The sequence below is a fragment of the Myripristis murdjan genome, chromosome 3 (assembly GCF_902150065.1).
Source record: "Myripristis murdjan chromosome 3, fMyrMur1.1, whole genome shotgun sequence".
NCBI classification, from domain to species: domain Eukaryota; kingdom Metazoa; phylum Chordata; class Actinopteri; order Holocentriformes; family Holocentridae; genus Myripristis; species Myripristis murdjan.
Window position 1 is genome coordinate 5,658,940 of NC_043982.1, and position 263,624 is coordinate 5,922,563.

Below are 263,624 nucleotides of genomic sequence, written 5' to 3' on the forward strand. Positions count from 1 at the left end.
TTCCTGAGTTCAATAAAACATATTCAGAGTTTAGTACATGTGATGTGTCCGTTAAGATATTATTTGCAAGTTTAAGAGGTGATTGTTGAAACAGGTCTTGAAGAGTTGCGGGTGCTGCCATGCCAATGATTTTTTCTGCCGTTTTTGTCTAATTTAAAATCTGAGCTTTTGATTTAACAGCTAGGTTGCCGGACCAACTGATAATCCCATACCGTAACACAGACTCAATAGTTGCTTTGTAGAAAATCAACATATTATTGCTACAGACGCTTGTCACATGCGTGTGCCAGCTTAGATCGCTGTCAGTATGGACCCCCAGGTATTTATAAGAGTGTACCTGCTCAATGTTACGTCCATGTATGGACACTGAGCTATGGTCTCCCACTGACCTTGGATCCACCAGCATCTCCACTGTTTTCTCTGTGTTAATCTGGAGTTGGTGAGCATCACACCAGCTCACAAACCTGTCCACTCCAGATCTTTGGCTGTTTAAGTTGGTATTTGTTTTTAGCAGACTGAGTATAACAGTGTCATCGGAGAATTTTACCACATACTGATCCGGCTGGGAGCTAACACAGTCATTGGTGTACAGTGTGAATAAGAACGGCGAAAGTGAATAAGAATGGTGAGATGAGGAGGTGCTTTCCACACCTCTGATTGGGGCAGTATGTGGCCCAAATATGCTTCTTCCTGCTTTCCCAACAACATCTCTCACTGAGCAGAGGTGCAGCCAGGTCCTCCACATGCTGTTCAAGTGCCAAAATCACTGGGACTTGGCGGCCTAAGGTGCACTGCAGCTGAAAAGGTTGAGAACCACTGCCATAGATGAACAGAAAAATAAATAGGAAGGAAGAAAGAGAGGGAAAAAAACAAGTTGGATAAAAATGATCTGTGGTGCTAAAAATTGCAGTCAGGGTGGGGCGTCAGTTCAGGAGTTACACAAATTACACAACAATGCATTTTCAGGGGAACACTCAAAATTCCTGTACGTGGCCCTGCTTACAGTGGACGGCCAGGGATGTCACAGCAAGCGATCAATTTTCCTCCACGCATGCTATGAAATGGCAATCTGTGGGGTGACGCAATATTGCGAGTGTCTCCTCCCCCTCTGAAGTGCCTCAGTATAAATGTGTGCAGGCTGTATTTAGATACACCAAAAGAGCTTTCTCATGGGGCGCCATGTGCTCTCTCTCGTAGTAACGACCAAACATCTGCTCCTAAAAGAGGAAGCAAACACAAGCACTTCTCCTAGCACTGAGAGGTCAGTCTTGAGGCCTCTGAAATATCTGATATCTGAAAAATCAAATAATGCAAGTTGTCAAGTTGTTGGTTCCTATTAAATCAGTATCCACATAATTTATCTAGTCCAGCTGCCGAATTTGATCCTTGCAGGTGGCTTGAAAACATGGCTGTAGGGTAATTATGAGTCAGGCAGGTTTACTCTGGCTTGACTTGGAAATTTCTGTCAAATAACCAGGTAAGGTGTCGGACTTTTGGGGACATTCCAAGTGATTCCGGTACCAAAGGTATCCATGCTGTTTGATTTACTCAGTCAGTGGCTTGCTGAATAAGGTTCAAGGTTTCTTTGGGTGTGAATAATCACACCCATCAACAGGACAGGGGTTACTCCTCATATCCGTTCATCATTTTACTCTTTGCAAAGTTCATTTTAGTTCATTGGCTGTATAAACACAGCTGAAAGCAGTGTCTTTAAGTTTTATAATGGCATATTGGATTACATATTTATAAATCATCACACAGGAAAATCAGGCCCTCACTCTGAGCAAACACCAGCTGACTCAGGTCACTGTGTGACCTGAGTCAGCTGGTGACTAATAGTTACATATTTTTCAGCTGAAAGTGATGCTAAACTATGACCTCACACTCTCTGTGACTAGTAATATTTTAAGAAACAGAATTCTCTTGTGTCTTTAGAAGACTGAATATAACGTACACCAGTCTGACACAACTTAAAGAAATCTATGAATTTATGAAAATATATATACATTTTTTGTCTGCCTAAATGGATAAACTGAGCTCCTCTGACTTTAACCTCCATTACATTCCTTTGAAAAGAAAACATGAAAAAGGGAATTTTAGAAAAATGTTTTTACTTATTTATTTTATTTTATTTTATTTTATTTTATTTTATTTTATTTTGTTTAAATATGAACCAAAAACATCAGGGTGAGTTGAGTCCCAACATGGAAGTGAAGGGGTTTCCGATCACCTCCTACAAGTCATTTATTTGCAGTGAGACACAGTACAACTTTTGGGAGAAGCTTTGATTTCTTCCACCTCTATGTACAAAACAGCTGCTGGATAAATTGAATGATAACCTCAGTTGGACTTGGAAGAAAATAAAAACATGAAAAGTCAAACATCATAACCACTGGTAATGTGGTGGCTGGCAGGCAAAAGGTTTTACTTAGAAATGAAGCAATACCAAGAGTCATAGAGAAACCTAACGAAAGCCTCGGAAGGCGGTGTGATTCAGATCTGAATGATGAGGAGGAGAGGCATCAGCTGGTATGGAGGATATGGAGATCAAGGCAAACTAAACCTGTGGTGTTTGTGATTTGGACTGCTTTCTTGGCTAATGTGTCCCTTATCAGTACAAGAGTATGAAAATGACGCATGATTTTACTATGATAAGAAAAAATATTACCTATCCAATTGACTGCAAAATACCTTAATCTATCTGCCCTTATCTGCCCTTATCTAACGATAAGGGCAGTTGCCATGCCATAGTACAACTGTGGTTACTGCATAAAAACCACATAGAAACATACAGAAGTTTCAAAAGGTACACAGACGATGATCAGCTCATACAGCAGGGAGTGACTTATAGTCCAGAGGCTTAGCGCACGTTTTTCAGCGGATTGTGCACTTGTGGATAAAAGCGCCAAATTTTGTATGAGGCTTCCTTAGGACATAATAAAGGATTTTAGCCTAGGAGCCCAACACAGATATTGGAAATATCCATAGAGAACACAAAAGTTGTTTTTTATATAAAAAAAAAAAAAATCTTGAGTCATAAGAATAACATGGGTGATACATTTTTTTTGTACACTTAAGAATCTGATTTGAATTTGTCCTCTGATTATTAAACCTCCAAAATGATGTGTAAAATAGATTATCAAGACACCTGGTAGCTGTACACCCTCCATAAAGTACTGCACAATATAGGCGGATTTAAAAAAAAATAAGTGTTATGTTTATCCAAAGAGCTCACTCTTCTTCATTAAATAAGCCTAACTCTAAAAATGAGAGGTGTTCACAGGAAAGTGTCACAAGAAAGTGTCTGGACAGACAAAGCTACCAGGAAATTGGATGGATTTTCTTCGTGATCCAATCAATACGAAGGAGCTGTTTGACTTTTTGACATCCAGGATTGAAGAGTTCAGCTGGCCACCAACCAAAGCTTTGCATGTCACATCAGGGCAAGCTGTATCATCTGGACTCTTGCAATCATGAGAAAGCAGACACAAGGATTGTGGTCCATGTACAACATGCACTGGAGGATGGAACAAAAACTGTCCTTGTGGACACTGATGTCAATGTCATCCTTGCTGGCTTGTGTGTGCAAAAGCCTGGGGGAACCCAAATCTTGAGCCCTGCCTATGTTTCATGCATATTCTGGTTGTGACACAACGTCTGCCTGTAATAGAACGGGTAAGAAGTCAGCTTTTCAGGCCTGGCAAGTAGTGTTGCAAAATTCCCAGAATTGGTAATTGGTAAATTTTCGGAAATTGACAGGAATAAATGGGAATAAATAGGAATTTTCGGGAATTTATATTCACTGCATTCACATGTATCACTGATTCCTGGGAATTTGGATAAAACAGGTTTTAATTTTGAAAAAAAAAAAGTGTGTTAAATTACAAAATCTGAAGGTATATCATTATAGGCCAAGGTCTTGGCTGTTCAGCAATGTACCGGTGCAACCTCCTCATTTTGCATTTTTTTCATAAAATAGGTTTTTCCAGTTATTAGGCTACTTTGTTTTTGTCAACACCGTCACCATAATGTTTTTTTTTTTTAATTTGAAAAACATATTTTTGCATTAAAGAGACTATTACTTTAATAACTCAACAGCACCAAAGAAACATATTGTAAGCATATTCATTTAAAACCAATATAACTGCCTCTGACGGTGGGGACACTAATCTGACGGTGGTGACAGTGGCCTCATTAAAACATACATTTCCAAAATTTATACCACTCAAGTCAATGGCTTCTTGCTTAACAACTTTATTTAACTATTTGGTACAAAAAATAACAATCCTGAGCACTGTTATAAGCATTTTTCAGACTTCAGTCATCACCGTCACACAGAAAACCTGACGGTGGTGACGTCTGACGGTGGTAACAAAAACCTGCTCTTTCACATGATAAGCATGAGTTGTTCACATTAGCCAGCTTGTTTTCGCCCTGTTGCTACCTGCATCAGACCTCTTCTTAAAAGTATACATTTATTCCATAATCTAATTTAATATTTTTTATACAGAAGTGACAGTGTTGACAATTTATGGTTGTGACAGTAGCAGCGTCCCACAATATGAAAATAGAAAACTTCCAGGAGCCTGAGTGGTCTTGAAGCATGCAGTAGAGCTGAAGGTTTGAAAAGGGGCCCTCAGGAATGTAATTAGGGCCCGAGCACTGTCCCAGTGCGAAGCCCTAGTGTTTTTGCTTCGTTTCTTTTTTCTTCTCCTTCTCCCTTATTATTACGTCTCTTTGACGCTTAATTTGACCCCCTAAACATGCTCAAAAACTCACCAAATTCAGCACGCACATCAGGTCTGGCGAAAAATTCGACAAAATCAAAAATCGGAACCCCCCGGTGCAAAAATGGGCTCGGTACCGCCACCTAGGGACGCAAAGGCAGCCGCTGCGGCCCACAGGAATGTGATAGAAAGACCAAACCAGCACCGAAACAGAAAGACCAAACCAGCGCCGAAACGTAGATCTCATCAAGCCCGACATTTTTCGTGCCGTGCCCTCCACCTAAAACCAACAGGTTTTATGATGTACTCTTTCATGTGGTAAAGAAATTATTCAATGAAATTATTACTTTTTGTTGTTTTAATCAAGTTGAAATGATTATCTCCTATCCGAGGACAACTGGTTTTGTAGGCCAAGGGCCAACATATAATCATTAAATTAGTACAAATTAAAAATAAACCTATAAAAGAACCTTACAAATGTGCAAAGGACCCCCTGATTATGCCCTTGATTCTTTTTATTCATTAAAATGTTGTAAATTTCCAGCAGAAATAGCATTTTTCTTAGTGGGACGTGATTTATCCAAATTCTCAAGAATCAGTGTTATACATAACAAACATTTTGGTTTGTTATAAGCAAATACACATGCAAGTATGTTACTTTATAATGAATTTACAGGGAATTTTCGGTAGTTTTCATAACTGGTAATGAGTCTTTTACATCACTGTGGAGGAACTTTGGCCCACTCTTCTTTACAGAAATGTTTTAATTCAGCCAAATTGGAGGGTTTTCAAGCATGAAAGGCCTGTTTAAGGTCATGCCACAGTATCCCAATTGGATTAAAGTCTGGACTTTGACTAGGCCACTCCAAAACCTTCATTTTTTTTTTTTTTTTTTTTTTTTTAAGCCATTCAGAGGTGGACTTGCTGGTGTGTTTTGGATCATTGTCCTGCTGCATAACCCAAATGCGCTTGAGTTTGAGGTCATGAACTGTTGGTCGGACATTGTCATTCAGGATTTTATGGTAGAGAGCAGAATTCATGGTTCCATCATTTATGGCAAGTCGTTCAAGGTCCTGAAGCAGCAAAGCAGCCCCAGACCATCACACTACCACCACCATGTTTGACTGTTGGTATGATGTTCTTTACATGAAATGCTGTTAGTTTTACGCCAGATGTAACGGGATGCACACCTTCCAAAAAGTTCAACCTTTGTCTCTTCAGTCCACAGAGTATTTTCCCAAAAGTCTTGGGGATCATCAAGATGTTTTTTGGCAAATGTGAGACGAGCCTTTGTGTTCTTCTTGGTCAGCAGTGGTTTTCACCTTGGAACTCTCCCATGGATGCCATTTTTGCCCAGTCTTGTTCTTATTGTTGAATCATGGACACTGACCTTCACTGAGGCAAGAGAGGCCTGCACTTCTTTAGATGTTGTTCTGGCTTCTTTTGTGACCTCCTGGATGAGTCGTCGATGCACTCTTGGAGTATTTTTGGTAGGCCGGCCACTCTTGGGAAGGGTCACCACTGTTCCCAGTTTTCTCCATTTGTGGATAATGGCTCTCACTGTGGTTCACTGGAGTCAAAAAGCCTTAGAAGTGTCTTTGTAACCCATTCCAGACTGATAGATGTCAATTACTTTGTTTCTCATCTGTTCTTGAATTTCTTTAGATCGCAGCATGATGTGTTGCTTTTTGAGATGTTTTATCCTACTTCACTTTGTCAGACAGACAAAGTGATTTCTTGATTCAACAGGTTTGGCAGTAATCAGGCCTGGGTGTGGCTGTGAAATTGAACTCAGCTTTCCAAAAAATGTGGTCAATCACAGTTAAGTCATGATTTACATTTTCATATAGGGCCAGGTAGTTTTTGACAGCCATTTTCCCTTCATAAATTAAATCATCATTTAAAACTGTATTTTATATTTACTCGGGTTATCTTTGTTGAATATCAAAATTTGTTTGATGATCTGAAACATTTAAGTGTGACAAATATGCAAAAAAATAAGAAATCAGGAAGGGGGCAAATACTTTTTCACAGCACTGTATGTCCCCCTCAGCAACTAAAAAAGTGGTGATATTGATGCTGACATTTATTTTATTGATTATGGTTTATTTTTGCCCTATTAACCTTAAGTTAACAACAACAAAAACGAAGATTTCCAAAATTCCCAAGCTTAAATTTCCATGGAAACTTAAAAAAAAAAAAAAACTCATTCAAATTGATGACAAGAAAAAAAAAAAAAAAATCCTAAAATTCCTGAGCCAAATTTTCTCAGGAATTTTTGGAAAAATTGGCAAAAAGTGACAGCAAAAATGTCCTGAAAATTTCCAATATTCCAGAGCGAAAATTCCTACGGGCATTTTTGAAAACTTTCCAGGAAATTTACCGGCAACTTTCCACCCCTTTGCAACACTACTGGCAAGCCTATGATGCTGCGACAGCAATATTTGTCAATCCCTTCCAGCAACTACACTATATTACCAAAAGTATTCGCTCACCCATTCAAATGATCAGAATCAGGTGTCCTAATCACTTGGCCTGGCCACAGGTGTATAAAATCAAGCACTCAGGCATGCAGACTGTGAAACAAGACATTTGTGAAAGAATGGGCCGCTCTCAGGAGCTCAGTGAATTCCAGCGTGGAACTGTCATAGGATGCCACCTGTGCAACAAATCCAGTCGTGAAATTTCCTCGCTCCTAAATATTCCACAGTCAACTGTCAGCTCTATTATAACAAAATGGAAGCGTTTGGGAACAACAGCAACTCAGCCACGAAGTGGTAGGCCACGTAAAGTGACGGAGAGGGGTCAGCGGATGCTGAAGCGCGTAGTGCAAAGAGGTCGCTGACTTTCTGCACAGTCAATTGCTACAGAGCTACAAACTTCATGTGACCTTCAGATTAGCCCAAGTACAGTACGCAGAGAGCTTCATGGAATGGGTTTCCATGGCCGAGCAGCTGCAGCCAAGCCACACATCACCAAGTGCAATGCAAAGCGTCGGATGCAATGGTGTAAAGCACGACGCCACTGGCCTCTAGAGCAGTGGAGACGCGTTCTCTGGAGTGATGAATCACGCTTTTCCATCTGGCAATCTGATGGACGAGTCTGGGTTTGGAGGTTGCCAGGAGAACGGTACATTTCAGACTGCATTGTGCCGACTGTGAAATTTGGTGGAGGAGGAATTATGGTGTGGGGTTGTTTTTCAGGAGCTGGGCTTGGCCCCTTAGTTCCAGTGAAAGGAACTTTGAATGCTTCAGGATACCAAAACATTTTGGACAATTCCATGCTCCCAACCTTGTGGGAACAGTTTGGAGCGGGCCCCTTCCTCTTCCAACATGACTGTGCACCAGTGCACAAAGCAAGGTCCATAAAGACATGGATGACAGAGTCTGGTGTGGATGAACTTGACTGGCCTGCACAGAGTCCTGACCTGAACCCGATAGAACACCTTTGGGATGAATTAGAGCGGAGACTGAGAGCCAGGCCTTCTCGACCAACATCAGTGTGTGACCTCACCAATGCGCTTTTGGAAGAATGGTCAAAAATTCCTATAAACACTCTCCTCAACCTTGTGGACAGTCTTCCCAGAAGAGTTGAAGCTGTAATAGCTGCAAAAGGTGGACCGACATCATATTGAACTCTATGGGTTAGGAATGGGATGGCACTTCAGTTCATAGTATGAGTAAAGGCAGGTGAGCGAATACTTTTGGTAATATAGTGTAGATGTTGACTGCCAGCACTTCCGGGAGCTTGAAAGACTGACAGTCATCCTGTATGACAAATCCAGTCCTTAACACTCCATCAACAAAAAAAGAAAAGAACTCTTCTGTGAAGAAAATCGAACGATGGAGAAACTACCTCCCACCCAGGATGCACTCCTCCGGCATGTGAAACAGGCAGTCTAGATGTGCCTGTAAAGGTGACTGTAGTACGTGCAATTGTGACAGCTAGAAAGAAGGCACAGCTCAATAACATGTTTCAAACTATGATGCATATTCATTTGTATTGTTCATTGCAATAAAGGTGTTATTGATGATACAACACATGTTCTGTGACTTTAATAATGTCAAAATAAATCAACTTTATCACATTTGGAAGTAATCTGATCATTTTATGGTGCATATAGTCTGAAAAATACTAGGCGGATTTTCACATATTTCATTGATTTCATTGATTTTGATAGTCTTGCAATATGATATTTAAAATAGATATTTGACCAGGGCTCCTAGGCTAAAATTCAATAACTGACCCTAAAGAACCATCATGCAAAAAATGGCGCTTTTATCCGCAATTGCACAACTGCGCATGCTCGATTCGCAAGGAATTCTGGGGCGTCTTTGTTGCTATGGTTACTGCAAGCGGGGAAAACCATAGACATAATATACGTATATTACATCTATGGGGAAAACGACATGGTGCACATTACAGCATGACGAGTCTGCAGTCTGCCTTCAGCTGATCAAAGACTTAAATATCATGGAGTATATCGATGGGAGAAAACACAGAAGTAGTGACAGAAGAAGAAGAAGAAGACTTCTTCCGTATTTCCGGCAGACCAGACACCTATACGTGTACTGCTGCCCCCCGCGGCTGAGTATCACATTATGTAAGAATATGGTGTGCATGTAAACGCATGTAAACGTAGTCATTGACTACATTTACATGCACACCATATTCCGGTTCGGGTCAATATTCCGGTTTAGGTAATTGCGCTGCGGCAACTGGAATATTCCGTTTACATGTTACTTGGCGTGCCCCCATGTTTCGGCGTATTCCACTCTCTTACATAATGCAACACTCAGCCGTGGGGGGGCAGCAGTACGTACAGAAGAAGAAGAAGAAGAAGAAGAAGCTGTCGCTATTTCTGTGTTTTCTCCCATCGATATACTCCATGATATTAAAATCTTTCATTAGCTGAAGGCAGACTGCAGTCTCCTCCTCACTCCAAAAATGCTGACTCGCTGCTTTTCGCCATGCTGTTTGCCAGGTCGTTTTCACCACTTGCAGTAACCATAGCGACAAAGAAGTCCCAGGATTCACTGTGAGTCGAGCATGCGCAGTCGTGATTGAATATTCCGGTTCGGGGCATTTTCCAACTAAGGTGGTGACATGCCTCAATACTCCGGTTGGAACAGGCATATGCCAGGGGTCTTATTCGGAATTCTCTCCAACTGGAATATGACCTTAATCGGGTTCGGTGCATGTTTACATGACATGTGCGCAACTGGAATATTGCGAATATTCCGGTAGACATACATTTGAGCACGGCTAGCCGCGCTCAAATGAAAAAAAACCTCTTCACTGAAAATATTACTCCGCCCGGCAATGTTATTGCCCGAGTCTGTGTGGTTTCCATGGCAACAAGAAACGTTTCACTGAAAACCCGCATCAAAAGCTGCTGTCAACTTTGTTAGTCTACATATTGGACCGTTTTTTGTCAATTTTGATTTATTTGGCGACCTAAGTTTGGATAAACGGCTGAACGGGGAAGACGAGACAGAAGAGAAAAAGGAGAGATACGCCAGAGTGACCAGTGAAGAGCTGGATCAGCTGGAGAGGTCAGGAAATGAATACGGCCCGGTCAGTGTCTTGGACCGTCAAATGTCTACAAGACTACCTGACAAACACCGGGCAAACAGCTGATTTCTCACCTGTAAGGAAAGAAGAGCTAAACAAAATCCTCCATGAATTTTATGGAGCTTTAATTTCTACAATAGAGAATGAAATGCGGAGTCAGCACCACGGACAGTACCTGTAAGATTTTCCACGGAGATGTGCGGCTATAGCTTTTTTCTTGTTATTAATGTGTTAATGTTATAAGTTATTAATTAGCCTATTAATCGTTATTAATTTGTTTAGTCTTTATGAGTTGCCTAGGCCATTGATTGAATTAATTTGTCAATTTGTTTGCATCTGTACACTGAAGTGAACATTTAGCCTAATAAAGCAACACATCTGTGAAAACTGTCGTCTTTATTTCAGATGTAAATTGATGACAGCCTGAAAAGGTGATTAGCAAAAGCCCCTGAAAGGTGGGGTTGAAATTATATAACTCTGTTCAGCCTTAATGTGACTGCTTAGGCCTACTGTTACTTTTGCTGCTTAGCCACATTAATCGGAGCTGACGTTAAACTGGAGTGACACACCGCCAGCTGAAATAAAACATCTGCCGGTGACTTTATGAAAAGATTGTTTGTTGTGGTGCCGACACTGGAAAGCAGTAGCCTATATTTAAATATAGCCTAACTGTTCATATCAGATGGTTGTAGATAGACTAAAGATCAGCTATGCTGCTGAGTCGCTGTCATGGCACCTGTTAGATTAAAAATGACTGAGAAGTCGGCAGAAGTATACTGGTGTACTTCAGTGATGCTAACGGAACTCGGCGCAAGCGCCTCGTTCCTGGCCGCCTCACTGTCGTGACAATAATAACGGTCAAGCACACCCTCTCGTGTAATAATGCTTAATAACACATGTTTAATCAGCTGCTCGTTGGGTTTTTTCTTTTTCAGGTATCCATTTTTGCAGAGCTAGCCGGCTAAATAGCAGGAGCACTTGGGGTGTGACATTATACTGGGCTACTGCGACAGTTTTTTATTTTTATAAAGATACCCATTTTATAATAGGCCTACCCATAATAATTTTATAACAACACCCATAATAATTTGGAATTTTTTTAGTTTTTTCTTTCCTTTTTGAAAGTCCCTTGGCGTCATTTGTGTGCGACAAATACACAGCGCAACATTGGAGGACATGGAGGTGATGGCATACCTGTTGCTCTCTCTATGACTTTTTATCAGATTCAGAGTAAAAAAAGAGAGCCAGAGAAGGCTGCAGGCAGCGAGGTGAAGCATGCAGGAAAAATACAGGAGAGTTTTGGAAGCCATACAGAAGTATGACGCCGAAGACCGAAGGATACGAGCTAGGGGGGTCGGGCTGTACGGCCCGGTCTGGAATGTCTTGCTGACCGGTACTTGGCTGCACTTCCAGAGCTCGGCCGTCATGGCTCTGCAGGAGGCCAGCGAGGCTTACCTGGTTGGCCGCTGACGCATTGCCACAGGGGCGCCATAGTTTTGTTGGTGCGGCATGCGTCCGGTGATGCGTCTCAGCGTGATTGCCCCTCTGCACGCATTTTACATGTTTTCCGTTTTCCTTGCATTAGGTGCAGTAGATTAATACACGTTTTACTTTCTCCCCCTGTCCACACCCTACGTGACAGCCACAATCAAGTCATTTTCACTCCTCCTCAGCAGGGGGAGCTGCAGCACCCTCAGCACCACCCTTCCCGCGCCCTTGCAACTAATAGACTTACTATAGGTGCAACTTATGATCTGTTATTTTGTCATCCAATATCTTAGTTAATGGTCCGCTGTGTTCAGTTTAGTCATATGCTGCCAGGTTGACACTAGAGGTAAACCGATGACCTGGCGCTGATGGGACGTTTTACAAACTATTGTTGTCGGTAGAACTTGGCTCTGATAGTGGCCAATGGCTGAGAGGTACACTCTAAAAACTGCTGGGTTGTTTCAGGGCCCACTCACATTGGCAAGTTTGAGCCCGTATCGTGCTAAAGCCAAAATTCCCCCGTCCCCAGTCCCCGGCTGGCCTGCACTCACATTACCTAAAGCCCAAACGCGCCCAAGCACGATTGCCCCCGGTGTGCACGTCATCATGTTGAAATATGACAACAGGCATGGCCCGATGTCATTATAAATCAGTATAGTTCAAATACATTCATCATGTCTTCCTTTTAATTAAAAAACGTTTTTGGTCATTTTAATCAGACATGGGATGTTTATTTACCTTGACAGTTTCGGAGGTAACTTCCTCCTTCTTCAGAAAGGTCCAACTGACAGCCGGAGCGGCACCTGTCAGATCCAGCAGACGGGTGACCGGGTGGCCGCACACCGCGCGGTGCCGCGGCCAGTGCCGGCTGGTGCCGACGCGGTGCCGGCCAGCACCAGGTCTGCCGGATCTCCGCACACAGACTGCTGTACTTTCATTATAAACCGACTTTTGTTTATACGCGGTTGCAGCAGCACAACAGACAATGACACAGACAACATGGTTGATTATTGATTGCGCAACGTGGCCATTCGCCGGTAATCAAGCTGCGCACATTAAACAATTTTGCAGAGGCAGGAGGAAAGTTGCATGATTTAGGTCTGCGCACTGCGTGCGTGACCGTGCATGTGCTCGTGTAAGCGCCCGTACCGCGCTGAAGCACACCCCCTCCAACCGTGCCAGAGCGGGGGAAGTGTGCTGTATTCAAGCACGATACGGAGCGATCACACTGGTCAAAGAATCCGGATTTTAGGGGCAATCGTGCTTGGGCGCGGATCAAACTTGCCAGTGTGAGTGGCCTCTCAGTAACCCAAATGCTGGGTTCAGGCAGCTGGAGCATGGGTTGGGTGACTTTGACTCAACTTTGGGTTAAAAATGGTGACCCAACACGATGGGTTGGAGATGCTTGCAGCCAGCCAGCCTTTTTTGAGCAGAGGATGACACGACTTGACCAAGCAGCACGCAGCAGCATTGCTCCGGGTCCGGGATGTAACTGAAAACGGTAAGATAGTGAAACTACAACTAATTTATTTTACTGTCAAAGTGAGCTAAAAAAAAAAAAAAAAAAAAATCTACCAAACAAACAAACATTTTGTCTGTCTATGCTGTGGATGCACAGCCCCCTAGGCTAGACTACTAGGTTTGATGGTTAAAGTGTTTATTATGTGAGCTAAACAGGCTCCGAAGATTTCAGCTACCTCTGGCTCAATGGTTCAAGTTTTCATGATTTTAAAGTGGAAAAAATAATTAGTCCATGAACATTACTGAAACTTTTTTTTTTTTTTTTTTTTTAAATTTGCAATGTACAATTGTTTGCCAAAAGAAAGTTTGGTATGAGGATCATTAATGTGAAATGATGGTGGCACGGTGGTGCAGTGGATAGCACTGTTGCCTCACAGTGAAAAGGTCCTGGGTTCAATTCCCACTCAAAGTCCTTTCTGTGTGGAGTTTGCATGTTCTCCCCATGTCTGCGTGGGTTTCTGCCGGACACTCTGGTTTCCTCCCACCATCCAAAGACCTGCAGGTTATGTGAATTGGAGAAGCTAAATTGCCCCTAGGTGTGAATGTCAGTGTTTGTCTGTCTGCCCTGTGATGGACGAGCGACCTGTCCAGGGTGTTGCCTTGCCTTCGCCCTATGAGTGCTGGGATAGGCTCCAGTACTTTTCAACCCACTTTTTGGTAAGTTTAACCCATCAATATAGTCATTTCTACCCATTTTTGGGGTAGAAAACATAACCCAACATGCTGGGTCAGACCAATAACCCAAATGTGCTGTGTTCTAACAACCCAGTGCTGGGTCGGTCCCTTTTTGACCCAGCACTGGGTTACCAAAATAACCCAAATTGAGTTGTTTTTAACCCAGCAGTCTTTAGAGTGAATAATGAAACAATCTGATACAATAATCAACTTAATTCTGCTAAAGCCCAAAATAATGAAGTCAATTTTTTCTTCTTGTAAAGCTCAACATTTCAGAGGAACTCTTTATTCCATTAAAATAAGATCTTATTCTGTTGTACTCAGATCTTATTCTGTTGTACTTAGATCTTATTCTTTATTTTTTTTATCTTTTTTTTTTTATTGATTTATTTAATCTGTAATCTGTGGATACTGATGAAAAACTACGAATTTCCTGCGGGATGAATAAAGTATCTATCTATCTATCTATCTATCTATCTATCTATCTATCTATCTATCTATCTATCTATCTATCTAAAATAGTATGCCTCTCAAGCTGCACTGTTGATGACTTGAAATAAGTTGGAGTAATACGGTCTCTCCACCTGAAAACAGTCCCCAGGGAAACATTTGTTTTACTCAGCTTATTTCAGTTCTGTGATTTATCAATAGTGATGATTTTGGTAGCAGCAGAAGCAGAATATTCTAAGGCGGGTGTTGCAACCAAAAATTCAAATTTAAAAATCAAGGCATTTTGATTGCATGTTGTGAAATCTTCAGTACCACTGCATGATTCGCAAAATGGTTTGTCATAACATAAAATGTGGGGAAATTGTAGTAAATGGGCCAAACATTCAAACTATAGTTTGAATGTTTGGCCCATTTTCCCAGTGTGACGTATACGTCACACTGGGAATTCTTTTCAAATTGGGATTCTGTCTATAATGTAATTCCCAGCAGGAAATTCAGGCAAGATCTATGCAGCTCAAATTTACCGCATGCCATCACATCAGCATGGCGGCACAAAACTCTCTTTGCATTCATTTTTATTTTTTGGGAAAACAAGCATTCCAGTACACTCTAAAAACTGCTGGGTTAAAAACAACTCAATTTGGGTTATTTTGGTAACCCAGTGCTGGGTCAAAAAGGGACCGACCAAGCACTGGGTTGTTATAACACAGCACAGTTGGGTTATTGGTCTGACCCAGCATGTTGGGTTATGTTTTCTACCCCAAAAATGGGTAGAAATGACTATATTGATGGTTATTGATTGATTAAACTTACCAAAAAGTGGGTTGAAAAATACAACCCAAATTCTGGGTTATCGGTATTATTTAGGTTAAAATGACTTTTTTCTATTAACTTCTGCATTAAGCGCTCCCAGCGCAAAACACCTGGACAGGTCGCCAATCGATCGCAGGGCAGACAGACTAACACTGACATCCTCATACCAAACTTTCTTTTGGCAAACAATTGTACATTGCAAATTTAAAAAAAAAAAAAAAAAAAAAAAAAAAAAAGTTTCAGTAATGTTCATGGACTAATTATTTTTTCCACTTTAAAATCATGAAAACTTGAACCATTGAGCCAGAGGTAGCTGAAATCTTCGGAGCCTGTTTAGCTCATATAATAAACACTTTAACCATCAAACCTAGTAGTCTAGCCTAGGGGGCTGTGCATCCACAGCATAGACAGACAAAATGTTTGTTTGTTTGGTAGATTTTTTTTTTTTTTTTTTTTTTTTTTTTAGCTCACTTTGACAGTAAAATAAATTAGTTGTAGTTTCACTATCTTACCGTTTTCAGTTACATCCCGGACCCGGAGCAATGCTGCTGCGTGCTGCTTGGTCAAGTCGTGTCATCCTCTGCTCAAAAAAGGCTGGCTGGCTGCAAGCATCTCCAACCCATCGTGTTGGGTCACCATTTTTAACCCAAAGTTGAGTCAAAGTCACCCAACCCATGCTCCAGCTGCCTGAACCTAGCATTTGGGTTACTGAAACAACCCAGCAGTTTTTAGAGTGTATGTAAATAGGCAGACAACAAAAGGTGAGGAAAGGTATTGTAAGGCAGAGATCAAGGTATTGTAAGGCAGTGATCAGGTAGGGAGCGGTTACGAAGGCATGATATGTGTTCGTGTTCACACCCACAGGTTTAAAGGCCAGGGTCAGACGACAGGATGGGCCCGGGCCAGACGACTGGAGATTCAGTCAATTAGCAAGTCTAAATCAATCAGGAAGTCTGAGCTGCCTAAAATGTGTATTTTCCTTTCACAATACCAAAAGTAAATATAACATCTTTGTTTGTTCAGTCAGCTGGGGAATAGTCTTCTGTTCTTCCCACAGTGCTAGTCTGTTTTTCAGAGGTGAGCCTGTCCGCTGCTCAGAACCGCCTGAGGAGAAATGCCCTGTGTCTATCAGAGCCCGACATAAAGCCCCGTCCCAGCCCGCAGCTCTCCACAGTTTTCTCTGCTGTATAACTCTTGTGTTCTACAAATTAGTTTGAGAATTAGGCCATCTGATTAAGATAAATTTTATGTTGTTGGTTGTCAAAATCTGGATGGATATTTTATTTCATTCTTTATTATTTTATGTTTTTGATTCATTTATATATATTTTTTTCAGTTATATTTTTCAAGACTTGGTGAATTGATTTTTTTTTTTTTAATAACTAGGCCTACCCTTTTTAGTTTTGTTAATATTGGCAATAGTGAGAAGTGTTATTGTTGGGTTTGAATATATTTGATAATGTAGGCCATCCCAATTAAGTGTCATGTTGTTATAATCTGGATGAGGAATATTTTATTTTATTTTTTATTATTTAATTTTTCAGTTTTCCCCCTGAGGGATTGCCAAATTATTGTGGTCAAGGGGTTTGCGTGCCTCAGTGACCCTAGGAGCTACACCAGCAGGAGCTAGGCCTTCAGGTGGGACACCCAAGTTGGACAGGTCTTAGGGTAGAGGCCTGACAAAGTACAATCCAATTCCATGACAAAATCCAATTCCATGACGAAAACAGTTATCCACTTTCCTGCCGTCGCCATGTGCCCCCTTCACATTTCTGTCTGCCCCCTCATATATGCCTGTCTAGAACCGGCCCTGCGGCCATGTCTCTTCAGAGTGTAGATGCTGCTGGTAATATTGTGATTCTGGGCTGAAACCAGGATTTTCTTCTTAATAAATAAGTTACTATAAGTAAAACTATGTCTCCGAGTTTTTTTTCTCATAATTTACAACTTTACAATTCTCTTTCTCATACATTTGTGAGTTTTTTTTTTCACAAATATGTAACTTTAATCTCAGAATTTCTGATTTTTTTTTTTTTGCAAATTTGTGACTTTGTAATCTCAGAATTTTCTTTTTTTCCCCGAGTTTTGTTTCTCCTCATATTTTTTTTTTTAATCTTGGAAAATCTGACTTATTTTTCCTCTGAGTGTTTCCCCCTCCCTATACAAAGGCCCTAATATGCCTCCGCAACATGTGGCTGTTGGAAGAAAGAAACTCTGAGCTAAGGCACAGCTGTAACGTTTTCAATGAGACACACAGTTTGAAAAGCTTTTTCCTGTAAATGATCTCAGTAAACTGGTAGCTCGAAACCACGAAACCATCTGTTAAAAGAGAGGAAATGCAAAAATTTCACCTGAGCAACAGCTGCAAGTAGCAATGAGCAGCATTGTGGGTATTGGAGTCCTTGTTTATTGTCCCAGCAGTTCAGCCTTCGCTTTACTTTGGTGATAATAATGTAGTTATTATTTGATAGACATGATGGAAAGCATATGTTTCCCTGCTGCCTGCTGCATGTGGGCCTTTGGTCAGCTGTCGGGTTGGAGTGCAGTCTCGAGCAGGCGCGTGTCCGTTTCAATCAGAGCGTCAGTCTGTGGCGGTGCAGGAAGCCTGTGTGGCTGCTGGGCTCGACACTGTGTTGGTTTTTCACTCTGAGATGCACAAGCCAGCGGCTGGGCATTTATTTTGAAATGTTTTATCTAACCCTCTGGACACCGTTTCCTTTATTGCTTTCAAAAATATAAAATAAATCGCCACTTTGGCAAGTGGAGATGCAGTTTTTTGTTGGTAAATGCTGAAGCATAGAATTCTGTCTTAAGATGTAGATATAAAATTCAGAAAAAATCCCACCCTCTCCCAAAAAGAAAAAAAAAATACAAATAAAAAGAAAAGGAAAAGGAACGAAAGAAAAAACAAAAGGACAAAACTTTTTTTCTTACAGGACAAAAGTAGGAAAAAGTCTGGATATAAGTGTTCTTTTAACTGAGTCAGTTGTTGTTTCTGTCCATCATATTTCATGGAAATCCCTCAATTCACTGAGATGCTGATAGAGAAAACTAACATAATCCACTTGGTGAACATATAATGGCGTATTAGTGCCAATGTAGGGGAAAAAATTATGGAGCAGGGGAAGGGGGGTAATATTCTGAGGAAAAAAACACAGAATTTCCAAGATTAAATTTGCAGATTTATGAGAAAAAAACCTTGCATATTCTGAGATTATAAAATCACAAATTTACAAAAGAAAAACTGTGAAACACACACACACACACACACACACACACACACACACACACACATATATATATATATATATATATATATATATATATATATATTCTTTTTGGTCAAGGAACCACATCACTTCACTTTGCAAGGTTGGATCAACCACAAATGATTTTCACTATTCAATAAATGCAAAAGTCCTTGAAACAAAGAGACAAACAAACAAATAAAAGACTATTTAGGCCAATGATGATTAGTAAGTGTTGCACAGGATCTTTTTCCATATGCCCCTGTCCTCGATGTCACTCAAGATAGCAAAATGCCAGCAGCTGATTAGGATTAGGTTTTCTTATGGAGTGAGGACGCCCTCTAGTGGAATTCAGAGCATGTGTGCAGATCTGCTGTTTAAAGGAAAGTAGTACATTGAAAAGAAAAAGAAAGTTTTACAGCTGCCCACAAAGGAGAAGCATGGTTAATGGATGTGGTATGTAATTCAATTCACTTCATTTCAATTCAGTTCAATTCAATGTTATTTATTTATATAACCCAGAATCACAAATTACAAATTTGTCTCAAGGGGCTTTACAGGAATGCAACATCCTCTGTCCTTAGACCCTCACATCGGAAGAGGAACAACTCCCTAAAAAAAACCCTTTAACAGGGAGAAAAATAGGAAGAAACCTCAGGGGAGCAACAGAGGAGGGATCCCTCCCCAGGACGGACAGACGTGCAATGGATGTTGTACGCACAGAAACAGAATACAGATTACATAATGCCATTGTTAGTGCAAAGGTGGATTGCTGGTGCTTGCTGGAGATTAAATTTAAATGTATTTAAAGTTAAATATTTCAGCTATGTGACACTGATTTTTAGATGAGATAGGATGAAGAAAATGAAGTTCTGCTCTTCTCTGGGACTATAAAGCACCACTTTTCAGTGCTTTTCTATCTATCTATCTATCTATCTATTGTGTGACTGCGTTCAGTGGCTGTGAGTGGCGCCCAACTGTTTGAGTCATCCATGAAGACCTACCTGAACTCTGTGACTTACCTGATCAGCGAGCATTCGAACTGAGAAACGATGCTACTCCATATTATCCTCATGCACAAAGGCAACAGCGGGAGAGGGGCTATTGCCAAATACAAGATAGATAGATAGATAGATAGATAGATGGAACTGACCCCAGGTCCCGTCTCCGTATCAAGGAGCAGGCGCAGGCGGTATGGTTGTAACGGCAACGACCCGTGGTCCAAGACGGTATTTATCCCCTGTTGAGAAGCCACGGAGCAGTCATTGGCACATCATGGCGGCGCAGTTCGCACAACAGCACGGTCCTTGCGACCAGATGTTCAGCAGGCCAATGCCACGTCTCCATGACATCCGTGACGCAGGCGCCGTCTCCTCGTAGCAGCAGAGAGCGCCTGCATCACTCAGGATCACCAGTCTGTAGCCTCTAGTCTCTGCGCAGGCTGCACCGACCACCGGAGACCGGCCTGAGGACACACCTGCTGACCAGCACCACTTTTCAGTGCTTTTGGAGCTAAAGCAGCCAAATCAGAATCTAACATGGTTGTGTTGTAGACTACTATAATATGAAAACATGATATTGTTTACAGGCAGACTATACATCAGGGGAGGGTTATGTTATGCTATGTTATGTTATGTTATGTTAAGGTATGACATGATAATTCTCAATTCTCAAACAAATGATTTAAAAATGCCTCAGGAGTTAAGGATAACTCTTTTACCCATCATGATCCAAAACATGAGAGCATTTCTCTCCATGATTTATGTTTTTGTGCAAATGTGAAATCATAACATTAGGCTCAAGATGTGTTACATTACGACTGTGGGTTAGTCTTGGATTGAACCTGAAGGGTTTTATGGTTCCTCAGTCTGGTCCTGTGGTGCCCCCTCCCATTTTAGATGTATAGTCTGCCTTCCAAAACTGCCGCCAGCCCAAAACTAGGCCATTTGCTGTAGATTCATAATATTGACAGTAGGCTACACCTGGATACAGCTATATCTATCTATCTATCTATCTATCTATCTATCTATTGTGTGACTGCGTTCAGTGGCTGTGAGTGGCGCCCAACTGTTTGAGTCATCCATGAAGACCTACCTGAACTCTGTGACTTACCTGATCAGCGAGCATTCGAACTGAGAAACGATGCTACTCCATATTATCCTCATGCACAAAGGCAACAGCGGGAGAGGGGCTATTGCCAAATACAAGATAGATAGATAGATAGATAGATAGATAGATAGATAGATAGATAGATAGATAGATAGATGGAACTGACCCCAGGTCCCGTCTCCGTATCAAGGAGCAGGCGCAGGCGGTATGGCTGTAACGGCAACGACCCGTGGTCCAAGACGGTATTCTTCCCCTGTTGAGAAGCCACGGAGCAGTCATTGGCACATCTTGGCGGCGCAGTTCGGACAACAGCACGGTCCTTGCGACCAGATGTTCAGCAGGCCAATGCCACGTCTCCATGACATCCGTGACGCAGGCGCCGTCTCCTCGTAGCAGCAGAGAGCGCCTGCATCACTCAGGATCACCAGTCTGTGGCCTCTAGTCTCTGCGCAGGCTGCACCGACCACCGGAGACCGGCCTGAGGACACACCTGCTGACCAGCACCACTTTTCAGTGCTTTTGGAGCTAAAGCAGCCAAATCAGAATCTAACATGGTTGTGTTGTAGACTACTATAATATGAAAACATGATATTGTTTACAGGCAGACTATACATCAGGGGAGGGTTATGTTATGTTATGTTATGTTATGTTATGTTATGTTAAGGTATGACGTGATAATTCTCAATTCTCAAACAAATGATTTAAAAATGCCTCAGGAGTTAAGGATAACTCTTTTACCCATCATGATCCAAAACATGAGAGCATTTCTCTCCATGATTTATGTTTTTGTGCCAATGTGAAATCATAACATTAGGCTCAAGATGTGTTACATTACGACTGTGGGTTAGTCTTGGATTGAACCTGAAGGGTTTTATGGTTCCTCAGTCTGGTCCTGTGGTGCCCCCTCCCATTTTAGATGTATAGTCTGCCTTCCAAAACTGCCGCCAGCCCAAAACTAGGCCATTTGCTGTAGATTCATAATATTGACAGTAGGCTACACCTGGATACAGCTATATCTATCTATCTATCTATCTATCTATCTGTCTATCTATCTATCTATCTATCTATCTATCTATCTATTGTGTGACTGCGTTCAGTGGCTGTGAGTGGCGCCCAACTGTTTGAGTCATCCATGAAGACCTACCTGAACTCTGTGACTTACCTGATCAGCGAGCATTCGAACTGAGAAACGATGCTACTCCATATTATCCTCATGCACAAAGGCAACAGCGGGAGAGGGGCTATTGCCAAATACAAGATAGATAGATAGATAGATAGATAGATAGATAGATAGATAGATAGATAGATAGATAGATAGATAGATAGATAGATGGAACTGACCCCAGGTCCCGTCTCCGTATCAAGGAGCAGGCGCAGGCGGTATGGCTGTAACGGCAACGACCCGTGGTCCAAGACGGTATTCTTCCCCTGTTGAGAAGCCACGGAGCAGTCATTGGCGCATCATGGCGGCGCAGTTCGGACAACAGCACGGTCCTTGCGACCAGATGTTCAGCAGGCCAATGCCACGTCTCCATGACATCCGTGAAGCGGGCGCCGTCTCCTCGTAGCAGCAGAGAGCGCCTGCATCACTCAGGATCACCAGTCTGTGGCCTCTAGTCTCTGCGCAGGCTGCACCGACCACCGGAGACCGGCCTGAGGACACACCTGCTGTGCAGCTGGTAGAGCCAGCTGGAGAGCCCGCCTGGGAAAGACGAGACTCGCTTGGTCTTTGCTCAGTCTAAGACCGGACTGAAGAGAGTGAACCACTCAACAGCTGAACTTGGAGAGCTTACACATACTACGTTGGGCCACACTTAGTCAAGGCAAGCCAAACCGGTTGATAGACCAGTCAAAGACCAACACCAGCATGTGTGCTGGACACACCTGCTGACCAGCAACAGGTATGTGACACAGACCTGCTGCCGACCTGGCCTTTGAAAGACTCCGACTGACGTCATAATCAACCAAATGATGACGTTGCACGCGCAGCACAGACAACACCTAGAACACTGCTCAATATTTTACAATCACCTGCACTGGTTTGTGACGGACGGCATGACATCACAATGGCTACAGCTCCACATTGTTGAATTTGTGTGTGTGTGTGTGTGTGTGTGTGTGTGTGTGTGTGTGTGTGTGTGTGTGTATGTATATATATATATATATATATATATATGTGTGTGTGTGTGTGTGTGTCTGTGTGTTTGTGTGTGTGTGTGTACACATACACACACATACAGTACAGGCCAAAAGTTTGGACACACCTTCTCATTCAATGCGTTTTCTTTATTTTTATGACTATTTACGTTGTAGATTCTCACTGAAGGAATCAAAACTATGAATGAACACATGTGGAGTTATGTACTTAACAAAAAAAGGTGAAATAACTGAAAACATGTTTTATATTCTAGTTTCTTCAAAATAGCCACCCTTTGCTCTGATTACTGCTTTGCACACTCTTGGCATTCTCTCGATGAGCTTCAAGAGGTAGTCACCTGAAATGGTTTTCCAACAGTCTTGAAGGAGTTCCCAGACGTGTTTAGCACTTGTTGGCCCTTTGCCTTCACTCTGCGGTCCAGCTCACCCCAAACCATCTCGATTGGGTTCAGGTCCGGTGACTGTGGAGGTCAGGTCATCTGCTGCAGCACTCCATCACTCTCCTTCTTGGTCAAATAGCCCTTACACAGCCTGGAGGTGTGTTTGGGCTCATTGTCAGGTTGAAAAATAAATGATGGTCCAACTAAACGCAAACCGGATGGGATGGCATGTCGCTGCAGGATGCTGTGGTAGCCATGCTGGTTCAGTGTGCCTTCAATTTTGAATAAATCCCCAACAGTGTCACCAGCAAAACACCCCCACACCATCACACCTCCTCCTCCATGCTTCACAGTGGGAACCAGGCATGTGGAATCCATCCGTTCACCTTTTCTGCGTCTCACAAAGACACGGCGGTTGGAACCAAAGATCTCAAATTTGGACTCATCAGACCAAAGCACAGATTTCCACTGGTCTAATGTCCATTCCTTGTGTTTCTTGGCCCAAACAAATCTCTTCTGCTTGTTGCCTCTCCTTAGCAGTGGTTTCCTAGCAGCTATTTGACCATGAAGGCCTGATTGGCGCAGTCTCCTCTTAACAGTTGTTCTAGAGATGAGTCTGCTGCTAGAACTCTGTGTGGCATTTATCTGGTCTCTGATCTGAGCTGCTGTTAACTTGCGATTTCTGAGGCTGGTGACTCGGGTGAACTTGTCCTCAGAAGCAGAGGTGCCTCTTGGTCTTCCTTTCCTGGGTCGGTCCTCATGTGTGCCAGTTTTGTTGTAGCGCTTGATGGTTTTTGCGACTCCACTCCACCCTCAACCCCCTCCACACATATAAAGTTTTTGCAATTTTCCGGACTGACTGACCTTCATTTCTTAAAGTAATGATGGCCACTCGTTTTTCTTTAGTTAGCTGATTGGTTCTTGCCATAATATGAATTTTAACAGTTGTCCAATAGGGCTGTCGGCTGTGAAAATCTGTAGTAATCAGAGCAAAGGCTGGCTATTTTGAAGAAACTAGAAAATAAAACATGTTTTCAGTTATTTCACCTTTTTTTGTTAAGTACATAACTCCACATGTGTTCATTCATAGTTTTGATTCCTTCAGTGAGAATCTACAATGTAAATAGTCATGAAAATAAAGAAAACACTTTGAATGAGACGGTGTGTCCAAACTTTTGGCCTGTACTGTATATACGGCTGTGAAAAAGTATTTGCCCCTTTCCCGATTTCTTAGTTTTTTGGAGATTTGTCACACTTAAATGTTTCAGATCATCATACAAATTATAATATTAGGTAAAGATAACCCATGTAAATACAAAATGCAGTTTTTAAATGATGATTTCATTCATGAAGGGAAAAAAACCTACTTGGCCCTATGTGAAAAAGTAATTGCCCCCTAAACCTAATAACGGATTGTGCCAATCAAGCGTTTGCGATAATTGGCAATGAGTGTTTTACATCGCTGTGGAGAAATTCTGGTCCACTCTTCTTTACAGAAATGTTTTAATTCAGCCAAATTGGAGGGTTTTGGAGCACGAACGGCCTGGTCATGCCACAGTATCTTAATTGGATTTAAGTCTGGACTTTGACAAGGCCACTCCAAAACCTTCATTTTTTTTTTTTTTTTTTTTTTTTTTTTTTAAGCCATTCAGAGGTGGACTTGCAGGTGTATTTTGGATCATTGTCCTGCTGCATGACCCAAATGTGCCTGAGCTTGAGGCCTCAACCTGATGGCCGGAGATTCTCCCTCAGGATTTTCGGGTAAAGAGCTGAATTCATGGTTCCATCAATTATGGCAAGTCGTCCAGGTCCTGAAGCAGCAAAGCAGCCCCAGACCATCACACTACCACCACCATGTTTGACTGTTGGTATGATGTTCTTTTTGTGAAACGCTGTGTTGATTTTACGCCAGATGTAACAGGACGCACACCTTCCAAAGAGTTCAACTTTTGTCTCGTCGGTCCACAGAATATTTTCCCCAAAGTCTTGGGATCATCAAGATGTTTTCTGTCAAATGCGAGACGAGCCTTTGTGTTCTTTTTCTCTCTCCCATGGATGCCATTTTTGCCCAGTCTGGTTCTTATTGTTGAATCATGGACACTGACCTTCACTGAGGCAAGTGAGGCCTGCACTTCTTTAGATGTTGTTCTGGCTTCTTTTGTGACCTCTTGGATGAGTCGTCTATGCACTCTTGGAGTATTTTTGGTAGGCCAGCCACTAATGGGAAGGTTCACCACTGTTCCCAGTTTTCTCCATTTGTGGATAATGGCTCTCACTGTGGTTCGCTGGAGTCCCAAAGCCTTAGAAATGGCTTTGTAACCCTTTCCACACTGATAGATGCCAATGACTTTGTCTCTTATCTGTTGAATTTCTTTAGATCGCGGCATGATGTTTTGCTTTTTGAGATGTTTTATCCTACTTCACTTTGTCAGACAGGTTCTGTTTAAGTGATTTCTTGATTCAACAGGTTTGGCAGTAATCAGGCCTGGGTGTGGCTGTCAAATTAAACTCAGCTTTCCAAACAAATGAGGTCAATCACAGTTAATTCATGATTTAACAACGGACTGACTGACCTTCATTTCTTAAGCAAACTGCTCAATTTCTTGAGCAAAGGGTGGCTATTTTGAAGAAACTAGAATATAAAACATGTTTTCAGTTATTTCACCTTTTTTTGTTAAGTACATAACTCCACATGTGTTCATTCATAGTTTTGATTCCTTCAGTGAGAATCTACAATGTAAATAGTCATGAAAATAAAGAAAACGCATTGAATGAGAAGGTGTGTCCAAACTTTTGGCCTGTACTGTATATTTTTAAAATTTTATAAGTTTAACATTTAAAAATAATAATAAAATATATATATATATAAACATGAGTCTCTTAATTATTTTAATAATTCAGTATTGTTTGCAATGTTACAGATATGTTTATTTATGGCAGTGGCACTAACATCACTTATTTTTGTTTCCACTTTACCTTTTGCTGTCACTTTACCTTGCACATTTACAATAAAAACTTGAATAAATAAACCTTTGTATTATTTGAATAGTTTAGTATTGAATGCACAATAACTAGGTACATTTCTACATGTCACTAGGCCCAGTTTAATATAAAACACAATTTTAAACAATATATATTGAAGGGAGTCCCTGCTCCATCACTCGATCAGTTTGGGGATTCTTGGCTTGAAAAACGTTGAAGACCCCTGCTTTAAAATAACAATTGATAAATTGGAAGTATTTAGAAGTCTGTATGTCTGTTCCTGGTAGTACAGCCCTGCATTTCTCTGTTTCTCTTAAACAGCGGAATTGGCCTTTCACTGATATTCAGGATCTTTTGGTGGGTGTTCCCTTCATAGTGTGTATTGCGCGGTGTGGGGGGTTGTGGCAATCAAGCACTGGGATGGCAAAACTGCATCAGCAATGGGGGAAAGCGGTAATGAAACAACAGTGAAGAAAAAAGAGGAAGTTCAGATGGGCTGAGCTCCCCTTCTGTCTCCTCAGCACCTATGAGCACAGCCTCAGGTTATAGATACCGTTTCAAGGTTGACTGATCAGGATGAGTGACAGTACAGAGAGGGAAGAGGATGCAAAATAAAAATACACTTCCTGCCCCATAGCAAAAAATTGCATATTGTACAGGAGCTGCAGCATGATAACAGACACCAAGATGCTAAATTAAAACATATCACGTCATATTTATTGCATTCTAGGACTTTATTTATTTATTTATTTATTTATTTTTATGATGAGCTAGAGATTTCTTACATTTGCCAGGGCTATTTTCAGCTTCCCTCAGTAATCAGGCATGAACTGTGGGCATTCAGCTGAGAGAGCAGATGCTGCTGGTAATTTGAATTTGTGTCATTAACACAGACAGAAAATCCATTCATTTATTTCGCCACGCTAGAACTATCAGTGCAGCATTGTGTTTGCTCTAACATCAACGTGCAGCAACATAATGTTATGATAACAACATAATGATAACAGCTGTTATTGTAGCAATTATGCTGCCTTCAGGTGCTGTTGAAAATATCAGAACTACGAGTTCAGCGTGCATGAAAAGGTATAAACAGGAAAAAGGGTTTTCTCTTGTTCCCAAATTACTGGTTTGCCATTTATAGACAGAGAGTATTTAAACCTTTAACATCTTATGATAAAAAATAATGTGTTTTTTAATTCAGTTTTGAATTTAAATGCACCCTTATGTAAAATAGCAACTACACTGTAAAGATTGTACAAAAAATGGCTGTATCTCTAAAAATATTTCTACATGGATCCAGAGGGTACAGCATCTGTAAGTGGTGGTGGACCTGTATGGGTCGAACTTCCTTTTTTTTTTTTTTTTTTTTTTTTTTTTTTAATTCCCAGTTTACCACTAGGAGGTGCTGTGGGCATGTCACATGGCATTAAGAGACTTCCACAGTATGTGGTGAAGTTTGATAAAGTTTTAATTTCCAGCCACTGGAAAGGATTCAGACTCCTTTGATCCATGACTTTGCGATGTGTTTTCTGGCATAAAGGACACATCCATGTCTACTTTTGGTGCTCTCCACGTCATCGCTGTCATGCCTGCACCTCCAAACAGCATTAAATTATACTCAAGCACACTGTCACTTGGGACATTACATTGCCATTAGATGATACTGCCAAAACATGCAAAAAGCCAGGTGAGCTGGCCAAGGGGTTTCCTAATCTTTTCTTGAAAATATATTTGCAGCAGGACTGACATCAGAGAAAATATTCAGAGATTTAGCTCTCGATCTGGGTAGTAATATGTAACCTGCTGTAGATTTCCATCTTATTGAGGAGATATTCAAGGTGCCCATCTAAGCCTTTGTGAACACTAGGGAGGCTCACTCTGGGAATGAACCCAAGTATTCCAATCTCAACAGCGAGTTTCTCCAGCTGATTTCCCCGGTGCCATACCTGCGTTTCCTGCAGAGAGGAGGAAAGTTAGGGTTGGATCCAATTTCTCATTGAATATTCCTGTGGCCAATCGAGCTCTGTCGCACTGAGTGACTGCTGTTCCCTGCGGTATCAATAATACAAGAGGAAGTTATTGTCCCTCTGCAGGCCACAGTATCACACAGCTAAGGAAGGGGAGGTGGGTCCTTTCAATCATCCCTCTAGGGTTTCAGGGCCTGCAGACAGTGGTCTGACAGTGGGGAGGCTGCTGCTGTGCCCTTGTACAGAGCTTGATTGTATGGCTGGCGTGAGCGAGGGATAAATGTGTCTAAACACTGACAACCTGCAGAGACCTGCTGGCCTGGCCTGGTCGGTAAGACTACACCCCCACTGAACCAGAGTCACAAGATGAGTCCCAGCTGAGAGACAGCTCAATAGAGAATTAGTCAGCGGGAGACATTGCACAGTTAGAGAATGGGATAGATATCCTGGGTGTGATTAACATGATCCAGATTTTCACCTTGTTTCTGCAACTAGCTGAAAGCTGTGACCTCCCTGTGGCCTTTTGATGCTCCAAAATACAGCAATGAAAATAAGAGATTCATTCTAAATATGATTCTAGGCATGCTGTTGTTTTATGGTACAAAAAAAGAAAGAAAAACAAGAAGTGACCTAAAGTACATGACTAGTTTAAAGAATTGTGTGAATATATATTTTTACACTCTGTTCCTGTGTGTGTGTGTGTGTGTGTGTGTGTGTGTGTGTGTGTGTTTTTTTTTTTTTTTCAATGTATTCTCAGAAATGAAGTCTGATGGACAGGTGACTGGTGAAATATGAAGCCAACATCAACCTGGACCCCAAAGACAAGAGAGCAAGTTCACGAAACAGAGAAAAGCGGAGAGAGGGACAGAGGACGCAGGGGGAGGGGTGGAGAAGGAGAGAGTGAAATGTAGAGAAAGTAGGAGACATGGTGAAACAGAGAGTGCCAGTCACAAAGAGGTCAGCTCAGAGTGCGCCGCTGCCTACAAGACGGAGATGCTGTCCGAGCCCTGAAAGGATATTTAAAATAATGAGTGGGACCTAACTGTTGGTGAGTTCAACAAACCTTTATTCTCCTATTTTTTCCATTTTTGTAAATGATCACCACAGAAAGTGCTCTCAACCTAAATTAGTTGTATTCTTTGCAGGTCTTGAGCAGTGATCTTGCTAACAACCAGTCATGTGTGTTTTTGGATTAAAAATATCTAGCCTTATATTCCTAAATGACATAGGGTTGCTTTGGGCTATCTTGGGCTACAACTCTGTTTAGTATTACAAATTGACTTACCATTATAGTAGTTTATACTTTGGTTTTTAGTTTTTACTTTCTATAAGTAAAGTGGTTTACTGGTCCCTGTTCCATTAACCATGCTGTGAAAGTGGTAAGGTGATGGTAGCCAGTCATTAAGGTTTAATATCCCCTCTCTGGTGAGATACTTTACTCCCTGTGTCCATCCCATCTGTGAAAATGAAAAAAACAACAACATCCACTTCAACGCAAGGTTTTGCAACATCACTAGGAAAAGCAGACTGAAGAGAAAGATGTGACATCATTGTGCCACAGTGCACACTGGCAGGAGATGAAGATGGCAGAGAAAGAGCCAGGGATGGCCACTCTTGGATTTACCAGCATCATAGTGTGTGTTATTTTACTGGGACAAGCATCCTCTGAGAAAATAGGTGAGTACAGCGTCTAAACATGTCTGTCACATACACTGTTTGAATGTTGTAGCACATGAGCTTAAAACATGATGCTGCTTGGACTCCTACAGGGGGAAGTAAAGACCAAACAGATGCCATCCTGAGGGAGCTGCTTTCAAAATGGACTCAAGGAAGTGATTGGAATCCACAAAGAAATTCTCCAGAAACAAACAAGGACCGCCATGTCCACCCGTTAGTAAGGAGTATCGTGGGAGGTCTGAAGACACTTGGTCTCCTGCCCAGCAGGAACTTAGGCCTGCCCTCCCTAAACAACCCAGCAGACAGGCACCGTCTGTCTAGCTTCCTCTACAACATCTCCCTGTACCTCCAAGAGATGGGTGCAGAGCTGGAGGAGAGCGAGCCAGCATCTGATGAGGAGCAGCTATGGGAAAAAGTGCTGCAGTCCTTCATCCAGTCTGAGGGGAGCGCTACACTGAACCAGTGGAATGGCCGAGTGCCACCGAGACCTAGCGTCAGACTCCAGGACTGGTTTTTGTCCCTAAGGGGCAGCCCTCACTGGGACTGGCTTTTGGGGCTGCTGCAGAGTCTAATCGCTCTGTATGAGCGTCAGCCTCACAAGTCCCTCCTGGCAATCTTATCTCAGAACTGGAGGACAGTGAGTGCCGTGCTGGAGACTGTGCTCCAGGCAATGGTCAGTGGAACCTACGGTCAGGCCAGCGCCGGCCTGCAGGGCTTCATCTGTGCACTGAAGGGCCGTGGTGACTGTGCCTTCAATGTCAGCTGGCTTCAGCAGCTGCTGCTTTTCCTGGAGACCCGCAACTGGAAGCCGGTGGTCACTTTGCACCCAGCAGACGATGGTGCTGAACACAGTAAGGCTACATCTGGACGTTTAAAGCCTTTCAGTTTGCCTCCTGAGGCCATGAGGCAGGATGGGTTGTCTGGAAATGACTCTCTGGGCACAGGAGATGATTTGGAATCCTTGCAAAGCTTACTCTTGCAGGCTCTATCACGCTCAGGTGGAGGAGAGAGAGCGGGCCACTTAGCATCAAAAAATCCAGCTCTTGTGCAAAGCTTGGACGGGTTGAGGAGGGGTCTTCTGCATCGGGTGGGTAGTTCTGTCTACAGTAACCTGAGGAAGAAAGTGTCACGAGTTACCATGGCACTGCTTGATGATGTGGACGTGCCACGGCCTAACCCACAGGGGCGCTGCTCAGTAGGTGAGTATGCTGAGCACTTGTACTCAGAGGCCATTAACACCAGCACAAAACATCCAGGCCCAGATTTACTAAAACCATAAGTGGATCTTAATGTTTTCAGTCTTCCTGACCAGTCACAGGTTAGGGTTAGGGTGTCATTGGTTTGCACATGCCAAGTTTTTGCACATAATAAATGCTTTAGTGAGTTGGGGCCATAGACTGTATAGATATGATAAGCACAGATGCTCTATTAGGAAAAGAGCTGTTGATTTAAGAGATGACAAAATCATAGTCATTTTCGTAACGCATGCCTCTCCTGCAGAAAACATTATTCAGTCCTCCAGGCTCATACCCAAAACAAGTGGAAGCAATCTGTGTTTTCAGTTGCAGCTAAGTTATGTGCATTCATCAGTATAATCTTCAGTTCACTGGGTGATTAAGAAAGAGAGCACTCCAGTTATACAGGAACAAGGTCAGAAATATATCACATTACACATATACATATACATAAAAAAAAATTACAATACATACAATGATATAGTAATAATAATATATATTCTATGTACATATATGCATATATATGTACACATTATTTGTTCATTTATTTATTTTGAATGGGGGTGTTGAGTTATTTTCTGGTAATTATCACACAACCTTTTACAAGTTTCTTACTTCTCTAACCCTAACCCTAACCCTAACCCTAACTTTTTTTACCAGTTTCTTGCTAATTTTTTGGTCATTTCTTGTCACCATTTTCCCCTCAGGATTTTGAAAGATTTCAAATCAATTTGCTCAGGTTTCAGAGGGTTAACTGTGTATTTGGTCCAATCAAGTATACCTTAGGTAAAATGTAAGTCGTACTGTATGTCCTTGCTTTAGCATAATGTCCTTTAGCGTAATTCACCACATTTCGACATGGCTTCACTTGTTTAGCCCCGTAAAAATACAAGGGAGGAAGCTTCTGTGACTGACACTGCTTTAAAATCATTATGATCTTCATGCTCATTGAGAGGATCTGTTGTATCTTCGGTCCCTTGGCCCGGTTAATCCCTTTATCCTTTCACTGATGTCAGTAACCTTATATCCTGGGTATTGTTATCTGAGCTACACTGTTATCAAGCACAATTGCATGCTCCTCTGGCTTTTTCCACCATTCATCCCCTGACTGACTCCACTGTGATTTTTGTCTAATATTTGTCTTCCATTTGTCTTTCTAAAGGTGACCTGAGGCAGCTTATCTTATGGTAAGGTAATTCATTCACAGTTTTCACCATATCATTACAACCAATCACTACAATTATTTGGCCGTGGAACCATGTCATAGCATTATTTAACATTACATTTTTCAGTTTTATTCTCTAGTCTGTAAATCATCAGCACTGTCCATATAGCTTCATATTTCAACCTTTGTTTCCTTAATCTACCCATTTATATTCAGGGGGATAAAAAATAATGTGACATGGAACACCCAGGCTTTAGGCTTCAGCTCCCAGGGTCTCCCAAGCACCCCTCCGTTCCTCTCCTGCCCCTCCACCGAAGGAGATAAACTGAGGTCCAGCCGAACACCATCCCACCCAGCTGATAAAACACCCCCGTCATCACGGACAGCTTCCAAACGAAAACACCTGCATGACCTCCACACTGCATCTCGCCGCTCCCGGCTCAACCAACCAAGAGCAGAAAGAGGCGGAGCAGGCGAAGACCAACAGAGAGAGGAGTACCCCACGTCCACAGAAATTCTGGAGGCAGTGTGTAATGCGTCCATCCCGGGCTTGACAGGAGTCTCCAACTTCACTGTGTTCCTCTATTGTAACCTGTTTGAAGGGGAGAACGGGTCAGTCAATCCTGCAGTGGGTCATATGGGACTTGACCTGCGTGCCACCTGCTCTGACGCAGCCTGGTACCTGTCTGCAGCTGAGGAGGACTTCTTCTGGGTCCATGTCTGCAGTGAGTTCTTTGCCCATGAGTTCAACAACACTGTGTGTGCCAACTCCTCTTTCTGGCTTCAAAAGGCACACCAGGTGAGGAAGACCTTGAAATGAATGACATTCCAGCAAATGAAAACTATCAAACTGAGCACAATGCAGTTCAGTATCTTAAATAAGGTTTTCAAGGGGTTTAAAGATTCATTTATTACAGCGATGCAGTGATTATAAATTGAATTGATCTGCTAAAAGAAATAAATAGAATGAGTCACTTTGACTTTGGCTTGAGTTCATATGACACGGTTCTTAAAGGAGCACACCTTTGATTTTGCATGTTTAGCGTAACAGTTACAAACTGTATAAACTTCATGTTTCTGCTAATCTTTCCCCAAAGCAAGCAGTCGTATTTTAGAACTACAATATTAGTCCAGTAATTTTAGGCCAAAACTGGGGTCAACCTAGGACAAATTGCAAGAGAAGCAAACTCCACTGATTTTGTATCCTCAGTTTGTCCTGAGTGAGGGAAAAAAAAAGTCCCAAGAAATCCCATCGGTGGAAAGTTTTGAAAATCACCTATTTATGACCACATATTACCAAAAAACAGTTTTTGGTAATCCCGATGGGTTTTCTTGGGACTTTTTTTCCCTCACTCAGGACAAACTGAGGATACAAAATCAGTTGAGTTTGCTTGTCTTGCAATTTGTCCTAGGTTTTTTCATAAAATGACTGGACTATATCAGTTTTCCTACTTTTTATCCAGCCTTTGGTTTCCATTCATTCCACTGTGATATGAAAATGAACTTTCAGAGACTTCAAACTTTCTTCACACCAGTATTCCATCACTGTTATAAAGTCAAAAATGGTTGACAGACTAAATGCTGTTTCTCACTACTCCTTTGGCCCCTTTTTAATAGTGGTACAAATTCTCTGGTATTTGCAGGTGGCTGTGACCAAGGACTATCATTACTTCAACCTGTCCAGTATAGATGACCTGTGTGTGCAGCAGCCAGGGGAGCCAATAGGAGCCCAGGCACTTGATGAGAACTGTCTGGCTCAGTTGGGCAGCAGGTCCCTCACTGCCCAGGATTTCAGACACTGCTTCCTGCCCAACAATTCTGCCCTGATCTCAGCCCTGTGCGGGTCCCCCAGCCCACACCACACCTTCCCAGAGGGCAGTTGGGCTGCAGCGTACTGCTCCAAAATCCACAACTTCTCCCACGCTGACATCACAGAGGAGACTTGTCACTACAGGAGGTGGGCTGTGCACGATTTCACCAACTCCTCTCTCCTGGAGCTCTGCGGGCACACGAATGGCTTCAGAGAATACATCTGTCGAAACGTGTCACTCTATCACAGGCACTTAAAGTCCATGCCTCAGTTCTCTGAAGTGTGTGCCGACCTGGAGGCAGAACTGGAGGGCAGGAAGTGCTTACTGCAGAGGCTTTTCGACATGCTCCCAGCACCATACGAGTTTGACACGTCGCAGCTGTGTGTGAACCCGGCCCCGCTGCTGGCAGAAGCCCTCCACAAGCTGAGTGTGTGTGAGGTTGAAGGTGGGGAGCGTGGAGGGTTTTTATTGGCACTGGGGTACGTGTTGCGAGTCCTGGACTTCATGGTGGGGCTGTCTTCAGGCCTGGAGGAGGGGGAGAGAGAGGCGAGGCAGGGCTTGGGCCAGGCCATCCTCCTGTCCAGTCTGCTGGACAACACCTCGTTCTGGGCCACGCTGCAGCCTGAGGCCTCAGTGAGCGTCCTGCACACTGTGGGACTCTTCCTGCGCAGAGAGCAGAACCCCTCGCTCAAAGAGGACCTGCTAAGTTGCTTCAGTGTAAGAGAAATAATGCACACACACGCTCTCTCTTACACAAATTAACCATGGTTTTACTGTGCTAAGCACTCTATGGCAACTATTTTTTGTTGATTTTAAGTAAGACCATGGGTTCGGATTGATGGTTATATTAATTAACCACTGTTGTTCTTCAGTATTCCTACCAATTAATCATAGAATGAATATTCCCTAAGGATAAAATACCTTAAGAAAAAAAAAAAAAAAAAAAACTATTATTCAGAGAACTACCATAAATTTTCATAGTAATATTTTGTCAAGGTTATAAAATGTCAGCCTAATTTAAATTTTTGATATTTAAGGCAACTTTAATTAACCTTTGCAATTTTTGCTTTATTTTGGTAATCAGTATAAGACAAGGGAAAAATCAGTGCAAATTAATTCATTTTCTTCTTCTTTTCTTGTTTAAATGTGCATCTACTTTTTAATATGTAATGCAATTTTAATTAAAATATAATTATATATATAATATATAATTAATAGAAAATAATATATATAAGATAAAATAAAATAAAATATTATTAACAACATTAATAATAACATAACCTAGCAAGCAGTTCTAATGTTATTTAGGTTTATATAGGTTTTATCTTATTAAACTTTTCAGTCAGTACCATAGTAAAACCATGTCAGTACCATGGTTAGAAGTATAGTAATAATAGTTATTATGAATTAGTGAGTTAGGCTGTGGTATATTACATTAAAAAAAAAAAAAAAAAAAAAAACAGAGTGAATTTTCCTAAGAGCATGCATGCAGGAATGATAATGAGTGAATAACATGTTCCCACTGTCCTATCAGCCTGTCTTGTGGGACCTCATTCAGCGAGAAGACAACTCCTCTGCTCTCAAGGTTCTGCTGCAGGTACTTGGCTGTGCAGCTGCATTAACATTTGCACACTTGTATGACTGATTCAGTGAATTTCATACCATGGGGAATCACCCATCTCAACAGGAGTATCTCCGAATGCCGAGAGAGAGTATCCGCACCCTAGTGATGTCTGCTGAAAAAGATGCTGTCAAGAGATTTCTTTCTCATATGCATCAGAGTTGGGATCAGCTCCAAGTTGAAACCACCCAGGTTTGTTCTGAAACTCCTCAATGAAGTGCACTGATGAGGTGAATCCAGGTAAAAGACGTTATCCTTTATTCATTTCCCAAAATCTAAACCAGAAGATTTTTAATCTTTGAGATACATGGCTGTGGTCGAATAGTCTGTTTTTTCTTGGGAAGGTTCCTAACTGAGTGAAATGGCCACAATCAGAGCTGATTCTATTCTCTAAATGTTAAGGAAAGGTTCTTCACTGCCTCCTTTCCTATCTTCTTTAGCATACAATAGACAATCTTCTATGAAGCAAAGGAAATAGTACTGTCCATTTGGCCATTCACATTTGAAGGTGTTTACTGAGCTTTGTGGTGGTTCTTAAGGCTAATAACTATCATAATCAGAATATGAAACCATAACACAGAAGTCTGTCTCTCTAGAAAACAGATAGAATATGTTTTTGACCAAATGAAATTTTTAAACATGTTTAAAACTTGAGAATGATGATATGACCTATCTTGCAGGAACCTTACAATTATTTTCACGATTATGTGACAACCATTTGGTTTCACTTGTGTGACTGTTAGCCTATCCTAATTTTTAATTTCAATTCCAACCTTGCTAATGAAGTCATATTTTTCTTTCGAAAGCAGAGAGAAAAGTATCTAAGATGTGCTTTTTGTATTCTATTTTTGGAACATTGTAGTTTCACCAAAGCAGACCCACATCAATAACATCCACAGTCACATAATTACGTAGCATAATTACGTACGTGGAGTGTAAATGCAGTGCGGTTCTCAAGGCACTGCGGTTGTCCTTTCCTAAGTCCTTATTGATTTTCTCATGACATTTTCCCTCAAGGTCAAGGAAAAGTGGTTAGGAAAAGACATAGGATGTCATTTTTTGACTATTCAACTGCAGCTGCAGTTCAGATGTGCACTACAAAGTAGAGTTCTGGTGACAGGTTGAGCTGAGTGTAGTGTGGTGTGGTATCCATGCTGTGTGCATGTGTATCTTGGCTCCTGGATCATTAACGAGGTTCTACTTGAATGCTCTGTCATCCTCTCTGTCAGGCCTCTCAGAAAGAGTTGCAAGCCATGGAAACAATGACCGCTGCCTTCATTCATAAGTTTCCACGAGTGACCCCTGAACTTTTTGTGGACCTGTCTCAGTTCATTCCCTTCATGTCCGTCTCTGACATCATGAGCTTCCCTGCTTCCTTGATGGTCAATGACAGCGTGTGAGTTGCCCAACTGGAAATTTTGATTTTTAATCCAAAGGTTTTGAGTGTCCTCATGTTGACAGCTTCTACGTTGCTCTGAAGGTTGATGGCCATTCGTGACCACAGCTCAGAGATCAAATCACTGCAGAAAAAGGCCTTTGTAAAGAGACTTCTCCAGTCAAGTGTGGTGGGTGATGTCCCTACATGGCCACCATACTTCCTCAGATCCATCTTCCCACTACTGCCATATCTCCCAGTCAGCTATTTTCAGCAGCTGACATCACATCAGGTAAATGTATAATGTAAATGTGCATCTCACACTACTTTTAACTGAGAAGCCAGCCTCCTTAGACGTGCGCGCATGAAATGTCAGGGTTTCACAGTCAGAATCAGAATCAGAAATACTTTTTTGAACCCTGAAGGGAAATTGGGTAATTGGGTGTCCAAACATACCAAACATGTCCTGCTGAATTATAGAGAAATGTGTACAAAATAATGCAGAGGACATCTCTATATGATATAATGGTGTAGCTATAAAACAATGACATCTCAGGTTTGAATAATTCACTCAATTTAAGTGTGATGTAGCTTCAATGCAGCGCTGCGACCAGCAGATACAGAATATGTGTCACACTGTCCTACATGTAAAATGTTCAAGGAGTTAATGTAGCTTTTGTCTTCAATAGCTGATAATAATAAATACTTGGTACTGTTTTATATTTTGAAGGTGATAATTGTATTCAGTCTGTTGCCTGCTTTAGCTTGGTCCTCTGCTGGAGTTGCTGGGCAACAGCAGTTTGGATGGCACCAGGGGACGCCATGTCCTGCGGACCCTGTTCAATAAGAGGCAGAACCTCACCAGTGATAACATACTGAGGTAGGATTTAGACGCTGTCATGCACTGTCTGTGTCGCTGTGGTCTGTTTGAAGGATAATGTTTGCCTGCAGGTTAGGAGTTCTTGCATGTTACCTGGATCCACTGGACCTGCGTCCATTCCTTCAGGCGTCGTCACAGTCCTCTGCCCTCAGGCAACAGTTGGCTCAGTGCATGTCGCAGGGACTCATCAGTGCCAGTGGCAGGGTGAGGGCCACAACGCTGCCACACACTCTAATTTACTGTCAGTGCATCAGTGCCATCAGTACAGTGATCATCAAATCACAGCCATTCTCAAGCATAGATTTCTGTGTTATTCAGTACACCCATGTGTTATAAGTGGGTATCTAACTCTGTTTCAATGTATTTCATGGCTAGCTATCCTCTTGGCTGATACCAGTGGTTCAGACCCTGAATGTCAGCAGCATGCCTCCTCCAGAGCTGTCCACCCTAACTGGTCTGCTGCCCCAGCTAGGAGCTTCCTTTCTTCAGTCACTTCCCTCAGAGCGGCTCCTGGAGCTCCTCACACAATCAGGCCTGCAGAGATTCTCTCCATCACAGGTAAGCAACCAATTTCATTAAAATCCAGAACATGAAGCAGTGTAACAATGTGTTTTTGCAAACAGAGGTCTTTTGTCATCCTAACCTCAGTCAAAGTCATTAAATCATTGCATTTTTATCTTCCATTTTCGATATTTGTCATTTTCAAGTGTGGCAGACAAATTACTTTGATACCCACAAAGATGCCCAGCTTGAAAATATCATCGCTAATTTATGCGGTGTCACTTCTCCACTGGCACTAATAATGCCACAGGGATTTTTGTCATCTTTTGAGGTGTTAAAGGTATATTTTTTCATATGCACTGTTAGCCTGTGGAAGCAATTAATTGCAATGACTCCATTAAATGCAGTCATCTGGCTAAATAGCTCAGTGATAGATGGAGATAATCAATCACTGCAGGGTTAGCATTTTAGGGACCTTTTAGTAATTTCAATCAACACAGGAATGGCCTGGGACGTTTGCCCTAAACATTGGTATTTTCTTATAAAATATGAGCTATTTCACTCTGTTTCTCTCCTCATACTGTATACTGTATATAAAAATTATGCTGTTTGTCATTTCTTCAGGCTTTTCAGATATTATCCAAGATCTCAAAGGACACTAACGTAAGTTGACTAGTTCAGCTATTTTTGTTGACTTTCAGCCAACTCAATTCTAATTGGTGTGTGTTTCTCCCTGCTAGCTTTCCATGGAAACACTGTGCCGACTGAAGCCATTACACCCTGGGCTCTCCCCTGCTGTGCTGAGAGACCTCCACTGGCCTGAGATCAGTGGAGCTGCCCACTGCCACTGCTGGAGAACCTTACTAACAGAGCTAAAGCCTGGCCAAAGAGCTATGCTATACAATGCAGCGCAGGAGGTGATGGTGCTCTTGTCTTTCCTCAGTAGATCACATTCTTGTCTCTCTGTCCCTTACTCATGTGCACTCTCACTTTATTACATCTTGGATAGAGCACACTGCAGAGGTGCAGTTATATATGAACAATAACATAACACATCACTTGCAATCCCTCATATATTGACACACACACACACACACACATACACACAGACATATATGTGTATCCAAAAATTATCTTTCATGGCTTTATTAAACCATTCTCCGCCCAGCACTGTAAGCCAAAAAGTGCAAAAAGCTATTTTCTTTTATCCCATGTCGTGTGCAGAGTCCTTGCCTTTTACTATTTGAATGAATGCATGAATAATTTATTGTGATCATACATTATAAGGAAGAAAAACCTAACAATTTTTATGAATATGCACCTGACAAAACATGATCATATACTTTAATACCAATCCATTTTACACAATCAGTGACCAAAAAAGGAAAAGGCTGAGGGGAAAGCTTATTTTTGCCTATGCTATACAATTCAGAAGATAACTCTGAATATGAGCAATACATACAAACAAATACAGTTTTTGTTATAAAAAAAAAAAAAAGGAAATGTAATGTAAATTTAAAATTTTCATCATTTTACATTACCATTTGTAATTCTTTTCATTTTAAGACTTTTTTGAAACTCAGCAGCACAGTTTCAACTCATCACTAAGAGCACTTAATAGTTTGATTAATAGTTTGATTCCCAAAACGCCTCTGTATTTCACATGGGTTCTCACTTTACATGTTTCAAAGATACACAACTCTCTTAATTATTATTTCCTTCTCTCCAATTTCCAAAAACAAAGAAAAATTTTAAAAAATACATTATATCTAAAAGTGTGACAGTGCAGGATCGTATGACTAAAGGATTAGTAGATTCATGGTAAGTTTATGTTTTATTCTAATAGCTGTTATGTGGAGTTTGATTACAGGGTCTGTATTTGTTGTGTATACATTTAGCCAGACCTCAACGCCATATAGTCCAGTCATTTTATGAAAAAACCTAGGACAAATTGCAAGAGAAGCAAACTCAACTGATTTTGTATCCTCAGTATGTCCTGAGTGAGGGAAAAAAAAGTCCCAAGAAATCCCATTGGTGGAAAGTTTTGAAAATCACCTATATATGACCACATATTACCAAAAAACACTGTTTTTAACACACAGGGGAAAGAGGTTCAAAATTTTACTTTCAGATATCACTATAAAAATTCACAAGGTGATTACACACACAAAGACAAGAAAAAAGTCAATTACAAGTTCTTTGAATTATTCTGTTTGCACATGCATATCACATATTATCTGATGTGATATGCGCTAATAAGGAATATAAGGAATAAATGCCAGAAGAGACATTTAAACAGTGAATTAAAAGGTTACTATATAACAGTGAATTAAAAGGTACAAAATCAGTTGAGTTTGCTTCTCTTGCAATTTGTCCTAGGTTGACCCCAATTTTGGCCTAAAATTACTGGACTAATACGACACATACGTCATTCTAGGTGAACCATACAATAAATACAGACACTTCTTACTCAGCAGAGCTCTTGTGTTGTACAGACTTTAAGCAACTTATCTAGTGCGGGGCTTGATTCATTTCCAGAAAGTATCCGTCCATCTGAGCCATGCTTAGGCCACCTGTGTCATGTTTCTTAAAGGGACTTAAATGACCTTTTAGGCTTCACTCCTCTGTGCATTGTGTTGTGCATCAGCAGGTTCTGCACAGAGGGCTGCAGAATGTCACTCCACAGGTTCGCTGTCTTTTGCCCTTTGTCCCCCTACGCAAGCTGACAGAAGCTGTTAGTGGAGAGACCGTCTTGAAGGACATCAGCCTGTTCAGAGATGTGCACTGGTCTCCACAGCAGGTGAGGACACAGCTTCCTGTGAGATTTGAAACACTACTTTGATACCGCCACAAAAGGTCTCCAGTGCTCTCACCATGGAAGAAAAGACATGTTGCTAGCTCTGGTCTTATGCTCCCATTAATCTACAACTCATTGGACATGCTTCAAATGACCCATTCAGGATATTAATACTCCATACGCATCAGCTGCCATCAAGCTAATTAGTTTGGATGTAGTACAATGGTCTGGAGGAGTAGCATAAATTAGTAATGGGCACCTTAAAGGGATTTTGTCACAGCCAGGAGTGTATTAGACTCCTTTCACCACCTGTTCTCAGCCTAACCAGACCTCAGCCAAATTTGTTCTTCTATGATCGCTAAATATCACCCGTTTCACTTTGTTGCCTCACTAGAGCCTGTGACACACACACACACACAGAGAGAGAGAGAGAGAGAGAGAGAGAGTTCAAATCCTAGTTTACGTTTAGCAATGGTGTAGGAAAAGAAGGAAAGTGACTACAACTTGAAACTTCGGCCCGTGTACACAGATAAAGCTAATGCATTACAGTCCTGTTTCTTTGTATTCTTATTTAATTTAACTTCTTTGTTCAAGAAATAATTAGTAGTCTGGCGAACTACATTTTCCGAGCTGTTTCCTTAGTGCTGTGTCTGATGGTATTTTTTCTCCGTCCGGATAGGCTCAGCTGCTGTTCAAGAAGATCCAAGAATCTGAAAACATTACCAGCCTAACAGTCAAGCAAGTTGAATTTATTTCTTGTTCCATTTATATCTATAGTAACATTCACATAAATTACTTTAAAGGGATCGTTCACTCATTTTACAAAAATGTAGTATAATATTATTTTATTCCCCCATACTTAATTGACGCCTCTGCGGCTACGGTTAAGAAATGTAAAAGCGAATACCAATTCCAATTTTGGAAAATGGGTGAACTATTCTCCAAAAGAATACATGATTTTTCAAACAATCTGACATGAATATTCCTAACAGATTGCAACTGTCACAGTTTTGAGGGCACAATATTTCAATAACAGTTTAATTATTGATTTATGATTCATTTGCAGGGATTTGGGTCATATTGCCAGTGGAATGAGTTGTGACTGGATGAGGCTGTGGAGCAATGAAACAGATTTCTCTGAGTTGCTTCAGTTTGTCAGTGGGCTCCCCGGGGGCCTGAGGGCTGCTCTGGTGAGGAACAGACTGTGCTGTGACCCTCCACTCCTCTGTTACATTCATACCGCCTCTGATACACAGCTATTATTCATTCAGTTGTTCTGCTGGTACAGTGTCAGTGTTACACGCACAGAAAGTGAATTCATTCATAACAAATTAAGAGTTGTGTTTAAATATTTCATGCTAAGAAGTTCAGATGTGTTTTGGCTGTGTTACCAGCGAAAGTGTATCGTAGAGGAACTGAGGAAGCAAGAGGAAATCGACCTCAATGCTCTGAGCTCTTGGTTTGCTGCAACATTACCGTAAGAATCTGCTTTCTCAATGTGTGCGTTGCTGTTTCCATAAGCATTTCTCTGTGTGTGTTTATTAAAACGTTCATATCGTTGATCTGTTGCAGAGTGAAAATGACAGAGAACCTCTCTAACGCCTCCTTCAGAGCCGTCCTGGATCACATTCAGGCGCACTTTCCCGACTTCCTGAAACTGCCACGTTATAAACAGATGAATTTAGCCGAGAAGGCCATTACTGTGCTGGTAATATAAAGATAAACTGTATAAATATGCGATAAATATCCTAACATAATGCAGGTGATACATGGCTTTAAGTCTAATGGAAGGATAAGTGTGACTTGAGACCGTAACTGTTGATCATTTATTAATATAATTAGAAAAAGCTGATGTTGAATATTAACCCGGGGGTAATTAAACTGAAAAATTAGTGCCATGAGCTGTCAGAGCACATTGGAACTCAAAGATACTATTTCTTGTTTGTTATTAAAACAGCTTGTGCCAGTAGACACATTCACTTAGTGCATGTTTACACGTTAAGAGGCCAGAAGGAAGAAATTACATTTGTTGATTTAATCTTGTCAAACACACAGAAATATACAACAGAGAGAGAAAGAGAGAGAAAGAGAGAGAGAAAGGGACATTCACATATATCAAAACAGATCCTGGCTCCAGCACTCAATGCTTGTGTGTTGAAGTATGTTGTTACATATACACAGCAGAGTCCCATCAGTCTGTCAAACAGTAATTACTCCATCTTCACTAGCGGTATGTCATACACATGAAAAGACAGTGGAAAAAATTGGTTCCCGAGGGGTTGGAGTACATGAAAGAGAATAGGTTGGAAACTGTGTAATATACTTTTTTACCCCTGCTATCATTAGTGCTGTATGCAACACATCAGCACTTCAAAGCAAGAAATGGACACAAAAAATAGGCTTGGCAAGGCAGCTACCAAGTTCCAGCATGTTTCAGGCTTGGCGCTCTTCCTCAGCCAGCATCCAAGCACGCTGCATGTAAACACGCTGCCTCACCGAGCCTATTTTTGTGCTCATATTTTGCTTTGAAGCGCTTGTTATTCATAGCATTAGAGATAGCGAATAAATGTTGTGTTTTTGTGCCTTATATAGTTTCCCACCTATTCTGGTGGGAAACTACATAAGGTGATATAAGAGGTGCTTTTGTATTTTATGTACGTCGCACACTGCAGGGCTCCTCTCAGGCCCAGGCTGAGGGGGAGATTGAAGGTGCCACTCTGGACCTGCTGGGGCCTTTACTCCCTTTCTTGGACCAGGACAGTTTGGCGCTGGTGGACAGAGATGCCCTGGCTCTGCGGCTGGATGACATGAGGGGCTACTGCCTTCCCAAAGAGGCTCTGAGAGATATTGGTGCCTTGCTTACCAAGAAAGATTTTCTGGGGTAAATGAACAGAGACTTTCATCTGTTGCGGGGTGCAGCACATGTTATAGGCCAAGGTCATTTCATTTCAGCATGAGAGATCTATTTATTACTTGTTACTTATTCAGTCTACTGTTCACTCAATATTATGTATCACTTGAAAAAGTCATACATAGGCTACTCAAATACATTCAAAAAATTGTAGCCATGAATGGAAAAATAATTGTCAGATATAATGAAGTTGGGTTAGGGCCTGTCAAATTCATAACATCTTTAGCATGTTATTACTTATATTTTTGTCACTTGTAAATGTTATTGTGTGGGCATTCTATGCTCATGCAATAACTAATATTTGTTATTACAATAATTGTTTTGTTTTATGTAAGAAATGTGTCATTATTAATTAATACTTCATTAACATAATTTGCCATGTAGACACCAACGTAAAGGTCTACATTTATGTTCAATTTGCCCACTGATTAATATTATTGACATGAAATGAAATAGACCTTTATTGTCATTGACATACGTATGCCATATATACACGACATGCATTTAAAATAGCACAGCTGCATCCTATGTATCTTGTAGGGATTGATCAATTAACTGTCCCTGCAAATTATCAGGGCTGATATTCAGAATTTATTAAAACTCAGTATCATAATTTTGTTTTAAATTATTTTGAGAGCTATTTGTTAATTATGTGCTTTATATCTATTATTATATAACTTTATTATATATTATATAAGTTATTTTGCAGTTTATTTTTCAATTTATATTAATTAATCGTTTTCTAATTCAAAGCAAGGTTGTGCTGGCATTTGTAAATTCGACACTTCAGTAATTCAAATTTACTGCAAATGAATAAATACCAGTTATGTGTGTCACTGATTACTAATAATTGGTATCAGACCTGAAAAATCAATTATCAGTATCATGTACAATCGTGTGCATTAGTGCTTTGTATGCAGTATGTACTACAAATGTCAAAAATCTAATGGCTAATTATGTCTGCATGTTGCTAGGGAACCATCAAAATGGGATGTCGAGGATGTGGAACATTTGGGCAGACTGGTATTTTCTCTCTCATCAAAGCAGATCAACTCCATTCCACTGGTGAGCACCCCGAAAAACATTTACCTTACCCTCAGCCTGCTGGCTGCCCACCCAGAGCCGAGTTCTGCTTGAGGTTCTTGTGTTAAAAGGTTTTGTTCCTCACCACTGTCACCAAGCGCTCGCTCATCAGGGATATTTTGGTTCATGAGATGAGCCAAAGTCTGTTGGGTATGACGGTGTATTAGTGCCTTTGCAGGGGGAAAAAATTATGGAGGGTAATATCCCCACAGAAAAAAAACTCTGATTTTCTGAGATTAAAGTGGTAAATTTATGAGAAACTCACAAATTTATGAGAAAAAAAACTATAAAATTCAGAGATTATGAAGTCACAAATTTGCAACAATTTCATGCTAACTTTTTTTTGGTCTAAGAAGCACATGGTTTCACTTTGTGAAGTTGGATCAGCCTCACACTGCAGACGCTGCTGCTCACTGTGTATCAGGCCTACAGCTGATGACCTCATCACATTCTTTATAATCTCAGAATTTTTTTTTTTTTTTTCCGTAAATTTACCACTTTTACCACCTCAGGATGGTAAAAGTTTTTTCTCGGAATATTATCCCTGGCTTTGATTTTTTTCCCCCTACAATGGCCCTAATATGCCGTCACAGTGGGGCTCTGTAAAGCTCCTTGAGATACTTCATACTGAACTTAGTGTAAAATACTGAGTATTTTTTCATTTGTTCTAACTGGTCTTTTAGGACATATGAAACCTTGGCATGGACTCTATAATGTGACTGTGAAGGAATCTGTGTTTCTCCTGTGTAGAAGGTGCTGAATAAAGACACAGTGGAGCAGGTCCTGGTGGATCAGAGGCGCTGGGAGGACAGTGCAGTGGGAGGAGTGTGTGTGAGCCAGTGCATGGACCAGCCCCACCAGAGAGAGCAGACACAGAACCTGATTCGAGGGATCGTCAAAGCACGGAGCAGAAGAGCCAAAGGTTTAACTTTCAGTGCTTCTCTCTCTATTACATTGCATCCATCCCTGCAGAGAAAAAAAAAAAGGCTCAGTAAGTGTGTTTTAGATCTGACAGAGACAATCCACTTGCAGAGCTGAAGTGTCATGGTGTCATGTTTCTCAGTGAAAGCTTCCGTTTGTGTCTGTGCGCTGGATTCACTGGTGTCTCATATTCTCTGAGTAGTGCCAGTTCCAAGCTGTGCTGACATCAGAGGGATATTCCCTTCAGCTTGGACGTCCACTCAGATTAGCCGTATGTCGCAGGCGGATCTGAAGCAGTGCGTTGAAGTTTTTGGTGAGGATGCTTCCCTGAGCTCTGAGCAGCGTCGATCACTGTGGGTAAAACTCAGGAAGGTCAGTGACGTTCTAGCGTCCCAAGCTGCCTGCAAACAGACTCAGTGTGATTGTGTGCATGATGGTTTCCTTTTCGACTGGTGCATATGATGTTGTTCTTTTCATTTGATTGACATTGTGAGCGCTGGTTAGGCACTGGTTGGATTGTTGTTTTGGCCAATCACTATGCACAAGATGCATCATCCCTCCTATTTCCCTTAAAATCTGACCAATGGTAGCAGTCACAGCTTTCAGAGGTTTAAATTCAGGCCTTAAATTAAAATTCCCTCATCACACTAATGTAATGTTTTACATTTATGCATTTAAGTGCAGTATACCTCCAAGTTGATGTCTGAGATGTCATATTTTAGTTAAAGCTGTGGAGATAAACAGAACAGCCAGTGTCCCTTGGTCAGTTTATGATTTCATCACGTCGGGCGCAAGAGCAGCCGATCATTTGCGTGAATTAAGCAGCTCTGTGACTTGCGGTAACGTTTTACTGTCAGTGTCTGTTTTGGGTGGTGGCTCACTGCAGGCCTACAGTCCGGTGAGAGAGCTGAGAGCAGACCAGGTGCTGGCTCTTGGCTCTGTGGTGACTGAGATGGGAGACAGAGAGCTGCAGGACATCAATATCACTGACTTGGGAGTGCTGGCACATCTTGGGACACTGACAGAGTGGAGCCATAAAAAGGTGAGGTTTGAATGTCTCGCCTTGTCTTGAAACTTTGAGGGACAGTTCACCCAAAATGCACACCAAAGTACACACTGCCAAGAAGGAGCCGAAGGATGCCTCTACACCCCTGTCCTTCTGGGCAGACAGGTACAGATGGTGTTCTTTGGCAGGAAATAGTTCCCAACAAAACTCTTCCTCCCTGAGAGCTGTGGATTATGCTGGATATCCATGTCATTGATTTTGGAAGAAGCTGTTGCTATTGAGTTTTTCACATGTGAACTCTGGGTGCTGAGAGACAAGGAAAGGGTGTGACAATCTACAAACCTCAAATCACACAACCTCTCCGGATGGGTAGGTTGCAGTGGGGGTTGGTGCGATGGTATACATGTTCTTGTATTTTAGGTGAGCTGTTCCCTTAAAGTTAATGAAAGTGTCTCAGCTTGTTAACTTGTGACATGTATAATGTGTTTTTTGGCACGTGTTTGATCTACCTGTGATTTTTCAGATGAGAGCAGTGGTTCTAGGTGTGATGCGGAGGCGCAAGCTCAAAGTGGAGCAGCTGTCAGCTGTAGATCTGGCAGCACTCGGCCATCTGATCTGTGGTCTGAATCCTTCAGAGATCAACAGACTGAACCCCTACAACTTGAGGTCAGTGACGGACTTACTGTGCAGAATATGAATAACCTGCTTAATCAACTAAAGCAGCCCTTTAACCCTTTGAAACCAGAACAAATTAGTTAAAAAAAAAAACAAGTAGCAAAAAAGTACCTGAACACTAGTAAAAAAAATAATAAAAAAAAAAAACAGCAAAGAAATTCAAGAAAATGACCAAAAACTTAGCGATAAATAGGCCTACTTGTTATAAATATGAGAATTACATGAAAACTGTATTTATAATTATTAAAATGACATATCTAAGCATCAGAGTACTGATGCTTGATTGACAGCAAACTTATTGTATTTAAATGCTTATGAAAGGCGTCTAAACGCATTTAACCCTTGAACTTTGAAATTTACTTAATTTCTTTCAGAAACATCAGGAAAAAGGTGATGGGCAGTTCAGTGATTAGCAAAAAAAAAAAAAAAAAAAAAAAAAAAAGACATGAAAATGACTGAAAACAAAACAAAGCAAAACAAAAAAAGAGTAAAATAAAATATATCTATATCTATATATGTCTATATCTATTTGTGAAGAAGGTGGAGTAAAATCTCTCAAAATAAAAGTCCATAGGCTGCTGGGTTTCAAAAGGATTAAAAGCCTTGAAAGTGCATCAGTATTTCCATGCTGATGATGAGCTGATGACATGTAGTGTCTCTTTTGTGACTGAAATCAAGCCAACTACCTGCTGTGTTTGAAGATATTTTGCTACTGTTGCAGTGTGTTTTGCAAAGTTGCAGGTAAAAGTGGAGGAGAGAGCAGGTGACTTACACGCAGCACTCCACTAAGACATAGTGCCAATGATCCATGTCACATTGCAGGCATCCATTTCTAATGAGGCCCATGTTGTACAGAGATGAGACATCAGATATGTTTAAAGGCCTGTCACATTAAAGGTGCACTGCACAACGTTCCTGCAGGTCGACTGAAGTGAGGACCCTTTAGACTCAACTGATAAAAACGTGGAATGCTCAAGCTGTGAGTCGGTCTGATGATGAGAACCATGTGGACTCATGATCATAGACCTTAGAATTTGTGCTTTCAAGCACCAGTGGCCTTTCAGTTTTTTTAGCATTCCTATGCAATTTTCTATATATTTTCTATGTATTTTCCTAAATATTTTTCTGTGTTTTTTGATATTTTTCCATGTATTTTCAGTTTATTTTTCTATATTTTGCTATTTCTTTTTCTGTTCATTTTCTATATGTTTCGATGTATTTTTTTAAAATACATTTTTCTACTTTTTCAGTGGATTCATGGTATTTAGATATTACTATGAATTGTGAGCAACTCTATTTATGCAAGCCAGTTAACCTTTTTCATATAAAGTAATTTAGTAACTCTAGGAATCTGGATGTTATTTATTTGAAGAAAATAAACTTATCCCATCACTATCTAGGTGAATATAGTAATAATAACACAATTGTATTTACTTTGGCTTTGGCCCAAACATTGGTTTATTGTATGGGCATTATGCAAAGTGACCTAGGAAAAATTGCAACAGAAACTCTTTCAACTTTTTTAGTCTCATAAGTATGTTGGTTGTAACATATCAAAAGTCCTAAGAAATCCCAGTGGTGGAAAGTATTGAAAAATGCTGAAATAGGTGATGTCCCATCGACACCCATGTTAAAACAATGATTTATGTAAACTAGGCAAAAAGTTCTGCACCGCTTTTTCAGTCTATAATTTCTTCCCTTTATTTATACCCAATAGTGGGGGGAGGGGACATGTTTAGCCATGTTGGTCATACCAATCGATTGACAATCCTTACAACTTATTTCTCATTGAAAAGGGGACTAATCAGGCTTTCTAACGGTATAAAAGACAACACCAATTGGTATTGTTAAATGGGAGAAATGATTAACTGAAAAAAATATTGCAGGGGATTTTGTCAAAAAAAATTGGTCGCTTCCCACACAATTACCGGTGTCACTCATTCCAGAAATGCAGGATCCTTACAAGTTGTATCTCATTGGAAAGAGGACAATCAGGCTTTACAACGGTATAAGATACAACACTATTGGGTATAAATAAAGGGGAGAAATTATAGACTGAAAAAGCGGTGCAGAACTTTTTGCCTAGTTTACATAAATCATTGTTTTAACATGTGTGTCGATGGGACATCACCTATTTCAGCATTTTTCAATACTTTCCACCACTGGGATTTCTTAGGACTTTTGATATGTTACAACCAACATACTTATGAGACTAAAAAAGTTGAAAGAGTTTCTGTTGCAATTTTTCCTAGGTTCACCCCCTTTTTGTCACAAAATGCCTATACAATTACTGCAGTGGTGGAAAAAAGTTTTTGGACACCCTTAAAATTTTAACTCACAATCTCAAATATTATCATGAAATATTTGTGGAAAAATCTGTTTTGTGTTTCAAAAGGTGTGGCTGCATTAGACAGATACAAACAAATACAAATTATATATATTTTTTTTGTTTATTGTTTACAAGAAAAACTAACAAAACTAAATTCTTGACAGTTGAATCTTTATCTTCAGGCGTGTTTCTTGCGTTAGGTTCCTTATTGCATTTTTGTGTCTGAAGAACTTTCAAATGTGCTGGCTTTATATAGACACCAAGCTTGGCAACAAAAATTGTGTCTTTTAATAAAAAGAACGACCTTCATCACTGGTACCAAAATGACCCAATACTCAAAAATTCTTATGTATTTTCATGGAACCAATCAATTTGAAGTTCTTAATGGCTTTTTTAGGATGTGTTTAGTATTTTGTCTGTGACTGTACTAAAAGAAATTGCACTTGAAGACCTAAGAGTGATTTGTTAATGCAATATTTCACAAATGCATGGGGTGTCCAAAAACTTTTTTCCACCACTGTATATGTAAAGTAAACCTGTGTAAAAGAGTTGGACTATGTGGCTCTCCTTTGTGCCCAGTGATTCAGACTTGGCCATCAGGATCCGCACTTCACTCAACCCTCTGCAGTTTTACATAGTGTACCTTTAAGCAGTAATCAAACCCTGTCATATATATCAGCATATTCCAACACATTTACATGCCAACTCAATGGGACACACAAACACTACTCTCCAGTCCTGTTCTGTCTCTGTAGTATGCAGACGTTTGAATTGCATGGGACTTGGAGAGTAGATCACATGTACCTGCACTGGCACTGCTAACAGAGAGGTGGAGGCAATTTCTCAGGTTCATATCCTGAACCCCTTCCTTAAATGACAGTGTGGCCGTCCTGTTCCTGCGGGAGATGTCCCTGCCATGCACAGAGCAGCAGATGGAGGCACTGACCAGCCGGTTGTCCAGCCCTGAGGCCTTTGGTCCAGTCAGTGCCTGGGGAGCGGAAGTTTTCACTGAAATTGGGACACTGGCAGGTACAGCAGAACATATGAACACTTTTGCTATTTTTTCCCTACGATTTGATGCGGGAATCATTTAGTTACTTAACTACAATGTCAATGGACTAAACTTTCTCACACTCTGTCCAGCGGGTCTGGAGGACATGGTTCTGTCAGCGCTGGTGCAAGAGCAAGTGGAGGGAATCACCCCTGAAACTATTGCCCTGATCTCACCCAAAAAGATAGCGGTGAGTTTCACTACAGATTTTGTTTTGTTAATAGCACAAATCAATAGCACAATGTTTAGCTGAAGCAAACGATGATGATGATGATAATAATGTGTCATGCAACACAGTGGGACCATCTCACTTGGCATTACAAGACACCACAAGTACAGTCCCCCTTTGCAGCCAGAAAAGATCTCACTCCCAAGCAAAAATCCTTTGGGCAAAGATGAGTTAGGGGGTTCAAATTAAAATCTATAAATAACCTCATAATAAAATGCCTGCAGACATACCTTCAGACATAATAATGACGGACTAATATAACCCATGATGACAACACTATCCCTGTGTCCCAGTTAGCAAAAATGTTGCCTTCTGAGGCGGGAAGGCATCAAGTCCATCATCATGTCCCAATCAAAGTTTTGACTAAACTGCTGCCTGCTGAGGTGCCTGCATTTGGCCGGCTTATGAAAGCAGGGCAGATGTGTCCCACATTAGGGAGGATATCCCACAGTCTTTTGTGTTTGGTGGCAAAGGGTTAGAGAAATTTGCAGAAATTTGCAGTAAAGTCACCCAATATTTACTTGTTTTAATGTCCTATGTTTATTTCAGATTCACTCTGTCAAGTTCATTGGGGTTGTGACAGTTTGAGGAAAGTTATCCAGTTGCTGTTTCAGTATTAGTGTTGTGTAATCACTCATGATTACATCTGCAGCTGTGTGATATCTTCTGCTAAAGAAAGGTCCTCTTCTGAGTTGCACCATGAGCCGATTCTTATCTCAAAAAAAAAAAAAAAAGAAAAAAAAAAAGAAAGAAAGAAAGAAAAAGAAAAGAAAAGAAAATGCTGCTTTGCTGCTTTGGTTGCCAGAAAACCAGAGTCTGTCTTGAGGAACCACAGCCTGCTGAGGATCCTGGCTCACTTTTTGGGAGGCAGACTATATTGCCCCATCCTCAGTTTTCCCAAATATTCAGCAGGAGAGACATTTCCCTGCCATCTAATGATCTAGCCATATCCAAAACAGAATCAACCTGAACAAATCTGTCTGTACCTTCTGAACAAAATGTATCTCAGCTTCCACAAGATGCAGGTTGTGCATCGGTCCCGACCAAATGTCCACTTTCAGTATGGAGTGGTAATATTCCAAATATAGTTTGTGCATATAGTGACCCTTTTTTCTTGTGCAAATCAGACAACAGATTTTTCTCAGTAGGCTATACAGTATTCATTCTTAATCAAACAAAAGGTTACATTACATTAGTATAATAACAACAACAACAAAAAAATGCTGCAAAAATTGCCATAATGTTATCAAAAAATTGTAGATTGTAAGATTAAAAATAAAAAAATAAAAATAACATAAAACATAAAAAAATATTTATATTAAAATTAAAACAAACAACATCAACAAAAATAATAAACTGAAAAATAAAAATGAAAATGAAAAAAAAAAAAAAAAAGAGCAAACAATTCCCTAATAAATGAATTAAAAAAGTATAAAGTAAAAAGTACAAAGTAAATTTTGGTCCTAGGATTGAAGAAAACCTCCTGAATTTCAGATCAACCTTGTCAAAACCAATATTCATGAACATATTATGCATATCTTTAGCTCATGGTCCATTAGTTTCTTAATCCCACAAGAATATTCCTTCAGCCAGCTTAATTCCATGCATCTGTATCAGCTCATTACATAAGCACATCCAGCAAACACTGCAGCCCAGCTCCCAGGGCCTCCACCCATTATCACCAAACTCATGTACGTTACTGCACAAATCAATCTGGATGCATCTGTTTGGTGAATAATCAAGTGTGCATTATGTGTTATTTGGTGTTTGTGCTGGCGGGCCATGTGGCAGGTGGTGTTCGGTGCCGCTCAGCTGTCTTGGCTGAGTGTGGAGCAGGCCTGGGCTGTCACTGACGAGCAGTGGGCAGAGCTGGACGGCGAACAGAGACACGCCCTTCGCCTGGCCCAGTACGAAGGAGACGTCCTCCTTGAGCTGAGAGGTGAGACTCGAAAACATGAGATTTTAATTTGCCCTTCCTGAGGAATCACTCACAGCTATTTTTTAAAATTTGCCTGGGGAAGAGTTGCTGTGCACAAACGCTCTCTCCAGCAGAGCCTTGTGTCTGTGTGTTCTGAGCAGTCGATACGATTTTTGAAAGCAGTATTCATGAGGTGATGATAAATGCTCTCTTCATCTGTCTCCACAGGAAGAAACTTGGCTCCAGCCTCCCTGCTCACTGACAGCCTCACTATATGTTTATTGGCTCTATGCCTTACATTATGGCAATTATGTTAAAATGCTGGAGCACATTTGTATTTATTTGTCCCTTGTCATCCCATGGTAACGTCACATTTGTACTTAAAATAAAGATGTTGAACTGTGTCCCAATTAGCCTTAAGTTTCAATTTAATCATTTTTTTTACCTTGTACTTTGCTCTCTATTGTGCTATACTGCACATGTATCACTTTTATATGTTAGCTCGGTATTAACTTGGTAATATATCAGTTTCTTGTGCTATACATATTAGTTGGTTGAGCAAGAATTGCATGGCTTTCAGCATAAAATATAGAGGGCGAAAATAAAATTTGCCACACCTACTATTTACTATTCTGTAACAGAATCTGAGATATATAAAAAACCTTGACATCAGAATTAGACCCCATGCACCATGCATATGCAGGCTTTGAAGTATATGATGTGATAATGATGAAACAACATAAGGATATTGCATATTTTCATTCCAATTAGAAATGAATCACGAAGGGATGTAAATGAACACGAAAATGATTCATGAAATGTCTGGTCTCTCGCAATTTAAATTCTGATCTGCACTTTCTTTAAGTATCTGAGGTGCAGTTGAACTCAGTAAGTGATTCTGGTGCTCCTGCATGCAGCTGATGTGTGCCATTTTTCAAGTGGGATGCCTCACTCCTCCATTAACAACACAAGAAGATCCAGCACTTACCATTAAGATACTTTACCACAAAAAAAAGATGCCCCAACATTTATGACAATAAGTGACATAAGTGTCACTGTGAGTCATTGTCTTTTTGTCATAGTGCCTTCATGCTGCCAGGACACAGCGGAAAACCTGACTGAAAAAGTGTATCAAGAGATCATGCAGACTTTTACACTGCCATTGAACTGCATATTACTGAGCTTCATTTGGTTAATTCTGCCATTGCTTTGTACCATTAGACTGATATTCATAACTTTTTCAAGAACGACACATTTATTGATGGATTAAGTATTTTTAGCTGCAGTTTGAACATTGTCGCTATTTTGTGCATAGTGGGACATTTGAAGACCTCTTTTACCTATGACTGATATTCCAAGAAATCCTGGGAAGGGACATGTCATCAAAAATCTTCCCATGCAGTGACTTCCACAAATCCATATCACAGAAACTTCACGTTGAATCTTGATAAAATTTTCTTACACTTTTGTAGTTGGTTGACTGATTGATTGTAAGCTCTTTGCATTTCAGTACATCTATGAAAACTTTATTTCAGGTGATACTTTATTTTTTTCCTAGAAGGTGTAAAATACATTGTAGGCTCAGTTACTCAGGGAATGAGAGGTGAAACGTACCTCAAATGCTCATAGGTCATCTGTTTTTTTTTCTAACCTGTAGTGAAGACAGAAAGAGAAACATTGAAGAGCTCTTAAACAGCTGATATTTTGCAGTATATAGCTGGTTCCTACCAAGCCTCTCATACATGTATACAATATCAGCCAACATTTTTTTTTTTTAAACTAGTAAAAATAAAGGTCTAACAAAATGCAGGGGTGAAAGAACCTAATTACATTTACACAAGTTACTGTAATTTAGTGGCTGTGTTCTTTTGAGAATTTTTTAAAGTAAGTAATTTTACTTTTGCTTACATGTTTTTACTGATGTATTGCTCTGGTTCATATTTTAAATCCCATCCATTAGAGAGTACAAAGTTCAGTTGTCTCTCCATCAATACAGAAACTTGATCATCATAAACTGACAAATTGTGGTGGCCCCTACAGTGATCAGTTAGTTGGCAGACTTGAGAATCAGGCTTGACATTGGTGGTGGATTTATTCTCTGTAATTTCCAAATTCTAAAGTTTGTGCAGGACTTTTATAGGAAAACATCTCATCTAACAAAGTCTCTAAAAAGTAACTCTGTTTATTTTACACTCTGAGCACATTTTGAGTGAGCTTATTTTTTACTTTTACTGAAGTAAGTTTTTATCAGCAAAACCTCAGATTCTACTTAAATGAAAACATCAGCAAAGTCACTGCACTTCAAGTAGCAATTTTCTAGTAGTCTTTTTAGTTGCTTACTTACCTTCTACCTCTTCCCGTTTTGGGAATAACAAGACGAGGCAGTTGCCAGCCAGAACTAAGGCCAGGCTTGGGTGGCAACTCAGCCCGCTGTTGTTCAGCCTCTGGCCGCTAGATGGGGCTATTACAGTGCTGAAGCAGCGTCAGTGAGTAGGTGTGCTCAAACGTTTGCACTTTGTCCATCGCAGTGACGTATTTCCTGGGGGTTGTACAGACCACTAAGCGTTGTACCAGAGGGGTATCATGACTATTTATAACCAGCAATTTTCTGTTATCATTTTTTCTCTTGTTTGTCCGTGTCGTTGCGGGGTATAGCGCCGTCGTGTGAAACAACAAGAAGTCGGGACGAGCACCATGTAAAAGGAAGCTGGTAAGTCGTCTGTGCAAAGTTTCGCTCCTTGTATTTTTAGTTGTTTGGGGTGCGTGGCGAGTTTGCTAGTTAGCTAAGCCCTCTGCTCTTGGCCCTGGTGCCGGTGGGACCCCCGACTCAAAGGCATATGTTTTCTTATTTATCCGTATTGCTGTCAGTGGATGTGTTTGAGGCAGGGCTCGGCGGGTATCACACACATACAGAGAGAGAGACGCACACACACATACACCGAGGTGACGTCGACGGCGCCGCGTCCGGTTCTCTGTGGCTTTTCCACGGCAGAGTGGGCTGCTGTGGTGAAATCCGCGATAGTAGTCCACACGGCTCTTCGGATTAGTAAATGTACCAAAGTGAATTACATGTGTGGGTTGGGAATGTGCAGCAGGGCTGTACGAGGCTGAGGAAGAGGAGGAGGCACGTGTGAAATAGCGCAGGTCAGCCTACATTGTGTCAAGCTGCCGATAATAACGCGATACAGTTTCAGACATATTGTCAGCGAAGGAGTCATCAGATCGGGAGGAGAGCCGAGGTCCAGCCGCGGGTCCCTGCCGGATGACTAATACATGTTTTTGTGACGGACTTAACGTGTGTGGTGAGTCATATGATTTGAAACATAACGCAGCGTTATTCCCGTCAGCTGATGGATTAAAGCGTACTGAAGTAACTTTAGCCCACAAACACTAAGTGATTAGCGTCTGGGCCCGAGCGTGAGAAGTTTCTCCTCTCTGAACTGGGCTGCGGTAATGTCAGCTGCAAGGAGCGTTTAAGTGTTTTTTTTTTTTTTTTTTTTTTTTTTTTTTTTTTTTTAATTGTAACAGCAGCAGTAGCAGCACAGCTGTTGTCGGATGTGGCTGTTTACACACACGTCTGTTCAGATGCAAACGACAACAAAGTTTTGTTTCAGCCTCTTGTTTTTACCCGAGTATCCCGGGGTGAATTCCTCGGGAGTCAGTCGGAGTGAACTTGGGCATCTTCGTTAATCAGTCCATTTCCGCCTAATACTGCTGACAACCTGTTGCCATGGTTATGATGCACATATTAAATAAGTCAGCTATGTAGTGAATACTTGGTATGTATTAACCTTCCTTCTTCCACGGCATGCACTGGATTGAGGTCTAACTTAGTTTATTGTGCATTGTAATGAAGCAAAAACTGTTGATGTTTTAAAGAACATTTTCAGATGCCTTGAAACAACCACCGCTTGAGCGCATAGTGTCACTGAATGCTGGCTAGGTAGTTGGAGGTTTTCATAACACATTTGTGAGCTTCATCATGGGAGCTGACAAAGTCTGCTTCCAACACTCATACCTCTGTGGTTTACCTCTGTGGTAATGCAATATTGAGCTCTTGATGGATCAACCCTTAAACCAAGGTTATTAAACCCATTGCATGCAGTTACATGCACCAAATGAAAACAACATATCTCAATATGGTGGAACTCACAATAGTTGTGCTGTCAAGTTGAGTTAGCATTGTTGTAGCATACAAGTACTCGAAGAAAATGTATCATCTCAGGACAAACCAAGTTTCAAAAGTGTTACTAATGAGGTACACTCAAGAAAGAAAAGCAAACATTGTTTCAGCTGTGTGATGGAAAATATTATGGGAGTGTGTGTGTGTCGAGCACAGAAGACAAAGCTTGGACAGAACAAAACATAACAGAAATGTGAGGAAGAACAGAGGTGTGTTGCTTGGCAAGCACGCTAATTTATCAACCCATTAAACCTCAAATGGAGTTCACAGTATAAAATGCCCTTAAACTGACAGCTAGTTAATACCTCACGAACAACTGCAGTTGTGTTATACCAAATCACAACAGTGAAGAGACAAGGGATGCACTGATGGTGAAATTCTGGGCCAATACTGATGTTTAAAATAATAATTTGGTCGGTAGAGAATACTTATATTCCCTGTGTGTGTGTGTGTATTTGTATGAGATGTTTTTTTCCGTTCAAGATTGCATTTTGACACATCATGATGACATAATAAGGTATCTGCCTCCAATACTAGTTATTACTGAAGAGAGCTCGAATACGTGGTAATGTAACTGAATCCAACCTGACGATACGAGGAGCCGATGGTGTCCATAAGGTTGCTGCTCAGTGAAACCTGGGTCTCATCAAATCATAACCCTGTCCCAACTCGAAGCCGGTTAGGATCCTTGTCTCTGCTCTGTCCTGACTTGTAGACCGACTCGGGGAAGATGCACTACTCTTGTGTTGGTGGTTGGTTTGTGTGTCATCTGCAACAGTGCCTCTGTTTCTTCTCATTTAATGGTTCACTTCATTGGGGAAATGGTTGGTACTTCAAAATTTCAGAATCATGATATTTTTCATGGGTGTCGTGCCTGGGTCAACAAAGGGGACAGGCAGTGATTAAAGACAGTAACAGCAGGAGAAGAGGTGCTCAGTTGTAGTGAAAACACTGGTTGTCACTGCTTCAGGTCCCAAAGTTTACACACTTCTTGCCGTGTTCTAGACCAGCCTTCCTTTTCACGCTCTTTGTTTGTGTTTCCTCTCCCATCCTCCATCTCAGTCCATCTCTTGTTTTCAGCTGGCACTGTCACATCACTGCTTTGTGTCACAGTAATTATCGTCTGGGTGCTCGCTGTGGAGTTGTATACAGTGGAGTTCTAACTTTCCAGCTCGGCTACCGCGAGATGGAAGACAGAACCGCGACTGGAGACCGTGGACATTTGTGTTGCGGTTTTGCTCTCGGTTTCAGAACCGTTACAGCCCTGCTACCCAGAGGGCAGATTCCAGAGCTATGGCCACACACACGTTTGCTCTAATGGTACAGGCTCCCGTTTCTCTTCCAGTTAATTCCCTCTATACTTCAAACACACAGATTGTGTGCAAATGTCGGACTGCATGTTTAAGATTGAAGCTTTTTTTTTTTTTTTTTTAACTCCAAACTCATACCTTTTAGAGTAAGTGGCCTTGCCAGAACATAGAAGATGATGCTGCTTTTAATAAGTTTAACAACTCAGCACACAGCAGTTAATGAGACACATAATACTCTCTGTATTCAAAAGTCAGAGTTGAAAAGCATGGTCATCATAATGATCTGAGCTTCTGCTGCTGTTAATTATCTGGTCTGTTTATTTAGGCTTCAGATGTTGCAGTTGCACTACTCATATCACATCACTTTTTTTAAACATCTCATAAAAACAGTAAAGGAAGAGTTACATTTTTTTTTTTTCGTAATGTTAAGTTTTAGAGTATTAATACTAAATACCCAGTAAACCCAGTGTTTATTGATGTTCTGCCATGCAAATACTTTTTCCCCCAGTGTCACTGTTTTGGTAAACTATTATGCAACTCAAGGAAGTCTCTGCTGGTATTTCATTGGTTCTTCTTAGCCTCGCACTTTCCACAAGATGGACCAGATGTTTTCACAAAGCCCATTGTGATTTTTGATTGTGGCTTACAGCAAATGCTTGAATTAATTTCACTTCATCAGCTGCTATTATTGTCATGTAATCAATTTGCCACCTAGGCTGCCTGTCATGTCACATAACCTGTCCGTGGGCTGAGCTGTATTTGAGTGTGCCTTCCCTACAATAGTAACATCATGTGTGGCACCACAGCTTGCGAGAGCTGGTAATAATTACTGGAGATTTAATTGTGAGCAAATGGTCATTTGGGCTAAACACATTTTAGTTTATTTTATCTCAGCTAACTGTGAATCAACTGTAATGAAATGTAAACCGTTTTCCTTTTCAAACTTTTTTTTATGAGTTCTTACAGACATACTTTGGATTTAATGGTACTTGGCTAATTTTAATTTAATGCAGTTTTTCTGCCATAACCTCTATTATCACAGTCTGACATATGGTATCATTTAATGCGGTAACACTAAAAACCAGTCACGGTAAGATAGTTGAGTTCTCCTTTGTCTTTTGCAAGCAGTAAAGTAGTTGGGCTTTTGCTATTCCGCGGTGTGTGGTTTTCACATTGACGTTAAAGCGAGCTGAATGGTTGAGCGCTCAGATGAGGTCACAGGCGTGTGTACTTTGAGCCATGCTTGTGTGGAAGTTAAATAGAGGCTTGGAAAGGTGCACAGTCTATTTACATGCTGCATCTGCTTCATTTTCTATCAGACTGAAAATCCCTGAGGACAAAGGTGAGTGAGGTATCTTACCACAGACTTTTTGTCTCCCATGTCTTTTTTTTGTCAAAACCATAGGCATTTAGATAGATGATAGATGTTGGTTTGAATAGTTAGAGTTAAGCCCTCACTTTTTGAGCCCCTCAAAAGAAAGGATATTTCACACAGGCTCTAATTGTTGTTTGTTTTCATTGTCATAAATTGAGCTGATGACACAAAGATGAACATATAATTTGCAGTGTTTCTTTGCCTTCTGTTTTTCATTTTTTGCTTGTGTGTTTTATGAATACGGGTTAGTTGAAGAGGATGGTATAAAACGTTTTCGAAGGGTTTTGAAAATAGGTGTATTTTTGAGAGATAACTCTGGCTTTTCATTTCTCCCGTTTTGTTGTTTAACATGCTGCTATGTTTAGTTATGTTAAGTGTCCCTGACAGGAAGCCAAATGAGATAACACTCTCCAGACATGTAAGAAATGAAGGTACAAACCAGGTAAAGAGAAGGAAGAAGAAAGATTTTGCCACCACATTAAACTGTTGTAGAAGAGATGTAATGCAGCGTCACTGCTGGGTCGTTAGACTGCATTTCACAATAGATGGTGTTTCGAGGGCAGTGCTGTTGAGTGATTGCTGTTACCACAAATTGGCTAAAGGCTTTTGTATGTCCAGAATGTCTCCTAATCATTCCCAAGTGCGTTCTCAGCCCTCTCTGTGAAACAGGCTTTGTCCTCACAGTGCTGACTGTAACAAAAGTCTTGTTTCTTGTATTGCTCTCTTCATTTATTCAGTTACTTCCTCTTACAGCTCAAGTGCTCATGGTTGCTATGCTTGCATGCCATAAAGGCTTAGGTCTTTATTAAAGAGGCCCAGTGCAGTGGACCGTTTCCAAAATAACATTGTTACCGTCACATTCCGACGGTGTCTGTACACTCATGAAGGCAGATGTGAGTGAAAGGTGCAAATGCCGGTGGTGTTCAGTGTAACAAAAACAAAAACAAACAAACAAACAAACAAAAAAAATGAATTACTGTGTTTTAATCATAAAAAATTGTTTTGTGCTTCAGTTGTGATTTTACACAGGGATTAGCAACTGTAAAATATTCTTGGCCTGGATTAGCTAGCAGCTTGCCTCGCCAGCTTGCAACCGGCTATCCTGGAAACCCACCACTGATTTTATGGTGATGTGACCTTAGGGTTAACAAAGTCCATATTAATCATGTAGAGACTGTATGCATCACTTTGCATGGAATATTTATTGGGATGTAGATTAGAAAATGACTTTATCACACTTTGTTTAATCCAGACATGCAGTATACAGTACAGTATATTTCGGGCTAATAAAAAGTGAGGATTTAGATAACATAGCAGCTATTTTGTTGGTTGCATTATGAATTATAAATTCAGTTTTATATGATTGAAAAAAGTAGGCATGTGTTGATCTTCATCTGCAGTTGTGATGTATTGCATACTTGAGTCATAATTTTTTTTTTTCTCATGGACATATAGTGGCCATCCTTCATGGGTTTACAAAATACCATTGCAATGATGAAACGCTTTAATTTGCAAAATTACAGATTTTTGTACAGCTTGGTCTTAAACAGAATATTGTGCCATCTATCCCAAGCTTGGCAAATATAATCTGCTACATTAAGATTCTCTTCCTGAAGCACAAGTCAAGTCTTTCGTAATCATCCAGGCAAAACTTGATATAAATGAGGGAGATTTTACTAAAAAGTACATTCCCTATGTCCTCATAAACAGGACAATAAAACACATGAAAAAAAATGAACCTCATTTTCAATTTCCCCTGGCTCGCAAAGCAGCATTAAACCTGCCTGTCTCTATGGCTGATGGTAATGATCCTGTCGTTCCAGTCGATGTGTCTGTTTGCTGTTTCTTTAGCCACAGCTACTCACTGTCTCCCACGGCTGCCTCAGACCTTTAAGCTCCACCCACAAATGACTAATTCGTCCCTTTGGGTTTACGTGGACTTCTGCAGAACCTCGGCATCCGCCGTCCGTGGGGTGCAGTCTTAGCTTTCCAGCTCTGCTTCGCTGCCTCTGCTACTGCTAACTCAGTATACCTAAGCATTTTCTTTTTATATACTTCAGCTAACGTGTCCTCCCATGGCACTGTACTGTTAAGTCCAAAAAAAAAAAAAAAAAAAAAAAAAAAAATCAGACTGCTCTGTCTCCGACCACAACACCAAGTCTGACCTTGAGGTAGTGCTCACTATTTCCTGTGGAATAATCAGACGTCTCCCCAAGTTTACTGCCACTTGCCAGTCTCTGCCTGTTCCCAGCTGGTCTACAATGTGCTCACTCTAAAATGTTGCACTCCTTGTCTTTTATTCCTCATGAACCAAACCAGTCGTGGTGCATATCTTAACTGTTGGCTCTCTCGGTTGGATTATATTGAATCGCCTCTGAGATACACTTTGACATACATCTTGACAGAGAACGATTAGTGTAGCCATAAGGGGCAGGAGAGACCCTCATCCACTGACTGAATCAGATTTTGGGGAGATCGTATTCCATAATAGATAATTTAATGTCTCTTTAACAAGGAACTTCGTCGCCACTGATCTGTACAGTGCCTCACATAGACACTCCACCACCACATGACAGCATGAAAGACATCCATACAGAAAACATCCACATTTAAACAGCTTATATATTGCACCTTTTAATGAATCTAATTTGGTTTGCCTCCCCAGCCAAGTGGCTACTTAGTTCACTGCTGAAAGGAGAAATCACAACCGCAAATCCTCAGAGATGTGCTAAGTGCTGTACATTGTTGCACCTGACGTGAATGGTTTCCCCTTGAATGTTGGCATGTTAGTGATAGAAATCTCTCCTGTGATGCAGTTTTTATAGTCCTGATGGGTCACAGCTACGAGGTAGAAGTTCTGACTTTCTCCGATGCTTTGCTGAACTTTGCTGCAGATTTATGATCTCATTTTCATCTCTTTCTGCCCCTGCTCTCCTCCTTGTCTCCTCTGTCGTTCCCTCCAGGTCTCTGGTGTGCTGTGACTGTCCCCTTCCTTGTCTCTCTGTGCCTCTGCATGTACCGTGGGCAGCCCCGGCCTGTCAGAGAGACACTGTGCTCAGAGACTGCCCCGCACCAGGAGAATCCATGGCTTTTGGCCCTCCATCTCCCTCTGTAGGCCCCAGGCTCAGGCTTTTGGAGTTGCTGCTTGGGCCTCTGTTGCTGTTGCTGGTATCTGAGCTTGGAACAGCTCTGGGTCAGAAGGTCTACACCAACACATGGGCTGTCCACATACCTGGAGGTCAGGAGGAAGCTGACCGAATCGCCAGTAAACACGGCTTCATTAACCATGGACATGTAAGTATCTTGCCACTGCTTTGTCTCTTCATTTGGTGATTTCTTGTCGTTTGTAGTGTTGCAATGTTTGGAAACACAGACAGAGTCCGAGTGCTGAAGGACTTCTGACTGTTGCGAAGATCTGTTGTTTATGAAAACTATTGATGTCGTCGTGGAAATCTGACACTCCCCAGCTTCCTGAAAAGTTACATAAAACTGAGCTTGCTGTTGTTATACACTCTGTCCATTGCTAAACACTGGTCCCTCGTTAATCGTGGGAGTTACGTTCTAAAAATAACCCGCAATAGGCGAAATCTGCGAAGTAGTCAGCTTTATTTTTTACAATTATTATAGCTGTTTTAAGGCTGTAAAACCCCTCACTACACACTTTATACACTTTTCTCAGACAGGCATTAACATTTTCTCACTTTTCTCTCTTGTTTAAACACTCTCAAAGTTCAAACCTTTGTAGAAAAATAAGTCCAGTATTATAGCGATCGAAGATTTATGTAAATTTGGCAAGCTGAACGCATTCTGTACTGTACAGGAGACACGGCACGGAGGAGATTGATTGACAGTGGTCTACAGTCCCTTAGCCAATCAGGACGCAGAACACAATGCACGGGCTCTCCCTTAGCCAATCAGGACGCAGAACACAATGCGCTGTTAAAAAAAAAAAAAAAAAAGCATGCAAAATTGCACTAAAAAATGTGCGAAGCTGCGAGGCCGCGAAAGGTGAACCGCATTATAGCGAGGCACAACTGTATATCTAATCTTAAATTACTTTTGAAGTTATATGTATTTAGATTGTTGTGTAAATATTAAATGTGTAATATGTTGAATTATTAACAGTTCATAATTAATTCAAGATGAAACATATGCTTTCATATATATGTGTATATATAGATATAGACATAGATATAGATAGATAGATAGATTTGGTTGCTTTTCTCACTGTGATAAAGCCATTGTTTAATCAAGGCATTCTGTAGGACAGTAGTGTTTCTATCTTCCTCTCATTGTTACTAAGTGCTGGATACTGACTGGATGCTCCAGATGCTGTTAGCCTCCTGCCACTGAGGTGGTGGTAATTGGGGTATTGGTCACAGCAAAAGTTTATGTTATTATCTTACAACCATGTCTAATGAGTTTCAGTACGTTTGCGATCCCTGCATTGAGCTCTGCATGCAGAGCAACACAGCAGCACAAATTCATCACGGATTGTGCGGTCTCCATTGTGCATTTGTGTGTTTGTATCCCACAGCAGCATCCTGTCCAAAACAGCCTGTGTGTGGTGTCCCTGGGGGAGTTTAGGAGGTTTTAGTATAGCACTGATGACAGAATGTAAAAATTCACCTGCAGAAATGGAGCTGATCTGATGAACAACAAAGGCGTAGATATTCGATCAACTGCATCTTTCACATGGAGAAGACTATAAATTATTAAAATCTTCTTATTATGCCGACAGTTTGATACAGGGCACAGTAGGTGTGGGTGATGTGTTAAATCCAATAAACATTTCCTGTGCGTCCTCATGACGTATTTTTCTTTTTATAGCTTCCTGTTTGACTCAAATGAAAACTACTTAACCAAGTCCTTTGACCTCATCACTTCTTCTCATAAAAGAAAACTCTTTTTCACAGAAAATTTATCATCATTCAACAAGTGGAAATTTCATGTGGTCAAGGTCTAGATAATTTTTTTCTGTGTATTTTACTACAGTGGTTTCCAATCTTCTTGGGTAGTATTTAAACTGTAAGAAGATGTAAGTGTTTACCAATTATTCATGAGTGCACATATGGATTCTTAAAGAGTGGGATTTACTCATGGAAAAAGGAATACAATCGAGTAAACAAAGGCTTATTTTACCAACACATTCTTGGCTATGAACCTCTTTTCCCAGTTTGGGTGTTGGAGGCAATTTTTTTCACGTCAGAAGAAACAAACCACACTATAACAGCTTTGCTCTTTTTGCAAGCTCAAATCTGATCAATAAACATGTAGAAGAAACACCCTAAAAAAGCTCAACAAATCTCACCTTCCTGTACATACGGGACAGGAAGCTAACTAGCAGAGACTGATCTTGTACTTCTCTTACCTGTCTGAGACTGTTTTTGAACATTTGTGTTTAGGAGCTGCAGCTTGGTAGTTGCACATTTGGACTATGTGGTCTGGCTGGCTCATGACCCTGTTACTTATGCTGTGAATCACATTGTCCAGACCAATGAGTAATTCTTTACACCGAAATCCTTTTAACTATGTGTTTGCCATGGGGATCCAGACAAGACAGCTGAGGCATGTTCTAACAAACTGTATCTAAGACAACAGGAGCCGTGTTGTTTTGACCTATTTTGTAAAGTGCTTTAAAACTGCACATTTTGTGATGTTTTTAGGGAGAAAGTATACATGACTAGGTCAATTCTCAGTGGCTAGATGAGTAACTTCTCCTGACTGATTTTTATTGCGACCTTTGTTTTGGCAAAGCTTCAGTGCCTTTTCCGAACAACAGCAAATTCCACTTTATGGGTAAAAATCCAAACTGTCATTTTAGCCAGTTTAGCTCTTCTTCAAATTTTAAATTTAGCTAGGCCCTTCCTCCTCTGTTGCATCACCAGATCAGTTCCTACATACATTAAATTATTATTATAATTTTTTTTTTTGGGGGGGGGGGGGCACATTGCACGTTTAAGATTCCAAGATCTAAGATTTCCATTCCTGATGCTTGTTTGCAGAAGAGCAGCACATTCTTCAACCCCACTTTCTCCCTACAGAGGATTTTCCCTAATACAGTGGAAATGATTGAAAATCACGGCTTGCTGGGATGGAGCACTGCCTGCTCTTATGTACTGAGTGATTATCATGAATCTTTGAGTTTGGTTTGCTTCACTTGGCCCTATGTGCGTGTCTAGAACTGCTGGTATTTGGAGAGAGTCCCCTTTTAGAAATTTCAACACAAAACCAAGATGCCTTCATGACATTGTGGGCTGCAGTGTTTCAACCACTAATGCATCTCCACCACCTCTGCAGTAGTTTCAACATCACACCTCATTCTTTCTATTTCGACAGTGTGTGATGCACTACATGACATCGGCCGTATGAAACCTTTGCTTTAAAACCAAGCACTGGGAAATACCTTTTGGCAAAATTATGTTAATTATGAAACCCCTGAGGTATTATTCTAATGTTTGATATTAATTCAAAGTGTCCATGTGATGTTTAGCAGCTGTAATTGCATTTGATTTTTAGTAAGACCGCAAAGTCCCTCAGGTTAAAAAATGGAAACATGAGAATAAGCCTAACCTAAGCCAATCCCCATTTCTCAAAGCCACACACAGTTATCTTATAAAAACTACTCATGAAGGAAAGGGGGTAACTCTTCCTTTTACAGTCACCTTAGGTACTACATATTTACTAGATAAAGGTGATACTCTACGTGGTAAGAATAAAGAGTTGATAAGTAATTACAACTGTAGGTAAATACTTAAATTGCATAAATTTGGCCTCACATTTTTAGAAACAACTCGGCTAGCTGTCTTGTAGGCATTGAAGGTATATTAGTTTCATTAGTTTAATTGTGTATATTCTAACAATTAAAGCAATACTTTTCAGCAAGTTTTCTTACCGGTTAATGGATCTAGAAGGATTTATTAAACTTACCTGGACTGTAGAAGCACATGTTGTTTGTTGTCAGGTTTCTGTCAGGTCCTTTTTATAATTGCTCTTCATTTATTCATTCATTCTCTTACAACAAATAAATACCATGTGTTCTGTGATAGGGTTGGATAAATCTTTCAATTTACTTGGTTAGAAAGCTGAAACTGGAAGTAAAAGAAAACAGTGCTTAATTGCATGATCTGGCTGTGTCCGTACTCTATCCTCTCCAAATGCAAAAATGAGAAATGTGCCAGACATGTTCTGCAACAAATTTTACAGCATATGCGTTGAAACAACTACAGGAAATTATGAAATAATCAGTGTGAACAAACTGGCTGTCACGTGGAAAACCTGACTGTTCATTCATCTTAAGTAAATGAGAACTGAGGTAAAGTAAAATTCTGTGATATTACAAACAACAAGAGCCTGGCAAGGACTGAAATTAAATGTGAAGAAGTTTTAAATTTCACAAAACACATCTAATAGATGGTTAACTGTCTGAATTCAACATGACCATTTATTTTGAAATGATAGCTGTGTTTAATAGACAAAATTGGAGAAAAAAAATCACATATATAATGTTTATTGCCATTTTAAGGTTTAACACTCCTACTCAGCTACTATAATTTCATTGCAACTGGGAACAAAATTTACACAAATGTCTAACTTAGTCACAGTGAATCCACAATTTGCGAACACCTCACCATGCTAGTTTTAAACGCTTTGTAACAGTAAAGGGGCACAATTTTCTGAATTGATTAGACTGTTGTAGCTCTGTTATTTGTCTTTTCCTTCCTTAGTGCCCATCGGAGAACTGACAATCCAACATTGCCCACACGAAACCTTGAAGGAAATGACATGGAACGATCATGTTTTTTCATTACACAGCACATTATTTATGCATACCCTCAGGTCATCTATTCATTAACTTCAAAAGGTGAGCCATGACCACATGGGTTGACTAAAATAATGATGCGTTAATATTCCACACTTCCTGACTAAAGCTCCAGCAGTGCATCACCGCTCGCTGATGGAAATGAAGCAATTTGCCTCAGAGCTGGTAACGGACAGTGCTGTTAGGCCCCTTTGCCCCAGCGAGCGCTCCATCTTCATGAACAATGTGTCTCAGCTGTCGGGCTGTGCATGTATAAGTGAGTCTATGCTGGTGGTGCAGGTGTTCGATTCAGGTGGAAAAGAGCTTCAGGGGAGGATCAAAGCCTGTTGCTGGGTAGGTTTTACATCCCTGATGATTGTTTTTGCTTTGCCCTCCACTCCTCTACTTACACTGTGGCAGGAATACACCATTCCTCTCTGTCAAACTCTGGAGTGCTTTCCATGTCGCGAAACCCGCACAGCAAAATGTACGGTATATCTCCATCAGAAAATAGTCCTTGATGAAAAGATTGTTTCACGAAATAAATTCAAATGTCCTACACCTAGGCGTGAATGTTTTCCATGGCAAAAGTGAACGGGGTTTTATCAAATGAACATTTGAATTTCAAAAAATAAGGCTATTGACTAAATATTGAAAAATCTAAAAAGCATGGTATGCTTTTATGTTGGGAAATGTCAAGTGTGTGTGCAGCGTAGTCCTCTTTCACAGCAGCCACGTGAAAATGGGTAAAAACAGGTGTTACCAATGACATTAATTAAGAGTCCATTCCATTTAAGTGCACCAAAGCTTTTCCAGTGAACCAGCATGCACAACACCAGGACCCTGGCTCTGTTAGACCTTAATGGAAGAGATCCTTAATTAATATTAGTAGTAACACACGTGTGTACCTGCTATTCATGGCTGGTGTGAAAAAGGACTATAATCTAAAACATACTAATACACTTACTAATTAATACATTAATTAATTGAATTATTGACCTCATCAGCACAGCTTGTTATGTTTAATATAGCATGGTAATTACATTGGGATATTGGACTCTGGAGGCAAAGTTTTGCATGTGACAAATGCAACCCAGGCAACTAAGTCTGTAGAGGTTCAGTCATCTTTTGTCAACACTCAACAATCATTGTCAAGTGGCTAATATGAGTATAAGTGCTTGGCAGCTGCTCCATGAGGAAATCTCTGGGCAACATTACCTGACAGCAGGAAATTGCGCGCTAACCTTGATTCACTTAGTGTAGAAAATTGCTTAACTAACTCGACTTAGACCCTCTCCTCACAATCTATGTCACAGTGTAAGGTGGTCTAAGGCTTAAAAATCCTTTACTCCCCCTTTTATCTCCTCTTTTTTGTTAGAAGGCATTTGACCGATGATACCAATAAGGAATATTAATATTAATTGACTTTCAGTAAATTCATTTTAACAACAAAAAAAAGGTTACCATGACTAAGTGGTGGACAAATTGGCTTCAGGTCTAGACCGTGAGGCCATTTTCGAACAGGAGGAATAATTAAAACAAAGTCGAAGTAATGAAATTAAGAAACAGCTGACTCGTTGTGGTGAATGGGTATTAACTGCCAAGTTGCGTTTGCATTCCCACCGGCTAATTATTTTACATTTTAAAGACCATTTCTAGCTCACATCATCAGACTTGCACAGCAGTTTTTGCATTTTTGTGCTGCTGCTGGTTCCATTGTACTTCAATTACACTTGCATTTAAATAAAGACTAAAGTGGGATTAGAGGGCTTACTAACAGAAATAAGAACTGGTTAGAATGGGCCGCAAATTTAATATCAAGGAGACTGACACGCTTGCATAAATTTAAGGAATTATTAATGCAGTAGGATAAAATGACCTCAAAATCAAAGACTTGATCTAAAAATTGATTTTCCTCGCTGCTACAACAAAGCGAAACTTCTTTATTTTCATGTGTTAAGCTTGGCCGCTGGTTAAACAGGACAAATATATGCCTTGATATTGGATTGGATATTTTCTCTCAGATCATCTAATGCTTTGCTGCTAAAAACTTGAGTTGTGTGGTCTGAGGCTTTCACCATCTTGTATGCAGCTTGTGAGAGCTCCCTTCCTCTCGGTGAGACTCAGTATTTAACTTGGCTCTTGGCTATGTTGCAGGGCTATTTTGGTCTGTACCTTCTGTTGAGTTGTCAACTGTCTTCAGTGGAATGGTCTTATCACTCTGGTTTAAAAGCAGCTTGTTACATTACTAGTATTGCAGAGTGGTAGAGTTGTAGCTTCATAATTAGAAAATAGCTTGGCTCTTTTATTATAGGAAAGTCACCAGGCTAAAAATATATCTACCTGTTCTGGACTCCTGTCATTCAGAACTGCATTCTTTGGAAAGAGCTATTAACAATGCACAACGTCTGAGAACATGTCTTTCTTTTTTCCTGCTTCCTCCACCTGTGCTGGAAATTGACTAGAATGTGAACCAGCTAAGGCGTGGTCATTCATCAGAAGCAGTGTAATGCACAGTACTCTGTTTTTAGGCTGCAAAATGAATCCGTCTTATTTTCCCAAAAGACAGTCTTAGGTTATTTATAGCCAGAGGGAGAAGAAGAATGGTAATTAATAAATAAATACCCTGCCCTCTCCTGTGCACTCACTTCAAAGTGGAATAGAGCGTTTGTCAGAACCATACCACTTCCTTTTTTTCTGAAAACTAGTTTCTATCACTGGTGGCTGATAAGAACTGCTGTGTTCAAAAGCTTTGAGTGCAAGTGGGTTAGTCTTTTTAGAGGCCAGCTGCTTTCATAGCTCGTGCTGCTGCTCCACCCTGGGGCATTGCATGTAAGGGAGGATTGTGTTCGGCGTACTGTGCCCTTACAGTACTGGTTGGCACCGTAACACACTAGACCAAGCGTCTAGCTCTGCTTACTGATGTGCTATTGTTTTTTTTCTCCTTTTCTGAACTGTCCTAGGCCATGTCCTTTCATGCATGGATTAATATGTTCCTCCACACAAGATTAAAGGAGGAGCAGAGGAGATAAATCATTTCTGTAGTTGTAAAGTGCATGGGATGATGCTATCTTCCCAGTGACTCTTGACATAGCCACGCACTCTGTGTAAAATGTTCACTTTAATGCCCTCCGCCATAGCTAGAACCCCTCCCACCCATTATAACCATTTAAGCTCAGCCAGCTCCCCCAACAAGGGGAGTGTAGTGTAAAATATGGAAATGGCCTTTGATAGAACAAGGTCAGCAACAGGAATTCATTTTGGAATTGTTGGTGAAAGATGGTGGAATCTCAGACAAATGAAAGTAAATTAAAATTATGCTAAGCTGGCCAGTTTCTCTGGGGCTAGGAGACACAGTTCATGTTATCAAGTGTTTGCTATCTGGACTTTTGCTATCAGGGAAGCTAGTCCAGCTTTACTAACTACATCTAATCCCTCATTTCCATTACCCAGTGCATTTGGCACTGTTTGGAAGGGGGGTTGAGGTTTTATTTTTCATTGATCATTTGCATGAAGGCTCAGTGTTACATGTATACATACTATACCTTCAAGAGTGTTACTGGCCAGTTTGAAGGCATTTATAATTTGGGTGAGTCCTCAGACCCTCCCCCCCTCATTCTGTTTGAGCTGACAGAAAGGATTTACTGGGAAGATCATAATCAAACAACGTGTGTTACAGCTACAGAAATTGTTCTGTCTCGATTGCCCATACTAATAATGCCCTCCCTTTTTTATCTCACCTGCACAAATGGGGAATTGTTGATAGTCCCGTCTCTCTCTCTCTCTTTTGCTCTCTTTCTCACTCGCTTTCTCTCTCTCTCTTTCTCTGAAATTAGTCAGAAAGTATCCTATATAGATAAAAATGTGCGTTCTAGGGAGTTCTATGTAAATATTTCACGCATTTAAATTAAAGTCTCCGTTAGCTGTTGGGTCTGGGGTGCTTAATCATCTTTAACCCCTTCATTTGATTCAAATGATTTTTCTTATCCACTCTCCAAAGTGTGGCTTCATTGCATAGCACAGGTAGCATGAAATAGAAAACATCAGGCCGCAAAGACGGGCGGCTGAAGGTATGAAGCCCATAATTGGACCCTTGAGAAAAGGAGCAATTAACTCTGAGGCAAACGGGTGTTGAAGATATTAGCTAGAAAATGATAAGAGAGAGGATGTGATTGGCCCAAAGATGACAGCAGAGGAAGCTGCCTGCTGAGCTCTGAACGGATTTGTTCTGCCCCACCCAGGTGCTTCCTCTCTGGTGTCACCACCTCAACAAAGCTAAACCTGAATCATCAGCCAAACATATGTAGTGTCTGTCAGATCCATCAACGCTTCGATTTAAAAAAAAAAAAAAAAAAAGATGAAATCCTGGTCTGTTTGTTTCTCTGTCTAACTCTGGTTCCCTGACATGGTGCCATTGTGCCACTAGGTGTGTTTTCATCCAATTTTCCAGCTAATTTAAAGTGACGTTGTAAAATGTCACAAAAATGAAATGTGACTTAGATGTGCTTCCATCAGCTTTGTTGAGGTGAATAATTAAGCTCCCTGAACTAGAATGTAGCCCTGTCAGAAGCCACATCCACATGAAAAATGGAGAGAGCCTTTCAAGAATTGATTAGTATTGAGCATGTGGTTATTGCTCATTCATGGCAGCTAATATTTACAATATTCTTTGCTGCCTTAAGATAAAATAAGATGCACTTTACAGTATTCTAATGCACAAACTCCATGGCCATATAAGCACAACAGGAGCCATAAACTTAAAAAGGACAGCACATATGACATTTCTGAGAGATTGCGGTAGGCAGATATTTTACATACAGCTCTTGGCTGCAGACGATGCCAAGTCATTACTTACACAAGAAATACAATTTCATCCATCACTGTTTATCAGAGACTCTCTTACCTGCCAAACAAACAGGAAATGTTAGCTAAATTCTCTCTCCATTCACAGTTTTTATTCATCCATGGTAAGTTAGAAGACCCCTGGGACTTTTTCATGTCCCTTGACTTTTACATGTAGCTCAAACATACCAGCTATAGATTGCCTCTTGTAAATATTGCATTAGACTTATCCATGTTTTGTAAGCTGGTTTACTTGTGCAATATCGGCATGAATTTTTTAACAGGCCACTGTGTGTGTATTGTGACTCTGGCCTACTTTAGCCAACGAGAGCTGATGAGTCTAACGGACCGTGCAGCCCTATACAGCCGGCACAGGATGCCCCTTAGAGATGGTGCTACTTTGAAGTGCCTTGATGACAACATTGCAGACATAGTTCACAGTCTGAACTATTGGTTTGGGCCCTTGTTTGGCGTGGTTGGTCCCATTAAGAGGCTAGACTTTTCATCCAGAGAGCCATGGATCCTGTCTGATCTCAGGGCGGTTGATCAGCAGCAGACTGGTGCAACTCTGCAGTGTCTTTGGTCCCGCTGTCTTTGGTTCTTGTGTTGCTGTCAATAAGAGCCTCCCTTTATTCTGTGCTCCGGCCTCTCTCACACTAAGCAGAGCCAGATCTCAGTCCATCTCAGTGCAGCTGCTGTTCTTTGAAAGTTAATGAACTGCAGAGATTGACTTATCCTGTTTGCTCTAGTGGAGACTTTTGTGTTGAGAGAGGGAACGTTCTGCCAGTAGGAGCACAAGTATCTAAATTTAAATCTGCGACCGATACGGCTTCAAAACATCACAACTGAGAGAACGTAATTAAATAATTTTACTGATCAGATGAAGTGTAACAATTTTTAAAATCATTTTAATTATTAAAGTATATTACATTGAAAATAGAACACAGGTAAGTTTTATCTTTCCATTATGGTTGGAAGTTTTCAGGTGAACACACTTGCCAGCAAAAGGGGGAATAACAGCAAGGAAAGGATGTAGAATCAAGTGATTAATCACGATGTTAAATATGTCAGCAAGCCAATATGTTGTTTTCTGATACCTTGCAGCGCAGTAGCTAAATATATAGAGGAAAGCTTTGACTATAAATAAATGAATCTGTGTAAAGAAGAGCTGACGTTGCAAGTCAGCACTCATAACTATCAAAGGCTTAGTTGAATTACCCATATCGCAATGGTGTACCATTTTACAGATGCTCATCCAATGATTTGAGCTTTGCACGTAGTCATTTTGAAGTGCAGCAGCATTAGTTAGTTAGTTGTGTCATCTTTAACGCACAATTTGCTCTGAATGACTTGCCATTCAAAATAAGCACAAACTTCCGGCTGACTATCTCAAGCAGGCAATCGGCAGTGGTTACATTGAGTTGGATATGGAAAGAAGTAGTTCATGCCTTCTCACATTTCTTGGTAACAAAGCAAGATGGGCAAGCAGAAAATTAATGTCTGGCTTTTGTTGATATTATCCATTATTATTGATGTATAATACTTCACTTTTCACTCATTCTGGCCATCGTTCAGGGAGGCACTAAAGCAGTTTATAAAATCAGAAAGTGTGCTGGACATTGCTGTTGCAGTATGGATTACTGTTCACATGGGCACAGCATTTTATAGTACTTATAATTTTTCATCTCACATAAGGTTTGGAGGGAAAATGGATGAAATGCTGTGGGTTTGACTCACGCCTTTCACCCTTCCTTTGAAAGACTTTATTTCTCCTAAAAATGTATTCTTTCAGTTCTACCAATCAATATCAAGAGTATACCTCCTCCACTGAAAAACGTTCAGTTTCCTCTTTGGACAACTGTCAATGAAAAGGTCATTGGTTTAAGTCAAACCAAAAGTTGCAATCTTACCATTGATGAGACCCATGAGAACAGTGGATGCGGATAACATCCTGAGAAGCAAAAGCCGCTCATGTAAGACAGCCTAAGATGACCAGGTCAGAGTCAACACTGGTTGTGCTGCTTTTTCTCGAACAAAAACATATCTCTGTTTTTCCCCTCTCTGAAATTTGCAACTCCCGTGTAACCCCTATTACTTCTTGGTATTACAACCAAGCAGTAGGAATTGCTAGTGCATTGACGAGGACTCGCCTCCTCACGGGCTTCCCAACCACTAACAAGGCAAAAATATTATTCTGCAAAAACCCAGACGGTTTGCTGACGCCCATCTCTACAGCAGAGGAGAGGACACCCATATTGCCTGAGACCCTGGGAACTGCATCAGCAAAGCTCCAACACTACTGAGTCATTACCTTGCTCTCTCACAGATGAAGGATGGGGGCTGGGATGGAGCAGAACCACCCACAGGTCACAGGGGGCTGTAACAAGAGCCAGATGTGCCGAGGGGACACAAACATTCATGGACAGGCAGCTCTCTTAAAGTAATAAAAACGCAGATAAGGCTGGATACTGGTACCTCAAGTTAGATGCCAATACTAGAACATTCCTATGTTGAATAAAAGCTTTTTAATTTAGTAATAGTAATAGTTTAAATAATAGCAATGGCCTACATTTTTGGACTAACACATAATGTTTGCTCTTTGTTTCCCCATCTAAAATTTGTGTGAAATGTGGCCCTCAGGATGCCATTGCAATTAACTTGCATGTACTTGCAGCTGGAGTTGTGTTTGCTTAAAATATTGTTTCATAAGAAGTTGATCTGACCAAAGTAAAGGGATTCTCACATTATTCTTTTCTTTTATCAATCTGAAAAATGAAGATAATCGGGACGCAGAGACACTGTCTTACTGGAAGAAAGACAGTGTAAGATTAACCATTAAAGATTTGAACTGCACTGAATGTTTCAGCAAATTTTGGATTGAATCAGTGGTAAACAAACAAACAAACAAAAACAGTCATCAGTATGCAGTACCACACAGAGGTGACAGGGACAGGAGTTCAGTTCACATTTGATTCATGTATTGTTTTACCAAACTGAAATCTGCATTGAGTCTTTAAAGGTATGAGGTTCATGGTTCCTGCTTTTGGGGAATTAGCTGCTTGAAATGAATCCTAACTTGATTAAGACATAAGACTGTTAACATGAAGTATATAGTGACTTGAAAAATTGTTTAATTGCTGGCAGCTAAGGTCAGACACATTGTTCGGCTTGTATCTCGCTCCATGCAGTACATAATGAAAACATAATGCTCCTATCTGACATGAGCTGTGCGTAACCAGGCCTGCATGAACCAGTCTCCACACACACACACACACACACACACACACACACGAACACAGACACAGACAAGTTGATGTGTGTGGTGGAGAAGTCATTTGTGGTGCATTCTGAAAAGGCTTAAGGCTTGGATCTGATAAGCCCTTCACAACAAAAACAATGAGGTGAACCTTTTAAAAGCCTGTAACTAGCCTAATGGAGGCGGCACTGTGGGAGGAATGCAGCATTTGGGTGGAGTTTTTATGACGGCTGCTTGTGATTTTGTTCCCTTGTAATAGGAGTCTGCAGACTTGTAACAGATCTGCAGTTTTGAGCTGTCACCTTGGTGCTGCAGTGTAGCAAAAGAACTGGATTCAAATATCAGATCAGGTGTCGTTATCACACGCAGATGTAGCTGAGCCACGCAGGGCTGCCTGGGGTGGAAATACAGGTTTCTCTCTGCTCGGTATTGTTTGATGCCAGGGATGGAGTTAGGTATAAGATGGGACCATACATCCCAGAGACCAAATTTTAATTCTTGTCCCAGGACAAAAAGGTCAAGCCCCAAATTTCAGCACTGCACACTGTGCCAAGATATTACAAGATGGAAGTCAGTTAGAGCCAAATCCAGCTGTTAAATAGTGGATGCTTCAGTCCGGAGTGAGAAAATTTTTACTTGTTCTAAATTATACATCATTGTACATCCTGTCATCATTTGAAGTGCAAAATTAAAATTTAATATATTCACATGGTTCCTGTGACATGAGAAATTCTGTAATTTGTGTCACAAGGCCAAATGTTTGATCAGTCATGCCATCACAGCAGTCAGGTCCCTCTCAGCACAGTCAAGTCTAATTAAAGCTCAGTAGTCTAATTATTCACTTGGTGGAGGCTTGAGTTGCTAATGCTGTTATGCTTGTTTTACTGTAATGATCTGCTAGCTCATAGATTAATATACAGTTCACAAATACACACACACTTATGTTTTTGCAGTGCTGTTAAATTTAGATCTACAGACAACTGCTACCGTCCATACTGTTTCCCTCATTGTTGTTATACTTAGCCTTTCCAGTTTTAGTCCAAATGACCTCAGAATGTTGGTGCAATTCATTTACATTTACTCGCAACTAAAGTGTAAACCTGATCAAACTCCTTTCAAAAACATGGGGTGGAAGGTGATGGGCAAATCAGCAAACAAATATATATAAAATAAAAAAAAAAAAAAAAAAAAAAAAGATTAGAAAAAGATTCATAGATTAGCAGAAACAATATTCAAGATTTTTTTTTTTTTAATTGGAGACTAACATGATACAAACACCATATACAAAGTATAAAGCTGTGTTTCACTATTGTTTCCCCCCTTTTTTATGGTGTGTTAGTCGAGAGAAATACAAATAAAACATCCCCCACCAACCCCACAAAAAACAAATACAGAGCACTAAATAAAATAAACAGAACAGACACAAAAATAAACAGAATGAAATAAACCATCAGAAAAATAGCAAAAACAGCACCAAAAACAAGAAAATTACCAGAAAAAGACCTCAAAAATTTTAAAGGAAGTAGTAAAAAGTTACCAAAAAAAAAAAACGAAAAAAAAAATCAGCAAAACAATTTCCCCACAAATTAGAAATAACAATAAATAAAGTTTTGTCAAAAGGTTGAAATAAAGCTTTTAAAGATAAAAGTTCACCGACTGGTGCCTGGGTTGATTAAAATCTTTTCGTCTATATACAAAAAAGATATCTAAAAAGAGGATAGTCACAATTTTTCCAAAAATCTCACACCGTATTGGAAACAGAAATGGGCCACTACATGTTGCAGTCCACCGTTTGCCTTATTGGGTAAGTAGGCTACCAATGCCGTCAGACTCACAGTGCAAATGAATGACAGAGACTTCTTGAGGCTGTTTGGGCTCTTCCTACCAATGCCTCCTCCAACAATCTGTCACTCTCTTCCCTTGTCCACTTTCAGCTATCACGCTACTCTCAATGTTTTCTACCTCTATCTCCATAACACCTCATTGAATGTCTCTGTCTGTCACTCGCTCCCTCTGTCACATCATTTCTCTCTTTTTCATTCTTACACATTTCTTTTCAGTGCACACACATTCCTCACAACACAACGCGCTTACTAGGTCCTCAGTTGTTTGTAAGTGTTTACAGAAATGTCTTGTTAAACTGCCAACTTGGCAGAAATGGTTCCTGCGGTGGACAAGGTTCATGAGCGAGTTACGGGTAGTGCTTTTTTTTTTTTTTTTTCTGATTTCCTTCTGTGAATGTGGGTTGTTCTTCCAGGATGTGTCATCTGTTTTATTGACGTGTCAGCCCAGTCAGGTTTCTCTGCATTCTTATGTTTCTCTGGAAGTCTTTAAAGTTGGCTAGTTTGTGCTTGACAGTGGAGTGACACAAGGAGTGAAACGGAAGATTTCTTTCTAGGTCATCTATCCATGTTGCAAAGGAAGTGGAATATATCACGTCGGTGCACAGTATCAGTCGTTGGGATGCGTTTGACTGCTCATGAATATTTTATCACAGACATAAGCTCTGCTTCAATGGGTTGCAGTTTACCCCCACCCCCTGGATGCCTGCTATTGAAGATGGATCTCATCTTCTTTTATTGTATGTGATGATTTTGCTGACTGAAGCCATGCTGGCTGAATTGGATGCCTTATGCTGCCAGTTCTTAACTGCAGGGTATGCTGCCATTTGGTTGTTGGAATTGGAATGATATACAAGATGATGATATACTTGTTTGGTTGCTGCGAGGCTTTTGCATCATGCAGTTATTGTATCATTTTTATGCTGAGAAACGAAAACCCTTCTTAAAGGGATAGTTGACCATTTTTGCCAAAAGGTTGTATGAGCCACTGGCCAATAATTGCACCGACGAGTTCTGGCCTGCAGATCTCCCCAAGACAGCAGCAGCAAACTGGGTTAGTCGGCAAAACACATTTTAAACTACAACAAACATGCCAGTATTTTCATTGCTTTACTCTGCTCTCAAACCATGCAGTACATTGGAACTAGTTTACTGAAGAATGCCTATATTTCACTACTCGTTGGAGCCTGTTCTCATGTCATGCCACCATGTAGGCCATGCACAGACTCCAATCTGCAGTAGTTCAGGCATGCTTCAACAAATAAAGTAGTTCCAACATAAGGACTGATTTGATAGCATGGCAAGTAGTGGAAAGACACAAAATGTGATCTGATTTTTTTTTTTTTTTTTTTCATTCTTTCTTTTATTATTTATGTATTTTTTACTATTGGTTAGTAACAATTGTATGAAAAAAAAAAGAACTGCCCCTTTAAGGCATTCTCCTGTGGCATGCACACATAACTACATGCTTTCTGCTGAACAAGTGGCACACCAAGCCACCATTAAACCAAAATGTGTGTGACTTGTGTGAACCCTGCACTGAGCTGTGGAAAGTGTTCCTATTAAGCATTCATGTTGGTTTGAGAGCACCTTCCCTTTGCATTAATTTATCTCATTTACATTCACTGCTGCCATTGTTAGGAAAATGTGTTCTTATTGCTCAGCATTACGGCTGCAGTACAGTCCATACATCATGATATACAAATAAGAGCCCTCCCACACTGCAGCTGATGCCGAAATGGGCTCAGGAGTGAACGAGGGTCTCACAATCAAAATCTCCCCTGCTCCCCACTCACATTTACAAAAACACTGCAGGAAACACTGAAGAGATTGTCTTGTGTCTTTCTGTTTGTCTAGCTGGAGGCCGGACTAGCTAAGGGAACTTGACCAATGTTTTGGACAGGATGCTGTGGTGGTCATAGTTGGTGAGCCTCAGTGACTTGCTCTCATTCCCACGGCAGCTTTCCAGACGGACATCGGTCCTCGTTGGCTCAGTGTGCTCAGCTGTGCGCTGCTGTGGCGAAGCGGAGATACTCCAGCTCTCATGTTTCCCTCAAAGTCCAGCTCTGCCATTCCTTGACTTTCTGATACACAAAGTAAACCAGAAGGCCTGCAATTATGGTGCATTTGAAATAGCTGAGCCCTGCGCTGTGTTTAGCTCTGAGGGAGCTTTCCCAACAAGTGGGTTCAGTGTTTAGTCCACAGAGAGCAGTCAGCCTCCCACCAGACCTATAATACTAGCTGTCTGTGAAGGAATTTCTCTCTCTCTTTCTCTCTCACCCTCCCTCCCCACCCATATACACAGCCCGAAACCTTTTATTATCCTTGTTTTGGCATGGAGTTGGCTTGTTCATCTATTTTCGGAGCGTTCGCCATTTTGCTTGTTGTTATGTCCCAGCTTACAGTAACCTCAGAGACTGATGCAACATTTGTCTCTTCAGGTTACAGGAAACTGGTGTTTGTTTTTTGCATAGTCACCATTGCAGAGTGAAAGAAAGCAGCTAATGTTGGCATAGGTTTTTAGTCATATATTTCTTTTTGGGGTGGTGGGGGAGGGGGGTTGCTTATTTGTAGCTCAGGGTGCCTTTTATTTAAGAGAGAAAATGTAACAAGACTGTCCTCTCACTGAAGTACAAATTTGGAAACTTCACCCATGATGTGGAAAGTGTCTAGGGAAGAAAATTAACCAGCGTGGGTTCAAAGTACAAAGTGTCCATTTAACCGCACAAATTACATTCTGAATAAAGAATTTATCAAACACTTTATGACCAATTGAGTATGATGTTCACAGTGCTGTCAGGCTCTGGGAATGACTGTGGTCGACCTTCCTGTCATATCCCAGCCACCACGGAGCAGTGCGGCTTGGGCAGCAGAAAGCTGCAGCCCAGCAGTTGTGGCTGTTGGCTGGCCTGAGCCTGCTTCCTCCGAGCCCTGACCGGACCGGACTCTTAAAGAGAATGGAATGTTCCCCACCGTGGGGTAGTGTGACCTGAAATGGCACCACAATACACACACACACACACACACACACACACACACAAGAAAGAAAAGACACAGAGTAAAGGGACAAAGAACAGGACAAAATATTGTGTCGACATCAAGTAGGTTACAGTGACTTGTATCATGTAGCTATGAGTAAAAAAAAAAAGTCAACTAACTAGTGTTGTCACAATTTCACAGTTTTGGTAGATTAGGTTAATAACAGTGAAATTCCATGACCATATGAGGGAAAAAAGAGGAAATTCCATTTAACTTCTCTATTTAAATGCTTTGTGTAAACATCAACAAGTATGACTCAACTGTTTCGAGTCTTTAAACACGTAGGCTACAACACTGAGTAGGCCTGTAGAATTCAAATAGAAAATAAAGCAGCTCAACTAAATACTAACTTCAGACTAGAGGAACTGAATAAAATTCCCTGTTTTCTGAATGTAAACAACATTAGTAGTTCACTGCATATAGATCAATGAAACTAAAGTGAATTATTCTCAAAGCGAGTGTGTGCTTTCAAATACAAACCAGGATCAGAGAAACTCTAAAAAAACATAAATAAAAATAAATGAATAAATAATGTTCTCTACATGCTTTGTTATCCAGAACTAAAATACTCTGGCAACACCACAGCTTCACCACAGAGATGCTCAACCTGTTAATATTTTACTGCAGCTCTGTAAGAGCACAAATAGACATTTTAACTACATTTAAAAACTCATTCACATTTTATACACCCACTGTTATATTAGAGCCCCCAAATGTTAGACTGCATCATGTATAATTTCTACATAAGTTTCAGTCAGACTGTGTAGTGAAATGTACAGCACCGCAGTGTATCAACAGCTCATGACATGATCCAATACGTGATTGCACAGATGGGGAAAACATATTTCTTTATGTTTTTAGATAATATTTTTTTATGAACGTCATTATTCAGTTTTGTGTGTTTTGTCTGAAGGTTGTTTTTCTGCTGTGACAATTAAAATTGCCTTTGGGATAAATACAGTATCTATGGCAAACACATTCTCATTGTATTTTTACATGTTCTCACCTGACGTTGCATCTAACAGCAGAGGGTAGACATTAGGGGTGTACAGCCATTGCACTATTTGTATTCGAGTTCGGATTTGTTATTTGGATTCTGGAAGAAACCGGAAGTGGGTGCACTAGAGACTTCCACCGAGCTAGCCAGCTAACTTCCAGTTTAACTCTCAGCTAACTAGAATGGGAATAAAATAATTTAATCGTGTGGCTCTTCTAGGCTTTCCAATCGTAATCGGACTGAATGGATCAGATTCTGCTAGTGAAACGAGTCGTTTCACGTTTTGTTTTAGTCTCTTGTAATTGGCCCAAAATCATGCTCAAAACACGCATCCAAACGTTTTTTTTTTCTTTCGAAAAAAGCTCCCGAATAATGAGGAGAAACTTCAGACAGAAACGTTTTCGAGATCAAAGCATTATTTGTGTACTTCCAAATATCATATTCGGGTACATACCTAGTAGACATAGCATCAACCATATTGGATGTGACTTTGGTGAGAACAAATACAAACCCCCAAGATTCATTTTAAGAATTTTGTATTATGCCCAGTCTGTGCTATAGCCTTCAGCACAGAGTAGGCTTGGGTGGTATCTATTTTTTCATACCTTCATACCTTCCTGACATTTCACCAGGGTATACGGCATATGACGGTACTTGTGTAAAAAAAAAAAAAAAAGCCCAAACAAGACAAAAAAAACGTAAAAGCTGAGCTGCTGGAGTTGGGGACACTTATTGCCACCACATCACTGGGCTGAAAAGAGATGATGTGCAGGTGGTGGTGGCAGGCTGGCAGTTGAATGAAATCATGTGGCTAATAAACCACGCTGGCTGGCTCACTTTTATCATTTAGACTAAATCCAAAATACTCCTTTTTCTTCTTTACTAGACCTTGTCTTTATCCGATTTGTACTGGAATCCCAGTCGGTACTGTGCATGTGCACCTCAGTGAGCCACAGCTGAAAAGGTCAAAATAATGCCATTTAATCCCCAAAGGCCTTGCTTTATGGTTGTTTCAGTAAAACAGTGAAAAACCTAACCTTGCCAGTTAAAGCTAGACTTGTTTTTCTTTAGCTTATTTAACTAATACACTTATCAAACAAAAGGCAACAACCTTTCTGAAAGCAATGCTATCCTTAGCTAACATCAACATGTTTTTGCCTTTTTTGAGGCCTTTATCTTTATTTAAGCTCAAATGTCTTGCAGTTGAGTTGTCCATGTGCAGCACCAATCAGCAGGCAGGAAGTATGGATTAGATAGTAAGGACATCTCTTAGAAAAAGGAGCGTCTGTATTTTGACGATGTTGAAACTCATACCTTTGGAATTTCTAAATACTGATATACTGGAATACCTTGAATCTGTCCAAGCATAGTACCTGAAAACCTGCTTGTCTTACCTGATAGTACAAGGTCAAGCACACAGTCCATCTCAAAGTGTAAAATAAGGTCTCTGTACTCGCGTCCTTGAAAAACGTGTTTCTTTCATTGGAAATGGTGGGCGATGGATACAGTGCTCATAAATGCTTCTGTGAGCTGATCTTATACACATCATTGTCTCTCCAGTCACACTGAATTGTTTTAGCTTCAGTGGTGGACTTGCCTATAATGTTTTCTCAGTCAAGATCACATATATGCATGGTAATATACTGCTTCATGTCAATATATGGAAGCATAGTGACTGGTTGTTATTATTTCTTGTAATGCTGGACCTGGTGCAGAATCGTTTGACAGGGAGGTGAAATAAAGGTAGTCGTATCATCTGTGCTGAATGTTCCTTAACAAAGCGCTGAGTCCTTCTCATGCTCACCATGTAGATAAAGCAGGAGTTGTTTTGCACTGTGCTGCTGCCTGTTATGAATAATTCTGTGTTATTACTGTATCCAGCATATCTGCCCTGATTGCTGAATTATTTGGTTGGGAGAAATCATTTGTTCATTTTGCCTAGGGAATGGAAATTATGAATAATTTTATTGATCGACATTCAGCCTCATAAATGAACACATTATTAATTTCAAATTGGGAAACAAAGAGTTATGTGTGGCGGCAGCAGCTGGGCCCAGTTCACATGTGTGTTCTGTGTTAGTTTGCAGAACAGTATGGTATCACGTTTAGCAATGATGACTCATTCAAAGATGGAGCCGTCCAATTTCTCTTAACAGAATCACTGCTTTCAACTTCTGCCAGTTGTATTTAATTGCTTTTGAAAATGTTTGTGCTCAGCTTCATCATCATTCTGTCTGAAAGGCCGTCATACCAATCCACCTTATTGCCTATTAGTCCCAGGGCATTAGCTGCGTAGCAAACAGCCTCAGTCCAAGCGACAGAGGTAGACCATCCTAAACCTCGACGCCATGCAATTTATATGTCATTTCAGAACTACTGATACTTGAGTTTTTGGTACTGACTGAATGCTGGGGAAACTTGCACTAGTCAAAAACAGACTCAGGGAAGTCAAATGACCTGTTCCCATCAGCACGACTGAGAAGTTATCTCATTCTATAGAACTGAGATAGTTATGCTAACTTTGAATGTCGGGCACCCCAGAAAGAGATTCCACATGTTCCTTATCAGATCCAGCCAGCCATTTTGCCCAAAGACGCACATTCCATGAAATGCATAAAGATAACCGCAATATTCAGGGAAATGATACTTAATTTGCAGGAAATCCTTTGGTTTCCTTGTACGGAGAAAGATCAAAAGTGATTTCAGAAATGGTCCATAGCTGCTCTGTTCTCTGGTACTATTCCAGTGATGTGATGATTCAGTTTTATGAAATACTGATAATAGCAAAGAGAAAAATGTATGTACAATGGAGAGTAGTCACTGCATGGCAGCTAGAAAATGGATTTGCTTGTAATCTATTCATATACACTTTATTCTGGAGACTGAATTTAATAACGGAGGCAATTATCAGGAGATAGCAACTTAGAAAAACATGTTCAGAACACAGTGTATTAGTATCGTCTCTCAGTATTTTTGTGTGAGCTGCCACAGGTGATATTTCTCATCAATCAATTTCTCTGTTATTGCTGCATGTTTAGAGCATATTTAAGAGTGTGTGTGTGTCTGTAGCCTCTGAGCCACCCGGTACCCATCATTGTACTGTTCACTCATTTAGATCAAATTCAACCTTGAATTTGAAAAGGAATGACAAGAGGATTTTGTCCAGACCAAATAAACAGCCCCATGATAACATTTGTCATGTACAACTCCACTCCGTTATATGCTGCTCTATTATCTGCTCATTGTTTTGGTTTTTCTCAGCTCGGGCTGACATCAGCCGCCCATCAACCACCCTGCCGGCACATTTTCTTTAATGTTAAAAGCAACAAACTTCCTGAGGAGTCTCTCCTCAAACAAGGGCATCACAGTATGGATAAGTAACACCTCACACAAACAACTCAGTCATTCAGACAGAATAAGTTGTTCAGTCATTTTTCCATCGGTATTTTGACGTACTCAGTGTCTATGCTTCAAGGAGTTGGCACTAGTTATATCTGGGTGATTTTATGCTTGAAAATGCTTATGGCATAAGAAAGTAATACCATGCATGAATAAGTTAGTTTGGTATTGCCACGGATGAATCTCTTGTCACTATCACTATTGTGACAAGCTTAGAGGCTTTGAAAAAAAATTGTTCAATTACATGCATGATATATGGAGTGTTTCTATGACTAAACCTACTGCTGTATCACTATCTGTACCCCTGCTAGACCTCATACAAGATACCACAAATTGAATCCTTAAGTGATTTTTATCATCACAGCCTGATCTCCATGGTAACTACAGTAACAAACAGTCTTGGACGGCCCCCTCCTCCATCTGTTGTATAACAGCCAGTGTGGTGGAGCTTGTTTTGTGATCTTTCTTTCTTTCACCCCACTTCACCTACAGTGCAGAGAGGAGGAGTACAATGAGTGAGAGGCTTTTTGTAGAGTGAGGGGGATCACACACTGTAATGTGTGTAGCCTCGGGCATTGGCAGCAGTGGAACGAGGTTGCGGCTCCATTTCATGTTGGCTGTCTGGAGCAGGCCACTTCAGGTTGGAATAACCAAACCAGCAATGAGAACAATGTGTTGGAAACGTGCAGAAAGTGTCAACTTTGAAATGTGCAGAAACTATAACTTGACAGTCCCATGTCATGATTATTATTATTATTTTCATTTTTTATGTTTTGGTGGCTGAATTATTCAGCTAAGAGTGCACACCCAATATAAGGTGCTAACCATTGTTTCAAAGTTATGACATTAAGTATAGGAAGGCTGCACACTTCTCTCCATATAAAGTTAATTATTCATTTAGATCACCTATATATTTTTGCAGTTTGCCTACATCAAGGTGTCATAACAAAGAAAATTCTTCAGGTTATTCAAACTTGTTTCATCTAATGTCCTCAAATTTATAACAAATCATTTGGCCAAATGGCCAATAGTGTAGTTGCTCTTAAAAACTTGGGGTCTTTTCAATTTCTACATTTTAATGATTTATATTTTCTCAGAGTCAGTGATACATATCACAAGAATGTCAAAGCAGCTGACGTGTGTGTGTGTGTGTGTGTGTGTGTGTGTGTGTGTGTTTGTGTTTGTGTTTGTGTGTGTGTGTGTGTGTGTGTGTGTGTGTGTGTGTGTGTTTCTGCAAAGTTTGGCCATGTTACATGAATCAGTAAAGAAGTTATTAGCCTTTTTGTTACAGGCCACGCCCATTGCCACACACCCTTTTAGCATATTGGCATGAAGACAAACACACATCTTCACACACACACACTTGGCCTCCATGCAAAATTTCATCCTCCTCTTGGCGGCTGAAAACTTGCTGCCAAATAGTGAAGAAATTGGGGTCGTTTCAACTTATACTCAGTTCCTAGTACTCAGCTTATAGTAAGTGTATATATAACACCAACAACATTTATCATTTTCTAACAGTATATACACTACAGAGATCGGCAGCTTAAAAAAACAAATACAAGATAAAAAAAAATTATCTCGAATTTCTAATAGCTACCCAACAAAACCAGCTTCAACAATAACAGTGGCCCAATGGCCTGTTGCAAGGAACAAGACATGTCAGGATAGTGAATTCAGCAGCCAGCGCTTAAAAGAATCCCCTATTGTTTCAGAAACTCTCCCTCTGTGCTTGTCTGCACTCTCATCACACACACTGGAGACGCTGAACACATGCTGACGATCAGAGTTGTTGCTAGCTTGACGAGTTGGTGCCATTGAATGCCACACGTGCTACACCTCCCATTGCGTCGGACACCTATGCATTGGCTAAATACATGTCTCTAATTACGTGCATATGTCAGCAAAAAAGCTTTCAGAGGTACTTTACTTACCAGCATGGTATGTGTGTGTGTGTGTGTGTGGGCCTGGTCTCTTCTCCTGCTGTGCATTTCTGAAGATGTAAACACAATAAGGTAGGGAGGTGTGACTCTGTACTAGATAAGATCTTTCCACAGTATAAACACATCTTGTGTATGGAGGCTGAACTTTCATATACAAGGCCTCGCAGCTTGTTGCCTTTTATAAAGCAGATGTTCTTGAGGAGGTATTCCAGATGAATGATTAGAGCTTTAATCACTGACCAGCTTTCCTTACGAGAATGGCCACAGACTTGTTTGACTTAGACTTTCCTTGTTCTGTCAAGGAGCAATAAAAGCAGTTTTTGGTTGCTGTGAGAATCGGGTGAGAATGTTTTTGCTTTGCCACCCACTGGATATGGGAAAGGGTTTGCTCAACACAAGTCTTTGTTTTTATTTTATTGCAGCTGTTGCATTTTTCTGTGTGTCTTTGTGTGTGTGTGTGTGTGTGTGTGTGTGTGTGTGTGTGTGTGTCTTTGTGTGTGTGTCTTTGTGTGTGTGTCTTTGTGTGTGTGTCTTTGTGTGTGTGTGTGTGGGCGGGTGGGTGGTGGGTGGGGTGGGCAGTAAAAATAGTCTTCGGGTAAAAAGGATAAAAATGTCAACATTGAATCTTGAAAAACATGTCAGAAGAAATAGATGTAACTGGAAAGGAATTCAAAGAGGCTTCCTCAGTGATGCAAATAAGATAAATCTGGGCATCCAGCTCCGTTGGCAGAGGTAATTATTTTGACAGGTAATTTGATGTGATTCACAACTTATATAGAAAAGCTCATTTTTGAATTTGAATTATTTCCATTTTCACTGAAAAAAAAAAAAAAAAAAAAAAAAAGCTATGATGTGATTTTTGCTGTGGTCTTTACCAAACAAGAACGTTTTCTTACATCTGGAGAATACCATTTGTTGGCCAGGGCATCTCTGTAGCACCACCACACTTTTACAATGGCATTTTGTCACACAATATACCTTTATCAAAAAAATAACATCTCCTGCAGTTTGGTAACGCCCGTTGTACTTGGTAATATCAGCATTTTGATAATATTTTGAGTCATTGTTTCCTTATTAGTACACTAATAATAATAACTCGTAATAACATAGTAATGTCAACAAATATGTATTGTAAGTAAGTAAGTGTATTGTGATTTAAAAGTACATTCGTGTCAAAATGAAAGTGGAAACATCTCCTTATCAACATAGTGCACTCAATAGTTAATAGCTCTCCGCGTACTGTGTTGATATGGAGGGATTTAGACCTCTTGTGGCTTTCCTTTTGCATTGTTCTCAGATTTCTCCTCAAAATGTTGCTGCTGTGCCCCTTAGCACGACCCTCATTACAGTCTATTAAACTGAAGTGAAGAGTTGACTACCTGTAGTGTCCGCAGCGACACAAGTGCCCCGCCCTCTGGAGGGAGAGCGCACTAATGGAGTTAAGTGTTAAGATTGAGAGCTATTAGGGAATTAGAGTGTGTAGCCTCCTCAAAGGGTCCCAGTGGTCCTCTGCTGGGCTCAGATGAACGTGATAGGTATTTCTGTCCAGCATTAGCGCTCTGTGCAGAAATGTCCAAGACTAGAGAGGGGAGGTAAAAATAGACATAAGAGTTGATCTCATTAGCTTCTGTCCTGTTGGCCTGTCACCACCACCATCATTATCTCTGTGTGTGAGAAAAAGAGAGAGGGGTCACTAATTAGAGTAGTAAACTGTCCTGATGGATACTATATGTCTTTCCATTTGCAGACATTGTTATCGAAACACGTAGCCTTGCACTCTTTGCATTTATTGTTCCTTTATTGCTCCTCAGTATGCTGCGACTCACTCCTGTACTATCATTGCTTATGCTTATTTATCAGTGCACATTAATTCAGCGCAACTCACAGTTTTATGTAGTATACTTTTATGTCTACTTCCATAATGGCATGTATTTCCAGAAGGTTGCTCTCAGGGCTTAAAAACAAGCCACCTACTTGTAAAACGGTGAGTTCAGGTTGAGCTCATGGCTTCTGTCACGTCACTCTTCTCTGCGTACTGACTGAAGCAGAAAAATCTTGAGGGGATGGTAACCTCAGTTATAAAACTGGGGTTTTCTTATTAAGTATTTGTGATTTCTACTGCCATCATATAATCCTGATATGATATAATGATACATGATATATAATGAATGGTGTAGTACAGTTATATATAGTGTTCCAGTGTTGAAGCTAGTGCAGGATATCAGGTACAGTGGAAGAGTCAGTCAAACAGGAAGAATAAAAACTGAGGGCTTGTTCTGATTGGATTGCTTCACTCTTACACGTGAAAGTAACTTTTTAATCCCCACCAAAAATGAGCGTTTTACTTGGGAGAAATCAACTGATAGGAAGAACTTAGGATTCTCATGATCATTTCTACACCCAGTTATGACAATAAAAAACATTGTAATGAAAAAATACGTGTTGTAGTTTCCCTTTGAAGGGAAACGTCACCATCATACACTCTTACACTGCCTCAATCTGTGATGTTCGGCACAACCCAAGAGTTATTTTGTGATTACATGTTGTAGTTTACATTTTTTGCACCCATATTCTCTCAGTATAACGCATCGTCTTTTATTTCAGTTGGTGATTTCCCAGATTTTCCGGAAGGAATTACAGCAACCACAGAATGTTCCTGAAAATTATGCATTCAGCTGTGGGTATTATGTGTAGGTGGAAAGAGCGATATCAATAGCATAGTAACAGCAAGAGAGGGAATTTTTCCAGTTCAGAAAAAGTGATGCAACATGACAAAGTGCAACATGTCTTGTGGCTGCATAATGAGGCTGTTGGCTTTGGAAAAAATGGTTTCTATGTCTGTTGTGCAAAGTGGTGCAAAATGTTGAGCTCAGAAAGAAGCGTGCCTTTTTTTTGAATGTCAGCGGCTGACATCAAAACCCGATGTTCAGTGGGCCCATAAATGAAAAGCACATCCATAGTACCTATAATAAATATGTTGTAGGGCGGATTTTTCTTTTTTTAAAAGTAATTGTCACTGGTGCTGTGCAACATGGCTATTTCACATTAATGTAGATTCAAGGCTCAAATTAGATTTAGCATTCCCTCATGGTGTCAAAAGCAATCATACAGTTTTGCACTCCCTGTGATAGGACTGCATCCCTGGTGGTAAAACCTGGTTCCTTCCTGCCTCTCTCTAATTCTCAATCTCAGTTTAGCTGTCTCCTTTCAACCTTCCCCTTCTCTCTCTCCCACTCTGTGTTGCTCTCACTTTCTTTCCCTCCCCCGCTCCCTCCCCCTAACTGGCTAACCAGAGGTGGATGCAGAATTTCAGAAAGAATTTCACGGCTAATGAGCATGAGCTTGTCCAGGCATCTACATAAGAGTAGACGCAGTTTGAGAAGATTATTTCTCAAATTTTGGTGAGACTGCAGTGAAGCCGACCTTTGATTTCCAGCAGATTGAACATGTGAAGTGGCTTGTTTCAGCGTACAAATGATTTAACAGCTGGGAGTGACTGAATTTTTTGTCATATTGGAAGTTCTGTCATACAGCAGACTCTTGGATCAATTCCCTCTGATTTTATGTGCTGTGCTTGTTAAGTTGGATTGTCTTTGAAAGTCCATACTTGAGGCGTTCTTTTTCTCTTTCTTGAATTTAATGAACATCTGAAAATCCCAAACAGAATTGCACAGCACAAAAAAAACTGGGTTCCACTCTGTAAAGCCACTGGGTTATCCTGTAAAGTAGGCCAAGGCGAATGCAGTCATTGTATGAGAGAGGTTGCAGGTCTTTTTAGGGTAAGTAGTATTGTTCGTGCTCATATAGTGTGTGATAAAGAGGCTAAATGGACTAGGGGGGCTGTATTGAAGTACTATGTAAAAACCACAGGGTCCGGCAAAAATAGGCCTGGCACATGAAATGTTAATGTGTAGACAGTGATGTGGTCTTGGCTCTTGCTGTACTGCCTGGCTCTGTCGTTCAACACGAGTTCTAGTCAGTTAATTTATTTTTGTGCCATTCAAAATAGTGCCATGTGGACTGCAGACGGGCGTTGTTTGCTGTGATATCTGTAATGGTCACTTTGGCACCGTCAGATGTGCTACATTACTACGAAAATGTTGAACCACTTTATGAGAAACACTTTTCGTGCTATTTTGCTACCAAGCAGTCATTTCAATCAATGAAAAGGGAACCACTCAAATCCCAAACAAATGCATTCCATCATTTATCAAGTGCCTGAAATGTGAATTGCAGTTAGCGCTACATGAAGTGTTCCAGTGTGGTCCTCACTTTCTGATTGGCTGTTTCTCCTCAGATTCATATGCTTGAATTAACCTTAGTCTTTTGCTTTCATTCAGCTTTCATTTGCATTCACAGATTGCAGTCCAGTCGGGGAGATTTAAGATTTATTAGTGGCACGCAATTTGTTTATTCATGATTAAGCTGTATGACACAAGTTCACTTACACGAATTTGTATTTTAAATTAATCATTTAACCAATTTCAGCATGAATGTCTCACCATTCTGAGTGACTTCAAACCACTCAGATTAGACTTCTTGCCGTTCTCTTAATGGCTTATGCTTGAAGACTTGTCAACTGAATAGAGGTAGGTAGGTTGAAGTAAAAAATGAGACTGAATGAAGTATTTAATGAAAACAAAATGTTGCAGTGGGAGCAGTCAACAAAACAAACTCACTTGCAGTCAGAATTCAAAAAATAATGCACCAAATAATTGAAAGAGGCAAGCCAATGCAAGAACATCAATACATTTTTGACGGGTTAAAGAGGAAAGTGCCCTCTGTAGTGCCAGGTGCTGCAGAGTCAGCTGTAGTCACTAAACATCCAAAGACACAAAACTACAATGAATCATATGAACTTGACTTGACTTTCCCCATTGTTTCTGTCTTTGGAGGGCAGGAAAGACCCGCATGCGCTGTGTGTCTCAAAACTACCAGCTGACAGGATGAAACTAAACAAACTGAGAAGCACCCAGGAAAAACTGCATTCAGGGGTGCAGATATGTATTTTTTTTTTTTTTTCTAGGAGACACTCAACTCAATGATCATCACTGCCAGCAGACTTGTTTTGTAAAAGCCTCTGCAATGATAGCTGAAGCCCAGCTACCCTCTTACAAAGTCACCTTTCTTACTGTCCAATTCAACAGATCACATGTGCTAGTTGAGAAATTGATCCCTCCTGCTGCACTGGATGTGGTGTCATATATGCTGGATGAAGCAGGTGACTCTAAATTAAATGCAATCTCGCTGTGTAACACCACTATCTAAAGAAGCACAGCTGACATTTTAAACTACTCAGAGCTGCATCTTATACAAAATGTTCAAGATAAGTGCTTTGCCCTTCAAATGGATGAGGCTATTGACAGCAATGGAGGATGTTTGCTAATTAATTCTATCTAATGACTTCTTAAGATGTTGGACTACCTTGGAGAAGCTGGACTTAAATGGTGCTCAATCTCTGGTTACTAAGCACGGTAGCTTGCCCCTATGACAGATCAAAGTAATTAACTAAACTTATTAAATTAAAGTCTTTCTTTTTCTGTGAAGGAGAGCTGTGCTGTTATTTGCTAGGAAGCAATGTCCTCAAAGTTCATGCCACCTCCTTGTGGGTCAAAAAAACAACAACATGGACCTGATGTCAAAACTTAATGTAGCCTTTTGGAATCATTTTGGATTGAAGTTAGATGACCAAGGACAGACAGAGAATTTAGATGAAGTCATCTGCCATCACTGTTTTTTAAAGTGAGTGCAAATTATACACTTCAAATCTTCCAAACCACTATTTGGTTTCTAAAAAGCCATATTGCAGGTTAGCAAAAAAGTGGCCTGCTTTTACACCACCTGTAACAGCAAGCTGCGTTTCTGTTTAATTTGCACATGAGACATCAATGTATTGACCTGTAGCAGCAGTTAAATTTCTTCCACCACCATTTCACATTGCTGGGATGAAAAAATGCCTTTATCATCATTGTCCATGTTTTAGCACCTTTATCATCATATAAGCCCTGTTTCCTCTGACGATTGCCAGGCTGCTACTCCTGTTTGCTTTGCTGCTACACCACATTTTACTGGTCAACATTAGCTTTCACTGGTAACAGCTGTCACTGTAGGTATGGCCAGTGAATTCATTCTGGCAACACCCCTTGTTTAAATGTTAACCGTGGTTATTTGCCACATGGTTAAGAGAGCATGTCAGTTCTGTAACCACCACAGCCTTTGAAGACTGTATGGGTGTTTGCAACGATGGATCTCATTTAGAGAGTCACACCAAAGTTGAAATTGACCCACTGCATTATTCACAGCAATACACTCTTATCAAAGCAGTTTAATTTCAGAACTAAATAAGGTTTTCTCCAATGTCATTTCCATTGTGCATTGTATGAAAACAAGACCCTTTTTAAAGCTCCACTCTGTGAGGAGATGAGTGTTTAAAGTACTACTCGTTGTTCACAGTGAGGCTGGGTGTAAGATAGTGACTATGGTGCTGAAAATATGGGAGGAGATTTGTATATTGATGGAAGAGGAGGGCATGGATAAGCTCACCAGTAAATTCACAATTAAAAAATTCTCGGTGAACTGACCTGCTTTAGTGATTTGTTTTTACAAAGCTGAATGAACTGAATCTGAGATGCTGTGACAAGTATCGTATCCTGCTGATAACATCGGCTCATTCACCAGAAAACTGGAGCAAGCAGGAAAGTAACTGAACCAACGTAACATGAGTTCTTTTGTGAATTTTAAAGAAATCACTTTAAAGCAGTGACCGCAGTGACTCCTTGTCCAAACTAGCACAGTACTGCGCTGGCGGGGTATTTTCAAAAATACCTCTCAGGTTTCTCATGACTGGATCAGAGATCCATTCGCTGTGGAAGCACTTGCTGATTTTAGTTCTTCTGAGAAGCACCAGCTCTTTGAGGTGACGTCTGATTCCACCCTGAGGCTGAAGTTCACATCTCTCACACTGAGTCAGTTCTGGCTTGCTGTGGCTATGGCCATTCTCCTTTTCACACCTGTGTGAGTTTTTTTTTTGTTTTTTTTTGTGTAGTTAAAAATATTCTGGTGTCAGCAGACAAAGCTTTGAGAACCACTGGGTTAGTGATTCAAAACTTAGTAAATTGCCATGGGCGACATATCTTTAATAGGAACTTATCAGGCCATTGGCCATGTTGTCTTTTCCACAACAGTGAGAAAGAATAGAGCACTTGCTGCTGCTCAGCCTTATTGATCTCTCTCTAATTGATCATGATTGCATCTAGATAGAAACACAGAAAAACTATGGCTCTGCTGTTTTCAGGGCTGTGTAATTGTGTCTGTATGTTGTCCTTTGCTTATCTAGCTGTACTCTCACAGCACTGTCAGCTTAAACATTTTGTTATGAAGTTAGATGTCTGAGCTGGGCTCTCATCGACCCATGAGCTAACAGCCCTGCAGCAGCTCTGCCATGACACTGTAAAGGTTTTACACACTGATCCACCTCATAAAGTCTAGGTGCAGTCAAAGAGTTGTCCTGTCCCACACAGACTAAACTGAGGGAGTCCCAAGGAGGCTAGGACCAAACAAGAACATTGATTGTTTGTGCAAATGTTATAATGATTGCTCCTCTCTTTGAATTTGCTACTTTGTTTTAGAAATTGCAAATTTTACCTTCTCATAAAAGAGGGATAAAGGGATGAGTATTTTATGCAAACATATTATTTAACTGGTTTCATCTGACCTTGTTACAACCTCTTTATTTTTTTGACCTACAGGTTAATGGACAGTAATATATTTAGGGATTTCAAGGTAGAGTCAGCAAGTAAACATGTGCCCCCCACAAATTTTACAAGCATCCTTTGACAAATCAGTAGCAAGATGCATCATTCATCTAAGGTTAGCCATAATGGGACTGATGGTGTAGCAGTAATTCCCAACTCTCAACCATTTCCACATTTTTAGGATGGTAATGAGTACAAGTTTCAAAACAACAGCTATAACAATGGAGGTAAAGTTCTTTTTTTCTTTCAAAGACAGGAGCAAGGTCAGCTGCATGTGGAAGTGGAATGTGTTGGAGAAAGGAGGGGGGGCGAGGGGTGGGGGGTGTTCTTGAAGAGGTGGTTGTGATGGAAGATTGTGAGTGACCCTACTGTGTTGACTGGGATGGGAAGGTCATTCCATCATTGTGGAGCCACGAGGAAGGAAATAAGAAAGTGGCTAGGCTATAGCTGGTTTTCAGAGAAGAGAACTCTAAGTACCTAATAATATCAGAATGCAGGGAATGCAGCCTGTTATTAGTAAGAATATGAAAATTAAACAAAGCTCCACAGCTCCACAGCCCTATCGCTTGAACCGAGCGTACTTTGCCAAGTCTTCATGCCTCTGTGTCACCTCTGATTTTAATCTATTTAAGTGTTTACATCTCATCATCACAGTTAAACTGCTTTTGCCCTCAGAGGAAATCGTTATGACAGTGCTATAAAAACATTTGAACATGCTTACGTGAATTTATGCGGAGGTGACAAACATGAATTGACAGAACAGTTGCATTAGCTATGAAATTTTTCCTTTTGTGCAAATCACAGCTAGATGGAAGAAGTCGTCAGGGTAAAGGAGCTAATTTTGTCAACTGAAAGAGTCAAGCAATTATATTATTATTAGTGTTTTTAGTCACACATTTACATTTAGATAAAACAAGTGTAATATAGCATATTAAATACAATATCTTCCAGAGTGCATCCAGTCCGTCTTTCTTCGTCTTTCCAACCCTGACCCCCAAGGTTAGGGTCGCGGTCAGGTACAGACTAGAGCTCCTGAAGCTTAGAGGGATTTAGCTTATAGATGAAAGGCACTTAAGCAGTATGGAGGTGTGCTGCCATGGGGTCTCGAACCCTGGCCCAGTTGAAATTGCCACCCCACTCATCGTGTGACCCCGCTCTCCCCTTGGAGATGAAGTAAGTTGGGAGTGAAGTTACTGGGGCTTTTCCCATCTGGCCACACAATAGCTTATCTGACTTGTGTTATGCACTGCTCACCCTAATGTCCTATATTGCACCATCCTGTTTGAACCAGTTGTTTTTTCTGGCGCCGTTAAATCCACCAGCCCTGCCTGTTCTAGAATGAGTGAGGTGTTCAGCTCTCTGTGCCAAGAGGTCATCCTCATTTACAAACACCGCAGAGGAATATGGCCAGTAGCTCGTTGAGAATGGGTTGATGTGTGGATAAATAAGCTAGCTTGAGTTTTCCTTGAAAGGCTTCATAAACATATAGTTTATCTGGCCGCAAACTGCAGCAGTTTGGTGTTTGGCTTTGCTCAAGGTGCGTTGGTGGACTGGATATGTTGTCTGCATGTTAGCCACCCATTCACCTTAGTGCATCTCTGTGACCCAGATATGTGAACAAAAGTAGGGCTCTGCTTGTTTCAGACAAAGTGGATGGTTACGTATATTTTAGGCTGCCGTTATTGGAATGATTTGGCTCAGGCACAACAAATTCATATTTTTATCAAATGAGTAACTGATATAGATAAAAGCAGAAGAGAGAGGACAAGGAGAGGTACACAAGACTGAATAACTGCTGCAGGACAAAAGATTAAGGTGGGTAAACAATGCGGATAGAGCCAGTGATGAGGTTTAAGTGCAGTCTGGCAGGCAGGACGACCAGCTGTGCAAACCTATTTTCTGTTGTGTGGGGGCAACTTGGCCTGCTCTGATCTGTGTTGAAAGAAACTGCTGGTTATGTCCGGCTGCCAGTGTGCTGCTCTTTGCCCCTCTGCCACTGCTGCCGCACCTCCGCTTGCAATCAGACTCCAGCCTCTTTGTGAAAACAAATTGCTGGATTATTTTGGAAAGATGTGTTCCTCGTGTGCACAAGTCTTCAAATCAAATCAAACACATCGGACCTGAATAATAAAAATCTCATGTTTGGTGCACCTTTTGGGTAGCTGTCCATAATGGGCAGCCTTTGGGTTGCATTCACAAAATCTATAGGGTTCCTACTTGATGTCACTGCTCCATATGGAATATAATCATACATCATTGTATTTCAGCCCCAGATCTCCCTCTGATTTGTCTCCAGACATTGTTGGGTTCTTGGTAGAGCATAGTTGTGTCAACAGACACCAGACCTTTTGATAAGTGCTTTCCCACAAGGTAAACTTGGCAGGCTGGGGGAAGCAAACAGGCAAACAACCCAGCAGACAGTAATTTTCCCCTGCCCGTTACTGTGCATTTCAATAAGGTTGATGGATTAATGCTTCACTCCAGTAATGGTCCACTCCAAGGAGGACCTGTTAAGGCTGTTCTGCTTTATCAGCGCCAGGCTTATCGCATCAGTAATGGTCACTCACAAGTCCTGATTATTGTGTTTCCACATTTCCACTATTTAAATGTCGTTGCTGTAGATGGCCTTTTTCCCATAGAAAAGCAGTTAAACCCTATGGATGCAGTGTGGTCTTTTGATTTGACAAAAAAAAAAAAAAAAAAGTACATTTCAAGTGTCCCTTTATTGCAGAACAATGGTTAAGCTGCAAGGCAGACATTTGGCCATAAGAAAATGGGTTTATTATTTGCTGTGTCTATAGTATCTAATCTCTGTAGAGCCTGCAGTGGTTATTTGTCTCATACCTGTCGGGTGCTGTGGTCATTTTTCAGAGCTATTTTACATTCTGTTTGAATTCTTGCCACTAAGTGTCAATGCACAGCTTCATATCTGTCCTGACATCCGTGAGGTCAGGTGCCAAGGACAGTCAGCTTTTGAAAGAAATGTGGAAATGAGCTCTGAAAATTAAGTGACCTCTCTTTTTTTTTTCTTAAAGGATAAAATCCCCACTCAGATACTATTGCTTTGTAAGTTAAAATCGGCCTGTGATGTTCAGTGCACTGTACGAGTTATTTAATGACTGAGTGATGTCATTTTGATTTTAGAGTGTCCATGTTCCCTCAACCTTTGTCTTCTGCTTTTACCACAGTGAGTTTTTAGTGACGTTTTACACATTTTCCAGAATCAGTTTCAGCAATCCAGAGAGAATGTGCATGAACATGTTGCATTCAGCTGCAGTTTATATTTGTAAATGCTGAAAACAACTGCAATGGCAAGAGCAGAGCAAGAGTTTATTGAATCAATACAATGCAAGAGCTGTACAACACAAATGCCTTGTGGCTATATTTCGTACTGGCTCATTTGGGTTACTCCTGTTGGAAAAAAAATGGTATTGTTGCATCTTCTACTATGAAGTTGTCCCTGTTTGGTTTTTCAATGTCAGTGTGTGAAAGGGTGAGTTTAGAGAGAAGCCTTTGTTCTTATCTTCTGAGGCACTGACACCCAAACCTGATGTTTACTCTTGATGTCTTAGGCAGCTGAAAAACTTCTATCAAACTCCTTTGTTGCTCTACTGGAAATATAATGAAACATCGTGTCATGTTTGGCCAGTTATCCACAGGGGGAAAAAAGAAAAAAAAAAACAACAACAACAGATAACAAAACAGGCCCAGAAACGCATATCACTAATAGACATTTTTCTTTGTGTTTTAGGGTGGCTCTTCTCTTTGAACAAATGCTCTAGCTGAATTAGCCCTTGTGGCTTTATTTTTTAAGAGTCTTATTCATTTTAATGTTACTTAGAGTTGCTTAATAGACTCTGCCACTCTCCACCCACGTCTTTGATCAGTGCCCAACCTCCCAAGCTCTTATCCGGACTAACACAATGGTCCCAAACTCTGCTCTCATTCGTCTTTCCTCTCAGAAGAGACACAATTGGCGCAGCTAATGCTTTTAGATGTCAGCGTTTTATTCCATGTACATACCACACTTGCTTCTAGCTTTGATCACGCTCCATTACAGTAACAACCATGCACACACACATACATGCAGATGTGCACACAAACTTGTGGTTGCGGTGGTGCTCCCACCACTAAACTGCATTTCATTATAAAGCGTGTGTTCTCCTTTCGTTATTGCCTCCTATTGCTTGGCGTGCAGGGGCTATTTGTGTCAGCTTGGCTGGAATCGGCCTGTTTGCTGTGATTAAATGGGAGCAGAAGTGGCTAGAGGGCTGAACCCTGCCTCTTCTGGAGTGAAGTTACATTGCACCACCCGCTGCTGGACCTTGGCTGTACTGTGACTTCTGCTGGGACAATAAGTATCCCAGCGATTCTATTATCTGAATTTTATCTATCTATCTATCTATCTGATAGATAGATAGATTCAGACAATAAGGTGGCTCTTCTCTTTGAACAAGAGAAGAGCCACCCTGTCTGAATTTTTATCTGGATGGATGGATGGATGGATGGATGGATGGCTAGATAGATAGATGGATAGATAGATGGATAGATAGATGGATGGGTAGGTAGATAGATAGATAGATAGATAGATAGATAGATAGATAGATAGATAGATAAAAATTCAGACAGTAGAATCGCTGGGATACTTATTGTCCCCAAGTAAGTCTCCCAGCAATTCTATTGTCTGAATTTATTGTCTGAATATCTATCTAGATAGATGGATAGAATTCTTTCCCTGGTGAAGAAAACCCCATTCACAATATCTGGGGAGGTCAAAAACAGGGTGTATCATTGTCCAAATCTACAGTCAAGAGACATTTGCGAGAAAATAAATACAGAGAGTAAACATCAAGGTGCAAAGCACTGGTGTCACTCAAGAACTGGAAGGCCAGATTAGACTTTTCAGAAAAACATCTAAAAAAAGTCTGCCCAATGCTGGAACAAGGTTCTTTGGACAGATGAACTTAAGATTAACTTGTACCAGAATGATGGGTAGAGAAAAGTGTGGAGAATGAAAGCTCACAACCCAAAGCAGAGCACATCACCTTTCCAGCATGGTGGAGGCAGTGTTATAACAGGGTTACCCAACTGAGCTGCTTTTCCCTTGCTGACGACCAAACTGATGGCTGAAAGAAACACAAATGAGCAGCAACTGAATGTTGCTGTTGTTGCATATGTATGTACCTATGTATATAAATGAAGCTTTATTCTGTGTAGTGAAATCAGTAATTGAAAGTTCAGAACTCATGAGACAGCAGTCATCACCAGTCACCTTCCTTTTTAGAGGCAGGATCAGTATTCACTGTGAAGATAAAAATGTCCTTCTGGATTTCTGATCATTGTATTGCCCTGTCTGACAGCCCTGCACACAGCATGCCTCCTCAGTGTAAATGTGTTATAATCATGAAGACCATTGAGAAAAATATGTTCCATTCATGCCACCAAGTTATTTTCCTTCTAAAACTGCTTTACTGTGACATGCTGAGAGCTTATTGTAGATTCATACCACCTGTGTGTTAATATCTGGATGTACTTATTTTCTGTGCAGGGCCAGTATATTCTGTCCAGGGCAAGAATGTCACTGTTCGATATTAATGCCCTCAATTACACAGTTGTAATGACTGGAGTGAGTGCAGAGGATTATGGGTCATGTACAGGGTGTCCCACAGGGGATGTTTGTCAAGGTGGTAGTGATGGGGAGGGAGGGGGGATAGGCTAAGCTCTTTAAATAAATGAAATGGGGACAAGCTTACCTATTTGTGTGTGCACACCTCGTCCCCACTTGCTAATGTAGCCAATCATCAACATTTCAGACACAGTGTAGCATCATTACAGCATTACTTAAATGCAGGGAAACATTTATAGCTCGCAATAACATGAAGGTGGGCGGGAGATTTGTTTTGACACACTGAACTCAGATCAGCTTGGCTTATGAAAGCTGTGAGTACTCAAATATTGTGATGCTCCCAAATATGCTTGGGTGCCACATTTGGCTAGAAGATGCGGTAGTTGGACACTGTTAAACACTGCTTTGGTTTCAATGAAAATAAACTCATAAATAATGCATTTTATATTTTTTTCACTCAGGGCAATAGCGTGCTTTTGTTAAGACAGCCCACCTTCATTAGTGTTTTGTGAAACTCTGATATATTACGTGCCTCTGTGTGACCCGTCTGCCTTCTTTTTAGTTATGCAGCATCTATTTTCCCTCAGTAAAGTGGGGTCACAGCCGGGGCATTTGCTGTTTCCCTGTCCAGTGACCTTCCATAAAAGCAGTGTCCAGTCTTATTTGGGCAGTCAGTTGGCTCCCAGTCAAGTCACTCTCTGTAAGCCAGAATCTGATGGGCTGTGTTGTATTACAGCAGGTCACATTTTGTCTCACATCTGGCTCCATGAATGACTGCAGCAGGAGATGGATCTCCTTACCAAATAGTGCTGTTTAACAGGAGAGTAATTTAGATGTTTTTTTAGGAATACACCTTTTGTAGCTGAACGTTATCCACAGGCTGTGCATGACTACGCTTTACTTTTTAGATAATACGTAGTGGTGTTCTCGCACTAATAAGAAAAATAAAACCTGCTTGGCCAGAATAATTGTCCTTCAAGTAAGCCATATTCACACAATTGTGATCATACTGCTGTTCCATTATCAGACAGGAGATAAAGAGGTTTTAATAAGCCGTCCTCACGGTGAATGATCATATGTCTTTCTCTTTGTAGGTTTTTGGTGATTATTATCACTTCCGGCATCGCACCGTGGTGAAGAGATCGCTGTCAGATCACAGGGGGACTCATGTCCGTCTACAAAGAGAACCCAAGGTAAGGTATTTCGGGGAAGGGGGGGGACAATTGTTAGCCTGTGTGTTCATGGATATGGATGAGATTTATTAATGTCTGAGTACGCTGCAGGGAAAGAGTGTGTGAGTATGTTTGTACTCACACATTCACACACTTAGACATAATGGACTGCTGCTGTATTTTGAAGAGGGAGATGGAGTGTAGTGCATGGGTGGTGGTTGTGGTCTCACTATCGGAGTAGCCAAAGATAACATGGTCAGGGCCATGGTCAGCAAATAAATATTGATAACTATGCCTATTAAATGCCTACTGTAAGCGTAGACATGTTAAGAAAAGAAATGATATTGTTATTGACATTTTGGAATATAAAAGGCCTACAATATTTAAAATCAGAATCCTGTAAGAAGAAATCAGCTGCAGACGTTTTGACTGCCCAGCAGTTCAGCAGACCAAGGAGTTCTTGTACATACATGTGTATGTTGCCCATGTGCTTTTTGAAAGGTTTTTGGGCACATACCACCTTTCATGTTGTCAGAAAAGACAACAGTGTAGGGGTACTCCAATCAGATGTCCTTATTGTGAGTCTGTGCATTGCCCACAAATGTTAAATAAGTATCTAAAAAGGTTTCATTTTGTGTGATCTCCTAGTTCAATATTCTGTCAGTACAGGAATCCATCATTGTTTGGAACTGCATTTTTCATATGATTTAAATATTCATCATCATGTAATGCTTTCACTAACTCTGAAGTAGCATCCATTGGTTAGCATTGGTTATAGAAAGCACAACAGCAAGGTAAAGGGAGCGGGTTTATCACCAGGTAAGTAATTATTAATTAAGGCCAGAAAGTTGCCGGGCCCATGACGGACCAGTCAGTTGGCTCAAATCAGTTTCATACTGGCCTTGCGCCACTGGGTGATTATTATTGTTGAAATCTGACATTACTGTGTGCAGTACAGCTTTAGAAGCAGGGTAGCGAAAAGGACTACGGTCAGCTAACAACTACTGGGCAAAGAGCCAAACCCTTGGCACTCATTTATCACCCTTTTTAATAGATGCTGCAGACAGCCCACAACATCTGGTGTGTCTGTTTGTCTTTTACCTGCAGAAAGGTGAGCTGGTGGGTGCTATGCATGGGTAGGGCCCACCATCTACTTCTCTGTGTTTCACTCTGAAACCAGTTCCTTCTCCTTGTCTGATTTGAGATTGCTTTTATTTCACATTTCTGTATTTCTGTTTTTTGAGTTTTGAGATAAGTCGCACCACCAGCATATGGCCACACCAAAATGCGTTTTATCTGTACCTTGGACATGGCTTTCAGGGAAAGAGTGTGACATGAATGTTTGTAGCTATGAGAACATGGGAAAGAATACATCTGAAAGTGATGTAAGGGTTGATGATGGATATATTGTTGATCTATCAGAAAAGCCTACAGCCATTTAGAACAACAAAATAAACTGTTTGTATGATACGTTTCTGAGAACAGATCTTCCAGAGCACTTCACAAGAAACTGAATAAACATCAGATAAAAGTAACAAGGACACACAGTGCCACTGATGTGAAGCAGCGCTCTCTATTTGGACCTATGCTCTGCTAGGGTTTATGTTTAAAACGTAGCCTCATAATGTTTTTTTCTTTTGTGTTATAGGGCAAGCCTAATAGCCAAGGTTGAAAAATGTTTGTGGAACAGTCAGTAGACAAATTGAACATAATTGTTGACCTTTAAATTAGTGAAATTTTCTGGTAGATTGGTATCAAAAATGCAATAAATTAGGCTACACGTAGGTACACATTTTACATTTTAATTAGAACAAGTGAACGCTCCAGACACCATCTACCTGTGATACTGGCATCACGAAATGGGAGACGAACTGTCACAAAATTCTCCTGGAACCCCCAAAAATGCAGCTTCTCTGTTCACCTATGTAAATTTATACTCAAATAATTGATCAATTAGCATTTTTGGATAAAACAAAGTTGGAAAGCAAAATAAAATGTAGCCTTTCTGTTGATACCGTCAGGTCAAGGCACACCTCCACTGGGAGCGCCAGCTAGTGATACAGGCGTCTGCAGGGAGGCAGATTGACAGGAATGACTCTGTGCTGCAACTTCTGGAGCGATACAGTTCACAATTCAAATGTTGTCAGCAAAATGTCCATAGGCATAAATAAGATAACAGTATAACTGAGCATGCGGTCAACTTCACAAAACAGTTTTAGCTGTTTATAAGGTGCATGTTGGATTAAGCTTGCTTCCCAAACAGTGGATGTGCTCCAGTACCTGACCGGCACATGCCAGTATATCAGAACAGCAGTTATGATAAACTAGACTGAACTGAGACCAAAGCTCCAGTTTAATAAAACTTTGCTGCTATAATGTCAAGCAAATAAAATGCTTTTTCACAGAAGATACAGTATTGTGTTTCAACATGTCTGTCAAGACAGGAAAGAATGTTGTATAGTAGGACTGTCTTTTTTTAACTAAGCATTTTAAATGTATTCAAATCCCCAAATGAGGATTTATTATGAAAAATTAGATTTGGTATTACTCCGTCACCCTAACTGACACAGCCAGGACCCAAATGTATACTGAGATTGCTGGTGTGTCTTATGCTCAATGACAGCATTGAAAGTAGGTAATGACCAAATGGTCGTCATTATTCAACATGGCTATGCAATTTGGCTCAGTGTTCCCCTGTGCATTCAGTTGGAATGATTAAAAGTGCACTTCTCAGTGGAACACATAACAGCTTGCTCCAGATCATTCAACATTATTTGTCAAATTGCCACATGGATTTGTAGTTTAACACTGATACTCACAAAACTGTAGACCAATTATGGTTTGATAATTGACCTGCCTGCTATTGCAGCATGTCATTACGCATGCACCCCACATCCCACGCCAGCAGTGGTGCATTAAGGCATGTCACGTTTAATAGTTTCTAGTCAACTTTTAGTGGATAGACTGTGGGGGGGTTCAGAATATATTCAAGCAGTTTTTTTCAATAATGGATACACTCAACATAATTTAGAGAAAACACATATTCCTGTTGCTCATTACTCTGTTATTGTTGCATCCTTACAAACTACTGTATCCCATAAATATTAAACACAATTATGGTAACATTACATCACTGTAAGCCTCACAAATTATTTTTGCACATCTTCACAATGAACAACAATAAGTACTTGCCGTAGTGGGCTGCTTGTACTGCCAAAGGAATACAGGTTAGGAAGTCTTCGCATTTTGGGACTGTTCGTCGGAAAGATTTGTGTTAGCTACCTTGCTTGTGAGCCAGTGGTTATCCGTTCAACCTATTTATGCTGCCTTCAGACGCAATCTAAGACACAGTAAACAGCAGTTGGCAATACGACATGAGAAAATCAACAAATTGCCTGAGGGAACTGGCAGGACGGCATAACGTTTATATGCTCGCTTGAAGTGGCTTTTTTTTTTTTTTTTTTTTTTTTCGATAAAAAAAATGCATCATTTGTGCCAGAAATATTTTTGCCCAATTAAAAACAGGAATTAATTACATGACATGATCATAGACAGAGTTGGATGTCATGACAAACAGCGCTAACATCGGTAGGTACAGATGGAGCGCAGCACGTTTCTTTGTCTCGTTATGATATAATGATATTATAATAATGGTGATATGTCATCATTTGGCATCCACAGGAGGCTGTATATATTTATTTATTATTTATTTATTGCAAAGTCCCGGCTGCTGTCATGTTAAGTCTTTATGTTCACTCTGTCACACAGATCATATTTGTAAGTACGGTAGTGACTGTTGTCCTGGTGGTACAGTCTCCCGGTAATGAGTGGACGTTCTTTCCAGGTTGCTCAGTTCTCACCAGGTTTATTATTTATTCCATGAAGAGTCCTATCATTCTGTTTCCTAATGATGGAGTCTACTGTCAACTTGAAGAATTGTTTTCTACCCTAGACCCTAGATTGTGCTTCTGTGCAGATGGGTTGGTGTAGCCGACAAACAGTTCCTTGCACTTTATGGTATAGGCACAGAGCCTGGAGAGGATACTTTGATCATCAAGAACAAGTGACTTTGTTGTCTTTGTTTACTTCACTGTCATAAAATTTATCACCATTGGATACCCAAGTTCTCAATTCAACCCTTATTCTTAAGTTTTGCCATCCCCTGTGTGGGGTGTAATCAGATGTCAAAACACAAACTTGCTTGTTGTGACACCTTGCTGCTAACTCTTGTGTGAGGCTCTTCCTAAACCCAGTTTGCAGTTGTGCAAACAAACAATCCCTCCCCCTAGAAAGGTCTTCATGGCTGTCATTAGTTCTTTTAAAACTCTACCATCTCGGAGGTCTTCCAAGATTAATACCATGACTGCATCCAAACACACTGGCACACTGTCAGGAGCAGCTATTCTCTCCACTTTTTTCAGGGTGGGTGAGTTGTAAAGTTCTACACGTGAGGTGTGGGCAAACACAAGGGTTTAAATCATTTTTGAAGTATATATTGTTGTATATTGTATATTATTGGGATGTATTTTTGGAGTGTAACACTATTGGCTTACTTCAAATTTTTATTAATTTGTCAAAAAAAGTATATAGGTAAAAATAATAATAATCCACTTTGACATTTTGGGCCAGACAATACTAATTGGGTCCAGGGGCGGGCAATATAACCTTAAAGTAATATCACAATGTTTCAGCGGAATTTGTGGTAATGATATTAAAGTAGTTATGAAAAAAAAAACAATGACTACATTGTTTCCCTCAGAATGACACTGTACATTAGCCTATATCTACCCTTATTTTAGTGTTTTTACTCAGTTTTACCCAGCTCAACTTGCGTTTTCCTCAATGACATGTCCTTTGTTCGATACTCTGTAGCAGTGAGGTATTTATGGTACCATAAAGGTAATTGTTACTGAGGTAACATCTAAGAGCTAGCTCAGTCAGGTTTTGTCACTGTAGTTGTCGTTTCTTCTCTGAACTGTACTGTGTTCCAGCTGTTATTTGTTGGTGTAGTTCAACAGTCAGTATTGTCATCAGTCTGGAATAACAAATAAATAATAAATTATGCTCTGGCATCTTGACTACAACAGGGCATAAACTATTGTGAAGCGAGCATGAAATGTCTGTGTATGTTGTGTATCGTGCCAAATCAAACTATCGATACTCATTCAGACATAGATATATCATTAAACATTACAAGGTCCAGTTTTAACAGTGACCTAGAATTACAGACAAATAAGAGTATTGCTTTCCAGAGAAACAAACTTCACCGATGTATTCCTGACCGGGTTACAGTGACTATAGCGCCGCCCTCTGGTTAAACGAGGGTGCCAGAAAATGGCGTCCACACGACGGACATTTCCTTCCCCAAATGGACACCCTGTTATTGCAGTTACTCACACCAGCATCACCTGTGCACCTTCAGCTTAAACACAGGCAGCTCACAATAGCTAACTTAATATTTTCTCCAGTCAGATCACACCCACATGCTGCACATATAAATGCCTGATTAAATTATGAAATATAAACATTACATAACACAGGCAACAGGTACTTACTTTCTGTCGTTGACTCTGTACATGGAATATAACAAACTTGGACTCACAGGAACGTATAAGGATACCAGAGGATATTAATCACTGCAGGCAAGGAAATCTAAACTATAATCTATTGTGGTTCATGTTGAACTTGAGTAGCCACTTTTTTTTTTTTTTCACACAATGGCAAAGGCTTTGCGAGATACATACATCATTTCTTATAAGCCCTATACTAAGGGGGTTGTTAATATACCTGGGCGGTGTGGAGAACACTGAATTCCTATATTGTAGGCTGCGTGGTAGGGTGTGCAAATGTGTCAACACGTCATCACACTGCCATATCACTGATATCGTGATAACACTTTTTTTGCAGACAAATTTACACCAGTATTATCATGAACAATATGATATGGCACAGCCCTACTTGGGTCTTTTTTTTCTCTTGGCTGTGTTTCTTAAAACTGCAAATTAAAATTATAATCTACTCACTTTAAACCCCCAGTAGGTCTGAAGCCTCCAGTGTTGCCCCAGTTCAGTGTTCAAACACAGTTCATATAATCTTCAGGCCTGCCCCACTTTGATAGAAAAAAGCTTTGCCTCGCACAGGTGAGATTAGGTTTCACTGCACTCGTCTGCTGCCTTTAAAAAGTTAGTGAAGCCCAGCTCCAGATGTCATTGGCCTCGTTGTCATGCTGTGTGGCCACAAAGAACAGGTGCACACTGGGAAAAGAATGGTATTTGCCGTCTTCTTTGTTCCTGTCCACTCTTGGAGCTGGCCCACCTCCCTCACCCCCTCGTTGGGATTTCCTTTCCCCACTGCAGCTTTATTTCCTGTTGTTGAATTCCTTTTTTCCCACTGCACCTCAGAGAAAGCGGAGCCTCGCAGTGCCAGGTCCTCCTGCCTGCTCTTGAAAGTTCAGGTCAGCTTGTCAGCCCCTCCAGGAATTTGCAAGATTTGTATTTATTTATTTATTTTGAATTCAAGAGAGCCGAGCAAATGCTGCAATAGCTTGCAATTTTGACCACACCTTTTACACAGAAATGCTCTCCCATCCAAAGTTTAGCAAATATTGGCAACCTCGCTGCAGTAAATTATCTGATCAAAGACTTCATCAGCCAAAAGCTCCTTGCAAATTTGACTCATATTTTCGTCAGTCTTCGAATCTTTCTGTAGAAAACATTGAAAATCACCTTGATGTTTCACTGTAACAATATTTTTGTCTATCAGAGAAACTATAATATCCTAGAGAGACTGGCCTCCAGCTTTTTAACTGATAGACTTGAATCCCCAGTTCAGTATACTCTCTTTGAAGAGTCTCTAATTACTGACTAAAGCACCTGGATCTCTGCCAGATCTTACAGACTGGCTCAATGAGCCCTGTTGATACTCTGTAGAAGATTTTGAGTTTGGGACTAACCTCTCCCTGAACTGCTTTCTGTGTATGTGCCTTTCTGGCTGAGACATTTGTGTCTATATGTAAAAGTAGCAGTGATGGGATAAGATCCTGGGCCAGTAAAGGCATGTGACACGTGTGAAACGGGAACTTAACCACTCAGCCACCTGTGAGCTTAACTGCTCTCTTTGACTTTTGTTGAGCCTTCTGATACAGTGTCACTGCTGTAGCAGGAAGAGAGGCAGTTGTGACATGATGAAGCTACACTATAAGCTCATATAAATCCACTGAACTGCTTTCAGTGTGATATGACCATGCGTTCCTTTGTAGTAATGCTGCCGTAGTTGGGACTTGTGTTTGGCCGTAGAGGGACAGCGTTATATTGGTGTAATGAAGGAGGACAGAGCCATGTGTGGGCGAGTGCCGTGGGAGAGAGAGGCCTAGGCTGACTGTTAGATGGAAACATTAACTGACCAGCCTGTATGTGAACATTAACCAAGCTCTGCGTGTGAATGGTCTTGATGGAGGGGAAATACGTGCTATTTTCCATTTTCCGGAGCCATTTATAAAGGAAATGCTATCTGTCAGCTGCTGGGCTCCTGATTCTGTCACCAACTATTAAAGAATTCCCCAAGACTCTGTTTGCAAAATGCAAACTGGAAATGTCTGTTTTTGCAGCCCTGCCTAGAGACTGGAGATTTAGACAGTCTAATCAGTATGAAATGTGAGTTTAAAGGTGAAAGTTATTACACAGCATTTCTAGTTTTCAGGTACTCTGAAATGGAGAGTGAACATTTTGTAGGAAATGAGAACTGTGATCTCATCTGCATTTTATTATACTTTAAAGTATCATGGTGCATTTCACAGACTGACTGACATGCTCTGTTGAAGATGATTGCTAATTCATCGATAACCTTGGGGCTCTGTTGAGGAAATATATTCATGTCCCTCATTTGCTTTTATTTTAATTGCTCGGTTGAAGAAAGGTGGCAGCTGTTAGGTCAAAATACCAGCTCTCTTCTTTGTGGAAGTGCGTATCACTTTAAACAGATAGAAAACAGATCATTATGATAAAATTTACACTAAAATAATGGGTGATCGGTGTGCTTAAGATAGTAATTTCAGAGTACTTGTGAAAAAGACTCAACAATAATTAGATCTGTAGCAATCAATAATATGTTATTCTCCACAGAGAGTATAATAAAACAAATTGCTTACAAAGATAATTGCTAATGTCCTGCTTTCATAAAGGTACTGTTATGTCATGGTTAACTTATTTAACCTCTTACTGGTCTGAATGGTTTGTTCACAAAGAAACCTTATCCTCTATATTGACTTCAGTTCAGTTCAGTTCAGTTGTGTTTGTATAGCGTCAGATCATAGCAGAAGTTATCTCAAGGCACTTTACAGAGACCCAACAGATTTAGGCTATATTACATAAAGACTTAGGTGGTGTGCTCTGATAGATTGTTTAGAGGGAAGTTGCTTCTTTGTTGTGTTTTTTGTTTCTGAGCACTGTCAGTGGCATTAATATGTGGGGGTTTACATATCTGCGGTGGACTACACAGTGTCAAAGAGGGTTTCGGCTAATGCAAGGAGCAGGCGGGTGGCTGGTCCTCATGACTTGCTGGAAGTATTTAAACTGTGATTAAGTGGTGTTGTTGTCAGCCATGTTTATGCCTTGTCTGCAGTCTTGTCTGGAGTGTTTACGGAGGTCATTCAGCCATCTATCTGCACAGGATATACAGTTAGCATTCTATGTCTGGTTGGGACGACAGGGTGGTGTAGTTGTTAGTGAGACTGTCTTCTGTCCAACAGTGAAAATACAGATTTTCCCTGTAAGCAACTAACACATTATTAGTATTTAAGAAATGTTAAGCCGGAGATAGATTGGCAGGAACAGCTTCGTTGCCTGAAGCACCTATGAAGGTACAATTTATTTCAAAGAAAAACAGAAGTGTTTTTCAGGACCATTTTGCAGCCAACTACAATCTAATCAGTGTAAAGAAGATGAGAAAATGAAAAGGGGGGAAATTGTGGAGACTGCCCATGAACAGTATGGTGTAAGAGACAAACGGAGTGTGTTTCTGTCTGACTGGTAACTACATGCACTGGTGCATAATGAAGCTGAATTTGGATGCTGCATACAACTAAATCTTTGTCTCACTCACCCAAGAAAACCTCTTGTTTTAACACTGCTGTTTTCTCCACAGATGGACTAGTACATCAACAGAACTCCCTTTACGTTTCTCAATTCTGCTGTCAATAATGCTTGAACATGCCCCATAATATTTATTTGTAATGGAGGGAACTTACTTTGGAGGCGAGGGATGTGAATGTAAAACCAATATTTAGCCGTTCAGTACAGGAAAGATATGTTTGAGCAAGTCAACAGCTTGATATGATGGCATTTTAATACAGTTTGACTCAGTGCCATGCAGAGCAATGCGGAGTTCATTTGTTATCTTGTCCTCATTTCAACTCAACTTGAGGTGCTTGAGGTAATCCACATTATACAGCTAAGACACAGAAATTTCAGTGTTTCTACTCTTAATCTGTTACTTTAAGGATATGGACAAGGCAGCTTTGTGTTTCTACTGAAATTTCTTAGCACTGGCACATTTACCACATAAACAAACTTCTCAGTGTCTCTGGTATCTGACATTCTTTCACCAAAGGGAAGATGTCACCTATTGCTAGAATATGAATGTGAGTATTCTTTATAAGATATTTAGCATCTAGAAACACTATGGAATTGTTGAATATCAGAGAATAAAATGAAATACAATTTCAGGGTATATCTGCTTTTTTTTTTTTGGTTTGTGGATTATAGTGCGATGATTAGTATGCTGTAAAATGCAACTCAGATGCATCACTCACCAAGTAAGTAAGTCACTCAGTGCGTATGTCAAAGGATGAAAAAGCTGAGCAAACTTATCAAGAGCACCCGAAGTCTAGGCAGAATTTCAGTTGTGTTTGACAGCTGCAGATGACTTTGAGTGCATTATCACTTCATAGCCTCTCCAGATATTCCTGTGTCACATCAATTCAGTCTGAGATACAAAACTGCCATTTAAATTAGAAAATGTGGTCTCCATAAGCGGTTCAAGGGATTAAAGAAACTCAGGTAACATCGCTACACTTTTGGGGGAAAAACTGGATCAGTGGGCCTACTTTTTTAATAATCCGATTCCTTTGCTTTAACCTGGTTACTCAAACTACTCTGAGGAAGACACATACACAAGAAAGAATCACCGAGGTGACAGCAATTCGATAATTCTAACTGTCAAATTGAGAATTCCCCGGTCAAAAGACAATGGATAAGATTTAATGACCGCTCCCCTCCCCCCACGCCCAGGTTTCACCCTGTGTCCTGTGTGATTAAATCGATGCAGCAGCTGTACCTCACACAGCTGACCTCTCCTCACATCCCCAGTGGAGACATCTGCTCCACTTTGTCTGTGCTGCAAACCAGTGAAGGGAGCAAACTCACAAACACACAAACCTCTGTGTTATTAAAATGGTGTCCATGCATTTCATTTTCACACATGCCAAATGTCGACAGTGTTGGATTGACAAGGCAAGAGTGTCGCTACTAAAGTGACCGTGTTGTCTCTCTTAGCGTTTTGTTTTTGCTCCTGTGTGTCTGTGTGTGTTCTGCAGAGGCGGAGACAGAGCTGCAGTGTGCTTTGATTGTCCTTCATGTCAGCCGCTTTGTCCTTGCAGCAGTTCTCCGTCTTTTCCTTTTCTGACATATTTTTCTGTTCTCATCTACCCGGGCGTTTTGCCATACAGCAAGTGCAAGTCTACTGAGGCAGTAAGATGCAGCCTTATTTCCACTGTATGCGATCTGCCTCTGTCAACACTTTTCCGCAGGAACTCCCATGTTAGAAACGCTCCCTGCCAGCTGTAGCCTGGGTTGATGTTGTGTTGTTGTGCTTTTCAGTTGATTGTGAACATGTATGTACATATGTTTGTGTGTATACATGTTCGCTTGTGCCCAAAACTATGTTGAAGATCATTTGTGGTCTCTAATTTACCCTGATCCAGAAATTTTAATTAGGCTGAGACTGCTCTGGCATTCGTCAGCGAGTCTCATTAGTGAGGAGCCCACACTACCCCTGTGCCTTTAATCTCTGTGTCTGTTGTCATCCCATTGTGAATTGGGATCTCTATTAATTCATTTGACACTATGACCCTCATGGCCAGCACATAATTATTGCCTATGCTAATGGTTTTTCTATACTACAGTGAGCACTATTCTTTGCCACTTTTTCTTTGCTCATGCTCACTGCCTTTAGCTGTGCAGCATCTCACCATATTGTGTGCATTACTAATTTGTTTATGTGTGTTTGTATTTGTCTGTTTCTCTCTCAGGTGTCTTGGGCAGAGCAGCAGGTGGTGAAACGGCGGAAAAAGAGAGACGTCTTCACAGAGCCTTCAGATCCCAAGTTCAGAGATCAGTGGTACCTGGTGCGTATTAGCCTATCTGGACGGAAAAATCACTTAACAAAAGCATGTGTGTCTGGGGAATGTGTGCAAATACCACGAGAGTTCATTCAGCATTGCACACTGATTGCTATTCCTATCCACCCAAAGTCAATACACGTAATTAAATTTGGCCATGTGATGCCTACCCCTGTCAAAAGTCAGACAAAGCCTGTATGAATAGGTGCAGTCTGTGTGGGTGTCTTGTTTGCAGAACAAGCACAAATATGAATGACTTCCACCTTCAGCTTTCTGCTTTTAAAATACGGTGTTCACACACTGTGCCGTAAACGCCGATTTGAATGCTTTGGTTTATTTTAATCAGATGACAAAGACGGAGATTAAAAAGAAGTGCCTCAACTCGAAACACACCTCCATTCAGAATGATTTTACATTTGACTTGAAAAATGTCACTGATGTATTTTATTGGCCTGTTGAAATAGAAAGTAACAATTTCTGAAAATTTCTGTTTTGCTCCATCCTTCCTTCAGTTACTGTGAGGCTGCTTCAGGCAGGAGAAAGTTCATTGTGATGCAGAACAAACAGACTTGCATCACTAATTCTTCAAATGCCTGCATTTTAAAAGAGGCAAATTCAGTTCCCTGGTGTCCTGGAGCTGTTGGAGGCTGGTTGAAAGGGAATGTGATTCAACAGTAGCCCACTTGACTGACTGTTCCCTGGATCATTAGACATAGTAAATTCCCCCTAGAGGTTAGAGGTTAACAATGCTTACACTATCGTTGGAGATTGAAAGAATTTTGTTGATAGTATTTGTATTTGTATTTTATTTAAACACACATTCATCAACATTCATGTGTTCAGTGTTAGCCAGCAGGCTAATTTTCAACTGCAGTCCTTGTCCTAGAAAGAGAAAAAAAAACAATATAAAATTTTAAACAATACATTTGCAAAACTTAACAAATATAATAAAACATTTTCAAATAAACCCAAATAATTAAATTAGGCTTTCTGATTTGGCTGAAGATGGCTCCACAGCAATGTTAGCGATGAAAAGACAAGCTAGCATATTGTTGCTGCACAGTAGGACCCATAGCTCATTCCAGCAGCTTTGCTGGGCAGCTGTGTGGTTTTACCAGGGGCCAGACAACAAGGGAAACTAAAGCCCACCCAGCCCCACTGGAAGGGATTACTTAAGAAAATTCAGCCTCTAAAACTTATTCATTTAATTTTATTGCAGTTATTGATTTTGGTGGATGATGAAGATCGAAGTCAAGAATAATACTACATAATAAAACTCCTCTTTTTAACTGGATTTACAGTCCCTGTAAGAAAAATTGGCAAATAAGCTCTTTCCCTTCAAATAAGCTCTTTCCCTTCATTTTTTTTAACTCTAAAATAGTTCTGTTGTTAGATTGCTTTGATCACAGTTTCTTTGGATAGTCCCCTATAGATATTTAGCAGAATGTCAATTGATATATAACTTAAATATCAACAAGAGTTCAGTAGAATATTTATAAACCATAAATTACAGTTCGGCAGCATAGCAGCATGTCTGTTATTCATGCTGTGTTGAGCCCTGCACAGGATTAATTTTGCTAACCCATTCCTGCCTGCACCTGCAAAGCTCAGTACTAAACCCGACCTGTTACCCGCAATTATCATCATGTCAGATGCAGACCTGCAGGGACCCCGAAATATAAGACCCGCGATTAAGCACATAGGCTACACAGTCACTCATTTTAAAGCGCTTTATTTTACTTGTGCAACCATAACCATAGATCATATATAACTGTATGTGGCAGAATCAATCCTCACAGCACAGCAGAGGGAGAATTAAAATGAGCTCAATCGGTTCTCTCTCTAACACACACACACACACACACACACACACAGGATTGTGTCTCTACAACAACTGCACATTTACTGACATACACTCATGCCGGTTCGCATGCACTATATGCAGATACCTCTTTCTCACGCTCACTTAACAATGCATATTAATGTTATTACAATATTTATATACAATTATAATTCAATTTTTTGGTTCTCACCAGCTACCTGCATTTATTTTGTGTTTACCTGTGCCCGTGCCTATGATTCTAAAAAAATATATTTTTTGCCTGTTACACAATTTTTTTGCAGCGTCCCTGTTAACTCGTGCAGGACTCTGTTCTGTTGTATGTGTTTGCTGAATTTTAACAAACATGTAGGCTCACTTGATATTATTGCTGCATGCCCGATGTGTTATTGTGAACACTGCCACACTGGATGAGATTCACCCACTTGGTTAAGGTTAGGGTTCTCATTGGGTGAGGGCTTATGTCAAGTCTCTTTTAGTGAATGGGCCAACAACTTTTATGACCAATCACAGCACTGGTGGGTGAACTTTGGTGGGAACAGTGATAATGCTGTGGGAACATATTGTTGAAATGTCATTTATGGTTTGTTGATATTCGGCTGAACTCTTGTTGATATTTAAGTTTTACACACACACACACACACACACACACACACATATATATATATATATATTATATATATATATGAATTGACACTGTTAGACCAATGTTTTGTTGCAGCAGTGGCACATCATGCAAAGGTTGCTAGGTTGCCAGGTTGCAGTAGTGTGCTGCTGTGGTCTGTCCCTCCCACGCTCTCCTGGTTTCAGGTTATGTGACAGTAACAGTGAATCACAGTCTGTCATAAAAAGTGAACCTGACCAGCCAGAGGAGAGTGTGGGTGGGTTGCTTTGGTGGACGTGTGACATGATTGACAGATACGTCCCTTTTTATGAATAATTCATATTTTTTGATATCCATCTCAATGATTACTGGTTTTTGCACTGATAAATGATGGACAAGCCTCAAAGGACAGATCTAAAGCTGTAGATTTGCTCACATGCTAAGGATTTCAGTGTTCAGACAGAATAGAGAGATTAAAGAGATGCATTAATATTACTGGGACGGAAAAGGCTTATTTGATGAGTAGCTTTTCAAAATGAAACTCTATACACTTAGACTTCTCGCTCAGTGTGTCAGCCCTAAAAGTTCTTCCTCAGTCTGATTGCAGATCACAGCTTTTGGCTGAAATGGATTTTCCTCTTGACAGTTTTAGTGTCAATGACAGTACAAGGTTGCGGAACAAACCGTATCCTGTCTGATAGACTGAAGATACAAGGGTCTGAAATCCAGGGGAAAAGGGGTGGACGGTATATCAGAGAAATTATATTTAACTGAGGTTGGATTTTAGATAGAAGAGCTTTGAAGTACATAAAGGACAGACATGGCATTTGACCAAAGGTCAAGTTGAATGTCAAAAGCACATCAAAATGCCTGCAGAGTGATAGCTGTGTGCCGTCATGCAGTTTGTTGGCGTTTTGCTGACAGAGCCACTCATTGGCGTTAACTCTGATAAGAGATACAATCTTGGCACCGGTACTCTTACTATTGGGTGTAGAGGCTGCCTACAACTTTGTAATACTGCCGATTCCTCCTAGAGATTTTTTTTTTTTTTTTTTTTTTTTTTGCCAAAAGAGAAAATGACTGCTATTCAATAAGTAGTGGATCAAACATTTTCTCCTGATTACATTACTTCAAAGCTCATTCTTCATCTAAATGTCTTAAATGATTTTTAAAGACAACCGTGCCAGATTTTAAGCTTAAAAGCTGGTACCTGTCAGCACTTAGGTGATCAGTTTAGTTATTATTGACTTTCTCCATCTTCAGTACAACGGGAACCGCCGTGACCTGAACGCCAAAGGTGCATGGGAGTTGGGCTACACAGGTAAAGGGGTGGTGGTGTCCATCCTGGATGATGGGATAGAGAAGAACCACCCTGACCTGAAACAGAACTACGTGAGTATAACTTGGGCGGTACCTGGCTCAAAATTTCCTTAGTCAAATCAGATTCAACTGTTCAACATGATGATTAACTGTTCATTGTATTGTTATGTTTTATTTTTTAATGCATAGACTTTCCGGTAGTAAGAAAATACATTGGTACAATTGCAACAGAGTCGCATAAGAAATTGTTTTGAGTATTTAAGATTATGTATGTATGATGCTTTTCATAACCCCAGTCCATGACCCTGCTGCTATTGATACTATACTACTGATAGTGTAGGGATCTGTGTTTTTAGCAGAAATGCAGTAGAAACACTATTGGCAGCTTTGTGTTGGTGTGCTTCTCACTCTCACCTTGCTATGTGTCACACTGATCTTGAAGGTGTGCCTCATCAGTTACATTTTTTGTTGTATTGTCATTGCAATGCGCTCGCACACATTGACTGTCTTAAAAATTAATAATAAACGACTGTTTGACTCAGAGAATCTCAGTTGACTCATGGGGCCTATGATATGAGTAGAAGTGTTGACTTTCAGGGGGCAACCCAATGTTACTCCTTTATAAGATGAAAAGTTTAAGATAAAAGTTTAATAATTCCTGTGGAGAAATTGGGTCATTGCAGCCGCCTGGAATAAAATATAGATGACAATAGAATAAATAAGATACAGCACGCCTCATGCTAACACAGAGATTTTTTTGGCTTGAAAGAATTATGTCAGGTTTACAGGGTTTGGGGTTAACTGTTTTTAACAGCATGCAGTTTTATAAAATGTGTAAATGCACCAAACTGACTTGAATTACAGAAAACCTGTCTCTGCACCTGACTCACACACCTTATCTGTCTTTCCTTAGGACCCAGATGCAAGTTACGACGTAAATGACGGCGACCCAGATCCTCAGCCAAGATACACACAACTTAATGACAACAGGTAGACCCCTATGCTTTTTCCAGCTCTGATAATCAACCACGGCTGAATCTTAGGGCAGCATTCATGAGACCAGATCCAATCAAAATATCCAAGAGAATTTAATTTTCTGCTATTTAATATTCTTCCCTTTGCAAAAACTGTCAATGGCTCACATAGACATTGCACCAACCTCCCGGTTTGTTGAAATGCTCTCAGGGAATTGTTTTAGCCTGGTGAAGTGGAGTAAATATAAACTAGGATTAAGTGAGTGTGCACAGAGAGCAGCTTTATTGCACTGACCTAAGCAGATGGTATTAGGACCTGTTTACCAGCACCACTATGTCTCGCAGAGAATTGATTGCGTTAAGTTCATTGGCATTAATGAAACAGAGTAAACCTCTTGGCTCTGGAGGACACCGCTCGTCTTCCCTCACTCTCATTGCATGCGTCCCCTCTGACTTTAATTTGTGATTTGCTGTAATCTGCTGTTTGTGGGGCATTGGCCAGAGAGCCTTTTTTATCTTGAGGCTCACCATGATTACTGATGACAGGCAGAAAAGGTTATACTTAGAGCACTGGTGGAAATCAAACGTCCCCAACTGAGAAATGGGCCTGGAGCAGGCACCATGCACATGGAGGTCAGGGAGATACACCCAGAGCTACAGAAAGGCCCATACATACTGTCGCTCTGCTCATGCTGTAAGAACTCTCTTCAAGGCACTGTAGCATGCCAGTCTGGAAGATGCATAAACACCCTGAAGTTCAAAATGAACACACACACATACGTGCACGAGTTAGTTATGGCTGAAAGTTCTGACGAGCGAGAAAATGGTGCAAACAGAGTGATATGGTCTTGTTATTCACCATATCTCAGCCCAATTGAGCGGTTACGAGACGTTCTGGAGCAGTGCCTGAGACATTATTTTCCACCACCACCACCAACAAAACACCAAATGATGGAATTTCTTGTGTAAGAATGTCACATCCTTCCAGTGCAGTTCCACACATTCAAAATCTATGCCAAGGCACGCGTAAGCTCTTCTGGCGGCTCATGGTGGCCCAAAGCCCAGCTAAGACACTTAATGTTGATGTTTCCTTCATTTTGGCTGCCCCTGCTCCCAGCCCCAGCTCACCCAAGCCCTTATCTCTCGCCACCCAGCTCTCCGTGGCTTCCCTATGGCAAGAGAGGGAGGAGGGAAAGAGAGAGACAGACGGTGTGTGTGTGTGTGTGTGTGTGTGTGTGTGTGTGTGTGTGTGTGTGTGTGTGTGTGTGTTTCCTTCTCTTTACGGTGGGTTGGTGCAGATGCGTGTGTAAACACCCTGTGGGCGGGCATGGAACTGCATAAGGTTGTGTAAGACTGTGTAAGAGTCCGTTCACTGCAGAAAGCCCAACTCTGTTCACCGCTATAAAGCTTTCTTTCTTCCCCAGCATACAGGCAGCAGTCAGGATAGTTCTGCAGCAATGTGACCATTCAGCCTCATGTTTGTCTAAGACAACATGTGATCTAGCTGTTGCTCTTTCCAGGGTTTCCTCTGACTCGGATCAGGATGCTCTCCAAATCTACAGTTGTGCCCTCTTTTCTTGGTTAAACCTGTTAAAATGGCAAGGGGGAGGTACTGTTCAGAAATACTCGCTCTCAGTCGAGAAAAACAAGCTTTGCTGGCCGATTTAGTGCAGCTAACATCAACATCATTTGAACTGTGTGAGCACTTTATTCATCGAGTACAATAAATATAGAGGGATGTATTGATGGCATTGATGCAGACACACTGACAACTAAGATAGTAGCACAATACTAATGCATGGTGAAGGGACAATAGGATTTAATGTACAATGCAAGGGAATTGTGCTGAATCTACACATCGTTCGAGAAAAAATCCTCAGTCATGGATGAAAGGAACTATTTTTAAACGGGGTTAGAAAAGCAGGTTGATTAATTTCACTACACCCAACATTAGTCTCTCTCAAGATGTTTTCTTCATATTTCCTCACTCACTGTGCTACAGTATATAAATATTACCTGACCTTTTGTCCTGCAGGCCAACTCATTAGTAAACTGATTAAGAATGAGCAGAGGAAACAGTGGTCGAGATTTACCTTTGAGGCTCAGCAGCAACACAGAGACTAATGATCAGCAGCACCACTGTCCAAAGCTTGGAGAGTTCCACTGATTTTCTTTTCAGTATAATTAAACTAATGCAAGTTCGAAAAACCAAGTGCATGAAAGGCATCACATGCCAGGCTTTGGAGGGCTGAATAGAGATGGAGGAGGATTGGGATTACTAAGAAAAAAAATAATGCTATTGCAGAAAAGATGGTATTTCATTGTAATGCCAAAGTATGTGTATGTAATTTATATACTGAAATGATGTTTGTTTATGTTTTTTTGAACATATTGAAATATTTCTTGTCAGAATCCTCGTTGTCCATTTGTAGTTTTACAATAAATGAACTTACTTTAAGCTTTTGATGGGACTTTTTTGCCTTTTGAATTTGGTACAGCTCTTTATAAAACCATGCCATTTTAGTTATGGCCAACCTTGAGAAAGTAAACGTTGTTTTGTTTTTGTTTGACTATGCCTCCCTGCAGTCAGTGTAGCCAGTGCCAAATCCAGCCTTTTGGGGCCCCAAGTGCAAAAGTCTCCCAGTGCTCCCTTGGGGAGCGTTAGGACAGTGCCATGGACTTTTTCACATAGCACTTGCAGGTCAAAGGTGAACTGTTTGCAGTAAATCAGCACAACAAATGTAGCAAGTGTTGTATGTACTTTGAAATAACACAATATGTAACAGCAGCACCAGCTTTTACACACGTTACATTACATTACACATATCTCACAGTATGAGTGAGTCGCTCTCCTGCCTTGGGATCATCAGAGTTGTTTATCAGGTCCACCCATTATTATGTTGTCCAAGCTGGCATTAAATGTGCTTATAATAAGCCAAAGGGTAATTAAACATTAACTGACTGTAGTTGTTTGTTACCTTGTGTTACCAAATACCATTACCTTGAAATCCATTTTGAACTCTTTCAGTCAGCGCATTGCACATGTGCAGCACAGTATTTCAGAAGTTAATACAGACTAATTCTCTACATGTATCTGTGTGGTGCTGTTGCGATATAGCTTGCCTACTGAGTGAAGTTTTAAACTTAAGCCACTGACATTTTGTACCCATGACTTTTTAGAGTCACCGGTGCAATTTCTGTAGGTAATAGAGGCAAAAAGCTGGCAGATTTTAATTGGTCACCTAAGGCATTAATGAAGGCTTTTGTGTGTTCAGATATTAAGTTTTATATTTTAAAAATTGTAATATTGACAAGGTGTGCCTTTTTTTATGCAGTTTAATTTAGAATGCATGGCACTACAAGTCTGTTTTGTTTTGTTTTGTTTTTAAACGTTTGAAAGCTGAGATTTTGGTAGAGACACACTCTCATAAAGAGACTCTGGGAATGCATCAGATAGAGCAACCAGAGAAGATGGAGATACACGGCCCCCAGAGGGATACTTGGACGATAACATGAATATCAGACACATAGAAAATGACCAAAATCTCATTATAAAAAAAAAAAAAAAAAAAAAAAAGTATAACATCACAGAAGCATTTGGAAATCTTACAAAGCAGTGATGATGATCCAGGCACAGTACAATAATGTGGTAGACTTAGGTTTTTGTAAGTGGATTATAAGTCACTTATATCATCTCCAGGTGGGAGGGGGAACTGCACGCACACTGTGTTATCACTCAGGCCTTGTCTTTTATTTTCTTTCATGTAGCACTGTCAAACTGCTATGCAGTTGCACAAAAAGAGGACCAATAATATGAGTGGCAGTTCTGTTTATAGGCCCAGAAACTGCTTGTGGCAGCTTTTTTTTAGTGCACCACTGCAGTAGCCAGCACAGGTTTGGGTGGGTTTATTTTTTATATTTATGCACTACACCCACAGTGATGTCAAGACACTGTTTGGGTGAATCTGTATGACAACAGTGTGTCTCTGTAGTTCGTCTCCAGAGAGAAGTGGTTTAGGTGTTGAGGGATAATAGTTCTGCCAGCTGGAGGTATGAATACTAATCTTGTTGGTGGCCTTGGGCCTGCAGCCAACTGTAGGTGCTGTAACCTGAGTTAGTCTGTGGAATTAGACCCTGCCTTGAGGCATGTCTGGCTAGAAGCAGAACAAGACTATTGAAATTGCTCTTTGTTCACCTTAATCTGCTATTATCACCAATACATATGTGGAAAGAATCCGGAGCTGTTACACAATTCGTCAGATTCAAAAGAAGCTTTGAACGTTTTACAAGAATGTCCTATCTCTCTCCAGAAGTGTGTGTGTGTGCTTGTGTGCATGTGTGCTTGTGGGTGTGTGGTAGCTTGGATATGGGAACGAATGAGGACATAAAAACAGTGTTTAAAATCTCAGCATACGCCCATCATAGCTGCTGTTGTGAGTGTAGTTAGATGAAAATTGATGTTGTGAGCAGTGCATGCCACTAGGTCTTTAAGTGGACAGTTTGCTTAATGTTGCCAGTTGGGAAGGCGCCCACACTAATTGACTGTTGCTTCTCGGAGAATTGTTTTGGTCTACTGGAAGCCGGTCTAAATCTGACTGGTTGAGCTTTCAGCACACCCAGATTCAGCACATGTCCAGACACGAGTGCATGAAGGAGAAAAAAAAAATCTTTATTTATTAGAAAGAACAACAATACGCATGGCTGTTTTAATCTAAGAACCTGAATACTTTTTTTCATGTTCATTTTTTTTTCTTTTTTTGCAAAGATAGCTGCATGTTTTTGATAGTATGATTATATGGAATATGTTATGGCATTGATTAGCTTTTGGACATGCAATTGAACTCACATATAAATGTGAGATCCAACAAAATTTCTGGCAGCATCATTGGACTTCAGAATGTTTAAGTCCAACTATTTTATTTACTGAGATGAGAAGATGGTCCTGGAATGGGATCAGAACTGATCTAAATGTAAAAAAAAAATCTTGAAATCTATCAGATAAACCCCATCTATCTCTAGTAATGTAAGACATCCTATGTGAGCGCTTCACACTGTCACATCAGCAGGCTTTGAATTGGTTCTAACATTGGCTAGTGTTATATTTTTTATTATTTATTTGTTTAACCTGGGTGCAATTCAGAACTGATATCTGTCTGTTATTTTGTTGCTGATTAAAGTCTAAATGAGTCTGGCAGAGTGAGAATCCGTCAGGGGATATTATTGCCATGCTAATTCATCTGTGCAACTTGTTAATAAGTGACAGAGCATTGCCCTCTGTCTGCTGACAGACAGCTGTTTGTTCCTGTAGAACTTGTCAGGGTGTGTTTTGACAGGAGCAATTCATCTGATGCTCTCCTGCAGTCTTCCTCTGCCCCGTAGCCTCCTTCCCAAAAATCATGGTCCTTAAAGTTGGATCCAGGCTTGAACAGAACCAACAAGAAATACAAGTAAAACAGGGCATCAGAGGACCACAGAGGAGTGTCACAGAGGACCATCATCCTCTCATTAGTCAACACCCAGTTGACTAATGAACTCAGAGAATCAAGGCCTCTAGTCGGATTTTAAATAATGCAGAATTAGGAGATTTGAGGGGGAAAATACAAACATTAACATGTATTAATATCTACTCATATACTCATATTTTTATCAGTCATTTACTTTACTTTGGTTAAATTCCAGTGTGGCTTCTCCTGTATGGCTTTTGCAAAGCTTGATTGCCGAAACAGCCCACTAAATATGAAATTTAAACCAGTCTTTTGGGCATGATTAAACTGCAGAATATCATTATCCACTTTCATCAGTGAATACTGCTACAATAATGCCAGCCTAGTGTTGTTTCCATTGGATTGCATTGAAAAATGATGGTTGCATATCCCATTTTAGTGTAGTTTTTACACATCAATACCTACTGGCTCACCAAAATCTATATAAAGGAGCAGAAATTCAACTGAGTGGTCTGTGTCATTATAATCCAAATCTCAAACACAAAGATGACTGTAATAAGTTCAATTCTGTATAGTCATTCTGGAGTCCTTTTAAATTTTGCAATAAATTTGGAGATTTTGTGTCTGCTGAAGCTAATTGGTCGAGTCAGCCCAGCTACATGAAAAGTGATTTTCCCCTCCAGATCACTCTGTCAGGACTGTCACTTTTTCCTCCATAATGAGTTAAACAAAACCATAGCTAGCAGTAATTTGTTAGAAATATTTGAACTCCCATACCTCAAAGCAACCTTTGACCTTGGGTGTCTTAATAACAGTTAGCTTGGTGACTAACCGTTATTGACTGAAATCCACACACAGCAGTCCTGAGGCCAACCTGCAGATCAATAATAGTTGAATCACAATATCAGTGTTACAGGCTCCTGCAGGCTATGTCGACTAAATAGCGGGGAGCAATCTTTCTTTCACAACCAAAATTAGCAGAAGTGTTTTATCCATCTTATTTGCATTCTCTTTGCATTCTTGCATTCTTACTCACCACCATTTGGAGCATACAGATGTAAATGGTGATGCATCCATTTTATCACTGAGAAAATCACTCCAAGTAACATGATTATGCAAGTAAGTCTTGCATAATCAGATTGAGAAACTAAGGGTTTACCTCTACAATGCCATTTGTTTGCCATGAATGAGCGCACCAAGTACGTGAATGTACTGAATGTGTCAAAAGGAGATTTGGAAAAGGCTCCGAAGAAGATGTGAGGTATGAGCCTGTGCATGCCCTGCATCCTATCACAGACACATGAGCTGCCCTTTATCAGCAGCTGCATCACTTCCAAACACAGGACGCTCTAGGACATTCAACTCCAAAGTCAACAGACTGACACTTCCAGGAAAGTCAAGATAAAGTTCACCAGGAACCTTTCACACAATAAAGTGTGTGTTTGCTCTTAGGTTTGTTTCCCGTATTATATGCTTTTCTGACCCAGGAGTCTCTCAGACACCATGACACATCCCTCCTCCCTCGCACCGGTGGAGTGTGCTGCGGCAGCGCCTCTGACCCGGTCAAACTGAGGTTACATTATACTTGCAAGTTAGAGACTCTGGGCCGATGGGGGCTGTGGATCCATTGCCATGCTCATGCCCTCTGTCAAGCAGGCTAATGCACAGTCCGCATGCCTCTATGTTTAATCAAAGGAACAGTTTTAACATTGACTGAGTGGTTTAGAAAAATGGAGTTCAGGTTGTTTTTGGCTGGCACGGGTTGTGAAGATTGTTGGCTGAAAGAGCAGTTCATGAGACACTGCAGATAACACAGAGATGAGATGTTCAAGTATGAGTGCTGGGAGGAAAATAAACTAAATAAATCAAAAGTATAAAAATTTAAAAATTAATAAATAAACTATAAATAAATAAACTATAATCATATTATGGCTGGCCATTGGTAAGGACATAATGATACAATACACATCACAATATATGATCCAAAATACAGTTAGTATAATGATATATTGCAATACTCTACAGAATTGACTGAAAATGAATAAATAGAGCTTAAAATACAAGCTAATCCCTAACACTTGGGTGCACCAATAAAATATACAACATATTACAGAAACTGACAAAATAACTCCAAACAGTTTCAAATCCCCATTCAAGCGTACTGTGTTAACACAGAATGACAGTGCACTAAAATGCGGATGTCATCAGTAACTCCTTATGAAAATGAAGTGTATAAAGGATCCGCATCAATACAAGGGACTAGAGGAGCGATACAATTTGGGGTTTAATAATATTGCAATGTTCAGCTGTATTTTTTTCCTCAGCTCTTTTTCATATAGGTATTCTGATATGGTGTTTCGATAGTTGGAAGCCTGCAGGGCCCAGCTGGTTCCCTAGGAAGTGGATTCCTCTGTTCTTTTCCTTCTCCATGCCTCTTTCTCTGTGTGAGCTAATCTGGCACAGTGTTGCCCAGGCTTCAGCAGGGCTGTCTGGGAATGGCTCTGATCCGATGGGGAGACTGTGGTTTGAAGGGCATTAAGAGTGCATATCCATCTGGCAGAACAGGGGAATGCACCTGACTGGAATGTGATGATGGGCCCGTCTCTCCCCCTCAGCACTGGCGCTCTGCATCTCAGCCCCGTGGTGCCTGGAGGGAGAGATCTCGCTCAAGAGGCACGGGCCAGATGAAAGGCCCTTTGTGAAAACAGCAAATCTAATTCGCAATTTCCTCCCTTGTGTGATGGTAGCATGTCATCTAATTTCTCTTTCCCTTGGCTTTTCTCAGACCCTGTGGCAAGTCCAAGGTCACTTGTGCAATGGCGACGGGCACTGTATCATGACCTCTGCTCATTGACCTTTTTTTCCCTCTTTTGGACAAATGGGAATTCAGTGTTGTTTAACGCACGGGTTTTCAAACATTTTCATGTTCTAGACCCCCCCCAAGCTGACTCTCATTAAGACCTCCACTTGAAGTGATTTTGCCCTCAGGACTCTGATATGAAATGATACTTTGGTTTGTGTTAATTATGAAATTCTTGTCAAATAAGTTCAAAGTGGTGAGATTAAAACATTATGTTAAAATAATCACACACATATTTTTGTGTTGTAGAGATGTCAACTGAGTTAACCCCTTTGAAACCTGAGCAAATTCATTTGATTTCTGTAGCAAATGAACAAAAGAAAATTCTGGAAGATTTGGGGAAAAATTTGGAAATAAAATTACTGAGATGTAAGTAAAAAAAAAAAAAAAACAATGATGGGGGAAATTTTCCAATATAATTCAAAAATTATCAGAAAATTTGCAAAACATAAAAAAACACAAAACAAAACAGAAAAGCCACTGAAACATTAACAAATAATATTAATATAATTCAAGAAAACTGTATTTCTAATTATTAAGATGTTAAACGTCAGATAGGTAATGCTGGATTGATGTTGGATTTCTTGCGTTTAAATGCTTTTTAAAAAGGCTGGGTTCAGACTCCATTTAACTTTTAAATTATTGTGATATTAAACCATTCCTCATTTTGCTGAAGACCTCCTGGAAGACCCTCAAGGACCCCTGGGGGTCCCTGGACCCCACTTTAAAGACCACTGGTTTAAGAGACGCAAAATTCAAGAGCCTGTCTGTATGAGTTTGTTTTGTCTTGCGGTATTGAGCTTGACCACAGTACTGGAGGAAGCACATTCCTTCACAAACCTTTGTGAAAGTGCACTACCTGGTGGCATATTTGCAGTAATTCGGCTCAGCGTTGGGAGAATTAAACTTGTCTGGATAATTAGTTCTCTTTAACACTCCTCTTGTTTTTGCTCTCTCCTTCTGTAGGCATGGGACCCGGTGTGCAGGCGAGGTGGCAGCGGTAGCCAACAATGGGATTTGTGGAGTCGGAGTGGCTTACAATGCCAAGATTGGAGGTATAGTAAATGGAAAACAAAGTGAAAGATTGATTTGATCTCACAGAGCCTTTCCTTTATGTTTTAACTTCAGTTCCATCTCAGCTGTCTTTTTTTTTGACAGCTGATAATAATTTTTCTGCCGCCCCAGTGTTATTCAGAAAGTTTCCAGTGTTTGTCTGAGGCACGACACGCCGCTGAATCTTTCTGAACATTACCCCAGTTGTGATATGGATCAGTGTATCTGTATTGGTTTTGTGCATGGAGTGACAGTACCATTACCAGTGCTTTTCCGGAATCAGCATTCTGTTTGTATTACATTGACTATTGTCTGCTTGCATAGAATTTCAACTAACATCCCTGCCGTAGTGTGTGCATTTACAACCAAATTAAATCCACAAGGAAACCGCATTTGGTATCTTGCTAAAAAAAAAAAAAAAAAAAAATCAATCTAGACTACACACTACATGTAATACATAGTAATGCTGAATTAAAGGGCTGCTAAAAGCACAAAGCAAAAAGATTTTGAATTTCACCACACAATTTGAAGCCGTTTGTTGTGACACCAACTAGAACAATGGAGCTTTGGCAAATGGAAAACGGCAAATCAAAAGATAGACAGTAAACCACTGAAATAACTAAGGCCTTTCATTAGATGATGCTTGTGATTGAGCCTATGAAATACACAAAGGACTCATATCCCACCGCAGAAAAAGCAACAGTAATTTTTTCTAAAGTTTAGAGTGTTTTTGTTTGTTCCCCAAGAGGGAATTAGTTGAATCTTAATGTATTTGAATAAACAAACAAGGTGTATTGCTTTGCATGTAACATTTGGAGGTAGCAAAGCATCACTTAGTGAGGAGATAGAATAATTAGCCACCAAATCGGGAATGGTCACATGGCTGGAGAGGCGAGTTAGAGACTGCAAAAAGCTCTCTAAAACTCTAAAATGCTACAGAAAACAAGCAAGAAGGCTGGAAACGAGCCTTAACATGCTCGCACATATACAGTCAGCAGAAATATATCAAGGGACATCTTTTCTGCTGTGTTAGTGTCTGACAAAATTCTCTGTCAGTATGGCAAGGAAGGGCTTGAAAAAGCTGTCTTTAGTTTGACTAAAGGCCTCAGAGTTTAACTCCACTACGAGTTTATCAAAAAATGTCATGTAAAACATCTCACAGTGAAACTGACAGCAGTAACCTCTTCAGTTTGTGTATTCGTTTGTTTTATTTGACAAGGACAGTGCACATTATTAACATTACCATAACCGTGACAGTGTGATTGTTGAGGCAATTGATATCAGAATATTGGAAGCAAAGGAAGATCAGTGACATGTTTTGCTTTAATTGCAGCAGATAATATGACAACAGAGGAAGACTGTAACTCAGAATACCAAAATATCAGGTCATTTTTCTAGAGCTATTGAAAAAATGTGTGCTTTTCTTCCAAAAAGATGTATCAATGCTATACACCGATTTAACTTTATCCTAAAGGGAAATCCTGACATTGTTGTTCCAAATTTAACAGAAAATCTGGTGTGTTTCTTACTACGCCAGTGAAACACACACACACACACACACACACACACACACACACGATATGCAGCATGCAGTCATTTGATGCCAGATGCAGGAGATGTTACAGTGACATCAATTTGGGAAATCTGATCATTTTCCAATAATACATATTTATTAGGTATGTCCATTTGGAGTAATAAAACTCGGCCTGGCTGCTGTAGTTCAAGTATAAGGTAACGCTGCTAAAACTTTGTATTGTAACACAAGACACGCCATCATTCTTAAATTTAAACGTGCGTGTTGGTACAGATCAAGCGCGGTGACTTTACACCGGCGAAGTGGTAGTTTTGTTGACCGCAAGCAGATAATTTCCTGCCTATGTCTGTTCAGCAATTTGCTGGCTAACCATGACATCACTTGAGCCAAAGTGAGCGGGGAGCACACAATGTCCAAAAATACGCTAGCGCCTCCACCTCCACAGACCACCATGTAGCACAGACACAGGGGTTCTGTGCTATTTTCATGGCAGAGGTGCACCCACATAGACCTTCCAAAATTACATGTAGCCCCTTTTATATGCGATACGCTTGCCTGTTCCACTTTGATATCAGTTCTTCAAACAGTAGACATGTTTACTTACGCATCCAAAATATAATTTTATGCGATTACAGGCAATTATGGCAGTAAGAAGATTCTGCACTGGAATAGATTAAGGGCTGCAAACCAGTTGGCTATAATTCCGTAGGTTTTTCTGCATAGCTTCCAACTTTTTACGGTACAAATCATCAAAAATCGCTCCAAACACGGCAGGTTGCCAATTACTGCACGCATCTTGTCCTTTCCAACAGGTCTCCCAAAAGTAACGCCTGAGGCTTGCCGTTTTTATATATAGATAAAGAAAACCTATAGTTGCGACAAATGAAATGATTGCAGTCTGATTTCCATGATTGCCTTTGGATAATTGGCATAAGTAGACTATTTCTGCCATATAAACGAGATTATTATGGTGACTTTATGTAATCGTGTGAACAGCTTAAACAGACTATTGCTTTTCTCATATTATTGGCACTATGGTGGTATGGAAACATCGCCAAATATGAATAACTGAATGCAACAGTTTTAATCTCAAGTGAAATAAATGACAGGCAACTGACAAAATAATGGAAACATGCAGTATTTGTGCTACCAAGTTAGCTGTAATTACACGTTATTGTCTGAATTGCTGTCTTTGGAAATAAAACAGTTGGTTCCATGACTGATTCCACATAGTAGCTGGGTTTTCAGTATATCAAGAAATATTATTTCAGCTTATACGGAGACATAATCTGCCACCGGCGGCATATTTTGATGCTTCATAATCATATTTGGGTTGCCATATCGTCATGCTTTCTGACTGTGCCTCCATCAGCTTGCTGATGGAGAAGTGGTTCTCGACTGCGTTACTGTACATCTGTAAAGGTGTGAGAGGTAGACATTGGTTTGATTTTGGGGTGCTCAACAGGGTTGTGCTTTCTGCCTGCGGGGAACAGAGTTTCTGTTGCGTCTCTTCGATCAGTGGTTCTTTGATGGGTTAAAAAACTAAAAAACCCTAAAGCGATTGACTCGTAAATTTCATGTCAAGTGTTATTTCATAGTTTGATCTCTCGGCTGAAACCATGATACCTAAGAGTAGTGAAGTACTTTTGCTATTGTTGCATCACTGATGTCTGCATTATTGTAAGCAGGTATGTCAGTATGCTGTTTGTGCTGCAGTACCCAGCGGGCATATGCATTTTAATTTGATGATTGCTTCTCTATGGTTGGGTCCTGAGAATGCATTTTAATTTCAGTCTGGAGTTGGGTCGTGCAACTCCACAATGCAGCGTAAGCATGTCTAATCTTGTTAATTACAGGCAGCTCTTTTATCCACTCAGTGCATGCTCTATCTCATTACTTCTCTGCCTACCTCAGTACCCTGCTGTCTGCTTCCAGCTGTCATATCAAGTTTGAACTGAGTGAAAATAGTGCCAAAATGCAGGTGTTTATGGTCATTCCAGATGGTTAGTGGTAGTATCACAGATGTCATTCAGTTCCACTGAGATGGAAGTTGGCAGGTGGAAGGCTCTGTGTGGTCACGCAGGTGGAGCAGGAGGTGGGCCCACTAACCACAATTGAATCAAGCTCCTTAAAAGTGCAGTTGGCAACTTTGTGTCATGATGCTCCAAAAGGTAACAGGAGCTGACAGTTTGAGTTTTAAAGACTGTGATACCCAGAAATCTTAGATGTGTGATGTCAGTAAACAAGGACCCAGATTTCCTCTTCTCACAGCAGGTTGAACAATTGCTGCTGAGTCCAGTTTTCTCTGGACAGAGGACAGGGCTCTTGCAGCTCTTTCAGAGTTGGGGTCTGTGCAGGTCTGTTATCTAAGGACTCCCACAGGATTTCACCCCAGAACCTCCCCTCAACCTGCAGCATTTTTTTTTGCAACACCCACTCTTGCCTGCAGCACCAGTGTGACAAATCCACCATCAATCTGCAGTTTGCCAGCCGACAAGCCTGCAAAAAAAAAAAAAAAAAAAACGCTTGCATTACAACATACCCGCCAGCAGTCCTCAATAAAAAACCTTCGCCATCCATATCCTCTGCGGGTCCTGTGGGTCATCCCTCCTCTTGCTCTGAAGTTGCAATGCTATTTTTTCCTGTACTGGGAGAAAATTCCCTACCAGTGACCACACTCGGCACCAAAATTGGGGTAAATAGGGCTAATTTACTGCATCTTGGGTAGAGGCGGATGGGATTCTCTTTTGGTGCCCCCCTTTGTGATATAGGTTGTTAAAATGGACATATTTTCACACAAAAATTTTGCCTTGTCCAGTTTTAGGTGATTGCCTTTTTAATGAGGTGAAGGCCTGTGACTTGATTATGTTTTTTTTTAATCCACTGTGAATTACAGTGTATTTTTATGAGATTCAACCGTTTACAGCTCTCCGGCCTAATTTCCTAGGTTCAACTGAATGACTACTAAGGGTCTGATTTATTAAAATGAAACCAGCGAAAACAAGTTCCAGAACCAGCACCAGAAAGTGTCAGTTTTTTTTGGAAACCATTTGTGGCATGTGTTGGCTTGTTTACACCAGCTAGGTGGAAAAAACACACTCCCATCACTTTGTGAGATAGTTTTGATCATGGGATTATAAATTGAGTTTTATGCAGAACTGTATTGCCTGCCAGTGCCTTTGTTTATGTTTTGATTTTATTGGAACGAACAAGTTTTTTTCACTCTCGATTTGACTGACTGAGTTTATAATTATGTGTGAAGACACCATATGTCAGCTAAGCATGGACTAGCAATATGGTTTGAATCTAACTTTGTTTGATGCGCAATTGAACTATGTTTGTAGCTATGGGGGGAGCCAAGAGTTGTAAAGGAGAAATTCCTGGACCAACTCAAAACCCACACTTCAAGCACTCATGTATATATAATACATACAGCAAAATGAAATTAAATTTTGCTGGTTGTGTGGTTTATTGTCTGAGAGCAGCGATGGATGGATGGCTGCCTCGGACAGGGGGTGGGTTGCAGGCCTGGATGAAATCTCCTCAGCACACCATGCAGCTATGTCTGGTAGAGGTCCAGGCTGCCATGGAAACACCGGCAGCTCAGTGCCTGGCCAGTTTGATGCTTTCAGAGGACTTCAAAGCTCCAATACTTTGTTTACTGTAACCCGTATGAGAGCAGTATGGACTAACCAGATGAGGGGCATTTGTTTGTTTTGAAGATATTTTTGCTTTCCACACCTTCTCTCTGCGGATGCTGGTTACAGAGACAGAGAAGGGATGCGCAATAAAACTTTCCAAACTTGCAGCAGAATTAATTGGTTAGAGCGCACACCTAGTCCCTGTGCTCCATATGCCTTGTCTGCATTGTCTTTTTTTGTGTGCATGGTTGTGCGATGATTGTTTGGAATGTACTTTATAAATAAACTTAACTTGACGCACAAGCAGACATTTCAAAGTCTAGGGAGCGCTGAAACCCATCCCAAGTCATTAGCTGAGTTGTTCACTTCTTCAAAGCTAAGTCAATTTAGATTCCAACTTTTGCATCCATTAGACACATACAGAGACAAGGGATGCCTGCTTTTATCTGCTGCAAAGCACTACACAGTCTCACAAGTCTGCTTTACACTTGAGGAAACAATTCATCCATAATAAACTTGAGTACTGTTTTGTCCCAGCCTGTAGTGTTATGGATTCTCCAGGAAAGATCTTCACTGGGAGCTGAAGTTCACTAGACATTTGATATGATATAAACATCCCTCTTGAAAAGTTACTTCTGTGTGGGCATTACAGAGGGATTGTCTGTTTGGGCTAACGGATTTACTTAAACATTCAAGCTATTTTCCTCATATGTTATTTGGTAGAGCGTGTGTGGTCTTCTTGTGTGTCTGCCAAACTCACAAAGAGAGCCTGGCTCTTTATGATCATCGTGTGTGTGTGTGTGTGTGTGTGTATTTACAGGTGTGCGTATGCTAGATGGGGAGGTGACGGACGTGGTGGAGGCCCAGTCTCTCAGTCTAAACCCCCAACACATCCACATCTACAGTGCCAGCTGGGGCCCAGAGGATGATGGGAAAACTGTCGATGGGCCCGCCAAGCTCGCCAAGGAAGCGTTTCTACGCGGAGTGACGGAGGTTTGTGTGTGCTTTTGTACGACCATGGTCACAATTTTCTGTTCTCAAGTTTTCCACCCCCATGTGGAACAGAAATTGTTATTTACTGCCTGTGCGGCTTGCTTTTCACAGTCAGTAATTGAACTATTGAAGCATAAGAGGACACACGCGGTTGAACAAAGCACTGCACTTTTTGACCCTGCAAATTATGAATAGAGGAGAATTTGGAATGGAGCTCGACTAAAATCTACCAGAGAGGAAAATTTTATGAAATGAATAGAAGCAGCATTGAGAAATTAAGTATGGCAAGTTTTTCCTTTTTTTTTTTTTTTTTTTTTGAGATATTCATTGCCATGTGAAGGGAGCTTTTAAAAATACCAGCTCATCTTTTGTCTCTCAGCTCTGTAAAGTGTAATTGTACAGCATGAAGAGTTTTGACTGGGAATGGAGTGTTCTTAAAACACAAATCAAGGTTGATGACGCAAGCCTCCAAACACGGGCTTATCAGCTAAATAATAAATGAGCACTGAGGTGCAGAAGTTTAAGGGCTTTTATTTTGAACAAGAGTCAAATAGCAGGACAACACAGGCACCAACACCACATACTGACATTTAAACCCAAAGGGGATCTTGTAGAAATCATAACTATCATGTAATCAATCTTGTCCCTGACAGCAGCACTTGTTTAAATACAAACTGCACGCTGGCCCAAAGAGTGTGACAGGTATGTAAATTAACAAGTGCACAGAGCTGATAAGCATTCAGATCACACCCCAGGCTTTCACTTCTGCTCTCCATGAATGAGCACATCCATCTAGCTAACTCTGCGTCTTGATATAAAGCAATTGGATTCTCGGCCCATGCCATAAAGGTGATTGGAAGCACTGACACAGACTACAAAGATAATTGTCATAGTGACAACGCTGTCAGATGGTGGTGTGGGTGGCACATCATTTGGGATTGATCAATACAGCGGGACTGTGCCACTCAGTACGATAAAGCAGTTCTTAGATAAGTCATTGCACTCTTGAGTTCTGAGAGCTGGATGATTTATTACACTGATCTGTTGACGTATAGTCCCTTTTGTGTTGTCTCGCTGCCATGGGATATTTAGCTCTTTTTCATTCACTGAGTGGCCACGCTGCCTTCTGTGATGTATGTAGCGTTTTAATGGGCCCTTTTTGAAATGAGCCCTGTAATGAATTTGCCCTTTCATCATTGGAATCCCTATTAGATTGAAAGACATTTTGTCTGTTGCTTTCTGTCATTATCATTAGTGGTGCTCATCTAGTAAGGCATGAATGAAAGGGTCTGCGGCTGTCTGGTTTCAATTGTGTTTTGTCTCTCTCTGTCTGTTTGTGTAAATGTATGTGCGGCAGGGTCGCGGGGGTCTCGGCTCCATCTTTGTCTGGGCTTCTGGAAACGGAGGAAGGGAGAAGGACAGCTGTAACTGTGACGGCTACACCAACAGCATCTACACCCTTTCCATTAGCAGCTCTACCCAGAATGGCAATGTTCCCTGGTACAGCGAGGCCTGCTCTTCCACACTTGCCACCACCTACAGCTCTGGCAACCTCAACGAGAAACAGATAGTGAGTTGCAGTTGTCCACAGAGACACATACATATTAAGGGCGGGAAAATAATTATAGCATAAATGCACCACATTGTTTTCTCGGACAATTCCGCATTGACGCAGGATGCTCAGTAAGCAATCTTTTCCCCCTAAAATACGAATTTTATTTTGATTTGTTTCTATTCGCGGAACTCATTCAAGTTGTAAGGAGTGCTACGCAAAAATTAAATATCTTGGCAGCACCACTAGCCTCAGAAACCGTGTTAAGCTGATCTATGTAGAGAAGAAAAAACAACAGCCCAACATAAGAATCCTCAAACAATTGGGAAAGTTGCCTACCAGTTCTGTTTGAGTGAAGAAAAATCACAAAGTCTGTTTGAAGATTTACTGTCTATCTTGACATGTCCAGATAGACAGACCCATTTTCAGGTCATTTTTTCCTCATTTTCTCATCACATTTTTCCCCATGAAAGACATCAAGTGAATGTGCTCAGGTTTCAAAGGGAGTAAATACACTGAATTGTTAATGAGAAATAATCAATGCATCAGTAGTCAAGATTTATCAGTAATCATTAATAATCGTTTCAGAATTTGAACAAATCACCAGCAGGCTAAATCTTCCCAAGCCTAGCACATGCACTGTGAGCACACACCATCAAACAGAGGATGACTCTCTCTGCCTCTCCCTCTCTCCCCCGCACAAACAATAGCATATCCTGCTGTGCCTAGGCCTGCATGAGGATAGCAAAATAGTAGCATAGTGAGGGAGATGATTACAAATCGAGCCTCAAATTGTTTTTGTCTTTTAACATGCCAAGTGCTTCAAGTCAGAGCATTCTGACATTATACGTGTTATACAAGAGTGCAACACACTTTCACCACCGCAGTTGTCTTTTAAGACAGCAGGATTGTAAATCAAGCAAGTCATTGAGTTGTGCTTATGAAAAGAGATTTACTCGCAGGCCGACAAAATAAGAAAATGATGAGAATATCATGAAATGATCAGCTTCAATTTGCAATATTTCTAAATGCGTTCAAAATCCCAGTTGAACAAATACGTTATATTAGATGCATTTACAGTGTTATGTACTTCTAATAGTTCGTTATAGAATTTGCTTCTGCAGCTTTTTTTCCCCTGCACCATCTCTTCTCCCTCTTCTGTGCGAAGGCTCGTCTCCACAAGATGTCCTCTGCATTCTTGCTCTCCTTTCATCCACTGTTGGGCCGTCTAAATAGTTATTGAATTGTGAATTGCCAAAACTCCATCTGGCAATCTTTTGCCGCTTAATAGTCCTGTCACAAACACAAAAGCTCACACACATGCACCCATACACACGCGCACACACACACACACACACACACACACACACACACTATCTTTCGCAAACATACAGTCTAGCAGCCAAACCCACCGGACAGACAGCTACTGACATCTTCCTGACATGTGGCTGGTCCCTCAATGCCTCAGTGCTGCACTCATTTAATTGTCCTGTCACTCATGAACCAGGGAATGAAGGGGTTGAATACAGCAGGGAGGGTCAAAACTCTTGGATTATGCAGGACAGAATGTCTTAATACACACTTAGTCTTTTTTACAGTATACATTATCCATCTGTTCCAGTTTAGTGGCAAAGGATGGGAAGCTCCCACATAAAGAATGGAACCATGTTGGCCTTTAGAGATAATCACCTAGCCCATTTATTCTGCTGTGTAGTCCCTTATCTGAAGAAGAAACCCCAAAAGTGTTTTTAGATTTGAGTTTAGAGTTTTAGTTGCTTCTGTAGATCTTGCAGGTCCATAAATTGACGTGCTGTTTGATAGATTCGAGCTGCCTATCGTATTGCATATCATATCACTCTCATACACTTCCCTAGATTAATCTCCCCTTGTGAAAGTGCACTTACAAAGTCTTTATCTTTCAAGAAATGGGTTTTGCTGAGCGCCCTGGCCTCATATTCACACAGTTACTGAGACTCATGAACCGTCCAGTACAACCCAAGTTTTCTGCAGTCGATCACTGAGCAGAGCATAGCTTATTCATTTTCCTGCCTATACTTTCTAGCTGGTCTATCATGGGGATCTTTGGCTCACAAGCCCACTTCTCCAACCATTAGGCAACTGCAGCTCCAGCAAATGTACGCTTAAGAGATTCAAGAGAAAGAACCGGTGGGGAAATAAAGGTTAATACTCACTTCAGAGGAGGGCAGGTCCAAGTATTGACATTGGCACCTGTGCTAAAGCAAGTGATGACAGTCAACAATATCTTGAGAATTAAGGATTTGTTTAACACGCAAACACTTAATGATGATGATGTTCGGGTGGATGGACTGAGGCTGTGAAACTGAATAAGTAGAGGGATAAGGTATGGGTGACAAGTGTTGTCATCATTTTGTCATGAAGCCTAAGGATAATAATAGGAACTACATAAATGCGTGTAGCTTTTATATAGTGATTGTATTTGTGAGAGATCTACAGACAAATTTCAAGCCCTCCTTTGTCGTCTTCGTCATAGGTAACTACAGACCTCAAATCAAAATGCACAGACTCCCACACCGGCACGTCTGCCTCCGCCCCCCTTGCTGCTGGGATCATCGCTCTTGCCCTGGAGGCCAAGTAAGTGCTTCTCACCATTGTTCTGAGAGTCTCACCAAGCCACTAAGCTATTAAACCCAGTTCTAGAGTAGCGCAGGACAACAGTGTGTCCATGTGGAGGGCCGAGAGCCAAGCGGCTTCTCATCGCAGCCAAACGTTACTGCACACTGGGTGATATCATTCATTACTTATCTGCTTGAAGGTGTGCTAGTAAAATCAGCCAGTGCCTCCTGTTCTCCAGCTGCATTCTGCCCAGTTATTTCTGCACTTCATCAAAACAGTCATTTTCCATTATTTTCACGGATTGAATAATTTCATTTTTGTTGAACAGATTAATTGATACTGTGGAAAACATGATTTAACATGCACACAATAACAGGATGAGTAATTATTAGAAAATTACAGTAAATATTTGTTTGTTATCTGGACCAACGTAAATGTAAAAGATTCAGAATGCCAAAGCAGGTTGAATTAATACCCACCTGCTATCAAAGTGTAGCATATGGTGAATTTTATAACCACAAAATGGCCATCTAGTAGTAACAAGTAAATAGATCTTGCTGCTTTTTTTTTGTATGTAGACCGTGAGTAGCCTTGCAGTAAATTAAACATTGTTGTGCTGAATCTGGCATTAACTGCCAGCGCTGCCTGTCTGTGCATCACCTCTGGTTGATTATACCACTTTATAAATGACTTTTTAGCCCCTCTGGCTGACAGAATTCCTCTACACATTTCCAAAAAAAAAAAAAAGGCATTATTTGGTGCTACATCTAATCATTCTGACCCAGTCACACAGCACTAATGGAGGGACAAACATGAACATTAGAGCAGTTCTGAAAAGGCAGTGATTAGTCTTGTGCCAAAACAGAGGAAGCCGGGAGAAAGGATTGCAATTAAGGACAAATTTGAAAAGAAAGTGATTAAGCAAAGCTATTAAATAATCCAACATGCCTCTGGATACTTAAGTAACATCAGAAGAGTAAAACTATGGGTGACCTGTTGCATCCCTTGTTTTGTGTTGTTTTGCCTACTAAACGCCTGCATGTCTGGAACCACGATAATCAGCCTCAGGTCTGTCAGGTCTCCTGACTTTAAGACTGACATTTTACTAAAGCACCCATTTCAGTTCAAACATGTGCTGACTGAAGATAAGATTAGACAAGATTCGGGACAGTGTGCTTATGATATTTCACTGCATACATCTGTTGTTATGCTGCTGATTAAGACTGTAGGATTTTTTTTTGCCAGTGATGTCTGCTTTATCTCTTTAGTTTTCCAAGTTGATATTAAGCCAGATTTTTACTGTGTGTGCATGTGCACTTCTGTTCCAGTAAAAACCTGACCTGGAGGGACATGCAACATCTGGTAGTACGAACTTCGCATCCTGCCCACCTCCTTACCAATGACTGGAAAACCAACGGAGTTGGCCGCAAAGGTACAGTTTATCCTTCCATTGGCCGAGCTCTGCTGGCCATCTCCTCCTTCCTCCGCCATCTGTGGATTGTCAGCGCCATTGAGACTGATTCTTATTATATCATGCATCTATTAACCTAAATTGTCCTACATTAAGTGATTACACATGCAAGGCCTTGAAAGTTGAGAGAGAGGTTTGACAGGTTGTACAACAGGGAGCGCACTATAATTCAATTGTGGAGCTTGTTTATTAAGTTGAACTTGAATAGTGAAGATGTGGCCTTCAGCAAACCAGCATTAATGTGTCTGCCACTCTTTCTCTCTCTCTCTCTCTTCAGTGAGCCATTCATATGGATATGGCCTGCTGGATGCCAGTGCAATTGTGGCCTTGGCAAAGACGTGGACGAGTGTGGGGCCTCAGCGTAAATGTGTGCTGTCCATGGTCTCTGAACCTAGGTTAGTATAGCGCATACACACACACACACAAACAAACACATACCCTGATACTGTTTTTTATCTGGTTTGACACTGATAAATTCAGCTTATGATTAGACTGTGATAAAGCACCTTGGTCTGAAATAGGCCCGAACATTTCAGCGGTGAGACGCATAGAGAAACTAAGGAGGAGCTGGTTCGTGACACTGTGGGTGTGAGAGGTGCTCGTGTGTGACTGAGCCGTCATGCTTCACTGTGATGACACATCACGGCTTCATTTTGAGCTTGGCTCTGGGTGCTTGCTGAAATGCTCTGTGCAGTTTATGTGTCTACTGTTTGTGTGGCTGCATGTTTTTGTAGAGGCTCAAAGTGCTGTTTCTCTTAAAAACAGTGAAAAATCTGCCAGTGACATAATCCCACTTGTGTCCCATGCAGCTCCACTCGTTTCAGGAATTTTTCTGGGAAGTTGGAATCACTATAAACAAGACAGAATAAGAAGAAAGAAATTAATGCTTGATTCAAGAGAATTCTGGAGATAAACTGGATTATCTCATCTCACTGGTAGATTTTTTTTTTACCTTGTTTGAAGAAAAGATGAAGAAAAGATTTTAAGGCTGAATAAGTCTAATTTTTTGCAGCATTATACTGTGTACATCGTTCTGGAGATGTAGAAAGAGCACCGACATCATCAGTCACTTAAAGAGATAATCATATGTAAATTCAGAGACGAGTCCGCTCTATAAGCTTCTTTTTTTTTACGACGCTGTATTTCACTCCCACCATCTTGTTCCTTCCTTCTTGGTGCAAGAGTCCAGCAAGGCCTCTCATCATCTCTTTATCATTCTGTCTTTCTCTCCCTTTCTGCCTCTGGGTATCAAGCCCTCCCTCATACTCTATCTGGGAGAAACTCAGGCCAGATGGTGTTAGCCTCTGGGAGCAGTAGTCAAGTCAGGTTTATTTAATTTACATTTTAGGCATTTAGCCGACTCCCCGATCCACAGTGACACAGGATAAGGTGAGCCAATAAAGGTTCAGTGGCTCTCTCAGAGACTCAAAGATTTAAACACAGAATAATAATAACAGTATACCTAAAAATACAGTCATTTCCACTACAGAAAAATATAGGAACCCGTCAAGACAATAAAAGACCACATCTTGCAACAACTCAGGAATTTTGTTGCTTGATGTCACTCTTGGTAACAAGATGCAGTGATGAGCTGGTTCAGTCACCACAATTTACCCACATCGCAACAAACTATTTTGCAAATCATGAGGGAGTTCAGCAGATTTCACAACATAAAATCAAAATCTTTGGCTATCAGAGTCATTAACATTCATAAACATTCATAAACCTCAGAACTGGTCATTTGCTTCACCTATGTTGGAACTCCAATATGTTGGTCGTTCAACTCTATCAAATTCAACGCATCATCATCATATTCTCAATATCTTCATGTCACATTGCGGCTCTTGTATTTAATGCTGTTAGTAATTGGAAAATGGCTGTAGCCCATCAGGAAGACTTTCAGACCCGCTCAGATCACTCTGTCCAGCTTCAAGTCATCAAAACCCAACAGTGCTGCTGCTTTCAGGAAAACTAACGTGGAGGACTTTATTACAGTGATGGAATACTGGTTTGAAGAAAGTTTGAAGTCTCTATTGTGGTGGAATGAGTGAAAACCAATGGCTGGATAAAAGTTAGGAAAATCGTTATTGGAGTTCTAAAATGCAACTGCTTGCTTTAGGAAAAGTTTGGCAGAAAAAAGTATATACATTTTGTCGATACTACATTAAGCATACAGAATCACTGTTGTGGTCTTTTATCACAACCAGCACCGTATTCAGTTGAGAGCAGATTGTAGGCAGGGTGAAGCAGGTCAGGGGAGATGGGACATCTCCAGGGTCTTGGTGGATCAGTGAAAAGAGGCTTCGTAGAAGACAAACTACACAACAGGCGAGCAATATCTAGAAGTGTCAGAAATTCACAAACTAGATGGCAAAGGTCTGTAATTGTTCAGGGATGTTTGCACAAAACTCCTGGAAGCATGCCTCTAGCCAAGGAAACAGGCCACCAGGTTGGTTCACAAATGCAGTGGAAATGAGCAATCTATGACCACTGAATTTTTATATTTTCAGTTGTGTTTGCATACTCCACATCCAAACAACTACCTACATGGTGTTGGGGGTAACTTAGTACACGTTGTAATATTATTACTGGTGTGAGTAACAGGAGTGTAACAAGTTAGTCTTGATAATGGAGTAACATTATTACAGTTACTGTTACCAGTTGACAGAAAGCATTTGAAAAGCTTCTGCTCCTGCTAATGAGATATGACCGATCCTTCAGCACGAGTGCCCGGGAGGATTCTAAAGTAGTGCACTTCTTCATTTTAATTGTTTCTGTTTTAATAAGCACCTCTCAAAATAATTTAACCCGTGTGTCAATGTTTTGTTTTGTTTTTCAAGAGTTTCCACTGTATGCCTTTAGGCAGCCACTGCAATCCTGATTATGGATGTTTATTTTTTTTATTTATTTTTAATATCTGCTGCTGTTTTTTAAATCAAACATGGATTTGTGTTTTTAAGAGTTTAGGGTCTCTCAAACATAGAGTTACTAGACATTATTTTGTGTCTGCATGATTTTCAGTTGCATACCAGGTGAAAGTAACATTAAGGTAATGTGTTTTTCATTGTACAGAAATTAATATAATGTAATCATATTACTTTAAATAAGGAGTAATAAGTAATATATTACATTTGGAAAGTAAGTTCCCCAGTACTGCTGCAAGCCCATCGTAGGATCTTCTTGTGTGTAGATATTCCACGGTATTAAAGATTTTGGAAACAAGCAGGGATTTCTAAATCTCTCCACTTCCTGAGAAAACTGCCTATTATTTTCATGCCATCCCGACTTCTCCAAAAACTGTTAAAAAGTTGCGCCATCCTAAGGGGAAAGTGCCAAGCAAACCATGTCTAATGTCAAAGACGCATAACGGGTCTGTGTGTATGTGTGTCTGTTGATTACACTTTGTTTTGAATATTTATGCTATTCCCATCTGAGACCGCTGCAAAGGTTAGAAGAATTGATTTGGTTCTTTAGTGTGTCATGAAACATTTATCAGACTTAACTTGGAGGCAGCATGTCTTACACCCAGTTTACTGATCACACCGTATCTTCTCTATAATTTGGGCACTTCAGTGCCACTAAAGCTCTTCGCCTTCCCCTAGGCTCCTACTCTGAATTGTTGTGGATGCGTGTAATCTCCTAAGCGGATTTGGGGGGAGTAGAAAGAGCTGGGTGCTTTACTCCTGTGGAGGACACTGGTGCTACAGGACGTGAGACACTAATCCTGTTCAAGGCCACAAACCCTTTGCCCTTCGAAGTCTCACACTCTGGCCGGGAGCAAAAAGTTAGACTTGCACAGATGTCTGGGCTGCACACTGTTTTGCTTTTGGCATCCCAAGCTAGCTAAAGCAATCCATGTACAGTCTGATCTCAGACAAGGCAATCGCAGTCGCAAACGTGACTGTCTGATTGTTTATTCTCAATACACTGTTTGCTGTGTTTCAGGAACATTGGCAGCCATTTGGTGATTAACAAAAGTGCGGATGCCTGCATCGGGACAGCCAACCACGTGAGCACATTAGAGCACGTCCAGGCCCAGCTCACCCTGTCCTACAATCGCAGGGGAAACCTGGCCATCCACCTCATTAGTCCCATGGGCACAAGATCCACATTGCTCGCACCAAGGTACCAATGTCAAAGTACATGCACACATGCAGGCAAACGCACACAGTTCTAACTTGAAGAAACACACACCACTTACACTCTTGCATGTTCTTTTCCTGCAGGCCTCATGACTACTCATCAGAAGGTTTTAACGACTGGGCCTTCATGACCACCCACTCCTGGGACGAGAACCCAAGTGGGACATGGATTCTGGAAATAGAAAATGTGGCTGGGGCCAGTGACTATGGTGAGCTTTCTTATTTTCTGCTACAGAATATCTGAGCTGGTAAATATCCTCTGGACTATACTCTCTATAAAATGGATTTTTCAAAAAGTTTGGGTGAATTAGCCTCCTTGTTTGTGTGTTTATAGGCTGTTTTTTGTTTGTTTGTTTGTTTGTTTTACTCTCCAGATTTGGTTCTTTATGTTTATCTTAAATTATGTTTGACATGATAATGAACATGTGCATTTATGCATGGGATCTAGAGGTCAGAGTTCCAAACAGGCTGTCATGAGACTGGAGATGGAGCTGTAGTGGTGTCTGTATTCAGAGCGCCTCCTCTTTTGTTCTCTTTATGCGAGGGGGCCAGTGGGCCCCTGGACAGTTCAGCAGCAGGCATCCGCAGTACATCTGGACAGAGTCTGTCCACCCCCGGCATGATTCTCAGCAGCAAAGAAAATCACCACAAGATCTAAGAATGTATGTCTCACACAGTAAGGAATAATTCACTAAGGTGGATCTGCTAGCAAGGCCGCACTCTAGAGATCTGCACCTCATACCCGCTCATTTCAAGGAAGGCTTTTCTGTCACCCTTTCAGGAAATGCAAAAATATAAAACAAGAAGGGAAGAAACTGCAATTTCACTATTCACTCTAGGGAGTGCCAAAGCCTCACTGGTGTAGACGGACGTGCTTTTTGCCAGTGGTTAATTTAAACTTGTTTCCCTCTCTCTATCTGTTTGCCTCTCAGGCACTCTGACCCAGTTCACTTTGGTCCTGTACGGGACAGGCACAGCTACTTCCAGCTCCTCTGACAAAGAGTTGTCTCAGCCTGGCAATGGCAGCTGCAAGACGTTTGACCTGAGGCAGATATGTATTGGTAAGACTAGTATCACTTCCATTGCTCAGACTTTGTTCCTGATACTTGAATTACTGTTACTGTTGTTAGTAGGGGTAGTGAAACTATTCTCTGCTTTTGAGTTGTTAATTTCAAATAGGATGGAAGATTGTCCCAAGTCTGCCTAGCTGCACACTTTTACATAGTTTGCAGTGTGTTCCACACATTCAAATGTAGACAATTCAAATGTAGGCAAATTTCAATCTTATTTGAAAGTCTCACTGTGATCTTATTTAAGCTTTTCTTTCAAACTTCATGTCATTAATTTAACTTTCCTTGTAAATGTAATTCCTGGTAGGTCAAATTAAATTTGAGCTTATTGAGGTCCCTTTTTTATTATCTTATTTTAAGTTAATGATAATGGCTCTTCTCAAATTCATATTACTGTGCACTGGCTTATCCAAGTACTGCTGTAGGAAAGGTATGAGATACCACTGACACTCAAGTTCAAGTCCCACAGACGTGTTGTCTGAAACAGTGGCAGTGTGACCCCTACGGGCTGTCAGAGGAACTTACATGTCAAGGGACTAAAGCCAAAACTCAGGATTAACTGGATCCGATCATCAGGCAGAAGTGTACAATAAATTTAAAAAGATAAACTATCAGGCCTATTTAAACTTAAAAACTTGATGCATAAGAGTTGTAGACTCAGCGTGTAGCCTACGGCACAATAGCTTCTGTGGCCTAAAAAGATCACCATAATACAATAATGTGAGCTGTAATCTCTGTGTTTTAAACCAATTGACAAACCCCCTGCAGTAAATTAGATTTCTGTGTCTCCTGTTGGTATACACCACTGTTATCAGCTCCTTCCCCCCTGGCATCCACATTATTTTAATTGCTCTTATAGGCAATGGTCTGCATCTGGACCTCCTGCATATGGAAATGACTGTGTTGACTTAAACATGCTGCACTCAGCATATAATTTGCAAAGCTTTTCGTCATCACATTTTTAGTAAGCAAAAGTAACTCAAAAGTGAAAATGGGGGTGTTCTTTGAGACTTGCACTCCAGTATGTTTTGAGGCAAAGCCAAATTAACATGAAACTGCCCTAAAACTTTCTGTATGTGGTAAATATAAACACTGCATGAATAAATACTATGTATATATGACATAATGAGCTGTTAATGAGCTCTTTTTGCCATGACTGAGTCCATCCTCCTTTCTCTGGAGTCTGAGCTCATTCATGTTATAGAGACCACCCAGGAGCAAACAGCAGACTGCTCTGTGTTCTGTCACTGCTTTGGGTGGTAATTTCAGTTTCTCTGTTCACTCTCTCCTACAGAGTGCAATGCTGGCTACTACCTCTTTCAGCAGGGCTGTGTGAAAGAATGTCCAGCAGGCTACAGTGTGGGCTCGCAGCCCCTCAACTACACATTAGGAAACTTTGTGGAACCAGCCTCCGTCCTGACTTGCCTGCCCTGCCAACCCCCCTGTCTGACCTGCAAAAGCCTCAGCCCACACGCCTGCTTGTCCTGCCCCCCTCACAACCACCTGGACCCCGTCTCTGGCACCTGCCTGCACCTCAACCAGATCCAGCGTGAGTCCCCTGGCAGCTTCATGGTGGGCCAGGGGAACGGCGGCTCGCAGCTCCAGCTTGGCTCTCAGCTGCCCATCACCATTGCTGTGCTCAGCTGCATGGCCATCATCGCCACTTTTGCTGGCATCTTCCTGCTGCTGCAGCTGCGCTCCGGGGCGCTCATCAAGCTGCCCTCTCTAGAGGCCGGCGGAGGCCTGGGCGGGAGCTTCAGCCTTGGGGGCAACAGGGTGGTGTCGTACCGCGGTATCCCCACAGTGTGGGGGGATGAAGGGGTAAATACAGACTCGGAAAACGAAGAGTTTGACGTCCACAATGAGAGGACTGCCTTTATCAAAACACAAAGTGCTCTTTAATGCCCCCACCCCCTCACCCCCCTTTTCCCTCTTCCTCTCCTGCTCTCAAAACCCTCTCACCCCTTATGTCTGACCATTCAGGGCTGTGGTACTGTCTTTTCACAGTCTTCTCTGGTTTTATCTCTCATTCCCTTTTCCATCTGTCTTACTGGGTTCTCATCTGAGTCCTGCTTCGGGATCTTGTCTTCCACTCTTCTGTGGGTGACCTGATGGGAGGCCGCTGTCTCTTGGAGCTTGGGGATGGCCTGAGCTTGCTCTGTTCACACTTGGGCGCATTTCTATTAAACTGGCTCTCTCCCCCCTGTTGCCCTCAATCACTAACAGACAGAGTGTGTCTGTGCAGAGCCCATTTCCCCCCGGCTCCAGGGTTTTTATGTGTCACAATAAACAAACGGTTATTGTTTGCTTTCTTCCTCTTTATTTTTCTTTTTTTTTCCATCAGTCTCAGTGCAGTAGCCGGACGAGATTGTTACATTTTGGGAACACAGCTTTGTGTGTGAGCGCGTGTGAGTGTGTCTGTGTGCATGCAAGCATGTAAATCTGGTGAACAGTGTAGTAGAGGCAGTCATAGAGAAGCTGCAGCGGGTCCTGTCACATCTCCAACTTAAACTGCAAAACGATAACAAAGATCTGTAAAAAGGAGCCTTTTGCTCAGATTGGTGAACAGGGATTTGTTCTGGACAGCTGTTTTTCAGTTGACATAATCATTCAAAACGTGTTCAGAAAAACAGCCCTTATTCTTACTCTTCGAGTTGTGACTTGTCAGAGAAGCAAAACAATCCATCAGGAAGCTTTCTCTGTTTGTTGTGGTGAGACACAGTTTTTGTATCTGCTCTTTTATCTGCACAGTTACTGTTGCAGGTGTGATGGGGGGAGGCTTTAGTCCTCTCATTAACACAGTTTGGAATGATAGCTCTGGTAGAAGAAACTCTGACTCACACAATTAGCAAAAGGTTTCCCATCACTTTTAGAATTGAGGATGGATTGAACTTATAACAGAATTAATGCAAAAATATAAATTCTCCTGGCTTTTTAAACTCCTAACCGTCACAGAGAAAGCTACAATGAAACAACTGTGACTTATCATTGGCTTTTAGATAAACCCTAAGGCAAAATCGCCTCGGGGGATATTTAATTTTACCCGTTTTCAGCATTTGATGTGCTCACATCCTGCAGCTGAGAGCAGCAGCAGTGTGCACAGATGAGACCCAGAAGAATAGTTGACAATTTAACACAAGGGCTTGTCAAAGCAGAGGGGTGAGTTGCCAGTGATTGGTTTTCTTGACACGAGAGCAGCACAGCAGCATGGCCTTCCCTTCATCAGAGCGAATTAGCACCATTAAGGTCTCGCACATGCCTCGTATAGTAACAGCCGTGTGATTCTTTTTGTGCGTGCGTGCATATGGGTGAGAAAGTTTCCGTATTGAGTAGTGCATACGCAGTAGAAAAATGTTTTTTTTAGCCACAGGGTGAACACTATGGGCCCTGTGAAGTGGTAAATTTTCTTTTCACACTTCAGGCTGCCAGTCAGGCTTTCTTCTTAACATCTCTTCAGTTCTGTGTAGGAATCCTGCATTGAGACTTTACATCTCACCAGCTTCTCTGCACGCTCCCTCCAGTCATCACCTGATCTGTTCAGTGGATTTGCCAATTAATTGCATTTTGAATGACACTACAATGTTTTTTTTTCTTTTCCTTTTTTTATTCCTATCTTTAAGGAGGATCGTTTTAAAGTGATTTTTCTTTTTTTCGGGGCTGCTTATCATTGAAAATCTGCATCTCATAAATTTATCCAGTGTACCCATTTTGGATCTATGCTTTCTTTCTTTCTTTCTGTCTTTCTTTGTCTTTCTTTCTGTCTTTCTTTCTTACTATGTTGACATGATTTTCCATTTTCAGTACAGAACAGTGGAGCTTGCTGAGAGAGGTTGTCATGGTGATGACATGCATACACAATTGCAGCTGCTCATCCTTTCATCTACCTCTCATATGGTTCAGCAATGTTCCACACACTGTATGTTGTTTCAGTTAATGATAAATCAGTATAGTGATCAAAATATACGTAGGTCAGAAATGAAACCTTCTCTTTGGAAAGTTTTAAGAGTATAGGGGTTTTCAAGTCTAATTTATGTTTCAAAGGAAAATAAAATAATACTAAAAGAGCAACTGCAGTGCTAGGACTGGTAGACCTGCAGTGTAAGTGATAGTCCACCCCAAACTCCATATCAGACCTGTCCTCTAAACATATTGCCTTCTGGATTGGTATTCATGGGGCGTCACACCTATGCTTTAAAACCTAAAAAAGGGATGGGTTGAAGGATTGCCCATAGGTGTTGGCCAGTGTTGGAGTGCTCAATTGCTAACTTGAAACTGTTAGGGGCATTTGTTTTCCAGACCTCTTAGACTCAGTTTCTTTGTGGACGGCTCCACCTGGGGTTTAAGTCATTTTTTTTGTTTTGTTCTCGAATTTCTGTCACTGACAATCAAATCAACAGTTTCCTTGTTTGTGGGAGGGGAAGTTGCACAAGCACACAAAACAAATCAATTTTAATTTATCGACTTTTGTTAGAAGCCCTTCTTGGAAGGTATTTCATAAATATGCAGAGGCAAATGTGGTTTAAATTGCAAATGAGTATCCAGAGGTCATCTGCTTATCCAGAAAAAAAAAAATGATAAAGAAAAACAAAGACAAATTAGAGGGTGATATTAAAAAAAAAAAAAAGAGTACAGTTTCAAACCGAATACCTGACGAAAAAACACATGTTGAAAACAAAGCAGAAAGCATGGCATGGATATCGTCGCCAACAGCAACTCAATGCAGCACTGAGCCAGGAGGCTTAACTCATCTCAGATGGCCAGCGCAGGTGTAGCACATTTGGCTTATCAAGACTTTTTCAGCCAGGAAGCATTAAACCTGATTGGTTTGGAAAACCAGCCTCAGAATGTGGATTTGAATAATGATAGGAACAAAGCTAATGTCATCGCAGCATTACAAGGCTTGGGGCACTGTGACGGACAGTAGTGCCCAATGCCGTTTTAAGCATTAATTTCCCGAGTTAAAAAAAAGACATAGAAAAATGTGATAATGCCCTCTGTCAAAATCACCTTGGACTTGAGCCACAAAATAAGATTTACACCCCAGCTGTGGGGGAAAACTTACTCTGAGATTTATTGGACTAACTGGGCACCAAAATTGCTGTCTCAAACTGTTTTCTCAAGCTCTGGATGCTGAAAGCAGAATTCCTCAGAAGAACCCTGTGGGACTTGTGACCAATTTTTCTTAATTTGTGTGACTTATTTTGGCTAAAGTTTGTCCAAATAGTGTATTGTGCATCTGCCCTTACTAAACACCAGGAACTACTCGGCTTCTGTATTGAAACTGCTTTCAAATTTTAACACCTGGGGGTGTGATGACATGTTCCACGCCCCTTAGAGCACGTACATAAAATGTTTGATTCTTTTTCACATGATGCTGTGTTCACTACAGCTTGAACACTTTACCCTGATGAACTCCAAGCTCTGTGCATTCAAGTGGTAAGCTTTGAAAAACGCAGACAGCATTAAGTAGCTTGTGCTTCCAAAGCACCGGGAGCTGCTGGCAAACATTTTGCAGCCGGCTCACTTGTTTCCCTCAAAGAATGTGCTGAGAACTACACACTAACGAGGAGAGGTTCTTCCATTGTGCCATGAAGCAGATTGTCGTTATAAGGCAGTTACTGGATTACGCCTTTAATGGTAGAAAGTAACAGAAGTTACCACAAATGTTCTGTTCATTACAAAGCAGTGTACTGTGGAGCCTCTTCTTTATGCTGCTGACCTGTTATTACATGTGGAGTTCAACAGTGTTTCAGTCCTGCCTTAGGATGTAGTCTGAAGTTAACAGGATGAAGTTGGAGTTAATCGCAGCAATATCTTTGGCATAACCAAAGACAGAATCATTTTAGTGGTGTCTAGTGTTGACATGTGGTGTTGCTTTCAGGTTGTCATTACCCATCGATCCCTACATCCATTCAGTCTGTTTGGTTGAAACTTTTTTGTAATTTCTGCCTTTAAAGATCTGAGATCTGCAGTGACACCCTGTACATTCAGCAGCTGTGGAGGGAGGAGGTAGAATGTATCCCATCGCCATTAAATTAAGGGCTGAATCAGATTTGTGTGTGTGCGCGCTCAGCGTGCGTGTGTGCGTCCATGTGAGCGCATGCTTGTTTTAAGTATAAATTAAACACTTTGGAGGGGAGTTGGTGGAGCGGCCTCAGACAACTCTGTTGACCTCCTCCCACCTCTTACGAGGTTCCTGGCCTGTGGCTGCACACAGTACCTTACAGATACCGTGACCTATGAATAATGTAAAAGAATGACTATCTTACATGGGACATAACTCTAAAATAAGGCCTATTTTTGTACTATATGAGCGGTGCAGTGTAATTTTCTTGTAATTTAAAGATTTTTTTGCTCTTGTTTTCTCCTTTTTATTTAATTGATGTCAATTATAGATTCTACTAAAAATAAAGATCTATGCAAATTTGAATGTGTTTTTATTCTTTTGAATGCACTACAAATACAGATTATTAATAGATGTAAGCTATTGTAACTCAGCAGTGTTTCCTCTCCATTCATTTAGCCTACTAGCAATGTGCCATGACAGCCAGAGGGAATGTGAGATCAAAGTAAACATCGTAACTGCACTTTACTATTGTCTAAAAAGGTACGTCCACTGTTTTAACACAAGTGACTTTGTTATGATTTAAACCATTTAGCATTATAACCTTAACTTGAGTCATAGCTTAGGCCAAAACAGCAACAGATAAGGGATAAATGTAGACTTGTCCACAAAAGCTGAAAATTACAGAGGAAACACTGAAGGCACAAAGTACAACGAGGTGATCTGTTATCGAAAAATAATTACAAGGTGCAGGTGGGGTCCTTGGCTCACCTCATAGTGGGTTATCTGCCAACTTATTACAGTGCTTTTGTAGAGGTCTTCACACCAACGTGAGTCATAGCAAATAAATTACACTACAGTGGTTTTCGAGGGCAGACGGTGCCTGTTTCCATTTCAAGGTGGCAGTCAGATTGCTAACCTGCTGCTGTCACTTGGATCATCTTCGTCCTGTCTGCAGGGGGTGGAGCCGGTGATCGACAGCCATAATGTCATTTTGACACCGGGTGTCTCCAGTCAGTTGCTGAAATAACTTGTTCCTGTATATGTAGCTGGCTTGCTAGCCCACAACACACATAGCAGCAAGACTTTATTTGGTGAAGGCAAGCACATTGTTCTCAGAATGAACAGGTAGAGTGAAGAGGCAGCAGTTTGACTGATTTAGTTGCCCTGCTTGTAACTTCAGTTCTGAGTACCAGACGTACTCCAGCATGAGTAGGTGCAGAGCCCTTTAACTTTGCTATTGGTTTACGCCGTTCCTTAGTACCTGAGAGGCAATCTTTGCACTCACCACCCAATCAAGAGGTAGAAGCCACTCAGCAACCACTTCCTATAAAACCCCAGAGTCTCTGCTGCTTGTCTCCCCTTGAACTTAGCAACAAAGACTGGGGCCAGCTGGGCTTGTAGTTAGAGTGCTCTACACATTACATCCAGGGTGACTACTATTTCTAGGTTGTACATGCTTCGCCCTCTGATGGACTGTGCTATTGGTTCATACCTCAGGCAAAGACTGTTCTGGATGACTTTAATCCCAGTCCAAACTGACACTAGTCCAATACCAGCCCAACCAAAAACAGCAGTAATCCATTGGAGTACCACGTACCTGGGGGTCTTGCACCTCACTGCAACAACCAGCAAACAGCTGGACACTTACCAAAGCCTCGGTCTTCTGCAGATGAGGACATGGACAGACATGCAGGAGGGATGTACAGATGAGGCCCACAGATCCCCCGCTGTGATGGCTGACATCAAGGCTAAGAGGATCATCATCTTGACTGATATTAGCTCCAAAACTGCTTGACCTAGTGACTAAAAAGGCAAACCCGCTACACCATCCGCAACCATCTGCAGGTCCCACTTAGGAACAAAGTGTTGAATAGGGGGCATCAACCTGTGGACCCCAGCAAGAAGCTCTCAATCAGAGGCTGGCACTTGACTGTGAAGCCGTGAAAACTGTTATGTCCCGCTATAACCACAAACTCTCCCAAGGTGGATGTAGTATGGCCACCATCAAACAGAGTGGGGGTTGAGAGCCCTAGCCTCACACCAGCCTGTGAACACCCACCAGTGCATCATATAAGCCCTAGAGCAGGGGTGTCAACCATGTGCCATGGAGGGCTGAGAGGCTGCAGGTTTTCATTCCAACCAAAAACTCCACCAGGTGATTTCACTGATTACCTCGCCTTCAAGCAGAGAGAAGGGACTAATCAGTGAAATCACCTGGTGGAGTTTTTGGTTGGAATGAAAACCTGCAGCCTCTCGGCCCTCCATGGCACCAGTTTGACACCCCTGCCCTAGAGGCTGAACAGGCACACACATTCTGAATCATCACAACAACCACAGCCACGAGGCCTAGGCAGCTCACTCTCACCCTCTCAACCTCCAGAACACGAGGCGCTGTCCCACAGGTGGACTCTAGAGGATTGCGCCCCCTGCGTGCCACAGGGCATTGGGGGTAAACCAGGAGTAAAGTCTGTTACAAGGCCAGAGCACGTATGACACAGAACGGTCTTTTTTATCTAGAAATAACAGACCACAGAATGCTTTAATTGACCAATCAGAATCAAGTGTTCAGCATAACTATGTAATAAGTCTATGATCTAAGTCTATGATGATGATAAATCTACGATGACTGCGGTCATGACAAATATGTTTAACCAAAATTAACTGCCATTAAACAGAGTACAGGCAGTTGAGTGGACCTGAGGTGTTCAGTTAACCATGTTAACAGGATATAACCCATGTTGAAGGTGATATATAACCAAACAGGCTAAAGGTAGCTTTCTTCAAAGCGTTACCACTTCTTCCTGTTGTGGTCTGTTACCCCAGCCTTAGCAGTGCAGCACTGGATGATACATTTGTCTCTCTGTCTCTTATGTGTCCATAATGAGAGCTTTTGATGATGTATGACTGATATAATTAAGCCAACGAGTTTACAGCAGGGAGGCTGCACTCAAACACCAAACGAGTCATAAACACAAGTAATGAAGTGAGACTGGCTTTTCTTGGAGCTCTCCTGCACTGTGGAGAAAAAAATACAAAACATTGTTCTTTTTTTAAAATATTTTTCTTTCTTTGTTTCTCTTTTGTTGTTGTTTTTGCATGAAAAATTAGCAACAATTTACATGTCCTTTTTCCTGTTGATTTTGGGGCAGGTAGGTGGGGGCTTTGCTTTCTCAAGGTGTCTTGTTATGGTTACAGCAGTTTGTCACTTTGGCTTTCTGACGCCACCACTGCAGCATTATTGTACCTCTAAAGCCGTCGCCCTACCAACATCACATTTATGAGCATATAAGGAAGTACTGCTTCATGTCAACTACTTTCTTTTTGTTCAAAGGGAAATGAAACCACTTCTCAGTTTCTATGGTCACTCAGAAATAGCTTGCAGTTATCCACAGTTGCTTAAAAACTCCAGGTTACTGTTCTGGACTGAATAGGGATTACTGCTGCGAGGAAGCCCTAGCTCCAGTGGCGTTGTGTCAGTTCCACCTCAGCTCTGCTTAGCAGCACAGAGATGGGCTTTGGGGAGGACCTCCGGTGCCCTCAAGCACACGCAGCTCTCATGCGGCTGCTGGACTCAGAGCTTCATCTGATGGAAGTAATGAAGAAGTGGATGGGTCAGCGAGCCAAGAGCGAGCGGGAGTTTTCTGTGCAGCTGCACCAGATGGCTGTCATGGTGGAGAGACTGGACAGGCCTCAGCCCGGTGGAGGACTGGATTATATCAGCCAACTGAACAAGGTGAGGCTCATCAGACTGCTGCTGAATCATTATCTCATGATCAATTTGTTTGTGGTATTTATTTATTTGTTAAGAGAAACTATAGTGAAACCATCCCAATGCAACACACTGGTATAAGTCAACACTGTCCTGACATTTTGTCCAGTTTTAATGAATTCAGCTTCAGAGCTACAATGTTTTAGAAATTCATCTTATCCATAACCTAACCCTAACCCTAATCTAACCCTTGTTTCCTTTGGAGATCAGGCAGTTTATTACATTAAGACAACAGAGTAGAAGTGCTGTTGCTCTTTGGATACTTGAGGTGTACTGGGCTTTCTCTGCCTTGTAAAAGCTTCATAGCATCATACAGGCATTTTACACTGCAGTGTGCCTGGGGCTGTTTTGAAAGAGGCTGGCACTTTACATTTTTAGCTGAGACCATACTTCACTCATGCAATGAGGCCCTCACAAGGTGGACTACACAAAGTACAGAGCAGTGGCAGAACATCAAAATGCCATCCACACATGGCATCACATTATGTCCATGGCAACCTTAATACACTGAAAGTCACGGTGTTGAAAAGTTGTTGAAAAGGGCATTAGAGAAGCTGACGGCTTAAAAAGACAACTCCAACGTGAGAGCTTTTGGATTGTACAAGTGAAAGCAACAAAATACCCCACTCTCAGTCATGACAGAGTTGTTTCCCTTTTTGTAAAATATGACTTTAGGAATAATGAAAAGGTTGTATTTTAATATATGGAACAGTGGTACATTTATCATGTGTGTATCTGGAAAGGATTGGGTCCACCTCGACTCAGCAGCCACATTAAATCTCACCTCTTTAACATTTAGGTTTGCCCCCCTCCTCCATCTCTCCCTCCGCTCCCCTTTCTCTTCCCTCCTCCTTCTCTCTCTCTTCCACTGATAATGCATCACTTTCTTGTTTTTGGCCAACAGGTTTGTGTTGGTCATTTGAAATACATACTGCCATATAAAATAAAAGCATTTAAACTTTGCACAAACACCACAATGTACCTTGGACTGTTTCGAAGGAGACTTGCACTTTACATTTTTTAGTGAGACCGTCTTCCACCCATGCAGTGAGCCCTCCACCAGAGGGAATAAGTTTAGCATTGCTTCCATTTAATAACTTTTTCGCTGCCCCTTGGTTTTTGCCAGTCGTGGGGTGCGCTGGTGTTTCAGACAGAGTGTCTGAGTCAGGTGATGAGGAAGCGCTCGGAGGATTTGCTGAACGGTCCTGTGAGCAAACTGACACTTCTCATTAGAGACAAGCAGCAACTCCGCAAGACCTATGCAGAGCAGTGGAGCCTGCTGAGCCAGGAGCTCACCAAGGTGTGTGACACAAACACACAAACACTATCAGCCAGCAGTATGCATCAATACACATGTCGCTTTGTCACAGATCAACTGGGTATTGACAGAGCAATTGACCGCTGTTTTTAAACTGCCCACGGATAGTCCTGTTGTTGCTCACTGTAGCCTGTATTGCTTAAAGCTATAATCCACTTTGGAACAACATTTACTGGGTGCCCATTTTATCTGGCCATGGGCAGACGTGATGTCCCTGAAAAATCTACTTTCTATGTGTCAGCCTTTGTAAAAATTTCACCCATTTTATAATAGTGCTCAAAAATCACTCTGCACCACTCCAGTGCTCATTTACATCGCCACTAACTTGGTTGTTTTTGAACGTTTAATTCTTTTCTTAATTTTAATTTTCATTTAATTTTTTATTTTTTTAGGGAAATCTCAGTATGCACCCAGAATGGACAGTAAGAGATTGTTATTTATAGAGTAATGTGGGCTAAATCCATTTTGGTTGTATTGTAACATGACTTTAGCAGGAAACTTTTAATAGACTCAAAAGTGCTATCTATTTAGTGATCTTCTGAAGTATTTCATCTACTAGCTGCCCTTTTTTGAAAAACAACACTGCAATGAGGGCTTTATTATCAGACTGCAGTCAAATGAAATTAAACTCAATAGACTGGAAACAGGTTTGGTAACCAAATGCATTTTGATGCTATCTTGTACAGTTGGGTGCTCCCCATGGTTTTTTATTACCCAATTATGTCAGGCGAATGATGTGTTCATTTTCAGTGATGCATATTGGTTTATAATATGGCAATCTGGCAGGCGGGTCGCTTATTTCCTGGGTAGAGAGAAAGGTTTTCCTTTGCTGCACAGTTTAGCACTTTGGTTTTTTGTATATATATATATATATATATATATATATATATATATATATATATACAACTTGATGTTTTGACAGCCACTGAGTGGTGGGTATAAGTTCCTTTTTAGTGGGACACTTGCTCATCTGTTGACATGTAGGGCTAACATTTAGAGGAAAAACTGACAAGCAGCTGTTTCTAACCACAGAAATGTCACCCACACTCTCCTATGAGTATGTTTCTGTGTTTGTTAACCAGGTTTTCCATTTCTGTTATAATAGCAATGAGAACTGCAGCGATCTGGCATTGCACTGTGACCATCCATCTTTTACAGAACCTGTTGCTTTGTGACCTCTCCTGACTGCCTGATGTGCGTCTGTGCTTCATACAGCTTACTCTTGCTTGACTGTCCTCTTGCTATGTACTCAGGTGACCCAGACAGAGCTGGAAAGGTTAAAGAACAACTACAAGCAAGCTGTGAGGGACACATCACAGGCAAAGAGGAAGTACCATGAGGCTTGTAAAGGTGTGAACTCCTATATATCTCACTTCTCTAAAAAAAAAAAAAAAAAAAAAAAAAAAGTTACTCTCGCTCTGATGGCCTGCCACAGTGGCCTGGCCATCTATGCTGTCTTCACTTGTTTGTATAATTTTTCAAATGGTTTAAATCTTATGTGCATTTCAGTCATGACACCATTTGTTTATCTCCTTGCTGCTTGTGTATGTGTATGTATTTGTGTAGATAGGGACCGTGACAAGGCAAAAGAGCGATATGTGAAGGCCACACTCAGACTCCATGAGTTGCATAATGAGTATGTGCTGTCTGCACGAGCAGCCCAAGTGTACCATCAGCACCACTATAGCCAGATCCAGCCTGCCCTACTCAGCGCACTTCAGACCCTCCAGCAGGAGATGGTGCTTTTACTGTAAGTCAGCTCTGTTAGAGTGGCAAGAAGGGATCTCTCTCTCTCTCTCTCTCTCTCTCTCTCTCTCTCTCTCTCTCTCTGTGTGTGTGTGTCTCTCTCACTCTCTCTCTCTCTCTCTGTGTGTGTGTGTGTGTGTGTGAGAGTGTGTGTTCATGCATTAATCACACAAATGAATCACAAAAGTTCTCAAGTCTCACACATTGGGCGTGAGACACACGCATTTCAACCCGTTCACACGCTCACACACCACACCTTGTATTTCTCATGCAAGGATAACCAGGATAACGCCCACCAAGTTGCACCGCTATTTTTTTATAACAGTGGAACAGGTAGAGGAATCAAGTGAGTCCTGGGTAGAGTTCAGAAGGCCCTGCCACACACCAGTTAGTCAAATAAAAATAATATAGCTATCGAACCGCCAATCAGAAAATAGCATTGCTGTATCCGGGTAAGATTTGGATATTCCCACTACAACAACGTTACATTCTGATTCCAACAATACATTGATTCACGCGCTCGCTGAAGTAACTACAGAAGACGTCAGTTGACACATTGATGCAGACGCTCGTTGAAGTAGTTACAGAAGAGGACCCCCCACGCCCCCGCCTGTCCCCACCCCAAACCGCACCCCTGCTGCTGCCACCGCCAAAATCTCACTCTGAACTCAGTTCAAAACTTGAGAGCCCTGTGAATCACCTTAGCAACCACCTAGCTAACTCTAACAACCACCTGCAAACACCCTAGCAACCACTTAGTGTAATCTAACAACCACCTAATACATTCTAGGAACACCCTTGCATACTTAGAAACATCCTGGCAACCAGCTAACCCTTGCAAACATCATCAAACACCCTAACAACCACCTGGTATACCCTAGCAAGTACTTGGAAACACACCTTAGCAACCACCTCCAAACACCTGCCAAACAGCTAGTACTTCAAGACACCTTAGCAACCACCTAGCTAACCCTAGCAACCACCATCAGACACCCTAGGAAACATCTAGCATTTCCTAGCAACCAACTAATACCTCCTATAAACACCCTTGCAACCATCTAGCTGACCTTAGTAAACACCATCAGACACCCTGGTAGCTAGTATACCCGGCAAGTACTTTAAGACACTTTAGCAACCACCTAGCTAACCCTGGCAACCACCATAAAACACACTAACAACCACCTAGTATACCATAACAACTACTTAGAAACACACCCTAACAGCCACCCTCAAACAACCTTGCAACCACCTAGTATACCCTTGCAAGTACTTCAAGAAACCCTAGCAACCACCTAGCTAACCATCAAACACTGTAACAACCACCCAATACACTCTAGCATCTACTTAGAAACACCCTAGAAATGGCATAAGAAATCTTCACCAAGCAAGCAGTACTCTGTCAAAATCTAGAGTTGCTGTGCCAACCACCTAACACACCTTAGCAAACCACCTTACAGCACCCCAAAAGTACCCAGTAACACCCCCAGCATCTCAGGGTTACTTTGAGCTTGTGTTGTGTGAAAGAGAGAGAAAATGGAAGAGAGAATGAGATTTCAAACATTTAATTACCGCTGATGTTACATTTAATTAGAGTTAATGCCTGCAGTGTACATACTTACTCTCTTGTGTTAGCCTAATGTTTGCAATAAACCAATGCCTGAACCTTGCCTTTCCATGATTGCCTTTACTCAGTACTATCATTATTTAATTGCTTTTCCCATACAGACAGAGGAAGTCTAACTTCAGATTTACACTATAAGTTCCTGTATAATACGACTATAACTGAACCTGTCCATATGTGCAATCTTTGTGTTACATTATCCCTGACCTCTGAACACAGGAAGGAGGTCCTGCTGGAATATTTTGACATTTCCACTCTCGTCCACCATGAAGTGGTATGTATCCACAGGGAAATAACTTCTGCTCTGACTGCTATCGATCCTCAGAAAGAGTACGACAGCTTCACCCAGCAGAACAGGTAGACAGTGGCACAGTTCTCCTTTCAGATAACAACCACACCACAATAAATGCACTCATTAGACAGCAGTGGTGCTGTGAACGATAAATGGGTGGTTTGTGTGCAGATCTGTGGGGGAGATTCCTGCCTGTGCAGAGTTTGATTCTGGTCTTCTGGAAGACACCGAGCAGCTAAACCCTGGAGAGCTTGAACTGAATGACCTCACGCTTGAGACAATCCAGCACAAGTAAGTAGAACAGAGATTGCTCCTTCTCCATGGTGTGTGCGTAACTTTCACATGCACACACAAACACATACAATACAGTCTCATCTAGTATTTCTTTTCATGAGTAGCACACCACACTCACCTTGAACCTTCTATAAACTCCAGTTTCATTATTCGACTTTAAACAACCTTTCATCCTACACTAGTCTCTCAAATGTTCTTTGACCGTGTTTGCACCTTTTGCTTTTTCCCCATGATAATGACATTTCTACTTCTTCCCCAACTTCCCTCCATGCTCCCCCTCCATCCTGTTGTTCCAGACTGACTGCAGTAGAGGAGGAGTTGCTGGAACTGGCCCGAGTCCTGGGATCCCAGCAGGCCTCGGTTGAACAGCTGGAGCTGGAGCTGGAGGCAGGGAAGGAAGGTGTCAAAAGGGGCCAGAGGTGAGCCAGCCGCAGACACAAGCCTTTATACTCTGATGATGTATTCAGAGGATGCAGTGGATGATTGTCAATAGTAAGCATGCTGGCAGTCGCTCCCCTCGGGCCATTGACTATATAACCAGTGTGGTTTCCAGAAGCTGTGCCTGAATGTGCCTTGTGAATTACAATACAGCGATACAGTCAGAGCTGTATTTATTTTACACTGGTTCATGTATCAGAGGTTCAGAGTCCTGTGGGAATCATCGGTTTGTGAACAAGCACTAGTACAACATTTAGAAACTGTGTAATTAGCAACAAGTTCCTAACTTCAGGGGTTAGCTGGGGTGTGTTATGTGGTTGGGTTGCGTGTTTCTTGAGAATATGTTGCTCTTTAGTCATGGTTTTAAAACAACACTTGGACCATTAACACTGATATATTAATTTGATATATTGCTTCCTCTGCAGTTTGGTGGCAGAGAATCTGTTTACATAAGGGGAAGTGTCAGACAGTGTGAAATGTTGTTTCTGGCAAAGCATACTCAGACCTGTAGTGCACTGTTCCTCTTATCCTCATACTGTGGAGTCAATTAAAAGATGATTTTCTCACTCACTGACTGGGTTTTGCAGGAGAATATACTATGGAGACACATTTGGCAGACAGGATTATGCTAACATCAGGTGTTGCACTGCTGTGTATGTATTCCCAGCCCTCTGCAGGCTAAATTGAATCACACTGTACTTCCACTGTCTGCTGTTCCCAGGGTATACCAGTTCAGCAAGAGACATGCACTAGAGGAGTGCCGGCAGCAGGTTGCACTGTCCCTGGGCATGAGAGCCAAGCTGGAGGTTCAAAGACTGCTGCTGAAAGAGAAGCTCGACCAGCTGGGGGCTGCTGACCCACCCTCTGCCCTGCAACTGGACAAGGGCAGCACATCAGTTTCAACCAGCACCACAAGTGTATGCTCTCCAGGGTTGGGAGTATTCAGATGACTTTTACTCAGATTGCTGTACTTAGATTACTTTTCCCAGTAACAAGGACTGTAAGGGGGTACATTTCTGCTCTTGAGGAACATGTGGTGACAGGGGTGGGCAGATTGTCAAGAAGATCATCCAAGATCACTCAGAAACAGGCAAAATACACCGGCTCCTCCTGTTCCTGTTGTTTTAGAGAGCAAAGGATTCTCAACGGGGATAATATTATGTGAACTGAGGCCTAGTTTGTCCTCATCAGTCTGCCTCCCGTCTGCTGGTTTATGGTTGGATTTATATATATATAATTTACTTGATTACTCTTTTGAGTACCTTCCCCAACACTTTTCTTCTCTCCTTCAGTTTTGTTCTAGGGCATTGTTTTATGATGATCCCTAGATCTACTATTAATTCTGCCAGATAAAAATGTAGGTCACGTTTGTATAAACTCATCAGACCAGCCTTGGTATGGGGATGTCCACTAGTCTTGTCATTTCTACTTCCTCTAAACCTGTCTGCCTTTCCTTGTGCAATTAATAAACACAATGCAAAGTTTCTATTAGCAACATAAAAGGTATGAAAAAATACCTACCAAACTTGCTTTTGCACTGGCACCTATGCCTACGATAGTCAGAGCAAAAATAACTTGTTCACCAACCAGTTGGCAAGCCTCACCAACAATGAACCAGTTTCCATGTATATTCTTCTTAGTTTCTTCTTAGACATAAACCCGATAAAGGTACTTTTGCTCAGTTATGAGCCAGCCATTGCAATAAAAATTATTTTAACAGTTTGCCCATAATAAATAGAGGTGCATCTTCATCTCACCAGAGCTCAATTCCTACAACATGCTGATGCTTTGTCAGTTGTTATAGGTTCTTACTTATAAGTACAGTACGCTCTGCTCGTGTTTTTCAGGAGCAGGAGAGGAATGGCTCCAAACTCCTGCGCATCGATGGGATCATGAACAATCTGAGTGGCCTGTTTAAACCCAAATTTGAGGTAATGAATAAATTACAATCAAGGCAGAATTACTTTTACAGTGGTTTTCACCAGTGCTGATGGTTGTGCTGTTGTAGTGTACAGCCCATTAGTTATAAAGCAATGGAAGATGATTCCTTTACTTATATTCTTCAATAATTATCAATTCAAACAATAGTTAAGTGATAATAATCAGAATACCCCCATCCACTGGGAGGTCAGAGGTCAGGGTCAGCTGCTTGAACAGCACACATGAAGGTTGTTGGGACCTAGGACACTACTACAGGGCCATAATCACTAATGACTCCCAGCTTGTCCAGCTGAAGGATGCTTTCTCACCTTAGCTGTTGTACCCATTTCTGTGCACTGTCATCGCTTATCACACAACACCCAATTCATCATTGTTTCTGTGGAAAGGCCAGAATTTGATAGTATATCCTCTCCCAGGCTCAGCTGTCTTGGGTCCTTGTGCTGTCGCAGGCCCTCTGGGACACATGAAGGCCAACCCAGACGGTTAAGTTGCTACGTTTCAAATTCTGCCTGCCCTAAAATCAAGTTTACTTGTGTTCTCCGGCAGCCAGTTTACGCCTCAACCCTTCATCATCCCTGGCAGCACATACAGAGACATATCCCAGCTGCCCAAAACATCATCTCTCAAGAGCCAAAGACCTTGTGCAGTCATTTTCTAAATGTTCAGTTGGTCAGAATCATGAAATGTTTGTATATCCTGTATCAGTGTCTCTGTAAAAGCTACATCTGAGTGTGCAACAAGAAGTTGTTCATTTCTATCTTTAGCTGAATGTTCACATCCGGGGGGGGGGGGGGGGGGGGGGGGGGGGGGGGGGGGGGGGATATCCTGCCTGTCCATCAGTCAGCAAGATAACTCAAGAAGTACTGAATGGATTTGTATGATAGTGGCTGCAAGGCAAAAGGTGGGGCTTAGCAAAGCCAAACAAACAAAGCCATAGTTACCAAACACATCCACACAATATCACCAAACCCAGCGAGGAAGCTGGTCATGGCTCAAGGAAGCACTGACTGACTTTCCATGCTGATTGGCTGAAAAAGGCAAGTCTTATGACTAAAATAATGCCAACAGGGGGGCGGCGGGGCTTAGAACAAGCTGGGCCATAGTTTCTAAACACATCCAGGTAACATCACCAAACCCAGCAGGGATGTTACTCATAGATCAAGGTTGCAATGACCAACTTTTCAAGCTCATTGGTTGAAAGATGCTTGTCCTGTCACAACACACACTGCTGAAAAGTGTGGGCCTTTGCAGAAATAGGGCTGTAGTTTCCAAATGCATGCATGTGACATCACAAAATCCAGCAGGGAGTTTGGTCATGGGTCAAGGAGGCACTGACCGACTCTCCTCACTGATTGGCTAAAAGGGGTGTGTCCTGTGACAGCAGCATTGCCGAAAGAGGACCCACCAGCCCTATCATGCCTCTAGGTCAAGGAGGGAGGCTGACTTTAACGTGTTATTGATGTAGAATCTCTCTAAAATCCAAACTTTATCACTTTCAGTCGTTGTTACGTTCATGTCAACGTGAAAGAACTGTTTTTTTTTTTCTTTCTCTCGGACTCCAGACGCTTCCAGCTGTCACCTTAGTGCCGGATGTGGAGCGTCCTCTGGGCCAGCAGGACTGGTACCACGGAGCCATTCCCAGACTGGAGGTGCAGGAGCTGCTGAGGAATGATGGAGACTTCTTGGTCCGAAAGAGTCAGGGCAAGCAGGAGTATGTCCTCTCTGTGCACTGGGCTGGTGTTTGTAGGCACTTTCTCATTCAGAGGGCTGATGTAAGTCAATCAGCTTAATGGAACAGAGTACCAATGGTGCAGTAACATTGTACATTAGTCACATTGCTGTGTGTTTTACATTACGAGAATGTGTGCGCAAGTTTGGAACCATGCTTGAACTTAGATTGTGCTATAAAAACATTATAGGGGTGGGCACCAGCATGATATAGTATCAGTGCTGGTGAAGACCAATGATATTGAAATTCAAATGAGATATATTAATATGCTTCTCTCACCTTTTCGCATAAATATAGTCTATTAGGATGCTGTGAGAGCAAATAAGTGGAAGGTTGCTCTTTTCTACCTTGGGATTTTGTGCGAAACCCAAGCAGCATTACACTGGCTATATTATGTATATATTTATATACTGCAACACACACGATTTTTGGGATATTATATACTACTTGGTACCTTCATAAGTGTAATGGCAACGTTTCAGGCCACGCCAACCTCCGTCAGGTCAACTTGAGTTTAAAAAAGGACATCAATAGGTGTAATAATGTGGCTATGGAAACGAGATAACAATAGAGCCCTTTTGCAAACAGATAGTGCCTGTCAGGTTTTTTGATTGACAGGCTGTTATTTCCTGATGGGGCAGATTTTTTTCCTGTATCATGTTATGATGTTTATCTCCTCCGTGTGTGGGTGTGTGTGTGTCTGTGCGTGTCGTTCATGCATGCGGGCGTGTCAGTAGAATCTGTATCGGCTGGATGGAGAGGGCTTCAGCAGTGTCCCCCAGCTGATATATCATCTCGTGTCTTCACGCCAGTGCGTCACCAAGAGGAGCAACATCGTGCTTAAAAAACCCGTGCTCAAGGTGGTGTTTCATCCATTCTCCTACACACACACACACACTCCTTTTTCTGTGTGTGAACAAGGGATTTTGATTATATGAAAGAAATGATCCAAAAATGTGCAAATACTTATATGATAAGAAGGAAAGAAAGAGTTATCAGAAAATTCTCAAAAACTATGGGGAAAATTTCCAGAAAGCTATATTTATGAGTATTATGATTATATATTTGACATTATGTGCCAGGATTTTTTTTTTTTTTTTTTTTACTTTTCTTTCTTTCTTTCTTTCTCTGTTTCATTCTTTCGTTCTTTCGTTCCTTCTATTCTGGTCCCTGGTGTTTTGCTGTGTGTTATCTGATGTGGTCTGAGGCTCACGTGTCGCACGCACTTTCAGGCAGCATAATGTGTAACCTCATATTGTACCACTGGTGTGTTTATATTAAAAGTCCCAGCGGCTCTGCGGCAGCAGCCACAGATGAGCGCGCAGACAAATGCAAACCAAACCGTGCTCTAATCATCTCTCTCTCCTTCTCTCTGTCCTCCCTGGCTCGTCACACGGCACCGTTCTGTCTCTCACTCTTTCATTTTTCTCCTTGCAGGACAAGTGGGTAATGGAACATGGCGACATTATCTTGGAACGCATCATTGGACAGGTGGGGGAGCTTGACATTTGTTAACTGAACCTTTAGAGACGAGCTGCTCATTCACTCACTGCAACAAAAACACTCCATTTTTTTCCAACTCTTTTCCTAAACATTCTGGGCAGCTTTCCCGAAAATGCATTTACAATAATCACCGGTGGGTATTTAATGTTCTTTGGACACACTGTGGCTAAAGTTAGTGTGTGTTTTGACCGCCCAGGGTAACTTTGGGGAAGTGTACAGCGGCCGTTTACGCTCTGACAACACTCCTGTTGCAGTAAAAGCCTGTAAGGAGAACCTGGCCCCAGAGCACAAGAACAGGTTCCTGATGGAAGCCAGGTTAGAGTGCACAGCACACACACACACACACGCACACGCACACACTGTGACACACTGATTAGAGTCAGTCAGTGTTTTATTGTTGCTGAAGCCTATTCCTCCTGTCCCCTGGCACGGTGTCCTCCTCCTCTCGTCCCCTCATGTGCTCCAGGATCCTGAAGCAGTACGATCATCCTAACATTGTGAAGCTGATAGGAGTGTGCACGCAGAGACAGCCCATCTACATCATCATGGAGCTGGTTCAAGGTCAATATGTTCAGTTTTTTGCCATTTTGGATCACTTTCATTCAGTTTGATCTTTTCATGTTGACTCCAGGCTTCAGCACATGACGTTCTGCTATGTTTGCCACAACATAAATTTCCACCTCAAAAAAAAAAAAAAAAAACAACCTAAAACTCAGACAAAATATTGATAATAAATAATAATAAAATAATAATAAAAATCACCAAAGAAAAAAATGTGATTTATAACTGAATTGTTTTTACACAGTAAGAAGAAAAATCTGGATAAAAATCATAAATTCTTTTTTTTTTTTTTTAAATTTCCTTTCTATTTTATATTCTATTCTTTCTCTGAAAAGAATTTTTCCTAATTTCCAAATTAGGAAAAACATCCCATTGAGGCCTAATGCACAGCATGGTGCAACAGTATAATTGGACATAAGGACGTACATACACACAGGCAATAATGCATGCAGGGCAGAACTTGGCTAATACCCGTTAATCCTTTAAATCCAAAAATCTCCATCTCCAATCAAGTAACCCTGAATCCTGTCATTACAAAGCCCTGTGGTGCTGAGAGCTGATCCTGAGGCCCCGCCCACAGGAGAGCAATCAGCCAATCTGGCCCAAGTAAATCATCTCAACACAAAAAAGAAAATTAAATGACATATTGGAACACAGCCACAGATCACAAAGTAACTCTGAATTCTGTTTGACCTTAAACGGAAAATACATGGTGAATACGTGAGTGCAGTGACAGAGGGAAAGCCGTGTGCACTGTGTCTAGAGGGAGATATAGAAACCAAGATGCATTTTGTTTGACACAAAGATATGTGAAACAAGTTCCTTGGTCAAATAAGTAAAATTACCCCTGATTTTAAACATCTGCCTGTTGAGGCTTCATGTATGATGACTGCTTTTTCTGTTTTTTTGTTGTTGTTTTTTTTATGTGTGTGTGCGCGTAAACAGGTGGTGATTTCCTCTCTTTCCTGCGCCGTGAGGGTCAAAATGTCCAGACTAAGACGTTGGTGAAAATGGCAGAAAATGTGGCAGCGGGCATGGAGTACCTGGAGAGCAAGAAGTGCATCCACAGGTCAGTCAATCAGCTGTTCACAGAGTCATAAAAAGAGAGAAAAAAAAGTGATTTTGGTCGAAGCAGGAGCTGCACACTAAAATAAAGAATTCAAAATAAATAGGCCCCATGAATAAATGACAGATGAAAAGATTTATCTGCTCGGGACAAAGCAGATATCAGCCTTATCTGCTGGGGATCCTGAGGAGATAAAGGGCGGCAAATGAAAGAGTGGCATATAGAAAATAAAAGACATTGTATTAAAGCGAGCGAGGAGAACTCCTGCAGTGTGCTGACTCATAAAACTCAGAACTAATGTCATAAATACAGATGCACAGGCAGTGATAGAAGTGCAATGACAGAACACTGGCAGCCGTGCACGGTGGAACATCTATTTCAATTAGATGACATGGTGCTTCATTTTTGAGATTTCTCCAAAATACGTTGTGCATCAGAGGCCGTCATGCACTTCACATCAGGGGATGCACATACAACACAAACTGAAACAGTGCAGTGCTGAAGTGGATGGGTCGTTGCAGTGATTTAGTGAAAATGAAAAAAAAACAAGCACATGCACATGCTTTCTCTTTCAGGAGTTCACATGTCACATTGTCATTGGGTTATCTTGTACTTCCCAAAGTACATTACATAATTGCCACACCGCAGTGCACTTGCTCTGTCGCACTTCCCCATGTTTGAATTTCCAAGGGTTTTTTGGGGGGGACTGAAAATGTTGCCTTACATAACTGCTGCTTTTTATGCCCTTCAGCAGGCAGCTGGAGCCATTTGTTCTATTGGCTAACCTATAACTTTTTAACACCGTTCTAAAAAGCTAATATATAGAGAGAGGCACGCCGTACCGTAAGATTTCATGACCAAGAAAAATAAAAGCAACACATCCTTGTTAGCACCATGTTCCTTGAGCCAAGGCAACCAGCTGGGCTTTGTCAGTAAAAACTGTGTATTCAACCACGCCATCCCCCGCCTCAGTTAGCATTGCACCACGACCCATGAATTCAACAGCCTTGGCAGTATAATTCATAATCATCGTAACCGCTGAATGGACCGCAACCCGAATGGAAGTCACACTGTCACGCTCAGTGAAAGTCAGATCATGCATCAGTGCATATCAAGATGGCTGGTTAGGTTTTTATTGACAAGTTGTTGCTGTTTTTCCACAACTTTGGATGTAAAAGTGCTCAGAGAAAAATGGCTCCTGACCAGTGACAGCAACTACTACTACTACTATTACTTGTAGTACCTTATATACATGAAAAGTTATGAATAACCATGATTAAAATAGTCACTAGAGACAACAAAGACCCACAGTAGAGTAAAATCATAATCAAAGCCAACAGAAGAACACAATAACACCAGAAGAACATAGATATTCAACAGAATATCAATTGATATATAAGTAAAATATCAACAAGAGGTCAGGAGAAGTTCAATTAGCCGCAAAGACCCGCCCACTTGGTTCAGCTGAGGGTTCTGGTTGGGTGAGGCCTCATGCCGAGCCTGTTTTAGCACATGTGTAACAGAGAAACTGTTTTTATGACCGATGATGACACTTGACTGACATGTTGAAATGTCATTTGTGGCTTATGAATATTCTCCTGGCAATGTCAGCTGACATTCTGTTGAATATCTACAGGAGAAAGAGATCCGGAGAAAGAGTTTCCAGTGAGTTTTAAGGGCATTTTTGTGAAAAGAAATGAAGTGACAAGGATTCATACAGTAGGAGTGATTGCTTCAGTGGCTGTGCTTTCGTCAGGCCTCAGTGGAGGCTGTCAGCAGCCTGGAGAATGCATGAGTCTCTGGGCTGTGATTCATTAGGGGAGCGCTGGATGATTTGCCCAGCAGGGACAGAGCAGAGCTGGCTGCTAAACCTGTAACGCTGCATGTTGAGGCGTCTGAGGTGCGACAGGAGGGACCCCTGACATGATAAGAACGCCTTTCTTCTCAGAACTGTCTGTTCCTCCTGTGCTCCCTCTGTTCGCTCACTCTCTTCTCAGTACTGTCTGTCCTTCCTGTGCTGTCTCTCATTTGTTACATGCATGTTGTTTTCTTCTGCGTTGGCATTTTTTCCATTTGCCTCCTTCCAACATCTCTCTCTCTCTCTCTCTCTCTCTTTCTCTCCCTCCCTCCCTCTGTCTCCCTGTCTCATTCTGTGTCTTTAGAGACCTCGCAGCCAGAAACTGTCTGGTGGGAGATCAGAGAATCGTGAAGATCAGTGACTTCGGGATGTCCCGCGAGGAGGAAGATGGTGTGTACTCTGCCGCAGGGGGCCTCAAACAGGTCCCTGTCAAATGGACGGCCCCTGAAGCTCTGAACTACGGTACACCCTGACTGCCTCTGCCCTACAGCCACAACCCAGAAACAATTCTCCCCGCTGTTTTGTTCATTCCTTTGTGTCTACCCCAGCAAGAAATTACAGTAGCCCTTTGCACTGAGTTGCTTATGGTCACAATAGAGCTCTGTTTTTGCCAATGCTGCCCCCTCCTGGTGTTTCCAGGTCGTTATACCACAGAGAGTGACGTGTGGAGCTTTGGGATCCTGCTGTGGGAGACCTTCTCCCGGGGAGTCACTCCCTACGCTAGCATGAACAACCAGCAGACACGGGACGAGGTGGAGAAAGGTACAGAAACATGGTGTGCTCTATCATTTCAAAAGTTTGACCCTTGCACACAGCAACAGAATATTGAAAAGAGAAATATGTGGTCTATGGCATGTCTTGCAGCATCCGTTTGTGTGGTATTCAAGGGGAACTTAAGTCATACTGCTTTCCATCGGTCCGTCTATCAGCAGGGTAACTCAAAAAGCACCAGGTTGATTTGCATAAAACTCAAAAATGTTGTTTGTGGGCAAGCGAGGAAGTGATGAACTTGTCCAGCCACTCAGCCTCAAGAGGGAATGGTAGTCGGCAGGGCTTAGCATAATCAGGGCCATAATTTCTAAATGCATCCATGTAATTATAATAACAACAATAAACTTTATCTATACTGCACTTTTTCCAAACAAGGTTGTCAAAGTGCTGCACAGGATAAAAACAACCAACAACAAGCATCATAAAATGCGTCAACAGTCAAAGGAAATAAGAATGATAGTGCCATCTGAATACATAAAATAAAACAATGAAACACTAAAAACAGTCAAACAAGCCTTGAGGGAAGATAATATGATAAAGGAGCTCAGGATGGCTCGTCTATGAAAGTGAGTTTTAAGAAGAGACTCAAAGGAACAAACAGACGCAGCCAGCCTAATCTGTTCCAGAGGGCTGTTGCCAAGTTTGGGTTCTTAGTAGCAGAAGCTTTCAAGCAGCGTCTGAGAACCGCAGGGTTCCTGCCGGCACACGGCGAGTTAAAAGGTCAGAAATATAGCTGTGGACCAAAACCCATCCAGGCTTTGAAGGTGATTAGAAAAAAATTTAAAACATCTCTAAGGCTACATGAATTTTTTTGGAAATGCAACCTTTTCCTTGACCTTCTGTCCACACAAATTCAGATTTATGGTCACCGGTAATGCAGCTTTTAGAAAGCCCCCTCCAGAGTGGAATTTTTTTTTGTTTTAAAGCTGCGTTGTTGTTCCTGTTGTTGTGAGGACAGGTGAAAGTGAAACAATTTGAAAACACTAATGGCACCACTTTGCTTCTTTATGCATGCTCACCAACCCCTTTGTCGGAGGACAACCTTCGTTTTTTTATTACTAAAAAAAAAGAACCTAAAAATATACAGTATCTATATTTGGTTAGCACTATTAGTCCTACCCTGAAAAGCTTCTTGGTGTAGTCCTGCTTCGTTCTTTAGTAGAATGAAAGCAATTTAGTGTCTAGATGGTAACCCGAGATTTGCAAAACTCTCGCACACTCTTGCACATGCACACCTGATTCAGCACAGTAGCACTTCACTCTGCCCTAACCTCAACCTCAACCCTAACCGCACTCACAACAGTGTGTGAGTATACCCTAGATCTGCAAGAGTTTTGCAAATCTAGGGTTACCATCTAGACAGGCTCCTCTATCCAGACGACACTCCTCACATAAGCCAGGTGGAGTAAAGCCAAATGAGAAAATGACTTAAGCTGTCCTACCTAAGGGTCTGGAGGGGATGTGATGTGAGTTTGTCGGGGCGATGGTGGAATATATGAGGGGTGATCAGTGAGAGGTCTCTAGGGCAGTCTTACATAAATTATCTGGAGCTCTGAGCGGTGTTTCTCGCCCTGAAGCACTCAGTGGGCATCTTGTTCTGATGAGAACAGACAACACGACGCTAATAACTTACCTGGTAACCTACATGTAATCAACCGTCAGTGGGGTTGGGCTCCTGTCAGTTGCACACACTGGCACGCTGATATTATGGAGCAGCAAACGTCTCCTGTTGCAAGATTTGAGAGAGTTTCGCAAATCTAGTGTTACCATCAAGACAGGACCCAGAGAATGGACTCCACATACAGCTTTTATTTATTTGTTTATTGGTTTATTTAATAGGGACAATGCATATCCATGAACATTTGTGTGAAAGATACACCCATGTAAATATGCCAGAATTAGTAAAAACAGCTACTTTTCATCTGTAGTTCCTAGGCAGGTGACATGAAGACTAACATAGAGACAAAGACATCAACCAGAGCAAAACAGACAAACAAACAAACAAACAAAAGAAAGGAGACACAGGATGATGATAAGGACATTATTCATCCACATCTAGCTGCATTAAATTTGGATGATGAGATGTGTGGTGGTTAATAGTGAGTACATCTCTGGTTTACCAGGAGCCACTGTTTTAAGTGGGTTTTTAAGGTGTTCTAAGTAGGACACTCTCTTACTGGGAGGGGAAAACTATTCCAGAGTTTACTTCCTATTATTGACAGTACGTTTTGTCCAAAAGTAGTACGTCTAGATGGTTTCACACAGTCCCCTTTTACAAAAGCCCGTGTGCTACCACCGCTTTCAAGTCTTTGAAAGAAGCCATGCAGCGGAGGAGGGGCAAGATTATGTAACACTTTATACCAGGGGTCACCAATCATGTGCCATGGAGGGCCGAGAGGCTGCAGGTTTTCATTCCAACCAAGACCTCCACCAGGTGATTTCATTGATTAGCTCCTCCTTTCTGATACAAGGTGAGGTGATCAGTGAAGTCACCTGGTGGAGGTCTTGGTTGGAATGAAAACCTGCAGCCTCTCGGCCCTCCATGGCACATGATTGGTGACCCCTGCTTTATACACAGAACAAGCATACTTGAAATTTCTAAAATTCTCAAAGCTTAAAGATGTATTTTTCTCTAAAATATTGCAATGATGAAATGACAGTGCTTATCAAAGATTTTTATAGCTTTCTTAAAGAGTGATTCAATGCTTTTAAGTGTAGTCATGCTAGTCACTGACCAGTTTATAAAACAATACTCAATGTGTGAGAAAATCATAGCATGTAAGAACATCTTGGCAGCTTTGGTGTCAAGAAAGGGCCTAACTTGTTTAAAAATCGGCAAATTGAATTTAACCTTGTTTGCCACCTTTTTTACATGATTTTTAAATGTTAGGGTTGAGTCATATCACTCCAAGATACTTGAATTCATTAACAATATCAAGCTCCTGTCCTCTAAGGAATACATCAGAGTAGAGTTTTGTTTCATACACCACCATACAGACTGTTTTTTTGGTCTTTAGGTAGAGACATGATTTAGTAAGCCAGTCATCAATGTGAGCCATTGCAGATGTAAGTGTGGATGCTATCACTTGGTAGTTCTTAGCATGTGTAAAGATTACAGCATCATCTGCATACATCTGGACATCAACATTTTTACTTAAGTCTGGTAGATCATTGATATACAGTGTGAACAGGAGTGGACCAAGTGTGGAGCCTTGGGGAACCCCTACTGGACATTCACAAAAAGGGGACCTTGAGTCATTAACACGAACACGTTGCTTTCTACAGGACAAGTATGATTTTATCCAGTGGAGAGCTTGCTCAGAGAAATTAAAATATGTTAATTTAGATAAAAGAACGTTGTGGTTAACAGTATCTAAAGCTCGTTTTAGGTCCAAGAAGACAGCACCAACATAAGAACTTTTTGTGACGCAAGTGTGGGTGCACTACGGCCGAGCCGCGGTGGATCTGTTCATGTTGCGGGAAAATGAAGTGTCCACTGTAAAAAGGGGGGAGAAGGAGTATAGGAACACTAATTGTGCCGTCGATTACCTTGGCAACAATTGAAGCTTTGAAGCTTGAAGCCATTTGGGTCAGACCTATTCATCTCCTATTAGGGTGTTTGAATTAAACCACATTATCTGCTGAGATATTTTATCTACTTTTTCTGGAGACTGATATTTTCAATAACTTGTATTCATCTGCAACTTTTAGGAGGAGCTCAGCCTCTTCCTCTGCCTACTTACCATGTTTTTATCAAAAATCCTTGTGCACATGGCCTAACTTAACAGGCTGCCAGTGCAAAGATACAAGGATAGGTGTGATGTGCTCTTGTTTTTTAGTACCTGTTGAGATCCTGGCAACTGCATTTTGGACTTTAGCTGGAGCCATAATGAAGTAAAGGCATGAATAACTGTCTCAAGGACTTTGGGAGATAGGAACAGCTTGATCACAGAGATTTTCCTAAGATGAAAAAAAAACAGGACTGTGTGACAGATCTACTGTGCTTGTTGAAAAGGAGGTTGCTGTTAATTAAAGCACCAAGGTTTCTATTCCGCTGAGGGATAAAACGAGAGGGTGAACATTGCATGCATAGACTTGGAGGAGTCTGAGAGGGGCGTGTCCTGTGACAAAGGCTTTGCCAGAGGGAGCCATAAGCTTGGCCTCAGCCTCCACTGAGTGTCTTTTTATCACCATCGTGCCCCTCCACATTGTCACTGTGTTCCTGCACAAATGCCACCAAAACAAAATGCCGCTCCTCTGCTCAGTAAAGTGACTCTGACGCCGCCTCTGCTGTGCTCCACATGTATCACAACACTTGCACGGTATAAAGACACAGACTGGATGTGAGTCCTGGCTCTCCTCGATGTCTTCCAGGTTATCGCATGGCCGCTCCGAGAGACTGCCCGGCAGAGATCTACAGCCTCATGTGCAGCTGCTGGCAGCATGACGCCGCAACCAGGCCGTCTTTCAAAAAGCTCCAGGCTGAGCTCAGTGCCATCCACCACAAAATCCCATAAGACAGCTGTTTTGATTGAAGGTGCCTGTTTTTGTTTGTCTGTTCACTCGTTTGGCTGTTAGTTAGCTTGTAAAGTTACCTCCGTGTTTTATAGAGACGGCCACTGAAACAGAGAAACAGAGCTGGAGCAGGTTAACTGGTTTTAATGACAGTTCATTACTTTTACTTAATATTTCTGGTTTGAGAGAAATTATGTCTTTTACCTAAAGTTCAAATTTGTTCACACCTTTTGAATGCATGTGTGTGAGTAGGACTAAGTGAAGAAGTACACTAAATATGAGTTGTGTGTTGAAGTCAGGGGAGTTTCTCATCTTATTTTGTTGTTTATGTGTAATTTAAACAAACAAATCTCACAAATAATGCAGAATTGCAACTGTTTGAATAAAGTGAATAAAAATGTGCACCTGATGGACATGTGGTCTCTCACACTGGGCGGTCTGCACAGCACGGTGGAAAAATGTGTGTGTGTGTGTGTGTGCTGCGCAGCCATCACTTCCTGCTTTGTGCAGGTGCATAAAGTATTTCCTGCAGCACATGTCCCGCAAAAATCACACTCAGGCTGCAGGGAACAGGCTGCTGTCTTGTTGCAGTTGGTCTTGTTTGCTTAATTTGTCATTGCTTCATCTAGTAACTTTAATTGCTTGGCTGAGAAGTACATAGGGAAAGGAAATGTGACTGCTTCATTCAATCATGAGCACACACCATACAAAAACAAATGTCTCCCCCAAAAGCACTCATCATTCATGCAACCAAATGCTCTGACAAGGTTTACCATCTGATCACTCCGCATGCCTCAGCGCATGATTTATCGCTCAGAGAAGAGAGCAGAAAACCATCAAATTCAAGTTATTTCAGAGGATAATCCTGACCTGAACCGAAAGTTTACCAAGGACATAGCTGAGTGACACTGACACTCCCACTAGCAGCTCCAGCGTGTGGGTGTGAGCTGTTTACCGTACTGTGATGCACAAAGACTGCTGTCTAGACCGGAAAAACGTTGCCTCACTGGCACCGATCTTGCACCGGGGGAGTGATGATTGTTATTGAGACAATGTGACGTTTATGCTCAGGTTGAATTTAATATGGATTAGTGTAAGAACTATTATTTACTCTAATAATCTCTTTCGTATTTCAGTGATAAGGCATATTAACTTACTGTCTTGGATCTCCACCAGTTCAGGATTTAGCTCGGAAAGAATGCAAACATGAAAAGTGGAATGCAGAGGTGCAGCAGCCTCTCATGGTGGCTGCTCGGCTTTTGTAACAGACTACCCGTGAAAGTGCTTCTTTTAAGACCTGCTTAAGAAAACCAAAAATGATTTATTGATTTTTTTCCTAATCACCTAGTTAAAAATAGACAGGTCATCGTTCATTTTTGTTGAATGCCTGAGCGTCTCAGGTACCTGCATAGCGTGCCATTGAGGGCGGGTGTTTGTCACCCAGCCTTTTGGATTTCACTTCCAATCTGCGCCCTTTGCTGCATGCCTGCCTCGACTTTGACTGTCAGAAATGCCAGAAAAGAAAATTTTAAAAAATGAAAATAAGCGGGGATCAGGCCTGGACTCTTTGCTGCAGGTCATCCCCTCTCCCTCCCCTGCCTTTCCTGTCTCTCTCTCTTCTGTCACTATCAAATAAAGCAGAAATGCACAAAAATCTCTAAAATAATACATTAAATAAATTAAATAAATACATTTTTTGGTGAATTTCTTGGAATATAATCTTTCTTAGCTAGAGGTTGGATATGTCCACATCAGCAAAGCCAGTTTTGTTGCAGATGAAATTCAGAGCCAGTATGATTAACTACAGTGGCACACCTCATGATATTCACTAGTTATGTCTAAAGCTGGAGACACACTGGGGAACTCCAGCTTGTCCAGCTCGAGTTGCAGAGTGCGTCACACTTCACAGGTGCAGGTTGCTGAGTCTCACTGTCTTTTCTGTTCTGTCACATTTGACAACATGCCTTCTAAGGCATGACAACTCTGCTCACCGCAGTCTCCTCTGTTTGTTCTAGTGTTTAAGTCCCCACCCCTCCCTCAGGACTTAGGACAATTTCAAACATGCATCTTAGTGCTAAATAAATAAAGTTGAGTTGAGAGTTGAATCATAGGACCACTAAAACTGTGCTGAGTGGACGGCTTCTCCTGTGAGCTCCTCAAGACTCTCAAGAAACTCTTAAGGCGAGGCAAAAGAAGCCAAAGACCAAAAACCGCAGGGAAAGTCCTCCAGTGTGTCCCCTGTCCCCTTCCTTGGGAAAAAGTGAGAGAAAATACGTAAAAATACTCAGTAAGTAAAAGCATAAACTTAGAAGTACACCAGTGGTCTTCTGTAAGCCCGCATGCTACACCTGTGGAAGGACAGATGGTTTTGATTTCACCTTGCAAAATCAGGTGAGAAATATTTGCAGGAGGGGCAGCTGCCACTTGTCACCCATCCAATTTATGGCATGACAGTCAAGTGATTCACTTTTCAACTTTCTGAGTGATTGCTCAACAGCTTTTGAAACCATCTCAGTCGTTGAACATGTTCTGTAACTTTTGTTGTCACCTGACTGTCCCATGATGATGAGGCCTGCAGTGACCGGTTTTAGACTCCGTAGCATTTTCTGTGATGCTGCATGGAGTGTGACTCTGTGCTGGATTTTATCAAAACAGAAGAAAAAGAGCCCGCTCACACAGGTAGGGCTTGACTGAGGTGCTGGAGCCAGTCAAATGGGCGAATCAAGAAAAATGAGCATCCACACATTCATGTCTATGCAAATATCTGATTTTCTTTGGCGGGAGCTTTCAGTCAGATGCCTCTTTCAAAGCTTTCCTTGAGGGCATGCCTTGAGGAAGATGAAGGTGTTTGCAAAACTATGAGTGCAGGGATGTTCATTTTTCATGATTCACCAACAAAACCACCCTCCCCCCTTTTTGGAAATAAAGTAAATTAACTTAATTTCTTTCAAAAGCATTATATATTTAATATGAAATTGGGAAGAATGGGAAAAAATGCAAAATGCCAAATGCAAGCAAAAAAAAAAAAAAAAAAAAAAAAAAATCAGAAAAAAATAGTAAAAATGACAAGAAAAGATTCGGGTGAAAATAGAGGATGGAATAAAACTTTCCAAATTACAACCCTGGTAGGAGGCTCTTTGTTTTCTCAGAAGTAATGCTTTTATTAGGAAACAAACTGCCAAGTCATATTTAGTTAATTTCTCAGTGGTGATCAGGTGATTGACCACCATATCTACCTACATATTAAAATGGATGATTATTTATACACTGACAGTTGTTTGTGAAATGACTCGCGGTGCATCCAAGGGCCCTAATAGGTAAATTCACTCAGATAATGAAGTCCTATGCTTTTTCTGTTGTTTTTATTTATTTTTTTAAATTGTATTTATTTATTTATGTGCCAATGCAATGGCAATGCATGTCCACAGGTGCCTCCCCCTCTAAAAAAAAAAAAAAAAAAGTAATCAACTGCCACTACAAGTGCACTGCTGGCACTTAAACGCTATTTCATGAAGTGAAAAACATGACTTGAAAAGGTTTTGGGGAGGCATAGGGTGTGTCTGTAAATTCAGACTCATTAAAAAACATGTCAGTACATGACTGTCAGTTAGCTGCTCACTCGGCTCGTTCGCTCTGGTCTGACAACAGGACTTCTTCTCCCTGTGCTGGGATGGCAGGACGCTCCACACTGGGAACACAAACACAAAGCTCCACTGTGCAGAGCCGCTGGCCCCGGTCAGCAGGACGACCTCTGACCTCTCTGTTCTGAATTTACCCACAGTCCACTTGGTGCACTGGGAGAGCTCATTTATAACAACCCAGTGGTTTTTGATAAGTGGTTTCTGAAGTCCCCCAAGTAGAAACATGGATATGTTTTAAATCATCCAATCAAGCTGAGAACACCACAGAGTGCGGTAAAAGTGGATTATATTTTTGAATATAAAGGTTAATACAGTCACATTATAAGGACAGCTTTGTTGCTTGAATTGTAATGATAATGCCCATAAAAACACACACATAAACATGCACACACACACACACACACACACACAGGCAAACACCATACAGTTTGCAGCATGCCATGCCATGCAACATTTTGTGGCTAAAAAGTTGTAATTTACATTTTAAATATGTAATTTATCATATGAAGCTAGAGATATCTTGGTTTCTGTAAAAGTGATGAGTAAGGAGTAGTAAGGTGAGTAAGGAGTATACAAAGATATGGTGATGTGACTATATATCTAATATAAGCACAGGGAAAACACTTATGTGATGATGCCTGGTTTATGAAGCTGAAGTTATTTACTAATGTTTTAACTTTTTTTTTTTTTTTTTTTTTTTAATTCCTCATCTTTACAACAATTACACAACTTCTGGTCTGAGCTTGATGCAGGAAATACACATCTCATAATGTTGAATGCATTTTTTTGAACAGTTTTTCCTTCATAGTCTGCGCAATTACCAGAATATGAAAACCCTTTTGATAACTTTTGATCATGAGGTCTCCATATGATATGTGCAAAGTTTTGTGTGACTCGGTCTTACAGCCTTGGAGGGGGTTTTCAGAGAATGCTTCTATTTTCTTCATTAATGGTCTATTATGTAAAAGAAAGCCTGTAAAAGTGAGTTTTACGAGGCAATTTATTCCCCATTCTGTGAGAATCTACCCGAGGACCTCGGGCTATTCAGCTCGCATGGGGTCAACAGCTCTGTTATAGCTTGTTGACAGACCTATCTGTGCCTTGTAATCAATAAAATGTAATTAGAAAAAGGTTCAAATAAATTCTGAAAATAGCAGGCAACAAATGTAATGTTTCTCCAGATTGCTAAATAAATAAATAACTGCAATTAACATTAGTAAACACTGCCATAAAAATCCCATGCTCATAAAACCAAATATGTCAAGTGGAAATGCCATCACTGCTCCTAGAGCCAGGATTCCTAGAAAAGGCCTGCCATGAGGGCCCCCCTTCAAGCACATGAGCAGCACGCATCAGTGTGTGAACTTCCAGCAGCCATGTCACATGATGGGCCATGTGAGAGACAAAGGTGCTATATGACAAAGTATTTTCTGTCTCTGCTGCAGATCACAATGCTCTGGCCAGGGGTTATCTGAGAATCAGATCTTGTGGGTGTACAGTAGTTTGCTGTCACCGAAAGATACAGTAGCTGCCTGTGTGTCTTTCTCATATCGCATTGGCATCTCCCTGTGTGTACTATTATTCACCTGTTCCACTCAAGCAAATTCCACTCCTGTTTGTCACAGCCTTCGTGTCTCGACGGCCTGGCAGGCTTCCAGTAAACTTAAATCCAGGTGCAAATTATTTGATAACCGAGATGGACACCTGTCAGAGTGTGTGCTCTTCACAGGATAGTAGTACCACCCACAGGGGTAGTGCTGCAGACCCAGGTTTGCCCTGCACCCCCAAATCACAAAGTCAGCCCCTGCTTTCCTCTCCCTTTCTTCTATAATGAATATGTGAATAAATTAATTTTACAAAGTGAAACACCATTATGCCTTACCCTCTGGTCTAAATACAATAAACATTATAAATCTTTACATTGCTAATGATCAAACCATTAGTTTAATAACATTCTAAATCAAGCATTTAAACATTAAATGTTGTGTTTTATTGGTCATTTCTGACCTTTATTGTGTTCAGTAGAGTACTAGTTTAGTTTCTTGTTTATTGTAGGATCCCCATTAGCTAATGCAATAGCACTGGCTAGTTATCCTGGGGTCCATAAAGTATATGTTTATATCATTACACTAAAAAAGTAATGCCTTATGTGACAGCACACATATATTGTCTCATGCATAAATTAATGAATCATAATAAAAAAATGAGAATGAACAAGAAAGTCTTCATTGCCAGGGTAGACAGGAATGAAGATAATAATGATAATACAGTAAGAATCGTAAACAAACAACAAGCAAACAGAAAACATGATAAGCAAACAATTAAGCAAATAGCCTTGTAAGCATAAGAAAACAGCAGCATAAGGTATGCCATTCCCAGAACAAATACACAAACACCACCATCATCTGTTTAACAAATACATTTTAAGATGGCACTTAAATAACAATTTTCTCTTTGGCTGCTTCATATGAGGAGCTTGAGTATTCCAGTCCAAAATAGATCTATAAATTACCAAGGAAGGGCTGCAGTTAGATTACGCCTAGACTCTACAGAACTCTACTGGATCTGTAACTGAGCAGTGCAAAACCAATTTAGCGACTCTGTTTTTTTTGTTTTTGTTTTTTTTTTAAGCAATTTCTAATTGTGTAAAGCTTGCCTAAGCTCACAATTAGATGCTGATGACAATACTGCATAACAGTAGTCCAAGTGGCACAAGATCAAGGATTTGGCCTATAATGTGTGAAAATTCATGAGGAATATGGTCTTGTCATGTAAATACATTCTTTTTAACAATCATATTGATGTGTTCAGACCATGACAGATGACCGCTAGTCATAATATGTTGTGTAGAATTGTAGGAAATGCAATTTGTGTGTCCACCACTTTCAAAATCAAAACTATACACTATAGTTTTGATTTGCTAGACTGTCTTCAGTTGCTTATTGTATACACCAGGGGTGTTCTAGTGTGTGCCATGGAGGGCCGAGAGCCTGCAGGTTTTCATTCATATTCATAGTGTATAATGTGATCAAGCTGCTCCTTAAAGAAAATGAATCTTGATCCTGGACCTGTTGCAAACTACAGGCCAATCTCTCTCTCTCTCTCTCTCTTTTTTTTTTTCTAAAATACTTGTAGCCAAAAAAATGCAGCCACCCAACTTTTAGCCCATTCATCCTCCAATAATCTTTTTGAGGCACTTCACTCTTCACCCCATTCAAGCTGCTCTCACCAAGGTGGTCAATGACCATCTACTAGCCGCCGATTCTGGCTCTAGCTCAGTTTTTACCACAACTGGATGTGGTTGCAGCTTTTGACACTGATCACACCATTCTCTTAGAACACCTTGAGAACCTAACTGGCATTCACTGTCTTGTACTTTCATGTCTCAGATCATATTTCTCCAAGAGAAAGAACTGTGTTTCCTATAATAATTCAACCTCAGAGTACTGAAAGAGTACTGGTTAAGTGTGGTGTTCCCCAGGGGTCAGTCCTGGGTCCTGTGTTGTTGGGTGGTATTATCCATAGCTTTAACATCAGCTTTCCCTGTTATGCTGATGATACCCAGATCAACATACCCATTAAATGTAGTGAGTACTTTCATCTAGTTAACATTGAGGCATGTCTTTTTGCTATCTAAACATGGATTTCATCTAACTTCCTGTTGATTAATGCAACCAAGATAGAGATGCTAGTTATTTGTTTGGCCAGACACAGACATCTTCTTTATGATATTATTTAACTTTGATGAATTCAGAATTTCCCAGAAATCTTGGCATGATTTTTACCCTATAATCTCCCTTTAAATTTGCATTTCACCTCTGAAACATTGCCAAAATGTGCCTAGTGTTATCTATTATCTCACATCTCACCTCAACTATTGCAGTGTTCTGTTCTCTGGTCTGCCTGCATCTGGCATTAAAAGCCCCCAGCTTGTCCAGAAGGCCACTGCTGGAATTGTGACTAAAATGAGAAAATTTCATCATATTTTTGTCATGATATTTTCATTTCATCCTGTTATTTCTTCCTTTCCCCATCCACACTAGGGCAGATTGTACCTCACAACCATTCTGTTGCCCTCCATTTACAGGATTTTCTTCCACGCTGCTCCTAGAATCAATAGCAAATCTGGTTACTGCGCCTTTTCCTATTGTGCTTCCTCTGTCTGGAATGGTCAGGGAGGCAAATTCTGTTGGTATTTTCAAAGCCAGACCTAAGACCTACATGTTTTCTCTATCATTTGACCAGTCTTAAGAACTGTCTAATCATGGAGGGAGGTCTTCATGTTATTTCTGTTTTGTCTGGTGTCTTCTGATGGAGGATTATTTTGTTGTCTTTTTTTTTCTCTTGCCCCCCTCTCCATCTCTCATCAACGTTATATCTACTAAACCTGAACTTCTGCTTCTCCTGCTGCCTGTTCTTGATTCATGCTTTTCCTCCTTGTTTGTTCTTTCGTATTCTTCTTTTGTAATATTTGTCTTTTTCTGATTTGGTTCTGATTTGATTCAGGTTTCATTAACCACCAAGCTACATGAATGTTGTCACCAAATATTATAGCAATCCATCAATTAGATGTCGAGAAATTCATTTGTAATACTGATAATTTGGCCTGCTGGTGGCCCCAGAGGGAAGGTCATGGTTTTATCATTTAGTCAATATGAATGTTACCAAAGTCATTGTAATCAACCAAATGGATTTGGAGATATGGCCCTCCGGACATAACTGCTGATTGACAGACCTACACAGTGACATGCAGGCCCCGACTTCCTGGCAGGGCAAAAAAAAAAAAAAAAAAATAGAAGTTATGTAAGTTGATTAATGTAGTCTTTGACAACTAGTTTACCATAAATTACTACACATAATCCAATTTATCATTCCATAGTATTTTCCCTCACGGCTACCAATCTGACACAGACATGACTTGTCAACAGCTCGTCTGCTCACTGTACTTTCTGAAGCAAACTGGCCTTACTTGTGTGAGTAAAACAAGGTCCATGCACTGAGTGCAAATAATGCCTTTCAATGTTTCCAGCAGAAACATGCTCATTTCGTATGTTTCTCTTTCTATAATACCTCGGCTGTGTTTCAAAGCAAAAAGAAAATATTCTTAAAGTGCTGTTCCCGTATTTGTAAGTGATTCCACTTGACAGGCCGAGTGTGGGTGCCACAAAGACAGAAGAGGGAACTATTTAAAAGAAAAAAAAGAGCAAACCTTGGAATAGCTGTGTTTCATTGATGTGTGTCTCACTTACCTTTAGATTGACAAGACCTCCTAATATCTTGCGTGTCATCTTGGGATGCTCACCACAGAGGAGGCAGTAAAAACTTCACCATGTGACAGAGAACATCAGTGGAATGTGGCTCTATGGATAACATCTGAAACCTCTATACTGTTCGCAAGTCACATGTGGAGGCACACCACTTCTCAAATATTTTTTCCTTGTGTCATGTAGACCCGAAAGTTTGATCAGTGTTTGCTTTCCGCAGTTCAATAGCACAGACAGCAACTATTATTCATGCTAGTTCATGCCTGTATTCATGCTGGTCTTGCTGCAGGACACTGGAGCAGGGCAGATGCCTGCTGCCACAGGGGATTCAGCCCAGGCCTGACTAAAGCACGTGTTTCTTTTTCACTCTGCCACCCTGCTGCCTTTGTGCCAGTGCAATGACCCGCAGTCTCTGACTGGTCTAATCCCTGATGCTGTTTTCAGTTGCTGGACATCTTACTTGTCGAATGAAGTGTTTAAAAATGATCCTGAAATCATCTGCACGAATATTCAAGGCAGACTGATTTTTCAATAGCTGTTTCATGAGATTTTTTTATTTAAACAGAGACACAGGGTCCATCTGATGTTAATCTTCAGTTGAAACAAAAGTCATGTTGTTTTGTTCAACCTGCTCAGTGTTTTCACACAACGCTTAAATTTGTAGTTTCACCTAAGATCTTTTTAAAGATGTACACCTCAGATTGGAGTTTTATCAATACATTATTTATGAATGTGATTTCATAGTGGCAAAAACGATTTACATTTTCATTTAATCCATATTTATTCTGTTTCTGTTCTCCTTTAATAGAAGTGATAGAAGTTCAGCAAGTGTACAGGATTTCGTATTGCAACAGGTTGTGTGTAATGCAAACAAATAAAATTTTAAAATTCATTTACATTCATTTTTCAATTTTCATTCAGCAAAAATGATATTCATGATTTTTTTTTGTTTAGAATACTTTAGTTTTACATTAGACACACTAGTCATTTTTAGTTTTTTCACAATGTCTCGTTTTAATTATTATACAAATTTATGACTACACGTTCTTAAGCTACAAATCTTTTACATGTGAATGTTCATTATGTATTCAATCTAATGCCAAACAAGTTTACACAGTGATGATTAAGCCCATCACCCGCTGATAAAACTCCCTGGATTGTGCATTATCATGCACATCACAAAGCTGGTGTCTGTGGCCACAGTCCCGTGCTGCTGCTCAGCTGATACTCAGTGGCAGGTTTTACATCAAGCGCACCTCACAGTTTCTACTGGAACTGCAGAATTAGTTTTGCTGCATGGCAAATCACTTTGCCTGACAATTCCATGACTCTCCAAGTTTTTTCTTCTGCTATTGTTCTTTGCACGTGAAGACTGGACAGTGTTCTCCTGAGCAGCCCGGTTGCTGTTTTTGAGGCAGCATTTAACTCTGACTTACTGCTAGAGGACAGAGACAAATCATGAAGACCTGGCACGTTCTGTTCTGTTCTGCTCTGCATCGAGACTTTTCTCCAGCAAAAAAATGACTCCATAGGTTGTTTGTTTGTACAGGAGTAAATACCACTGTGGTGTAGTGTTAAGGGAGCCACAATCTTAACCAAGTATTTCAGTGGCTAGCTGACTAGTTAGCTCAGGAAACGCTCCTGTGGGTGGCATTAGAGTGTTGGAACAAACAACCTTGGTGGTCATACAGGTTGGAGTCTTGTTGGAGACGTTTAAACATTTTAGCACATAGTTGTCATATTGGTTTATGATAAGTTTTTCAAGGACTTGTTGGTGACGTTTTAATGTTTTAGCATATACTTTTCATATTAGTTTATGATAATCACCTTGTGTAGAGTATGAGACGTGAAGAGCCATGGTGCTCAAAGTTCAACCACTGAAACTTAGTTGGAAGATAGAAGTATGCATTTCTGTATTTCAGTGTTTGAATTTTTATCATTAGAGGCTTACATTTGGCAGTTATCCATCCAAAATGGGACCAGGCAGCCTCAATAATTGCTTTATTGCATGCACTTATTGTACATCTGTATGCATACCCAGCAAGATGATCCACCGGGCCTTCCAAATAAGTAGAGAATATCTGTTACATAATATGCTATAGTAAAGCAGTCAGTCACAGTTAGAAGGAAGCCTGATAGCATCTGGAATGTTCTTTGTCATCACAGCAGAGCCAACACATATGATAAATGCCAAAACAGGAATCTTTTCCACATGATAGTAATGTAGATTAGAGACCAGAACACAAAGTACACACGTTTTGTGAGAGGACACAGCAGTCAGAAAACGTGAACCAGCTGGCAGTTATGTGAATAATCCTGGAATAAAGATCCAGCGTTAATGTAAATAATCCAGACAAAATAGTCAGTATTTATAACAGTATTTATGGGGCATTTTGCAAGAGACTTGGTCCCACTGAGCCCTCTTGCCATTGTGGTTCAGAACTTCACTGACTGCTAACCTGCCTTCATTGTCTTGATATGCAGCATGAATGAATGAATGAATGAATGATATTTTATTATTGTGGCATGCATACATTTGTACGCCCAGCCCACACAGGCTTACAAAACATCACAGGTTCAAACAAGACAGGGCCACGGTACAGCATGTATGTTGTCAAACGACAGAATTACCGAAATAAGGAATAAATTAAAGCATCTTTCACTGTCAAATCATCACACCATTATTGTGCTGGGTAGAGCTTCTAAATCACAGACAAATGCTCACTTTGTGTTGATGACAAGTCAAAGTAAAAGCTATCTAAACAATTGGTCTTACCTTCTTTTCCATGCTTTTGAGATAAAGTTAGCAAGGCAATGCATGGCACAACCTTATTACTGTCCAAATATCCAATCAGGACCAGTTTGAGCAGAATAGATAACTGTTGCTGCCATGTTTTTCTAAGTAAAATAATCAAGGGATATAATCATTTGTAATGTACCCCTTCAGTTTATCTATTTCTACAGGACTTGTCAAAGTCAGGAAGCAAAGTCTTTTGAAGAGGAGTCTGTGCATTTGCCAAAAGGCAGGTCATAACTAACCTAACAGCATGATAATGATGGAGGGACTGATGAGTGATTTACACCGGCAGCACAAAGTGACTCATCAGCAGTGCTCTGGGCTATTAGGACAAGGATCGAGACTCTCCAGTTTATGGCTTTTAAAGTATCGTTTAAAGAAATTAGACTTGTTACATTGTCCTTGTTCAAAAATGACTATAATTATATGAAATTTTTCAATCATTGTTGTCTTCACTACAACTCCAGCAATTGGATACTGTAGTTGCATATGATAACATGATATTCATGGTGTGCAGTATATTCTGATAGCTGTTTCTAACCTGCTAGATTATCAATTTAGGCTGTATGCAAGAGTCAGTGGCATCATCACCAACTTTATGTATTGCTGCATTTCTGATTAGTTTAGTGAATTTGTTGCTCTCTGTTTTGCCAGTGCATTTGGAAGAATGATGCAACCAATTGACAACAGGAATGATAGAGGCCAGCAGGTAAGGTGTGGCTTCACAGGAGTCACACGGAGGGCAAGGCAGGCCTACATGGAGTCCGGCAGGTGAGGAAGGTATATATACAGCTGTCAGACACAGCTCAAGTCTCAGGAACAGCCTCACTGAGAAGGGATCAGAGCCTCAGCCATCCTCAGAGAGTCAGCACCATGGGAAACTGTGCTCAGGGTTTCAAGGACTTTTTCTGCCGGCCAAAAAACACCAATGTGCGTGTTAGTCTGCCGGCTGTCTGCTTTGTCTGGCAGATAGCTATGATCATCCTGTTTGGAGTTTTCATCCGATACAATGAGGAGGCAGATACACATTGGGTAGAGCACAAAAAGAGCCACAACATCACCAGTGATATTGAAAATGACTTCTACTTCAGATATCCCAGTAAGTACCGCACTGTGCACCTGTTGCATCTTTTACATGAATTTATGGTAACAAATTGCTGGACATACTGAGCAATACATTATTTAGAAATGACATTGTCATAGAAAGACTGAACGGATGATTTTGCTTATGTTGTTAATATTTAGAATTATTTACAATCATTTCATAAAGCCAAGGTTGAATATTTCAATATATGAACTGCCTTAGTGAGATGTTCTCTCACTAAGGCATTTTTAAGCTGGCAACAAAATGTTGACTGACTGTGTGTATAGCCTATTTGTTTGACCTTTTATATACAAATTGGCTTTGTTTTTTTTTTTTTTTGTTTTGTTTTTTTGTTTTTTTTTTTACAGCAGTAACCATTTTGAGCCAGAAAGTGTGTAAAATCACCTTGGGCAATGTCACAGAGCAAAAACATTATTATTATTAATTATTGTCAAGGAATGGAGAATAAACAAGGAATATATCAGAGGTACTAATTTAAAATAGCTTCTAAATAAAAATTGTGATACAAGGTGGATAGCTGTTCAGTTAATAACTGAACTGTGAATGACTGAAAATAGATGGTGAAACATTTCAAAAATCCAATTTCAAGTTCAAGTTTATTAAGAACCAAAAATCACTGTTTACGACCTCAATGGGCTTTACAGGTGCACAAGTTTACAGCAAAAAAAAAAAAACAAGATGACACTATTTGACTTGAATCCTCCTAGCAGGTAATAAAAAACTTGATTGTTCAGTTGCAGGATATCTTTGTTTTTCATTATGTGTGGCAGATGTAGCACTACCTGTTTGCTTAACTCAAAGTGTGCACACCTTTATGTATGTGTGCTGATCTGTCTTAGTTGTGGTTTAAATGCGTTCTCAAATAGACAACTTAGACAATAGAGAAAAATGGGGGAGGGCATCAATGATTAGTGTCATGTGGTTAGGCTTTAGGCATGAAATCCCCTTGCTTGCATAAAAGCCACTTGGTTAAGGTTAGTCAAAGGTTATGGATTGGCACCAAAAACTGTGCCTAAACTGAGACGGTCTAGCCTTAACAAAACTGTTTGCGGTGTCCTGATTATCGCCGGAAACAGTGAGCGAACTTGGGACTGCATGAAGATCCTGTGGCTTCCCGGCAACGACCTCCCTCTGCCAGCATTTCTCACTCTTTATTCTATGTCCTATACTGGCACTGCAGGGTGCCTGTGGCTTCAAATGGATGGTATCGGTATCAGACACAGAAGGGTGTGACAAAGCATTGAAATTTGACTACATGGGATTGAGAATGAGCTGTCTTGGAATGTTTGTAATAGGTGCCAACAACTGACAGTGTCACAGTTATCAAATTAGACCAAATTAAAACAACAAAAGCAAAGACTATAGTCGAAAAACAAATTGGCTAATTGGACAAGATGAGAACGATTTCAATACACACAAAGCAGAAAATAAATTTTTGTCACTATATGGCAAGGAAGGTATGCCTGCAGGCTGTTGCAACCTAAATATAACGGCAATCAACTCAGTTAATTCACTTTATTAGGAAAAGCTAAAAACTACTGAAACTCCCAAGCATCTTATGACAAACATGTCATCAACGGGAAACATTAACAAAGCCAGCGATGAGTTGATGGGAAACACGGCAGCAAATTTGGAAAAAAATATGCATTGAGGTACCTGTGAGGTGCTTTTTGTCATCCTTGTGGAAGCCTGATATCCTGTTAAACTGATGCAAATGTGAGTCACTGTTATGCCTTTTACTGTTATTTCTAAAGCAGTGGATGTTTTATGTTCCTCCCTCCAGGCTTCCAGGATGTCCATGTCATGATCTTTGTTGGTTTTGGCTTCCTCATGACCTTCCTGAAACGCTACAGCTTCGGTGGTGTGGGCTTCAACTTCCTGATTGCGTCCTTCGGGGTGCAGTGGGCTCTTCTCATGCAAGGCTGGTTCCACACTCTGGACCACTCCACAGGAAAAATCTACATTGGGGTTGAAAGGTAAAGCACTGAACATCTTTTTGTGTGTCATCAGTGTGTTAATACTTTAGGAAGATGCTGTGGAAACTCACAGATATGTTACCCAACCTGAAAATTAAGCGTATTGATATTATGTAAGTGCGACATATATAATGCACTCATGTGCAACCTTGCATGACATGGTAGTGTATGTGATGCCAGACGTGTATGATTCACCTCGATTATGAAACATACATTCATTTGTCATGCTTGTCACTTCATAAAAACATCATCTCTTGTCGGGTTGTGTCTCATGATGTTACCACACGCAAACAGTCATTCTTTGCATTGCAAAGTGAGGGACCGGATAGTAAAATGTAGATTTAAGAACTAGACAGTCAAGTTTGTCCATCCTCCACACAGCTATTTGCTTCACTGATAGCTGTTTTTTTCCTTTCCTCTCCACCCATTTCAACTTCACCTTGCAGTCTGATCAATGCTGACTTCTGCACGGCGGGATCTCTCATAGCCTATGGTGCTCTTCTGGGAAAAGTCAGTCCAGTCCAGCTGATGGTTGTCACCTTATTTGGTGTCACCCTTTTTGCAGTGGAGGAGTACATTATCCTCAGCCTTCTTCATGTGAGTCTCATTAAGCGCACTCATCCCACAGGAATCACTATATTGAATAAGAATGAACTGCGCAGGCTGATGCCCATGCTATGTAGATCCCGCTGTAATAGTGAAATCCCATCCAAATCTCCCCACAGTGTCGGGATGCAGGTGGCTCCATGGTTATCCACTGCTTCGGAGGGTATTATGGTTTGGCCATCTCCTGGGTCCTCTACCGGCCGAAGCTCCACCTAAGCCAGCGCCTCAACGGATCTGTCTACCACTCTGATGTGTTTGCCATGATTGGTCAGTGGCAGGATAATTCTATTTCTTATTATTTGTGGCAGATGTAGCATTACCGGTTTGCTTGAGTTAAAGTGCACGTGCTTTGTGCACGTGTGCTTGTGCTGATCAGTTGTCATTGTGGTTTTAATGCGTCCGGAATATATTGCTTTCTCTCACCTGGCAGGCACACTGTTCCTGTGGATGTTCTGGCCCAGTTTCAACTCCGCCATCACAGACCATGGTGATGGGCAGCACAGAACCGCCATTAACACCTACCTTGCCCTGGCTTCCTGTGTCCTCACCTCTGTGGCCATCTCCAGCATGTCTCAGAAGACAGGCAAACTAGATATGGTATTTCCCTCTTACATCAAATTAATGAAAAAAAAAAAAAACATACAATCTGTTTTAAAAAAGAGTCTCAGCAAAAAGATGATGTTAATGTGTCTATGTATGAACGCAGTGCATGCAAGTAAGACTTTAGAGAGGGAAAGAGACATGCTTTCACATAGTTAATTTATGAACCTTCATTTCTCAGGCTCATAAATTACCTCTGCAGAAATTCCAAGCCAGTCACGTAAGGTCGGTCTTTGTCTATGTGTTTCTCATGACTAATCCTTGTTTTATCTAACAGGTGCACATCCAGAATGCCACCTTGGCTGGCGGCGTCGCCATGGGAACAGCAGCTGAGTTCATGATCACTCCTTATGGCGCACTGATCGTGGGCTTCTGCATGGGCATCATCTCCACCTTTGGCTACCTCTTTGTCACTGTGAGCCCGCATTCTCCCTTTTTCTTTATTACTTTTGAGATTACTTATTTGGAAATTTTGAGATTTCTTGAACTTTGCCATGTGACACCATAACAGTCGACTGGGGGTTTCTTTCAAAGGAATATAACATGACTTTAATTAACATTTTAAGTGCATCAACTAGGCTTTACTCTGAGGTTTGTGCTTGATTGCCAAAAGACTTGCATTGTCTGTGATAGACTGATAAGGAAGTGTTTTGGCTTTTTCCGAAACAGCCGTTCTTGGAGAAGTATCTGAAGATCCAAGATACATGTGGAGTCCACAACCTGCATGCAGTGCCTGGCATGCTCGGCGGCTTCATAGGAGCCATCACTGCTGCAGCTGCCTCTGAATCTGTCTATGGGAAAGAGGGGTGAGTGACAATCTTGCAATACAAATTAAACTGTAATTATACCTGTTTATCTATGGTAGCATTCAAGGCACTGAGCCAAGCCTCTCTGCCAGTAAGCCAAGACACTTAGTTTCGGTGAACAGCCTCGCCTTTCTTCCATTATGAAGCCTAAAAACTGTTGCTATTGCTTTTACTCTCAGTGACATTTGCTATTTCTATTTCAGTTTTGAGCTGATTAAACTGAAAGTAAACTGAGTTCCATGCCAGAAGGAGACACAACACAATATGCAAAATCTGCAAAAATAACCTGAGAGGTTTTTGTTTTTTCTGCCTAGGCTGATCAGCACGTTTGACTTTGAAGGGAGCTTTAAGGACCGAACTCCAGGAACACAGGGTGGCTTCCAGGCTGCGGGCACATGTGTGTCCATTGCATTTGGACTTGTTGGAGGAGCTCTTGTTGGTCAGTTTGGTCAATTTATTGAGTGCCTAGATGCCTCCCGTTATAAATACTGGTGTTTCATCACATCAAGAAATCTGTATACTCAGAGAATTGCCATAATGCAGACCACAGACACTATAATGTTTATTCTGACAGCACTGTCAGAAGGCAATTTACAAGGTGCTTTAAAAATCCACACAAAACTTTTAAAGGACACCAGCATAGACGTCTTAGGCACCAAAATAACCAATTAATACAAAAATCGCAAAGTGAATTGTCATATGCACGTTTAAAAAAGATGAGGATTTTTTTTTTTAATGGATGTAAATGATTCTTCTAACCTAATACCTTCAAACATGGTGCTCCTTTGTCCGTTTTGCAGACTTAGAAAAGTCAGCTGTACTTGGACTTTCTACACTTCATTTCTCATTTCCTATCTTTTTAGTTGAAAAACATGTTTTTGCTAAAAGGATTTCTATAATGATGGTATAATATCTATTTTTCTTCTCTGTAAACAGGATTGATCCTGAGGTTGCCTATCTGGGGCGATCCTGCTGACGACAACTGCTTTGAAGATGAGGTTTACTGGGAGGTGAGAGTGCTATTCATCGTTTCACCACTAGATGGTGGCATTGCCCTTTAAGTACAAAAGAATTAGCCTTTTCTTTTTTTTCCTTTTTTTTTAATGCTGCTTTGAAATTGGTTGATATAAAAGTTCTTGGCTCATATTCTGATGATCTGATCATTTGCAACTCTTTTTAGGTTCCTGAGGATGAAGAAAGCATCCCTCCTGTTCTGGAATACAACAACCACATGATACACAAACACCAGGACATGTAAGTTCACTCCGAGCCTGTCAAGGCAAGAAAAGACACATAGATGCGTATACCGAATACCGGATTTGTAAATGTCTCCTTCTTGTTCAACAGATCGGAGTCCAACTTCTCCGTGGAGCAGAGCTAGAGCAGCACAGCGCTGGGAGGACCACACACCGTGTTACCCTGAACTTGATACAGCCATGAAGCAACACTTATTTATGAAGGCACCACCCCAACACAAAGGCAGTTTTAAAAGAAACGAACAATGTTTTTGTTTGTTTGTTTGTTTGTTTTGTGTTACCTTTGGTTCTTATGCCATTATTGTCTCTGATCATTTTGCACCTTACACAGATATTTAGCATCATATTGAAATATTCAAACTCCATGGTCACATGGAGCACAAACTAGTAATTGAGTATCCCAATTATGCAACAAAAATTATGTTTGTGATGATAGAAACTCCGAATGGCACAGGATTCAAACTGCTGTATTATCTTGGAGGTATCTGGGAAGTGTTTATTACATTTTTGTTTAATTTTAGTGGCCGTTTCATGTAATTTGTGGATGGTTAGTGACCATTACCGAATCAAAGTGTCATCCTGTGCAGGTGCCTGGTGATCTCAAATATCAAGACTTTGCTAATGTAATGAAAGTTGTGATTATGACCATAGTACGCAGAATGGAGAGTTACTTTCATGTATCTGGAAATGCATTGCTGTCTAAATCAGTTTTGGTACTAATTCCTTATTGTTCACAGCTCTGAATTCAGTTTACATGATGTGTTATAACAAATTTATTGAAGGATGTTGTTATATACTAATACTTACATTTTCAGTGTGATGCCTTTTTTAGGGAACAAATTTAGTTAAATAAATCGAGCATATGCATAAAAACAAGAGGCATCTAGTGGATAATCAAAGTTATGTTTACTGCAAATTGAAGTACTTTTTGAGACTTTGAGTCCTGTGAAGATTTTTAAACAGTACAGTAGCCTTTTGAAATTGTATTTTCCAAGTTAATATTTTCTTAAAAGTCTGGGAGAAGTATTTGAAATACTTTAGCAAAATGCCAATGGTGAGTAATGCAATAAGTCTTGCATTGTTATTCTTTCACATTATGTATAAAGCTTTGTAAGTGCTATGTAAATATGCATCTACCTTTTATTGCACACATTTATTTGATACAGAACTTCCTTGTTTTGATCAGGGAATGTATACAGATTTCTATCTTTACACATTCCTTGGTTTCTGAGGTGGACTTTTTGAGAAACTATAGTAACTATGATACAATATCCAGTGATTTATTTGCTGCACTGCTGAATGTTACATCTATGTCATTATTCATCATCAGTCATTTGTATGTGGTAATCTCTTTACATGATTTATTGTAGTTTCAGATGTTTATGAAATTACATGGAGTGAAACAATAAAGTTATATATTTTCTGTATTGTATCATTGTTCACAGTTTTAGATTTTTCTTTAAAAAATCACGATATGGCCAACTAATGCCAAATAAATTCATCTATTAACATTATAACCAGTTAGCCTGGATTGTGTCCTATAAATAACCAGACCAAATGACAAACGTGCTGTGACACTCAGTAATTTGCTTCATTTGCTGTATATCAAGAGACATGATGCAGGGCATGACAGCACCTCTACTGATATTCAACTATATCTTCTTTAACACCATAACAAGAACATCTACAGAATTCATAGCCTTGCTGGTCTACAGCTTGTTTAGTTCAAATGGGTTTGCATCCCTCCAGTTCATAGCTATACTAATGTATAAATGGAAAGTTACAATATTGTAACCTGAGTTCTATAAGCACAGGTGGAGCCCTCTAACACGGACCTGCTCACTGAAATTTTGCATGCATGTAGCTGCACAGATGTAGTGCATGTAGCCATTTTTCCGACTTACCGGACTGAGACATGATGTTCAATATCATTTTCACATCTGTGCGTCCAGTGGTTCAGTTCTTTGGGTAGCATTTTGTGTTAGCTTAGCATACAGACTTGAAGTCTATGGGAGTCATTAGCCTGGCTCTGTCAAAGTGAAAAAATAACCTTACAGCAATTTCGACGCTGTCTTGTTGATGACATCAACAATGTTTGCCCTGCCCTAAAACAGTGCTTACTGGCAACTCTAGACTCACTGAATCACTTCAAACATTTTTAAAGTGAATGTGTGATTCATAGGTTTGGAACCAGACGAGCGACCACATTGAGCAAGAGCTCAAAGTATCACTGCCTTGTATTGACTGTTGTGCAGTTCCCCATGCTCAGTGCCAGAAGTGCTGTGATCACTTTCAAGATTGCAGTCTCATCAAGGAAGAGAAAGAGCAGTTTCTCCAGTGTGATGACAGTGAGCTTGAGGGTGATCATGCTAAATAGCTGCCATACCCCCACTGCACTGAGTGTCACCAGGTAATCACCCACTTCAGTACAGGGCAACCTGTTTCTTCGACACTTCAAGACCAGGAGGGTGGTTTTAGATCCCAATTCCTGTTGGTGGCAGAGAACCTTTGGCTGTGGCAGAGAACCTTTGGCTGTGGCCTTAGAACATCTTGGATCTCGGAGAGTTCTCCACCTGCTGGGTCTTGAGAACAGGTGTGCCGGCCTCATTTCAAAGGGTAGTCCACTGCCAGACGCGTGGATGCGTCACCCTGACATGGTGAAGCAGATTTGGATACGGTTCAGGAAGCACCAGCACCAGGGAGCACCAGGACCAGGAAAGCTGCTGTGATAAGACACTGTCTCTGTCTTATCCCACCTCTGTTGGAGAGATTAAGTGTCATCCTGGTCCTAAATGATGAAACTTTCAAACAAATAAGAACATGTTCTTAGGCCATATTCAGACAGGATCAGGCATTGTGGTAAAAATGCAAGGAATTTATCTCATTTTAAATAAGAGTAGTGTGTTCTGGCTGTGGGAATCCATAGTGCAACAGATTCCACAGAAAAACACGGTGGTTTCAGGCCAAAAGGTCGAGCCAGAATCAACTTTTGCAATGCAACCCAATGTCACACTGCTTAAGCCAGTTGCAAAGCTGCCAAACAGACCGAGTGGCACACAGACAGGCCTTGTGGTGACACACCCATGTATCTGCACAGACCTGCAGCACGGTGCCACGGTGCCTGACCCAGTCTGAATGTGTCCTTACACCCCACCACAACCAAGTTTTATTCTCTTTTATTCATCTAAAATCCGCCTCTAACTTGAGCAAACAAGACCTGCTGACTGTGTGACCAAAAAGACAGAGAGAGAGAGAGAGAGAGAGAGAGAGAGAGAGAGAGTCCCTGAGAGAAAACTGATATTGTAGCTACGGTGTTTGTTTTACACTACACTATGACTTATGTTTTTGTAAGATCAGTTGGAGTGATCAATTGATTGGTTAGGCCCAGAGGGTCATATGACCAAATCTATTTGTTGGATCACCAAGAATTTTGGTGGCAACTTTCATGTTGCCTAGAGCCAAAATCTGTCCATGAACTCTGACCTTCCCTCTAGCGATACCAGCAGGCCAAAATGTAAATATTGCAGAGGAATTTCTCATAATCTATTTGGAGGATCGCTATGAAATTTGGTTGCAACATTCATGGAGGCTAGATGATGATGCTTGTCAATTTTTGTGACTCCATAACCTTTCTTCTAGCGCCATCAACAGGCCAAAATGTTGTAACAGTGGTAGTGGTGGCAGTGGCAGTGAAAATGTGACAACATTGGTGAGGATTTGAAACCTGGCAGTTTGGATGACCACATGCCTTTCCCTCTAGCACCAACAGCAAGCCCAGCAGGGCATCTGCATTAGAGATAATATGGTTGTTCTAAATCTGATTTTATGACTGTGTTTTTTTTAATAACTATTTTGTTATAAGACTAGCATTGTCCATTGACACACACCCATGGGAGGCATCAGAGGATAGTTAGAAGAAAATCTTTTCACCGCAGACACACCCAAGAAATTTTCCCACCAATATCAGAGGGGTGGGAGGCCACCAGGTGAGTGGACTCACTGGTGTGGGAGGAGACAGGTAGGAAGGGTATGGGGATGTCAGGGCATGGTGCTAGATGGGAAGGGTCTGATGATGTCGGGGAGGACAAAAGGTGGGTGCACACATGCTACAGTACGGATCGGGATGCTTTTTTTTTTTTTTTTTTTTTGAATCTGACCTGAGAACAGTAACCAAGCCTGTCCCGAACCCGACAGGCATCCTTGTTTTTGTGTCCAAACCAGACCCGAGCCTGAGATTTTGGTTGTCCCCCATCGCTAAGTTACATTTCCCACCTGAAATAGCCGATGTGTTGTCTTCACGGTCATCACGTAAACTCTGGCACTATACAGGAAGTTGCCCAGAACAGACAGTAAGTCCGTCATGTTTCGCTAAAATAACACAGACGTGACAAAACCCAAACATAATATCCAATTTTTTTTTCCAAACCCGGCCTGTCCTGTCAGTCCCAACGGGCTCAGAGTTGGATGTCCACACTCTAACATGTGCATGTGCCAAAACGTGTATCTCTTCATGACTACAAAAAAAAAAAAAAAAAAAAAGATGATGATGATGATGATGATAATGATGATGATGATAATATTAATAATGATAATAATAATAACAATAATAATAATGGCAATTTTAAAAAAAAGAAAAGTGCATATCTACTCAGTTACAGTAACACCACTGTTGTCTGTGGACAACTGAAGTGAAATATATAGATTTTTTGTTTTATTTTATTTTATTTTATTTTATTTTATCAGTTTGTGCAATTTCAGAGTTTTCTGCCAGCCAAAAAGTTCTGTTTTTATGACAATCAATGAAATCAAGACTTTCTTTTTATAGGAGGTAATTGGGAAGAGGGCTTAAAGGCTGCAGGTGCCTCCCAGCTAAATTAGTGATCTTAACATAGCTGAACATATGTGTGGGTGGAGAGAGGTAATGAGGGTCCAGTGGCTGTTTGGGTCCTTGTGGTGGTAACAGGCTTGTTGCCTTCAGGGCTCCAAGTCCTCTCATTCTGATGGTAATGAGGCCTGGACAGGCCAGTCAATAGGGTCATTTCCTGACCAATCACAATGACACTAATGAACTCTAAACACACTGGGTGGACATCGGCTTTGTGCTGGTCTTGACAGGTTGGCTGGTGGCAGGAGCTTTATTGAGTGAAGCGGTCTGTGAAATGTCCTGGTGGGGTTAAATGAGTTAACCACAGGGTGATCTTCCACAACACCGCCAGGGTCAACTATCTCACACAGGACCCTTATCGTGTTAAAGAGGAGGACAGCTTTTACGTGGCATGATACTTATTCATTTGTGCATTGCTTGTGTCATATTTTGAATAGTTTTCTACAAATCTCTTTTAATGAAATCAAACAAACAAAACAGATAGACTTTTTTTTTATTTCACCAACATGTCTTGCCAGGTTTCTGTCTAACATGTATTGTTACATTCTGGGAGTTAAAAGTATATTTTTACACTTTTGCTTTGTTATTTGTGTAACAGGTATCATACCATACAACAGCAAAATTAATACGATTTATATGCTGCGTGGCTAATAAAATTAGATTTTTTTAAATGAAGGACAGGCAGGAGAATTTATATGAGAATTTATATGCTTGTTAAGAGTTATGTGCAGTATCATGAAGCATTAGATACATGCTATAAGCATACATTATATTCACATATACTGTATATACTGCATTATTTTTGCATTGCCATCTTTCCAATAGCACACACACACACACACACACACACACACACACAAATCTGTTAGGGTTTTCACTAAAATGTAATCCATGAGTGACTGCATAGCTGAACAAAAAGCAGTGCAGAAAATCAAATACAAAGAGGGAAAAAACAAAACAGAGGGTTTATCTCAGTGGCTAATGTATACCATCACATATTAGAAAGTTACACCAACAAGTTGCAGCACAAATTACTTGTTACTCTTTTCTCTACATGGAATGTCCGCTTAAATGCATTATTATTACTATTAGTAGTACTAGTAGTAGTACTAGTAGTAGTAGTATGAATATGAATAAGGGCCAGTGGAAAGGTGTGACAGGGACTTTACATCCCATGTTGAGGAATGAGACCTGAGAGGAAGTTCAAGCCAAGAAAAGAAAAGCCAGATGCAGGATGAAAAAGTAAAGAAGACACAGAAAAAAGACAAAGAGAGAGAGAGAAAGAAATTGTGAGGGACTAGACCTTGGCTCACATCCCCTCATCTCAGAAATAAAAGAAGTTTGTGAGGGCTGTATGTAGGTGAGGTTGGGAGGCAGGAGGACAGAATCGGTGTAACAGAAATAATGTTTCTGTTTATTCACTTGATTAAGAGCGGAGGCAGGCAGGCCAGGCCAGGCCGAGCCGCATAAAGTTCCCTCCGAGGAGACGTGATGCTGGAGGAGAGTGGATGCAGCTCCTCTCATGAATCATATGACCCCTGGGAGAGTGTTTGTGAAACCACTTGGGCAGCTATTGTCCTCCTGGGACTGGCCTCCTCTGAAAAGCTGCAGAAAGCCTGTAATCAGATTAAAGGTTGCTGGGAAGGGGAGGAGGGATCTTTAGGAATAGGGAAGAGGTCGTGAAAGTTCTCTAATCAGTACCTGCCATTGAAGTGCAGAAGAGGGGCTAAATAACACAGCAGGGGGGGAGGCAGGGACCAAGCTGGAGCGACAAATTGGCTTGTTGTTGGAGGGGGATAATGGGACGGGGACGGAGGGGAGGGAGAATAATCAGTGTGGATAAAGTGGAGCAGAAAAGGTGGATTGGGAAAAGGAGGAGAAGTGAAGAACACCAAAGGTGGTGGCCTTCTCCAAAACCTGCCCTGGCAATTATATCACCTTTGTGAACTGATTGCAGAGACTGCACAGTCCATCTGGGCTGACAGATGTATCTAACAGCCTCCATTTTCTCATTGTCCTTCACCGGGCTCACCAGGCCACTGAGCAAGCTATCACAGGGACTTAACTAAATCTAACTCATCAAAGTGCCTCTGAATGATCTCCTGTCCTGTTAGAGGCCTGATTACCACGTGAAGTTATGTTATGTAGTTTGCACAGAAACATACAAGCAAATAGAGGTTCAGTCTTCTTTAGTGATGGGGTTTGACAATTGTAATGAGCCACAAAACGATGGGATAAAGTGTGGGCCCCAATAACATATCCAACTTTAAATAAGTGGGACCAAAATCCAATTGAAAAGCTTCAACGAACACTTGCAAAAAAAAAAGATCCTTGGTCTAGTCTAGAGGGCAGAACTTGGCCTGCTTCCTCTCCACATACAAATTTAAAAAACGAAAAATCAAGCAGATGAGCGCTTGTTTAAATATCACACTCTGATGCCCTTGGCCTGTCAGTATCAGAACCTGCCACCATAACAAAAGGCCAAAACAACTACACAATGAGAAACAAATTTAAGCATATAGATTTTGAATTTTAAATAAATAAATAAATAAATGAATAAATAAATAAATACCTGAACTGGACTGAATTAACACAACACAATAAACTTGATTTTTCCAAAACACTAAATAGACAAACTGGGCTAGCCAATCATTTGTCCATTCAAAGAAAAAAAAAAAATTGAACTAAATGCAGGCAGGTGTTGTGTCAGCACTGTGACCTGTCAGAAATAGAGATACACATTTTCCTTTATTAATAAGATAAATAAGAGATAAAATAAGAGAGTCATAAAACCTCAAATTTAAAGACATAGTTCCAGATTTTAACACCTTCCTGCCAATAACACTGCTCCCAATAACCTGCAGCATCCTCAGAGACAGACCAGACTCTTCTTCTTCTTTATGTTTTTTAACGGCGGCTGGCCACCTTTGCGATGGGGCATTACCGCCACCAGACCAGACTCTGTTTGAGTACTGAATCCTCATAATGAATAGTATAATACCACTATTCACTATTACACTTGATATTTAATGATATCTGACATAAATCCTTACATAGCCACCAAAGATACTCAGAAATGTATTTCATTCATTTCTGATTTAATTGGTTGGCTGATGTATTGGTTTGTAGGGGATCTACTGTATTTACATATATCTGTATTCTTTTCTGATACTTTGTTGATATATTTTGCTCTTCAATACTTTGGCAACACAAATGCTATTGCCATGCTAATACCACTTGTTTGAACAGAACTGAATTGAGCTGATCTAAACTGAGTTGAACTGATTTGAATTAAATTGAAACTGAAGTGGAAATTGAATTGACTGAGAGAGAAAGAGAGACAGAGCATCTTTTAACCTCACCAGTGGATTGGTGAGGTTAATAGAGCTAACCTCCCCACTGTCCAGAGCTTGTCATGCTAACACCCTATCACAAGACATCCCACTAAGTGGGCTGGGCCGCCCCAGTCACTCTTTATAAACCTTTTTTTCCATTGTGATTACTCATCAAATGTCCCATGCTTGAACACCAGGCACTATCAAAGGCAAACGACCACCTTTTTTGTCCATTTGACAAGAGTCCATTTGTTGGGGTCAAAGGAGAAAGTCTCAGGGGGAATGACCCCAGGCTAGCACTGGTGAGGAGGACTACCAAAAAAATCACTATTCATAGCAGGGAAGTGCTTTGATTCAAGCACAAAGCCTACTGCTTCCCTTCGAGTTTGAAAGAAGTGGAAATCAGAGGTACTTTAAAACATTCATCAAGGATCAAAACTGAATGGTTTAGCTCATTAGCTGCTCCAGCTGCTTCTGGCACCTAATTACTGCATGAGAGGTAGCAGCTTATTTTAAAATCAACAAAACTTTTCTCTTTGCTTTCTGTGAATATGGTAAATGTCATATTCAGGATATGTTGTAACATTCATTCACACTTAAATATGTAAACATGAGTGTACAGTCTGCCCAATTTTCCTTAGAGAAGGTAAAATAAGATCAGGCCGCATCTGTTTTTGCATCTGCTGAGCTTCAGCTTCAGCTCCTGTTAAAGCAGGCACCTTCTGCAAAGTCTGAACCAAAGAGGCACCGTTTAACATCTGTTATTTTTTTGAAATTGAGTCTGCTGTGTTTTGGCTTGGCATACAGTAGAGTGAAATTCAGTGCAGTTTGGCCACTCATCTCTATCTCCATCTCTGGTGTAATCCTGGTGAATTGTGCTCTCCAAATGTGGAGTTTACAAAAACTGAGAGGGTTCAGACTCATACAGGCAGCTCAGCTTCAGGACTAATGAATAGCAATTAAGTGACTGACAGACTCCTTCACTCTTTTTCCTACAAAAGAGAGACACCTTAACCCTATAAAGCCATTTGTATCATATATGATACACATTATCAAATAACACATTCTGTTTTCAGTTTAATCAATACTTGACCAAAATACTGTTGTATACCTTTGGACACTTCCCCTGTTCACCCTGGACCATACCATTGGCACTTCAAGTACTGTCATATGATACAACAGAAAAATCGTATGTAATAACATATTTTGTGAAAAATCTTTTTTTTTTTTTTTTCCATTTTGTTATAGGATTAAATAAAGGGTTCAGTTAAAAAAAATGGAATTTTCTGCCAATTCTTTCATAGTTCAGGCTTTATGGGGTTAATCACCTTTTTTTTTTTTTTTTTTTTTTTTTTTACCAAGTGGGAGAAAATCCCAACTGGTTAGCTGACTGATGATAAGAAAACTTCATAGACACTCCACCTTCTGGGATTTTGTTCAAATGTGTAGTCAGAAGGTGAGGTAAATGAATAGAAAAGTGACTCCATCTTGTTCAGACTATCAGCTGTTTTCTTTTTCTGCCCACATTGTGTCATTTCGACCCCTGTTCCTTTGACTAATTCATGTTTGCCGTTCATTTAATTCCGTCCCCACAAGTCACCAACAGCACCAGCGAACAAAGTGCTGCTCAGTCAAACTTTATTCAGATCTCCATGGCAAAGGATAACTTAGTCATGGTCTTACCCTCTGAGCATCCTCTTGTTCTCTCATTTCTTGTCATGAGATCATGGACTGGGAGAGAGGATTGTCTTCTGAGAAGCATCAGGTGGATTCAACAAATGGATGAATTAAAGGGGCTTTTCAGGTGGGCACAGAGGGGGCCTTCACACAGCCATAGGGTTCCTTTGGTGAGGTTTAAGATCCCGTCGTTGCTATGCTTGTGACAGCGCCTCACTGCAGGCCGGTTGCTAAGAGAGGCAGAGAGCTGGAAAGTGCATGTGGCCAGTCTAGCAGCATTGTTCTGCCTGGTGAGACATCTCTGGAGAGGTGATTGACAAGGTATTGCTCATGTCATGCTGACCCAGCTACCACTGGGACTTTGAGTCACACACAGATGTGTATAGCGTACATTTGTGTGGGTTAGTGAGGTGGGGGGGGGGCTCAACATCACCAACTAAGGGACCATACCAGGGATTTTGAATGTTTGGCCCATTTACATCACAACAAACCACTTTGCAAATCATGCAGGGGTACAAAAATGCATAAGAACATAAATTCTAAATTACACAATTTTCAAATTTGAATTTCTGATTGAAACAGTAATCCAAAGTCATCAACGTTCATAAACCACAGAACTGATAATTGGTTGTGTAAAGCAAACGTTTCCACAAGGACTATTTTCCCTGGCGGAGGTACTGTTTCTCTCCATCCAATTTCAAGGCATCAAAACACAGTAGTGCTGCTGCTTTTAGGAAAATGAATGTGGACGACTTTATTATGTTGATGAATACTGGTGTGAAGAAAGTTTGAAGTCTCTGAAAATTCATTTTCATATCATAGTGGAATGAATGGAAACCAATGGCTGGATAATAGGGAGGGAAATGGCATTGCAGATTTAAAATACGACTGCTTGCATTGGGAAAACATTAACAGAAACATAAAGTTTATACATTTTGTAGTAATCACACTAAACATCAAGCAAAATCATTGGTATGGTCCTTTAAAAAGGCTTGATTAGATGTAAATGTTTTGTATGTCTTTGTATTTCAAAGTCTCAGCATTAACCCTCTATTTTTTCATCCCTTTTTGGCCCCCTATGTTTTTTTTTTTTTCTTGCTCTTTAGCTCGCCAACAAACCACTGGATCTGTGTCACACGGTTAAAAATCAGATTTTCTAAATGTGAACCCCCTTGCTTTAGAGATGTTTATGTTATGTGCGGTCAGATTGCCACAGATGGCAACATAAAAAGGAAAATCTGCAGGTCATTGTGTTCTGTGACTAGCAGACAAGAGGTGGACCCGAGAGGCCCCTTTTATTATACGTGCATATTCATGGTCACATGCATGTTGAGGTTTAGTGGATGAGTGGGAGCATAGGTGTGTCTGATTCTGAGGTCACTCCACAAGGCCTCAAATGCCAGATGAGACTGAATGTTCCTCCCTGTCTAAGCACAGTCTGGGCCCCTCGAGCTGTCACACACAGAGGTTGTGGGTTCCACAACCTAAACCCGCCCAGAGACACAGAACACATGGAGATACATTGGACGTCATGGAACTGGCTGGCTGGGGCCTTCAGTCCCAAATGCACAATGCATAAAGATGCTGATTTGAGCTTTGACACAGATTTGCATTGAACAGGTGAGACTGCCGAAATACTCTCGAGCAAGTCAATAAGCCAGTAACTGCTCCAGGCGTGGCGAGGGTCATAAACACACACACTCACACACACACACGCAAAACAACCCCACGCTGCCAGATACACATTTCTGGATCCCACCACGACTCTTAGATCACGCTGATGAGAACGCGCTGACAGAGAGGGGGCAGTAATCTCACACTCCACAATAAGACAAATGCAAACGAAGGAGGGAAAGTCAGTGAAAAACGAAGGGAACAGAGGACGGGGAAGGAGGGGAGTGGAATGATTCTCTTGGGAAGGGTGGGTGTTTGGGTGAAAAGCGACAGCATATGTATTGTTGGCGGCCCTGACTCGCCACCCTGGAGAGCTCCCTGTTCCCACGGTTTGCTCAACAAACAAACGCATCCCCCCACTCTTCCTCCCCCCATTGCACCCGCACGCAGCGGTGATGTCATTAATTACCATCAAAATGAGCATGACAGCAAGCAAGTGTGCGTGCGTCTGCCAGCGAGTCTTTGTGTGTGTGTGTGTGTGTGTGTGTGTGAGGGAGAGAGGGAGATGGAGGGAATGAGAAAGAAAGAGACCATTGTCTGTTGTGAAATAAAGCAATCTCCACTGAAGCATTGTAAATGGGAAAGGCAGAAAAATGGACCAAGTACGGGGATCTGTGAGTGAGAGCCGGGCTGTCACATCTTGTCAGAGCCTCACAAAACCTGATGTGCACACACGGATCTGCCCGGCCACAGAGAGACACTATACCTCTGTGATTGTGTGCTGTCCTGATGTAATTCAGCCTTTTCCCTCGCAACCTCTGAAAGGCACAGGGGTCCCGTTTTTTATGAATACTCTGCAGTGTGTGTATGTGCATGTGTGCGAGTGTGTGTACGTGCATACCTGAATGTGTGTCTTTATGTGCAATATATATGTACCACTATCTTGTGCCTGTGTGTTTGCGAGAAAAGGCCGAGTGAAGAAAACTCGAAAAAATCTTCTTCTTTTAGAATCTCATCATATAAGTTTTCTTTTCTTTTTAAGTGGGATAGGGACCAAATTAAACAGGACCATACCAGTGATTTTGCATATTTCACATAATATTGACTAAATGTATAAACTTCACTTTTCTGCTAACTTTTCTCCCAAGTCAGCAATCATATTTTAGAACTCTGATATCATTTTTGCTCCCTTTGCTCCAGCCATTGGCTTCCATTCATTCCAATGTGATATGAAAATGAACTTTCAGAGACTTTAAACTTTCTTCACACCAGTATTCTATCACCATAATAAAGTCGCACACATTACTTTTCCTAAAAGCAGCAGCACTCTTGTTTTTCCATGACTTGAAATTGGGTGGTGTAACGGCCCCTCCGCCAGGGAAAATAGTCCCTGTGGAAATGTTTGCTTTACATAGCCAGCTATCAGTTCTGTGGTTTAGGATTGGTGATGACTTTGCCGCAGAAGCAGAACATTATAAGACAGGTAATTCAAGGAATGTTAAATTCATGCAAACAATCAATTCTTCATGTGAAAAAAAAAAAAACTGCAGTTCATTTATGGTTGATTTTAAACCGATAATTTGAGATTTCTTTAAGGAGGACAAGTAAAAATACACCACTGTCCCATTAAACGTCCCACAGTTACTGGAGTGGAGGTCTAGTCTTATGTAGTTTAAGTCTCATTGTGATTATTGTCAAATCTGTATCCATGATTGCATGGGATTCCACTTCATCAAAGTTCACAGAGATAATTGCTACTATTCGATCTCCAGTGTCTCTAAAGAAACGGTGTTAATTAGGAGCTTTGATTGGGGCAAAAATAAGAAGACAAACAATTGTGCGCTTTGTGATCTAGTACAAAACGCTCCTCTGCAGAGCTGGAAAGTTCTCGTGTCCCAAACTCTGATGGACTCCTTGTTTCAGGAGCAGGCCCATCTCTGTCTTTGGGAAAGTATCCATCTGCGCCCTATCCTCCAATCTCATCAGCCATCCAAATTAAAAGAAACAATGACCTGCATTGAAGGCAAGAGTTGAACAGATGAAAGCCCTTTACTCTGATTGGTAATATTGGAGCCAAGGATCCTACACAAACCCCTTTTTGTTAGGGTCATCACGGCAGCCAGACATAACTTTATTGGAATTGTTTAGTTATTACACTGAATAATTGGTTTGTGTGTGTGTGTGTGTGTGTGTGTGTGTGTGTGTGTGTGCATGTGTGTGTATGTATAAGTATGCACACATGCATATACATGCATGCAGACGCATGTGTGTAGGATTGTGCGAGATTACTTTAACAAATGTGCAAAAAAATTTAATTATTTCTGTACAAATGGTAAACTTCCATTCACCCAAAAAAGGGAAGACAGGATACATGGGACTGAAGGAACTTTATGGACTGAGAAAATAGATTATGCTGAATCTCCAGCAGATGGCACCACAGTGGCAGTAACACAAGGTGACACTCCAGATACTGTAGTGTAATGAACATAATAACATTAAAACTTTTTTGAATTTGTTTACTCAAGGCTGACATTGGAGGTAACATGGACATATAAAGCTGAGCGGCTGATCTTCTATATGACGTCTGTCATTTTTCCTGGGAAGGTTGGCTGCATGCTTGTCTGCCCTGCCACACTTCTCACTCACACACATTCACACCTGGGAGCTGCCCAGTGCAGACAGTTTGCTCCTGTTCACCTGTGGCCACTGAGCAGCTCCACTGCAGCAGTTTGGAGTGAGAGGCTCCAGAGATTATTGCTGAAAGAGGAGAGAGAGTCTCGCTTTTCCAAGCAGGTTGGGATTCAAACAAGGGACTTTCGGGGTCCTATAAGCCCGCTTCTTGATGCACTTTTTTCAGCAGGCTAGTGAAAGAGAGGCAAGCCAGATCTCTGTAATGCACCAACAGCAGGATTTTTGTGGGATGGGGTGTACTGATGTAATGACAAAACCATCATGCAAAAACATCTTTTGTTTCCCTGAATATAACGGAAGAGTAGATAAATACATAAACACACTTCCAACATTTTGTATTCAGAAGAATAACAGAAAAGTTGAATATTCTGAACATATACATAGCCAAAATATATATAAAGTTGATGAGGCCTTCTGCACTCTCAAAATAATGTTTTTTCTCCATTTTTAACTAAGGTAAAGAGTCCTCATCGCCCAACTGTCATATGAATTCATGAAGGCTTAAGGTTACAGTGGCAAGAAAGGTCAACGCTAATGCAGCGACTACATTTCCTGTCATGAGCAGAATCATCAACATGTGGCGGCAGAAGGCATCAGCCCACACAAAAAGCTGTACTCGTGGCCCACAAGTGAGACTGTCACATCTCTTTTTTGTTTTACTCACCCTTTATGAAAAAAGGGGGATAAAAGAAGAGGAGGTGTAGGTTCTCTGGGGAAGCTGGTCGCGTTGGCTGGCTGCTTTACTGCCTGATTGCATTTATAATCTGAGTGTGCCACTGGGAGCTTTAAGTGCTGAATGAGAGGATCTCTGAGGCCTGAGGCCTCTCTCTCTCTCTCTCTCTCTCTCTCTCTCTCACTGTCTCTCTCTGCATTTTTTTGACTGGATATAAAAACACCACCATGTCACTTCCTGCTCCAGCAGCTCCAGCTCCCTGTACATGGTTCAGTCATGGTCCTGAATGGCGCCCACTGTTAGATCACCACACATGGTGATGCTGGCTAAATATTGGGCTCACTGTTATTTTTTTATTCTGCCCTCAGACTGGCTTTCTCTGTGTCTCCTGACTCCTGGTCTTTTTTTCCGGCGGGGGGAACAGACAGGAAATGCAGAACTGAGCTCAGAGAGAACTCGGACTGAAATGAAAATATAACATGCTCCTATCCAGTCTTCCTCGTTTTTGTTAGAGGAATCTCAAATAATAGGCAAAACTGTTCAAATTAAACAGAAGCACGGATTATTCAGCTGATGAAAAGGAGCGTGCAGTGTCATAGCAGACTCTTAGCACTAGTATTTCCATTACAAAAAGTTCAACATCCTACTCCTATAATTCACAAGAAAGTTATTTTTTCTTCTCATTACTCAAACTATTGATTATACTGACCTTTATTAAGCAGGCAAGACTAATATAAATAAATGAGCTGTGTAGTATATATTTTGAAAGTTGTTCCAACAAATAAATGACTTAAAAATAGATAATTTATTAAAAGATTCACAATAGAATAAGAGATTCCAACAAAAATGGAAAAAAGGGAAACAATTCTTGCAGAAATCCAGCCGCTCCCAACAGAATATCAAAAGGAAATTCAAATGTAAAATTATAGAGAATAGTTAAATAATTCAATTACACAAATCAGGGATTAAAAATGAACAGCATGTGATATAAAGATATGGTGTAACAGGATGTTTCCTGAGTTAAGAAGACAATAAAAATGACAAAACACAATATGATGGCGCTGAAGTCATAAGAATCCAGTTTAAATATAAATTTTGTGCTGGGTCGAATGCAAAAATTCGCAATATTCCATTTGTTTCATATTGTTTGGAGTGTGTATTTTTCCAGCGTTATATTTAACGTGTGAGATGTTGAGCCACTGAACGCAGCAGAATTTAAAATCCTAATTCATATTCAGATAAAGCTAAGCTGGAGCTTCAGATCCTCCATTAGCAGGTGGGCTTATTGAAGAATCTCTGCTCTCAAACAATCACCAGCCTCTCTGGGTGACTCATTATATACCACACCAAGAACACCGAGGCCTCTCGTCCCCGCACTTATCTGTTCACAACACCGGGAGCTGGCCTATAAATGGGAAGTGGCCCAAAATCTAAATGCTCTGAACCAGCTTAAAGAATATGGACAAAGATCTATTTCATAGGCCTTGTTTTATTATTAAACCCCGTGGTTCACTCAGAGGAGGAACAGGAGTGAAAAATAAAAACCTACTGCAGAACCTGTGGTCCCACCAGCACACAAAAAGCTATGATGCATCATATCTGAGGAAGTAGTCTTTGTCCATGATTAATATTGTTATTTGGTGATCCAAGTAAAACATTGAGAAAATACACAGGGAAGTTAAAACCTTTAAATTTTTTATTTACAAACATCTCTGAATTAAAACACAGAGGCAACTATTAACATTTGCTTCACACACATGCACACACACACAAAGTCCTATAGGTTTGTTGTGCAAATTACTTTAAAATAATTACCCTAGAGAAGGGTTTTTACATTTCTTTCCATTTCTGCTTGATTTCCAGGTTGAGGTTAGCAGAGAAATATGATGAGCTGTCTATCAAAGCTCTTGCAGTGAACACACATTAGTCTTTGGTAAGCGCTACATGGTAAAAGTATCCAGCTTGAGGACAGTGATCTGTGTTCCCACACTGCTGCAGGATGCAGCTTCCAGCTCAGACTGTGGAAGCCCCTCTGACAGCTGGACACTGGAAAGGGGCTGAGGCCGAAACTGAACACCTGGACAGGTGCAGTGGATGAAACTTTGAACAACTGACCTAAAGGCTACTTTCAAACATTTTGCAAAACTTTGCAAAAACATATAGCAAACACTTTGCACATTATTTGGTGGCAGCCCTAGCCTGCTGTCCCAGCCTCACTTTGGGAAAGCCGGGCCTGCATGACACCTGCAATGGAGACTACAAAGCACTGCAACTCTTTTTTTTCACTGGTATTTTTTTCTCTCCATTGCAAGGACACTTCATGGTGTTTTCTCACTTGGGAGGGCATCTCAGAGGGCACCCTCTGAGTTTTCTTCATCAGAAAGACACCTGGGGAACCTCCCGTTCTCCTGTTGTCAGGGCTCCTGTGCTGTAGCAGCACATCACTTTTTCTCCACTGGAGACTCATCCATGAAGAAACTTGCTCATCCTCACACATGCAGGGACAGCCTTTACAGCTCAGCAGCACGGTTTATCCACTGGAGGGCACTTCTCCATCAGTGCAGCACCTCATTTATTATCTTTTATCATTATCATTATTACTATTTATTTATTGCATGAAGGATCACCTTAAGGGCCATTCAGTTTTTTCCCCATGTGAAGGACAGACGGTGCACGCTTCCTCTTGGCACTCGATGCTGCTTCAAACATGGGGGCCTGTTCATAAACCCAGACAAGCATTCTGGCTCTCTCCACATTTAATTTAAAAATCATGGTCATCTTCTTGTGAAAAGGTTTATCTATTTATGTATTTATTTATTTATTTATTTACGGTTTGATGCCCCCTTTCGCATGTTTATTATGATCTTTTGGCCATGTAACATGCAAAATTACAGTATGGTGCAGTTCTTTGCCATTGTTTAACTTTTATATATATATATATGTATATATATATGTATATATATATATATGTATATATATATGTATATATATATATATATATATATATATATATATATATATATATATATATATATATATATATATATATGTATGTATACCTATAGATACAGATGTAGACATATGTACTATATACATATACATACATATGTATATGTATATGTACATGTATATGTACACAGGGTACACCTGGATACAGTTGTACTCAGCTGGACCAGTCTAACCTGATCTCAGAGCAGTGAAAGACCAGGTCCAGCGTGACCCTCAGCTGATGGAACTGACCTCAGGTCCCGTCTCCGTATCAAGGAGCAGGCGCAGGCGGTATGGCTGTAACGGCAACGACCCGTGGTCCAAGACGGTATTCATTCCCTGTTGAGAAGCCACGGAGCAGTCATTGGCGCATCATGGCGGCGCAGTCCGGACAGCAGCACGGTCCTTGCGACCAGATGTTCAGCAGGCCAATGCCACGTCTCCATGACATCCGTGACGCAGGCGCCGTCTCCTCGTAGCAGCAGAGAGCGCCTGCATCACTCAGGATCACCAGTCTGTAGCCTCTAGTCTCTGCGCAGGCTGCACCGACCACCGGAGACCGGCCTGAGGACACACCTGCTGTGCAGCTGGCAGAGCCACCTGTAGAGCCCGCCTGGGAAAGACGAGACTCCCTTGGTCTTTGCTCACCGGACTGAAGAGAGTGAAACACTCAACAGCTGAACTTGGAGACTCTCCTATGTGTAAGCTCTCCAAATGGAGAGCTTACACATGTGTATGTGTAAGATCTCCAATGGAGAGTTTACACATGTGTATGTGTAGGTTCTCCAATGGAGAGCTTACACATACTATGTTGGGCCACACTTTGACAAGGCGACCCAAACCGGTTGTTAGACCAGTCAAAGACCAACACCAGCATGTGTGCTGGACACACACCTGCTGACCAGCAACAGGTATGTGACACACACCTGCTGCCGACCTGGCCTTTTAAAGACTCCGACTGACGTCACAGTCAACCAAATGATGACGTCGCACGCGCAGCACAGACAACACCTGGAACACTGCTCAATATTTTACAATCACCTGCACTGGTTTGTGACGGACGGCATGACGTCACAATGGCTACAGCTCCACATTCTGCATTGTTGAATTTGTGTGTGTGTGTGTGTGTGTGTGTGTGTGTGTGTGTGTGTGTGTGTATATATATATATATATATATATATATGTATGTATGTATATATATGTATACATCTGACACTTTCAACTGTCCAAACTTTAAATAATAAGTGGAAACAGGCAGATCATCGTGTATGCAAAATACTGCTACTGATGTTTTAAAATTATTTTTATCTGACATTAAGGGATTTTGTTTCTACCTTTCAGGTTGTAGGAATTTGACCTTACAACAGTACAATGTACTGCCCACTCACAAGTACTGTATGCAGCCACTTGACCCAGTTTACTGCCGGTGTCATAGCACATAAAAACCGGTAAAAACCACATAGCAGTCTTTTCATTTCCCTTTGAGTCATTTGATTCAGCTGCTGTTTCTTTTATTGAGCATAGAGCACTTCATCTCTTTAACTGGATGAGAGAAGCTTAGTTATGTTATTAAAAACCCCTGAAAGTCTATACAAAAAGTATTTCCTCTATAGCATCTGCATAATGCAATATTAAAACCTTTTTTCAAAATATCTTTAGTTCTGTTCTTGGATTCTTCATCATTTTTCATGCCATTTCTATAAGAGCTTATGATTATCACTACTACTTAAAGCACCATCAAGGCGTCCTTTCTTGTTTTTCAGTATTATTTAATATCTGCTTTTCTGGCTTAGCCTCACCTTGATCTGCAAATCTGATTTGATTTCATTCTGCAGGAGTCTCTAAAAAATAGAAGGAGTGTGAACCAAAGTGAAAGGTGGCTGTTCTCTGGGAGAACAAAAACAGGAAAGAATTAATATTATAACAATTTTATGAATAGTCTCAACTGAATCCTTCTCTGTCAGGTCATGTCATGTCAAATTTATCTGAACAGCCAAATATTACAAATTGCAAACTTGCCTCAAGGGGCCTTTACAGCAATACAGCATCCTCTGTCCTTAGACCCTCACATTGGATAGGGGGGAAAAAACCTTGAACAGGAGAAAAAAAGGAAGAAACCTCAGTGAGAGTGTCAGAGGAGGGATCCACTCCCCTGGAGAAACAATATACAAAGTAAATGGGAAGCTGGAGGAAAGAGCGTATAAAAGGGTAAGTGAGGTGATTTTGTATTAACTTTTATAGAAGATAATGTAGATAAAGACGATGTGCATCAATAAAGTTTTATTTTACCACACAGGTGCACTGAATGGCTGACAGGAAGGAAACAGCCTCAGTCCAGTTGAACCGTCGAGCACAGGAAACAAAGTAAAAAGAAACTTCCGTGGCAGCATTTGAATGGAAGTAGTTAGTTTCAAACTTTCTACCGCTCAGGAGGAGAGCCAGGGAAGGCTTGAGATGCAGGAAATAATGCTGGACGGTATGGTGAGCTTCTCCACTATAGTCACCGTTACACTGAATATCTCCACAGTCTCAAGCAGAGGTCGATACATAAGGCCAGCATCATTATCGTCAGTCACATCCTGTGGTGACTCATCAGTGTCTGACAGAAAAACAGGGAAACCAGACTTAGATGCACCAGGTGTTGACCCACTGTGCTCTTTCCATCAGGTTTATGTGACTGGATAAGAAAAAAAAAAAAAAAATGTTTCCCTATGTTGACGATCACAATGTCTGTGCTGATATGACAAAATTGTGACGAAAATTTAATGTGGAAAAAAATTGGAATTGGAGGGTAAAAATCTCACCTGGCTCTTTGCCACTGCGTCACTGAGAACCATGTGTGCTGGGCCTTCATAAAGGGGGGTGACCGTGATTCAGGGGCCCCAAGCCACACAGCCTGGGCCTCCACACAGTGTCTGGACAATTAGGCGTCTCCATGTGTTATGTGTCAAAAAAACAAAACATTATAATTTAAAGAAACTGAGACGGTTGAACTAATTGGCTACTGTGTTTACAATTCAGGTTTGCGATTGGATAGTGCAGATTCTCCAAAAAAAAAAAAAAAAAAAGAAAAGAAAGAAACACTTGTATAACACTAAAGAACCACTTAATGATTATTTTTATATAATTAATTCATTTTGGATAAAAATGCTAGACAGATACTACTGTTTGCTGGAACAGGGGTTCTGTTGGAATGAGGTTCCAAGAGGAACCTCATTGTCCAGAGGAAGTCTGACAAAAAATAAATAAATTCTGATCAAAATGAATACTTATAAATACTGACAATCAAGCCTTAACATCAAACTGTGTGTGCATGTGTGTTGGACCTGCAGTTACCACCTGTATGTCACTGATGTGAGACAAGCTCAGTCTGTCCCACAGAGTCCAGAGAGAGGCTCCTCCATGAAGCAAGTATCTAGTCGTTTTGAGGTTTTCTTCTTTTTTCTGCTGGAGGAGTCTCCAAAGACTGAATAATAATAGGGAAAACTGTTCTAATTATACGGAAGCACGGCTTATTTAGCTGATGAAAAGGAGCTTGTAGTGTCATAGCAGCCCCTTAAATTTGTCAAGTAAGGAGCGGCAGTGATGAGGTGAGAAGCAGTGAATGCCTAAAACAAACTGTAGAGGGGCTCCACCAAAACAGCCAGGGGCTTAAGATATATTAAATTATCCAGATCGGGACTTAAGGAATGGTTAAAGCCTTTTTGAGAGGCTGGGGAGCCTCAAAGTAGTGCCATTCATGTGTGGGGAGCTGGGTCAATAGGTTGGGGAAGTTCACAGGACCTGAATCTATTCTTATGCTAACACAGAAAACAGGCCCAAAAGCTCACTGGCTTGGAAGATATAAATGACCGGATAATAATCTGCAGGCCTCCATAGGCACAGATCTGTTCTATAGCTAATTGCACTCTGCCTTCCATCTATTCAGGAGATACAGCCACAATGATGTTGGTTAGAAATAAATAAATAAATAGATAGATAGTTTTCTGTAATCTTCTCAGTTCCCACTTGTTACCAAAACTGCTCTTGGTTCTCATGAATGTCATTCCTTTATTTATTTAAAATAAGGTTGCATGACAGGGATTCACACTTGGCTCAGCTTAAAGGATTGTAAATGCATTAAAAATATAATCAATATAGTATATATATATATATATATATATATATATATATATATATATATATATATATATATATATATATATATATATATATATGTAATAATAATAATAATAATGTAATAATCCAGTGGTCTTATAATAATTTTAAAAAATCATATCAAGTCACTTTCCAAGGGAATTTTTTTTACTGTTGTTTCAAATGATAGATTTTGGAGTGCTGCATTGTAAAATAACTAGGATGTCATTATTCACATATAGTAGAGGCACACATAAGCTTGTGCATGCCTGAAGATTCATTTCTTAGCAATGGTAGGTCTATGGAGCCTCACTGACCTCAGAAAACCACACCTACCTCCTGTTGACAAGCAGAAAAGAGCAGAATAAATGAATGAATACAAATGATCATGGAGCGCCATGTGAGAAAACACCTGCAGCCAACAGCTCATCACTTCCCTCAGTTAAGTGTGTGTCTCGGTCATTATTCACACATCCACGACTGTGGGAATGCTTAAATGTGCCAAGAAATGCTCTTACAAAGTTGTTGTTCTTTTTTTTTCATTTTTCATTCCATCCTTGAGATGAGAAGTTCCAAAAAAAAAATCTGTCACATCTGTAAAAGATCATACTTGCAATCATGCATTTATTTAAAAATCATACATGCAAATATGCATTAAAAGTCCTGCTATTTTCATTCTCAAATGCAATATAAAGCCATGAAAAATATGTTTTGGGCCTAAAAGTACACTTTTATGATATTAACCCTATAAAGCCATTTGTATAATACATGATACACGTTATCAAATAACACATTCCGTTTCAGTTTAATCAATACTTGACCAAAATGCTGTTGTATACTTTTGGACACTTCCCCTGTTCACACTGGACCATACCATTGGCACTTCAAGTACTGTCATATATGATACAACAGAAAAAACGTGTGTAATAACATTTTTTGAAAGATCTTTTTTTTCACATTTTGTTATAGGACTTAATAAAGGGTTCAGTTTCAAAAAAATTGGAATTTTCTGCCAATTCTTTCATAGTTCAGTTTTATAGGGTTAAAACCTTATGTCAACAGTAACAACTAAACTAACTTTCAAGAGCTGGACATGTAGTTGTTGAAAAATGTGAAGATGCTACACTGAATTCAAAAATGCACTTGTGGTGTGTATCCCAAAAAAAAAATAATTGGACTTTTGAAGTACTTGCCTTACTGTGATTGTGGCAACCTTTTATCTACATTAAGGTTTGCAATTTAACATCATGATGAAATTAACTATGACTCGAGAAGAGATATGAGATATGCAGTTATGCACTCGTTTCATTACTGATGGATTCTTCCTCTGGCCATTCGGGAACAGACAGACACTTGAACCACGGACCTCGACACTTGACCTTGACCTCCGCCTGCTCTGAAAGACCCAGGGGAAACATTAAATAACCAGGAGACAAGCAGGACGTTGAGACATTGTTGAAGACTTCTGTCAGCATTTCTTTCCTTTTCTTTCTTTCCCATAAAAAATTGCTTCATGGCATTAACTGTGCTGTGTTCATTTGGAATAAAAGGAACTCTTGACATTCATAACAGCAGGATTTTATTTGATCAAAAACCACTGGGACAAGTATTGGTATGAAAGCACTTGTATGACCATTCTCTGCAGCCCGAGCCTCTGAATGAGAGCATGAGGCCACCGGGACGCAGGGAGGAAAAAACTTCCACCTCTACCACAAAACAGTGAGCATCAGCTAATGTAAATGTACCTAACACCACAAATGACTTGAAAGATAAATCCAGAAATTTCACCACATGCAGGTCTAATTTCTGATATTAATTGTTATTGTGTAGTACAATAACTGCAGCAGAGGGTTCAAAACACTATAATTAGGACTGTGTTTTATTGCCTTTTCCTCTACATCATTGGACAAAGTTCTGTTGTATTTAAATGTGCTATATAAATGAACTGACTTATAAGTTATGACTTACATCATCAGAGACAACTCTGGGCATTATAATTGTAACAATACATGTTTCATTGTGATATGGAGGATGTAACTTTTATAGCAGTTGTTATTTTACTTGTGTTAAAGCTGTTTTGTTTTGTTTTATTTTATTTGATCATTTATTTAATCTAGAGACAGGCCCAAAGAGAAACTAACAAATGTGATCTCTGAGTGTAGCAGGTTGACAAAAAGAGTGCCTACTTGTTTTTTTCTAGCAATGAAACCTGTGTATGGAGAAAGAAAGAAAGAAAGAAAGAAAGAAAGAAAGAAAGAAAGAAAGAAAGAAAGAAAGAATAATGGTTACTGGATGATGACAAAATTCCTGAACAACATTTCAGCTCTGTCTCCTGGTTACCATTAAAGTGTCTTTCACATCACTCTTTCACAAACAACAAGAAACAGTGAAAGAAAAAATGTATTATTAATAGCACTGAAAAATAAGACTTGGCTTTGGATGCTGTTTATTCCCTTAAATTCTCTGAGGATTTGTCAGGTCAGTCTGTGACTAAATGTCACCGACCTGCTGCAAATTAATGGCACTTGGCCCGCTCGGGCCGTCCGACATGACGACATTATATTTGTCGAGTGAGCTTAAAAATGTGAAACTAGACTGTATTAAACACAGGTAATGAAGTGGACGTCATATCGTGCTACGGAGGATCCAGTTATTCACTTTTTGGGTTTCAGACCAGGCCAGCAAAGTGAAATCCAGTGAGCCAGTGTGTAGTGGGGTCTGTGTGTGTGTGTGTGTGTGTGTGTGTGTGTGTGTGTGTGTGTGTGTGTGCGTGCGTGCGTGCGTGCGTGCGTGTGTGTGTGAGAGAGAGAGAGAGAGAGATCTCCATCCCAACGTGCAAAACATTATGTTTTACACAGATATTACACAGTAATGGAGCTCTGCAAGCCAATACCAAAATGCACAACTTAAATCCTTCCTAAAGTGTACTTCATTTCAAATAATTTTCATTTGCAATCCCACAAAGTTCAGCTTTTCACAAAAAAAGCCGACCTGCATATATGCTAAGTTTTTTATGCTACACCCTCAGGCTTCATTTCCACTTTCATCAGTCATGCACTTCTCTGAGGTTTTTGCATACAGGGCACAGATTGAGGAGAGAATCGGATGTGTGCCAAACAGTAAAGGCACAGCAGAAAACTGGAGTATGACGCTGAAAAAAAGAGGGATTAAAAAGAGGGACTGAAATAATGGAGATATTCTCTCTGCTCATCCCGGGACACTGTGGGGAGTCACAGCGCTGAGAGTGTGACGACGAGGAGGGAGGCAGAGCTGCCGAGAAACACACGACAGACACCTGTTCACACTACACTCCTGACCTGCTTCTCCTGCATGGAGTCTTGCTAACTTATCATTAAAAAGACGAGAGCAGAAAACACAACACTGAGGAACGGTGGTGCTGTTTCATAACAGGACTTCATCAACACTGCTTTGCTGAACCAACACTGATATTTGTCATTATTATTATTATTATTGTTGTTGTTGTTGTTGTTGTTGTTGTTGTTGTTATTATGTTTTTGTTTATTCATTCATTTTTAAGGTAAGCATAGGCGAAAGCATCTAGTAAATCACCTTGCGAAGAGGTGAATTGAATTTACTGTGGTTAATCCTTGGCAGCAAATTCTTGTGGATTGGGACTGGGACTAATTTGTCCCGGGACGATTAGCCAGCGGCCCTCACACCGGCGGCCCCTTAGGCGGCCATAACGTCGACAAAATGCACTGAAGCCAGGAAGTTCCCCAAAAGAAACTTCAGCAATGCATTTAGAGATGCGCTTACACGCAAATTACGCATTCAAGTCACAGTTAGAGAAAAAACACAGAGCAAACTTCCTGTCCTGAGAGGCCTGACTTGGTGGAGAGGAGACACAGGCCTGCTAGAAACCATTTGGCAGGAGTTCATACTGGTTGTACAGGAGGTGTGCGCCTTATACCAGCGGCTTGTAGGCCTGTACACTACAGCAGCGACTGATGGAGCCCCGACTTGGTCTACTATTTTCTTTCTGGTTATCTTTCCTATTAAACAGAGAAAAATGACGAGTTGAATGTGTTGGTTAAAGAAAATCCAGAGAAAAAGTTCAGGCCACTCAGTTGCTCTTACAGCCCCTTGCGTCGCCTGAGATGACATTACGTTGTAAGGCTAAATTTAAATGTTAAAGCATATACAGACAGAATCTTGGTAAACTGGAATCGATTATTCAACACAGTAAAACGAATAGCCTACATAATTAAACAGCTCCCAATGATTCCTGGCAAACGCACCAAAGCTGTGGGCGTGTTGTGTGTGCTGTCCATGGTGCTGACACGGACACTGCCAGCATCAATACCACAAACAGCTCTTGAAAACAGATTTTATTGAGTTCATCACATTTCTTCAGCTCACTTTGATCAAGATCACATTGGATAAGCTCACACTGAATAAGATCAATAAATTGGTGGATTTTTTTATGGATTAATATTACCTCTCAACATTACCTCTCAAAAAAAAAAAAAAAAAAAAAAAGAGTAAACATTTCATGGTACAAGTTGATACATGGTACAAGAAACTGATGCACATATAGATCAATAGTTGAGAGACCCATCTGGAAAAATAAACAGGTTTAAACAAAATAAACATTTTCTCAAAATACACTATCACTTGAGATTTTTGCTTAATTTTATCATTTTATGTTAAAGCATTTTCACCCTAAATCGAATTTAGTAAATCTCAAGAAGAGTTAAATTAAATGACAAACAATAAAAAGAATAGAAAAAAGAATATGTTTTCTAAAAGATATGAGCACTTTTATAAAATATACAAAATATGGCTAATAAAAGTCTTGTTAATGCAATGACGACAGTGGAAAGATAGGCTGTCTGTGTCATTTTAATGCAATGTGTATATGTATATGCTATATTGCACAGGAACAAAATCCAGTATTGGCCCGAGAATGAATCCATACGAAGTTATGAGCACTGAAGATCACCATGCAGCATCAGCATCTTCCGTTCTTTTCTAGAAAAAGGGAAAAAAAATGCAGCATGTGAAAAAAAAACAGCTATGCAGTTCAACAAAAATACATGACATTTTTTGGTCTGCTTTTTTTGTTGCCAGGGGAAATAAGGAGAGGCATCATCAGTTAGGCTAACACAGTATGTACCATTACTGTCCTTGGACGGGTTGCACCAGTCCAGACTGTCACCATCTCTAAAGGAGGGTGACAAGTCTCTCATAAAGCTTAGTATGTACTGCAGCCACTACCAATTTCACCAAATTATGTATAAAGAGGTTTCTGGACAATTTAATCCCACTGGGAGACTTGCTAAGGCCCTTTCTCTGCCAATTTTCACCCTCTCTCTTATTCAAACCTCCCCTTTCTTTCTGTGCCTCCACAATGCAGGATCTTGCTTTCTTTTTTTTATGTTCTCTCATATCGTTTTTCAATGTGGCTGCCACCCCCCCACACCCCCACCCCCAAGCCCCTCAGACAGCATGCAGCTTATGCAAATTGTCAGCCTTTTATGCTCAGTGCTCGTCCTCAAACTTGAATGAGACCTCAACAGAATCTTTCTCTCTCTCTCTCTCTCTCTCTCTCTCTCTCTCTCTCTCTCTCTCTCTCTCTCTCACACACACACACACACACACACACACACTCATTAAGATAGCCTATGAAAAAATACACTCCCTGTGTTCGCTAGCATCATTGATAGCATCATTCCTTTCATTTCATTTCATCTTTTTTTTTCTTTGCGAAAGCCTCAAGTTGATTAAGCAAGCTACAGGTTGGCATAATGAACTGTCCTAAAGAGGAGGTGCAGGAGGATGAGGGGAGGTGGGAGGCAAGGAGCTGTGAGGTAAAAGAGTTTAGATAGATAGATAGATAGATAGATAGATAGATAGATAGATAGATAGATAGATGAGGAGAGTGTGCATGTGTGTTTGCGGGGTGGAGTGAAAGGTTGCTGGGGTTGATGATGAATGTGAAATAGTTGGTGTTCCCAGGGTCTCCGCAGTGTGTGTGAACGGCCTGAGGGGCGACTGCTGCTGCTGCTGGGGAGGGGGGGTGGGGGTGCTGGGTGCCTGTGCCCAGCTTTATTTGGGGAGGGTGGGGTGGGGTGGGGGTTGTGGGGTGGGGGTTGTGGGGTGGGACCCGAGACTCCACTCACTCTCCCTGACAGGCTGTCCTTTTCACTAGCGCATAACTGGGCCCTGCAGCCTGCTGCCATAACAACACCACAGCTCCCTCTGTCATAGTAACGCCATGCAGTCACTGCAGAGTCCAGGACCAACCCCCAACACACACACACACACACACACAAATCCCACTGACCCACCCAGCCTGTGGGTGGAGATGGGGGGGACGTAAGTGAATGAAGAAGTTAGTAATCTCAATTGCCGGAGTCTAGACATTCCCACCACTGTGAACTTGAACTTGACTGGCAGCCGGAGCCTTTGCATGCACGGCGGGGGAGACGGGACATGCCATGCAGACAATGGGAACCCATTCTTTAGGATCTGGTCTGTGCTTTTCAGTTCCCCCCAAAAATACATGACTTCTATTGCTGTGAGTGTTGGCATCATGAATGAGTGATTTATTTTTTTTTTTTAAATGATTTATTATTTCATTCAGCAGCTTGTGGAGGAAATGGTTCACAAATTAGCATGATAATAATAGTAATGCAATATATATTTTCTAAATATATTTGAAAGGTTATTCATTTATTTGATAGAGTTAAAGGTGCGCTATGCAAAATTGCTTGGGGTTAATTGAATTGAGGAATGTTTACATTTCACTGACAAAAAATGTGGAATTAGCGTGTAATTTTTTGGCTGAATCTTCATGGTTCTCATTGAGCTCAGGAGCCTTTAGACTCAGCTGTCAAAAAAAGTGCAATAAGCACAAAATTTGATGGTTCACATCAACAGCCTGCTCACTGATAAACTCACTGCTTATTTCTTGTTTTTGAGTCCCTCAGTTGACCCTCAGTTTTGCACAGTGCATCTTTGAGTCAAATATTTATTAATATTATGAATTAACTTATTAACAGATACTTCTCATGAAGTACGCTGATGAATCCAATTAAAAGGCATTATCCCTTAAACACTGCAGTTATTAAATCTACAGCCGTCACTGTGGAGCAGATGCAGATGCAGAGGCTTTGGGACAGCTGAGGTGTGGTTTGTGCAGAAGGAGGTGCAACTCAATGTCATGAAGATGCTCCTGATATTTTGTACACTTGTATAACCATCTATACATAGTGCACTGTGTTCCCTGGAGCTGGGGGTGACATGGTTGTTTGCTCCAGCCTGAAGCCGGTGAATGGTGGCTGGCTCATGTCAGGGGTCTTAGCTGCTCAGGCCCACTCAACCATGGGAAAAAAGGAGCTGTGAAAGGTCCTCTGCTGCTGCTACAAAGCCCAGAACAAGCCATAGCAGGATAATCGCGTTTATCCCCAGATTAAGACAGGATCGCAGCTGCGGTATCCTTGTGGGGCGGGGAGGAGAGGTGAGGAACGTAAAACATACAACACCCTCCCCTCAAAAAAAAAAAAAAAAAAAATCTCAAGTTGTGCTCCATGCAGACAGATTCTGGCCAGGAGAATGACCGTGCATCTGAACCCACTGATAGTTTGCTCTGTCTGGACCAAATCATGCCTGTGTCAGATTTTGAAATCCTGGCTTAAAGTTAGTCATGCTGGAAATTTAAGATCATGGGGAGAGGTCTCACAACAGAAACAAACTTGAGAAGCAGGGTTGAAATGAAAACATGACACTCACAGATACCTTCTCACAAAAAAAAAAAAAAAAACTTTAAAAACAACCATCTCCTAAAAATTACGTTCTCCTACAACCAAACTGCATTAGCAATTATGTTTCGAGGGGAATGTATTTTGTTTGCAGATTATGTTTGTTTGAATCATATTAACAAGAATACTTGTAATCACTTTGTCTGAGGGCTGCACTAGGAGGGAGGAGGGGTGCCAAATGAGTCAAACAACCAACTATTACCCAGGTGACCCGAGTTCAAGTTCTGTGTCAAGCAACGCTGTTCGTTTTTAACTTATATTACATTAAGTAACCTTAACCAAGTGGTTTCGGTGCCCAAGCCTAACCTTTCACTCACCTTAACCCAGTGATTTGTATGCCTAAACCTAACCTGTCCCTAACCTTAACCAAGTGGTTTTGGTGCTGAACCTAACTACATGACTCTCACTTGTTATAAAAACCAGAAAGAAAGATATGTCAGAAAAAAAACATAATCCACTACTAAATAGGTTTCCCTTTAAATGTAATTTAGAAAGCAGTTTAGGTGTATGGGAGCATCATTTTCAGGAGACAGTGTTGTTTAAAAAAGGCAGTTAATTCTACAGTCACAACCTGAGGCTGATCTGTATCTTGTATTGGGTTTAAATAAATAAAGTCTCCCTCTTTATTAACATGCCAGTTGCAGCCCCTGACACTGGCCAGCACAGACGGAGAGTAAAGTCCAACCCCCAAATGCACACTCACTGCGCCACGTCTCTCTCTCCCCCTCCCACTCTCTCTCTCTCTCTCTCTCTCTCTCTCACTCACACACACAATATGCCTACATTCTCACAATCAAGACTGGCATAATGGCGTTTGTGTCTCTGTCTCATTCCTGCTGATGCTGTCTGTTTTGTCGCTCATGTTCACCCTCTGCATCTCACCTCCTCTTAGCGCCTCTTTGCTTGATTCTTGCACACTTCATTTGCACTGCTGTGTATGCCTAAGTATTATTACTATTATTATCATTTCATATTTCAGGACTTTGTCTTTGTTTCACCTATTTCATGATGTGATAAAGTGGTTATTTCACTTAAAGAACAGCTTCCCTGGTTTTAACAGAGGGGAGATTTCTGATACTAATCTGTAATCCAGGAAAACCACAAGGTTACTCTTTCAGTGCCAGTTTCACAAAAGAAGGACAAACAAATACTTTGATGAAATATATGTTTATATTAATTTGACTTGACAGATGTTAAGATACAGATCACAAAATGGTGTAGACATTCCTTTAATAGTGAGCTGCAACTCCTTTTGCACAACTTACAAAAATCATTCTGTTACTAGTCTGCTTTCTTACTTCTCTTTGTTAGTGACTGGTACAGATTTAACAAGGGGAATCACAAAGGGATAATGGAGATGACTTTCATAATGTTTTGTATAATTAGATATTCACCTCTGGCCACAAAGATATAAGGAGGTTATGTTTTTTCCCATGTTTTTTTGTTGGCAAGATATCACAAAATGTGACTTGGCTGAACTTTCGTGGATGGAGCCCTTGGCACACTAGAATCATCTTAATTTGATTTTGGTGGTGATCCAGACCTTGGATTTCCACTCTTACAATTTTTTTAAAATAAAAACTACGGTGTTCTGCAGGAGTATTACACTGACATGCTATTTTGTCAGTAAATCAATTCCTGAAAACAAACAATAAACAAAAACAGTTACGGAAGCTGCGGCTTTGCAAGAGGAGGAGATTTATACTTTGCCAAGTGCCTTAAAATCATACACATTCTTTTAACAAGATATATATTTGATATGGTGCACATATTCTTTTCATTAACATATTAAGCATGAGCACACACACACACACACACACACACAGACACACTGACACTTGTCCTTACTGTGTGAGATGCAGCCACTCACAGACAAGAGGCAGAAAGACAAAGGGCCAACTTTTCCTCTTATGGCGGTGGTGCTAATGCAGGCATCTGCTGCTGTCTGGTCTGGAGCATCTCTCCCTCCTCATTACCCAGGGTTTACTGCAGCACCCACTCACATGCACAATGTTGGGAAAAAGGGGTGGTAGACCTCTGTCAAGTGCTCCTTTCACAAAGCAGCCATTGTGGAGTGAAGCCAGGATCAGAATGATAATGTGGACTGTGGCTACTGTCTACCAACAGGTCGCCTGCAGCTGCCGTGCACAGCGCCAGCCTGCAGCCTCTGGGACACGCCGCCGGGGTGATGTTTGTGCACTGGGGGCAGAGAACGCTGTTTGTACTTTTCCTGAGTCTCCAACTGTTCTGTGTACAGGTGCACGTCTGGCTCACTTTGCTCTTTGCCCTGTAATGTGACATCCGTCTCCCCAATGCCTCCTTAACCCACTAAATCTAATTAAAATCAAATGTAAGTTTCCCTCCCAAACAATTTCCATGCATTTTAGCAATGATGCATTCTTGGTGATAATTGCCAGTAAACACATCCCAGTCATCAGCTAATGTGTGGGACTTCTTTTCCCAGCAGTGACCGTCATGGTTTCAACTGGCTCCTCCAAGCTGTACGTGCATGCTCACAGGCCAAGGAGACAAATAAAGCTAAAATCAGTTTTAATGCTCCAAAACATCTATAGCTTCTGGCCTGCTGCTTTGCTATGTAATTCTCTGCCCGCCTCATTTTTGTTGCAAACATTACAGCATCAAAACTTATTGTCTTTACAGGAATATACCTGCAGAGAAAAATTACCATATATTTTTACAGTGTTGATTATTGTTAATTATGCAAGGACAGAATGATTACAAAATCAAAAATCAAGCTAAGGCATCAACATTCACATATGCGCACACACACACACATGACCAATGTGTGTGTGTGTGTGTGTTCTATACTTGTGGGGGCATTGTAATGACTTACATTCATTCTATACAGCCTTTCCCTGATCTTAGCCACAACCAAATTATGCCTTACCCTAACTTTAACCTAACCCCAATTCTAACCTTAACCATAACCTTGACCAATAAGTCAGAATTAGCTTTTTTTGCCACACAAGAACAGTGTTGCCCTCCTCCACACACACACACACACACACACACACACACACACACACACACACACACACACAAGGTTGACCATCTATGAATAGGACAATTTACAGTACACACATACTATGTGTAGCAATACTAATATTTTGCTTTAGTCAATAAGCTCCTATTATCAGAGAGTGCAGCCTCCCTCTGCCTCACATCAGGCCTTGAGATCATGTAAATGAGGCGCGGGCCCCTCCCCCAACAGAGGGGCTGCTTGTCTAATTACAGCACGGTTTCTATTAAAGGCACAGTTATCCTTTAATGTATTAAGCCATGGCGGCGGCCGCTTAAACGCACCACTTTCTTTGTTGTGGTTGAGGAAACTGTAATCTTTCATTATGCAGAGGACAGATTTATAATGCAGCGGGCTCATGGAAGAAGGTGGGCCAACAGCAGGGCTGTACCTTTTCATTTAATGTGCATGTAGAGCACATCATTACGATGACAATAAGGTTTTGGTGTCCGTGTTTAATTCAATAGTGTAACCTTATATTAATATTGTGCCATATTATTTACCTCACTGTGCCAATATTTTGATCATTTGAAGATATAAGGAGTCAGTTATTCATAATGGGAAGGTCCTTATAATTAATCCTTAATTATAAGGCTACATAAATAAATAGACATGTTGCTTTTTTTTTTTTTTTTTTTCTTTTTCTTTTTTTTTTTTTTTTTTTTGGACGGATGGCCTATATGTACTGCATTTAGGCACCACTTTTTTAAAGTTGAGTCGGTCTAATTTAACGATGGCCCACGTAATCACAAACAATATAATAGCTGTTAATAACAGTGTGAGTCAGCTATACACATTCATTTTGTAAGGAAATAATTCCGTGTCGTAAATGTGCCCCAGTCTGAGTCGTGCTGAGCAGCGTGGAGAGGCAGCTGCTGCGCCTTTAAATCCAGCTCTCAGCTCGCCTCGTTTCTATGCAATTATGTTAATATGCAGAGCTTGTCCAGCTCCTATTCATTAACGGTTGCAGTTGCATTATTGTTCCCTTTATTTGTCATCTTTGTAAAGCCACTCATTTTTATTTAGTCATTTATTTATTTTGCAGGTCCGCTTTTCCTCACAGAATTGGTCTTGGAGCGGAGCAGCGGACAGCGTTAGGATAAAGCTTCTCTGTAATTGGCTAAGAGCGTTTATGTTTGTATAGCAAATTGTCCTATGCGGAGGTCACGCTCTCATTTCCTTATATTGGACATCGACTGCTAAAATAGAGCAGTCTAGAAGTAAGTATGTGACCATTTTCTCATAGACTGAGTCACAGAGCCCAGTTTGTAGCTGTGATTTTGATGATAAAATAGATTAAATTTACGCCACACCTGACACAATTGGAGCAGAATAGACTTTAATCACGCAGACGTGCATGTGTTCATGTGATCCGTGTGTCTTTGTTGACATCCACAGAAACAGTCTTAAACACCTTGGGATGCTTTAGCCTGGAGGCCTTCGAAAAGCCTCTTCCCACTGTGGACCAAATATGCAAGTGCAGTAGGCAGTGGGGCGACCAGCAAATAAAGAACTGAGGCGCGCGCGCGCGCACACACACACACACACACACACACACACACACACACACACAAGAAAAAATTAAAAAGGAAAATCGACAAACAGGCAGGTGTGTGTGGGAGGTCTCCCACCAAAATTCAAATAAATCATCGTTTTATATTTGCGCAACAAATTCCTTTAATAGCAGCCATATGAATGATAATACTTGAATGCTTTTTCAAAATCAAACGGATCTTTGTCTTTTGTCTGTCTTGTGGCTGCTGGTGTTTGGTTAGGCCTGCCCTGTTTAAGGTGGAGGTAGGTATCTTATCAAGGTTTTTATTTTGTCATGTAGCCATTGCTTCATGCTTTTTTTTTTTTCTTTTTGGGTGGGGAAGGGGGCAGTAAGGGAATGTACCTGACGGCCAGTGCGTTGAAAGTGGCAGTGGATGTGATGCAGGTAAATACCAGCAGACAGCCACACAGCCCGCATGGGATGAACGGGCCGCACCACCGGTCTGACGCCCCAACTACAAAACTGTATCCTATAATTGATTAGGCTTTATCTGGCAATATCACAGCAAATCTATAATTTATCACGACATTTAGCCACATTGCATAAGATATTTAAAAATAACATATGAATACAGTGTTCATTTCGCCTATTTTTATAGTGCTTTTTCGTCAGGGCGCACACAAACCTGACTCCTGTTAAGCCGCCACAAGCGCACCTTACAAAAGCTCAAACCCTTATAATTTGGCAAAAAATGCCATTAGAAGCCGTTTAATTGTGGTTTTCATATTTATGAAATCATTCGGGCGAGTCTACCAAAGAATGAGATGCCCTCAAAGTTTCTTCAACTTGCATCGCTTTTGTCTCTTCCTCCCCTTTGTGCGCCCTGAGCGGCTGCGTTTTAAATACTAAAATATGGGTCAACAAAAATCTATTACTTACACCATGTAATAATGCCCATTACTGTGTGATCCATCTCCTTCGCTCTGATACAGATCCACTGTCCGGTTTCCAGTGCAGTTAGGCTGCATGGTTTGTAGAGCGCATGCATTTGCCTGTATCTTGGCCTTTAAGCCTGTCAGGAATATTAATAATCAATCTTTTAATGTGAGCGAGGATTAATCAGAAAACATAACAGAATTGGCATCCCAATTAGCAGCAGTAGTCTGTGTAAATGATCAGCCTTGACTGAGATTTCTTCAGAGGTTTAGAGACCAAAGGCCTGTGTTTGTGGCCTAGCACTCCTCTGCTGAAATACAGGGCCCACTCAAAGTTGTATAGAAATTCATTTGTAGGCTACTGTTTCATTTTATGCTTTGTTATTGTTAAAATAAAAACATCATAGTTTGAGTTTAGGGCTTCACAAATTTAATTTTCAAAAGTGTGTCAGCATGCAACATAGTGTGGTGTGGTCTTTTTTCTGTCATAGTGGCTGTAGAGTTTGTAAAAGAATAAAAGCAAAATGTTTTTGGATTTTCTTAATTAAGAGTGGGATGTTATTATTAGTTGGATATTATCTGAATCTGTCCTGATTATTCTGAAGTTATTATTATTGGCTGCACCTGGCCAATAAACACTTTTATAGGCTTTTAGGAATTTTCTAGGCTGACTTCAATCGGACAGGCAAATCAATTCTAATCAAAGTGATCAGACATGGGAAAACTATGTTTGTAAAGTGTAATGCCGGCACAAAGGCTCTAGACAAATGCTTATATTGGATATGCAACATAGAATTATTTTTGTCTTTCATTTGAAAATGGAATTTGAAATTGTGTAAAAGTGAAGAAAAAATGAAAGTAAAAAAGAAAAGAAAAATAATGAAAAAGTTTCTAGTTTTTGGATTCTTCTCCTAGCCTGCAGTTTGCTCTTTGCATTAAATCAGATCTTTACTTATTAATGAAAATCTTTCTATTCATCCATTCAAATCTCCATTTTATTGTTTTTAAAATCTTTTTTTCATGTTTTATGGTGGGCATAGTTTAAAGCTGATGGGTGTGGCCAGTGAGTGACAGGCCCATCTACCAGTTTTCCACCTCTGATAATAACTGCAGGTTCTGCCAAGCCATGACAGCCAATATTGAGGGCAAACTTTGCCAACACACTCTCAATTATCTTAGCATGATAACAGTTTGCTAAAAACATGCAGCTAATGAGTTTTACACTTGTCCTTGCAACAACTTCACCTAAAGTCCACAGAACAAAGGGTTGCAGTGGTACAGGCTGCCGAGTGAGCTAGTGACGGTAACAGTGATCCAACACAAGCCATGCATGGTCACCAACCTTTCTCAGCGACGTTCAAGACCAAGATCATGTTTATTTGGACTTGAACTGAAAGGTAACATTAACCGTACTACATTTGTTATCTACAAAACCATTTCCCTGTTCAGGTGGCCACAGCATCATGATTAGTGGGGTCTACGCAATGTGTGATCATGTATGTAATCCAGTAAATAACCTCTACAGCCGAAATCCTGAGTCAAATCCTTGTAGTGATGAGGTAGTCTTGCTGTCACTAACTAGAGAGGACGACCAATCAGTCATTCCATTAATGCAGTCCTGACTAATTAGCTCCATCTCTGGTTAGCTGGATCACACTTGAGGGGAGACGGCTAAAAGACAAGCGCTAATTAAAGCCTGATAGACGCTTAATGATGCAACAATTAATGCAGCCCTACCTTATGCCAACACAGCCATTTTAGCAGCAGCAGTGAGACTCGCCATTAAAATGGCTTCCACAGCTGCACCAAGAGAGCAACATAATCTTCTGACAGTGATGGGGTGAGGGATAGTGGGGATTCTTTAACTCTAACCATCTCCCTTGTCCCTTGAGCATAGGGACACTGTCTCCCTGCCCCTCAAGTGTTTTCTACAGGAGTAAAGATGGCATGAACCTCAGGCTTCTAGTATGGAGATTTACGAAGAGGGTAAGTGTGTCTGATTGCCCACTTCTGACTCTCTTTTGACTACTTACTCTCACTTCTATGGTCTAGTGTAAACTGCTGGCCATGATGTAGTTATATACTGTGAGCTTTCAAATCTCCATTTCTGACTGAATCAATTTTAGCATCACTGAAGAGGCCCTACAAGCACTATAGCTCCTGCTGAGGGGAAATCTGTTTTATCATGGGTTTGTCACGGGTGGGCTGTGGAAAAAACAAAATCTAGATTTGCTGAAATGGGGTGACAAGGTCAAAACCAAACCAAACGAGATGGAGGTTACCGAGATGGATGTGTTGCTCTCCAAATCTTCTATCCTCTTTGCCTGAGACAAGCACCACCAATTACTAACTACAGTACAAGAACCTTTTAGATCTGGGCCATACTGCCAGAAGCAGAAATCACCTACAAATCTTATTTCTACAGCACTTTCAGACTGCCCTCAACCCTATCATCATGACGTAATGCAGCTAAGATCACACTTAAACCACTGATGATAAAGACAAAACAGGGTGCAGCACATTTGAGAGAATTGGCCTAGTGAATTTTGCAAAAAAATTCAAGTTCTGTCCAAAGCATTAGACTTTAATACTGAACAGGGGTGTATTTGGTGGGTGTGGTTGACTTTGGCAAATAGGTGTGTTCTCCTAAAGTTTTATCTGCACTGTCTTCTGCCCCAAAGGAAAAATAAATTGTGTCAGGTAGGTATCAAAAGTCCAGCCTGTGAGTCTGGAGATGACAGCAGTAATGGGAGTTAAATGTGATGAGTTTCACAGGGGAAATGGGAGCACCAAATTTGTTTTTCTTTTCATTATTTATATGCCCGGGGAAAGTTGTGATTTTATTTAGTGTTCTTTCACTGTGTTCCTGATGATCAAAAAATAAAAAGTCGTTAAAAAAGTGTGTACTGCCTCTTATAATGTGACATAAACTGGGTAAGGATTAAACAAAGATGCCAGAGAACACCATCATCACTTTCTGGGATTCTAAGAAAAGTAGTAAAAACTGGGATTGGAGTGATAGTTACTATTAAGTGAAGGATTGAGCAAAAAAGAAGAAAAAAGAAAAAACAAATTAGGTGCATTTTTGGTGCAATGGTAAGAACTTCACAGAACGTCTTAACATGTGGCGATTGTGCACTGGGAATCAGGAAACAGGAATAAAAAGACCAAGCTAGTTAGGCATCAAAACAAAGATTAAAATAAAGTATGCTTCTAAGTGTGTGCTACTGTGATGCTAAACCAGCCAGAACTTTTGGCAGAGATTTCCAAAATGAATAACTGCATTTTTTTACAGCTAAGATGAGGAGCCCTGCTCAGTTTGAAATGGGATTACAATTTAGACCTACCTGGAAAATATCAGGTCCTCTTGGTTGATTTTTTGTTTTTTTTTTGCTTTTTGTTTTATGTCGGTATTGCAGTGAGCTGCGAGGGTTGGAGGCCATTCCTACTTTCGGTTATCTAGCTTTATGATGGCTGAATAACACTCATACAGCTAGATAACCAAAGACAGGAACAGGCTCCATCTTATGTGATGGCATGGTAAGTCTGAGGGTTCCTGGAAACAAAGAGCATTATTATGAATTTGACATGCAGGCCTACAAGCTTTCGTCACCTACAAGGGCCAGGTGCAATCAGCTGAATTTTAGAAATGAAATATCTTATTTTTCAAAATGTTCCTCCTTGGCTTTTTGACAATCTCAGTTTTCATTCCCCCATGACCTGTAAGACCTTTCTTTATAAACCTGCATCTTTAAATGAAAGGAAAATAGCTATACCTGTGTTTACCCCATTCATTTGACTGATAGTTAAGTTTGTCTTGGAGCTCCAAAAACAGCCACTTAGGAAACTAACTACCTCTGGAACAGGTACAGATGTGAGCTGAGGTGAGAGTATATTCACCTCCCTGGCAGTTCAGATGCATTTTCTACTGTTAGTGTTACTATTAGTGTAGTATGGTTTGAGCTATTGCAAAAAGTCCAGTTATAGTAAAACGAATCAATAATCAGAAATGTTATGCAGCCTTTCCTGCTCTGGACCCACTGGCCTCAGTTTCCTACAGGTCCCAAACTGCCCTTAAAATCCTCCTCAAATCAGCCCCTTATCCTTTGCTCAGACTGAACATATCTTAACCATTTTAACTAATCTGGCCCATAGAAGTGCACCAAGTGTAGAAGTGTAAACCATTTAAAATCTTGTGGCTAAGAGCAATTAGCCAAGTCATTATGTAGGCTAAAGTGCAGACAGCCCTTATACTAATTTACTGCCATTTTTCATCAGTTTCCCTCACTGATCTATTAACTACACATTGCTGAGATGGTAGTGTGATTATTTTCATTATTTTACCTGCTGTAGGTCACTGATTTATTAAACACTGAGCTTTAAGGAAAGGGTTTCTATGATAAGATAATAATAATAGTATAGTAATAATTATAATAAGTTGGGATATAGATAAATAAACAACAAAGATGCATATGAATTCCCTTAGGTGGGTTATCGATTCATTTTTGCAGTTATGTGTATAATAATAATCTCTGCATCATTAACATGAAAAAAATAACCTTATCATGAACTTACGGTTCCCTTTGTTAGTGCGTCTGACGTCAGGCGTTTTAATTGGGGGAAGAGATTGCACTGGGAGAGCCTGCATTGTTTTCTTTAGCAAATCAACAAGAAACCTCTACAAAATAACATCATCAGTTATAGTATATCCTATTGCAGCATTATGCATAAATATGACAATATGCCTCAGATTATGTGAAAATTTGGCCTGGTCAGTTTTACACCGGCATAATAATAAACCTCACACCTATAATAAGATGTGTAATGGTATGACCTCCAGTTTACTGGGACCATGGACGACTCTTGGCAAAACAGTGGCTAAGTCTGTACTGCAGCATTATTTTCATAATAAATATTATTAACTACTTCAGAGATTAAACCTTACAGTTTACCTCCAGACTTTATAATTACAATGAGTTTTGTTATGGCTCAAAAAATGGATACACACTCTTGAGCAGACCTATAGGCTAATAATAAATGCATCCAGGACTGTTGCAATTTTTTGTGCTGCTGATAATGGCTTTGCCCGTAATGCTTGTAACCAAGCCTCCACTTAATGGAAACAGCAGACTTGAATACTGCGCGCTTTAATGCTGTCTACACACCAGCTGCTTTGCCTGGAACACATCAGGGCCAATAAATCTGTGCAGGCAGCTCCTGGGATGCATTACAGCGGGTCTCCAGATGATATGAGCCGGACTTATGCCAGGACAAGACCACTGAATCCCAAAGACTCTTACTTTCCATTGTGAGAGGGTGCCTCTTGCATCCATGGAGGCTGGCACATCCACGTGTAGCCTATAATAAGGACGGCGAATGTCGGTGGGATCACGCGGGGTTTCACGGGCTGCACGGACACGGAGCAGAGTTGGCGTGCAGCCTTGGCATGCCCAAACCTGCGAGTGCCTGGATCAGATCGATAAATCCCAATCAATCTGCGGTGTAGCCTGTATGGGCGACGGTTCACCGCCGGCAATGGATGCTCACACCAGTGTCAGCTCGGAGTGATCCATGTTGAATTATAGATATTTGTATCCGTGCTCAGGAGATTCCCAGGTCAGTTCACTGCTTCCCAGCAGGACGTCTGATGCTCTATCATGCAAACAAGCTGTTTATTATCCGTGTTGTTTTTGTTTATTTTTTATGTTTTTTTTTTCCAATCCACGGTGGTCCTGAGTCTGTCTTGCGTATCCATCTGTGTTGCTCCCCTGAGTCTCCGATGCTCTCCTCTCACCTCCTCTGACTGCCTCTTTTTTTTTCTCCTGAATGCTTCCTCCTCTGGCAGAGCTCGGCTGCACTGACGTCACATCGACAGCAAGTTGCTGGATAACCAATCGCAACTTGGCTGCCAGTATGCCCGTGCGTGTGTGTCACATATTTTTAAATTACATACTTGTCTGTCCAGATTCCATTATAGTTTGCATGTGGAATACAGGAGCGGGTTGGTGGAGAGTTCTATATGTGTTACATGAGTTTTCAGGGAACACAAGTTTATTCTCAAATATATGGATACCAGAATCCAATGAAAGATCACCTTGTGTCTCATTGGTGTGTGTGTGTGTGTGTGTGTGTGTGTGTGTGTGTGTGTGTGTGTGTGTGTGTGTGTGTGTGTGTGTTCTCAAACTAACTAACTTGCATGAAATGGGCTCAAAATAAACTCTATTCCATAAATAAACTGGATTCAGTGATGCTTGTGCCTCAGAGCATCAATGAGCTGCATGAGATAGGCCTAGTCAGAGTTCAACTGCGACACTTTCTAAAACGACCCAAGTCTTTTCTATGAATATCTCACTCAGCTAAAAACGCCCTCAGGCCTCCTCGTGCTGAATTTGAGAGAGCTGCTCCACTTGTCTATGAAATTAATAAGCAGTAGGCGCCTGCTCAAGTTAGTCCATAACCTAAAGCAAGAAATGACTTTTTGCAGCCACCACCAGTCCTGCTGATTGTTAGGGATAGCAGTTTTGACTCATGCCAGCCAAATTCTCCATCACAGTGGTCTGGCTGTTTTATCAATGGCCCATTTAGTGAACGCGCTCTCAGTGCGCCCACTCTCCCCACTGGAGGGAGAGGAGACTTTTTTTCGAGCATACAAAAGGAAAAATAGCGTTACAATAAAGTGAACATGATAATTACAAATAATAATAATAATAATAATAATAATAAAAAAAAAGGAGTTGGCCAAATGAGCCAGTTGTGGCCTAATCGGTTATTTTGCTGCTGAGATAACCCTGAGCAAAATGAGAAAACATGGCGAGCTGTGGCAAACACCCTGTTAATGAAATTAGGTTATTTCATTTAAGCAATGGATTATATTATGTAATAGTTACAAGTGCTCAGTGACAGGATTGCATATAAAACCCACGCTACTTAGGTGCAATGAAAAAATGATCAGCCATGTATTTAACTGATATAAGGGCCCTGACTTTGGCTTCACATTGTGGGACTCTATCAGTAGCAATGGAGCCTGTTCACTTCAGGTGTATGAAACACATAGAAACATATAGGCCTTTGGTGCAGGCTGTAGACCCTGTCTGTGCAAATGGGAGTCTCTCTCTCTCTTGCTCCCCATTCATTTGCTTACAGCACAGTTAGGCGGGGGTTGTGATGTTTCCATTCAGTTGGTCTGGTTGTTTTTTTTTTTGTTGTTGTTTGTTTTTTAGCATGATATCGCTAAAAGTTATGAACGGAAGAATTTATTTATTACTTTTCACACCGATCGGCCAAAGGAGGCGTAGCGTCAGGCGTGATTAACTTTTGGTGAATATCCAGCATGTGGATCTGGCATATCTGACATCAGTTGGTGGAGGCAGGCCATGCGCTCTAGTGCTTTTTAGTCCAGTCTCTCCTGCCTCTGTTAGGCCCTAGTGACAAAAAAAAAAATCTATCTCAGAGTCTGGTTAGTGCCAGTTGTGTTCAACACATTGAAATTCAAAGTGATCCTTTTTCCAAAATAAATGTAAAAAAAAAAAAAAAAGAAAAAAGAAAATAAATAATAAATCACATTCCTCAGATTCAGTCGGTGGGTGTGGATCGCCTCTAATCCGCTGCCGCCGGTCCCACCAGGCAGATCAGGCACAGCGCCGAGGGGCCCGAGTCCCTCAGCATCCAGCCCACACAACTAATCTATTTTTTCAAACTCAGTATGACTGGAATTTTTTAATCAAGGACCTGATAGTTGTTTAATTGGTTGAAGGCTCTGCGGTCAGCCAATCAGGGGGTCCCTCGAAATGTCAGTCGTCAGGTCAGCTGGCAAACGTCATTTCAGCCTGACGGCAAAAAAATGGGACAAAACAGTAAGAGGCTCTATCAGGTGTAAAATGATGTATAGAGAAAAAAGAAGAAAGACGAGGAACTGGAGTTTATTTAAACATTATTGATATTAGGCTATTTGCCATTATGTTTACATAAATTGATAAAGAATTCAAGGCTTGACAATTCAGTGAAAAAAGGAATAATACTAATACTACTAATAATACACTAATAGAAATAGTTATATTTATAAAGAAAATTCAAATTCAAATTAAATTCATTCTAAGTGCTGGGATCATGTAAGTAGAGGTAATATTTGAATTGTTGTTAAAGTGCAGTTAATATTCAAAATTGTGACTATATTACATTTCATTAAAAGGTGCCATAAGCAGGGTTACATGGTGAGCAAGGCACACAAGTTTCTTTCATGTCTCTTTCAGGTGTGTGCAAACACAAGAATTCAAAGGTTTTTTCAGATTTTTATTTTTTCCAGATTAGTCTGTTCTTCTCTCTTAATATGACTTTAGGTGTGGACGTGAGAAATGGTGTGAAATGTTTAAGGCAGCACATCCTTAGAAAGTGATGTTTCTTTGTCTTCAGGTGGAAACGGGGAATCTCTTCACCAGTAACCCATGTTGGAGCTCTGTCCCTCAGTAGACTTGCCAAACTGGCACATCCACCTCCATTAGGGTTTACCTTCAAAGGTAGATCATTCCAGTTCATTTCACCCCCACACACCAGTAAAGTACAGCTGTATTATTTTGCCATCAATTATTGAATAAATATATTATTATCATCACAAAATACCATCTACAAATTAGTGATGCAAGGCCAGCTGCTTGAGAAAAACTTCATCACACTGTATGTTCTTTATATGAAAATTGTCACTGAAAAAAAGTTTTTTTCTTTTAGACATTGTGATGTGATTGTAAACCACCTTGTTAAACAAAATGATGTGATCAATTTATCTGGGGCTTTTGCTATTTGGACACTGAATACACAGGCAGTTTACAGTACACATGGGTACAGTGCTGCTTGTTAAATTCGATAACAGGCCAGATCTTCACCCCTTAATTACAGATTCTTATCAAATTATTACCAGTCTAAAGACTCAGACAAGTTTCAGTTCTCAGAAAATATGGCTGCTCGACCCTAACAGAGGTGAGTCAGGAAATAATGCTGCTGACAGAGGCGTCTACTACAGCTGAAGCACTGGGGTTATACCGCCCTCTAGCGCTCATTTGGTGTTCTCATTCCTCATTTCATGGATGTGATGTGGTAAGTGGCCAGTTGGGAAATATTAATTACACGTCTACAGATTGTTCTCATATTGTTCCAAATGTAGTGAAATGTTACAAAGTGTGCACTGAAACTGTTAGGGCAGCAGGATTATATTTGCAAATGGAAGAATAAAAATAAACATCTCATCAAAAAGGTTGAGGGAGTTTTTGAGTGAGACAGAACTTTTTTTCTTTGCCTGGAATCTCAAGATTCACCTTCTCTGACACTGAAGTCATTGCCAGGTCTTGTTGCAGGTGTCCTTGGTTGACTTGATTTCCATCACCTGTGATGATGTGGTCTGCTGAGCCTGCACTCTGGGACTTACTGGAGATCATGGATATGGACCTACTGGTAATAAAACTTGCTTTTGTTTGTTTTTCAATCTTTGCTTTAATATCTGCATGAGTATCAGAAAATCAGCAAAAATGAGTTAATTAGTGAAACATTACCGTAAATTTTGCAAAAATGACAAGAAAACTATTTATAAATATCTTTTTAAATTAATTTCAAGAAAATTACCATAGATCTGCCACAACCCTGCCACAAAAATAATAAACAAAAAATTCCCCCCAAATTAAAAATAATCATTTAATTTAAAAAATATTGAAGAATTTACACCCAAAATAAAGGGTTAAGGGCCTAACAACAGGTTAAGTAGCATCCAACAGTGCTCCACCACCACTGATTGGAGCGACTTATGCAAACTATCCTGATATTTCATCTGTAACCCTGTGCTACATCCTACCTGATGATAACCAGCCTCACCAACTATCAAATTATATTTTGACATTGTCATTAATTAAAATGGCTAACAAAAGAATAATTACACTGAAATGCTCTGGAAAGCCCTAAGTTTTGTAGCAATCAAAACAAAAGCCAGTGAACTGCAAATAGCAGGAAAAAACTGGAAAAAACTTGTGATTACAGCAGGAAAAGGCCAAAACACTACTCGTGATTAGAGGATGGAAACCTCGTTTTATTAAATGGAATGATACAAATGAATTAAAATTGAAAACTTTATGACACTAATATGAAAGATAGGACCATATACCTGCTACATCTGTTACTGTATGAACTGGAAATATAAACATTACCTTTATTTGTATAAAAATTAGTGGTTTTCCTTGTTTTCTTAAAAAACCTTATGTACAAGTACAAAAACAGCAAATAATACAATAGCTAAAAAAGGATTATAAAACAAACACGCAGTTCTGAAACAACAAAAACTTTCAGATGGGATTTTTCCTCACGTCTATTAACATATTGTTTGAAATCAGTGGTCCAATGTTGAGGCTGGATCGGCGTGACTCTCGACGAGATTTAACCATGGGCAGGGACGGCGTCCCACCCCAGGGCCCTATTCCAGTCTGAACCACACGATTGACAGGGGCCTCCCCTGCTGCACGGAGTCGTAGCTCCTCCATGACTGCGGGTTCTTCTGTGGGGAGAGAGGAGCGCCTCCATGTGGATGGGAGAGGGGTGTTCACCAGCTCCCGCATTTCTTCCCTGGACCGGGGAGGTTTCTCGGGCTGCCCCGCTCCCCGGGCCCCCTGGCTGTCCTCTGAGCAGCGGCTCAGCTTCTCCACACTGCCGACGCCTGCTGGTTTGCCCTCAAGTGCTAAGCCTGAAAGACAACACACATCATAGGAACAACTGCTAATTACAGGTACCTGATCTAGTTTTCTATCTAAACACACTTGGCTTTGTTTACATCCTAAATTTCCCATCAAAACACAATGTGGGTATCCTAGAGGCCCACGTTCACATGGAGACATTTTTTGAATTTTTTTTTTTTTTGTAATTTCTTTCTGTTTTGACCTTCTGTTCACAGGAAAACTGTGTTTTTGGTCATGAAAAATGCATCTTTTGGAAAACGCTCTAGAGAGTGGAATTTTGGGAAAACGGTGTTTTGAAAACATCAGTTTGAAAATGCTGATGTCACTGGTGCGACTTTGCTTCTTTTCCCAAGCTCAGAGTGGGGATGTTGACCTCACAGAGGTGAGACTGATCATGCAGTTGTTTTCAATATCTTTTATTCATCTGAGATTTTTAGGAGGAGCTCAATCTCTTCCTCTATCCGTATAAATGATTCACTATGTTTTTATCATTCCACCCTATTTTCATTTTTCATTTTCCTGACAGTTTTGGATGTTGTTCAGATTTAACCTGATTTGCACTTGTATTTGTAGCTCTCTGGGATGTCAACAAACTGTGTCAGTCCTCAGCTTCTCTGCACATGCTCATAATGAGAAAATGTATGTATTTCTGCATTCTCATGCAGGCAGATATTTTTGAGAATGCCTGTGTTTTGTTTGTGTGTTTGTTTTATACAGTATAGTTTGAATACTCATGTTAAATAGCACATGGCAGAGTATGTCTGGATGACTTTTATATAGCCATAAATATGGGGAGTCAACACAAAACATTGTGATTTGTCATATACACTCACCTTTGGCATGCTCCTTCGTCTGGCAGCCTGGACCACACAGCTCTCTCAGCTTGTTGCTCAGCTCCAGATTGGCTGCCTTGTAGTGGTTAAGCTCCTTGCTGAGGTTATGAATCCATCCCTCGTACTGCCTCTGCCTTCCTGCCAGGCCCTCGTCTATTTGCTCTGTGGGGAGGGGACACATGAGCGCATGCAGATACTACCAGATAGACAGAGTTCTGTGTAGCATTTGGGTGAATTCAGATGGAAATATAAAAAATATGGAAAATATGCAATCAAATCTAACATTTTACTATACTTACATTTCACTGATTTTGATTAAATTCCTCACCCCAAGCCCTGTAAATACTTTCTCCACATTTCTTACCCTCACTTTCACATGACTTTGACTCTACCCATAGACTTAATCGTCTTGTGTATATCAGTATTGGATACACACACATACATACAACAAATGTTTCTCTAGGCAAAAAAGGTGGAGTGTGATGCCAACCTCGACACTGCTGCAGTAAGAGCTGCACACTCCTTTCATGCTCCTTCTGCTGTTGTGTGAGCCGGCGATCTGTGTCGAGCTGCGTGCGATCAAGGGCGTTCTCCAGCCACTGCACCAGCCGCTGCTGCTCCTCCAGGCGCATTTCCAGTTCAGCCAGGGCTAGCTGGAGCTTACGTTCTTCCTCACGGAGAGATACAACCTAGACAGAATTAAAAAAATGTTATAGTGACTGTATTCATTCTGTTGACAAAAACAATGACAAAATATAATGACATTTTTACAATACAACTCCTGACCTTAGCTTCGAAGGGATCCAAAGGTTTATAACTTTACTTTTGATATTAGGTACAGTATAATAGCAAAAGCTAATTTAGTTTGAAAATATAAGCTATAATGAGGAATATGGAGCAGTCTATGTATTAAAGTCTCTAGGAAATAATTTAATGAGGAAATTGCAGAGGAGAAAAAAAAGAAAAATGTAGTTGAAATAGAGTATAACTTAGTTTTCATTTACTAATGCCATCGTTTTCTCTCAACTACAACTACAGTAGTTTTCATCAACTAAATGTAGACTAAAACTAACAAAATTCAAATGACTAAAATGTGTTTTGTGTTTTTTCTGAAGGAGAAAATAAAGGGTTTGTGAATAAAGGTAGTAAAATAAAAAAGGAGTGCTCAGACCTTGTCAAAGTACTTGCACAGCAGAGCTCTGGTCTCAGAGGCAGACAAGTAACTGAGTTTTGCCATGAGGTTCATTTCCCACTGGGAGAGCATGCTGGCAGAGGCCCTCAGCTGTCTCTGTCTTTGAGTGATGGCCTCGTTTTTATATTCAATAGCCGCATCTAGAGCCTCGATTGCCTCGTCCAGCTGGAACAGGGTTCGCTCCTCCTGGGGACATCGGAGAGAACATAACAGGTTTTAACGAGAATTCAAACATCAAGGTTCATTGACACACAAAGTGAGTGACTGTGCCACTCACGACTTCTGTTTTAGCAATCAGTGCTTAGACAAGTCATTAATCATTGTTCCTACTCTAGCTATGGAACAACTCAAAGCCTGTTAGAAGTATGTAACTCTTTTGCTTAAGCTGAAATATTTCTGTTTCTGTTTCTGTTATATTGTTTGGGAACATACAAAAGCATGTCCAAACAAAGTCTCCAGAGGGCACAGTCTTAGATTTCAGAAGCAAAGTGATGTCTTGGTACTGTGTCTGACCTCAGGGGAGAGGAGGTTGCCCTGGCGGAGCTTATCGTCCAGTTCCACTCTTTGTTTTAGCAGCGTATCCTTCTCTTGACGCAGGTTGGAGATCTCTTGGCGGATCTGTTGGGAGTCCTGGGCGCTGCTGCTGCGAAGGAGACCGTTCCTCTCGCTCAGTTCACGCTCAAGTGATTCAATACGCCCCGTCAGGGTCATCAGGTCTTTACTCAGGGCCTGCCAGGGACAAGAACCGTTAAATTATTAGCATTTGCCCATTTCTAATTAGGAAGACACAAGCTGAGTGTTTGCGTTATTACCTGACTGGAGCGGAGCCTCTTGGTCTCCAATCCACTGCGCTCCTGCAGGAGGGCCTCCTTCTTGGCCAGGATGTCCTCTCTTTTGGTGAGCTCGCCCTCCAGATCTTCCAGCCCCCTTCTCTGTTCCAGCACTCGCTCCATTTCCTCATCTAGCCAGCGTTTCTGCTCCTCAATCTTCTGCTCATCGGGAAGTTAAACACAAGGCATGTTTACATAACACACACACAGAGACAGACACACACACACACACACACACACACACACACACACACACACACAGAGTCAGAGACACAGAGGCAGACACACACACACACACACACACACACACACACACAGACAGAGACACAGAGACAGACAGACACACACACACGGACAGGATACAAACACAGAATCCAGCAGTCAAGATGACGGATTCTGGCTGTGAACTGAATACCAGAAGATGCTAGACTGAACTAATTAAATATGATTAGATTAGTTATCAAGTATGATTAGATGTCATACTTGATCACTGACAAATAGTCTAATCACTTGTACATTTTCTTGGACATTTTCTTGGACAGAATTATTTTCTAGTGAATTAAATTTCAGCAAATTTAAACCTTTTCTCTTCGCTGAGAACCCTCTGGAAGCCCCTCACAGACCCACTATGAAAACTGCATCTCTTTCTAAAAATGGTGTGAATCATTTTCTCACAGGTCTATCCGACTCCTGGAAATAATACCTTTTAAATGAACTCAAAAATATTTAATTTATATAATAACTGGTCTTTAAGTTTCTTATCCTACCTGTTGCTCCTCCAGTGAGATAACGGAGCCGTTGCTGCCGCTGCGCCTCTGTCTTTGGAAGGCAGCAATCTCCTCTGTCTTGATCCTCAAAATCTTTTGCTGCTGCTCGTTCTTTATCTCCAACTCCTACACAGCAGACAAAGGGATGGCGAGAGAGAGGTGAATTACACAATTACTGCATAAGAAAAGTAATGTTGTCAAAGGTGATGCATTTTGCTGATACAGTGACAGTGATCTGTTTTCTTTGAAACCACTGCCAGACATTTAGACTTTTGATGGACAGGATGGAGATAATACAGTGAAAATTCCTTGAAAGTCAGAGGAAAAACCTTTTTACTCGTCTTTTTAATCTTTTTGAATAAAGGTTAATTTCTTGTTCTTGTGTTTTATATTTAGACACCACTTCTGTGATGAGGCACCGTAGCAAACGTTTTCCAAAAATGAACACAAGTGGTGCTTATGTGCAAGTCAGTAATTAAAAGAGAATACGGAATGATCTTTCACGTCTGCCTAACTTCCCACCATTTCCGCTTCTACGTCATAGTCAAAAGAAAGAATCATGATTCATTACTGAAATTTAGGATATTGATAAGTTACATTTGTTCACTGGAATTTATCAGTAAGACCAGATGGATGATCCATGATTTAATCACCTGCGGGGTTTGATTGTTGGATACTGCTTTGACGCTCTGGGTATATAAGTGTCCCAAGGGAAATAAGTGATAAGGGTAATGAGTCTGAACTCTACTCAGTGTATCTTGTTTTCTTGTACCTTGACTCTGTGTGTTCTTCGCTGCATCTCCGTCTCCAGGCGTCGTTTCTGCTGACTCTCCTGGCGTAGTCGTCTTTGCAGTTGCTCCTGTTGCTGCCTCATGCTCTGGACGCTGCGCTCCAACTCGGACACGCGCCGCTCGCTCAGCGCAGGCAGGCTAGCCAAACGAGCCGTGTCCCTCTGACGCTGGCTCAGAACCTAACAGACAATCAGGCACATTTTCCTGTTCAGAAATACAGCTTCACAATGTTGCTAAACATAATTGTGAAAAGATAGATCAGTGCTCCTCCACATATAGTATTTCAACTTGAGGCATGTGGGTTAGGGTTAGGGTTAGTTTTAGGTAGTTTATTTGTTAACTAGAAGATCTTATGACCTGCTATAGGTGGTACTGTAATAAATTTACCTATTACTTTTTTCAGATGGATCAGGATAAGTAAGCACAATCATTTTTTCTGCATCTCTCTGGTTATACTTGAGAGTACATGAGGTGAGGTCTACTACTGATATGACAGATTAGTGTAAGTATAAACTGCTTTCTAGACTACACTAGTCATTTTCCCAAGCGGCCAAGTGCAGAAGGGCATTATAAAAGCAGGATTAATTTCACTAGATTTAGAAGTGTTGTAGTCATGACCACACCAACCGAGACCAAGACATTACCGAGACTAGAGAGTACCGAGACCAAGATAAGACCAACACATTTAGAGGTCGAGACTGAGACGAGACCAAGACATTTGGATGTCGAGACCAAGACGAGACCAAGACCATATAAATTAAAGAAAAATCCTAACACAATAGAACAAAATGACAGGTATCTCTTTTAAACTTAGTTTGCTTTTAAACAAATGCAACAGTAACAAAAACAAAATGCTGTTGTTTTCTAACCAGCACAATGAAACAAATCTCAAATCTAAGGAAATCTGTTGTTTGACTTCTTGTAAAAAGTACGCCATCATTGACCTGACAAGCAATGATAAATATGCTATTTCATAAAGAAAGATTAAAAGAAAAAGGAATAAGACCTAAATTAAATGAACTAAATGAAAAAAAAAATCAGCAAGGTTTCTTGAACATGGGTCTTTAACTTAAGCAATTTGAGAACATTTTGCATTTTGGTGCTTTGACAGCTATAGTTTGACTCATTTATATATGAATATTTATTAGGCTAAATAATGATTTTTAAGGAACCTTGCATGGATGCTATTTTTTTTAACATATATTTAAGCATTATTACACGAGAGGGTGTGAAGTTACAATAATGACGGTCAAGCACACCCTCCAGTGTAATAATGCGATTATACAACTATTACCAGCAAAATAAAATGTATAATCAACATGTTTTCATACCGTGGCCATTTCGCTCTCAAAATATAAAAGTTTTTTGCTAGTATTCTCTCCGTTTCAGCGGAAATACATGAGATCTGACGTTAACTAGTCCTTGTCAGCCAGCCAACTTGGGCTTATCATGTTTTCTAGATATCTTGATTTCCCAAAACTGAATAAATACCACACATAGCAAACCTGCTTTGCTAGCTCAATCATGTTGTAACTAGAATATCCACTGGAAAAAAATCATTTTTTCATGGACTGATAGTTATACTTCTGCTGACTTCTCAGTCATTTTTAATCTAGCAGGTGCCATGACAACGACTCACCAGCACAGCTGATCTTTATCTACAACGAACTTATAATGAACAGTTATATTTAAATAGAGGTTACTGCTTTACAGTGTCGGCGCCAGAACAAACATGTATCTTTTCAGAAACTCACTGGAAGATGTTTTATTTCAGCTGGGGGTGTGTCACTCCAATAAGCAGCAAAAGTAACAACAGTAAGCAGTCAGATTAAGGCTGAACAGAGTTATATAATCACCTTTTCAGGCTGTTATCAATTTACCTCTGAAATAAAGACGACAGTTTTCACAGATGTGTTGATTTATTAAATGTTCATTTCAATGTACAGATGCAAACAAACTGACAAATTAATTAAATCAATGGCCAAGGCTACTCATAAAGACTAAACAAATGAATAATGATTAATACGTTAATTAATAACTGATAACATTAACACATTAATAACACGAACAAATTTATTGCCTGCACATCTCCGTGGAAAATCTTACTGGTACTGTCCGTGGTGCTGACGCTGCATCAGCAGGTACTGTCCGTGGTGCTGAATCTGCATCCGCGGGTACTGTCCGTGGTGCTGAATCTCCCTGAGCAGGTACTGTCTGTGGTGCTGAATCTGTTTCAGCGGGTACTGTCTGTGCATTTCATTCTCTTTATTATAGAAATTAAAGCTCCATAAAATTCACAGAGGATCTTGTTTAGCTCTTCTTTACTTACACCTGAAAAATCAGCTGTTTGCCCGGTGTTTGTCAGGTAGTCTTGTAGACATTTGACGGCCCAAGACTTTGACTGGGCCGTACCGGCTTCATTTTCTGACCTCTCCAGCTGATCCAGCTCGTCACTCGTCACTCTCGCATATCTTGGCTTTATCTGTTTCTGTCTTGTCTTCCTCGTCCAGCCATTTATCCAAACGTAGGTCGCCAAAGAAATCAAAATTGGCAACAAATTGGTCCATTATGCAGACTAACAAAGTTGACAGCGGTTTTTGATGCGGGTTTCAGTGAAACGTTCCGTGTTGCCATGGAAACCACACAGACTCGGGCAATAACATATAGGCGGAGTAATATTTTCAGTGATGAGGTATTTTTCATTTGAGCACAGCTAGCCGTGCTGTCATGCTCATTTGAGCACATTCTAAACTTCTGATTGACCAGTCAGACTGCTCGGTCGGATCTACCTGTTGTATAAATTTTAAAAATCTCACGTACCCCCTGGAGTTCCTCCACTTACCCCCAGGGGTATGCGTACCCCCATTTGAGAAACTGTGCTGTAGGGTATATGCCCACATCAGCATAAGCACTGACATCTTCTGCTAAATACACAACCATATAGGAAATCAAGTTCATCATATAATGATGTCCCTTACTGTATCGACCTCGGGAGCCGTGACAGCTATGAAAAACTGACATTGCCGTTTTGGTTCTCATTTTTATTCTATGTCTATCCCCTCCTGCATGTTGCCGCACGTCAGCCAGTCCACCATGAGCCACAGAACACACTCGCCGAGACGTTTTGCAATTTGCCTTGTACTCGTTGCCACTGACTTATGCAACAAGAGAGAAAGCCAGCCAGAGTTTGCCGACATTTTTCATGGCGATTTGCCGGGGACGCCCAACATAAGCACCGCTTCTCCAGCCGTCTTTATCCACTCTGCGTGTTCAGGGGGCGTGTCACACAAGGTGTTGCAAAGGCTGTGTGACACTGGGAAGGCAGCAGCTGCACTTTTCTTTTTTCTCTTATAAAAGTATGAGAGACTGGTCTCGAGCGGTCTTGATCAAAAATTCCGAGTTCGCCCAGTCCGAGACCGAGACAAGACCGAGTGAAAATGTCTTCGATTCCGAGACGAGACCGAGACCCTCAAAAAGTGGTCTCGAGACCGGTCTCGAGACCAAGACCGATCTCGAGTACTACACCACTAAGATTTAGAGTTTTGGATTATCATGAATATTGACTCTGATGCCAAAAAAAAGACTCATTTTGACAAAGAAAAAAAGGAAAATAAATAGATTAGAAGTAGAAATGAAATTAAGACCTCAATAAATTCAGTTTAATATTACTGAATGACATTTAGAGCCTGATGTCTGTAAAATGAATTAAAGAAATTTAAAGATCACTTTAAGGACCTTCAGACAAACTGTTATTGTTGTGTATTTTAAATGAGGAAAACAGACAGCAAAAAGAACAGCACTTTACAGAAGCATCTTAGTAACACTGTCAAACTCTCTTACCCACACTGGGTAAATTGAAGCATTTCTGAAAACGGGGGTGGTCAAACCTGAACTTTGCTCTGAGCGGCAGCTATCTTCCTGCGACATTCCTGTGCTCTGGTCCTGTCTGTGGCGCTGCTCTCCCTCTCTTGCCTCTCCAGGTCCTGCAGCTGCCTCTGGGCCTCCTGCAGCTCCTGTCGTGCTTGCACAGCTTCACCCTCCAGAGCGGAGATCTTATGGCTGTACTGCCTGTTCAGGGCCTGGGCATCTTTACCTGTAATCCCCCACACACACATACAGAAGATCAGAGAACCCTGCTTGAGGAAATGATGTTGCATAACACAGTTCAATACCGTCAGAGGCACTGGTTAGAAACATGAACTGGAAAAAAAAACATCTTAATTTAAATACTGGTCAAAAATCTGGTGCAAACTGTCTAATAACATACTTATTACAAAATGAAGCCCTGATGTCAGTGTTGGTTCTTTCAATGATGCTGTATGACTGGCCTGAAGGAAAAAAAGAGTTCATATCAAAAAATTCATATCTTGAAGTAATTTTATACCCCAGTGTCAGTGAGGTCCAGAGGGGTGTATCTCCAAATATATTTGGTTGATTGCCATGAATTTTGGTGACAATATTCATGTTAACTAAAGCTTGTAATCTGCCCATTGACCTTCCTTCTAGCGCCACCAGCAGGCCAAAATGTAACAGTGGTGGTTGTAACAGAGCCCAATGGAGCATACATGTTTTTGTTTTTTTTTATCCTATCTATAGTCTTATTTCTGGTCATATACAGTACTTCACTAATCCCTGTGTATATGCTATTTAGTAAAGCACTCTGTAATCTCTGCTTTAACGTCAGTGCTTTTAGGCTAATGCATGGATCAATATGTAGTTATATAATAATAATCCTATGCTACTACTACTACTGCTGCTACTACCACTTCTACTACCACTAAAAATAGTAATGATAATATTATTAATAATATGTTTGCCTTCCATAGTAACACTGGTTCAAGATTTTGTGACACTTTAATGAGGTTCACACATTAGTTTTGTTTTGTCAGCATTCCTTAGTTTTAAATGACATAAGCAAGGCTGTACCTACAGAGCTAAAAGCAGTTTGGAGTGATTCTCACAACCTTTAACTAGGCTTTCCATAGCGTCAGTAAGGAATCATATTTAAGTGAGAGGTGTATACCTGTTTTGACGAGCTCTTTGATGAGTTCCTCCTTCATGCGGATGGTGACAGACAACTCCCTAATCTTCTGCTGGGCCTGGACAAGACCCCACTCTGAGACACCCTCAAAGCCCTTCAGACTTTCACGTGTAGAGCTCTCCCCGGAGCTCTCCCCAAGTCTCCCCAGGGCTGCGTATAGAGATTTGAAAAAAGAAAAAACACAACACAACACAAAACATGATTCATGTTGTTTAAAACAGAGACATTTACCCCAATAAGTAATGGGTGACGATGGCATAGTGAGGAGGGTGACAGTCTTTTAATTGGAAGGCTTCATGACGCCTATCACCTGTCCTGTTGTAGTGTCTTTGAGCAAGACACTGGTGCTTTACCACTCACTTACACTGCCTTAAGCACAGCACGTTACATAAGGGCACCAAGCAGTAAAAATGTATCTGTTCCACATTAAGCAGGCTCTGAACTTGAAACCATTCACGTTGGTATGTTAAAGACAAACTAAAGCAGGAGGATGTTCAGAGGAAACTTTCAGCCTTTGTTGTGTTGCTGATTTCTTCAGGGCGGTGGTGAAGTCTCTCGCTAAGCTTGCAAAGATGCTATCTAGTTCATTTGCTGATCATTTCGGGTTGGTTTTTGTGTAGACTGTAATTTAGAGGTGCTTGGTTTGTCTAACAGCTTTCGGATCTGATGCAGTCGTTGGCTCTGTGGGTTGTGATGCATGCTGCGATGATGGAACATGCGTGAACAGCAGGGGAAGCTTGATGCTGACAAACTGCCATGACGCATTATGTCTGAGCGAGGTGTAACACTGTATGAGGTGAACCAGCAAGGAGAATTTCCCTCTGCAATCCAGTATTTGCCAGTATTAAGAATCTGCTGACTTATGGTGCTAAAGTTGGGGCATTTTGAGAGCTCTGTCAGGCTGTTAAACTCACATGCTTTTCTGACGGCGCAGAGCTGGTCTGGCTCAGGCAGCTGAGATACCAGTATTTTACTCCCAGGTGCAAGTCCTCCTAACAGCAGGTCCCTCTTAGTCCAGGTCAAGTTCACTTGCCTGAGAGAAGCATTGCATGCACAACATGACCATAGGGAAAAAGAATGTATGGATTGATGGACTGGTCTATAATATTTCTTCTGTTAAAAAATTCAACTGCAGTGGAGTGAAATTCCTGTATAAACATGTCAGGGTTACAAGAGCTTCAACATACTTGCGTCGGTGACTGCCGTCTTCCTCTGTGGCCTTCCTTTCTGCTCCTGCCGACACCTCATGATCCTCAAAGAAGTTGCCGCGACTATGACCACATTGTTCCAGTTCCTCACACAGTCCATTACCAAGACAGCCCACGGGACTGCCCTGTAATCACACACAGATCAGTAACAATTTTAAAAAGCAAAGCAGAGCAGATGTGAGATCTGTAAGTACACTTTACAGTATCTCAACATCAAATGTAAAGTCCTGCTTGCTGATATATCAATCCTGATGCTGTGATGTGATGCCAGATAGTGTCTGGGATTTTGCGTATCAAAATATTGTGACATGACCAAAATTTGTCTTTTATGAGAATTGCTCTATAAGGATTAAGTTAGTCATTATGCTTGGCCATCACTTCAAATGTGCCACAGGGAAACATATTTAACTGAGTAATTTTCTGCTGTATGAGGTATACTGCAACTTTAAGGGTTAACAAATGCTAGCTTAAAGGCATGGCCAAATGTCATTCACTGGCTTACAAGTAAGTTGATTACCTACTGAAGGATTTACAATCAAAGCAATCTCAGATGCCTACAGTATGTTTGAAATAAGGAGACAGTCTAATCTATCATTTATCAGATCATCAGAAAATCCTTTTAAGATGCTGATTTTAAGTATTAATCCCCTGTAAACTGAGGCACATCTCAATCACTGACTTTTATCTCCACACTAAGCAGCTTAAAAACTAGTTTTCCAGCAAGTCAGCTACCTGTCTGTTTGTGCCTCCATTCTGGGTGTGTCTCGTGGAGCCCATGGGTGCGGTGTGAGGCCGGGGTCTCAGGTTCAGGCCAAGTCCCAGCAGCCCCGGAGTAGACAAAAGACACTGCAGCTCTGCTATCACGTCCTGCTGCTCCTGAAGCTTATCACTCTGGGGGAGAAGGGTGACAAAAAATCTGTTACGTACTATCGAGGACAAACATACAAAAACATAGTGTGTGTCTTCTAAGATGACTGTAGTTGGCTTTACAAAAAGCAAAGTTAATCCACACATTTACTGCTGTAATGTCAACAGTAAAAGTTCTCCTATTGAACTCCAACACAACTAAGGTGCATGTAACTACGCTGCACCATGTAAAGCCAGTCTACAATTGGTCACTGGATGACACCGAGTCTGACCTGCTGCTTGTATTGCTCCATGGCGTCCTCTAGAGCTGCTAAGAAGTCTGTGTTCTCTCTTTCCAACTGCTGGACTTGGGCTTGAAGCTGAGCAATGTTCTCCTCTTTCTCTCTGTCCCTCTCATTGTCATGCTCAAGGCTCCACCTCTCTCCCACTGCATCTGGCTCCTGCGGAACAAACCGTAGTTATGTAAACATGCCCTGCATTAGAGCAGCCATTTCCAGCAAAATATCTGATCCAATCTCAAATAAGAACATGACGAAAGTATTTCTGTGTTGTATTTTCATTCTGTGGGTGCATGCGTGCGTGACACACCTGGTTTTTAACAGAAGTCCTTCCCCTCCTTAACGCAACACTCTCCTCAGTGGAGCTGTTCTCGATGCCACTGTCTGGGCCTGAAGCGGTGGTCAGTCCACTCCGTTCTTCCTCCACTGAACACAGCCACTCCTTCACTCGGAGACTCTGTTCTGCAGTCAGAGTCCCTTCACTCTGCAACTCCCGCAGCAGCCTGCGTTATGAACCAGGATCCAAAATATTGCATGAGAATGAATTAGAAGTGACCGCCCCTCTACAGTAACAATACAAACTTTACCCACTATATGCGTGATCAGCAGAAATCTGCAAAAAATTATTTTATTCAATCTTTTAAACTTTTCCTGTCGTCTAGAAAACCAAAGCAATGCAATGTTAAAATCTAAATATTCAGAAATAATAAGTGAGTCATCTAAAGTAAATGGGCTAATTTCCATATCAAATTAAAATTAAGTGATCCAGATCATACAATGTAAATACTAATACTAAGGGATCCAAATATATTCAAACACAAGAATATGTCAATGACTGAAGTCAAAACAACAGTCTTCAAGATGAGGACTGAATGTTAATTGGGTTGATGAACATGCTTGAACCTGTATGCAGTGTCTGTGCACGTCCTGTAGTGGGCACTCTGTGCTTGCAGTCTGCTGATCTCTCCTTCTCCAAGCCGTGGTCTCCTGTTTGGATCAGCGTGAGCTATGATACGTGTCTCAGAACGCTGCCGGTTTTCCAGGGCTCTGCGGAGGGCCTTAATTTGTTGCTCCAGTCCTTCCACCCGATCCGGCTCGCCCTTGCAGTTGACAGTGGCCCGGTTCTGAATGTTTCGGGCCCGTGTGGCATAGTTCAGTGTATTTAGGCTCTCGTCAAAGTCTGAGGAAGATGGGCTGATGCAGGCGATCATGAGTGTTTTTGAATTTCCTCCCAAAGAGTCTTTTAGAATCCTATTGAAACAATGATTACAATAATTAAACCTAAAAAGTAACCAACATGGCTCAACAAATGATTATTGAAATGGTATGCTAAATGTATGATGTACCTGGTGATTTTGGAGTCTCTGTATGGTATGTGTGTGCCTTTCCTTTTGGGGTCCCCCAGTGCTCCTATGACATTTCCCAGGGCCAACAGGCCACTGTTAATCTGGATGCTCTCCTTCAGCCTCTCTCCGGTGTTTCCTGTCCGCAGGATGCGCTCTGACCCTGCCAGGTCAACAAAGTGAAACTTGGAGGACAAGATTTGCGGTCCTGCACATGTAGAGCTCCCATACAGACGTGAGCCTCCTCGACGCTGGTCCATGTGCACAGTGAAGATAGTGTGTGAACGGCTGGAGTGGGATTCATTTGGGTTGCGCCTGTATGCCTGGCTGTGTTTCCGGACTCCAACAAACTGAGAACCTCATCCAGACCCTCCACTTCACTCTCCTTCACCCCACAAAGCACTGTGAAGTCAAACATACATACATTAAAAAAAAAAAAAAACATTCATAACCAATATGCTTTTGCATAATAATTCATAAAACAATCCAAAATAACATACAGGGCTTTAAGAGATATTTCTGAGCCTAAAAAGTTGTCCAGGAAGAAAGAAGGCACTGGATGGTGCCTGAAACTTTCAAGCCAGTTCATGTTTAGCAGTAAGTAAGAATCCACTTGTTCCATACCTATGTTGCCCTTATCCTCCCTGATGTGGATGTCCTTACTAGCAGTCTCTACTTCAAGCAAGTCCTTGAACTCCTCTTTGTAGACCTCGAGGTAGGAGACTCTGACAGAGAAGTCTGTGAGGTCGTTCTCATCCAGCAGCTTGAAGACCTCTGCAACAGCTCTGGGGATGATGCCCTGCTCCTCATCCCTAAAAGAAGCTACAGACACCAATGCAATGTTCATTCTCAATGCACACAACTGGCCTTGCACATTAGCGATGAATTGGAGCACAGTGCTTCCTTTAGGGAACAAGTTCATTTCATGTGCAGTGTCATTTCTTTCTGGTCTTGCCCTGATTAAAAAACAAGGTTGTTCAATGGCATGAAAAGAGCCTGTGATACACTTTTCTTAAAAATAATTCTCTATTAGATAATTATAGCTACATTGTAGGAGATGCTTGTGATACCTATTTGAGTTTGATCTTTCTCTCCTTGTTATATATCAACATGAAAACTGAAATGCCGAGTGGCAGCACAAGAACAAAAAAACTTACAAATGTTGGCTTCTCCGACTGTGTAAGTCTTTCCTGAGCCTGTCTGACCGTAGGCAAAGACTGTGGCATTGAAACCTTGGAAGAAGGCTTCTATCAGCGGCTGGACTGACACAGCATAAACCTCCTCCTGACAGCAAGTTTCTTCAAACAAGAAGTCGCAGAGGAAGTGTCGGTCATGGCCCAAGGTAACCCGACGCTGCTCCAGGTCCACAGTGATACAGCTTTCATGGCTGTGCAGAAGCTCTTTTGGCAGCAGGGGACGCACTCGTACAGCGACCTGCACTGCAGAGTCCTCCCCTCTGCCCTGACCACCGGGCACTTTGGGAGACATAGCTGCTACAGGCAGGCTCCTCCTTTTTCCTCTGCTATGAATGTTTCATCTTTGGGTCACTGGAGGGAAAGGAATCAGGTGTTAGCAAAACATTTTCAATGTGTCATGCCATATAGATGGCTGAAATATCTAATTAAATGTAGTAATGATGGGAATGGGTGTGAAGACACTACAATTCTGCAAAATGGTTTGTTATCATGCGGATGGCTTGTGTGACAAGTTTGTGATAATACAATATAGCACCCAATACCCTGATTTTGTGAAGGCAATATTGTTTGCAATATCATTACAATTTGTCACTCATTTTATGAGGTATCAACCTGATGATGAGTCATTTGTAAATAAATTTGGGCATCATTAGGATTTTATCATTATCGATACAACTATCAACACTGATCCATAAAACAATACTCAATTGTGTTTTGTTTTCTAAAGCAAAGACTGAAGTCCAAAAAAAGAGAGGAAAGAAAGAAATTAATACAAGGCTGTAGCTGCAACTGTTGAGACTGGTGGTACTACTTGTGTACTCACAACACCTATATAAATCTATCTACTTGAGTAAAGTTGCCCTAGTCTTTCCAATGCTTTAACTTGCTGTGATTCCAATTACCAGATTACAGGCTAAACAAATGCTGATCTGAGAAGATTTACATGAACCAGATAAAATGAATTTGTTACCAGACCCATTTGTCCAGGAGTTTATCTGTGTTTCAATTCCGGATAATCAGGATCCATTACTCAATTCCACACCATTCTTGATACCCAGCCCTCTGTGTTGGGCCCACCACAGGTATAAAGGAAACAGAGGAAGAGCAAAGGTCACCTGCAATTAAAAAGCAGTATCAATGAACACTTATGTTTTTGAATGAGGCTTGTCAACCTTAAGTTTCACGACAGTATTTTTTACTGCTTTGAGCTATATTACAACCATTTACTGATCTGAGCTGACTGTCATACTGCATTGTTTTGATTCTGTCATTGATTAGGTTCTCCAAAAAATGTATAATTTGTTATTCCTAGAACTCACAGGTGTCTCATCTTTGTTTAAATCCAAGAGCCAGGGCTGTAACAAAATTGTGTGCTTGTATTGTTTCTATTTATTTATTTAGTTTTTATTTAGATATGGTGGTTCTTATTTGGTTAAGTGGCTTGTTTCTACTGTTTATGTGCCTCTAATGTTTTGTAAGTGAAGAAGCACAGATTTATGAATAAAGTTGATAATCAGTGGAATTCACTTGCAATATGATGAAATGTGCAGGTGAAATATAGCCACCTTGCTTGGGATTTGCTGGCAGACACTACAGATGATAGAAACACACACGTTCAAGGAATAAGAAATAATGCACTTATGGCAGAACCCAGTAAACAGAATCAAAACAATGCAATGTAATCAGTTTGATCAGTAATGCAGGGAGTGCATGTGTGGAAATGTGCTGGTTATGATACAGTTCAAAACAAGAACATAACAAGCTGTAACTCTGGCTGTGTCCCAAAAGCACACTACATGCTTATAGCAGACACTCGTCTCCATAGTATACTGTTTTTACTAACCAGAAACGATGCAACACAGCAGCTGACAGTGGGGTCATGTGACGTACATCTAGATGTTTTTTTCTGCCTTCTAACTTCAAATGTGTACAACAGCGAGCGAACAGATCCAAAAAAAACATTGTCATTTACTGTTCTCATGAACTTCTCATTTACTGCTGCCCATTGAGGAGCTGCTCCCTTACCACAATGCACTGCTCTGTGGGAAAATATTGAACGGTAATTGTACAGTCAAAATATTGAGCCAATTGAGTATGTATGTTGACATTTTTGAGTATACTGTATTTTCCTACTCTCTCAGGTGAAGTAGGCATGCTTGTAGAATACCATACAGCCACATATTAGGAATGCAATATGATTCACGATTGTAGCAGGAATGATAATTTGTATAGCATAACATTCATTTTTACTGAAAAAACTATAAATATGATGATGATGTTTTTTGCTGGAGTCTCTACTAGCACTGCTGTAATATGTTTTCTTACATCTGGAGCATACAATTTGTATGCCAGGGCACTTCTGGAGCAGCACAACATTTCATTAATAAGATATTTTGTCACACATTATACCTCCATGAAAAAACTACAGCTGCTGCAGAGTGGATATTGGACTTAGCCATATTGCAATTTCAGTTAATTGTCCAGCCTTCAGAGAAAAGCTGCATATTGCAGGTTTAACCTTGTCTTGCACCTCAACAGGACACCTCCCAACTCAAAATGTACCCATTTATCATTACTTTCTGCTTTGGTGTTGGTGCAACTGCAGAACAACCTGATACACTGAATATTGAACTTAACCTTCTAAATAACAATTTCATTATCATTATAAACTTCAAAAACTGGCAGATTCTGGTGACTAAATGGGATGGGATTTATATGCACAACATTCAGTGTTTCTATTTTAGCAAAACTAACATAACTAACCTAACATTACAACACTGTGCTCAAGCATGCCATCTGCACCCTACTTTGCTGATTGTTACTCTCCTCTCTTTCCCAACACCCATCATACATGTGCAGTATTTTGGTTATGAGTGACAATGAAGGCAGGGTTAGAAAGAGCATAATGCCACGTTAATTAGATTCTTATGTCTGCAGTTTGACCAATCAGCTTTAATCCATCCTATGGAGATCTCGATGAAAAAAGTAAATAGTAACATCCGTTTAACCAGTTTAGAGTAACTGCTTAATCTCGTTCGTGCAAAATCACAGTCACTAGAGCTGACCTGACCTCAAACCCAAGTTTCTGTGTTGTACATAGATGGAAAACCAAGCTGCTTTGCTCTGATTTCTGACACGTTATGACATGTCGCCAAGTTAAGACAGACTAAACAGTAATATTTTTTTTAGTCATATTGTCATTTCACAACAAAGCACTACGAATATATAATAAAACACACAATGTGTTCATTTCAGCTGAAGAAAATAAATGCAAAACCACAAAATTATAACAGGCTTACAACACAGTTAGCCTCTATGTTTATATAGTTGAAGTGAATGAATGTTCAACACTAGTATTTGCCAGATTTGCACGAATTCGATAGTTAATAAAAACGAGAGCTGTATTTTCTTGAATTTCAAACACCTCCTTGTTAAGTTGTGGGTTACGAGTGAAGAAAAAAGTAACTCATTTATGTAACGAAATGCAGTTATGATTGTGGCCTCTTCCAACGATACATTTATCGTGCATCATTGCAAACGGATTTTGTCATTAGTTTCTGATAAGAAAAAAATAAATAAATAAAAAACTATCCAACTCTGACTTTTGCAGTGAGGCAGCTCTTGCTCCTTCCACATCCATTAGGCGAGCTAGTTAATGTTAGCTAATGCAGAAAGGCTTCAAAGACTCCCTGTGAGGAGCGCTACCCCTCCTAGTTTGCCCGGTTAGATACGCCAGCTAACTTTAACACCACTTTTACAATGTTGAGCCGTAACGCAGCGAATGAAGCGTGCTTGTCGGCTTTTTGGTCTTCTTCTGGCACTATAAAAACAACTTTTGGCTCTGTTTTGCTTGTGGTGTGTGTTAGTTGGGCTAAAGTTAGCCAGTTAGCCAGCTGTCGGAGCAACAAAAGCAAAACACTGCTAAGTTAGCTAAGCACGAGACTGTCCGCTGAACTAACGTTAGAGGATCCGCTGGTTTTCGTGGTAACTAGTGGCTTAGCAATATGTTTTCCTCCCGTTCGCTCCCATATTAGCTTCAATAAATACCAACACTACTCACTTTTTCTTCAAAGACTTACATCCACAACTGAGGTCACGGCGGAGACTTTTGGAAGCTGACTGGCAGTCAAGAGGAGGAGCCAGGAGTTTGGGCTGCTGAACCGGAGTCTCTCCCAAGCGACAGTCACTGCATCGCCACCCTTGAGTCCATGATGTTCAGGTATTGATAATGGATAATCCTTTGCGTCTCTGCATTTGAGCTTCGATAGAATCTCCAATAACCGATAATACACGGTGTCATTGTTTGGGACAATAAGTTGTTTTTCAGCACTCTATATAGTCAGCGGCCACTTTATCAGGTCCACTTGTACAATCTAATCTAATCCAACTGTTGTGCCATGAAGTTTCCTTTTCTGCTGCCTATAATGCTCAGGTTTTCTTGCTGTCACAGTAATAGATGTGTGCCAGACATCCAGAATAGATGTGACTTCTATGTCTGGCATTGAGCTCATACTGGACTGCATGTTATTGAGAGATGTTTCCAATATTCTGTCCCTCCTCCCTCCTTAAATAGGGAGGACAAAAAAATTAGAAACACCTCTCAATATAATGTAGTCCAGCACAAGACTTCTGTAAACTACAACCTCAGCAGTAAACACAGAATTAAATTTACACATTCTCCACAATGTCAGCAACAAATGAACATTATAATTCATTATATATTTTTTTTGCATTGTTTTTTGTTTTTTGCTCTTTGCTCATTGGTATTGTTATTGTTTCTTTTTGTTTCTGTACTGTTGTTGCTCTGTCTTGCATCTGTAGTTTTTATTTGTATTTTGTATTTTTCATTTTATTGTCTTTTGACCATTTTTATTTTGTTTTTGTATGTGCACTGTAAAAATATATAAATGTAGCAGGATGAATGACATAATTAATGAAAGCAATAACTGATGTGAAAACCTGCAATAAAATAGTAAAAAAATAAAATAAATAAAAGAACATTATAAACACTCATAAAAGGTAAAATTTATGGCAGAGTTATTGTATTTAACTGCATTGACTGTACAGGTGGACCTCAAAGTGGACACTTGAGTGTATGTTGATAATAATGGCATACGTCTGTTTGTGTTATTAACTTGCAGAGAGCACACACTGGAGAAGATATTTCTAGTGGTAAGACAGCAACAGGCACAACTGGATTAAAAAGTTGTGCCTGTGCTTGTATTTCTGTACTTTCTAAATACCATATTTGAGAAACTGTTATGAGTTATATTGTTCCTCCCAACCCATATGCACATGTGAAGTAGATTGGTAATCATCACTTCCTCCAAGTGCAATTTTTGGAGATATAATGTGTTCTTAAAACTAGAGGCATATAGAGGGGTTGAAACTGACATATCCTTTTGTCAACTTGTATGGACAATGGACTTGTTAAAAGTTGGACAGGTCATCATATTTTGTGATATGATCACATGTTTGAGGAGGGAAAAAACAGGCCTAATGAAAGAAAAAAATCTGTGATTGAAATAACCACCTGTTTGCTCTAAGTTAGAAAAACTTGTGTTATTAACTCAGTCAAGATCATAGATAATAGTCACGCCAATTTTATTTATACAAGCATGTCTCAAAAGGCATTACATAACACATACATCATATATACATCACATACATACAACATACAGTAGCTTGTACTACATCAGACAGACTCACATTCACACCTGAGGGCAACTTAAGAGCCTCCAACATCATCATGAACATGCAAACCCCACACAGAAAAGACTGTTCAAACCCACTGCCTTTTTGCTATGAGAAGAGAGTGTTAAACACTGAGCCAGTGTGCCATATATTTTAGCATTGTAATGTTTCAAGAATAATATTCTTTTATGTGCACATTCCCAACCCTCATTTTGATTAGTTTAATTTCCAATTTCCAATACCTTTTTAAACAAAGCATTCCCTCAGTTTAACACTCGGTGGTTTACTTATAAGAAACTTGTAAAACTAGCTTGGCTTTATTCCCTACAGATATGAGTGAGTCGACTCTTGTATTGTTGGTGCCCTATGCAACAGTTTAACCACCTCATTATAACACCCAACCCTCAATACACCCTAAACATGAGATTGGCCACTCAGAACACCCAGAACACCATACACTAATGGTACCAAAATGTGGTACCCTCAAAAATATGTTTTTCTTATGTTTATGTACCCTAAAATGTCTGACCTTGACTATACTGACTTGTATCTACGCAAAGTTTGCCACTAGCAAGGTGTTTTCACACTTTACTGTAGGTGGAGGTGTCTGTGTTTGCCCCTAAAATCTGAGATTATTTTTTTCTTTATGGTTAGATCATGAAATATTGCTCAATTTTCATAAGTGGTGCAGGACAGGACTTCCTCATTATGTAAACACAGAGTTCTTCCAAACATTTTATTTTATAAAGACCAATAAGACCAATTAAGACCATTTAAAAAAATGTTTTTTTCATGGTTAGGTTAGATTGGGGATAGACTACCTCCATAGTCATAGACCTGTGCATTTTTAATGAGGACAAGGTTTAGAGTTACATTTAAGGCACAAAGTATGTTTTTCATCCAAAAAACATCTAAATCTGTAATACTGATGAACAGATATTATTTTTAGGGCTTTTATGGGCCTAGTAAGTGACTTGAGGGGGACTTTAAAATGCATATGCTGTAGGGTGTACAGTAGAATAAATATATGGTAAATATCATATTTGGAAAAGGTTGAGAAACCATGCTGCATATGATGTAACCTAAATGTTAAGAGACTGCAGCATATGCAGCAGCAAGGTTTTTTTAGGGGCTTTGATGTATTTTTATCTTGTTGTTTAAGGAAAAAGAAGGCTCCTACACTCTGTTGTCTTTTTTTTAAATTTGATTTTATTTTTCACTTTATGAAGGTGTAAGAGCTGAAATGCATTTGATAATAAATTCCTTCCAAGAAAGACAGCAGTGTGCAGGAGACTTCTTTGTCCTCAGGTCTGAGTCATTTCTTCAACACACCTGTGCTTTTGTAGGTGTGCATAAGCCCTCTTCAGTAAGTTATATTGTTAAAACTTGTTTTTTAACATTACTTTTAACAACTTCTAATCATTTTGCACTTACTCAGCCTCACTACTCATGAGGTTAATGTTAACAGTACGCAGTTCAATCCAAGCATAGGTTCAGTCATGTTGGATGAACAAAATGGATGTTCTTTTTCTCAGGAAAGACTTTTGGCTATTGACATAGATGTTGTATTTAACCAGCAATCACTCCCAAGCCCAAGAAAAACACTCCGACTTGTGTTTGACCAACGTCAAAATGTTTTTTTTTTTTTTTTTTTTTTTTTAAAGTTGCCTTGTTGGTAACTATGGAAACATGTTATGCTGAACCCTGAGAGCATAAGGTAGCATGCACTCATTAACTGCCTCCTGTGTATTCTTAGTAACCACACAAATATGAAGCAATGATTCTGCCACTAGACCTGTGAGTCTGCATCCTGAAAATGCTTTGACTGCCATAGGTGCACATGCAAGATTTTCAGAGGAAAAGGAGAATGTTTTATCCTCAAACAACTCTTTCACAGGTACAACTCTTGACTCACACAGATGGTACTTAAGCAGCGGTATTATATTCATTTCAGTGCCAGTATAAATGTGACCACAAATAGAGATAAGAGAGAATTAGTTAGTCATGAACAACTGTTTCCAAGGTCTGCCTTAGTTGGGATTGTGGTTGAGAAGTGCTTTGAATATTGTGGCAGACTGTAACTTGTTGTGTTGTATATACAACAACAAAATCACTAGTCTTCCAAAGCATCCAAAACTTTAGCATCAGGATATTTCACTTTTGGCACCAGCCCTGTTTCAAGTAGGTACAGTATATAAGGAAATAAGAAAATTGTTAGCAAAACTGTGCTTATCATTATTTCATTTCATCCTTCATTCCCAGAAGTAGAGCAGAAAATACATTAAAAATCTGAACATACACACACACACGCATGTGCGCGTGCACGCGCACACACACACACACACACACACACACACACACACACACACACACACACACACATACACACACACACATACAGTGACTTGGTTTATGCACCAATGAAGAATGAAAAAAAGAAGAAAAGAATGAAATACATTCTTCTTTTGCCAGTGATCCTGACAGAAATAATAGGTACTATAGTGATGCTCTCCAGCTCAGATTAATGTCTGTACTTACTCTAATTTACAGGCAAAAGGCAGATCAAGCACAGCAGGGCTGGTTCAAACTCCACACTTGTTTGTTTTGAAAGAAAACAAAAGTACCAGTGCAACATCTGTGATTATGGCTGGATACTGTAGATTACCTAAGACAAAAGAATTTAGTGGGCTACATTAATGTCTGAAAACATAACAAAAAAAAAAAAAAAAAAATCCAATTTAACTGGTGTCAGATCAATCTTAGAACATTTATTTATAATGTGGTATTTATATAAAATGTTCTCCTGTCACCTTTACAGAAAAGTGTAACTAGTCATTTCAGATTAATTATAATAGTGTGTGCCAAGAGAGAGAGACAGACAGAGAGAGAGAGAGAGAGAGAGAGAGAGAGAGAGAGAGAGAGAGAGAGAGAGAGAGAGAGAGAGAGAGCACCTGAGGCAAAGGGATCACATGTGGGGAGAAATGGAAAAAATCAAATTCCAGCTTATCCAGAATGGGAGTTAAACAAGGATAACCTGTTGGAGACAATAATAATCATACCCTTAAGGTATCCCTCTAACCTCACCTTATTACCTCATTTCAGTATTATTTTATTATCTGTTAGGAATTGGCAGAAAGTTCATATCTTTTAACTCACTCGCAAGCAGTCATATTTTAGAATAAGATCCGAAATCATTTTTCCTCCCTTTTATCCAGCCATTGGTTTCCTTTCATTCCACTACGATATGAAAATTAACTTTCAGAGATGTCATACTTTCTTCACACCAGTATTCCATCACCATAATAAAGTTGTCCACGTTAGTTTTCCTAAAAGCAGCGGCACTGTTGCGTTTTGATGACTTGAAATTGGGCGGAGTGAAATGTCTCTCTGCCAGGGAAAATAGTCCCCTAATGGAAACATTTGCTTTACACAGCCAGTTATCAGTTGTGTGGTTTATGAATGGTGAGGACTTTGTTAGTCACAGAAGCAGAACATTAAGGTCAACCTAAACTTCAAATTAAAAAATGGAAATATTTTGATTATTTGTTGTGAAATCTTTAGTACCCCTACATGATTTGCAAAATGGTTTGTTGTGAGGTAAAATTTGGCTAAATTGTAGTAAATGAGCCAAACATCCAGAATATCTGGTTTGGTCCTTTAAACACACAATAATAAAATGGTTATCATAACACCAGATGAAAAAAATAAATTAAAAAAAAAAAAAGAAAAAGGTTTTAGTTTAAGACGCATTGTGGGCTATACATGAATTGAAATTCAAGCTTTTTACAAAGGCTGTGAATGTAAAATGTTAAATGTGTCATGTGCGTAGATAGAAAGTCATTACAAGCTGTTGGTTATACAGAACAGACTCATTCACACTGGCACAGCTCTTATAGTTACTTGTAATGCAGCATTTTCAGTCTGGGCCACCAAACCTTGGAGCATACAGCCTGAGGAAATACACTAAACACACTCTATTTTTTATATTTTTTAAGACACATTACACTGCATTTTAATAAGAAAATGTATTATGCAGTTGTAGTAGTATTGGTATTAGTAATCTGCTTTTTGGAGGTCCAATAGTGTCTGTATATTTCCTGGCCAAATCATAACTATAGGCATTAACAAAGGCTGTGGGCTGAATGGAGTCAGCAGCACAAGTATGTCCTTCTGCACAACTGATTTTTTGCTGATGCAGTTGATAAAGTTGCTATTATTATCCAACACGTTAAATGTTTTTTATGATACCTAATAGCTTTGACAGCAACTATAATTCTACTACTAAAGAAAGTAACTCATTACACCTTATGCCAGTGGCCTCTTAAAGACTACATTGGGTAAAAGTGTTGGGTGATGGCGCAAATGCACACAATTTTGACAGTGGGTTTACATTGTCTACAGTTACCCTGCCCAGGAAATCCTGACATTCGTGTGACTGAATGATAATTCACACTTGCTGACATGTGGTCATCTAAATTCAATACACTGGACCCTGGAACTATAGAGACTGTGCATTTTCTTTTGAATTACAAAGCAAAATCAAATACAGCACCCCTGGGTCAATACACATTGGATTATGATTCTTGCTCACCTCCCACTATGTGCAGTTTGATTAGATTTCCAGAGGTGAGTAACCAAAATAATGGATGTGTGACCACTCTGCTGACGTTGAGGGCTGTAAAATAGCATTACCCTGTGACTACAAATGTGAATATACAGTCTAATGTTCAATTTTCATTGTTTCTAGAGCCTTGTTGAGCAGACAAGTGATCCAGCTATTCTCTATGATTTGAGACACCGGGGCAGCTGGAACATGGCGACTCAGCTCTGGCTCATCAGACGATAGGCGTGGGAGCACTGACTCTCACCCTCTGGGCTGTCTGAGCCCTGCAGGACGTGCTGGAGCTATCTGAGGTATGGGCTTAATGAGGTGGTGGCAATGGGTGTTTGGGGAGATGTGGGTTTATAAAAGGCAAAGGCCAGTGGCTGTGCATGTTACAGCCTGAAGACCAAATTTCAAGTCGTGATGGCCTTAGCTGGAGTGTGTGTAGACCTTGGTGAAGGAGTTGTTTTGTCTGTTGTGGCAGCATACAGTGTGAGAAATATATGACAAACTGGGGGAGGGAGAGCAAGATAATTGCAATGTGAGGAAAGTGCTACTTAACATCTCAGTGTCAGTAAGTCTTTTTGGTTCTGTCTTGTTGAGTCATGGCTAACAGCAGCCTGACTGTAAACTATATCTGGGCTCTCACTTATTCCTTGCTGTTGCTGTAAATACATGCCAACACATTCATACTAACGGCACAGACTCTGTCACATTAGATGTAAACAACTGAAACACTTAAATTTTGGCTTTTTGCGTAACTCTGGGCCATTTTCAAAACATGAAATTTCCAATATTATCAGAATTTACAGTTATTTCTAAGCAGTTTCCAGTTCTTACAATGTGTGTACCTTTGGATTACTAAACTGATAAAATCATTTTTCTACTGTGAGCCACTCAAACAGAAAAGCAAATTGGACAGTGTACAAAGTCACCAACCATATTTGTTGTTTTCACGTTATTCAAATGATATAATGAAAAGTGGTCGGCCATGTAGTACACAGACCTACATGATTTTTGTTGTCTTCAATAGCAGTTTGCCCACATTTTGCCCATTTTTACTGAGTGAACAGTATTTGAGAGCTAGTTCTTCAGTGTCACTAACTAGATCAAAGCTAGCAATATGCAAAAACTTCATCCATTTGATTGAGCAGTAAGAGTTTCAGTAGGCCATGAGTC

The 263,624-nt window shown here is 40.8% G+C and overlaps 5 protein-coding genes and 1 long non-coding RNA gene across 8 annotated transcripts; 4 read left to right on the forward strand and 2 right to left on the reverse strand.

Moving 5' to 3' along the window:
- Positions 1-29,668: 29,668 nt before the first annotated feature.
- LOC115356904 (stereocilin) lies at positions 29,669-53,638 on the forward strand. Its single transcript, XM_030048198.1, has 29 exons — positions 29,669-29,768; positions 29,873-30,967; positions 32,166-32,190; positions 32,385-32,967; positions 33,812-34,696; positions 35,514-35,576; positions 35,667-35,792; positions 36,830-36,996; positions 37,081-37,267; positions 37,740-37,855; positions 37,927-38,059; positions 38,231-38,413; positions 38,981-39,019; positions 39,097-39,273; positions 41,007-41,156; positions 41,833-41,891; positions 42,220-42,343; positions 42,548-42,630; positions 42,726-42,861; positions 43,826-44,034; positions 45,039-45,129; positions 45,898-46,069; positions 46,271-46,440; positions 46,955-47,110; positions 47,598-47,740; positions 50,959-51,107; positions 51,222-51,319; positions 53,150-53,297; positions 53,505-53,638. The coding sequence occupies exons 1-29, from the start codon at positions 29,669-29,671 to the stop codon at positions 53,591-53,593; spliced, it is 5,856 nt and encodes a 1,951-aa protein (XP_029904058.1). The 3' UTR covers positions 53,594-53,638.
- A 2,164-nt stretch (positions 53,639-55,802) lies between these two features.
- furina (furin (paired basic amino acid cleaving enzyme) a) lies at positions 55,803-150,732 on the forward strand. Of its 3 annotated transcripts, none has more exons than XM_030075711.1 (16): positions 55,803-55,986; positions 63,108-63,438; positions 101,737-101,835; positions 113,120-113,215; positions 116,917-117,045; positions 117,887-117,963; positions 127,218-127,306; positions 133,300-133,472; positions 134,830-135,042; positions 137,537-137,637; positions 138,948-139,051; positions 139,368-139,485; positions 143,036-143,215; positions 143,317-143,441; positions 144,165-144,293; positions 145,597-150,732. In XM_030075711.1, the coding sequence occupies exons 2-16, from the start codon at positions 63,229-63,231 to the stop codon at positions 146,202-146,204; spliced, it is 2,451 nt and encodes an 816-aa protein (XP_029931571.1). In that variant the 5' UTR covers positions 55,803-55,986; positions 63,108-63,228; the 3' UTR covers positions 146,205-150,732. The 3 variants fall into 3 exon arrangements, with proteins under 3 accessions (XP_029931571.1, XP_029931579.1, XP_029931585.1); XM_030075719.1 differs by lacking the exon at positions 55,803-55,986 and adding an exon at positions 56,350-56,578; XM_030075725.1 differs by lacking the exon at positions 55,803-55,986 and adding an exon at positions 60,035-60,111.
- Positions 150,733-153,799: 3,067 nt separating this feature from the next.
- Positions 153,800-174,199, forward strand: fes (FES proto-oncogene, tyrosine kinase). Its single transcript, XM_030075701.1, has 18 exons — positions 153,800-154,102; positions 155,265-155,438; positions 156,710-156,806; positions 157,023-157,206; positions 159,043-159,180; positions 159,287-159,406; positions 159,706-159,828; positions 160,569-160,764; positions 161,695-161,778; positions 163,351-163,560; positions 164,255-164,377; positions 164,955-165,008; positions 165,217-165,335; positions 165,487-165,581; positions 166,527-166,650; positions 168,810-168,967; positions 169,145-169,267; positions 173,651-174,199. Exons 1-18 carry the CDS (start codon positions 153,878-153,880, stop codon positions 173,791-173,793), a joined length of 2,490 nt encoding a protein of 829 aa, XP_029931561.1. The 5' UTR covers positions 153,800-153,877; the 3' UTR covers positions 173,794-174,199.
- A 12,096-nt stretch (positions 174,200-186,295) lies between these two features.
- rhcga (Rh family, C glycoprotein a) lies at positions 186,296-192,344 on the forward strand. Its single transcript, XM_030048136.1, has 11 exons — positions 186,296-186,592; positions 188,382-188,574; positions 189,021-189,171; positions 189,300-189,447; positions 189,611-189,777; positions 190,058-190,195; positions 190,450-190,586; positions 190,901-191,025; positions 191,523-191,596; positions 191,767-191,840; positions 191,934-192,344. Exons 1-11 carry the CDS (start codon positions 186,367-186,369, stop codon positions 191,965-191,967), a joined length of 1,467 nt encoding a protein of 488 aa, XP_029903996.1. The 5' UTR covers positions 186,296-186,366; the 3' UTR covers positions 191,968-192,344.
- Positions 192,345-218,267: 25,923 nt separating this feature from the next.
- LOC115355527 (uncharacterized) lies at positions 218,268-230,534 on the reverse strand. The gene is made up of 2 exons (XR_003927889.1): positions 230,444-230,534; positions 218,268-218,834 (listed from the first exon to the last, which is right to left on the reverse strand). It is a non-coding gene; the product is annotated as an uncharacterized LOC115355527 (long non-coding RNA).
- Positions 230,535-237,135: 6,601 nt separating this feature from the next.
- Positions 237,136-256,341, reverse strand: kif7 (kinesin family member 7). Its single transcript, XM_030048536.1, is given in 22 exon segments — positions 237,136-237,810; positions 238,636-238,797; positions 239,126-239,324; positions 239,807-240,013; positions 240,341-240,556; positions 240,640-240,816; positions 241,425-241,550; positions 242,197-242,394; positions 246,103-246,308; positions 247,239-247,406; positions 248,171-248,289; positions 248,444-248,589; positions 249,197-249,355; positions 249,604-249,771; positions 249,920-250,112; positions 250,513-250,860; positions 250,956-251,247; positions 251,250-251,354; positions 251,577-251,774; positions 252,110-252,499; positions 253,124-253,263; positions 256,209-256,341. Coding segments are annotated over 20 exon segments (4,113 nt in total). The 5' UTR covers positions 252,441-252,499; positions 253,124-253,263; positions 256,209-256,341; the 3' UTR covers positions 237,136-237,415.
- Between the last annotated feature and the right edge of the window lie 7,283 nt (positions 256,342-263,624).

Excerpts from the sequence above, each read along its gene's own strand:
- LOC115356904 (XM_030048198.1), top strand. The coding sequence starts at position 29,669 with ATGAAGATGGCAGAGAAAGAGCCAGGGATGGCCACTCTTGGATTTACC. Across the intron at positions 37,856-37,926 it reads ACCAGTGATAACATACTGAG|GTTAGGAGTTCTTGCATGTT; the intron begins GTAGGATTTAGA and ends GTTTGCCTGCAG. Across the intron at positions 45,130-45,897 it reads AGATCAACTCCATTCCACTG|AAGGTGCTGAATAAAGACAC; the intron begins GTGAGCACCCCG and ends TCTCCTGTGTAG.
- furina (XM_030075711.1), top strand. The coding sequence starts at position 63,229 with ATGGCTTTTGGCCCTCCATCTCCCTCTGTAGGCCCCAGGCTCAGGCTT. Across the intron at positions 63,439-101,736 it reads GCTTCATTAACCATGGACAT|GTTTTTGGTGATTATTATCA; the intron begins GTAAGTATCTTG and ends TTCTCTTTGTAG. Across the intron at positions 133,473-134,829 it reads TTCTACGCGGAGTGACGGAG|GGTCGCGGGGGTCTCGGCTC; the intron begins GTTTGTGTGTGC and ends TATGTGCGGCAG.
- fes (XM_030075701.1), top strand. The coding sequence starts at position 153,878 with ATGGGCTTTGGGGAGGACCTCCGGTGCCCTCAAGCACACGCAGCTCTC. Across the intron at positions 159,829-160,568 it reads GGTGTCAAAAGGGGCCAGAG|GGTATACCAGTTCAGCAAGA; the intron begins GTGAGCCAGCCG and ends TGCTGTTCCCAG. Across the intron at positions 165,582-166,526 it reads CATCATGGAGCTGGTTCAAG|GTGGTGATTTCCTCTCTTTC; the intron begins GTCAATATGTTC and ends GCGCGTAAACAG.
- rhcga (XM_030048136.1), top strand. The coding sequence starts at position 186,367 with ATGGGAAACTGTGCTCAGGGTTTCAAGGACTTTTTCTGCCGGCCAAAA. Across the intron at positions 189,448-189,610 it reads TGATGTGTTTGCCATGATTG|GCACACTGTTCCTGTGGATG; the intron begins GTCAGTGGCAGG and ends CTCACCTGGCAG. Across the intron at positions 191,026-191,522 it reads TGTTGGAGGAGCTCTTGTTG|GATTGATCCTGAGGTTGCCT; the intron begins GTCAGTTTGGTC and ends CTCTGTAAACAG.